Source organism: Mytilus edulis, chromosome 13 (genome assembly GCF_963676685.1).
Source record: "Mytilus edulis chromosome 13, xbMytEdul2.2, whole genome shotgun sequence".
In the NCBI taxonomy this organism is placed as follows: domain Eukaryota; kingdom Metazoa; phylum Mollusca; class Bivalvia; order Mytilida; family Mytilidae; genus Mytilus; species Mytilus edulis.
In genome coordinates this window covers 9,309,202-9,597,559 of record NC_092356.1, presented here as the reverse complement: position 1 = coordinate 9,597,559, position 288,358 = coordinate 9,309,202, and the positions used below count along the sequence as shown (strand labels likewise).

At 32.7% G+C, this 288,358-nt stretch overlaps 6 protein-coding genes across 27 annotated transcripts in view; 3 read left to right on the top strand and 3 right to left on the bottom strand.

Annotated features, from left to right (window-relative positions):
- LOC139501893 (tripartite motif-containing protein 2-like) overlaps window positions 1-58,962 on the top strand; it is a 59,166-nt gene extending 204 nt beyond the window's left edge. The window contains exons 2-8 of one of the 12 annotated variants that reach the window (XR_011658692.1): window positions 74-142; window positions 22,021-22,111; window positions 36,194-36,350; window positions 44,402-44,442; window positions 49,806-51,842; window positions 52,837-53,545; window positions 53,689-58,962. Coding sequence is in view for 4 of the 12 variants with exons in the window: in XM_071291170.1 (XP_071147271.1) it covers window positions 42,757-42,784; window positions 49,806-51,841 (2,064 nt within the window). In the remaining 8 variants the exon portion in view is untranslated. Of the gene's footprint in view, window positions 1-73; window positions 143-17,799; window positions 17,823-22,020; window positions 22,112-36,193; window positions 36,351-42,339; window positions 42,785-44,401; window positions 44,443-46,537; window positions 46,616-49,805; window positions 51,843-52,836 lie in introns of those variants that run through there. The other 11 variants (XR_011658695.1, XR_011658693.1, XR_011658694.1 and 8 more) reach the window with 11 other exon arrangements.
- Window positions 58,963-73,318: 14,356 nt separating this feature from the next.
- Window positions 73,319-100,540, bottom strand: LOC139501895 (uncharacterized). Of its 3 annotated transcripts, none has more exons than XM_071291188.1 (3): window positions 100,241-100,540; window positions 78,784-79,120; window positions 73,319-77,043 (listed from the first exon to the last, which is right to left on the bottom strand). In XM_071291188.1, exons 2-3 carry the CDS (start codon window positions 79,064-79,066, stop codon window positions 75,866-75,868), a joined length of 1,461 nt encoding a protein of 486 aa, XP_071147289.1. In that variant the 5' UTR covers window positions 79,067-79,120; window positions 100,241-100,540; the 3' UTR covers window positions 73,319-75,865. The 3 variants fall into 3 exon arrangements, with proteins under 3 accessions (XP_071147289.1, XP_071147292.1, XP_071147290.1); XM_071291191.1 differs by lacking the exon at window positions 100,241-100,540 and adding an exon at window positions 90,890-91,211; XM_071291189.1 differs by lacking the exon at window positions 100,241-100,540 and adding an exon at window positions 79,250-79,381.
- Window positions 100,541-118,600: 18,060 nt separating this feature from the next.
- LOC139500033 (ATP-dependent translocase ABCB1-like) lies at window positions 118,601-184,530 on the top strand. Of its 9 annotated transcripts, none has more exons than XM_071288735.1 (29): window positions 118,653-118,978; window positions 122,710-122,749; window positions 127,556-127,682; window positions 130,782-130,927; window positions 132,233-132,366; window positions 133,141-133,312; window positions 142,064-142,188; window positions 142,873-142,989; window positions 145,985-146,060; window positions 149,221-149,334; window positions 149,587-149,697; window positions 152,414-152,539; window positions 152,968-153,171; window positions 153,757-153,927; window positions 155,293-155,476; window positions 156,694-156,717; window positions 158,999-159,201; window positions 159,593-159,739; window positions 160,311-160,400; window positions 161,996-162,157; window positions 170,252-170,384; window positions 173,895-173,965; window positions 175,722-175,822; window positions 176,702-176,842; window positions 179,502-179,658; window positions 180,223-180,420; window positions 181,561-181,764; window positions 182,384-182,530; window positions 183,920-184,363. In XM_071288735.1, exons 1-29 carry the CDS (start codon window positions 118,881-118,883, stop codon window positions 184,118-184,120), a joined length of 3,924 nt encoding a protein of 1,307 aa, XP_071144836.1. In that variant the 5' UTR covers window positions 118,653-118,880; the 3' UTR covers window positions 184,121-184,363. The 9 variants fall into 9 exon arrangements, with proteins under 9 accessions (XP_071144837.1, XP_071144836.1, XP_071144839.1 ...); XM_071288738.1 differs by lacking the exon at window positions 118,653-118,978 and adding an exon at window positions 119,701-119,805; XM_071288733.1 differs by lacking the exon at window positions 118,653-118,978 and adding an exon at window positions 120,808-121,131.
- Window positions 167,250-168,492, bottom strand: LOC139501813 (uncharacterized). Its single transcript, XM_071291031.1, has 2 exons — window positions 167,400-168,492; window positions 167,250-167,265 (listed from the first exon to the last, which is right to left on the bottom strand). Exons 1-2 carry the CDS (start codon window positions 168,389-168,391, stop codon window positions 167,250-167,252), a joined length of 1,008 nt encoding a protein of 335 aa, XP_071147132.1. The 5' UTR covers window positions 168,392-168,492.
- A 3,629-nt stretch (window positions 184,531-188,159) lies between the features above and the next one.
- Window positions 188,160-254,936, bottom strand: LOC139500088 (uncharacterized). The gene is made up of 16 exons (XM_071288827.1): window positions 254,775-254,936; window positions 250,303-250,401; window positions 218,226-218,327; window positions 217,474-217,572; window positions 215,635-215,733; window positions 213,661-213,723; window positions 212,980-212,995; window positions 206,352-206,609; window positions 201,439-201,573; window positions 199,643-200,101; window positions 197,837-197,943; window positions 195,086-196,402; window positions 194,455-194,488; window positions 193,378-193,649; window positions 191,700-191,730; window positions 188,160-189,044 (listed from the first exon to the last, which is right to left on the bottom strand). Exons 1-16 carry the CDS (start codon window positions 254,934-254,936, stop codon window positions 188,764-188,766), a joined length of 3,534 nt encoding a protein of 1,177 aa, XP_071144928.1. The 3' UTR covers window positions 188,160-188,763.
- Window positions 254,937-286,538: 31,602 nt separating this feature from the next.
- Window positions 286,539-288,358, top strand: part of LOC139502011 (E3 ubiquitin-protein ligase MIB1-like) — a 22,327-nt gene continuing 20,507 nt past the window's right edge. Inside the window, exon 1 of the mRNA XM_071291331.1 lies at window positions 286,539-286,646. Coding sequence (XP_071147432.1) covers window positions 286,539-286,646 — 108 coding nt within the window. The remainder of the gene's footprint in view (window positions 286,647-288,358) is intronic.

Here is a 288,358-nt window from a genome sequence, read left to right as displayed (position 1 = left end):
TGACTCAGTTCTTTTGTATCGATTTGTGAAATACACAACCTAAAATAAACTGAATATTTTTTGTATTTTATAGCAACTGCCTGAAGATATGTTTCAATGACAAGGAAATAATTAAGGGCCAATAATTAAACCTGTACAAAGGGTAAGTAAAGCTAGCTGATTACTATGTACTTTTAGTTTTGTCATCAACACAATGTCAACATAAATATTTGAAGGACAGTAGGTGTACAGTCCTGACAGTGATAGACAGAAGAAGCCGTTGCAGTACCTTGATAAGATTGTGCACACCAGGACCATGTTGTTAAATTAATTTAATTTGAATCTTCTATAAGTGTCAGATTGTGAAACAAAGAGTCCAGACCTAGGTTAGATTTATGTGTGACATTTTTACACAAGAACATATTTACAAATGTATGTCAACATTAATTGTTATTTTTTTCCCTTAGTAATTATTATAACAATTAATGGTACCATGTAGCTACATGTATTTGGGTTATTTTTGTGGTTCCTCATCAATGTATATATGAATCTCATATGAATATCCCACATCTCCTTGTATTGACACTCAACATGATATCTGAGACTACTATAACATATTAGTCTCAGATGATATATATATATAAATACACCTTTTAGATTCTGTGCATAAAAAAGTTTACATGTACCCATACTGGTGGCAATCGTGAAATTTTCATATTAAAGTGGGGTATTGGGGGATTGGGTGGGTGTGCAAACTGACTGCCATAAGAGTAGGCCTTCGCCAGAGGTGATCAGAGGTTCCCTAAATACACCAACCAAACTGTTCGCTGTCTACATACATGCAAGTACATATATATGTACGTTGTATATATATATAATGTAAGCAGGACTTGTACTATCAGTTTGATACAATTTTTTTGAATCAAATTAGCCATACATTGTTTGATAGCCTTTAGTCAAATGGAAAAATAGGTTAGATATATTTTTGAACCAAATATCCCACCTTTAAACAAAATAGAACTCAATTGAAAAGTACAGCAGGATTTTTAAATAAATTGCATTTATTTATTGTGTATGAAATTTCAATGCATTTTTTGAAATCATAGAAAGGATGCAACATTTTTTCTGATAGATACAAGTAAATGGTATGTTCCATTAACATTAACATTAAACATGTATCTTCTTTTTTATTTTTATATACCGGTAGATAAGACGGTTGGTTTTCCAGTTTCAATGATTTTACACTAGTATTTTTTGTGGCCCTTTATAGCTTGCTGTTTGGTGTGAGCCAAGGCTCCATGTTAAAGGCCGTATCTCGACCTCAAATATTTCACTTTTATAAATTGTTTCTTGGATGGAGAGTGGTCTCATTGGCACTCATACCACATCTTCCTTTATCTATATACATCGTATGTTACATCGTATGTTACATAAATTTAGAATTTTCCCCTACATTGCACATTGAAGGCAAACGAACTTGAGTCTTATAAAACTATTAATCATTAGATATGATTTAGTAGTGTTTTATCTATATATCATTTCAAGGTCAATGTACTTTTAAGTTTAAGATGTTAAAATGTGTTTTATGTTAAAATATTCTGACCTGATTTTAAGACGCAGATTCAGTGAATCATGGATAGAGATATTGCATCATATTGTATAATGAAAGAAATTTAAATAGCCATGTGCAATTATGTGGTTGATATTTTATGGTGTGTTAAATATGACTGCGGTTATAAGTTATGAGGATCAAGTTATGAATATGTCTATTGAAGTTCATTCATTTGTTATTTATAATTAATGATTTATTTTGTACATGCTCTATTATCAATGATCTGAGATGACAATCTTAAGATATGTTGTATTGGTTATAATTAGTAACACAAAATTTCCAGAAGAAAATTGGGTATTTTGGGGGTAGGCATGAGGTTATTTGGTTCATTTTCTGAAGAATTGACAAGACTTGAATGAATTATGTTTGTCATTAATTACTCTTAATATAAACATTTTATAGCCATTTTTTATTCTTCACTTTTTATCTGGATTTTTCGTCATATACATTTTATAGCCATTTTTTAATATAGTGTTGTATACATTGTACTTACTATTCATGTATGTCTTTTCCACTTTTGGTCATTGTTGAAGGCTGTACAGTACAGACTGACCAATAGTTGCTTATTTAGTATCTGGTGGACAGTGTTCTGTGAATTTTTTCTCCGTGACTTTTTGTCTGTGGCTTTTTTTCCTCTGTCTTTTTGTCAGTGACTTTTTTACCATGCCTCAACTTTGTCCTGTGTGACTTTCTGTCCTAATTTCGGCTTATATACATTGCCCTATTTCCCATGGTCAAGGATTTGTATAATGAATTCTTGCCATATGTCGCATATTATTGATAGAAGTTGAATGAACGTATAGTGTATGTGGACTTACTTAGGGCACTTTTTCGGACCAAGATCTTATTAGCCATCATACAACATCTTTTAATTTGTACGTTTGTTATGGTGCAATGGATACGTACATGTACTTAGTACCTTGATGTGCAGACAGATTTACAAGTACAAACAATGTATAATATTTAGGTGAACTATGAAACTTGTTACAACTGAGAGGACAAACATGTTTGAGGGTCTAAATGGTGTTTACAGAATAAAAGACAACTGAAATAATAAATAAATCATAAAATGGGCCAAAAGATAATTAAGAAAAAAGAAATTAACCAGAATACAAATATACAAACGCAGAATAATGATTAAAAAAGATTTAAGGAAAATATTCATTAGAGTAAATGGACAAAACAAATTAAAAATACAGAAAGATGGTAAAAAATTAAAGACTATAGAAATACCCTCCACCTCCCCCTATTTTCTCTATACTTTATATTTTGCCATTTATTTCTGCAGTTTTGCTCATTATTCCAGTGGCGGATCCAGGGGGAGGGTTCTGGGGGTTGGACCCCCCTTTTTTTTTGGATGATCAATGCATTTTAATGGGTACATATAGTTGGAAACCCCCCCTTTTGTTCTGGGTTGGGACCCCCCCGATCCCTTTTAAAATTGCTGGATCCGCCCCATCATTCTCTATTCTGACTCAGCATGCTCAGTAGACCATGATCCAGACCATTGTGTATTTTTGCAGGATTCCAACTTTTCTTATATTAAAAGCATGATTACTCCAAAATATTCAGATGGATTTGCTTACATCTATTTCATGTGGAATATTATTACTGAGTGTTTCATTACACTGTATTCAAATTTTCTATCTGTTAATTTACATTGCATCAGGTTTTTATATATGAGGTATATACAATGTCACCATACATGTACAAGGAAATTGCATGTTTCCCTTCAAAATACAAGTTTATTGGATCAGTAGGTGATTTAAATACCTAAAAGGTATGGAATCCCAAGTATATCCGTAAATATTTACAAACAACTGACATTTTTATTATGAAGATTGTTAAAATACTTTATATATTATTATTTTAAATGTTTTAATTTCTAAGCTGGTATTTGGCAAAGTTTACAATGACACTACCTACAATGACCTGTACTTCAATTATAGTATAAGATTTTAAGTAATGACTGGTTTTCTGTTACCAGTAACTGGTTTCCTGTTACTCTTTGTTTAATAATATAAAGACAGGTGTTAATTTGAAGTGGGCTTATACTGTCCTGACTAGACATTTATGGCAGAAAGACTTATAATAGACAATGAAATCATCCATTAGTTATTTAATGAAAAATCCATCCCAGACAGTCACATTAAATATAAATGGTTAAGTGGCAAATCCAGAAATTTTTATAAGTGGGGGCCCTCTGACTGCCTAATAGTGGGCCACTCCAGTCACGCTTCAGTGATTCCCTATATATATAAGCATCTAATTTTTTCCCAAAAATGGGGGGGGGGAGGGGGGGGCTGGTCCCTGCCCCCTAAATCTGCCTCTGTGGATGATTGACCATAAAGAGATATAGAAGTGTTGTTATCATGAAAATACTTCCCTTACACAAAATTTTCGTTGTTTAAAAATTTCTTTACTTTATTACATCAATGCATGATTGAAATTCAAAACCCTTAGACGATCATCATGATGGCAAATCTTTGAAATACTCTCTTGCTATTTCGTAACGGCCAGTTTTTAATGGTGGAGGAAGACCGAGTGCCTGGAGAAAACCACCAAATTTCTCTAGGAAAACTTACAATCCTTTAGTCAATAAAGATTGGAGTCGAGTGCACCTGAACAAGCAGGGTTCCAACTCACAACCTCATTGTTGACTGGCTACAGTAGTAACTACTTAGACCACTCATCCACTTAGGGCCTTTCATGTTATTTACAAGTGAAGAGGAGGAATAAAGGGGGGATGTAGCCCCCGAACCGTTTATGGAGCTATATAAATGGTTAATGGTTTATGCATAGATGTTAAACAAATCTCAGCCATATATATATAACATTGCTCTGATGCATGGGTTCGCCTTTTATCGAAATCCTGGAGCCAAAACTGGACAGAACTGTTCCAAACTCCTTTTAATTTACAGCTTGATGTATTGTATAGGCCCTGTACCATGTATTGTATAGGCCCTGTACCATGTATTGTATAGGCCCTGTACTATGTATTGTATAGGCCCTGTACCATCAGTGTCATATGATTCTAGTTAAGACCCAGGTACATGTAATGTATGTAGTACAATGTATTTCAGATGGGTTGTTGGTTTACTTGGCTGCTTTAAAGAGTGTATGATTTAGTCCTCACAGCATCTTTTAATTTATTCATGAAATGCACATTTATGAATAAATTAAAAGATGCTGTGCGGAATAAATCATACACTAATATTTAAAATTGTCTATTGTCTACTGTATATACTACTAGACAAAATACTTTACTAATACTTAATATTAGATAGTTTTTAAAATTCATTTACAAATCGAAATGACGTCTTTTATTGATCAGCCAACTTTCAGAATGAGTTTACTTTGAGTCGATCTTTAATGAATTTTTGGTAAAATGATTGCAGCAATTAGAATTTAGCTTAGTTGCAGGAGCTTTAGAGGAAACTTTGACAAAGGACAAGTTCTGACTGACGTCTAGAAAATAATTGATTTATTTGAAGTTTATTGAAGTGCTGAGTTTTGTCTCTCTGAACAATATCTGCATCATGTATTGATTCCTGATTGGGGAAATTCTAAATGAATCTTTCAGACATGATCATGATGATGAATCTGGTGAATGCATAGTTAAATATGTTTTTCTGCAATGCATTAGAAAACAGATTCTGAGATATATTGAAGAAATAATTGTCCTGTTCAATGTTGTAAACATGCATTTATGAATGTCATTTCAAGGACAGATCTGAGTCAGAAATCTAATGTAAGCGTAAATTATAATTGATAATCAATTTCATTTTCAATTGAACGTATGACTTTACAAAAATTCAACTGAAAGTTTTAAATATTGGCAATTGTAAGTGACAGAACAGAAAACAGAAACATTTTCAAATCTATCACTCGTCAACTTCACATTTGTTTAGGATGCCTATCTTAAGCAGGGTTTCTTAATGAGAAATAGCTCATAGCAGGGGCCGATCCAGCCATTTTAAAAAGGGGTGTCCCAACCAAGGACAAAGGGGGGTTCCAACTATATGTCCCAATTCAAATGCATTGATCGGCCAACCCTTGAACCCTCTCCCTGGATCCCCCACTGCATAGTACAAGTCATCTTGTTCTGACAGTACATGTACTGTAATTGTTTTTGATTGCTTTCTCATTGACATAAACAGAATCTAAAATTTATTCATAGTTTTATTTCCCACATTTTGATGCATAAATTTTGTCAACATTGTAATGTTGATGTTTATAAAAATCAATTGACCAACGTCTGTACATGTATCCAAGCTGGTGTACTTGTAACAGTTGTATCTATTGACGTAGGTACCAGGTCAAGTTGACTGTTACAATGATGCAATACATGTATACTTATTGAGAACAATACTTGTGAGGCTCTCCATAGGGTTACAATGATGCAATACATGTATACTTATTGAAGACAATACTTGTGAGGCTCTGCATAGGGTTACAATGATGTACTACATGTATACTTATTGAGAACATTATGTGTGAGGCTCTCCATGGGGTTACAATGATGCAATACATGTATACTTATTGAAGACAATACTTGTGAGGCTCTCCATAGGGTTACAATGATGCAATACATGTATACTTATTGAAGACAATACTTGTGAGGCTCTCCATAGGGTTACAATGATGCAATACATGTATACTTATTGAAGACAATACTTGTGAGGCTCTCCAGTCTCCATAGGGTTACAATGATGCAATACATGTATACTTATTGAGAACAATACTTATGAGGCTCTGCATAGGGTTTCAATGATGCAATACATGTATACTTATTGAAGACAATACTTGTGAGGCTCACCACAGGGTTTCAATGATGCAATACATGTATACTTATTGAGAACAATACTTGTGAGGCTCTCCATAGGGTTTCAATAATGCAATACATGTATACTTATTGAAGACAATACTTGTGAGGCTCTCCAAAGGGTTACAATGATGCAATACATGTATTCTTATTGAAGACAATACTTGTGAGGCCTGCATAGGGTTAATGTTTATCTATTAAGCAGTGATTCTTTGGTGTTTGACACAACTTACCACTATTAACTATTTCATTGCAGACAGTTTTTATTAGTGACAAAGTGCTTGTAGAGAACAAGAGACCATGGGCTTGAATAAAATAATGACTAATTTTGGAGTTACTATCACCTGCCAAGCATATTCAGTGGTTGTAGTTTGTTGCTGTGTTACATATTTGTTTTAGTTCATTTTTTTGTACATGTACATTAATTATAAGTCCGTTAGATTTCTCTTTCAATTGTATTAAATTTGTGATTTGGGGGCCTTCTATAGCTGACTTAAGTATGCAGTATGGGCTTTGCTCATTGTTGAAGGCCATATGGTGATTGCTATCAATTTCTGGGTCACTTGGTCTCTTGGGAGAGTTGTTTCATTGGCAATCATACCACATCTTTTTTATACATTAAGCTTTTACAAATTATTTGTAAATTGTGTTCTGTGTTATAGACATACAGACTCCTTGCTCAAGTAAAGTGAGTGATATGCATATCTGGTTGGCTTCTAAAACCTATAAAAAATCAACAAATTTACATGCCAGTTTCACTTAAATTGAGAAGGAAATATGTTTTTCATTACAAATTTTCATATTAATTTACACATTACTTTTTAAGTTTTCATTTCAATACTAATTTGTTTTAATTGATATTTTAAAATATATTTTTGATTGTATGAAAGAAATTATATCTGAAAAAAATAATTTGGGTTCACAATTTAGGTGTACAATGATCCATATTTTACAGTTGAGTAACTTAGTGACTTAGTCATAAATTATATATATATATTGCTGAATTTTAGTTTTACACTTTCAATTTATATGAATAAAATTAGTGACCCTTTCAAGATCATATCTGTTGATAAAGTTTGTGGCCCATTTATATTGAAAGGTTTAGGAGTTTATCTTTATGAATAAATAAATACATTCCAAGGAAAATGAAATGGAAAATGTTCTTTTGTTGAAATTTAATGTCCATTCTTGTAATATCCTTGAATTTGACGTTTGAACTGTCTGCGAAGGTTAAACTATATGACAAGGTAAATCTGCATTGAAATTCTATTCATTCCGGGAATCCGTTTATACTTGCTTCACTTGTTGTTTCTTTGAAGTCTCGTGCAAGAAAGTTGTTGACTGAATAGTTTATTTTATTTTATATTGTTTGGAATGAATAACCTACATTTTATGATCTGCCATCGTAAAGATTAACCGATATATGTAATGTGTAGTATTGATGAATAACCATTGTTGATATCAGTACTTCAGTACACCTACACTGCATTGGATCAATATTATTATACATTTGTAAAAAATAGAAAATATTTATGTAGATGATCTGTGTTTGTTTGTTATATATATATTGATTGCGCGATCTGTACATTTTTAGCTCACCTGGCCCGAAGGGCCAAGTGAGCTTTTCTCATCACTTGGCGTCCGTCGTCGTCCGGCGTCCCTCGTCCGTTGTCCATCGTCGTTAACTTTTACAAAAATCTTCTCCTCTGAAACAACTGGGCCAAATTTAACCAAACTTGGCCACAATCATCATTGGGGTATCTAGTCTAAAAAATGTGTTCGGTTACCCGGCCAACCAACCAAGATGGCCTCCATGGCTAAAAATAGAACATAGGGGTCAAATGCAGTTTTTGGCTTATAACTCTGAAACCGAAGCATTTAGAGCAAATCTGACATGGGGTTAAATTGTTTATTAAGTCAAGATCTATCTGCCCTGAAATTTTCAGACGAATTGGACAACCGGTTGTTGGGTTGCTGCCCCTGAATTGGCAATTTTAAGGAAATTTTGCCGTTATATGGTTATTATCTTGAATATTATTATAGATAGAGATAAACTGTAAACAGCAATAATGTTCAGCAAAGTAAGATCTACAAATAAGTCAACATGACTGAAATGGTCAGTTGACCCATATAGGAGTTATTGCCCTTTATAGTACATTTTTAACCATTTTTCGTAAATCTTGATCTTTTACAAAAATCTTCTCCTCTGAAACTACTAGGCCAAATTTATCCAAACTTGGCCACAATTATCTTTGGGGTATCTAGTTTAAAAAATGTGTCCGGTGAACCGGCCAACCAACCAAGATGGCCGCCACGGCTAAAAATAGAACATAGGGGAAAAATGCAGTTTTTGGCTTATAACTTAAAAACCAAAGCATTTAGAGCAAATCTGACAATTGGTAAAATTGTTTATCAGGTCAAGATCTATTTACCCTGAAATTTTCAGATGAATCTGACAACCTGTTGTTGGGTTGCTGCCCCTGAATTGGTAATTTTAAGGAAATTTTACTGTTTTTGGTTATTATCTTGAAAATTCTTATAGATAGAAATAAACTGTAAACAGCAATAATGTTCAGCAAAGTAAGATTTACAAATAAGTCAACATGACCGAAATGGTCAGTTGACCCATATAGGAGTTATTGCCCTTTATAGTCAATTTTTAACCATTTTTCGTAAATCTACTAAGTAATCTTTTACAAAAATCTTCTCCTCTGAAACTGATGGGCCAAATTAATCCAAATTTATCCACAATCATCTTTGGGGTATTTAGTTTAAAAAATGTGTCCGATGACCCGGCCATCCAACCAAGATGGCCGCAATGGCTAAAAATAGAACACAGGGGTAAAATGCAGTTTTGGGCTTACAACTCAAAAACCAAAGCGTTTAGAGCAAATCTGACAAGGGGTTAAATTGTTTATCAGGTCAAGATCTATCTGCCCCGAAATTTTCAGATGAATCGGACAACCCGTTGTTGGGTTGCTGCCCCTGAATTGGTAATTTTAAGGAAATTTTGCTGTTTTTGGTTATTGTCTTGAATATTATTATAGATAGAGATAAACTGTAAACAGCAATAATGTTCAGCAAAGTAAGATTAACAAATAAGTCAACATGACCGAAATGGTCAATTGACCCTCTAAGGAGTTATTGTCCTTTATAGTCAATTTTCAACAATTTTTATAAAATTTGTAAATTTTTACTAAAATTTTCCACTGAAACTACTGGGCCAAGTTCATAAAGATAGAGATAATTTTAAGCTGCAAGGATGTTCAGTAAAGTACGATGTACAAACACATCACCATCACCAAAATACAATTTTGTCATGAATCCATCTGCTTCCTTTGTTTAATAGTCACATAGACCAAGGTGAGCGACACAGGCTCTTTAGAGCCTCTAGTTCAGAAATATTGAAATTTAAAATACATGCAGCTAAATCATATTAGAGAAAGGGGGGTAGGAGGGGTCCTAATCCCGAAATCCTGGGATTAAAAACATGAAATCCTGAGGTCCCCAACTTAAAGAATTTTAAATTCCAGTTAACATCCAAAAATTAGAAAAAAGAATTCCCGGATAACGAAAGGACCAATCCCGAAATCACAGGCTTAAAAACACCCCATCCTTCAGAGTCCCGATAAAGGTCCTACCCCCCCTCATATATTCCTCTTGGTTGAAAGTTGAGGTGTGATGAATGTGAGGAGAGGTTGTATATGCCTCTGACTGGGCCCCAAAAAAAGCAGCATGGTAAAAAAATAAACAATTAATTAGGTTGCTGTCTCATTCCCATTGATATTGATTGCACATAAATACTAACATGACTATATATAAGGGTAAGAATTATTTGATGTTATGTAATTTTAAGAATGAGGAAGGTAGAACCATATTATGATCGACCGACTTTAATTGGATTAAAAAATCAGAATTTTTAAATCTTTGGATCTTAGAGTTTTATGCATTATGTATAAACAATGAACGATAGATGGAATGCATCAGTTTTAAAGGATTTTAAATAAATCAAGTTGTTTTGACTTTACTACCTGTTCCTCATTTGTTGAAGATATATATCGGTCAAATACATGTGATTGTGAGACAATAATGATAGATACACCTCTACTTAACTTCTTTAAAAGGATATATTGTTGATTATTTTAAGATAGAGTAACAGAAATTACCTATTTAAAAACATATGTTGACAATTATCCATTGTTGAAGGTTTTTAACTCCATTATGGTTCACATGATGCAGCAGATTTTATGGTTGTAGGTACAATTGAAAAATTATGGAGTGAAGAGGAATACTTAATTTTTAGCTCACCTGACCTGAAAGGTCAAGTGAGCTTTTCTCATCACTTAATTGGCGTATGTCGTCCATGGTCCGGTGTCGGTCATCCGTAAACTTTTACAAAAATCTTCTCTGAAACTACTGGGCCAAATTAAACCAAACTTGGCCACAACCATCATTGGGGTATCTAGTTTAAAATATGTGTGGCGTGACCCTGCCAACCAACCAAGATGGCCACCATGGCTAAAAATAACTCTGAAACCAAAGCATTTAGAGCAAATCTGACGGGGGTTAAATTGTTTATCAAGTCAAGGTCTATCTGCCCTGAAATTTTCAGACAAAACAGACAAACTGATGTTGGGTTGCTGCCCCATAATTAGTAATTTAAAGGAAATTTTGCAGTTTTTGGTTATACCAAATCTTGAATATTGTTATAGAAAGAGATAAACTGTAAACTGCAATAATGTTTGGCGAAGTAAGATCTACAAATAAGTCAACATGACCAAAACTGTCAGTTTACTCCTTAAGGAGTTATTGCCCTTTAATAGTCAATTTTTAACCATTTTTCTAAAATTTTAGTAATCTTTTAAAAAAATCTTCTCTGAAACTACTGGGCCAAATTTAACCAAACTTGGCCTCAATCATCATTGGGGTATCTAGTTTAAAAAATGTGTCTGATGACCTGGCCTACCAACCAAGATGGCCGCCATGCCTAAAAATAGTTCACAGGGGTAAAATGTAGATTTTGGCTTATATCTCTGAAACCAAGGATTTGTATAGTAACTAACTATACAAATCCTTGCTGAAACTAAAGTATTTAGAGCAAATATGACAAGGGGTAAAATTGTTTATCCGGTCAAGATCTATCTGCCCTGAAATTTAATATATAAATTATAGATAGTGATAAACTGTAAACAGCAATAAAGTTCAGCGAAATAAGATCTACAAATAAGTCCACATGACCAAAATTGTCAATTGATCCCTTAAGGAGTTATTGCCCTTTATAGTCAATTTTTAACAATTTTAACAATTTTTGTAAATTTTTGTAAATTTAAAAAAAATATTTTCCACTGTGTACATATGTATCATATTGCATTAAGATATATGAGGATGATTTTATAGAAATAGAAAAGATGCATAAAATTGACCCAAAAATCACTGGATCTCATGATCAATAGTGCATATAATAATCAGTTGTAGCAATTGTGACTTAATAGCTTATCTACATCTGCTCTATGTACAATGTACACTAATTAACATACTCTGGGAGGAAGATCTTTCTCAGAGATTTAATTTCATCTAATTTAACCAGGAAGTTAATTGTTTCCTGTATGTTTGCCAGATGTGAAACAAATAATTAACATCATTAATGGACTGGCTTTGAGCAACTTTGATGCATAAATTCCATTTAGTTGGAAATTGGAAAAAAATTCAATGTCCCTCTGGGAATCAACAAAAATACTTTTGAAAATTGGCATTCAGCAAATTAGACTCAATGCAGATAGCTGTCAGGTATATTGGAACATGATTTATTTATCTATGTTTTTATTTTATTTATATTTTAATTTGTACCTGCATTAATAAATGTTTCCAGAAAACAACATAACAGAAATAAAGCAAGTTATAAATATAAAGGAATGCAAAACTTCATTTTATATTGTTTTAGAGTTAATAGTACATTTTTCCTGAACTTGTAAACATTTTTGATTAAGGTCCAGCTAAATTATGCCAGTCTTTGAGTTTATGAGTTTGAACAGCGGTATACTACTGTTGCCTTTATTTGAACAAGTTTGGGTGCGAAATTTTCTTGCTGTGTTGAAGACCCATGATTGCTGACCTTGGGCTGTTTTCTGCTCTTTGGTCGGGTTGCTGTCTCATTGACACATTTCAGGCGTTTTCATTCTCAATTTATTTTTTCTTCATTAGATGGAATTTTATGATTTATTTGCAAACATGTTTTTAAAAGGTGATATAAGATTATTAACAGGACATTGGACTTGGAAGTTTTGATGGTATTTATTCCTGTGTCGTTTTAATTGACCAGGAGTATTGGAAGTTTCAGATGCAGCTATTTACACCAGGCCTTCCAGTGGTACAAGGGGGGCCTTGGTGGCAGAGTGGTCTAAGTAGTTACTACTGCAATCAATATAGCTGGCTAGTCAACACTGCATGAGGTTGTGAGTTTAAACCCCGCTCTTACCCTTACTCACTCACTCACTCACGCAGCACTCCACTCCAATCTTAATTGACTAGGATTGTCAGTTGTCTTTAAACAGAGTTAAACAGTAGTGTCAATTCAATACTCACAGTCATATCATTAGAAGTACAATGCCAAAAATGTAGATTACATGTGAATCATGGATACAAATATAGTTTATATCTGACCAGCCCTGTCAGGTGTTCCTTGTCAAGCTTAATAGCATCAAGTTCAGGTGTCATAACAGATAGGGTGGTGTTCCCCTTACTTTGATGTTACAAATCTCATTAAGGTGTAAAGTTGTTCACACTGAAAACCAATTGACAGAATGGTGGTCCGATAGATCATTTACCTTTGGCTTAAATGACTTTTCTTGGCCTGCTGATGCAGCAAAATGTATAACTCTGAGTACTTCGGCTTCCTCCACCATAATAACAAATTCTGCCCGGTGTCCTAACACTCCCTGGTGTTAGGGTGGGGATTGTCCTTGTAAATATTGAACATTGTAAATACGTTAGTGACACATCTCCATTAATCCCTGTAAGGACTGTAACAAAGATTCCACTGTACCCTCGCAGCTCTCAAGGGGTGCTCCGTAAAGGGAGGGATCTACAAACATACATACATACTTACATTGACAGTATTAAATGTGGTCAGGTGGATCATTTACCTTTGGCCTTAATCACTTTTCTAGGCCTGCTGCTGCAGCATAATATATAACATTTATAGCCTGAATTTGGACCCTACCATTAATACAGCCAATTTGGACCATAACATTTATAGCAATTTGGACCATAACATTTATAGCAATTTGGACCATAACATTTACAACTATAGTGTGAGTGACCTTGTTATAGATGCTGGCTTGGTCTTAGGAGAAATATTTGTCTCATTAGAAATTATGCTAGATCGCGATCTTCCTATAACATGTATAAGGTGCTCATTTCCCAAATCCCACTTTTTTTTTTTAATTATTTGTTCCCAATCCTACTATTTAACCCCCCCCCCAATCCTATAACAAAAATCCCTAAAGCGTATCATCCCCCCTCACAGTTATAGTTGCTTTTGAGTAGGAGTTTTATTGTTCTTACTAAAACATCTTAACCTAGTTATTCAATGCACTGTATGGTTCGGTTAATAAGTATACAGATCTACTCAGTGCATGATGTGGTTTGTAGATATATGTCATACATCAAATATCAATAAAATACTTGTAGGATTTGATTTAGTAATTAGCCTACAACACCTGTCTGTTTTGATTTAGAACATGCATTGTCTTCATTACTCTTGATACATGATCTAGTGGAAGTCAGAGTCAGCAAACAAATATAGCTGAGCTTTTAGTTTGTTGTTCTTCGGATTGTTTGTTGTTTTTGTCAAGCCTGCAACTTTTGTTGCAGAAAGCTCGACATAGGGATAGTGATGCGGCTACGGCGGCGGCGTTAGCTAACTTCTTAAAAGCTTTATATTTTAGAAGGTGGAAGACCATGATGCTTCATACTTTGTATATAGATGCCTCATGTTACGAAGTTTCCTCCAGTCACTTGTCCAATGTCCTTGACCTCATTTTCATGGTTCAGTGACTACTTGAAAAAAAAGTTAAGATTTTTTGTAATGTTAAATTTTCTCTTATAAGTAATAGGATAACTATATTTGGTATGTGCGTACCTTGCAAGGTCCTCATGCTTGTCAGACAGTTTTCACTTGACCTTGATCTCATTTCATGGATCAGTGAACAAGGTTAAGTTTTGGTGGTCAAGTCCATATATCAGATACTATATGCTATAGGTCTAGTATATTCGGTGTATGGAAGGACTTTAAGGTGTACATGTCAAACTGGCAGGTGTCATCTGACCTTAACCTCATTTTCATGGTTCAGTGGTTATAGTGAAGTTTTTGTGTTTTGGTCTGTTTTTCTTATACTATATGCAATAGGTCTACTATATTTGGTGTATGGAATGATTTTAAGGTGTACATGTCTGTTGCGCAGGTTTTATTTGACCTTGACCTCATTTTGACAGTTCATTGCTAAATGTTTTAAAGTATTTGTGTTTTGGTCTGTTTTTCTTAATTTATAAGCAATATAGGTCAATTATATTTGTTGTATGGAAGAATTGTTAGCTGTACATGTCTGCCTGGCATGGTTCATCTGACCTTGACCTCATTTTCATGTTTCATTGATCAATGTTTAGTTTTCTTGGTTAAAGTTTAGTTTATGTGACAGTTGTATTAAAGCTTTAATTATATTTAGGACTACATTGTATCAACATAATATCAATGATTATAAGTAAAAAAGGCGAGACATTTCAGCGCTGATGATGCACTCTTGTTTAAATAATTAATTTGATATCTACAGCAAGATTAACATTGGAAAAGAAATGGGATAAGGGAGTCATAACTGAACCTGACTATGAGTGGTAGGTTCAACTTGAGTCACCAGGGGAAGGAAGAGGAAATCAGGGAAAGGGAGGGAATCCATAGTAGAGGGGTAACATATGAAAAAGGGATATGATAAAAAAAAAATTTACTGATGTTGTTCCGGAAGAGGGCACCAGGGAGGCCACCTTGTTCACCCCTCAGAAAATCATATTATCCCCTCGGGATACAGAAAGTATCAGGAGGGGACTTAAATTTAACTAATGAACAGCATAATTATTATTTGGCCATCATACTTTACTTAAAATAGGTACATCTGAACCTGGTTCACAAAATTTGTTAAAGTCTTTTTGAGTAGTTGTTTTTAGTCCAATTTCTGTGATCTAAAGCATGAAGCATATACGCCAACTGAGAGACAAGCTTTTTTCTGTCAAACTGACATTTTACCACCAAAAACAATAAATTGCCATCAATCAGACCAAATTAATGTCACCAGAATTAGTCACCATACTAATTACAATAATTGAACAGTACTTTGTCTAATCAAGCGTAACCATGTGATGACATTTATGTATATTTAATCAAAAACATCTATTACTTATATTGATTATACAAGGGCTGTATAGTTTATGGTCTTTTAAGTATGTTTTATATATATATATATATTGAAAAGATATATAGGGACTGATTAATAGACATATATATGTATCATCATTGATTGAATTGAACTATTCCTGAACTTTATAGAGTGGGGTGCTCATTTTCGCCGGGGACACAATTTCGCCGTTTAAGGATTTTGAGGTGTAAAAACTTCAAAGGATGGCTGAAATGGAAGAAATGTACCCGTAAATTATATTTTTATAACAAATATAATATTTTTTTAAACTGAGACAAAATTGCGGCTCCTACCGAAAATGACCGAAAAACGGACAACGATTTTCGGACAATTTCCTGAATAAAAAACAGGATTTCAAAGAAGTATTTCTAAGTAAATATTTGACTGAATGCCCTAATTTTGAATTCTTTATACCTTTGAAATGTCTGCTATTCATCTATAATGCAATTGATTTGATAAAAATTGTTAAAAGCTGCGGTTATTTGGTTTTAAATAGATGTGTAAAAACGGCGAATATGTGTCCCCCATAGACAAAACATCCGGAAATTTCAAACACCCTTTAATCTAACTTTTCAGATGATTTTCTTAAAACAAACCGGTTTTCAAGCTTATGTATATTTTGTATTTGAAGTTATCTTCATATAGAAATATCAGTATACTTCAAAAACATTTAGACCTGAACATAAACTGTAGAAAACATGGAAAGATGTGGCGAAAATAAGCACCCCACTCTACATTTCTACAGACTGTTATTGAGTTGAATATATATGGTACCATAGATATTATGGCTAAGTACTATTATATCTATATCGATGGTACATATATACCTTGCGTTGCAGTGTAGTACAATTGTCAAACTTGAAGATTACTTTCTCCAACATTCACAATCAGATTAACTTCACTATGTTAAGAACTGTTTGTCCCTCGACTGTGTGAAAGGGATCTTTATTTTTATATACAGAAAAGGGGAAAATGGATTATTTTATTATCCAATCAGAGGCCTTCAAAATAGCTAACATTCATATAAGTTTATATAAAATAATTCTCCGTAATTGCCACAAAAATTTTACTTATTTTCACCCTTTTTTGACAATCAATGCTTTTAATGGGCATTATAATGATTTGACCCCCCCCCCCCCCCCCCCCCCCCCCCCCTTTCCCCATTTTTATCCTGGTTTTGGACTTCCTATATAAAAAAGTATGGATTCGCCCCAGTAACTATACAATTCCTTGTTGAAAATTACAATAAATCTACATTCGTATGTTCCTAATTGGCACTATGTTAGTTTAAATTTTGATAAATCTTATAAATTTTTCAGCTGATCATGCAAGCAATAAAAACCTTTAAGAAAATAGATTATTTCTTAAAATATAGCATTTTTTTCATGAATTTGTATTTTGAATTATCTTGAATTAATAAAGTGACATTCACTCTGGTTGCAGATTTTCCAGTAGTGTAAATTCAGAAATTATTGTGTGCATTTATTATTATTACGATTTTGACATTTTAGACTAGAACGCAATTTTAGTTTGCAAGTTTAAATTATTACCATTGTAACCCAGTCGCATTTTTGGCATTAATTAAAACATTGCAATAATTTCTGCATTTACAGTATATGAAATATCTTGGTGTAGATATCTTCCTCCTTGTACATTATAATGTCTGGATCATGTTTACATTCTTACAAAAAAAAAGTCAAAGAACGGAAAACTCATCATGGAATTTTTACACTTTTTACTCTAAAAGGTCAGAGTACATTTGTACGTAAAAGATTTACTATTACATGAACAGTTGTGGTTGTACAGATATGGTAATTTGTAACCTATTTGTGGTTTATCATATTTTACACTCACAAGTTACATAAGAGATTATTTACCTGGTGACATAATTACAGGTACACACAGGTAATAATCAATGTTTACATTCTATCTACATGTAAAGGTATGTGTTACTACATTTGTTGGAATTCCCCATGTTTGAATGTTTATCTTAGAATGCATTATGAAAGTTGGAATTTAAACTACTTAAATCATATTTAAATGCTTTTAAAATGTTAAAGTTTTACTCTTGAGAAATTCTATGAATTGCAACGGAAAATTGTCTGACTGCGTAAAATAAGGAAATGGTGTGTGATTGCTTATGAGCTTACTATATTGTACTATTTCCCCGTTGTTTTAATTTTTATCTGAAATGCATTAAAATAGAATTGGATTTAAATGCTTTCAAATTGTTAGGGTATTGCTCTCTTTAAGTTCATGTTAGTTAAGTTCTGTGAATTGCAATAAAATGGGGTAGGATTGCTCATGTGCCAACTACGTTTTACTATTTCCAAATATTTGAATGTTTATCTTAAAACGCCATAAATTAGAATTTAACTTCTCAGATAGGTTTTAAATGCTTTCAATATGTATTTCTCTATATAAGTTCATACTAAGGGACGACATCAAAAGTTCAATGTAGGATAAAATACTTAATTCACATAGTTTTTTAACTGACCCCCTGGCACCCCCTTCTTAACTTAATTTGGGAAAAATATGTAAAATTGATTTTGGATTAACAAAACTTGCAGCATTTTTTAAGTGGAATTCATTAATATTTCTATTGGATTTAGATGCTTTCAAATTGTCAGAAGTATATTGCTTGAATTAAGTTCATGTGAGAATTTCTTTGTAAATGTTTATCAGTTGTCTCTGAAAATTAAAATAAGGAAAAGAGATGTGGTATGAGAACCATTGAAGAAGCCAACTATTAATCAACCAGAGTCCATATGACCTTGAATTAAGCAATGAAAGGTGGCCTTCTACACTGTGAGCAAAGTCCATATCACATATCTTTATAAAATGCACTGACATGACAAAATGCCAAACAAATATATATTACTTCCTTGATATTTGAACATGACCTTGCTTTGAACTGTCGTGTTTTGTTTTGTTTAAATGTTTTTATTATCTTCCTTGTCCTGCTTAGTGACAAGTCTAATAAGTTAAATGAATCTTACCCTGTACTATAAAAATCCTTGATTTATGTACATGTGTATGTAAACTTCCAAAAGTGCAAGGGGGCCTCAATGGCCGAGTGGTCTAAGTAGTTTATACTACTGTAATCAATAACCAGTCAACACTGAGGTTGTGAGTTCGAACCCTGCTCTTGTGGGTGCACTCGACTCTAATCTTAATTGACAAGAATTGTCAGTTTTCCTATTAAAGGTCAGTGGTTTTCTCCTAGCCCTCCAGCTTCCTCCACCAATAAAAACTGGCTGTCACGAAATAGCCTAAATGCGGTGCTTAAAAATGGCGTTTAAATTAAACACCAAAAATCAAAATCAAATCAAATGTAAACTTTCACTAGCCATGTTAGCCAATTGATGGCACGAAATTGTAGATAAAATAAAACAGCCTGTGGTGGAATAGACATTTTATTATTATAGTGCTGAAATTAAATTAAACAGCAACTGCAATCAATCAATCAATTATTTAAACTAATATATATTAAAGTTATTCAATAATTAATGGCAGGACTTCTTTAACCAATTAAACATTTTGAATGTTATTGGTATTTATAAGCATAAAATATGCAAGATATCCAATTTACTGTTTCAGAATTTAATGTATTCTTGGTAATATATCCAAAAGGGTACTACATCAAAACATTGTGATTGGGTTAAACAATATAATAAACAATATAGAAATTCAACCAATGACATAACTTTATTTTCATCTTGGTGAACAAACAAGGAGATTACCCATAGTCCTTTAAGATTCTGAAAATGCACGATTTTGGTTATCATTTTATGACATCTTAAATATGCTGATACCAGTTTATGATTGTATTTATGTCTATGTGATCACTTTCCATTTACTGGTCTCTAAAACAAAGGTCCTTTCTTAGAAGTAGGTCTATCTGTGGTATTTTATAGAAATATATATATATATATATAAACATGGTGTACATTTCCTGCTCTTTGATGTCAATTTTGCCCTCAAATGGTTTGTAACATATTTTTCAAAGGGACAGTTTATTATAGGTCTACTTGATCTGATAAAATATGGTGTAAAATTGTTTCAACTTGTTACTACAATAGGATTAATTTACTATACTAAAAGTAGGTGAAATGCTGACTTGGCATTTTTTTTAAAGGCTGTTTTAAATTTCAGTACAACTGTCTTGTTAGGATTTAGAATGTTTTCCCTTAAGTTATCAATTCTTTGAATCAGAAGTTGTATTTCGATGGATACTTAATTTCTTGAATTTTTCTAAAGACTGAGTGACGTAACAAGCCAGATACGTAAAACAGGGAAAGCGGTTTAATAATACAACGTGTGAAATATGTACATATTTTTCATGAATATATTTCACATAGAAGATTTGTAGAAAACAATATACCGGTAATGCAAAGTCCTGGACTTCATAGTGCTCAATTGTTATTTACTGAACCAGAAATGTCCAAATGTGTTGGTAGGTACACATAAAATTTAAGGGTAGGTTATGGAGACAGGAAACATCACAATTTTCTAGCCAATTAATAACAAGAAAAATGTTAACCAAATTTAGAATAAGCGATCATTGTCTCTTAATAGAAACTGGACGATATATCAAAATACCACGAAATGAAAGAAAATGTAAAATATGTAATATCTTAGACGATGAATTTCATTTTTTCTTTAACTGTAAAATAAATGAAAATAAAAGAGAAATTTAAAAAAAATATTATATACAAAAATATGTGAATTTTAATACACTAGCTTCAATTAATTTTACTGATAAACTTGTGATTATACTAAATCCATCAACACCAAATGATGTAAAAGCAGTTGTTTCTTTTATTAAAGAGTCATTAGAACTGAGGAAAGGAGAACAATAACTGTTTTTATCATATTATCTATTATAATATTGTCAAGTTTTCATTATGTTTGATCATGTTTGTTTTGTATTTGCCATAACCTAAATTGGTTTTTGTCTGTTTTGCAAATAAAGTTATCCTATTAAAAGGCATTCATCAGACATTCTGATCTTTAGAATCAATTAAAAAAGCGAGGTCTACAAACCTGACTCACTGAAATCAGAAGTAGATTTGGAAGAAATTTTGTATCTGAAGTATTAAATTTCTGGTCACTTTCTTTCCATTCTAGTCTACAAAATACTCCATAGATCGTGTGGATACTTGGTATGGTAATTGTCTCGTTGACTACCCTGTCATTATAACTGGTATATTTAGCAAGCCTGTGTCTTGTTGACTACCCTGTCATTATAACTTGTATTATTTGTTTGACTTTGAGATCTAGAAGACAGATTAATGAATGGTTAGGCAAATGAGGCATATACATTGACTAAATGAGGCATACCCGATTAGGTTTGGTCACTGTAATCAGACAAACATACAACAGCTATAATTTGTCACCTCATTTGACCTTTATAATGTACTGTAGGATTAACTTGTTACTGTGTTTGATCAAATACAAAAGAAAGAATATCTTAAATCAGTGTGAAAGAATGACTTATGTGACAGCATGCTTTCAGGTTACCATAAACCATTAAGTGTTATTTCAAGTATTTTACAAAGAAATAAGAGTGTGGCTTAAAATACAGTAATGGTCATTGTGTACATGTGCAGCTAATATTTTTTATCATTAGAAAATTTTGTGTGCTTTCTGCATTAAATACCTTAGAGTCTAAAATAATTTATTTTCCTGAGCCCCAAAGGAAGAAGTTTTTCTATGCAGTGACAAGTGATTTTAACAGCAGATTTGATAGGCAGGGGAAAAGGTACAAATTGCATAAAGAAAAGCAATCATTAAGGAATCTGCATTTAATGGACTAAAAATATTTTTTCTTTAAGTCTAGCAAGATTTCCTTCGTTAAAAATCAATTTTGTAAAGTCTGAGTTCATAAAAGGCTGCAATTTGCGGTCTGTGGGGAAATCATTTGTATTTTGCAATCTTTATCCTTGTTATTTTATCTTCATGAGTTGTTTCCTTTTAGCTTAAGAAGTAATTTCCTTTTCTGCAGTTTTTCATCAAATAGTGTGACAAGTCTACACTTCACTAAAAGGAGATCGATTCATTTAAGTAGAACATTCCAAAACTTGAAAATGGTCTTACTCATATAAAACTGCTTTTAATTTGAATCTTTTATTTGACAGATTGGCAGCAAACCAGCAATACCAGTCGCTCACAACAAACTTTGTCTCAAACACTGGTAACAGCATTAAACTGACAGATTCATTATAAAAGGTAAGATTGAATAAAAATAAGAGTGTGATACTCAGGATTGTTTCCCTTCATTAGTAGATACTAAGTCAGCGATAAGCAGTTGAGCAAAGGAAGTACTGTGGTAGTACTCTGGATTCATTTATTTTCGTGCATACCCATTTTCATGGTTTGAGGAAAACTCGCATATTCGTGGATATTAAATTTCATGGTTTTGGCAAATCCCTCATTCATTATTATTAGGTTCCTTCAGAAAATTTGTAATTTGTTGAACATTTAAATTTGTGGTTCCCCTTTACCCACGAAATCCGCTAAATTTGTTATCCATTGAATATTAATGAATCCACGGTACTTCTTTAGCTCAGTTGGTTGACACACTGCCTTTGTAACACAGAGGTCTAAGACAGTCTTAGATTCCAGTCCTGATGGAGAAACGATGTGATTTTTCACTGAAATCATTCAATTGGTTACAATTATATCTTTTTCCTCAATTCAGGAGGATGCATGGCCATATCTCAATTAACATCATGCAGAAAAATCATGTGGGAACAAAAGGAAGGGTCAACTAGTATTCAATATTTTAAAAAACTTTTATACCTGAATTTTGCTTAAGATAATTAAACAATACCAAAATGGTTGTCCGAAAAACATAAAAATGCTGTAAAGAGGTGAATGAGTTAGTTTAAATGAAACTTGTTATATAATAATTATATAAAAAATAATGGCACAAGTAATTAATTCGTGAGTCAGATTGTTATATAATTGTGCAAAAAATATGAATTCTCAAGTGACAACAAGTTTAGTTTTGACACATGTAATAAACTTGAGGTTAAAAGGTCAATAATTAGATTAATTAATGTAATCAGATGTGTCAAGGATCTAGACAAAAATGTTCACTCAGATTTAAGGTTCAGAGTTCATATTTCTTATAACTCAAATAGATTTCAGCTTTTATAGTGATAAATTAGTTCTTTTGTACTTTATCACTGAATTATCAACAATAAATTAAAAAAAAAAAAAAAAAAAAATATTTATTAAAGTGTCACATACTTGTCTACAGATTAAATCAAATTGTGAAAAACAAAACTGCCAATCAGCATTTTTTCAAGAGGTATATAAAAACCATTGATACATAATGGTGCTTTTGTATTTGTTATTTCATTCAATTAATTCTCAAGTGCTTAAATCAGATAAATTATAGACTAACCAATTATTTAAACTTTAGATATATATTTTTAATTTAAATTTGAATCAAGGTGACAAATTGTTACATTGTGTTTTCTCACAATAAAAATGTTGACAGATTAAGAGATTTGTGTTAAAAGTTAAGGTTGGATTTATACAGTCAATGACCAGGTAGTGACCATTACAGTTACTGACCACACACTGATAATGTACTGGCTTAGAAACAGGTCTGTTTTATTGGCATTAATTTAGAAATTATGATAGTAGGTTTAATTTGTTGACTTTAGAAAAATGTGCTGAAAAAATAGTGCAATTATTATGTAACAAATTTATAACATGTACTTATCTATCAGTTTTTCAGTGTTTTCTATCATTTTCATTAGAATGGAGATAACAATATTGTATTTTAATCCCTGACAGCATCAATTGGTGATTTGACGGTCACTTATTTAAATGTCCATATCAGCTCCACTTAAGCATTGCCACTAAACTTAATTTGCGACCATCAAATTAACAATTGATGCCACTGGAGCTTAAAATACAATAAGTTTTCTAACTGTCATTCATAAAATGTGAAATTATTTTGCAAGAACTCTTGCCAGTATAATATAATGTCATTGTTATATTAACTTATATTGTATATATTTTTGAGAGCTATTCGGTTTTCTGTCGCCATTGTTACACACGTATTAGATGCAGAGGACTAACAATAATTGAAGGCTAGACGATCATAAAGGTCATGCAGTTCATAATTTCCCAAAAGTTGTCTCCCCCTAATGAACAATATTTGGCCTGATAACTTGTTTTGAAGAACAAATCCTGCTCTTGGGTCAGTTTATTGGGTCTGATATCTTAATGGATATGTAATAAATAATAAATAAGTGACATTGTAATGTGCTGTATAGCTGGAGACTATATTAAAACCAGTATACAATATCTACTCCTAACTGGATCAGTGGGATGTGAATTATGAAGTATTCATGGGATGATAATATTACTCTGTTTATATTAGTTGTGGGAGGCTTAATTTCACTAATATAATGATATAGATACAAAAGTTTTAATGGATTGCATTATAAATCATTGAGGTGCTAGAGTTTTTGCTGTTTTGAGCTATGTTTAAAACAATACAGAGTCCCTCTTATCATTTCAGCTACAGTTGTTATGGTAGTTAGACCTAGTATCAAGGCCAGACTGGGAAATTTGGTTGGCAAATGCTTGCATTAAATATATACTAATACAGTGTATAAATATCCTCTTTACAACATAACGCATAGTGTTGCTAATAAAGGAGGGAGAACATACATTCAAAATACATTCTGACAAATATAAGTATAGTTGTGTTCTCTGCCTCCCTTATAGTACCTACCCTAAAATTCCATACCTATCTTAGCATATTTTATAGACCTTGCTGATCAATCTGCATTTAAGTTCTGGGAACATTTTCCTATTTGAAAAAATAAATAAATATGATAACATAATCTATCACTCAGATGTTTTAAGTTCAATAAAAATCATATAAGACAAAAACATTCAACTTTTCTCCCTAAGGTTGCTGCAAGTGAGTTTGAAATTGAATTAGAAGGGTTGGAAAATATACGTCTGGAACTTTAAATGTGGATTATTGCTGCTTTACATTTGCACCTAAACTATTTACCTTTTGAACCTGATTTACTATTATGCTTAGTCAGCAATAATTAACCTTGAACATGTAATGTGCCAAAGGTTTAGGTATGGACAGAGCCCTCTATAAAATGTCTATATCAAAGTGATTTTTTCTCATAAACATGCAATTTCTACATAAAAATGCCACTTTGAGTACTTTGAGAGGATATGATAATTCCAGCTGTGTGCTTTATGGCCAATGGTCAAGTTAAGCACATCAAAGCCAAGGGAAATTAGTTTTTATCAGCAGCTATCAGAATTAATGAATATTTTCTCAATATCATTATATGAACCATGAAATTAAACTGATAAAAAAGAAGCAGAAATTGTTTAATAATTAAAACATAAAGGAAGTTATTGGCAGTCTGATTCTGACCGATATTTGACCTTGAGGCTTAGTGAGCAGTAAATTAGTCATATCAGGGTTTCTTAGTGTAAAATTTATGGACCAGTAAATTAACTAGCAGTAAACTAATATCCCTCCCCCACTTCAACTTAGAAAGATAAATAGAATGAAATGTCAAGAATGGAGTATTGGAATGACAGAATGTCAATGGGATATCTTTTACCTTTAACAAGGTAATTGCTGTTTGATTATTTTTGGTGGCAAATATTTCTAGTAAAATACAAGTCAGGACCCCAAAAAAATTATATATGTCAATTAAAAAAACAATAAGATCTTTTATCAGTAGGGGAAAGACCTTTATTAGGTAGGTTTATATCTACCTAAAAATGGAAAGAAGAGTTGAGATATATTTTTTAAACCCTGACTCAATGATATTCATGTACCTGTCACTTGAGGCAGGAACAAGATCTGCTTTAACTAAAATTAAGAATGGAAACAGGCAATGTGTTCAAAATTCAACTACCGGACTAAAGTTGAAAACACCCCAATGCTACCAATGGGTCTTTAACACTGCGAGAAAATCCTGCATTTGGAGGCAGGCTTTAACTGGCCATATAAGGCTTCAATACAGAATGTCATCAACAAAAATACAAGTTTCCTCAATTAATTTTGACGGGATTATTTTAACCTTTTGGTTTTGGAATAACATTGGTCAGATACGATCAGTTTTATCAAAATGGCAACATGAATGGTCCAGTATCATCCATTTACAACCTTTTGACCAAGAACAAGATTATCAGTTGCCAGTTAAGTGGACATTCAAGTGGTCAGTTTATTGACAGTCAGTTACTTACTAATGGTCAACTAGAAACAAGATCTTCAATTGTTTTTGAAATATGGTCCCTTATCTAAAAGTTTTCATTGAAGTGGTCATCTCTTTGTAACAAGTATTTGACCAGTAAATAAGATAGTTTTATGATGAAACTTAGATGGGAAAGTCTTGTAACTGTAGATAGAAGGAAAACTTTCAAAAATAAACAGGTCTTGTTTAAGTGCTTTCAGAGGTTATAATGTAACAGTTTTTGGAAAATTTGCCATGAATTCTTTTTGCTAATTAGATAATCATGTTTCCGTTTGAATGGTTTAACACTAGTAATTTTTGGGGCCCTTTATAGCTTGCTGTTTGGTATGAGCCAAGGCTCTGTATTGAAGGCTGTACCTTGACCTTTAATGGTTTACTTTTATAAATTGTTACTTGGATGGAGAGTTGTCTCATTGGCACTCATACCACATCTTCCTATATCTATGAAACAATATAAATACAGTAATAGTATATATGGTTCTCTCCTGATTCCAATTTTTGTGGGCCAAAAAAGCAAAGAAAGTTTTGTAGGTATGATGGATGAGCATGATGAAATATGGAATTCATTTAATTTCTGACAGAAAATACAAGGTGCTTTAGTTCAATTAAGATCACTAGTGAAGGTTAAAAAAATAATTTTCTGTGTCCTTGTAATCACTCAAAAGTCATAGTATTTAATGACAACTAAAAAAAACTTAATTTATTGATCATGAAAAAGCTTCTGTTCATGTGTGCAGGTTTGACAAACAAACTGTGTTTAAAAAACCTTTAACCAGCTATAACCAAATGAACCTTCACCATAAAATGAAAGGTCACTATAATGTCTTGCTCAATTAAAATTCTGCCTAAAATTTTGCAGGCTCCACAAAAAAGACCACACATAATGACCAAATCCAATTTGGTATCAGCTATCAGAGGCAGATGTGCCCTGGCCCCCTTTATGTGGAAAAATTTTGGTTGGCTATATAGGGAATCACTGAAGCCTGGCGGGAGAGGGCCCCCTCTTTAGGCAGTCAATGGGCCCTCACTTATAACAATTTCTGGATCGCCACTGGCTAAATAATTTATGTTCACCAGCAATTTTCAATAAACAATATGTCATGCAATTACCTATGTACTTATCTACAAAGTACTGGTGATAAAATTAATGACATGAATGAATCCATGTACCACTAAACTAACTATTCAATTCCAGTTTAGGTCATTCACTGAAGCATTATAAACACTTAACCTGTAATTACATGGTGACTGATTTAATAACATGTAATTATATGGTCGTTATAACATAACAAACAATCATTGTCAACACCTTACACAATATTTTATGGTTTAAATCCATTATTTTACTCCTGATTTAAACATTAGAAGATAATCAAGTACACCTTTATGAGGTAATCAAGTAGGCCTTAATGTCTTAAGCCCATTACTTAGACCATACCTTTACTGATTGAAGTACTCTGATTATAAATACCTATTTCCGTTCCCCGCCCCCAAGGTATTGTTGATCGTACTGTTACATTTCTTTGTTCATACTGTGAATTAACATAGTGTTAAGATATTCTTTTCATTCTAACATCTTTTGAATTAAACCTACCAGGCGTATTATTACATAGTTGTTTTTACACCTATTGTTAAAATCTCCTTACCCTAGGGGTCTTAGAGCTGTATAGTCCTCCCCTCTCTTTAACACACCAGGTAATTGTTTGTTTGTAACTACTTGACTTTGAGGCTTAAGATTTCTTGGATCATTAATAACATTAGGAAACAGTTACTGTTAAATCAACCAGTTACATGTATGTACTGGATTTTGGGTGTGTATGTAGGATCGGCATAGTCAGGGTTTTTTTGTGTGTCTGAAGGTTGTTATGCTTTAGATTGGACTTAACTATCGAGAGGTACATGTAGAATGAATTAGGGATTTTGTAAGTTTTAATGGATTGGACAATAGTAATTTTATTAAACAAAATCATGGAATTTTATTATCTGATAATGTATGAATTATAAGTATTTTCTTTTTCATTTGTTAATTAATACATGTATTAGTCATAAGCTAATTATTACTTTTACATAAGTGTTTGATGATTTTTGTGAAAGTATATTTGTAAAAACTATAAAAGGTTTAGAAATAATCTTGTCTTAACACAATGTAGACATGAAATGATATCTGATCAACTTATGTATAGAAAATAAATTACTATATAGCTATAATTAATGTACTAAACATGTCTTTACATGTGATTTCACATGGGAAACCACTGATAAATAATTTGAGCCAAGGGTAATTGTTAATTATTAAGAAGTAATTGGATTGGAATCATTAACCTAATTCTTACTTTGACCTTGACCTTACTTTGACCTAGTTGATATAAATCCTGGTAATTTACAACATTCTATACTATGAACTACAGGGCCAAGATATTTATTACATAATTCTTAAGAAGTTGGTCACTGCATGGATCAATTCCTAAGAATTGAAGTTATATTAATAATTCATTTGAAGGCAATAAATGTTATTTATGCAGTAATAAATATATATGTACACATCTAAGGGTCTGGATTGGCGTCTTTAATTTCTGTATTCAATGATATCCCCTATTCTGTAACCCCATCATTTCCTCTTTCTAGAATTAAGCCCAGTGATGGAAAAAAAGATGTATGTATGCCTATAACATGAAGAAAAAGCATAAAATTGGTTTAAAGAAAAGATTTTTTGTATGCCCCTGCTGTCATGGAGGGGGCATTAAGTTTTTTCCTAGTACATATGTCCCATGAATGGTTTCCATTCTCTAATTTTAGTTTGCCTTAACCAAATGTTCTGAAATGTATCCACAATGCTCATATTAACTGGTGCACAAAACTCAGATCTTGTACAAATTTTGGTAGCGTCACTTTTACAGTTCTTGAGTTATGTCACAATAATGTTATAATACATGTATATGCAAGCAAGGGAATCATCATGGACACATATTCCCAATTTCTTTTTATTATGATCTTCAACTAATAATACAATGTTACTGATTTTAAAAATCTAATGAAATAGTTCCAAGTAGATTATACCAATTCAAGAGCTAGATCTTTACTTTGAATAAGTAGGGCATACCTGTAGCCAGGGTGGTTTGTCCGAACCCCCCTTGAAACCAAATAAGCACTATAGTACTGTTATTAAGTCAACGTTTTGTTGAAATTGTGACTGTTAAAGTCGAGTTCATGAGTCCAAATAACCCCCCCTTGGAAATTCCTGGCTACGGGCCTGTAGGGTTCAAGTTATATAGGTCATTGCTGCCAAATTCTAAATTTAGCAAACATGACTTTGCTGCCAAGCCACAACAATAGAACAGTGGAAAAAATAGTATCACAATGAGAAAGCAATTACTATTTGATGTATAGTTTGGAATAACATCAAAAACATTGTTTGCTTTTTAGCATCAGTGGTTTTAATTGTATCTGTTTGTAATTGGTACAATACTGTGTGACTGACAGTTTGTTAAGTCTAATTGAGTATGAAAACTAGATTGATTAATTATTTACCTTCAAATAACAATTTCTAGTCTGACAGACTCATTTTGATTCTTTGATGAGAAAATTATTTGTAGTTCATGATCAAAGTTACCAGTAATTTTTTGAAAAGTTCATATTTCAAATAGAAACCCTCTGTCCAACTTTCTTGATTATTTTTTACTCATTCTTTTACATGAAAACTTATTGAATATGAATATATGCTTATTAAACAATTTTTTTCTGAGCTTGATTATTTTAACCTCCCTTTTAGAAAAATGTTTCACTTGAAGGTTTTATACTTTGATGGAGATCGAGTCAATAGAGCCGTGGTGTAGTGGTTAGTGCACCGGACTACTAACACAAAGGTTCCTGGTTCAATTCCCGTCTGGGATGAAAATTTCAGCTCTCCCTTGACACCATTTGCGAATATGGTCTCGAGGAAACGATGATAGTCCGTTGGAAGGGGACGATAAATGGCTGACCCGTGTTAAGAGAGAGCCCTATCTCTTGCACGTTAAAAACACCCTAAGGCTTGTAGATTTTGAAAAAGAGCAGGCTAATGCCGCTAAAAGGCAGCACTCGCACCTGCAAAGTGGAAAGGGATTAATACAAGTTGCAAAACTTGTTTCCTAATCCACTATAAATGAATATGTTTAAACTAATAGAATGTGCTGTTGTTTCATGGAGCATCTCTTGCATTAAAAGAATACTGTGGATTCATTTATTTTTTGTGGGTACCACTTTTTCTGATTTGAGCAAAAGTAACACTTTTGGGGATATTTATTTCAGGCTTTTGCAATATAAAATTGAGAAAGGAGATGGGGAATATGTCAAAGCGACAACAATTCAATTTAACCATAGAGCAGACAACAGCTGAAGGCCACCAATGGGTCCTCAATTAAGCGAGAAACTCCCGCGCCCGTACTGTTCCCGTAGTCGTCCTTCAGCTGGCCCCTTAAAAAATATGTATACTAGTACAGTGATAATGGACGTCATACTAAACTCCGAATTATACACAAGAAACTAAAATTAAAAATCATACAAGACTAACAAAGGCCAGAGGCTCCTGACTTGGGACAGGTGAAAATTGCAGCAGTGTTAAACATGTTTATGAGATCTCAACCCTCCCCCTTATGATACCTCTAGCCAATGCCCCTAGGCCTTGGTCAAGTCTTACTTATTGCTTGGCATCCTAAACTAAATGGGTTAGTGATTGAAGTTCATTGAACCCTCTAATCATCATGCAAACACATATTACATAATATAATCATTTTACTAACTAAGTCTACATTAAATTTCAAATACAATACTCATCCACATAATTTAAGCTGATTAAATATTTTAAATTTTATCAAGTTTCAAGGAGAACTGAAATGAGTAAAGAAAGATGTGTTAAAAGTACATCGTATGATTTTGCATTTCTCAGATTTTTTTCCACCAGAAGACATGCATGCATGCAGCACGCATACTGTCTTAAATTTCAAAACAGATCTTGATTTCAAAACAGTGCAGTGTTATTTTTCTCTTGCAGGTGTAGGGTTATAAATAAGTTTTTTATGTTAAATTTTATCAGTATTTAATCTTTATGAAGGTTGAAATTTCCATAATTTTCTAATAAGTTGTCTATTTGATATAGCTGTAGATTAGGATTACTGTTATAACAGTATAATAATACCATGATTTATAGAGGTACTTGTGTGAAAACACTAATTCATGGTGAGGTCGCTTGTTGGGCATCTTTTATCTCTCAGAAATGTGTGAAATAATCTATTTTAATATTTTATTTGGTATCTTCTAAACATGTCCCTTAAAAAGCCATCAGAATGCAGGATTATGCATTTTAGTTCCAAAATAAAATGATTTGGGGGGGGGGGGGGAGTAGTGATCCAATACTACTGAAAAAATACTAAGATAGAAAAAATACTGATTGACTAAACTAGGAGTAAACACCTCTGCAAGTGCTCTCCCTTTGTCATTCAAGTAAAGCACACAACAAAAACATGCACAGTGCAATGACCGCTCAGCCACTTTGACTCAAATTTATTATTTTTCTGTTAAAAAAATATTTTAATCTAAAGTTTAATTGTCTTTCAAAATTATAAATAGATTGCGAGAAATGTTATTTTCTTAAATTTATCTTTTAAAAAAAATAATATAATCAAATATTTGAAGAAAATTAATTGAATTTCTAGTAGGAAAAAATAATCATTTGTTTTTATCATCTGAATATTTAACCTTGAATCAGGAATGTGTCGTTTGTCAAGTTACAATTCAATTAACCAAAGTTGATTGCATCTGTCTAGCATTTTACATCTCAAGGTCTTATACAGTTCCAAGGTCATATTTCAAGAAGTGGTTAATAATATTTAGATGTGATCAATAAATGTGAGGTGACAATTACACAGGGACAATTTAAGATGACAGGATTTTTAGGATTTTCAGGGTGATCGATCGAGGATTTGGAAATCAACTGTAAAATCATGAAAGTGAGACGGTTGAATCCCAAACTACAGATTTATTGATTCTAAAATCTTTAGAAATAAAAAGAACAAGACAGACATTAGAATTTAGCTTGGTCATGAATTGTTTCAAATTTATGAATTTCATAGTGAATGGTGAGCCACAATTTGACAAATTTATGTGTTCATAGATTACAGTACTGATTCCATATCTGCGTGGGTGCAAACTTTTGCCAAACCACAAAATTAAGTATACACAAAAATTCAATTGTTCCTAAATATGCTGGGGTAATGCTACCCAAGAAAATAAATGAACTTACAGAAAATAAAGCAGAATTTTATAGGTTGATTTATTATCTATGTCCCTGTAAATACTACAAGCCATGGTTAAATATACGTGAACTCATATATAAAAGGCTGTAAATTTTATAAAAAACTGTTACTAATGTGTGGCTTTCTTGTTAAACATAAATATTCAATTATCCATAGACTGAAAGTGCTACATAAAAGACATCATGGAATGAATAATTTAAATAGTAAAACATTAGTTTATGTCTTAAATTTGATAAAGTACTGCCATTTTGTATATGGAAAATCTTACATTCTGCAACAGTGTGGTGTAAAAATCTTCATTGATTGTAAGGGAAACTCTGAATCGGGTAGGCTTTAGTAACTTGAAGGTGACCAACTGTACAAGTAATAGTTTAATAGATATAGTAAGATGTGGTATGAGTTCCAATGAGACAACTCTCCATCCAAGTAACAATTTATAAAAGTAAACCATTATAGGTCAAATTACGGTCTTCAACATGGAGCCTTGGCACACCGAACAGCAAGCTATAATGGGCCCCAAAATATTACTAGTGTAAAACCATTCAAATGAGTAAACCAAGGGTCTAATCAATATATGAATGAAAAGAGATTTTTATGTATTAAGTATTTGTAAATGTGACACAAGAAAACCTACAAATTTTAGTTCAATAAAAAAGGATGTTTGGAGAGGAGGAAAGATGAACTAGTGAAGAGCAAATTATATACTAAAGTAAGTCTTTTCCGATAGGACTGATAAAACGTATATGTAATTATCAGGACTTGTGGGGATTTCAAAATTTATCCCCCAGATTTCTACTAATGAAGATAAAAGCAATAGACAATTTGTATTTATAAGAAAAAGGAGGTTCATCTCATGATCTATAAAGCTTGATAGAGTTATAATTCAGACTTTTTGTAGAATAATAGTCCTTTATCTGATATTTGGAAAATGAAATAAAAAGTTAAGGTTTTCAGACCCCCTTCCCACGTACTTCTTCCAGGGAATCCCCATTTTCCTTCTCCTGGTTCTGTTAGGAACTTATTAAGTGTTTTAAAGAACATTACAATTCAATTATAGGAGCTTGGAAGAAAAGCTTTTAGTATGCATTTCCAAATTGATTGATATTTACATGTAGATAAAGCTTTTAATCTGACTTTGAAGGAAAATACTAATGTCATATTACTCTTGAGTTAAATTATATCCTATATCCTCTATAAAACTTTTGTATTTTTCTTCAATACCCCTAGGCCTGAATGCTGGTCTGACATGCAATATTTAGAAAGTTACGTAATATTATAATATAAGGTTTTATCACAAAACTGTCAGTTGTATTTTAGACAAAGATCAAATAAACGGTTAGGCGGAAAGCAAAATTATACCTGTCTTGATAAGTCTAAATGCTACAATGCATATTTCACAGATTATAGGTGTTAAAATTTATAAAGATCAAGTTACATTTTTTATTGACTGCAGGCATGTACTTTAATCCAAATACATTTAACCTACAATTTTGTATAAATTTAGTTTGCTTAAGACATTACGTAACATTTTTAAATTTTTGAAAGCTTCATTCATACATTGACATATTAGACTAAGGCCGTGTTCACACCAAATTCCATGTACAGTAAACTTGTTTACAATTAGTTTAATGAACTGGACATTGGTTTCACATTAAATTTGTTCACATCTATACACCTTGTTTAATTACCTGTACATAAGATTTGTTCACATTTGTAAACTCTATGTCATTTAAATGTTCATTTCGTAGAATCGAATGAAACATTTTCGGACAACTTTTCTAGCAGTAAGGGAACGACCATTTGACTCTAAATAGGGGGGATGGAAATAATTCGAACCCCAATTGGATAAAGAAAACAATTCTGGTCCTACAGATGATAAAAAATATTCTGAATCAAGAGTTTCCCCATACATTATAGTGTTAAATGTTGAAGAAAAAAAAATGATTACCAGCATCGAAAAAAAAACCCGGAATAAAACGTTTACGCGGAAAAATTCTGACTCAAATAAATAAACAAAATACCGCCCCCCCCCCCTTTTTTTGAAGTTAAGTGGTTGCTTCTTTATGAAAGCCATTTTGATGATTTGCAGTAGTTTAAAGATACTAAAGATGTCTCGATTAAGCATTAGAAAACGTAGGCTGCAACAGCGTGCTTACAGACGAAGAAGAAGGATTGATATATTAGGGATCACTATATTTCTATCTTTTCTGTTTGTTCAAATGGTATTTCTTCTCCAAGAAGTATTTGGCAAAGGGAGGTGGAAATGTTTTTTTTTACTTTTTAATTGTAATTTCACGGATCCGAGATACTAGAAAAACAATACATTTACCTCACACTTTTTAAGTAATTTTATGAGTGAATCGTTGTTTGAGTAAAAACCAGTGGCAAATATTTCTGTGCAAGTTAAGTCAATTCGGAAAGACTTTAATTTTCAAATGAATTATGTGTTCAGCAATGATGCTGCTTTGGGTCTTGATAAGGGCTTAATAAAGCTACGTTAAGTTTTATTTCTAAACAAAACAAATAAATATATCAAGTTGAGACAAATATTTCTGTAAAGAACTTCTTAAATAATTGCTATAAATATCAATTTTATTTAAAAATCGTTTCTTCCTTAAATATGCACGGTTAAACTAATGTTTTAAATGCCTAGTTTTGTGTACACTTAATCTAAACAAGGCCTACATCGAGTATCGACTGCATGTAGACAAAACATGATTTACACTACATGTAAACATTGAGTTTTATCAATGGGAACGTAATTTTGTTTAGTTTACGTGTGAGTTACACTTACACAACACGGAGTCTAGGTCAATGTGAACACGGCCTAAGCAAACATACTAAAATATGGACAATTGTGTGTAAGTAGAAGTATGGACAAGCTGACTATGCAGTATGGGCTTTGCTAATTGTTTAAGGCTGTACAGGACCTATAGTTGTTAATGTTTGCGTCATTTTGATCTCTTGTGGACAGTTGTCTCATTGGCAATCATACCGCATCTTCTTTTTTTATAAGAAAGTGTTTTAGTGAGGGATTTAACTGCAATGCAATTTTAATCTTCAGTTGTATTCTGCATTTTATAGAGAAGTTAACAGTAATAACCAGATTGCTTCCAGCACATCTACAGAACATAAGTGTATTGATATATACTGCTGATCATTTCTTTGTATATTAATATTTGTACCAGGAATATATAATGTTCCCAGAATATACAAGACATGTCTTGATGCTTACTGTGGGTTCATTTTTATTCATGGGGTATCAATTTTCATGGATTTCTTGGGTAAAGGTGAACCATGAATTCAAATGTTCAAAGAAATTCAAATGTTCTATAGGAATTGTATCTAGGATTATGGCAAAACCATGAACTTATAAAATATGCATGAAAATGCAATGTTTACTGAATCTACGAAAATTGATACCCATGAAAATAAATGAATCCACAGTAATTAATTATTTTATTGATAACTTTAGGTTTGACAGATAGCTTTAAAATTTATCATTGAAGAAATTTGAAACATAACTACTTAAAAAATTATTTACTAATAGTGATTTCTGAAAGATTACTTTCTGATAATTGTTCGGAACCTGATGAACAGGTACCCAGTATACTGTTATAGAATAAATCAAATGAATACCATTATCATGTTTGTTCAAACAACTTATCAGTAGAAAATAATAGATGATTTAATTTTTCTTTTGATTGATGCTTAGAAATTGTAGAAAATAATAGATGATTTCGTTTTTCTTTTGTCAGATGCTAAGAAATTGATATTGATTGCTGAGATAAGAGCCACTAGAACAGATTGCAATTATTTGCTTGGTTACCATGAAAGCATTCTTGCAACCCAGATGATCAGGATCATCCTAACTCTTCCACTTAAGGCTTCCTAGCCCAACAAATTAATTTTCAGGTAAGCCTGTGTAAATTGTCAATCAATTGCAGATTCTGTCTAATGAAAATGGATTCATAATTCTATTTTGGAACTTCATAGCAAGAAAGGCCATGTAGTGTTCAAGATTTGTCCATTGATTTAACCTAAGTATTCACTACATGCTATTCAGGTCTTAATGTATAAAACAGGTATACACAAAAACCAATAGCCATTAAAACATGCATACATACGTACAATAGCATAAAAATTGAGCATTAAAAAGTTAAGATAATGCTACACAAACTTATCCAGGAAGGTATATGTGTATTATGTTACAGTCAGGACATTAAAACCATTAGTTTTTTTCAAGAAATTTTGTCCTAAAATTTATAAAAAAGGATATTCTTTAAGGGAGGAAACTATTTTACTACAAGGGGATCAGCAATATTTTTATTTGATATATATAATAAGTAAAAAATAACTGAATTAAAAAAAAAATGTATATATATTGCATCCAATACATAAATAACATTACTGTAAGATACAATTTTGCATTGAATTTTAGAAAAAGGCATTCTAAAATATTACTGTATGATGCAGTTTAAGAAATGAAATATAAAATTGAGAATGGAAATGGGGAATGTGTCAAAGAGACAACAACCCGACCAAATAAAAAACAACAGCAGAGGGTCACCAACAGGTCTTCAATTTAGCGAGAAATTCCCGCACCCGGAGGCGTCCCTCAGCTGTCCCCTAAACAAATATATACTAGTCCAGTGATAATGAACGCCATACTAATTTCCAAATTGTACACAAGAAACTAAAATTGAAATAATACAAGACTAACAAAGGCCAGAGGCTCCTGACTTGGGACAGGCGCAAAAATGCGGCGGGGTTAAACATGTTTGTGAGATCTCAACCCTCACCCTATACCTCTAACCAATGTATAAAAGTAAATGCATAACAATACGCACATTAAAATTCAGTTCAAGAGAAGTCCGAGTCTGATGTCAGAAGATGTAACCAAAGAAAATAAACAAAATGACAATAATACATAAATAACAACAGACTACAAGCAGTTAACTGACATGCCAGCTCCAGACTTCAATTAAACTGACTGAAAGATTATGATTTCATCATATGAACATCAGGCACAATCCTTCCCGTTAGGGGTTTAGTATCATACCATCATAACATATATGAGAAGAACATAACCCATGTCATAGTCATAGTCTATCCCTTAACTTTTAAGGTTAAAAAAAGGGATCTTCTCCTTGAGAGGGTAATGAAGATCCAACCTTAACAGTATTAAATTGTTTGTCAATCTCTTAATGTTGGCAATGAATAGCTTTTGACTTGTACGGTTTAACCTGTTTCACACATTAACATTAAATTACAGAACAAATTTGTGATGCTCCTAGAAAAACAATTACTAAAAGGAAGTTTTAATCTAAAAATTAGCAATATGTTTGATATGATTAAATTTACATTCCTATTTACAGTTAAGTTGTAAGGGAAAGTTAATATTGTTTCAAAGTGAATCTAACGGAACATTTGATAGCGGTGTTTTGGTCAAGTTTTGTCGTGTAGCAAGATTACATTTGTGACTTCCTGAAATACCATTCATTCAAAGTATAAAAGATTACCCATGTTATTATATTTTAGTATTAACATGATAAAGGTGAAAAGAATTCAAATTTGGTTGTTTGGACAGGGATATGAAAATTGATTTAAATGTTTACTTGCTCAGCTTTCTCATAAATGAGATAAAATAATCATGAAGAATTCGGACAAGGGACTTAATAGATAATATAAATAAAAACAATTATTATGACTTTCACACAAAGGATGTTACTTAATTTTTGTTTGTTCGATACAAACATTTGACTTGTTTGGACAGCGTGCCATGTGGTCAATAGTTTTATGTGTTAGTTCGTATCAGTTGAACGTTTTGATGGGGAATCAATATTACTATTAGCTTAATCAAGAGTAGTGCATAGGCCAATTATTACAGTGACTATCGAAGGTTATACTTATACCAATTCAATGACTTTCTCTTCCTTGCAAGTTATGTATCGTTACTAATGAGATGTTTAGCCAGTTGCAAATTGTAAGTTATTTATGATATTTTTTATTATTTATAAGAAATTATTATCCTTTTGGATTCTATTCTTTCATATTTAGGTATGTTTACAAAAAGAAAAAAGTAATATTCAAAGTTTTTTTGTTTCAAAGTTTTTTATGCTGTTTACTATCAGAATTTTAGAATTCAGAAATTTGTAAGGAAATTTTTATTTGATTATTTTGAAAGCTTGTAGTTATAGAACTGTGCTATGTATATGCTTATATTCAAGGGGTATTCTTCTAATTAATTTGAGCTGCTTAGTGGCTCTCTAAAATCAGTTTGCAGCCCCCAAAAACTGAATTCAAACAAAAATTCCCAATTCAGGAAAAAAATCTAGATTTTAAAGGAATTTTAGGAAATTTTTATGGCGCTGATTAAGGCAACTACAGATTTTCATAGCTTTGTCGTCAAAGCTTTTAAAATCTGGAAAAGGATGCTCTAAATAATTCATATTGTAAAAAAGGTTTTTATACAGTTGTAAAATGCTATGATGTCGTCAAAGTCTTCTGCATCTGCGTCGTCGTCCGAAGACATTTGATTTCCAAACAATATAACTTTAGTTTAAGTGAGTGGACCACTATGAAATTTTACAAAAAGGTTCAATACTATAAAAGGAAGGTTGGGATGGATTTAAGTGGTTATGGTACCAACAGTTAAGGAATAAGTGGCCAAAAACAAGCATTTTTGTAGTTTCAAGACAATAACTTGTGTATCAATATCTCTAAAATTGTACATCAAGGTTCCATGTCACAAAGCAAAGGCTGGGATTGAGTTTGGGGATAATTGCTCCAAGGGGAGAGGGGTTCAAAAAGTTAAGGGAGATTTTTTTCCCCAAGATTTTTAAGGGGTTCATTTTTTTTTTCTAAAATTTTATGAAAAGTTTCAATAAAAAATCTTCAATTGCACAGTATTGCCAAAAGGTCTGAACCATGAAAAGTTGGGGCAAATTTGGACACAATATTCAAGCTTAATAATGTGTGAATTTGGATTGTGATTAAAGTTTGACATAATTTGGTTTCTGACACAAAATAAATGGGTCAACGAAGCATTTATGTTATATGGAATGATTTGATGGTGCATAAAAGCAAGTTTCTAAACCCCGAGATATGGTCACTTTAAGTCCAAATTCATGTGTTTAGTATTCACAAACATCAGATTGCTGAACTCTACAATCTAAGGGATGCAAATATAAAAAAGAAGATGTGGTATGATTGCCAATGAGACAACTGTCCACAAGACACCAAAATGACACAAGCATTAACAACTATAGGTCACTGTACTGCCTTCAACAATGAGCAAAGCCCATACCGCATAGTCAGCTATAAAAGGCCCTGATATGACAATGTAAAACAATTCAAACGAGAAAACTAATGGCCTTATTTATATAAAAAAATTAACGAAAAACAAATATGACAGTAACACATAAACAAACAACAACCACTGAATTACCGGCTCCTGACTTGGGACAGGCACATACATAAATAATGTGGCAGGGTTAAACATGTTAGTGGGATCCCAACCCTCCCCTAACCTGGGACAGTGGTATAACAGTACAACATAAGAACGAACTATAAAAATCAGTTGAAAAAGGCTTAACTCATCAGATGGACAAAAATACAAATGGACGTGGTCGGGTACTTGTACAATCCTGACAACAAAAAGACACTAGGAACAGATCTGAGAGTACTCACAGTTATCTGACCGACCGCTAGTTTAAAGCTTTAAAAAAATGATGCATCTAAGACTAAAGCTGGTTTACAGAAATATGAAACTCTCTTGTTTATGTTGGGGAGCAATACTTTTGTTTGCTGTGTTTTAAGACTCATTGGTGGCTTTGGTCTTTTTTTGCTCTTTGGTGAGGATGTTGTCTCTTTAACATAGATCCATTTCAATTCTTTAAGAGAAATTCATAAAATCATTCTATTGATGTAGATACAAATTTAATCTACCATTCATCTTGATACTTACAAGTTTAACACCAATATGGTATAGACAATGGTGTTTCTATTGAATGTGTAAAGCCCATTTATAAAATTTTACATTCTATTGATGAAAATATTTTAAAATGATAAAGTACACTTGTTCAGATGGTTTAAAATCAATGTTATACAGCATCCCAGGGGAACAAGAGATACAAACTTCATGCCTTTTACATTAACAATTTAAATTTAAAATTTCCATGCTTTATTGAATGGTGTTAAAGTTTAAATGATTATTATATGAGATATAAAATATTAACATGATATTTCATGAAATCAAAACAAACAGAAAGGCTTCAAGTACTTAGTAGTATCTATAATATTGATCTTGATATTGTCAGCTTTTCAAGTAAAAATGAGGAGATGTAAGTTGTGGATTTACGGGGGGTAAAAGGGGGGGCTAGCTTTTATGGAGCTGCATGTTCATATATTTGTTCATGCACATAGACTTTTTACATGTCCCACACCAAACCGTTTTACATTTTTACATTTTGTAATTATATGTCCCCCCTTGTTTATTATTTTGGATCTGAATACTAAGGTGACAACTATCCACAGGAGACCAAATGACATGGATATATAATAAGCAACTATATATATGGTATTCAACAATGAGCAAAACCAGCACCATGCATGAAGAATGATATGTGAAAGACCCTAAAATGACATGTAAAACAATTTAAAAAAAAACAAAAAAACAATGAGCTTAATTAAATAGCATTGTATAACTGAGTGAATAAACAAAAACCTATATAACAGACACAGCTATTGCTGCAATGGCAAATTACCACTGGGCATGAATATGGTAACTGAGGGGCAAAATTAATTTTGTTGCCCAGAGAAACTTTTAAAACTTGAAACAGAAACATTTTAACTAGCAAAATTCAAAATAGAACTTCATGAAAATTTAAAGCATCTGTTCTGAATTAAAAAAAATCCGAACCAATATGAAAATAAGCATAAGCCTTTGGTTTATAATTGTCTTATATAACAGATGCTAATTATTGATTCCTCTCATGGCGTTCCATAGATATTGAACTATTCCAGGCTTTATTTTTGTTAATTGTTTACATTAATCGTTGCTGGATTATGTAATTACTGTCTCGCAGGCATTTAAACGAGAATTTGTTCTTTTAGTTCTGATTTTGATGTATGACGTCTGTATTGTATTTTCATTGATTTAAGGAACTTCGATCAAAAATATAAGTTTACATAACAAAGTTGTAAAGTATTTTCCAGATTTTTTGTATAGTTTGTTAGCTGTTTGAGCAATTTAAAGTAGGGAAGGACCTTTTTGGGGATGTCAAGATTTGGCCTTTAATTTTGCGGGAATTCAGGGTTTCAACAAGGATAACTAAGTTAAAATATACTTTACATCCTCATAAGGGGAGCTACCATTTGATTTTATGGGGGGGGAGGGGGGATAAAGTCAGAATAAACTAAGAAAAAAAGGCAGGACAGAGATTACAACTAAAAAAAAAAATGCAGGACAAATGCAGCCCCCCATAAAAATCAAATGGTAGCTCCCTAACCCCAACTCCCCCATTGCAAATCTAGATGTGTATAATTTGTTATAGAGCTTTAATTTTAAAGCTCTTAGGATTTCTTCAGATTCTTGTTTTACATTTGAATGTCAAATTTTCGGTATTTCTAGAAAACTCCACTGATGCCAGTTATTTTTAACATGTTGCTCATGTATTTCAACCTTTAATTTCAACAAGGATAAACTCTATAACAACTCAGTTAAAATATGTTTTCATTTCTGTCCTTTTTATTTTGTTTTTGACTCCTAAGAATTATATAATCCTCAGCTTTGCAATATGACGTACAGATCGACTAATTCAAATAATTGTCACAGAGGAAAACTCGTTGTTAATAACTTTTTTAATTGATATTTTTGCCTATTTTAGCAATAAATTGTTTTTCCGTCTCTTTAGGAATAATCTAAACAGACCCACTATAAATCAATCATTTTCTACCGAATGACAGTATTCTTTAGAATTATGCAACAATAACAAAGCTATACTGGTGGGAAGTATCGACTGTACAGAATTAGTATGCAAGCTTAGGCAGTTTTCTAGAGAACCCTTGTACTTGAAAGAGAGACTTCGTAATTCTCTGACGCATGTAGATACATTTATATATTTATGTGCAGTCAGAGACAATTAGATTTTCATTGTGATTATTTACGGCCATATTGTCATCTTACTGAATATGTTGCTGAGGCTGACAATATATAATTGACCTCTGGCTGAACTCTCTAGGTGTATTATTGGATATTTTGAGTAAATGAAGAATGTGGATGTTTTTCTGATATTTTTAGTGATATTGACTTTTCAAAATGATGGCCACATTTTCACCAGAGGAAGGTAGGTCAATTTTACATGTATATATGTACAAATGTAGTATATTATACAAAGATTTTTCTAATGTACACACTTGTCAGTGTTTTTCTGCAAAGGGGGTAGGGTAATTGAAAGTGTATATTATTCAGTTGAAGAGAAATAAAGGGGATGGGGCTGTTGTCGTACTTCATTATTGATTCAGTTTTAACAGGTCATTTATTACTGCAACACTTGAATATACATACTGCAAATCGAAGAAGCTTTTATGCTCACAAATCAATAAAACAGTGAGCAAATAAAACACAGTAGCAGTATGAATGCATATTCTTTTACATGTTTTATGAATGTCAGCTTTCAATGAGGTTAGCGAAAGTCATTGAAAAATAACAAATCCTGATTAAAAGGAGGATTTAGGAGGGGGCAAAATCCTCCCCCCATTTTTTCCCCTCCATTTTTGGGAAAATTTGGCTGATTATCTTGGGAATCATTGAAGCTTGACTCAGCGGGGCCCCTCTTATGGAAGTCAGTAGGTTCCACTTTATGAGAGTTTCTGGCTCTTCCACTATCATAAAGATTGTATTTATTGACTGCTCTCTTAAGCATTTTCCTTATAGACGGATTCACTGTCTAAGTAGAATTCATCTGAGTCTTATTGATCAGGAAATTTTCTTCATTTCATTTACTGATTTGACATCTCATCAGTCTTTTGATAGAGATGTCGAAAATGAGATTGGTCCTATTTAACCCTTTTACCATGCTAAGGGCTAAGGACATATATATGCAAACTGAACTATATGGACATATGCAAACCATGCTATGGACATGTGTCTGACTGTCCCTTGTAGAATCTTAAAAAGAAAGTTTTCGAACAAACCAAAGAATGATCTAAATTTTTTACTATAAGATAAGATGTTTTTATTCCAATTAAAGGACCCATGAAGAGCAAAGTAGTAACCGGTATATGAATACTAATTATAGATATTTTCTAGTATCAATTTATTTTTAAAATTCAAACAATTAACAGTATAACGTCATAATGACTGGTATGACGTACCTTGTAGAAGTTTTCTGAAACTTTGCCAAAAGTAAAAAAAATAAAATAATGTGAACGACAAAAAATTTATTCTATAAAATTTTGCAATTAAGTGCATGATTAAAAGCAAGTTGAGTTAGTATTTATGTAATATTCTCTTTAACATTGTTGACGAAAATGTAATCTCTGAACACAGGATTAATAGCTGAGATCATCACTATTTGTGGGGGAAAGAATTCTGTTGATTTGAGCCCTCATAGTTGCATACTGATTCCTGTTTTCAGAAACAAGGAAGAAAATACATGTTATCAGCTAGTTTCTATGAAAAAAGTTGAAGTTCTCGCATGTTGTATATAAAATGAGTTAAAATCAATGCATTTGGTGCACATTACAGATAAAATATCACATAGACAGGACATGTGTTTGTGCATCATTTTTTTTCTAACTGTTCATTCACCTACCAAATAACAGCTGTCATTTTAATGAGGGATTATCCCCCTTGGCTATCACACCAGCTGGTTAAGAGATTATTGACCAGGTTTTATTACCCTCAAGTTAAATTGACTTGTCCAGTTTTGTTTTACATGGTTTAGATTTCTTTTTAACAGGATTTTTTGGAGTTAAAAGTGAAATTGCTCAAGTGTACAATGTAAGTACTTTTAGTACATATACTAATCTAAGAGAGTTGGCACTGTGTTTTGGACTTTGGTACTTTTCACATTTTGAACTTCATTCTTCACACTTGCTGTAATAATAAACAGTTCCGCATGAAAGAGCACCACTAACTTTTCAATGAAACAATGAGCTAACAGAAATTTACTGTATTAATAATGCTATATTGTTTTTGGTATTTAACGTTTCATGATTAAACATTTTTGTTGTACATGTATATTGCAGAGACAATTCAGAATACTGAATATCATTTAAGATATGACAGTAAATAGCTTATATAGACTTTCTACCAAAATATATTTAAAAGTTAAGCAAGGAATTATTTGAATCTGTAATGACTTTAAATTCTGGGAATAAGAAATTATATTCACCCCCATAATTATCCTTAAATTTGAGGAAGTTGCATTATAAATTTTTGCATGCATTCTTTTTAAAAATGATGTGGTCAGCTCTGCTACTGGTTTTTAATGCAAAATAGTCCCTTGTACAGAAGGGATCATTAACAATGCACATTTTTTTCATGTCCAAGATTTTTTTTTTCATCATTTAAAGAAAGGTCATTAAATGTGTACAGAATAATTTCTACATCCCAATAACAAGTTGAATTCAAGGCAATGTATGTTATGACTACCATTGATCGGTTAGAGTTGAGTATTTGTTTTGCTTTCTCAGCTACAAATATGATATGATTTATTTATTAGGGAAGCCTATCAAATGTTTCATATTGCTAAGGTTTTTTTTCCATTAGAATTTCCATATGTGTAGGAGTATCATTATCTTGTTTGCTGAGAAACTTGATGATATTTCAAATGATTTATTAATTAGGCTATATAAATTAGCTTAATTGAAGTTTTTGTTATTTTTTTTCATTCTAGAGTTATCTCCTTTTAAAAAAAAGTAAATGTAATTTGGAACTTTTCCATTGATTTAACATTTTGAAAGTGTTGAAATATTTAAATTACGATAGAAATAAAACATGCTGTGAAATTTGGGTTTGTTCTGACAAACAGAAACAATGACTTTCCTAGGCAACGTCTGCTCCAAGGAAGGACAACTCATGTTACAAATATTTAATTGGCACTAACCATAGGCGGAGGCCCACAGGCGGATCCTGTGGGCCCCTGCCCCCTTTTTGTGGGAAAAATTTGGTTGATTATATAGTGAATCACTGAAGCACGACTGGACCCCCCTTGGTTAAAAAAGGAAATCATAATTTAATCATCTTTTGATGTTTTATTCCTAACATATTTTCTGGACATATTTTATTTTATTGCCCATTTGAGACCCTTATGGGAAGTCAATGTTGTTAAACACCCCTGTATAGTCACTGTATTCATTGTAGTCATGTTTCAATATTTCTGATGGTAGTTCTCTTTGATCTTGGATATGCAGTTTAGTGGTTTTCTGAAGTCCATCTGGGTTAATACAAGAAGTTGGCATTAATGCTGTTTCTTTGATTGTCCCAACTGAGTTCAAGCCCTTCAAACAAACATTGTATATATAAGCTGGCCAAACCTTGACCTCGGAGTGTCCCTGATGGGATATGTAGTAGAGACAATGAGCTCTGAAATTTTTACCATATGTTTATTTTGTTTATACAAACTGGATAGTTCAGAGCTTCTTGTGCTGCCTTGTCACCACAGCTTGGAGTTCTGGTTCCTCTAGCAACATGAAAGGGCTGTATCATATTTGAAGAGAGTGAAATCTACCCCTTTCATTTGCTGCTGTTTGTGTTCCCCTTGTCTTGGACCCTACTTTGTTTTGATGGTCGGCCAACATGTGAATCCCACCAAAAGTCATCTCTAAACTTTTAATTTTTTGTGAACCTCAGTTTTGTTAGGTTGCTGTTTTATAATGGGTTAACCAACTTCTAAGTCACATCTATTTGTAGATATGTGTAAGCAGTAATAATTTCTTTAACCTGCTTTTTTTTTTTTTGTTGGTTGCTTTATTAACCTGCATGGGTAATGAAGAACAAAGGAAACAAGTTTATCAAAGGGGAAAGAAACTGGTAGATGTGTCTCACGACAACTTTTCCGTTCAATCAGGAAACTCCACTTATCACAGGATGTATATAACATGTTTGTTAAAATAAGTTTTGAAAGTGTAAGTTTTTACAAGGTTGTAGTTGATTACTGTTCTAACAATGGGTAAGTCCTTTGTTTATTTTATCTGGATTTATTTATATTTTGGGGTTTCATGATTTTCGTCAAATGAAGAAAAATTTGTGGATATTTTATTTTAAGGTTTTACCAAAGTCTGCATAAAAAATTATAGAAAGTTTTATAAAAATTTAAATAACTGAATCCATGAAAATTGGTTTCCATGAATGACAATGAATAAAAAAAGGCGGATTTAGAGGGTTTTTCAGGGGGCCCAGGCCCCCACTTTTCTGGGGAAAAATTGATTGATTATATAGGGATTCACTTAAGCATGACTGGAGTGTGCACCCTCTTAGGCAGTCAGTGGGTCCCCACTTTTGAAAATGTCTGAATCTGCCACTGAATAATTCTTATACCTGCCAGAAAGTTCCAAATATTTCACTGTATACATAATGGTATAACAAAATATGTAACATTCAGAGGCGAATTTAGAGGCCACAGATTTTTCAGGGGGGGATTTGGTTTAATTATATAGGGAATAACTGAAGCATGACTGGAGCAGGCCCCCTCTTAGGCAGTCAGTGGGCCCCCACTTATGAAATATCTGGATCCGCCACTGACATTGTACAAGTATTTCAGATAATGAATTAAACACATATATATAGGCATTTACACCTCCCTGCAAGGGGCACCTCAGTCCTATTTGAACAGATTTTTTCCAAGAATTTGACAGGTACATGGCACTTTTTGGTCGTTGGCACCTGAATTCTCAAGAAATAGTTTGGAAGATTAATTTCAGCATATGAAATTGAATGTATTATGAATAGATTGATTTTAAACTGAATTGTCATATAAAACCATTCAACTTAAACCACTGTACTCTTATTGAAAGGTTAGTTGGATAAATCTGATACAAACAGATCTTCAAATCAGTTAAAATTGAGGATCATATGAATAATTGATTATGTTTTCATTGAAAACAGCTGATTAATGGCACGTAGATAAAATATTCAAGGATCATGCCAGATAAAATATTCAAGAATCATGCCATTTAGAATTTTTTTTAATTTTAATCGGAAGTTGTGATGATTAAACATTAAAATCTCTGTCTTTAGTGAAGTGCTCCCAGCAGTTTTATGGTTAACGTTAATGTTTGATTAATTACAGAACCTAATGTTCCGTAATTAAAAGTACATTTGTGGGGGTGTCAGCCTATTATAATATTATTTTATGAAATTAAGTCCCGATATATACATTTGTATTTCAAATCATCTTTTATCTCTCTGGTCTGCCAAATAAGATAAAAATATCAACTCATAATTTCAGAAAGAGTTCACATCAGTTAAAAAGTTATAATCATAATGACACTATCGTTTTGTCTATGATAGCTTTTAGTTGATTGCAAAAAAAATTAGTGTGTCGGTTATCTTTAACTTTTATGGACTTTTATCTGCAGCAAAAAATTTGTTCACCTTTGACAAGACTATACCCATATATATGAAAAAAAAGGATGTGGTATGATTGCCAATGAGACAACTCTCCAAAAGAGACCAAATGACACAGAACTTAACAATTATAGGTCACCATATAACCTTCAACAGTGATCAATGCCCATACTGCATCGTCAGCTATAAAAGGCCCTGAAATGACAATGTAAAACAATTCTTACAAGAAAACAAATGGCCTAATTTATGTACAAAAAATGAACGAAAAACAAATATGTAACACATAAACAAACGACAACCATTGAATTCCAGGCTTCTGAGAGTGATTTGGGACAGGCACATCATACATACAGAATGTCGCAGGGATTATAAAATTGGTCAGTTACTTCATGTTTTTTACTCATTCACTTGCGGCCTTCAAAGAGCAGCAGAATGTACTGTTGGATTTATTTGTGTCATAGATCTAGAATGCCATGAATTTACAAAACTGCTGACAAGAAGTTATTTGACAAATTTTCATAAAATATTTAAAGGAACAGGGAAATATTCAGTTTTTTGAAAACTTTTAGGCCAGACCAAATATATATTATGTTAATTTTTATTAAAAAAAATTTGTTAAGAATTTGAGAAAGATACAGTATTCAAATTCATTGTATTCTTTTTATCCTATTTATAATTTTACTTTTCAAATTAAGATAATCGCTAAAAATACCTCTTAAAAGTGACCATACAGTGATTTCTAGTTGCTTCTTTGATATTTGGTCTCTGGTGGAGTCGATATTTCTGACGGGAGATCTTTTTTATCTTGATATGCTGTTATTGGTTTTCTTTAGTCTTCTTAATTTTATATAGAGGCGACTTTGAAATATGACTTTGGGTGTTTCAATAAACTTTTACCTCAGTGTTTTTTAACCTTCTAAGCTAGTATTTGTCAAGTTACAAAAAATAATGGCAAATTAATATGATCTAGCCTATAAGGATATACAATGATATAAGTATTTCATGTTAAACATTATTTAGATACTTATAACACCATTATGTCTTAGTGGTTCGAACTTTTTCATTAGACAAAGAAAGGGAAGAATTTCAAGGTTTTAAAACATTTCTCATAATGTTGTTAAAACTAAACTATTGAGAACCAGGACGGAAACTTTGAATATACTTTTTATTTGACTGAGTATGTTTTTCCTGCTATTTATTATCTGCAATTTGTTAAAATCATTCTCTGATTGACATTAGTTGTTTTATTGACTTGAGACTTGAGATGTGAGATTGAGACTTGAGTTTTGAGACTTGAGTTTTGATTTGAGACTTGAGTTTTGAGACTTGAGACTGGAGAATCAAGTGATGGTGAAAAATTCTAGTAAATGTCAACCTAAAACTTGCAGTGAGTGAGGCATATGTTTTCCCTGTGAGTTGATATGTTATGAACTGCAAAAAAAAACATGTTTCAAATTTGCTTGAAGTTTTGTTCCGAGTGTGAAAGGAAATTATTTTTTCATTCTTGATAATCATGATAATGTACATGATAAGAATCATACTGTGTTTTCATTATTATTTGTGTGATACCAATTTTTGTGAAGAATTAAGATGTTTAATGAAGTAAATTTTTCTGAACTCTTGAAGACTGTGAGTCAGAGTCTTTGGCAAAACAAGGAAATAAAAAATCCAAGAAAAATATAATTCTTTCCACAATTCATGATAATTTGTATCCAGGAAAAAAACAAATGAATCCGTATTATCAGATTTTGTTTATTTTCACGATTTTAAACTATTTTATTTTCTATTTTTAGCTATGATGTCATCAACCCTTGTTGAGACTGTATCCATTAACTATGAAGATTTTAATGACAGTTTCCTGACATGTGGGACCTGTTTGTGTGTTTACGATAACATTGAACACTCGCCTAAACTACTACCATGCTCTCATACAGTTTGTCGTAGTTGTCTAGATAGAATTGTTGAATCTCAAATACATGACACAGGATATTTTCGTTGTCCAATCTGCCGAGAACACATAGGAATTCCACGATCGGGAGTAGCCACATTTCCTCCAAGCTTTCTGGTCAATCAGTTATTAGATCTCATGTCGAGGCAAAGACGAGACGTTATACCAAAGTGTTCAACTCATAACAACCAAGAACTGCTCTTTTGTGAGACTTGTGATTCCGTATTTTGTACTTTATGTGCAGGTGGTGAACATAATGGCCGGGGGGCAAGTGAACATACTGTAATTCCCTTTTCGATTGCCATTAAAAGAATGTCGGAGATATTACTATACAAAGCCCATTTATGCATTAAAAATCTGAATCATGCCTACGACACAGTTTCTAGTGAAATGCAGAATTTAGAATCGTCAGTAGAGAAGACTGTCGAAGGTATAAATAGGTCATTCCAAGATCTCATCGCATTGGTTGATAAAAGGAGACATGAATGCTTACAATGGGTGAGAAAAATACGGGAGGAAAAACGCAAGAACTTACGAGAACAATTAGATATTATTCAGGCTGAGAAAGAAAAAGTTCAGTCTGAATGTGACGGGTTACAATATCAAGTAGAAGTGAGAAACATAACAAAAAAAATTGGTGATCTAAACGAGAAACTAGATGCAACTTCCAATCTTTCGGAACCTAGGGAAAACTCATTCTTGAAATATGAGTATCGTCATAACTCGGCACTGAAAGATATGACAAAGTTATTAAATGAATTTGGGAGGATCAAAACCAGTACAACATTCCCCGCTCTCTGCTCAGGGAAAATTGGAGAGGCAGTGACACATTTGAAATCATCTGTTACCCTTTTGACAGTTGATTACCATGGAAATCCCCGTACTAGTGGGGCAGATCCAGTAGGTGCAGAGGTCAGGTCAGACAAGGGAGAAATCATTGAATCAAAAATTCGTGACAAAGAAAATGGAACATACGAAATACAATATGTACCCACCAAGCCAGGGAAAGTGAAAATGTTCATCAGTATATTTAATCGACCTGTCAAGGGAAGTCCTTTTGTAATTGATGTCTCTGAGCATAATAATCCAGTTATGAAATTCGGCTCCTTAGGGAATGGAGAGGAGCATTTACGACAGCCAGTTAGGGTCGTTACAAATAATGATAATAACATTGTTTATGCTTTAGATACTGGTAATTGTAGGATCAAATGTCTTGACAATACCGGTCAATTTAAAAGTCATATAGGACCATTAGGATTAGAAAGTTCTGGAGGTACGGGTCTCGCTCTGACGCCAGAGAAAAACTTGGCTGTAATAAATTGGAGAACTAAATATGTAACTGTGATGAACCCTGATGGAGATCTTCTCTCCAAATTTACACATCAGGACTTTTTGGAACCGATAGATATAGCCGTTAATAGTCGAGGGGAGATCATCGTGGCCGATAATGGTGCAAACCGTGTATTCATGTTTGATGCCAATGGCAAACTTTTGACAACATTTGGCGGGAAAGGAAGTAAAGAAGGACAATTTAAACTTATTTGTGCCATAGTCATAGGAAAATGTGATGAAATCCTTGTTGCCGATCACCGAGTTCAAATATTTAGCCGTGATGGGAAATTTTCCCGTGTGATACCTGACCAAGGTAAAGGTCAGTTTTGTGGATTGAATGTGGATTCTGGTGGATTGATTCTTGCCACAAAAACAGAGAAAACCCAGAGCTACGTTCAAGTGTTGAATTCCAGTGGTAGACTTATGTTTAACATAGATAGCCACCATGACAAACTGAAGCGACCAAGTGGGCTGGCAACCACAACTGACCACCATGTGTATGTGGCTGACCTTGGCAATCACTGTATCAAAAAGTATCGTTATAAATAAGGTAAATACATATCTGATATACAATGTACTTTCGAAATACTGTCTGGCATTAAAGCTAAGGGAAAGCCTGCTGAATAATCAATAAAAGGATTTTTAATGTGAACTGGTCTTTAACTACTAGAAGTAAAATAAATTGTGTCTTAAGGATATTTTAGTGATTTCAAAAACTTGTATTGGTAACCTGATTGAAGGGTTATACAATAATGGTATTTGATTTGATTAATTTTCTTTTCAAACTTTGCACCATGTTCAATAAAAGGATAAGATATATAGTCAATTTATCTGCTTCCTTATAACATTGTATAAACTTGTTGTATAGTTTTTATAGAGTCAAAAATTTATTGATCTCAGATTGACGTGTTAATTTATTATCCTTGTATTTTGCATTAAAAAGACATATTAGTTATGTAACTCAATATCAATAGAAAGAATTAGAACACTGCTTTGATTTCTAAAACTAATGTACTGTGGATTCATTTATTTTAGTGGAGTGAGGAACTGAATTGTATTTTCATGTATATTTGATTTCGTGGTTTTGCCAAATAGATATAGGAAGATGTGGTATGAGTGCCAATGAGACAACTCTCCATCCAAGTAACAATTTATAAAAGTAAACCATTATAGGTCAAGGTAAGGCCTTCAAATCTGCATACAAGCCTATAGCAAATGTGCACTTGGTTGAAAATTTAAATTTGTGGACCCCATTACCCAGGAATTCCACAAAAATTGGTACTCCACTAATATTTATAAATCCATAGTTATGGAACATAGTAAGCAATCCGGGATAAACTTTCCTCAAAGTTGTGGGTGCCAAGTGCAGATTAAAGATTTTTGAAAGGAGGAATAATACCTAAGACACAGAATATATTATCAACAGGAAGATTTTTTAATTGATTTTATATAAAAAATGATAAACATGTATAATGCAAAGATAGATAACTCTATTTCATTTCTAGATTTCTTCCTCTCTAATTTGTATATTATTGTATTTTCAGAATTCTACAATTTAACAGAAAAAAGACACAAAGAGAAGAGTAATAGACATGACAGACAGAATGACAGTGGCCAAACCAGAACCAATTTAAATCAAAATGACCCTAGTTCGCTGATGACCAATGTGCAATGTCCATTTTTCATTGTAAAGCCATTTATTGATTTCACTTTTTTTGGCCAGTTGTAAAGCCATGCATTGTTTTCACTTACTTTAGCCATAAGACCATAAATTATTACTTTCACCTAGTTTTATGAAATTTTGTATTATGTTTGATTTAGCCATTTATTTATTGATCTTTCAAAAATACTTGCAGTTTTTATTACTTGAGTGTGTGTGTCTTGTGTCAAAATTCAGGTTGCTTGTGTGTTAGGTTGTTATAATAACCCTGTAATTGTGGAAATAGATACATTACACACAGAATCACTAGTCATTCTTTTTATATCTGTCCCATGACTAGATATTACTGATGTTACCCTTAAAAGAGGAAGTTAAGGGTAATAATTATGTTATTATTCACCTAGCAGACGTGACATAACTGATGTTACCTTTTCAAGAGGAATTTGAGGGTAATAACTATGTTATTATTCACCTAGCAGACGTGACATAACTGATGTTACCTTTTCAAGAGGAATTTGAGGGTAATAACTATGTTATTATTCACCTAGCAGACGTGACATAACTGATGTTACCTTTTCAAGAGGAATTTGAGGGTAATAATTATGTTATTGTTCACCTAGCAGACGTGACATAACTGATGTTACCTTTTCAAGAGGAAGTTGAGGGTAATAATTATGTTATTGTTCACCTAGCAGACGTGACATAACTGATGTTACCTTTTCAAGAGGAAGTTGAGGGTAATAATTATGTTATTGTTCACCTAGCATACTTCACATTTTTGTCTTTGTCAACACACTCAACATGCTCAAGTATATTTTCTGTAAATGAACATTTTTCTTTTCATTATTGTTAATGATTTAAATTGGTGCAGACATTTAAAGAATTTCTCCTTCAAATTTATAGTTTACAAAAAACTGAGAAATACATTATGTGCTCAAATACCAAAAAATTGCATATTTTACAAATATGTTTCAAAAAGATTTGCTATTTCAGAATCTACGCATTTTGGGTAATATTTTCAAAAGCGTACACAAAAATTTAGTGATTGGTTAAAATCCCTCCTTACTAGTGCAGTATCCATAGTCGATTCTGTAATGGCGAATCGAATATATTTTTTGTGAAAAAGACATGTAGCTAAAATATTTGAAATTAATTTCTAGGAAAGAAACGCAGCCTTTTATTGAATCATTAAAGAGAAAAAAAAGTTAAAACAATTTTAAGAGTACATAGAAAAAAGTTTTGTAATATATGATAAATTATAAACTTTTTCTTCTTATGATAAAGGAGATAGAAAATAGTATGTTATATAAATCATTATCAGGACAGCATGATTATATTTTTATCAGGAACTTATGTGATAAAACAGAAAATATTATTTAACAAAATATTAGGGTTATTCCATTAAAAATGAATGTGGGTGGATAGGAGGGGATTATGTAGGTATATCTACTGATGCATGCAAAATTACTCAAAGAAAGAAATATTGGTTGTGATAAGATTTTGAGTTTCCCTTGGTACAACTATGAGGGTGTTTAGAGACCTTGACAATCCATGATGGTCTTGTTTGCTCAGCTTAGCTCCTCTTGTAGTTACCCATCTCTGTTTTTAATTGAATAGGCCTTATTCAGTGTACAGTGTATTTGCAAGTAAATGTTATGCTTTTCATGTTAAAAAGATTTTTCTTATGTACAATTTTTCTTTTCTGTACATCTTTTTAATTACATTTTTATCTTATTGGCATAATTATGTGTGCATGTGACAATCAGCATTTAACATCATATCTTGAAAAAAATCATGTGGCTTAATGACATACAAAGAGAGATAACTCTTATTGAAAAATTTGTCACCAGTATAGTACTATTATTCTACAGGAAATTTTGTCATAAATAAATATTTCAATTGTGCTTTTCTCAGTATTGTGATAGTATTAATAACCACTGTTCTTGTGTTTTCATAGAGGGTGGATATGAAAGTACATGATAAGAATGAAAGATAAGTTTCAGTATTTTTTTTAAACATTTCATTTGAAAAAATTAATCCCTGTACATGATTTTGTTAGAGTTATGGTTTTTGATAGTCGAAATTTTTTATGTTGTGTATTTTTCATTTTTGTTCAAATGATAAATGTAATGGCATTTAAAATATAGATAAGAATAAAGTTTACATTGCAAACTTACAAGCCTGGAAGAATGTCTTTCTTCAAATTTTTATATGGCATGTGCAGCCTCTTTTCGGGAAATTTTACTGGCCCAAAAACATGACTGCCTGTCTAGACTGTAGACTAGCAGTTACTTGTAAAAAGTTAAAATAGTATATTAACAGATAGTTATAAAATTCAGAATTCGGGTTATTTTGAGCATGAATATTTAAAAAAAAAAACAATAGTTATAAAATTCAGAATTCGGGTTATTTTGAGCGTGAATATTTAAAATAAAAATACTTGTAAACAGCAGTGCAAGATTCAGCAACGGTATTCCAAGGGAGGTAACACATAGAACTATTTACTTAAAAAGATCTATGCTGTCCTTTTGTCTCTCATAGCAAGTTACTATATACATCATTTCATAAAGCCTTGCTAAAAGGAAAAAAATCTCATAACTTTAGATGACAAATACTGTTGTGAAAAGACGTTTTGTCCTTTTTCATCTTTATTTAAAGTCATCATGACAAAATTGCTTTTTCACAGTCAAACTTTTTTATCTGTAATACTAGAATGTATGAAAAGTCTTTTTTTTTCAAACACAAATATGTATAAATATTGATAGAAAAAAAGAGAACTTACAAGAGTGGTAGCTCAATGACTTTTTTGTGACGCAATATTTTATTAACAATAGAAAATTTATGCAATGTACTTAAAGAATTATAAGTTTATGCAGATTGTTTTTGTGTTCATGTATATTATATATATACTCTTGCACTAAGTGAGTGTTGACATCATATCATGAGTGTGTAGTTATTTATTTTTTAAGTAGCAAAGTCAACATTTCATAAAAAAGCAGACATGGGGTAAAATTGACATGATTTTATATGAATTCTTTCATTATTGACAAGAATTTGTTTTTGATTCTAGAAAATATTTGTAAATTTTCATAATGAAAAACAATTATTTAAAATCTTTCTTGACAAAAGAACATTTTAATATAACAGATTTTTGACTCAAGGTTCTATACTTTTCAACTGGTTACCTACTCTGTGGTAGGACATTCTGGTACTCTGTCAATTAGGAGCAACTGTAAGAAGTAAAATCAACTATATAATCAGTACAATTTTGGGAGAAAGTGTACTGTTTTCTGATTATTAAGTCATATATAGAAAGTATGATACAGTTTTACTCCCTCAAAATTGATCTGCTTAAAAACTTGTATTTTTCTTATTTTTGTTGCTCGTGCTTGACCGAGTACCAGGATGTCCTACCACAGAGAAGATATCCTGTTGAAAGAATAAAAATCCAGAAGTCAAAAGTCAGTAATATAAAAATTATCTATTAGCAAGAAGAGTTTTCTATACTCATAAACATGTTGATTTTTGAAGAAGCACAACAGTCTATATTTAGAAAGTTCTACCTTCAATGTTTACAATAGTTTATTCTTGTCATCTATTTATATATAAAGACAAATGAGGGTCTGGATGGGTTTTACAGAATAGAGAGACAATAGTAGACCATGAGCACAGAAAAATGGACCAGAAAAATAAAGAATAGAGAAAATAGGCCAAAAAAATTATAGAAAAATAGGAAATGTCATAGAAAATGTCAGAATAAAGTAATGAAGTACCCCCATCCAGACCCCCACAAATGAGGTACTGAAAAAAGAAGGATCGATGAGCTACTGATTAAACATACTGTTACAAATTGGAAAATATTAAAAAGATGCCATATATAGAGAAAATTTGAATATTTTTCGTTTCTTTCTATTTTCGTATTTAGCACTTTCAGTTTTGTTGCAACCAAGTAGCTTTATTTCGCATAAACAAAACTCTAGGACTGTGTCTCTGATTTCTACAATTATGGAATTTATAGTGACAGGATCTATTTTCTTTAGAATGAACTTATAAATCACAAGTAATATACTGAAGTGTTTTATACTATGAGGGGAATCTTTTCACAAAACTTTAAGTATCTATACTGAAATGTTAATGACTTACATGTATTATTTTTCGTAGAATTTTTGTGAAATTAGTCACAGTAGAAAAGTAGAAACTCGTAGACAAGGTTACGTTGAATTTATTTTGCTCTTTATAATGAAAACAACATATATTTAGTATCTCTTTCGCTGATATTTAGATAAGAATAATTTTTCCAATTTTCTTCCAAATATGGTGATTGATAAAAATGCAGCCAATAGCTATCTCTCCTTTGATATGGTACTTCAATTATCTGAATATCTTTTGAGATAACAAAGTTATAGGTAATTTAAGTATGATGACCTAAAATTTTCCTAATTTAGACTGTTGTGTAACCTTTAGTAAAGGTGGTACCTAACATTACAGGGAGATAACTCTGTAAAAATTAGCTAAACGTTTTAATCACGTTGCATTGTTAAGGAAACAGTAAGCTTCTCAATGATCATAATTATTGTTTGTCAAACTGCTATCTATCTAATGAAATTTTTCTGATCAAGTGGTTGGTTGAAATATTTCAAAATTTTTATATTTTTGTCAAAGGGTCAAAGTAAACATTTTGTCAAAACTTTATGAAAATTAAAGGAGCCAAATTATTAGTAGTCAAGGTGTCCGGTACCTCCTTAATCAGGACTTTATTATAGACTGTTTATTTATAAATATGAAAATTTTTGTTCCATGTCTGACTTTAGTTTTGAAGAAGTATTTGATAGTAACTTTTCAGTTAATGGAAATCTTATTTTTATCTGGTTTTGATAAAATCTTATTCAACGATCATGGTTCAATTTTAACAATATTCTTTTTTATGAATATAAAACTTGATAGACCTTATTGCTATTTGCCCTCAACTACTGGATATCAAAAAGATAATAATAAAATTTGGATGCCGCAATAGAAACAATAATAAAATTTGGATGCCACAATAGAAACTTGATTGGCAATAGTTCATGTGTTGCAAATTCTCGGGTGAAGTCTTGCATGATCCCATATAGCAATAATGTCTATCTATAGTCAAAGTTCCAAAATCTTTGAATTATTATGAAGAAAATTTCTTTGTAGATATAAAATGATGCAAATGCATTTATATTCATTTCATTTAAGGAGGTAGACCTTGGTCCAGGGAGATAACTCTTTAAATCAGTTAAGCGTTTGTAAAAGTCAAGTTCATCAATGTATTTTAAGCATTTACAGATTGAATATAATCTATGTAACCTAGAAGATTAGAATATATTTTTGAAAATGGTTGACACAAACGTACTGATGATTTAAAGAGTTATTTCCCTTAACCTAGGTCTACCTCCTTAAAGCAAGAAAATATGTAACTGCTAAATTGTACTTTGTTTAATAGTATTATTTTACAGACATTATGATTTCTAAGCTCCTTGTCCAATTGCCCCAATTTCAATTTTTTCAACTGAATTTTTCCATGTAAAGAAATTTTTTGAATTTTTTTTGGAGATTGCTCTTTTTCATTGAAATTAAAATTTCCTGAATTGTTCATAATTTAAACTATTTTAAGCAGATTCATATATTTTTGTGGGTACCAATTTTGGTGGACTAGTCTAAGATTATACTGTAATTTTCTGGATATCTAATCTAAAATTTACTAAAATCTGCAAATAGGCCTATAGAAAATTTGCAATTTGAATATTATAATATTGGTCACCTAGATTCACTAAAATTAATATCCCATTAGAAATAATGAATGCACAGTAACAGATATTGTAAAAAAAATAAAAAAATTAGTTTGATGTGGCCTTAGAAAATTCTGTTCATAAAAAGTCTGTATTTCCAACACTACTCTGGTACACTAGCTTTTACAATCTATGATAGCATCTTTTTGTTTTGTGAATTTTTGATATATTATCAACATTAAAATTCAATCAAGATACGTTTTCTTTTTTCTCTATCACCATAGAACCCAATACCTCAACAGACTGTCGGCATCCCAATGGGAACAAACTGTGTCCCTCTACTTGCCAACTTGTTTCTATATTATTATGAGGCTGATTTCATGCAGGAACTTCTTAGGAAGAAAGATAAGAAGGTAGCAATATCCTTTAACTCTACTTTCTGCTCTATAGATGATGTTCTTTCACTAAATAATTCAAAATTTGGTGACTATGTGGAATGCATCTATCCCATTGAACTAGAGATAAAGGATACTACAGATACAGTTAAGTCTGCCTCATATCTTGACTTACATCTAGAAATTGACAATGAGGGTTGGTTGAAAACAAAACTTTACGACAAAAGAGATGATTTCAGCTTTCCAATTGTGAACTTTCCATTTCTAAGTAGCAACATTCCAGCAGCACCTGAATACGGGGTATATATCTCCCAATTGATACGATATTCCCTTGCTTGCATTTCCTATCATGATTTTCTTGATAGAGGGTTGCTGCTCACAAGGAAGCTATTAAACCAAGAGTTCCAAATGGTGAGGATGAAATCATCCCTTCGTAAATTTTACGGATGCCATCACAAGTTGGTTGATCGTTATGGAATAACCGTTTCACAAATGATATCGGATATGTTCCTTATGTCGTAACTACAATCCCCTTCCCTCTCATGACTGTGACCTACCGAATTAGACTATTTACCGGATTTGTTATCAAATAAGCAACATGACGGATGCCACATGTGGAGCAGGATCTGCTTACCCTTCCAGAGCACCCAAGATCACCCCTAGTTTTTGGTCCGGTTCGTGTTGTTTATTCATTAGTTTTCTATTTTGTGTCATGTGTACTATTGTTTGTCTGTGTGTCTTTTTCATTTATATCCATGGCGTTGTCAGTTTATATGCGCTTTATGAGTTTGACTCTCACTTTGATGACAGTCCCGTCAAATTCTGTTATATTTACATTGATGGGTAATGTAAACAGAAATAAATAAAATAGTCAAAATATGGGTACATCAGTCAAAGGGACAATTTAACAGAATACAAAAACATCTATCTACAAACACATTCATTGATTTGTGTGTCTGACGTCAGAATTTTTTTTTTATACGTCACATAAATTTGACGTTCAATGTGCATGCAAACAATTTTAAAATTTACATAGGCAATGTTAGCATGTAGGGTTAAAAAATCAAAAGTATGTAAGAATAAATATCAGAAATAGACCGATTGAAAATAGTCCAAAAGTTGTATATAGAATTTATTAGAATCCACAAATAGTTAATTCCATTATCAGTCATCATCGTATAACAATTTTAAAAGGAACAATTTAACAGAAAACAAAAACATCTATCTACAAACACATTCATTGAATTGAGTGTCTGATGTCAGAAAATTTTATACGTCACATAAATTTGATGTTCAATGTGCATACAATCAATTATAAAATTTGCATAGGCAATGTGATAGATGAACAAATTTAAGCTCCAGTCAAAAAGTTCATACATCTTAACCATAAAATAACAGAATTTACAGATGCAAGCTAGAGGTCACGTCATGGCCTTCATCAATGAAAAAAATAGACTCATCAAAATACCAGGCTTTGGATAGGTCACCACATGTTAGGACTAATGTCAGATGCAATCTAAAAGAAGATTGGAAGGTCAAATTGATCAGAACTTTGAACATAAAATTGAGAATGGAAATGGAGAATATGTCTAAGAGACAACAACCCGACCAAAGAGTGAAAAACAACCAAAGACCACCAACGGATCGTCAACACAGCAAGAAAATCCAGCACCTGAAAGGCATGCTTCAAAATATCATGTAGAGAGTTCTAAAAAGTTGTGCCAATAACAGCTAAAATCATCTAATTGCCTGAAAATAGAAAACCTGAGTATTTTAACTACATGAACTATATTAACAGAAAAAAGACCATATAAATAAATGATATTTCATGTAAAAAAAATATGAGGTGACTGTTAGGCTATAGTAATACCCTCTGGAAAAAACGTCCACCTGCAGTGGTATCCACCCACTGGTTATAAAAACTCTTCAAAGATACCAGGCTTATTATAAGTCAGACCAGCAAAATTTGTTTTGCTATGGAGCATTTAAGATTTAATACTACAGTTTGTATACCTTTTGAAAATATCAAGAGTAATCTCCCTTTGATTAAATTTAAAAGTTTGAAATGAGAACTGTCCCTAGTCAGGAGGCTGTAAATCAGTGGTGGTTGTTTGTTGATGTGTTACATATTTGTTATTCGTTCATTTTTAGCTCACCTGTTCTGAAGGGACAAGTGAGCTTATGCCATCACTTGGCGTCCGTCGTCGTCCGTCGTTTGTCGTCTGTCGTCGTAAACTATTTCAAGAATCTTCTCCTCTGAAACTACTGGGCCAAATACTTTCAAACTTTAACTGAATGTTCCTTAGGGTATCTTATTTATAAATTGTATCCGAAGTTTTGATCTATCAACAAACATGGTCGCCATTGCTAAAAATAGAACATAGGGGTCAAATGCAGTTTTTGGCTTATAACTCAAAAACCAAAGCATTTAGAGCAAATCTGACATGGGGTAATATTGTTTATCAGGTCAAGATCTATCTGCCCTGAAATTTTCAGATGAATCAGACAACCCGTTGTTGGGTTGCTGCCCCTGAATTGGTAATTTTAAGGAAATTTTGCTGTTTTTGGTTATTATCTTGAATATTATTATAGATAGAGATAAACTGTAAACAGGAATAATGTTCAGCAAAGTAAGATTTACAAATAAGTCAACATGACGGAAATGGTCAGTTGACCCCTTTAGGAGTTATTGCCCTTTATAGTCAATTTTTAACCATTTTTCGTAAATCTTAGTAATCTTTTACAAAAATCTTCTCCTCTGAAACTACTGGGCCAAATACTTCCAAACTTTAATTGAATGTTCCTTAGGGTATCTAGTTTGTAAATTGTATCCGAAGTTATGATCTATCAACAAACATGGTCGCCATTGCTAAAATTAGAACATAGGGGTCAAATGCAGTTTTTGGTTTATAACTCAAAAACCAAAGCATTTAGAGCAAATCTGACACGGGGTAATATTGTTTATCTGGTCAAGATCTATCTGCCATGAAATTTTCAGATGAATCAGACAACCTGTTGTTGGGTTGCTGCCCCTGAATTGGTAATTTTAAGGAAATTTTGCTGTTTTTGGTTATTATCTTGAATATTATTATAGATAGAGATAAACTGTAAACAGGAATAATGTTCAGCAAAGTAAGATTTACAAATAAGTCAACATGACGGAAATGGTCAGTTGACCCCTTTAGGAGTTATTGCCCTTTATAGTCAATTTTTAACCATTTTTCGTAAATCTTAGTAATCTTTTACAAAAATCTTCTCCTCTGAAACTACTGGGCCAAATACTTCCAAACTTTAATTGAATGTTCCTTAGGGTATCTAGTTTGGAAATTGTATCTGAAGTTATGATCTATCAACAAACATGGTCGCCATTGCTAAAATTAGAACATAGGGGTCAAATGCAGTTTTTGGTTTATAACTCAAAAACCAAAGCATTTAGAGCAAATCTGACGTGGGTAATATTGTTTATCAGGTCAAGATCTATCTGCCCTGAAATTTTCAGATGAATCAGACAACCTGTTGTTGGGTTGCTGCCCCTGAATTGGTAATTTTAAGGAAATTTTGCTGTTTTTGGTTATTATCTTGAATATTATTATAGATAGAGATAAACTGTAAACAGGAATAATGTTCAGCAAAGTAAGATTTACAAATAAGTCAAATGACGGAAATGGTCAGTTGACCCCTTTAGGAGTTATTGCCCTTTATAGTCAATTTTTAACCATTTTTCGTAAATCTTAGTAATCTTTTACAAAAATCTTATCCTCTGAAACTACTGGGCTAAATACTTCCAAACTTTAACTGAATGTTCCTTAGGGTATCTAGTTTGTAAATTGTATCAGAAGTTGTGATCTATCAACAAACATGGTCGCCATTGCTAAAAATAGAACATAGGGGTCAAATGCAGTTTTTGGCTTATAACTCAAAAACCAAAGCATTTAGAGCAAATCTGACGTGGGTAATATTGTTTATCAGGTCAAGATCTATCTGCCCTGAAATTTTCAGATGAATCAGACAACCTGTTGTTGGGTTGCTGCCCCTGAATTGATAATTTTAAGGAAATTTTGCTGTTTTTGTTTATTATCTTGAATATAATTATAGATAGAAATAAACTGTAACAGCAATAATGTTCATCAAAGTAAGATCTACAATTAAGTCAATTTGACCAAAATTGTCAATTGACCCCTTAAGGAGTTATTGCCCTTTAAAGACTTTTTTCACAATTTGTTCATCATGTTGACTTACTTTAAAAAATCTTCTCCTTTGAAACTGCTGTATCAATTTCAGCCAAACTTAGGCTTAATGAGTTTCAGAGTATCTAGTATAAATTTTATATTTTATTTCCTTGTATGTCAAGAAACATAGCTCCTATGGCTAAAATAGAACATAGGAGAAAATGATTATTTTTTTTTTGGCTTTTGAAGAAAATAGGACGATCCAAAAAACATTTAAATAAATTGAAAAGCCAAAATAATCATTGATGAGAGATTTAACCAAAAGAATTAAGGTGAGCGATTCAGGCTCTTGAGAGCCTCTTGTTTTGTATACAAATTAGGTCGTATTGTTGTTTGAATGGTCTTCTTTTTAATTTCTATAGGCCTTTTATAGCTGACTATGCGATATGGGCTTTGCACATGACGGTATTTGAAGGCTGTACACTGTACAGTGACCTATAGTTGTTAACTTCTATGTCATTTGGTCTCTTGTGGGGAGTTGTTTCGTTGTCAATCAATACCAAATCTTCTTTTTTATTTGAAAGGCTTTGTGCATTTTAAATTTTTCATCATTTTCTTAAACAAGAGTGCACATGCTGAAATGTCTCGCCTTCTGTACTAATCATTGATATTATGTTGATAGTCCTAAGTATAAAGCTAAGCTTTATTACAATAAAATTAACGGTACCAATTTTCTTGCACCAGATGCGCATTTCGACAATACATGTCTCTTCAGTGATGCTCATGGTCAAAATATTTGAAATCCAAAGCTTATATAAAAGATGAAGAGCTATAATCCAAAAAGGTCCAAAAAGTATAGCCAAGTCCGTGAAAGGAATCAGAGCTTTGCATGAGGGAGATACATTACAACTGTCACATAAACTTAACATTAACCAAGATAACTAAACAAAGACCAATGAACCTTGAAAATGAGGTCAAGGTCAGATGAACCAATTGCCAGGCAGACATGTACAGCTAACAATGCTTCTATACAACATATATAGTTGACCCATTACTTATAGTTTAAGAAAAATAGACCAAAACACAAAAACTTAACACTGTGCAATGAACTGTGAAAATGAGGTCACAGTCAAATAAAACCTGCGCGACTGACATAAAGATCATAAAATATTTCCATACACCAAATATAGTTGACCTATGGCATATATATAGTATTAGATAAACAGATCAAAACTTAAAAACTTAACTTTGACCACTGAACCATGAAAATGAGGTCAAGGTCACATGACATCTGCCCGCTAGACATGGACACCTTACAATCATTCCATACAACAAATATAGTAGACCTATTGCATATAGTATGAGAAAAACAGACCAAAACACAAAAATTTAACTATAACCACTGAACCATGAAAATGAGGTCAAGGTCAGATGACACCTGCCAGTTTGACATGTACACCTTACAGTCCTCCCATACACCTAATATACTAGCCCTATTGCTTATAGTATCTGAGATATGGACTTGACCACCAAAACTTAACCTTGTTCACTGATCCATGAAATGAGGCTGAGGTCAAGTGAAAACTGTCTGACAGACATGAGGACATTGCAAGGTACGCACATATCAAATATAGTTATCCTATTACTTATAATAAGAGAGAATTCAACATTACAAAGAATTTGAACTTTTTTTTCAAGTGGTCACTGAACCATGAAAATGAGGTCAAGGACATTGGACATGTAACTGACCGAACCTTCATAACATGGAGCATCTATACACAAAGTATGAAGCATCCAGGTCCTACACCTTCTAAAATATAAAGCTTTTAAGAAGTGAGCTAACGCCGCCGCCGGGTCACTATCCCTATGTCGAGCTTTCTGCAACAAAAGTTGCAGCCTCGACAAAAGCACAATTTAAATCTGTTACTTATTCAATGTTATTTGACTGATTATTGACAAATATAGAAAATATTAATATGGTCCACTAGTCCAGGAACATACATATGGACTGGAAGAACATTTTACCATCACTTGTTGTATGGTATATCTACTCTAAAGAAGAGAACTTTCGCATTAACATACAAAGCTTTTAAACCTGGAAATATGCAGAAGAAAACATGTATGAATAAAAAAAGTATAAAAGTAAATCAGTCTAACGTTACATTCATTCTACAGCTTTGGTTTCATACTAATGATATATAGATATAAGAAGATGTGGTAAGAGTGCCAATAAGACAACTTTCCATCCAAGTCACAATTTGTAAAAGGAAAACCATTATAGGTCAAATTTAAGTACTGACTTCAACACAGAGTATTGGCTCACACCGTTACTTTACCCAGGATCCTTTAAGTTCAAAAACTACATGATCACATGTTTCCTTCTTTAATATTTTTGGTCAGATATACATGTACAGTGATTATCCTTACCTACCATTACCAACTTCTGGGTTTTCCCTGGGTTCATTTTTTTTCCCCCACTGGTTTGCGAAAAAAAACAATTATTTCGCCATCATTCACATGTTTTGGCAAACTTGCGTAACCCTCATAGGATCATAGTTATTGTTATAAATACTAAAATTTTAATTTAAAAATACAGAACTAAAATGTACTATTAGGCAGCAACCATTTGATTTTCTGGGGGGGCTATGGTTTTTTTTTCTGGACAAATTTTTTTCGCAACAAGTCGAAAACAAATTTTTTCTTTCAATATTAGCATTACATATAGTGGCAGCTGAGGGTGAAACAAACAATTTTTTTTTCTCAGAATCAAAAACAAATTATTTTTTTCTCCCAAAACTGGAAACAAACTTTTTTTCCCAAAAAAACCCATAGACCCCCCCCCTAAAATCAAATGGTTGCTGCCTTAGTTATTCATTTCAAACTCCCCACGGAAACTTGTCAAGTAATTTTATGCTGACACTATAGAATTTTATAGTGTGTCTATAGCCGTTATTGAATTTCAATATAGATTGACTTTTCCTTCTGTCTATGAAGTGGTGTTCCAGGGAGAGTTAATGAGAAATTTATGTTAAGGCATTCAGTGCATTGTCATTCAAGGACTAATAAAAATAAACTTTGAAATGGATGTTTCTCTCCAGATTCTATTTTAAATTGTGTTTTTATTTATTCCTTGTAGAATTTACTATAAATAATGTATTTTACTTTTCACAGAACTTAATGATGCCATATTCATGTTTTTAATAAATATAATCAATAATTCTCAAGCAACCTTTTTTTTTTAAATTGTATCTTATAATAAATTGCTTCGCTGAGTGCAGCCTGATACGACCGCATATGTTAAACCAGGAACAGTTGGGGCAAAGGAGTAGGTTATCAGATAAGGACCGATTTTGGCCTCAAATTTCAGGTTCATCTGACAAAAGATTTTATACACTTTTTAAACACTTTTAAAAGTGTCTATTTCGATTGATTCAATTAGTTTTATGTAAAAATTTTAACTGGTATAGTCATGTAAAACGCTCCGATTCAAGCTCAAATATGAAAAATCTATTAAATATGCCAAAAAATGTCACTTTTCAGATGGTTTTTGTCAAAAATGAAAGTGGCCGCATCTGTGTTCATCCTCGACCTTTTTATATGTTATGTATTATCATCAAATACAACTTACATTTCAATATTAAGAATGAACACGAATGCGGCCACTTTCATTTAAGATGGAAACCATCTAAAATTTAACTAAAATACTAAAATTGTGAAGATTTCAGCAATTTATAGCACGACTTAATGATGCTATTACCCGATATATGTGCATTGTATTGACAAAAACAGCCCATATTTAAGTAGCAGAAGCATTCTACTTTCCAATAAATAACTAAAAGTTCACATTTAATAATTTTGTAAAACTGATATATTTTGGGGCCAAAAAGGGGTCTTACTCAGGACCTACTCCTTTGGAAACAATATTCAAGCTTGATACTGTCTGAATTTGGATTGTGATCAACTTTTTGACATGGTATAGGTTTCTGACACAAAATAAATGTCAACATCTTAAAAATCTATTGTGCAATACTGTGATATTAAAGATTTGAAATTTGAAAAAGTTTGAAAAAAAAATTGAACCCCTTTAAAAAATTAGAACCTCCAAAATTTTGAATCCCACCTTGGAGCAATTATCCCTATACTGAATCCCAGCCTTTCCTTTGTAGTATGGATCTTGTACAAAAAATGTAGTACAATTTCAGAGAGATCCAGACCAGTTATTGTCTCCAAACTAGAAAAATGCTTTTTTGGGCCCTTTTTTGGCCCCTTATACCTGCATTACTTGGGCACTTACCCCCAAAGTCAATCCAAGCCTTCCTTTTGTGATATAGAACCTTGTGATGCAATTTCAGAGAGATCCATAAACTTAAACATAAGTTACTGTCCAGAAACTACAAAACTGCTTGTTTTTTGCCCCTTTTTTGTCCTTTATTTCTAAACAGTTGGCACCAGAACCCCCAAAATGATTCCAAACCTACAACTTATGGTACAGTAGAGCAATTGAAATACTTATACACAATTTTTAATCTGAGAGTAGAAAAATGCTTGTTTTGGCCCTTTTTGAGCCCCTTATTCCTAAACGATTGGGACCATCAACCCCAAATTAAATCCCAACCTTCTTTTTGTGGTATTCACAGAACCTTCTTCTTCTTAAAATTTCATAGAGATCCATTGACTCAAACTAAAGTTATTGTCCGGAAACAAAATGTGTCTTCGGCCAACGCAGACCACGACATCATACGGTTATACGATCCCAAATTTTTTTTTGCGGTCATAAAAAGTGTTAAAGCTACAGAAAGGGACGTATAGGAGGTTTTTATTATAAGCCAGGAGCAAATATTAAACCAGGGAATGAGCCTCATTGTTGATTTGTTGTCAAAATGAACAGTAGTTTGTACCAACACAGGCTTTATCTACATTGTGAACACCCTTTAAGTTCTCCTGGAGTATGACCGAACTTTAGACGTGTCGACCAACCAGGACACATTATTCAGACATGTCGACCAACCAGGACACATTATTCAGACATATCGACCAACCAGGACACCTTATTGAGACATGTCAACCAACCAGGACACATTATTGAGACATGTCGACCAACCAGGACACATTTTTTGGACATGTCGACCAACCAGGACACGTTAGTTAGACATGTCGACCACCCAGGACACATTATTTAGACAAAGCCAGAAACAAAATTTGATTTTATGTCATTGATTATATATATAAACAAGAATGTGTCCATAATACACGGATGCCCCACTCTTACTATAATTGCCATGTTCAGTGGACCGTGAAATTGGGGTCAAAACTCTAATTTGGCATTACAATAGTAAATTCATATCATAAGGAACATGTGTACTAAGTTTCAAGTTGATTGGACTTCAACTTCACCAAAAACTACCTTGACCAAATAACTTTAACCTGAAGCATACACTAGAATATTTTTATGTTCAGTAGACCATGAAATTGGGGTCAAAACTCTAATTTGACATTAAAATTAGAAAGATCATATCATAGAAAATATATGTGTACTTTGTTTCAAGTTGATTGTACTTCAAGTTCATCAAAAACTACCCTGAACAAACACTTTAACAAAAAAATTTAACCTGAAGCCGGACTGACGGACAGACAGAAGAACAATTGAACAGACCAATGCAAAGACCTTTAAAAAACATAATGCACCTAGGCAGGGCATAAAAATATGTCAATCATTGTTTTCACTTGTAAAAAAAATATTATCTTTTCAATAATTGACCATGATAAGCACAAGATGAACCAATCTCCAGACATTAAGGGTAAGACTGAAGGTTGTGCAAGAATAGGTCATTGCTGTCTCATTGATCAATACCCTATATCTTCTTCACTTTAGATATAAATAAAGTTAGAACTCTTTTTACATTGCTTAAATTGTTTTTAAATGTCCAAAATTCTATCAAATATAATACCAGAGTAATCTCCCCTTGTGTACCCCATAACTCAAATTGAAACAAGAACGTGTCCATAGTACACGGATACCACTATCATTTGCTATGTTCAGTGGACCATGAAATTGGTGTCAAAACTCATATTGGCATTAAAATTAGAAAGATCATATCATAGGGAACATGAGTACTATTAATATAGTCTCAAGTTGATTGGGACTTCAACTTCATCAACAAGAGTGCACACGCTGAAATGTCTCGCCTTCTTTACTAATCAGTGATATTATGTTGATAGTCCTAAATATAAAGCTTTATTACAACTGTCACATAAACTTAACCAAGAAAACTAAACATTGACCGATGAACTATGAAAATGAGATCAAGGTCAGATGAACATTACCAGGCAGGCATGTACAGCTAACAATTCTTCCATACAACAAATATAGTTGACCTAAATTGCATATATTTTAAGAAAAACAGACCAAAACACAAAAACTTAACACTGAGCAATGAATCGTGAAAATGAGATCAAGGCCAAATAAAACCTGCGCGACTGACAAATAGATCATAAAATACACCAAATATAGTTGACCTATTGCAATTAGTATTAGAAAAAAAAAAAAAAACCTCAAAAACTTAACTTTGACCATTGAACCATGAAAATGAGGTCAAGGTCAGATGACACCTGCCAGCTAGACATGTACACCTTTCAATCATTCCATACACCAAATATAGAAGACCTATTGCATACAGTATAAGAAAAACAGATCAAAGCACAACCAGGTGCTCCGCAGGGCGCAGCTTTATATGACCGCAGAGGTCGAACCCTGAACAGTAGGGGCAAGTATGGACAAAACATTCAAGCGTGATACAGCTCTGAATTTGGATTGTGATCAAATTTTTGACATTACATGGTTTTTTTTTACACAAAACAAATGTCAAGATTTTACAAATCAATTAAAGATTTCTTCTTATTTAAATCTAAAATTAAATAGTTGACACAGCATAGGTTTCTGACACAGAATGAATGTGGTCTAATGAACTTAAAAGTTTTTTTTTGCCTTTGAGCAATTGACTATGCTGTTGAATATTAATCCTCTCAAAAAAATGTTTGAAGAAATTTTCTTTTTATTTATGAAATCTGAAATGAAAAAAATTTAACCCCCCCCCCCCCCCCCCCCCCCCCCCTTTTTTCACATCCCCGTTTCCCTTTTTCCAAAACTGATATCAATTCAAATTTCTAATGGAGTTTGCAACAATAACTACTCTTTTAAATACATCATAAAATATTAAAATGTAAAATAAAGTGCTTGTTATCACTGAATGGTAAAGATTGGTTGGTAGTAAAAGTGAATATACATTGTTTATTGTATAAAACAATAAAAAAAACTTCATCAGCAACATTTTATATTGGCAAATTTCCAATGAAGTTATTTACATAAAGTTATTGGCAAATAAAAATAGAAAATGACATCATAGTCATGTCTGGCAAATTTCCAACATACATTATCTAAAACATTTTAGATAAGATAAGGAAAAAAAGCTTCATCAGCAACATTTTATATTGGCAAATTTCCAATGAAGTTATTTACATAAAGTTATTGGCAAATAAAAATAGAAAATGACATCATAGTCATGTCTGGCAAATTTCCAACATATATTATCAACTACTATTCTATACAAAGAAAGATAACTCCAATTGAAAATTAATTGCTATTGCACAATATTGTGCAATTAGATATTTCTTGCTATTGTGCAATACTGTGCAATTGAAAATTTCTTGCTATTGCACAATACTTGATATGGAATCCTGATTTGGACCAACTTGAAAACTGGGCCCATAATCAAAAATCAAAGTACATATTTAGATAAAGCATATCAAATAATCCCAAGAATTTAATTTTTGTTAAAATCAAACTTAGTTTAATTTGGACCCTTTGGACCTTAATGTAGACCAATTTGAAAACTGGACCAAAAATTAAGAATCTACATACACAGTTAGATTTGGCATATCAAAGAACCCATTTATTCAATTTTTGAAGAAATCAAACAAAGTTTAATTTTGGACCCCCATTTGGACCAACTTGAAAACTAGGCCAATAATTAAAAATCTAAGTACATTTTTAAATTCAGCATATCAAAGAACCCCAAGGATTCAATTTTTGTTAAAATCAAACTAAGTTTAATTTTGGACCCTTTGGACCTTAATGTAGACCAATTTGAAAACGGGACCAAAAATTAAGAATCTACATACATAGTTAGATTCGGCATATCAAAGAACCCCAATTATTCAATTTTTGATGAAATCACACAAAGTTCAATTTTGGACCCTTTGGGCCCCTTATTCCTAAACTGTTAGGACCAAAACTCCCAAAATCAAACCCAACCTTCCTTTTATGGTCATAAACCTTGTGTTTAAATTTCATAGATTTCTATTTACTTATACTAAAGTTATGGTGCGAAAACCAAAAATAATGCTTATTTGGGCCCTTTTTTGGCCCTTAATTCCTAAACTGTTGGAACCAAAACCCCCAAAATCAATCCTAACCTTCCTTTTGTGGTCATAAACCTTGTGTCAAAATTTCATAGATTTCTATTCACTTAAACTAAAGTTATAGTGCGAAAACCAAGAAAATGCTTATTTGGGCCCTTTTTGGCCCCTAATTCCTAAAATGTTGGGACCAAAACTCCCAAAATCAATACCAACCTTCCTTTTGTGGTCATAAACCTTGTGTTAAAATTTCATAGATTTCCATTCACTTTTACTAAAGTTAGAGTGCGAAAACTAAAAGTATTCGGACGCCGGACGACGACGACGACGACGCCGCTGACGACGACGACGACGACGACGACGACTACGACGCCAACGTGATAGCAATATACGACGAAAAATTTTTCAAATTTTGCGGTCGTATAAAAACTTAACTTTAACCTTACTGAACCATGAAAATGAGGTCAAGGTCAGATGACACCTGCCAGTTGGACATGTACACCTTACAGTCCTTCCATACACCGAATATACTAGACCTATTGCTTATAGTATCTGAGATATGGACTTGACCACCAAAACTTTACCTTGTTCACTGATCCATGAAATGAGGTCGAGGTCAAGTGAAAACTGTCTGACAGGCATGAGGACCTAGCAAGGTCCGCACATACCAAATATAGTTATCCTGTAACTTATAATAAGAGAGAATTTAACATTACAAAAAATCTTAACTTTTTTTTCAAGTAGTCACGGAACCATGAAAATGGGGTCAAGGACATAGGACATGTGACTGACGGAAAGTTCGTAACATGAGGCATCTATATACAAAGTATGAAGCATCCAGGTCTTCCACCTTCTAAAATATATAGCTGTTAAGAAGTTAGCTAACGATGAATGCCGCTGCCGGATCACTATCCCTATGTCGAGCTTTCTGCAACAAAAGTTGCAGGCTCGACAAAAACTACCTTGACCAAAAACTTTAACCTGAAGCGGGACAAACAGATGAACCAACAGCTGCACAGACCAGAAAACATAATGCCCATAAATGGGGCATGAAAAACAAACATGAAATCAGTTCCAACAAGACTGGGTCATAGAACAAAATTTAAACAAATCCACACATAAAGGAAATCATTGGACATGTTCAGATGGATTCATACATGTTTCTCAAGGACACATTGATAACTGGCAAAGAAACAAGAATGTGTCCATAGTATACAGATGCCCCAATCACAATATCATTTTCTGTGTTCAGTGGACCATGAAATTGGTGTCAGATCTCTAATTTGGCCTTAAAATTAGAAAGATCATATCATAATGAACATGTACACTAAGTTTCAAGTTGATTGGACTGCAGTGAAGTTGAACTTCATCAAAAACTACCTCGACCAAGAACTTTAACCTGAAGTGGGACCGACAGCCAAACGGATACACAGACCTGGCCTTGAAGGCATAAAACTTTGCTTAGTGCTCGGAGCACAAAAATCATGCTTGAAACATGAAATCCAGCAATTTGATTGGTTGATTTTCGAGTCTGAGTACAAAAATCATGCTCGAAAATTTATGACCGTGAAGCCAGAAATCATAATGCCCATAAATGGGGCATAATAAATGGGGCATAAAAACTAATTCTTAGATTGTTTCTAAATAATTTAATTATGAATGCATAATTTAAGGCATGATATGACAAAATTGCACATACTTTGCAAGATTTGACTTCAAAAGTTGCCTGACCATTGAAGTAAACATATTTTGGAAGCAAGTAGCATTTGAACACTCATAAATACATTTACTACAAAACCCGTTTGTAAATTGCACACTTTAAAAAAATACATAATATAAAACGGATGTCTTACTCAATAATTATGAAAATTCAGTTATAAAAACAAATTGAATTTCTATAAAAATAATTTGAATATTTAAAAGTTTGTTAAATAGTAGCATTAAAACAATAATTTACTGGTAAGAATTTTGTTGAAAAATAATCTGAACCAATCATATTCAAAGAATCAACTATATATCAAACAGGCTATTATTTGGAATTGTTTTTAATTATGGAATTTGCATATTTTTTTGTGCTTGAAAATTTTTAATAAATTTCATGTTTATTCTGTAGTATAATGTTCTGTGCGGACTACAACACTTTCTATTACAAAGAAGATAGCACATTTTCAATAGAATGTACTGTGTGTTGCACAACACTATCTAAATAAAATACATTTTATGGAAAGTATTATGTGTCTCTCAAAACATTTAAACAGAATAACATGGAATTTATTATACATTTCAAGCAAGAGAAATTATGCAAATTCCATAATTTAAGAGAATTCCAAGTTGAAATAATAGCCTGTTAATTATGTTACACATAGAACAGCTATGATAATGAGAGTTCATCAATAAAAGGTCTTAACAAGAGACATTTACCAAAGAGAGACCAAAGATACCAAAGGGCCATTCACCCTCAAAGGTAAAAAAAATAAAATACATATATAACTGTTGTTCTCTTTCAATACTAAATAATAACTCTATAAGCAACTGTTTAAAATGAAATCTTTTGGGTACAAACAACAGGCCTGTAGCCAGGAATTTCCAATGGAGTTATTTTGACTCACAAACTCAACTTTAACAGTCACAATTCAAACAGAACATTGACTTTAACAGTGCTTATATAAAAAAGAAGATGTGGTATGATTGCCAATGAGACAACTATCCATAAAAGACCAAAATGACACTATAGGTCACCGTACTGCCTTCAACAATGAGCAAAGCCCATACCGCATTTGTTTTCAAGAGGGGATTCATATGAACTCCCTGAACCACCATGGCTCTATGGGTATGCATGAACAATCAATTTTGAAATGACAATATTCAACACACCTGCATTCTTCCAAGATGTAAATCTAGGAAAATACATCATACATATAACATGTATAACAAACAAGATATAATATGCATGGTCCATCAATTCTGACTTCAAAAATAGTGTACTACAATTAAGCTTCATTGATGAACTAGTCAAAATCCTTGGGTTACATCAACAACGATCGAAATGGGTAAAACAATTACAAAAATAATATAATACATTGTAATAGGGCTCTAAAAGCCCAAGGATTCAATTTGTGATTTTAAAATAAATATAGAAATATATTACAAGCATACATGTACCATATACATCTTGTTGCATTTATCATCTAAAAAAACACATAATTTGCATGAAATATTTGCCACTGGACATTTAGCAAAAACAATCAGTCAGTCGTTGTGTATAATGGACATTTAAAATGATTAGGTCAATTTAATAATTTTACTCAAAAACATATTTGTATTAATCATAAGTAAAATGATTAATTATACTACATTGTTAAAAACAGTAAAATATTTTACCGATAAAAACATGCTCTGCAAATTCTTCAAAATATTTTCTCTAACTGGTCCATAATTCAGAATAAAATATTAGATATAAAAACTGCAGCAAAAACAATAACATAAATAATGGATGAAACTTTTTAAAAAGTGACATAAAAGTGATCTTGATGTTACATGAGTTATACATGCAAGTAATATGTATACATGTCATGTAGGTAGGAATGTTCCATGTGAATTCAAGCAAGCATTGGTACAATCAACAGTCTTGAAATGACTAGATATTACAAAAACAATTGTTTATCTTATTATGTATATTTACTATGGTTTGTTTAAGAAGTTAAATACCTTTAAGCATAAAATAAGAAGATGTGGTATGATTGCTAATAAGACAACTCTTCACAAGATACCAAAATAACACAGAAATTAACAACTATAGGTCACCATACAGCCTTCAACAATAAGCAAAGTCCATACTGCATGTTTAGTATCATTCATTCAGTCAATTAATCTTTCTGTTTATAAAAACCTTTCAAAATCTTCTGGTTTTGTCATTATACACACTTTCAAAAGTTTGGCCAATGCAATGAGTTGATTAACAGAAAGTAGAACCAAGTGTTGTCAGACCATTTTAAGCATCATGTTTGTCCAACCAAAAACAAAATTCCTTCAGACTTCAGCAAAACCACAAAATAAAATATCCATGAAAATATTATTTTCTCAAATCCATGTAAATTTGAATCCAGAAAAAAATAAAAGAATCCACTGTATATAAACCTGTTTACATTGTGTTTTGTTTACTGTAATTCATCGTGTTTTGTTTACTGTAATTCATCGTAAGCCAACTCAAACTCGTTATCATCTGTCACAATTTTCAATTTCATTTCACTCACACCTATATCATTGTTAATCTGTTCAGATAGCAACCACTTCTCTAACAGACATAAAATTTGACCATTATCTATTTCTTTTTTCAATGACTTAAGCTGTGCAATGGTCATAGAAATAGTTCCAATAATTAAACCATGTTCTGTATAAATATGAAGCACCAACGTGCCACGTATTTGTTCAAAATATTTAACTATTTCTAAATGAGGTTTTGTTTTAAGAATATCATAAAACTTTTGTTCATAGCCATCGAAAGTTGGTCCCCTTTTCTTCCACATGACACAATGTTCAATTGGTTCTAAGTTTTCTAACTTTAAAGAATCACATGAAATATTAGCATTAGAGTTCTGTACTGATCCCTTATATCCAGACTTCCTCATTGATGGAGATGAATTTTCTTTATTGTCCCTTTTGTTAACATGACTGTTTGTTTTGCTTTGCATTTTGGGTAATCCTCCAGCATCATGTTTATTTTTAGAAGGAGAATCTGTTCTATTTTTAGAATCACCTCTCCTTTCATTAGATATATCCCTTAATGGAGATTTAGTTCTTGTCTTTTCAGATGTCTTAGCACTGGTTTCCTGTTTAATTTCAGACTTTACCAGACGGTAATCAGTATATATATTTTGACTACTAGGAGTCGATGTAATTGGTGTTTGCGAAGAATGTGGTTGTTTCAAAACTTTCATGAGCAGTTCATCATTAGCGCTACGATCATTCCTTCTGTTGACATATTTTTGTTGTGTTTTGTTTGGCGATTTCCGTCTCTTCTTTTTGCGAGGACCACAGAGACAAAAACAGAATCCCCTACGTTGTTCATCATCAGAGTCCTGTTCACTTTCATAAGAGTAATCTAACTTTTTACGACTTTTTGGCGACATAAAGTTTTCTGGATCGTCGATTAATGTCATGTCGGCATAGGATTTATGCATTCGCCTTGGCGTACGTAATAATCCATCAAAACAGGAGAGTTTCCTCTCCTTTTCTGGAGTATCTCCATGTTTCTCCTCAAAGGAATCTCCCTCCTCCCATTTAGGAAAAACAGCCTTTATAGCATCCACCTGTATATTAAGAGTTATCTGCCCTTTGTGCCTTTGTTTCTCCAAATAACCTGAATTAAAAGAGACATGATGTAAATAATGGTAAATAAAAGTGTAAACAAAGAGTGTGAGTTATATGTTTACATTTCTTCATTGCAATTATCATCATAATACAATATTGAACAGCTGAAAACTAATTTTACATTTAATTTACACTTACAGATTTGACTTGTACACACTTTTTTATATTGAACTTAATTAAGTTTTAGATTGTATGTTATAGTTACCGACCGTGCAAGGGCTGTATAGCCAGTCAAGGTCGTTAAAAACTTCCATATATATAGACTGTATGTTGACTGCGATAAAACTTTTGGTTATCTGTGTCTTATAGAGGTTGCTATTACACAAATGTATACCCAACATCTCTTTCTGTTTATATTTTATACTTAAACTGTGTTGAGGGGATATATATATAAGGGAGGGTATCTGCACGGAAGAACGTGAAATAAAATTGCCTTTTCACAGTGAATCAACAATTAAAAATTTCCTGCTTGTTGATCTTTTTACCGATTTCACGAACAACAGTGAATAACAAACCTTTTTCACAGCTGCATGTGAAATAAAAATGTCAAAACACGTTGCATGAAAATGACCCTTAACCATGCACCCTCTGTGTTCAAAATGGTGTTGAAAGACAAATATTGGGCACAATTTGCAGAATAAAAGGGCAAAATAAATAATGGATTAAGAGAAAATGGACTAGAATATATTAGAGAATAATGGGGCTGAAAAATACAAAATAGAGAATAATGGTCAAATATATATCATAAACTGTTATCACAGAGATATGTCTCTCTTTTTTGTAATTTCTATAATGCAAATGTTGAAATAAAATAAAGCAACACTTTACCGTGCAAGTTTAGCAAATATTCAAAGTCAATGAACCGTGACTGAAGATACATGGCTAAACAATCTCCATGGAAACGAGATGTGCCAATGCTAATACAACTGCATACCAAATACCATTGACTTATCATAAGTAGTTCTCTTTAAACAAACCTAAACACAAACTAATACATGTAAACTGTAAACTAAGCAAAATTTCAAAGTCAATAAACCAAACTGAGGGGGGAGGGTAAAAAAATCCATGGTGATGAGATGTGCCAATGCTAATACAACTGCATACCAAGTATCATTGACCTACCACTACTGGTTCCCCATAAACAGACCTAATCACAAACTAATACATTAAAACTAAGCAAAAATTTCAAAGTCAATAGACCATGAATGGGGGGGGGGGGGGGGGGCAAATAATCTCCATGGAAATGAGATATGCTGATGCTTATACAACTGCATACCAATTATCATTACTTTACCACTAGTGGTTCCCCATAAACTGACCTAATCACGAACTAATACATGAAAACTAAACAAAAGTTTCAAAGTCAATAGACCATAACTGAGGGGGCAGGGTCAAATAATCTACATGGTAATTATGTGTCAATACTTATACAACTGCATACCAAATATCTTTGACTAACCACTAGTGGTTCACCAAAAACTAGACCTAATCACAAACTAATAAATTGTTGACGCTGCTGTCGCCACCGCCGCTGCCTGAAACAGCATACCTATGTCTCACTTTTCGACTCCGTCAAGCAAGACAAAAAATAGAGAAAATGGTTGGAGAGATAATATTTTAAAGACCCCATCCAAAACCCTTTTAGAGAATAGTGACACAGATAAAGGGAGACTACTCAAGTATAAACCTCGTAAAGGGAAGTAACTGTATAGGATATATGATGACAAACCTTTGCCATAGCATGGTTTAATTCTATGTTTATCTAGAGAGCTGGCAAGAGTCAGCTGTCCTGATTGGCGTAATGCATTGATAAACAGACCAATGGCAGAACTTCCTATTAACTCCAAGTGATGTAACAAAGCTGTGTTCCTCTGTTCCCGGTTATTTTCCTGTAAGATGCTGTTACAGGTAGCATCGTCTAGAACGCCATGTTGTAACAAATAATCAAGGATTGCATCTGAATCTAAAGATTGAACAAGGTCCTGTCGATTGGTCAGTTGTTCTGTTAGCATTGCACTATTAGACAGCTAGGTGAGTTCAATTTTTCACCAGTCTATAGTTGGTATCTGAAAGTAAAAATAAAAATAAGTTAAATATTGCATTTAAATCTATATAAAAAAGATGTGGTATGATTGCCAATGAGACACCTCTCTACAAGAGACCAAATGGAACAGAAATTAACAACTATAGATCACCTAATTCGGTACAGATCAAAATAAATGCAGCCACAGTGAATCAAAAAGCTCCACTAAATCTAGTTCCTGTTATTAAAGGCAGCAGACATAATACATAACACTTTCAATGTCTGGTTTTAATAATTTTCACAGTAACTCACAAAAAAATATTAGTTTGAAATAGCACAGTGACAAATTCTCATACCTGTATAAATAATAAAATGATAACATGCATAATTATCTTTTATAACTGTATAGATGATATGATATTTAAAAGCATATTACAAATAATTTTATTCATGTCACATGATAATTTATCCTCCATGTCATACCTGTATTATCAAGGCCGTGTGTATTCATTATGTCAGATCTATCCAATTAATTAAATTACTAATTGACATAATTACTAATTAGTTTGATTGGCAAGGTCAATTATTATTGTTAATTAACACTGATTTGATTACTGCAGTTCATAAACCACCAGTGATTGACAATCAATGAATCAAGATATTTCCTAAAGAGGGTCTTAATGGAAGGACATAGGAGCAGCAATTAAGTAGATATTTGTTTTATTTTTTATTTTTGGTGTTTTAACGCCACTTTTAAGCTATTTTGTGACGACCAGTTTTAATTGGTGGAGGAAACTGCAAACTGACATTCCTAGTCAATTAAGATGGGAGTCGAGTGCACCTGCACAAGCGGGTTTGGAACTCAAAACCTCAGTGTTGACTGGCTAGTGATTACAGTAGTAACTACATAGACCACTCATAATGTGGCCCCCAAGTAGATATTAAAAGATGTGGTATGAGTGCCTGGTGAATGAGACAACTCTCCATCCAACTCACAATTTGTGAAAGTAAAACATTATAGGTCTAAGTACAATCTTCAACACAGAGCCTTGGTTTACAATGAACAGCAAGTTATAAAGGATCCCCAAAATGACTAGTGTATATAATCATTCAAACAGGAAAATCAAAGGTCTAATTTATATAAAAAAAGAGAATCTTATAAACCACATTAACAAACAACAACTACTAAATATAAACATCAGGTTCCTGACTTGAGACAGGTACGAACAAATGCAGCGGGTTTAAATGTTTTAAAGTACCCATTAACAACAATTGTATACCCTAAATTACAACACAACCCTTACCCATCCATAAATTGACTGAAAAAGTAAGTTTAAAAGCAAATAAAGCAAGTTCAAGGATTATAATAATAAAAAATTCAGACTCAAATAAAATCGACACAGCTGAAGTAAATAACCCAGATTTGAGCCGTTGAAATTAATTGTGATCATTTGTCTGCACATAAATAACAGTAAATTATTTGCATAGTTGCTGTTTGATGATTGATTCCATGCAATAACTTTTATTCTGTTTATAAATCAATAATTCTTAAAATAAAACTTTTATTCTGTTTATAAATCAATAATCCTTACAATAAAATTATCTAAATGTATCCCCTAAAAGGAAATGGGATTCTAAATAAGGCCATGGCAATTTAAGTCTTCAAGCAATGCAAGAAGCATGAAGTAAATGCAAAAGTTAAATGATATCAGACTCTTTTTAAATAGGTACTGTATCTAGTGGTTAAAGCACAATTTTGTACTCAGCGTAGTGCATAAAGTTTTATGACAAAAGCCAAGAACTCTTGGACATGTATAGTGAAAATCCTGTGTAATTCTTTGGACTTTAATTACATGCACAAGTGAAAATTTCAATGGTGTATTTCTACTTGTTGTAGAATGTCTAAGCCATTATATCATGTATATATCTTGCCTGGTCTTACATGATGAAACCTGGTGTTGAAGCTTTTGATCAAAAATATTATAAGTGTTTGAGTCACGATCTTCTGGTTAAATTTGTTGACCAACCCTTAGGACTACTTAAACATAGATACTTCCCAGTATGTGATTCTATTGACCAAATGATTAGGTGATAATTGAAGGTTATTTTAAAGATAATTGATTGAGTGAACAAAATATCCTGCTGTGAAACTTGACTTAAAAGTGGGATGTGTGAAAATTAATATATTGAGGTGATCTAGCAATGTTAAAAAAGTCAAAATTTTGATAAATTATCAAGAAGGTGATCATTATAACTTTGTTCATATTAGTTGGACTTATTTCAAAAGCTAATACCTAAGGACTTTAAGTTTAAACAAATATATCCTCAGAAAGTACATTCTGCATCAGGCCATATTGAATTATGCTTTATATGAAAGTGAGTGCGACAAATTAAGAAATAATTTACCAAAACTGAGGTTACCGGTACACACAAATAATGGACAATTAAGGGATCCCCTATGTTATTTATTTGATGTGCCAGAGAAAGAAGTAATTTTGTATTAAATGTAATAATAGTAATAACACAGCTATTTCTATATATGAAATTTGTAGTATTTTGGCCTGATTTTAAAGAATACATTAAAATCTTTGTTTGGTCCTTTTTAACCTGAAGCTGATTCTGTCTTGGTCAGATCAAGGGTTTCTATAGTAAGTTTAACTTTACAAATCATTTGGACATCTAACTATACAAGTCCTTGGGATATCTGGCTATACAAATCCTTGGGACATCTGTCTATACAAATCCTTGGGACATCTGACTATACAAATTCTTAAGACATGCGGCTCTACAAATCCTTGGGGCATCTGATTATACAAATCCTTGGGACATCTGACTATACAAATTCTTAAGACATGCGGCTCTACAAATCCTTGGGGCATCTGATTATACAAATCCTTGGGACATCTGATTATACAAATCCTTGGGGCATCTGAATATACAAATCCTTGGGACATCAGACTATACAAATCCTTTGGATATCTGACTATACAAATCCTTGGGACATATGACTATACAAATCCTTGGGGCATCTGATTATACAAATCCTTGGGGCATCTGAATATACAAATCCTTGGGAAATCTGACTATACAAATCCTTTGGACTTCTGACTATACAAATCCTTGGGACATCTGACTATACAAATCCTTGGGGCATCTGACTATACAAATCCTTGGGACATATGACTATACAAATCCTTGGAACATCTGATTATACAATTCCTTGGGACATCTGACTATACAAATACTTGGGGCATCTGATTATACAAATCCTTGGGGCATCTGAATATACAAATCCTTGGGACATCTGACTATACAAATCCTTGGGGCATCTGATTATACATATCCTTGGGGCATCTTAATATACAAATCCTTGGGACATCTGACTATACAAATCCTTTGGACATCCGACTATACAAATCCTTGGAACATCTGACTATACAAATCTTGGGATATCTGATTATACAAATCCTTGGGACATCTGACTATACAAATCCTTGGAACATCTGATTATACAATTCCTTGGGACATCTGACTATACAAATCCTTGGGACATCTGACTATACAGATTCTTGGGACGTCTGACTATTTTTAAGACATGTGGCTCTACAAATCCTTGGGGCATCTGATTATACAAATCCTTGGAACATCAGACTATACAAATCCTTGGGACATCTGATTATACAAATCTTTGGGACATCTGATTATACAAATCCTTGGGACATCTGACTATACAAATCATTGGGACATCTGATTATACAAATCCTTGGGACATCTGACTATACAAATCCTTGAGACATCTGATTATACAAATCCTTAATTGGGACATCTGACTATACAAATCCCTGGAATATCTGATTATACAAATCCTTGGGGCATCTGATTATACAAATCTGTGGGACATCTGATTATACAAATCCTTGGGACATCTGACTATACAAATCCTTTGGACATCTGATTATACAAATCCTTGGGACATATGACTATACAAATCCTTGGGGCATCTGACTATACAAATCCTTGGGATATATAACTATACAAATCCGTGGGGCATCTGATTATACAAATCCTTGGGACTTCAGACTATACAGATCCTTGGGATATCTGACTATACAAATCCTTGGGACATCTGACTATACAAATCCTTTGGGCATCTGATTATACAAATCTTTGGGACATCTGATTATGCAAATCCTTGGGACATCTGACTATACAAATCCCTGGAATATCTGATTATACAAATCATTGGGGCATCTGATTATACAAATCCGTGGGACATCTGATTATACAAATCCTTAGGACATCTGACTATACAAATACTTGGGATATCTGATTATACAAATCCTTGGGACATCTGACTATACAAATCCTTGGAACATCTGACTATACAAATCCTTGGGGTATCTGATTATACAAATCCTTGGGACATCTGACTATACAAATCCTTGGGGCATCTGATTATACAAATCCTTGGATCATCTGATTATACAAATCCTTAATTGGGACATCTGACTATACAAATCCCTGGAATATCTGATTATACAAATCCTTGGGGCATCTGATTATACAAATCCGTGGGACATCTACTTATACAAATCCTTGGGACATCTGACTATACAAATCCTTGGGGCATCTGATTATACAAATCCTTGGATCATCTGATTATACAAATCCTTAATTGGGACATCTGACTATACAAATCCTTGGGATATCTGACTATATAAATCCTTGGGACATCTGACTATACAAATCCTTGGGACATCTGACTATACAAATTCTTAAGACATGTGGCTCTACAAATCCTTGGGACATCTGACTAAACAAATCCTTGACTATACAAATCCTCGGTCAGATGTCCCACTTCAGAACTATAGCTTCATTCGGTTTTATATACCAAGAACTTGAGACAGATTTTTATCTTATTATTATAGAGTTTAGTTATGACCTGTTTTAATTTTCTAAGTCATGCATGCCTCTATGAAAATAAATAGGTCTGTTTTTAAATCATAAATTCCATGGACATCTGACAATACAAATCCTTGGGACATCTGACATATGGTGGAACCCCCCCCCCCCTTTTTTTTATCCTGGGTTGGGACCCCATCCCCTTTTTAAAGTGGCTGGATCATAGGTTCATAAGGTTTGCTATACCAAGAACATGACACAGATTTTGACCTTATTATTATAGAATTCAGTTATGACCTGTTTTAATTTCCTTAAGTCATGCCTCTATGAAAATATATAGATCTGTTTCCCTTGCAATGATAAAAAAAATATTCTTATGCACGTCACAGAAGATTACATTTACACACCTCGCCCAAAATATGTGATTGAAAATATTATATAATGAGCTTCAGTACTTTACTTGCACCAAATCACTATCAGACTTTATCAAATCTTTTCAGAACATTTGATATAAAACTTATATATTTATACAGGTAGTTACGTAAGAGAAATCAGTGGGTGTATTAACATGTCAAAATATTGAAGACTTATAATCGGAAAAAATCAACAATCTGTGTGAAAACCTGCTCTATGTATAATTTAAAATCATGTTAACTAATGTCTGAAGGATTTAAAATCTCAACATTTAGTCATATGATCTTACTTTCATGTATATAATTTGTGTCATACACCAACATCAATACATGATCAAGAGTGTGAATGGGGGATATCACTCAACTGCTCAAGGCATTTATTTATTTTCTGTAACTTTTCATACCATTTTTCTCTAATCTTTTTTTATTTTGCCTTAATTCTTTTTTATTCATTTTGTTGCCCATAACACTCTATTTTTTATTCCTTTGCCCTTTATTCTGCACATTCTGCTGGTTCAATCCTCTACTGTGGATTCAATTATTTTCGTGGATTTAGTGGATTCATTTATTTTCGTTGGTATCAATTTTTGTGGATTGCTGAAAACTTGCATTTTCGTGGATATTTGATTTCGTGGTTTTGCTGATCTCTGTTTACATAGCCCATTGAAAATATGCTATTCCTTCAACATTTGAATTTGTGGTTCACCTGTAACTACGAAACCCACGAAAATTGGTATCTATCGAATAATAATGAATCCACAGTATCACTTTTTGTGGATTGAGGCAAACTTGCTATTTAATGGATATCTAATTTCATGGTGTTGGCAAAGTCTGTATACATTTCTTTTTAAAAAAAATGAAATTGTTTGAACATTTAAATTCACGGGTCTCCTGTACCCACGAAATCCACAAAAATTGGTATTCAACAATTTTTTTTTGATTTCGTGGATACAGGAGACCCGTGAATTTAAAATGAATCCACAATAGTCTGTAAATCACAAATGTGTAGTGGAGAACAGATCCTTAGAGGACTTCAGGGAATGAATCCACAATAGTCTGTAAATCACAAATGTGTAGTGGAGAACAGATCCTTAGAGGACTTCAGGGAATGAATCCACAATAGTCTGTAAATCACAAATGTGTAGTGGAGAACAGATCCTTAGAGGACTTCAGGGAATGAATCCACAATAGTCTGTAAATCACAAATGTGTAGTGGAGAACAGATCCTTAGAGGACTTCAGGGACATGACACCATCTTCTGGACCCAGCAACATCTCAACTAGATAACCAGTGTATATAGTTCTTATTATTTTATTGTAGGTAACCATTCAATTTTCCTGGAATTCTATTTTTGGCCAGAGTACTCAGGCCTCCTGTCTGTTCAATATGCGCCATGTATGAGTGACAGACATGCATGTTCACTCAATTGCATATATAAACAAGAATGTGTCCATAGTACACAGATGCCCCACTCGCACTATCTTTTTCTGTGTTTAGTGGACCGTGAAATTGAGGTAAAAACCCTAATTTGGAAGATCATATCATCTAGGTAACATGTGTACTGAGTTTAAAGTTGATTGGACTTCAACTTCATCAAAAACTACCTTGACCAAAAACTTTAACCTGAAGCATGTGAAGCGGGAAGAACGGATGGAAGGACGAATGAACGAACACACAGACCAGAAAACATAATGCCCGTCTACTATCATAGGTGGGGCATAATATCGTAGGTGGGGCATAAAAAGAAGATGTAGAATGATTGCCAATGAGACAACTCTCCAAAAGAGACCAATTGACACAGAAATTATCAACTATAGGTGACCATACGGCCTTCAAAAATGAGGAAAGCCCATACCTCTTAGTCAGCTATAAAAGGCCCATGCAGAAATGACAATGTAAAACAATTCAAACAAGAAAACTAACTACCTAATTCACTCAGTTGGATAGTTAGACACTTAACTGGGAAGAAGAAACCCCATTCAGACCCTCATACATGTACATCAATAAACATGACAATTGATGCATGATGGTGCTTCTTAATGGTGGTCTAGACTGACAGTGTGATATGAAGCTTTATGTAATAAATCGGTTAAAATATGTAGAGGAAAAGTTTAAACATTTTTCATAACAGGAAAAGTGTTAAAATCTTTCAAGTTCAAAGACTCTTTTAATATCTAAAGAGGATAATTTCCCTGGTATTTCAGTTATAGAGTTGCTGAAAGCTATTATATGAGTCAATGAATTCTTGTACATCTTCATTAATTTCCTCAAGGATTTAATCCATGCAAATGATGAATAATAAAAATAATATTCAGCATTTCACACATTGAAGTGCTTATTTAATTTGACACATAAATGCATATATTTATTTAGGGCCAGCTGAAGGACGCCTCTGGGTGCGAGAATTTCTCATTGCATTGAAGACCTGTTGGTGACCTTCTGCTGTTGTCTGCTCTATGGTCGAGTTGTCTCTTTGACACATTCCCCATTTCCATTCTCAATTTTAAACTTTTACATGATTCTCTCAAAATTTTGTAGCAAGACATCTTTTTAACCAAGTCTGGAAAAATAATGAGACCACTTAATTGGTATTTTATTGGGTTAACCATATTAATGGTATTTAGATAGTTATAAAATATTTATAAAAAGTAAGCAGGTCCAAGCTGAGCCAGCCTCTCAAATCCCAATGATCAGAAATTGGTTAATTTGGTTGAACTAGCTAGCTGGCTTACAAATAGTTAAACTTGTCCACCAACTCTAGAGCATATATATATATATATGAGGGTAGCAGGCCCGTAGCCAGGAATTTCCAAAGGGGGGGTATTTGGCCTCAAAAACGCGACTTTAACAGTCACAATTCGAACAAAACGTTGACTTTAACAGGCATTATTTCTTTGGAAGGGGGGTATGGGTAGTAATGCCCTTTAACGTCAGGCATCAAACAGTCATTTGCGGTTACCATAAGCGTCAAATTGGTTAAAATTTAACTGTGATTGGTCTAAATATCCTTATCGTGATTCGTCAGACTCACTCAGGTCTCAAATAATCACGATAAGGATATTTAGACCAATCACGGTTAAATTTTAACCAATTTGACGCTAATAAATCATGAAGGTACCCCCATTACGACCCTCATATATGAGCTGTGCTGGAGAGCAATAAATCTTATACAATTGCAGGTAAACATGTACATGTATAAGACTTTGATCGGTTTTAAAATATTCAAACAGAAAAATAAAGATAAATGTTGGTCTGTTTTGAAAAAATTTCAAAAGGTTATACAGATTTAGCATTCAGATTTTTTCAACCCAAAATAGGTTAACAGACTAAGAAATTGATAATCCTATGGATTAGGTCGATAATTCTATCCAACATACCTCATTCTGTAAAATTTCCATAGGCGGATCCAGGAGGGGGGCCCTGGGGGGCCCAGGCCTCCCCCTTTTGTGGGAAAAATTTGGTTGATTTAATACAGAGAATCATTGAAGCATGACTGGAGCGGGCCCCCCCTTAGGTCAGTCAGCGGGGCCCCCCTTAGGAAAAGTTCTGGATCCGCCACTGATTTCAGTTACAAATTCATTTCATGTATTATATATTTCAGTTATTTACACATTAAAATCTTTGAAATCAGGAACTCAGGTTATTTAGTAATTCATTTGTAGTTTTTTTTAAAGACTGAATCAAAATATCATTTTAAACCATTTTGAAAAATCTTAATGTATACATGCACATTTATACTAAATTATATGCACCTAACATCATCATGAACATTTTACAGTATTCTCAAAACTTTTTAAATCAAAATTACATTTTGCTGTCCTTGAAACCCATATTTGTGTTGTAAACATTACAAAGTTTATGTAATTTAGACACATACATGTTTCTTTTACATTTTTAACCGCTAGCTAAGGGACAAATAATTATTTATTTGTTTGCATCTATTATTATATACTTGAAGTGTGTAAATATTAATCAGATTGAAAAGTGATTTGATTATTTATACCAAAAATTGATTTATCCTTTTATCATCTTGGTGTTAAAATATTTATAGTTGTTATTACCAAGCTTAAGGTCTTTGACATTCAGGTGAATGAAGATAAAATAGAGGAAAATTGAAATTAAATTGAGAAGAAAATAGGTAACAATATTTGAATGAACATAAGTTAATTGGGTAACAAAATGACAAAGCCTAAAAAATGACAAAAGACACACAGAATATATAAATGTATAAAACACAAGAAAGAAAACTAAAGACTGCAGAGAAAAACTTACTCCACCACACATATTGTGTATAACTTTCATAACATTTGGTTGCATTGAGGTGTCACGGAATAGAAGTTCCTTTATAATAAAAGTTCCAAAAGGAAAAAATATTCTGGAATAATATTTCCACAGGAATAAATATTACAGTATATGTTCCTAATGGAATAAATGGTATAGAATATTTTTTCCAACAGGAATAGGTATTATAACATTGTTTATAACAAAGTTTCCAGTGGAACTTCTGTTAGGTGGAACAAATATACGTTGACAGCTGTCAACTTATGTTAGAAAACAGAAATGAAAAATTCAACAATTTTTCCATTTGTATATAAACAGGCCTAACTAACGGTAAAAGTGAAGTCACCCAATTTCAAACTTGATCTATGTTTTGTGGTTATTAAGTTATATTACAAAATGTAGCATTGTGTACAAGTTTCTTAACATTTTGTTCAGGCAAACTAAAGATGGAGAACAGAAACGAAAAATTATACAATTTTTAAGTTTATAAAGGAGCATAACTCAAGAACGGTAAATGTGATGCCACCCAATTTTGAACTTGATCTGTATTATATGGTAATAAGCATTGTATTCAGCTTTTTTAATATTTGGTTGATGCGAACTATAATCAGTTAAGAACTGAAAACCAACTTTGGGACCTACACACATCAGCATATACGTACATGTATGGCGGGACAAATGTTTACATAGACAGACAAGGTTAAAACTTAATCCCCCCTCTGCTATAAGGCAGGGGCATAAAAGTAAGTTTTTTTCTGTGGATTTGGGGTTAAATTGCAATTTGCCGATTTTATTTCTCCTTTGGTTATGACTACCTTCAAATATTAAATTGTTTAAAATCACTTTGTAGAGCAATTTGTTTTAGGTTGAGTCTTTCTGAAGAATGCAGATTCGGACACAAGACCAATACCCTGGGTTTGGGCCTGCATACAATTGATTGGAGTAACATATACAGGAGCATAACTGATCATTCCCAGGGACTATACATTGTATATTAAAATCATTCACTTCAATAGGAGCCAAAGGAAAAGGTTGATGAAAATTGTCATTGTATAAACTATGATATGACTTATTATCTCTTTTAAAAAAGAGAAAAATTAGGTCTGGACTAATATAGATTATAACGGTTTGGACAAATTTACCTAAATATAGTAATGGTATTTACTGGACAAAGTTCAAATATTAGTCTGCCTGTTCCCCTATGCTCTTCAACTTTGTATTGTTTGGTTTTATAACTATTTTGATATGAGCGTCACTGATGAGTCTTATGTGGACGAAACGGGCGTCTGGCGTACTGGATTAAAATCCTGGTACTTTTGATAACTAATTATATTTTAATAAAACAAAAAGTATATATCAAATGTGATTTCAAGACTGAAATGGTAATAACTACTTTACCTGAAATTGTCATTTGACATGAAAAAGACATATCTTTTGACTTACCTGAAGAATTATAATTCCATGTAGGTATATACAATTCATGAATTGTCCTTAATTATGCCCTAAATTAATCCTTTTTAATATTTATATCCTAAGAATCCATGTATATTGAAAACTACAGAGTTTTAAGTCATCTAAAATAAACATTGACTTAATCCCACTATTTCTTACCTATACCAGGTAAAATGGTCAGGTATCAAAGTTCAATGAACTGTGACAACCAATCATATGTAATCAGAAGTAAATTGATTGATCATTTAAAAAACTTACAAACAAGGTATCTTGTTAGGTCTGGTAAAATGAAGATCACATGATTGATAACAACAAAACATTACATGTATTGGAAATTTACAAATGTGTTGATAAACACTCTTGAAATACAAATTTCTATTACTGAGATTTTGATATAGGTTTATTACACAGCCATGTCTCTGTTAAGTACCTGTATACATGATATACTAACAAATTTATATATATTATATATAGTTTATATTTTCGTCTGACAGTATATATATTTTTTTTATCATTTTCAAAGATTTATAAAAATAACTTGAGTATCTTCAGATTTTGCCAAAAAAATACTGAAACTGTTCTTTTTTTTCAATAAATAATGTTTTTCTTTATTGGGAAAAATTTTCAAATAAAATAAGGAACAAAAATCAAAGACGGAGGGATGTAAAACCAGTAGTACATGAATTATTTTTTTTACAGCATTAAATTCATTCTTTAACAAAGACCTTAATATAATTTGAAATACATAAAATAAGAGAACTTACTATAAATGCTGTAACGAACCTCTTAGGAACAAGATTTCATGATATTTATCTATTTCCAAATAACATCACATAAATTATACGAAATTATTGATGTTATGAAGTTATGTCAATGTACGTAGTAAAATATTTGCTCATAAAGAACCCATTTTGTTTGTGATGTTTTGGTATTAATAAAATCGTAAACACACTAATTGTATTTGTCTCTCCATCGATGCACACATTGCATGAGTAAATAACATTATGTAGCCTTGTTAAAACTACTAGCCCATAGTACACCAATTTTCTCTTCAATCAAACTTATATTAACCACAATTTGACTTTTGTTTGAGGCTATGTGACAAGTTCCTTGACAAAATTACTCTAGATTTTCATCTAAGGTGTTACATGTTTATTAGTGTACATTATGTTGATTGAATGAATTTTAAGTGTGACATTAAATTGTTTTGAAAATAAAACTCATTAAGACACACTTTAGTATTCCATAAAAGTTTAAACATTACTATTAAGCTTCAGTGGATTTAACTTTATTTATTCAATATTACATAACATTTCTTCCAAAGGGAATCACTTTTTCAAATTCATGGATCCACATTAAACGAGAAAACTTAATTGGAATTTGACTGCAACTACTGATTTTTTTTGTCACTTGACTTTTCGCAGCTAAAAATTGTATTGTATAATAGTTATACCTCCACAATGCATGCTGTTCTTAAGTAAAATTACATAAATTAAATATAAATAAATTCCACAACAATTTCACATTTAAAAAGCTTTTTAAAGTTACATGTAGGAAATCAAGATTTTCTTAAGGTATTTATTCCAGATGCAATTTCCTTTGAAATCTCTAATGGATCTTAAACAGGAGAGATAACTCTTTAAATATCACAATGATTAATGGGAGATAACTCTATAAATATCACAATGATTAATGGGAGATAATTTGTCAAACCGGTTTAAATTCCATGTCTATATAGCTATATAATTAATGAATAATTACCACATGCTAAATTGTGTGCAGGACATTTCAAAATAAAGTTAGATAACTCTATCTAAAGTAAATAAAATGTACCACCTTTGAATTTGACATTTATAATTGAATGTACCAGTTATATCTTGAAGTTATACAAAAATACAAGCTCAGGTTTAAAAGTCAATATGTTGACAATGTTTCCAAGGTGTTGAAAAAATGGAAAAGAAAAATCTAAAGTGATCTTTGAAATTAGAACCAAGCATTCTGTATTAACTGTATGTGAGGACAGACAGACGCACAGACAGATGGGTTGACTCAACATACGTTGTGATTTGGAATTTCAACAAAAATAACATAAATAGGATTGCAGTAAGAAATGTAAACATATGGTTAAAAGATCTTTGTCATTAATATAAGATATATATATACATATATATAATACAATGTAGAAAAGTGTAAATTAAAAACAACGTTCAAACCTTAGCTACTGACTGCCAAATAAATTGATCACAAGGTGTAACAAATAATGGATCTCTATATTAATTTAATTAATACCATTAGTAGAAAACAATTAACTTGCGGCAAAGAATGGTAAACCACAAATACAATGTAGATATATAGTATCCAATTTAATTAAAGTACCGTATAAAGAAGAACCATAAATATTTACCAACAATTATCTCCACCCTTTGTAAACATTAATTGTTTGTTAAATTTAAATTACTTCATTATAATTTAAAGACACTCAATATCTATAGCCATAAATTTATCATCAGATACTATTAAAGTTGTGAAAGCTTTAAAAGATTGTAAATAAATGATTTTATGTATATCTGACCTCCAAATAACCGCTTGTATATACAAGTTTTCTTTAAAAAGCAAATTGACAGCATATTTGCTAACCCTTTTGTGTAAGCATTAGATAGACAAAAGACTGTTTGCAAAAAATGAAATGTGTTTTAAAGGGGATTGGAATTACTAATATATACATGATATATAAGCAGTTCTGTTACCATTTTAATTTTGTATAAGAAACTTTCATAATAATACCATGAAAATCTGTTGGGACCTTTTTTATAATACCATAGATTACATCTATGATAATACAAACATGTAAATAAAATAAGAAGAAACCAAGCCAGGGATTATACCCACAACCTCGCATACTTGAGGCAGTCACCTATCCACAAGACCACAGTGGTGGTTTATGAGCATAAATTGCTCAGCCTTCAACTCAAAAGCTCTCATTTAGGACCGCCAAAAACAATCTCATTTCTACAACTTCAACTTTGACCTTGGTTATTCATGCATTAATAGTAGGTCAAAGTGACTCTATGTTTTATGTACAGTCACTTTTTGATGTAAAAAAATGAGAAATGTCTGTCCACAAACATGACAAAACTAGTATTTGGCTTTAATAAGTCTTATATGGACTATTTGTACTCAGACCTGGACTTACAATTGTATTAGTCACTTTCTGTTATGAATGAAATACTAGTAGGTGATTATGACTCTCTATTTGTATGTCCTCTTGAACTTATAGATATGACAAATGTATAAATTTTGACCTTACATTAAAATAAGCAAACTTAGTAATCCTAGGATGGACCTACCTGTGATTTTACTTATGTCAATTGTATGCCATTAATTACAAGTTCCCATTGGGTGTAACTTTGCATTCAAATAAAGAATTATCAACTAACACATATTGGATTCATTTTTTTTTTTGTTGGATACCAATTTTCGTTGATTTTGTTGGTACAGGATCACCATGAATTTAAATTTTCAATGACGTTCAATTTTACTATCCGCAAAACCAGGAAATTTATTTTCCATGAAAAATACAACTTTTTTCTCAATCCATGTCCTCATCAGTAGACGGAATTTACTTATGAAAAGGAGAATACATGAATAATATTACATACACTACTTGTAAATTTAAAGAATAACATTGATTTTGAATGTAAAGAAATCTTAAAGACTTCCAGATGAGAAGTTTTGATTTAAGTTTCTGTTAAGGCAATCTATCAAACTACAAAACCAGACAACAACCTGTTTTTAAGAGAATGTGATGTAATTTGTACTTAACTTTGATCTACACTTCATTGCAATATAAAATATGTTTATTGAACTCAAATTTATGTTTTTCCTATCAACTACATATTTGCTGCATAAATTTATTGAAATGAACATTAGAGCAGGAAAAAATCTTTCAAAAAATAATTATGTCATATTAAATATCTCTGGTAGTCAAAACTGGCCTTGAATTATCATAGCTTTATTTTACATGTTTTAGTCAGTTTGAAACATGTAAATTTGAAAATAAGTAAGCACACTAGTTTATTTTCCAATTGTCATATAAATCTTAAAAGACTTGTCACAAATTAAATAACCTTCTTGGTTCTACTGACTTCAAAATAGTCAATAAAATCAAGGAGTTACTTCCCTTTAAAATGACCTCAACAGTGTGAAATGAATTTGACACAAAATCCATCATTTAATTGATTGCATAGAATTATGGTTAAGTAAGCGTCTGACAAAAAGAAAAGAAAATGGATGTGAATTAGGAGAAACCAATACTTATACATGTTATATATTGTTGATGGTTTTTCAAAATAGAGGATTCTCTGAATCTCATGGAAGGGGAACAGCCGTGATATGAATTGCAAACAAGACACAACCTCTAGTTTAAAAGACCATTGATATAAAAAAGAAGATGTGGTATGATTGCCAATGATCTGAGACAACTCTTCACAAGAGACGAAATGACACAAAAATCAACAAATATAGCTAGGTCACTGTACAGCCTTCAACAATGAGCAAAGCCCAATACTGCATAGTCAACTATAAAAGGCCATGAAATGACAAAATTCAAACAATTCAAACAAGATCGATAACTGAATGCTTAATTTATGTACAAAAAAATGAACAAAAAGACCTATGATAATCTGTTTACCACAGTTTTTCTAAGCAACTTCATAGTCTCATAAATCATAACCTTAACCAGGTTAACCCAAATGCCCAACTCAAATCTGGCTTTGCAAATGTTTTTTTGTGTTTACAATCTTTCTTAAAAAAGATTTTTCTATGAGCTAAAATTTGTAAACCTAATAACTTTTATCTTATCTAAGAGGAAAAAAAAGGTACATTTTAGCTCTTTTCACAAAGAATCTTACAACTAAAAGTCATCAAAAGTTATACTGTACAATCATTTTTTCTCATAAAATGTTTTGTGAACTGATTCTCTGTGTCTTAGAGTGTATCCCTCATTCCTTGGTACATTCCTCCAAGTGTATCCCTCATTCCTTAGTACATTCCACAGAATGATGTAGTCTATGTGTTTTGTATTACAAACAAATCAGATGTCACAGAGGGGATGATGCCAAGTTTTATCAAGAACTACATATCTTCTAAAGATTACATGCTGTGAGAGAGATAGCAAATGCTAATCAATACTGTCAAACGCTTCAGATTCAGAAGGCTCTCATCTTTTACATTGCTAAGAAAATTAGTACTTTAAATTGCTTAGATGTTATTTGTTACATGTAGTTCTTTTGTTGTTTTTTACTAAGGGAAAGGGAGGATTAGGGGGTGTCTTAAAAAGAGATAAAGTTATTAAAGGATCCGGTAACTTTTGAATGTCAGGGTTCTGGGTGAAAAAGGCTGAGGTTCCATTTTTATTTACACAAATATCTAAATATAATATGATTTCAACAAAGAAAAAAGATAGCAGACACAAATTAAATGTGAACTATTGGGAAACACATGTACATGGTGACACCACACAGTGGCGGATCCAGAAAAATTCATAAGTGGGGGCCCACTGACTGCCTAAGAGGGGCCTGCTCCAGTCACGCTTCAGTGAATCCCTTTATAAGCAACCATTTTTTTTCCCAAAAAAAGGGGGATAAGGCCCCCCCCCCTTAATCCGCCTTGAAGCAGTCAATCTTTATTGCAACTTTCCATCTTTGCTAGGTTGTGCCATGGTTTTTATTTTGTTACATTTGTAAGTTTCTAAAATGTAGTGGAATAATCGAAAAATAATGAAATCAGCCATCATTCTTGTGATGTTTAGCATACTAAACATGATAAAATGCAGTGAAGTATTGATCAGTTAAATTTCATTGATTTCAGTTGCATGGGTAATAGTTGATGATTCAGCAGTTATTTCGATTTTGTTACATACAATTAATATCTCATTATAAATATATAATGTACATAATTATTAAGCCATCTACAATCAAAGTGTTTTGAGGAGAGTGATGTCAGCTAGGCCAATATAAAAATGAGAAGTGGTACATTTGCGAATGAGACAATTCTTCACAAGAGACCAAATGACACAAAAATAAACAACTATAGGTCATTGTACAGTCTTCAACAATGAGCAAAGGAAGAGAAGTTATAAATCCCGAAATGCGGCCATGCATGGTTATTAGAAAAAGGGGAAAGAGATGAAAAGACTGGCAAGTGTAACAATGGATTCCTCATGGTTAAATATCAATAAATCATTGCAATTGAATGAATAAACATCAAGATTTTGATAAAAGTTTTGTAAAAAAAAGGGGGCGGGGATTATTCACAGATTTGAAGATATAATAGCTTCACAGTGACTCAGCAATAAGTTACTACAATCAATATGGCGCCTCTAGTAGATCATTGTTAAGTCATCTGTATGTCAAATGTTATTACATTGTACCGTATGCTACAGCGATGTAATTAACGCATCTGTGAATGTGATGGCATTCCAGTGCACTAAACAATTTACTTTATTCTCACGACCAAGTTTCTTTCTTTCGTTTTTTTTCCTCTTACCATAATTGAAAGAATTAAAAAACCGAATGCTGAAAGCTCAATTGATTTTATATCAAAGGGCATACACTTTAAATTACACATGGTACATTCAACATGTCAATAAATAAAAGGTGAGAAAATTTTGGCATACAGAATATAAGGGTTTTTCATAAAAAAAACCTCTTAATTTGCCACATGTCCTTATTTACAGGAGTAACTAAGGTACATGTATGTTCAAATTGCTCCTGATCACAGGTGAAGAAAGTAAGGGAATCACTTCCAGTGGTGTGTACATATGTAGAAGACTTAAAAGTGGGAAAACAGCAAAATACTGCAGCGGTGAAAAATAGGTGCCTACTGGAGGGTTCCCCTCCTTTTAGAAGGAAAAATTTGGTTGATTATTTAGGGAATCACTGAAACAACAACTAAGCAGGTCCTCTTATGGCAGTCAGATGCCCTTACCCCCCCCCTTCCCCCCTTTATGAAAATTTCTGGATTCGCCACTGATCCTTAACAGCTTAAAAGACTAAAAGGTAAAAGGTATTGTACAAATATTCCTTGAAAGAATTCAGCTTAAACAGGTTTTCCATTTACCCAGGGTTCACTTTAGACTCAGGTTTTACTGTACATTATCAAACCTCACAGTGAGGCTCACTCGAAAGCTGAAGAAAATCTCATAAATGACTTTAACTGCATAAATACAATCTAAGCCAACTGCCAATGAGACTGCAAAACAATCTGCAGCCACCTGATTCATCTCTGTTTATTTATTATTGATTATCATCAGTGTGAATTAAAACATATGGAAGACTTTAATATTATCATCTGATATCTTAGTAATTTGTCAGACAGGTTTTATACTACAAACATTTGGGAAAATTTATGAACTATTTACATTATGTAACTCAAAGTGCTGTAGGGTTGCTGTCTTATTAATTTCAAGACCTTCAATCTGTATTTCAAATGATAATCAATGAACAACTTGTATGAATCAGGATTTCAGAGCACATAATTTTTTTTTTAAATAGTTTCCACACTAAATTATTGTAACGCTATCAATTTTTCTTCTTATATATCTTTTTTTTAATCTTTTGTATACCAGATATATCCCCCTTCCATGGGAATGATTTTTTAATGCTATTGTGAGCAGAATGAGTTTATAATGCACAATATTGGCAGGATGCAATGCTATGGAGCAAATTTAAGTCTTTATCATGTTTATACCTCATCACATTTGTAAGGTGAAAGAATGTGCATTGTATACTTAAAAGAGGGACGAAAGATACCAGAGGAACAGTCAAACTCATAAATAAAAAATAAACTGACAACTCCATGGCTAAAAATGAAAAAGACAAACAGACAAATAATATGTAGAACATGAGAAACAACATACAGGCGCGGATCCAGAGGGGGGGTTCCGGGGGTTGGAACCCCCCTTTTTTTTGGACGATCAATGCATTTGAATGGGGACATGTAATTGGAACCCCCCTTTGTCCTGGGTTAGGAACCCCCCCTTTTTAAAATGGCTGGATCCGCCCCTGACATACATGTAGAGAACTAAAGACTGAGCAACACAAACCCCAGGCCTTATATAAAATATGTTTGTTCCCCCAATCCCGACCGACCCAGGCTGAAAAAACATTTCGACTCATAAAATTTTATTGTTAAAACTAAGTCAAATATTATATTCTTCATTTTTTTTTTCATGCTTGCCATATCGACCAATATTATTCCAGCTTTTTGGAAAAAATAAAATTATTTCCCTACCTTCAATGACCTACCTACCCACATCTGGCTTGGCAGGGTCAGGATTGGGGAAACAAACAATATATTAATTAAGGCCCCACCAAAAACTGGGGGTGATCTCAGAGGTGCTCTGGAAGGGTTAATATATATAATCAGATCCTGCTCAATATGTGGCACCCGTCGTGTTGTTCATGTTTAAGGGTCATTTGGAAGAGAGAATCCTGACATTGCCAAATTTCATGAATATATATGTTTTGTTCTTTGAAGTATCTGAAAAGTAATCTACAAATTATAAAATTCTTTATTTACTTCATAAGGAGATTAATCATCAATGTGTTCAAAGAGACAGAAACCAAACAACACGAAAACCAAATGACAAATCTTTACATAGAAGTGCATCTAAATTTTTCCAAACCTACTGAATTTTGATACATGCATATATATGTACATAAATCTAATTGAACATGTCATTTTAGCATCAACATGATCAATGCTTGCATGATATGCAGTTAATCTGTAAAAACATGTAAGACATGTAACATTATGCTGTTTGTTCTACACATATGTCAGAAATATTGCAAATGTACATGTACAATGATGTAAATATAGTTATAAAGCTAAGGCCACCTTAACAAATTCTTTGTTAGATTTTCCCTTCCCATGCCTTATGTAGGGTTGGGTAGGTAGGTATGGCCTATTTTGTTTTTGCCAACAGCATACATATTGAAAGTAAAATGTGTTTGACAAGGGGGTCTCATTGGGGGTTTTGATCCCGGATCCCCCTTACTGTTTCGTCAGATTCTCGTATCCCGCTTACACTATGTACGTAAGCAATTCTCATTTTTTTGTCATATCCCTGGTCCCGCTATTTGTGCCAAAGGCTACTTTTTTAGTGGGTTCCATGATTTGAGGATTACAAACTGTTGCATGCACACAGAACATGTGGCGAATTCGGAAATTTTCATAAGTGGGGAGCCATTGACTGCCTAAGAGGGAGCCAGCTCAAGTCATGCTTACCTACATGTATTTAATAAACCAAATTTTCCCACATAAGTAGTGGTTGCATTTGACCCCTAGCTGCCGCAGCCAGCCCCCCCCCCCCCCCCCCCCCCCCCCTTAAATATCCTTCTGCAGTATATGTGATTTAAAATATTCAAATATTAGATGTATATCATATACATGATATATATGCACAACAAACAATGACAAAGATTTTTGAATTTTGTAAATTTATTTTGTATAGTGATATTTAACTGAAAAAGACAACATTCATTTGACATTAGCACTTAGTACAAATATTGCTAGGAAATAACAGAAATAAATAGTTTACCATTTTACTTATCTAGATTAGCACTATGTACCATTTACTTAGTATTATGTTACTTAAAGGATGAGCAGCTTATCATTGAGGGTCTTAAGGGGGATCATTGTCAGGAAGACATCAACATACACTAATCTTTCCTGATGAGGAAAAACAAATGGAGCAGATAGACAATGTTGCTTGGAACACAAAACATGTTGATCAGACAAAAATCATCTATATAGTATCAAGATGTAAATAATTAGTTACCTTATTGCAAAAATGTGTGCCCAATACCACCCCCTAATTATCATGACACTGAGATCAGGAAAACAGTCCCAAACACAAAAAGACTACATGAATCATAAATGTCAAATATAAACATAAATTAAATTAATTAATCTTTAAGTGTCCTTACATCTTATAAATTATGCTCAATTCTGAATACATTTTGTAGATGCAAGATCCCTATGGAAAGAATATGTCTAGCATTTCACCATAGAAATGAAGAAAACATAAAAATGTTACAAAAAATGAAAACTACCTGTTTTATACTGCTCTTTGTTCCTCATCAATGCTTTCTCTTCATCAGCTGGTGATATTGATTTTTCACATGTTTTGAATAATCCTTACACAAAGTCGGTATAATTGGATTTTCTACGCATTGCCTTATCTTGTAACATGCCTACCAAATACTAATATTGAGATGTTATCTCGGAATTCCTCTCAAGAAGATCTTACATGCTTATCTTTGGTGTATTTTGTAATTTGAATTCCCGGTTGGCCTGATTCGAATGTAATTTGATTGAATGGTATGCCGGTCACATGATCTTAGATCAAATATACAAACAGTGGTCAGGTGATACATAGTTTGCTATTTTTAGAAAAGCACATGGCTATTAATCAAAATGAAAGTAGTGTAATTGTTTAATTAATGTTTTTATGTTTAAATCTACTTTTATCGAGTATATTTCTCAGTTTGAAATTTGTTTTTTCAAGATCAGCCTGAATTCTTTTATTTCTTAATTGAATTTCCTTTTTGAAAAGATTTTTAACTAGTACATGATGGAAATATTGTTAAAAATAAGGTTTGCAATAGTTTTACTTTTCAAGTGACAAAATCGGGCAATAGAATCTTCTTTTGCATTAGATAAATTCTTCAAGACCGTTTTCGACTTAGTACGGTTGTGTACAATGTGGAGTAGCATCTGTTTACCCTTCTGGAGCACCTGATACCAACACTAGTTTTTGGTGGGTGTCGTGTACCTCAGTCTTTAGGGGCCAGTTTAAGGACGCCTCCGGGTGCAGGAGTTTATCGACGATTGAAGAAGACCCATTTGTGGCTTTCGGCTGTTGTCTGCTCTATGGTCTGGTTGTTGTTTTCAATTTGACACATTCCCCAATTCTATTCTCAATTTTATTTAGTTTCAGTCTTTGTAGTTTTTTTGTGAACTATTGTTTGTCTGTTGCTCTTCTCTTTTTTAGGCCATGCCGTTGTTAGTTAATTTTAGACTTTGTCATCTCTCGCCTTTCTTTTGCAGAAATTTAGAATTCAGCATAAGACAACTCATATTACCAGATTTGAGTTTAATTGCTATCACTGACTAACTTCTATCATGGACCGAGTATCATATTGACGCATTTATAAATATGAATAAATGAATCGTAAGGAGATTTGTGGGTTTCCGTCAATGAAGACGAACACTGAGGAACCCAAAAGACATAAATAATCAAATATGAAGACTGTTTATGAAATTCTCTCATAAAACACACTTAAAAGTTCAGCGGACTCTTGTAATTTAAGCAGCAAGAAATGTTATGAATATATTTAGTACCTCTACGTCAAATAAGCTATGAAGTTTAAACAGAAGAAGAGCAACCATGACGAAAGGGATGCACAAATGGTTACGACCAAAAGAAAAGAGACCCATTAAATAATATAAACAAGAGTGCACAAACTGAAATGTCTCGCCTTCTTAACTAACCATTGATATTATGTTGATAATCCTAAATATCATCAAGTGTTTCTATAACTAATCTATCATATAAACTTAACATGATCCAAGAAAATGAGGTCAAGGTCATATAAACCATACGAGAAATACATGTACACCTTACAATCTTTCATCACACTAAATATAGTTGACCTATTGTTTATAGTTTCAAAGAAATAGACTTAACCAAGAAAACTAAACATTGACCAATGAACCATAAACAAGATACAAACATACAACAAATATGGTTGATCTATTGCTTATAGTTTAAGAAAAATAGACCAAAACCCCAAAACCTTAACACTGAGCAATGAACCTTGAAAATAAGGTCAAGGTCAAATAAAACCTGCGAGACTGACATGTACATCATAAAATATTTCCATACACCAAATATACTAGACCTTTTGCTTAAAGTATCTGAGATATGGACTTGACCACCAAAACTTAACCTTCTTCACTGATCCAGTGACTCTGTCTGACAGGCATGAGGATCTTGCAAGGTACGCACATATCAAATATAGTTATCCTATTATTCATAATAGAAAGAATTTAAACTAACAAAAAATCTTAACTTTTTTTTCAAGTAGTCACTGAACCATGAAAATGAGGTCGAGGACATTAGCCAAGTGACAGACGGAAACTTCGTAACAGAAGGCATATATATATACATCTTCATGCCTTATATATCATGTACTGTAGTACGCCGCTAGATTAAAACTGACGTGGAAAGGTAACACATGCCCACCGAAAGCTCTTTTTTTGAGAGCCCAGGTGGTCGTGTGGTCTAGCGGGACGGCTGCAGTGCAGGCGATTTGGTGTCACGATATCACAGTAGCATGGGTTCGAATCCCGGCGAGGGAAGAACCAAAAATTTGCGAAAGCAAATTTACAGATCTAACATTGTTGGGTTGATGTTTAGGCGAGTTGTATATACATTATGTACACAGCCATGTATCACCATCATTGATGGCGATCCGATGGATACATCTGTTGTAGGGTTGTCACTGACTCAGACGTACTTATGAATATAATTATTTTCTGTGACTGTATCTTACATTAATTTGTAGGACCTTTACTATAGATAATTTAGCTGATCTGTAACAATAACATCTTCATGCCTTATATATCATGTACTGTAGTACGCCGCTAGATTAAAACTGACGTGGAAAGGTAACACATGCCCACCGAAAGCTCTTTTTTTGAGAGCCCAGGTGGTCGTGTGGTCTAGCGGGACGGCTGCAGTGCAGGCGATTTGGTGTCACGATATCACAGTAGCATGGGTTCGAATCCCGGCGAGGGAAGAACCTTCGCAAATTTACAGATCTAACATTGTTGGGTTGATGTTTAGACGAGTTGTATATATATATATATATATATATATACAAAGTATGAAGCATCCAGGTCTACAACCTTCTAAATCATAAAGCTTTTGAGATGTAAGCTAACACCGCCGCAGCCACCGCCGGATCATTATCCCTATGTCGAGCTTTCTGCGACAACAGAGTAGCAGGCTTGACAAAAAATTAAGAAACACAGAAAGATATATCTTGTTGAGAGTTTTCGATAAATTTAATGATGTTCACGGCGTAAAAAAATAAAGCAAATAACAAACTACAAACACTTGCTGAATTTGTTCATTTATATAATACTTTTAATCTGGTGTATAGTTTTACAGCATTTGATAAAACCATTTCCCACCAACTAGATACAGCTGTTTACATGAGATTACAGTACCATTTTTTTGTAAAGAGATGAGCTTATAATTGAGATAATATAATAAAGAGCTTCTAAGAAGCATCTTGATGGAGTTATAAACAGAATACAGAAAAACGGGTAACAACTTCTATGTCACGTGGTCTCTGATGGAAAGTTGTAAAAATATTGTTCTTTCAAACATCAAACCACTTCGAGGGATCCAGTTTTTTCATGAGTTATAGTCCTTTCTTCGAAAATCTCATTACGCCATTTTGATTAGGTTGACTTAAATTGAATATATATGTTTCCCACACGGCCACAAACATGTCACAAGTGTTCTCTCTGTCATATTCTCATGAATCAAATTATTTGAAATGCGTCTTTATTAAAACAGGAATTTTTAATTGAAGGAAATGGCGTGCACTATTATAGCCAGAACTGTTTACGCTCTTGGAGAACATGACATCAACCCGGAAAAGTTTAGATGTGGACCCAATGTTTTACTAGTCAATGTTTGTTAAGAGTGGGGCATGTAACAAGTACATTTACCATTCATGTATCTCCATCGCAGGTGTGTCATGCCCCAATGTCTCCTTATACCCGTCTCTATAAGTTGAGTTTGTATTAAGCTTTTGTGTATAGTGTTTTTTGGACTGTTATTTTTCTTTGCATCGTTTTCTGTTGTTCAAGATGTCTTTCTTCTCAATCTTCTTATGGAGTTTGATTGCTCATCAGTATATATCTTCTACATTTTCGTAGTATTTGTCAAACAAAAAGAGGGTTTCCAATCCCTGAAATTATCGCTTTGAAAATCTTACGTTGTTCTCATATGACTTCTTTTCTACATTTCGTAACCACAATCCCTACCTCTCCTGAACCAGCTGTAATGCGACTTGTCAACGAATATTTTTACTTTCTGTGTTGCCATTAATATGTTCACATGAAATATACGTACTGCTTATTCTTCCGGAGCACGTGTGAACATCTCGGCTTTGACCGCCGAGATTCGTTATGTTCTACCATATTTAAGATGTTCAAAGAGAATCAGATAATCTGAGAATCTCGTCTTTATCATCAAAAACTCTTGGTTTATTACCCTAATCGTGAGCAGCAAACGATTGATAAGGAAATCGTAATGGGATAGGAAGTCATGCAAATATATATCCTAAATTCACACCAATGAGAACATAGACGTAAAAAAGACTTAAAAAAGAAACAAACAATAACGAACAGCACACAATGTCTTATCGTGCACGTATAGGTTCTTAATTGATAGACTATGATACTAACATTCAAAAATAATGTAACACATATATCAGAGAGAACTATTATTACTTGTTATAAGTGAATTCACGAATTTAAGAAGAAGAAGAACAACAAGAACAAGAACAAGAACAATTCAAGTTGTATTACAGGGGCGGATGCAGGAATTTTCGAAAGGGGGGGTGCTAACCCAGGGCACCCAGGGCAAAAGGGGGGGGTGCAAAACATATGTCCCGATACAAATGCATTGATCGGCAAAAATAAAGGGGGGGTGCGCACCCCCGGAACCCCCCCCCCCCCCTGGATCCGCCACTGTATTAGAAAAACGAAATGTATATAAAGAGAGACAATCCATGCATTTTTTACTACTCAGTCTGGAACCACGACAGAGAAAACAAGGTTACCACCAGAACGACTGAAGCTCCTTGGACTCTGCTTTGTCTTTGCTTTTTCATGCATCATACGGTCTTGATTAAGTTACTGGAACTTTAGCGGGAAGAATGCTCTTTTGAAGTGAAAGAAGTAGATGCACTACGTGCTTTCCTTAATAAAGATAGAAAATTAACAAAAGACCATTTAAAACGTTTAATCCCGTTGCAAATGTTTGCACCTGTCCTAAGTAATGAAACTGAGGTTTAGTAGTTGTCGTCTGTTTATGTAGTTCATATACGTGTTTCTCGTTTTTTAATAGATTAGACCGTTGGTTTTCCCGTTTGAATGGTTTTACACTAGTAAATTTGGGGGCCCTTTATAGCTTGCTGTTCGGTGCGAACCAAGGCTCCGTGTTAAAGGCCGTATCTTGACCTATAATGGTTTACTTTTGTATATTGTAACCTGGATGGAGAGTTGTCTCATTGGCACTCATACCACAACTTCCTATATCTATGTCTTACAAAGTAGAAAATAAATGTAATATTAAGAAATTATACAATGTTTAAAAGACAGAATAATTTGATGGATGAAAAGGTGAAAAAGGCTACAAGTTTATAAACATCGAGTAAATGACAATACAATTGACGGGGGTAAACGATCGTACCTTACATGCAAAGCCAATGAAAATTGAAACGTAAAAATAATGCTGAGTAAAATATAATTATATTCTTGAGGATGAAAACGGACAGAAATCATCTGTATCATATAACTGGACACATAAATTTGTATTTGCGTAAATGACAATAGTTTAATTTTGGATGTGACACGTCTTCTGATTGGCTGACAGTGTTTTGTCTATCAGTTCAAAGACATAATTTTGTTATGTTACCTTGACGTCATCAACGTTTTTCATGATTTACTCCGGCTTATAATGGAATTTAGAATTAAATTATAAGGAATGACTGTGATATTCTCATGTCTATTCGAAATACCATATTACATGTGGTGAACACTTTCAAATAACACGCTACGCGGTTTATTCAGTGTGCACCACATTTTTATACGACCGCAACATTTTTCTTGGTATCGCATAATGGTAAGATGTCGTCGTCTTCGTCTACGTCGTAGTCCGAAGACACATTTGGTTTCCGTACAATAACTTTAGTTTACATGGATGTTATTGGGATTGATTTTGGGGGTAATGGTCCCAACCGTTTAGGAATTAGGGGCCCAAAAAGGGCCCCCAAACAAGTATTTTTCTACTTTGAGGATAAAAAACGTGTGTATACGTACAGACCTTCTAAAATCCAAATTGACCACACGCACGATACATTCACGGTGAATGCACGATACACGCACGGTACACGCACGATACACGATACACGCACGATGAGCGATGAGCGTTACACGGAGGATTAACGCAAAATGAATGATGAATGATGAACGCACGATACACGCACGATGCACGATGAATGATAAATACACGATACACGCACGCACGATACACGCACGTTGAATGATTCATTGACGACTGAACAACGAACGCTTTTTACACGATTCTCAAAGCTATTTTATTTAGAATAGTATTTAAAATTGATATGCATTTTCATTAAAGGCTATACTTGTAGCTGTTTTGCCGATACCAGCATAAAAGATAATATGCTATTTTGCCAGCTCAGATTCAAATAACTTAATTAAAGTAGGCCATTTTATAGGCACCGGAAATATTTGTGAACTTGGACAGAAGCTCCTAACAATCAAAATATAGTGTCTTGATTTTGTTCAGCCTGAGAGTTCAAGTAGCAAAATCCGAAATACTACGTTTGGTGGTGCGCCTATCAGATGCAGAACGTACAGATAAGGTAATAGGTAACAGGTGAATATACTATTGGTATCGGTATCGGATTCGACCCGGAACTTGTAAATTAGTAGCAATATTAATTATGTGGAAAACAAAAGGGTCGGGAGTGTTGTAAATAGTTATCAAAAGTACCAGGATTATAATTAATTTTATAATCAACACCATTGTCCTATAATGGCTATATATAAAATTGAATTCTTTGATTTGTCGTTTTTACCCCATGACGGCTGACAAACTGGACCTCGTTAGTTTAGTATATAGATATCTTGCATACATTCTTTCACTTTTAGAATATGCATGCGAGCTATGGATGGATGCTGTGTTAGAGATTCTAATACAAGTGAGTGCCTGCAGTTTGAGGCAGCAAGAATTATTACTGGACTTCCGCAATTTGCAAGTAAACGTACTTTTTAAAACTGGATGGGAAACTTTGAGTTCTAGAAGAAATAGACGTAAATTATGTTATTTCATAAAATACACAGCAATAATGTTCCAGAATATCTTATGGATTGTATCTCGAATTATACAGATGATAATTATTATATAAATACTAGAAACTGTTCTCACTATACAGTACTGAGATGTAGATTGGACATATTTTCTAAATCTTTATTCCCTTCTTCAATTCGTACATGGAATTTATTACCATAAGCATTTAGATCCATACAATCATCTCCAAATTTCAAAAACACAATCCAGTTTACTGATATTTTATTTTTGGTACCTAAATATTATTTCATTGGAAACAGGATGGAAAATATACTACATAGAAAATTACGACACAGATGTAGTCCTTTAAAAGCTGATTTATACAGAGTTAATTTAGTAAGCGACCCAAGTTGTGAATGTGGGTGCCCATTAGAAGATTCGATTATTTTTTTCTTAGAATGTCCACTCTACATAAATTTAAATCAGCTCTTTAAAAACATTCAACACTTATCTGCTACCTCTATAGAACATGAATATAATTATGAAAGACAGCAGGGTCACCAGGGTGTGAAGTCCTTATCATCTGAAGTTAATACTAAGCAGAGCTCTAGAAATAGACAGACAATCATGACATTTAAAAAAAAAAGTCTCTCGAAGTTTTTCTAGTTTTGTTTTGCCTAAGGGAGCTACCATTTGATTTGTAAAGGGGGGGGGGGCTAGGATGAAAAATTTTGTCCTGCATTTTTTTAGCTGTAATCTCTGTCCTGCCTTTTTATTTTTCACTCTGTTCGGTTCTGCTTTTTTTTTTAAATTTATCCTGACTTTTTTTTACCTAAAATGTCGTGCAAGTGTCTCATCCTGCCTTTTTTTTTACTCAAAACTCCTGTCCTGCCTATTTTTTTCAAATTTCATTCTAGCCCCCCTCCCCCCCCCCCCCATAAAAATCAAATGGTAGCTCCCTAAACAAACTGACACAATAAATTTAGTATTGTTGAATTTTTATAACTTAGTATGTTCAAATATACATTGGTAACACCGGTTACTAGGGTAATAATCCTGTCACGTATGAATTGGGTAAAATAAATCAGAAAAAAAGATGGTATAATGACAATTTAAATGTACATGCGATGGGTGCAACAACATACCGAAGATTAGCATGGCTCACCAGGGTTGAAGCTAAAAAGTAGATCAAACTCCATGAAAAATTGATTAAAATATAAAAAAGAAGATGTGCTTATGATTGCATATGATACAGCTCTCCGCAAGAGACCAACATGGCACAGAAATTTTAAAGAACTACAGGTCACCTTTGTTCTGTTCGTTCCAACAAAGTTATTGAGATTTTGTTGAACATTTAAAAATTTACGACAGGAAGAAAACTGTTTAGAATTTAATGCAAAGAAGTTTTAAAGTCTTTCGCGACAAAAAAAAACTACCAATTTCTTCTTATCCTATGTAAAATTCCATGCAATGTCCATCCACTCATGATCATTAACTGTAAAAGACTTCTTGGTATCTTCCAAATGCCTTTATAATGTCTGATTTATACATAGTTGTGGAATAACTGGTGTGAGCACAAGATTTACTGCACACTTTTAAAGTTCTAAATTATCAAACATTAAAATATGAACTTTATGATCGGTACGATTGAGATTTTTATCTGAGAGAATTTGGTTTATCTACCGGTATTAGTTGAAAAAGCGTCTTTGAACTAGCTTTCAGTAGCTGCGAGTATGCGTTGTTCAATAATTTGTGTCTTAATGTTATCAATTCATGTGATAAATTGTTGTGTTGTTACACCACTTTACCAATGAAGGAGGAAAGGAGGAGGGTTTGGTTGGATGGAGTTGCGAGAGGTGTGTGAAACGCATATTTAACTGAAATAAACCAGTCAAACCTTAGTGTCAATATAAGACCCCCTCTTATAAATGTCGCTTTATTTTAAGTACCTTTTAAAACTGTTTAAGTTAACATATTTTGTAGAGAATCATCAATTCAAGGGCATTTAATATCTTAAATAAAACTATTCTAATTAGATATATTTTCAACTGATATTGGACGGAAGATGTTGCCCATTTATCATCGTGTAATGTGTTTTCGTACTAATAACAATTTTCACTGCTTACGGTTTTTACTGTTGAGTTTTTATTTAGGTGTTTACTCAGATTTAAAAAGCATGTCCTGTAGATTGATTTTAGGTATCTAGTTTTTTTGTCAATGATTTCTACGATTTTTTACTGTTTCCGATTACTTTGCGATTTTTGTATGTCAAAAAAACGGCGTCATATGTTTTCGTATGAAATAAAAATTGGATCAGTACACGGACAGGAAATGACTACAAAATCCGGAAATAAATTTTTTCTAAAGTCGTGGTTCTGGTGATCGCTTGAATCATAAAAAAAGTTATTAAATACTTTTCAGTACTAAAAATTACTAGTAAATAGTGTAAGGTTGGTGTTTCGTGTGATGAAATTTTTAGATTTTGATTAATTTTCAGATTGGCACCTGGTTTGTACAAAATACATTATTTTTTCTAAAATAAAATGCAGTTTTCAAAATTTATGATTAAATATAAAAAGTTAAGACTGTTTTCATCTTCATGTATCAAGGATGTATAAAAAAAAATTGTCAATGAAATATTGAATAGTTGGATTTTGAACAACCATTTTATATAAGAACCCTGCTAATTTTAACTCGATGGTTTGTAATTAAAACGGCCAAAAAAACACATGACAGTCATATGTCTTGAAGATCCGGTGTCTGACTTGCAAAAAACATATCTGGACTTTATTTTAACCCTTCAGAATTTTTTTCCACAACTATTCTAGTGATGCGTATTTTTGACATTAAATAAAAATGGCTAAATAGGTCAGTTTTATTTAATTTGTTCTAACGTCTTTAAAAAGCGACGTTGAATATGTTTTAAATATATCAAGTTGTAGTGGTGTTGTTGTTCTAAATATAGAAACAGAAAAACATGCCACAATGTACGCGTATGCAGTCGAAACCGACGAAATGTGGTTGATACGAAAACATATGACATACGAAAACATATGACACGACGATATGTAATATAATTACGATTTATCATATAAAACAGCCAAATGGATGCACAAAAGTAAAAATAGGAGTCACAGATCCGATTGAATACAATTATCAGCTAAATTTTATTGATTTTGTTGCATTTGTTTCAAATATGACAAACTTTTTACCCCAAATCACCAGCACCGTATCAGGACCCACCAGCACAATGACAGGACCCACCATCACAGTATCAGGACATGAATAAATGAGAAAATGCAAAATTTTACTAAATTGCACTGGTTTTTTTCACAAAATAATTTTGTCATTTGAATTTGGGTATAGAAAGCGGACTCCATGAGCATTTTTGTTTTAGTTTTTCAGTTCTAGATTTTCTGAAAATGAGCACTTTTGTGTTACGCTTACTGAAACAGTTTAGAGGATCAACTTTTTAATGGTTTGCCTATGAACCCATAAGAAACAAAATTGAAAAATTTCAACTGTTTCCTTTCATTTTTATGAGAGAAAACGTCCAAAAGCATCATTTTTGTCTTTGTTTACATTTTTTCATTGATCACCAGCACCCGTCAGGACTGAATCACCAGCACAGAACGTTCTCTCGCAGGACAACCATACCCACCGTGTTTATATGTTGCGTGTCATTCGTTCGTTTTGTGTCATAATTATGAATATTAAACAATTGTTGAGGGATAATATTGCTTAAATAATCAGGGGTCTGTCTACACGTCTTTGTTATATTAATCTAAAGATCTGTATACTTTTTGGTGATGATTCAAAATTTCATTTTTGAGTTATTGAGTATTTTGTAAAAAAAAAAAAGGGGAGGGTTTTTTTTACATGTTGTGCCGTTTCTCAAAAACAATTTATGATTATTGCTTAAAACTTTACACACTTCTTTGTTATATTAATCTAAAGATCTGTATACTTTTTGGTGATGATTCAAAATTTTTATTTTTGAGTTATTGAGTATTTTGTTAAATAGGGGAGGTTTTTTTTACATGTCATGCCGTATCTCAAAAATAATTTATGATTTTTGCTTAAAACTTTACACACTTCTTTGTTATATTAATCTAAAGAATAATACTTTTTGGTTTTGATTTCATTTTAGTGATATTTATTTCATACTCAATAAAAGTTCGGGTGTAACTGGCGCTTTACAAGATTGGTTTGTACCTACTCCTCGTTTAACACCAGTTAACAAGTGTTTTATATTCCACGAATTTGAAATAGGATCTTGCAAGTTAAAAGCTAGCAAAAAGAAAGTGTGCAGCCATGAGCAAGATACTGAGAAAGCATGGTCCAAACTGAAACGAGGATGGGTATTTGGGGTCTGCAAGACCAAGCGGGAGCGCGCCAAATTTAAACCTTCGTGCTAAAAACAAATTTACTAATAAATTGAACATTGATGGATCATACTACTGCACGTAAGTATTGCTCACTGATGTGCTTAAAGAAAAATACTTTAACTTTGAGTTTCAACTATCAATTCCTTTTCATTAAAAAGACTATTCCCGTCGCTCATATATATACCAATAAAATTATAACAGTAAAACCTAAGATGTCAAACATGTAAGTTTTCGCATGCTATCATAGTTGCCTACTATTGTATTATTTAAAGCAATTTAAACAATACTTTTGTTGCCAAGTTTCATTGTGCACTTTCTCAAGAGTTACTTCCCCTAAAATTAAACAGATTTTTCCCGATTTAAACTTGAAGAAAACGACTTAATCTTTGTGTTGCTTTAATTAACAATTTTTCTAGGAAAGGCACTGGTAGTAAAAACATGTAAGAAACTCATAATAATTGTAAAAAAAAAAATCGAAAAATGCCAAATTGATAATTTTTCCAACATTTTTTAAACTACTTCTCAATAATTTGATAAGAAGAAGGAAACCTTAGTAAATAGAACAGCGGTAAACTACTGTTGCCTTTATTTAAGGTTTTTATGGCTCTACCGGAAGGTGGAATTAAAGAATTAAATCTAATATTATTCGAATTGAATTGCATACCCATTCGCAGCACTTGAGTCGGTCTGAGATAACCTTCAGTTTTCGGTGAGGTTCGTTTGCTCATTCTTAAGTTTGCTATGTTGTGTATTGTGTACAGTTGTTTGTCTTTTTATCGCTTTTGGGTTTTTTAATTTTTTTATTTGCCATTGGAAAGTCACTTTGTTTTCGGATAATCATATATAAAAAACAAGATTTACGGTGGTACATTTGTCAATTGCTCTGAAATTGTATCACAATGTTTAATACCACAAGCAGACAGTTTGGATTCATTTTATAGTGCCAACAGTTTAGGAATTAAGGGCTAAAAAGGGACCAAAAACAAGCATTTTTATAATTTTCTGGACAATAACTTGTGTGTTAGTGTATGGATCTCTCTGAAATTGTATCACAAGTGTCCATATCACAAAAGAAAGGCTGGGGTTGAGTTAGGGGTTTTGTCCCATTCATGCAGGAATTATGGGGCAAAACAATTAAGCATTTTTTCTAGTTTCCAGACAATAACTTGTGTTTAAGTGTATGGATCTCTCTGAAATTATACTATAAGATTCCATACTACAAATGAAAGACTGGGATTGAGTGTGGGGGTAATTGCTCTAAGGGGGATTCAAAAAGGTTTTGGGGTGGGGGCAATTTTTTTAAGGGGTTCATTTTTTTTTAAAGTTTCAAGAAAAAATCTTTAATTGCACATTATTGCGCAATATATTTATAAGATCTTGACATTTCTTTTGTGTCAGAAACCTATATGAAGTCAAAAATTTTATCACAATCCAAATTCAAACAGTATCATGCTTGAATACTGTGTCCAAATGTATTAGGCTGAGCTCAGCAATGCATTTTATTTTATGGTATTTCATCTTAGACAGATTTTTTTACAGTCATTCCGTAATTAACATTTACGGGAAGTTACAGAAGTAGAGGCACTACACATCTTTAAGTTTTCAATAAAAACAAAAATAAATTGAAATATTGCAAAGAAAGGAAGGAGTATTCTCGAAAATGAAATTATCTTACTGGCAAGATCAGAAGTTTGTTATTACACATCGAGTAAAAAAATGACAATAACATTGACGGGAAATTAAAGAATAAGAAGCACTGCATCTTTCTGTTGTAAAAAAAAACAAAACAAAATAAAAAAACCGAACAAATGATCATTTCTTAAAAAGTCGATGGCAAATTGAATAGTAAGAAATAATGCAAAGAAACTACAATTATTTATAAAATGAAAAAGCGGACATGTCCCGAAGATATTATCTTGCGACAAGATCAGAAGTTTGTTCTTATACATTGAGTAAATGACAATATCATTTTTTACAGGAAGTCAAAGAATTAGAAGCACTTTCCGTTGTTTTAAAAAAGAAAGAAATATAAACGATCATATCTTACTAACTCGATAGAAATTGAATCTTAAGATATAAATGGAAGTTAGGAAAGAGTAATCTCGATCATGAAAGGGCAGAGGTCTTCTGTATCGTCTGTCTGGCCAGATCAGAAGTCTGTTTTAGAGAAATGGACATCTGATTGGACACAGAAACCCATCAGGTACAGTATGTATATATGGTCATGCATGCTGGTCTGGACGAATAGTCCTTCATTTTGCATTCTGCATTATTAAATGTTATGTCATAAATTAATTCTTTATTCTTTATATATTTGACTCAGTTTTCTCTTTCTTTATATTTTTTGCACACTTATCATCATTCTTCATTCTTAATATTTTTGTATCAATATTTTCTATACTTTATATTTTTGCCCCATTAATCTCTATTCTTCATATCACGGTTTGACTCATTGTTCATTATTCATTATATTTTTGTCTTACTATTTTCTATACTTTATATTTTGGTCCATTATTCTCTATTCTTTATACGTTGGTCCATTATTCTCCGTATTCTTTGTTTTTTGCTCAATTATTCTCTATTCTTGTACTTTTGACACACTAAATAATCATTATTCTTCATATGTTTAGCTCATTATTAATTATTCTTTTTTTTTATTGTCTTACTATTTTCTATACTTTATATTTTTGGCCCATTATTCTCTATACTTTATATTTTTGGCCCATTATTTTCTATACTATATATTTTAGGCCCATTATTTTCTATACTATATATTTTAGGCCCATTATTTTCTATACTATATATTTTAGGCCCATTATTTTCTATACTATATATTTTAGGCCCATTATTTTCTATACTTTATATTTTTGGCCCATTATTCTCTATACTTTATAATTTTGGCCCATTATTCTCTATTCTTCGTTTTTTTGTCCCCTTATTCTCTATTTTTGTATTTTTTGCTCATTATTCTCTTAGACTACTCCCCAAACATTGTTTGTCTCATTATTCTCTTAGACCACTCCCCAAACATTGTTTGTCTCATTATTCTCTTAGACTACTCCCCAAACATTGTTTGTCTCATTATTATATACTCTATATATTTTTGGGTCATTATTATCTACTTTTTATATCATTTGGCTCATACGCCCGTTTACGGTACGTATTATGGTATGCCGTTGTCCGTCCGTCCGTCCGTCCGTCGTCAACATGTCATTAACTCAAATATGCTTTTATAAATTTGCATAAAACTTTGATGAATTGTTTCTATATATTTATTGACGTGAGCTCTCTTTCGTTTTTTATTTTTTTTTTATTTAAAGTTTCCGAGTTATGGGTTTTATTCATTAAAAAAAGAGGGATTTCAAGTTTTCGGAAAATTACTCAAGAATGTTCTTACCAACTTGCAAGAAATTTTGGTGAATTGTTTATATCTATTGACATGAGCTCCCTTTAGAATTTTATAAATTTAAGATTTTTCCGAGTTATGGGGTTTTATACATTAAAAAAAGGAGGGATTTTTCACTTTTCGGACAATAACTCGAAAATGCTTTCAGCAATTCTCATGAAACTTTGGTGAATTGTTTATATCTTTTGACAATGATTAGCTCCCTTTTGCTTTTCTTATGTTTCTAACATGACATTGAGAAGTATCATGCGCTCATGGCGCAGCTGTTTATTTTTGAGTTGCTATTGTCTATTCTTTATATATTAGCACCCCATTATTTTCTTTTTTGCATTTTTTTTGGTATTTGTTTTTAATGTTTGGTCCATTAATCTTATTCTAATGCTGACCTGTCTATTAATTTTTGTAAACATTCTTTTGTTCGGTTGCTGTCGTTTTCAACTGTCAACAAAGTGAGAGGTTTAGCGCTATAAAACCAGGTTTAATCCACCATTTTCTACATTTGAAAATGCCTGTACCAAGTCAGGAATATGACAGTTCTTGTCCATTCGTTTTTGATGTGTTTTGTTATTTGATTTTGCCATGTGATTATGGACTTTCCGATTAGATTTTCCTCTGAGTTCAGTATTTTTGTGATTTTACTTTTTTTTCACGTTTGCCTTTGACTCCGATTATTTATCTATCCAATAACGATAAAAAAAAAAAAAAAAAAAAAAAACTACTTATAACAAGAATGTGTCCCCAGTACACGGATGCCCCACTCGCACTATCATTTACCGTGAAATTGGGGTCAAAACTCTTATTTGGCATTAAAATTAGAAAGATCATATCATAAGGAACATGTGTACTAAGTTTCAAGTTGATTGGACTTCAACTTCATCAAAAACTACCTTGACCAAAAACTTTAACCTGAAGCGGGACGAACGGACGAACGGACGAACGAACGAACAGACAGACGAACGGACGTACAGACCAGAAAACATAATGCCCCTCTACTATCGTAGGTGGGGCATAAAAAAAAAAGGTTTTATGTTGCGTTAGAACATTTGTAAATAATAATCCAGGGTGCTAAAATGAAGGACTGTCTTTAATATCGTTCATATCAAGGTCAATTAAATAGAAGTTTATCACAAATAACGACATGAAACTTGGCTACCTGGATTATTTACATACTGGTATTTTTTTAAAAACTGTTACCTTATATGTGCATAGACCCAAAATAATTATAAAAATAACCGTTGATTTATTTATAAGAATATCTCTATATGGACTGACCTAATTTATACTGAATTTTGGTATTTTAAACTTGCTTTTCGAACCTTACCTTAAATGTACATAAACACAAAATATTTGCGACAAAATAACCGTTGATTTATTAATATCTATATTTTTATATGAGTTTTAGCATATTGATATCCAACAGATCAAGTGTATCAAGAGATACCAGAGAGACATTCAAACTGATAAATCGAAACATGATAAACTGAAAAAGCCATAGCTAGCCTAAAAAGGAAAAAGACAAACTCTAGTACACAAAACAGAAAACTAAAGACAACACAAACGCCACCAAAATCTGGAAGTGATCTCAGGTGCTCCGGAAGGGTAAGCAGATCTTTCAATGGTTGAAAGGGAATCAACTGTAATTGAAAATACAAGCAATTGAAATTGAAAATTCGTCCATTGATTGTCAACGGTATGAAACTAAGATATTAAGAACCTTTCCGTGGAAATTTCTCTTTGATTGATTGGTCGCTATGTCCCATGTATGGGCTCTGTGCCTCCGTTCCTTCGTCCGTCCGTTCATTCGTTCGTTCGGACGTCCGTTCGTCTGTCCCGCTTCAGGTTAAAGTTTTTGGTCGAGGTGGTTTTTGATTAAGTTGAAGTCCAATCAACTTGAAACTTAGTAAACATGTTCCCTATGATATGATCTTTCTAATTTTAATGCCAAATAAGGGAGATTTAACCCCAAGTTTACGGTCCACTGAACTTAGAAAATGATAATGCGGATAGGGCATCCGAGTACTATTGACGCATTCTTGTTTTTAAGTATCATTTGACCTCGATGGTCCTGCGGTATAAGTTGTGAGTTTGAATTTCATGAACTCATTCATGACAGAGTGTTTTAACTTGACAATTAAAGCCATGTAAGTTTTCCTGGCAAATATCGGTTGTTACAGTTTCATTTAGATACCAAAAAAAACTGACCGCTTTGATAGGGTCAAGGTCACTCAAAGTGTCTTTCAAAAACGCAAACAATCATTTGAAGCAAAATAATTCTATCATTACTTCATAATAGAAAAACAAAGGATATGGGGTATCCATCCATCCATGAACCAAAATCAGTACTCGTACAACACAAAAAAAACAAACCCACACACAATAAGCGGAGGAATGGCGCTTTTATTGCTGTTCTTCATCTCAAATTCACCTTGAGGCCTTAGCCACGGAGCAAAAAACTCGCACCTTGTTATGCTAATTTTCACATGGACAAGTATGACTTATGCTCAGTATAAAGATAGCAACAGCTATAATGCCTATCAATTGTTAAAACAAACAAAGAGCATGGCGTGAATGAATCATTACTTAAGGTAGTTCAGGAGTATAGAAGAAAAAAAAAGACAGAATTTTCTTATATTTTGCAAAAATGAAGATTTTACTATGCTTTTTTTTTAAATATAAAAATTATGGGTCACTGCGCTATTTTTCAAAGTACGAGTCGTTCAAAATTGCCAAAATTTACTAAGATTGTTCATGAAAGAAAGAAAAAAAAACACTTTTGTGCATAAAATAAACATAAATCTATGAGACAGAATTTTAAAATAAAATATGAGAAGATATATAGGTTTTATAATATATTTTCAGAAAATAAAAAGAAAAAATTGGTGTCACCGAACAAGTTTTCTTGCTACAATTAAAAAATGAAAAAATTCCCTATATGTAAATTTTGTACTAAAAGAGTTATCTCCACTTAAATGGCATATTTGAAAATTAATTCTAAAAGCACTAATATTTGGTATTTGTTAAAACATTTTGTTCTGGTGATGTTTTTTTTATGGAATTGTCTCAACTTGTCAACAAATATCAACGTCACCATATATACATATATATATATAGTAAATAGGGAGGCTGAAAACAAAAATCATAATATTATAGACTATCTTATTAGAGAGTTAATATGCTTGCAGATGGAGTTTTGCTATTAAATCAGAGCTTCATGACCCCACAAAGGTGGCTATGGTGCTTAATTTAATTCTGGCTATATGAGCATCAGGATTTATATGGAGAGTAAATGCAATGAATTCTTTAAGGGTTGATTTTAAAATGGAATCCGCTACTTTTACTTTATAATACACGCCATGTTTCCTTCGTGTTCAGCATAGTTTTTATATTTAAAACGGTGCATTGTTTGTATTCACTCTTTTCAATATTTTGCAATAAGTTTATTGATTTCTGTATCCATTAGACTGAATCGTAAGGTCGAAAACTAATATGTTCATCTTAAAATAGGTAAATTGTGTAAACAAGAAAATATCATATCCTTTTTATACAGTGACAGTGTGTGTAGTGACGTTGGGTGCAAAGGACACACTAACTAGTTGATTTCATTTCTTATGCAATAGCCAAATATAAATAATGACAAACTAAGGTTGTCTTTAAATTCGGATTTACAAGTCGACATATAAAGTTCTGTACAGAGAGTTTCCGTTAGTCAGAGCTGGGACCTAATTTATTGTTAGTATAATAGTCCCAGGTCCGAGCGATATATTTTTATTAAGAAAATGAGTAAAAGCGAAGAGAGAAAGCCTCTTCTGGCTGACGCAAGTGACGAGCAGGAATCATACACAGACAAAGATAAGAAGAAGGACAAAGAAAAGAAGTAAGTTAACATGAAGTAAAACATGGACTATTTTTAGCGCAAAGTTTATAATTTAGGATGCTAGCTCTAAACGTTGGATGTGTAACGGTGGCGGTTATCACTAACTGCCTTTGTATTCTTAGCAGAGGCGAATCTAGCCATTAAAAAAAAAGGGGGGTCCCAACCCAGGATAAAGGAAGTGGGGTTCCAACTTCATGTCCCCATTCAAATGCATTGGTCCAAACAAGGAGGTTTCAGTCCCCCGAACCCCCTTTAGATCCGCCACTGCTTATGCACTGAAAGCATGTCGCTTGACGGTCCTATACGCTCTATTGGATTAAATAATAGATGCCGTGAAAAAACATGCCGGCCTGAAGGGCATACGATACAGTTTTGATCCCGTATAATATTTACATTTTCATACTTAAAATAGTTGGTTAATTTTTTATTCCTCAGCAGCCGCAAACTTGAGGCTTTATCATACCAGACCGACATGTTTCTCATCGAGTCACAGCATCAATTCCGACTACTCACTGAACTCAAGTATCTCATGCCGAATGGATCGTGACAATTTAACTTCACAACACCAGGGTGGCCTTCTCGTTTTTTTTTTTTTTTTTTTTTTTTTTTTTTTAAATATGAAGGGACAGTCGTTGTTACATTTATACTTTGAAATAATTTATCAAATTCGACTGATGCGCGTACGGAAAAATTAGGTCGAACTCGTTCCGAAATTTAGTTTAAAGGTTTCCGGTTGTAGATTTCACATGTTTCCATTTTCGGTATTTTTGATTGAAGCAGAGACATCGAAGTAAAGACAGAATAGCCTCAATAGGTGTTATATTAAGGTATATAGCCCAAACTTTTTTTTGAGACAAGTTCCTGTATCAGAGATAAAAAAAAAATGTTTAAATGTCAGATGTAAACTCCAAATGACTTCCTAAAGGAGTTCTGGAGTCAAAGATTTTTTTTTACAAACTTTACTTTTCCTGTATGTCATGACCATCTGATTGTTACCATTGTGACGAGTGTTCGATGCCACACCACATTTGTATGCCCCTCTTAGGGACATTATGTTTTTTGGTCTGTGTGTTTGATAGTTTGTCCTTTTGCCCATCTGTATATTGTAATATTAGTGATGTCCCTCTAAAGGTTGAAGTTTTAATTTGGTTAATTTTTTTGTCAAGGTAGTTTTTTATGAAGTCATGGAAGTTGAATTCCAATAAACTTGAAACTTAGTACACATGTTCCTTATGATATGATCTTTCTAGTTTTAATGCCTAAAATTAGAGTTTTGACCCAAATTTCACTGTCCACTGAACATAGAAAATGATAGTTTGAGTGCAGGGGCAGCCAGTGGCGGATCCAGGGGGGGGGGGGGGGTCTGTTTTTGGCTAATCAATGCATTTGAATGGGGACATATAGTTGGAACACCCCCTTTGTCCTGGGTTGGGACCCCCCCCCCCCCCCCCCCCCCCCCCCTTTTTAAAATAGCTGGATCTGCCACTGGCATCCATGTACTATAGACACATTCTTGTTACAATTTATTTTCACCTTCAATTATAAAGTGACAAATCCCCAAATCCAATATGTTATGTTCATATGATTACAATTTCCAGAGTAAAATATCTTCTATTGGACTTTGATAAATAATATATATATTTGCAATAGATTTTTTTACATACAATGCTTTATATTAATTTCCTTCCCTAATCCAATTGCTGATAAAAAAAATTCAAAAAGGTGATAAATAAAAGTTGATACACTTATGCATGCCTCAGCTGTGGAGTGCCTTATCTCAGAAATTTAAAGTGATATTTCGTAAGGTTGACCGCCATTATCATAATATAAACACAAAGGACGTAGCCCGGTTTTGTCATATGAAGTTGTGGTCAGTATTCATAGCACATGTGTGCGAATTTTGAAACGAACAAAAAATAACGAGTCTGAAAGTGGTATATGATGGAAAATAATGTGAAGTTAAAATATGTGAAGAAAACAAATATTGAAAATGGAAATGATCAGAAAAATGATGAAAAAAACAAATCTGATTCTAATGATACAAAAAGAGGAGCAAGTGAATCAATTCAAAATGGTGTAAAAAAAGATGAAAAATCGTTAGAAAGCACAGACAAAGGGACAGAAGTGAAAGGCAAAGATGCTAAGAATGATGGGTAAAGTCATACTTTTTTGGACCCTGTATAGTGATTGTAAATTAACAAAGGACATGGGGGCGAGGTGGTTACTATATAAGTAGATGGTAGTGATGAGCTGCTGGAATAGGTCACTAGTCTGTAATTTAAAGCTTAAATTTATAATAAGGTTGAGAAATTACATTTGTAAGAGGAAATAAATATATGATAATTATCAGAAACAAATTTCGATGTTTTTCACAAAAATGTTGGATTACCTGCAGAGTAAATATCAGTGGTGAATGCAGAAATTTTCATCAAAGGGTCCTGCTTAAGTCATGCATCAGTGGTTCGTTAATAATTTACCCAATTTTTACCACAACAGGGGGCAACACCTGGCCTTCTGCCCACTAATTTGCCTCTGTAAATTGGCCCAGGGTATATTTACATGTATCTGTTTTTCAAAATATATCAGGGTTCTGGTAGTGTCATCTGTTCTGAGACGTTAGTAAGTTGTAAAACTTGTGTCTGATCCATTTGTCATGTTGAACAATACAATATGTTTAAAAAGCTATCTGTTCTGATAATCCTTACTACAGATAGATTGAGAGTAGAATGCAAATACCCCTAAATAAAACAGAACAATAAAAACTCCTTACATTTTGACCATTTTAGACAGTTACTCACATCTACCTTTCCTTAAAGTATGTAAAGCCTAGATCTGGCATGGCAAAATAAAAGTTTAACTTTATTCAATATAATCCAAAATGATTAATCAAAGTTGTCAATTTTTTGGTTTCTATGGAAACAATTCCCAGACAAGTGATACACAGTCATTCATTGAGATAGTCTGTATTATTGGGATATTGTACAGAAGTCTAAACGTACTAGATATTAACATTAATCAAGTAAACGTAAAGAAATACTGATTATGGATAGCTAGGCCATAAGAAACATTATGTCTTTAATGTAAAAAAAAAATGGGAATTCTATTGAAAGGTTAAAGGTTGTCATGAGGTAAGACTGTACTTTTTAATTATAAATTTATTTGACTTATTTATTTCCCATGAATATAATTATGTAAGAAGGGGGAGGGGTTGTGGCGAATAGGTTTTTGGAGGCTAGAAAGTGCTGAAAAATAGAACGGGCTAAAACAATCATGCATAAAGTCTGGAGAACCATTTGTGATGGTTTTAAGATGTTGTAAATGGGTGAATTCCATAGAGGGTGACATGAAAACAGAAAAAAATTACTAGTGTCACCTAAATTTGTGAAAATCATTTTTCAGATATTAAATACAATTATTTATTTTGGTCAGCTGTTAGTTTGGCTCAAGATTAGAATTAGGATGTAAGGGTCATGAATGTGGGGTGGGGTGGGGTGGGGGGAGGGGGGGGAATTGTGAATTTATGTTAAAAACAAATTTAATCATTGAAAAGGGGAGGATGGATCATTTTAACAAAAATATGAAATTTGTGATGAAAATTGTCTTTGTTAACCTTATCATTGTAACATTTTTTCAGCTGTTTGAAGATAAATAGACAAATAGTATCATTTCACATCAAAGATGTTTTAAAACTTGTGGTGCATGAACTAACACATAATTTTTTTATTTTTCAGAAAACCAGATGGACCTCCCCCAGCCACACTGGGACAATTGGTAAGTAAAATTTAAATTTAGATTTAGGGAATGAAAGGTGTGACTAGACCCCACTTAAGGAGTTTCATGGTTAATGCTGCCTATGCATAGACTATTTGCATGTTCAATTTGAAAAATTGCCTACTTTGTGGCCCCTGATCTTTTTTCCAAAATTTGGGACCCACATCTGACATTTAGTCTTATTGCATAAACAAAATAGATGATTTAAAAGTTAGTATATAATTTTCTTGAAAAGCAGAAGAAAAATTAGCATCTGATTCTTAAGTTTAAAGTTGTTTTATTGGTTGGATTTTTATCGACATGTAATAGGTGTATTTTTTACCATTCTAAGCTCTTACATACAAACCAATTGGAACCTGTTTTTACGTTTGAGGGTACAATCTCTGTTGCTTCAGCAATGTTAAAGCTTTGTGTAAGGGGTAGGGGACGCGTCTCAACTTTTATCAACATGCATGGAATTTTGTGTCTAAATGCATGGACTGGGATTTAAAATTTTCCCCATCATATATGAAGTCTTGTGAAAATCACGACCCATAGATATATTTTATGGCAAAACCATAATCCATTCATATAATTTTAAAATATCAGATACAATTTTTGACGTAGATCTTAATTTGTTTTAAAAGGATAAAACAGCTGAAACCACTGTGAAATTGCAATCAATATAATTGACATTTTTGAAAAAGCACCCCCCACCCCCACCCCCATTCTGTAATATTTTTTTAATTAAAAAAAAACTAATGATTTTGTAGGAGAAATGTTTTTCTCTCTAAAGAGTACAATGTGTACTTGTAAATGTCAGTCAGTTCAGAACTGATTTTTGATGTCTAAAAATAACATGAGCTACATAAAGAATATTTTATTGAAAAAAGTAAATCAAGAAGTTTGATTATATATGTAAAGTGACAAATGTACTGGCTGCCAAAATAACAAAAATCCATAACACTGTAAGATGAAGTTTACTAAACAATCTGTATTAATTATCTCACTTGAGTCATCATTGTTATTCACTACTTTGAGAAGGATGACATCATGTAGTCCTTGTTAGAGACCCCGAGTCACCTCTTAAAATAAACATTTTACTAAACCAGGACCAAATTTTAATCAAGTGCAAAAATGTTAGAATAAGGTCGTCACTTAGTCATTGATACATAAATTTATGTGCCTAGCCTTTGGAAGTTGATGAAATCATTGCTAAATATAGGAAATGTTGTAAGAAAGGTTAAAATCTAGTGCAATATTTTGTATCAATTGATTCATTTTAGGTGAGATTAAAGCCACCTATATATGATATGAAATTATGTCCCTGATAAACCTTGAATGATATCACCTGTACTTTTAAAATATGCAGGGTCACAGGGTTACTTGTTGTTTGAGCTGGGTTGTTTACATGTACATTCATAAATTACTCATTTCTATCCCATTTACAACTCATTTCTACAATTTAAATTTTATATTTGAAATAAAAAAACTAACCCCAGATTCTTTAATTAAATACATTTCACTTAGGATTAATTGTACCACATGGTTCCATATCACAAAGGGAAGGCTGTGATTAAGTTTGTGGGTAATGTCTCCAAAGGGGAAGGGGAGTATAGGTTCCAAATTGGGGTCCCCAATTTTTTTAAGGGTTCGCACGATCATATTTTATTTTTTCAAAATTTTTCTAATTTCTTATATGAAAGAATTTGTACTACAAGATGATCAAACTTTGCATTAGGATAATCATAATAATATTCAAAGCATTGTTGCTGGAAATTAAATGTTTCAATCTTGAAAATTTTATATATATATCAAATGGCTAAAATTAACTTGAGATCACTTGAGAAGAATTTAAAATTCTTTTTTTTTTAATGAATTCTTAATTAATTATGTAATAATAATAATTCTTAATTTGCAAAACAAACAAAAACCAATTTTGGTTATGGCAAATACATATATCGGGTCACCAGGGTACAATCATTTCATAATTTTATAATTTTTTTTATTTCTTAATTTATGGCATTTCCTCTAAGCCACTAAGTTACATTATTTGTTACAATAAATCATTGGGTATTTAATGTGGGTAAAGCCATTTTATGAAGATAACATCACAGGCTAAAATGATGATCATGGTTGACCAGGCGGCAATCAGTAATTTTTATTGACAAATTTCTACTGGTCCGCCGGACCACCAGCTGACAAAATCTACTGGTCCGACGCAAATTTTACTAGTCCTGGACTACCGGACTAGCGCTAATTTTGACCCCTGACCAGGCCACACCTTAAATATTTTGGTTAACCCAAAGGTAGAGACAGTGGGTAGTTAGCACAAGCATTTGTCTGAGAAAAAAATCCTATAAAACTTAATAAGTTATATTATTGCTATTTTGAGTATTTTTCCTTTGATCTTTTTTTGTGATAATTTTTCATATTATGCTTAACTTGCTTGAGATGGAAAATTATCCCTAGAAATTAAGGACGCACATGGTGTTGCAAATAAAATTGGAAATGAAATTGACAACATCGTCATAGGTAAAATAGTGATAAACAGATTATCATTGTTCATCTCGACTCTATTGCTTTTCATGCTTTCGCCATACCGTCTCAAGCGAGAAAATCAATCTTGTTGAGATGATCAACAATAATCTATAAATATATATTTAAGGTATATAGGAAATTTCCGTAATCATATAATGTTTTTAGATATTGATTATGTAGATATACTATTAAATGTTTTGACAAAAGAATTTAAAAAAATTACAACCAAATAGATTTGCTTTTAATATAGGTCGATCATGTAGGTAGGTTGACAAATGACTTATAATTGATTTATCAATATAATGTAATAAATCGTGTCTGAAATTGATTAGTAGATACCAACAGGAGCAATATTAGAGTATATAGTACATATAACAAGTTCAAGTTCAATATTTTACAATCAGTTTAACTTAAAGATGCCCATTACAGGTAGAATGATTGCAATGATTTGGTTACATGTGTATCGTATAATCATTGCAAATAAATAAAATACATATGTAAAAGAAAATGACAAAATGATTTTTAAGCTGAATATAATTTAACACTCTTTGTTGTCACATATTATGAACATAAAAATAAATCTAGGACAGAGGATCATTCAAGTTTCACTTAAGGGGGTTCACAGGTCTAATTTTTTTTTTTTTATTAAATATATGTGAGGTTTTGGAATTTGTGTCAAATGTTCGGATTCCTTGGTGTTTCTCCATACAATACAATTGTAAATATTTTGCCCCATAACAAGTACCATTTATTTTTTTCATATAAGACTAAATAGCTCATGAAAGGTCATTTACCAAAATTTTAGAAGATTCTTGATTTTCTTTCTTTTGTTTTGAGACCCAAATAATATCAATGCAAATATAAGGTAAAAGTCTGAGTCAGCCTTTTCCCTGCCACATTTAAAATCTCAAATATCTTGAAAAAGAGGTTCATGACCTATCAATATTTTGAGCTTATCTTTATCCTTAATTGATGCTCTACCAGCTTATAGTATCATATTATGTAACTTCCGGTTACAGCAGATTTCAGTCAGTATGTAGCTAATGGTAATATCTTTGGTTAGCTTGCTTGTTAGCTGAACCGTGAAGTCATTGTTAGGTAAGGTATACTACCCTCCTTTAAAAGTAGACTAGACCAACAGATAAAAAATCTATCTCTCTGTAGGACTAAGCTACTTTAAAAGGAGGGTAGTATACCTTACCTAACAATGACTTCACGGTTCAGCTAACAAGCAAGCTAACCAAAGATATTACCATTAGCTACATACTGACTGAAATCTGCTGTAAAGGGAAAGTGAAAGTAAGGTACAATTGATCAAAAGCCGTCGGTCAGAAAACACACGTTTTCTGTCATTCTGGAACATACAATATTAAAATGATTATACAATATATAGGTAATAATGAAATAAAGTACACTAATTTATTGCTATAATACAATAATACAAAATACAGTTGGCAGAAATATAGACAAAACTATGTAGACAATATCAATAAAAGTTTTGGCACTGATGATCTGTCAAAATCGTCACATTATACTAAAATTCTCCACTACCCCTCCCTTCACTTTGCTCCTTTCTGAGAATTCACTTTGACTAAAATCCCACTGCATGTACATGTATACTGGTAAAATTGAAAAGTTTTGTCTCTATGCTATATAAAACATTGAGAGTATATATCTGGGAATTGGCTAAGCTAAACAAAATATCTATGATTATTAAGTATCTTCCCAAATGAGGCAAGGTTTGTGAAGCAGCAGTATTTACAAATTACAATTAAAACAGTTAAATTATAAAAAAATTCATTTATTTTCATGGGAACCATTTTTTGTAGATTTAGGAAAGGATGCTTTTTTTCTGATATTTTTTGTGATTTTGACAAAGTCTGCATACAAGCAAGCCTATAGAATTTTTCTTTTCATTCAAAAACTTTTTGCGGTCTGGTCAATAGATTAAGTATACATTTAACTTTGTAAAAATGTTTCATTGTATGTACCGGTATTCTACCCATTTCATTTCTATGTTATTTGTAAATGTATGTGTATTTGTCGCTCCTGTTACGCAGGAAATCTGGGTCGGAGTGTATTTTGAATTCAACAGTAAACAAAATCCACGACAATTGGTATCCCACCAATAATAATGAATCTTATTTATAATTGACAAACCCAAAGTAAAGGGACAATATTTTTTTTTTGATTCCCTTATTTAAAAATAGAACTGCAGCATGAATTTATTTATATATTATTGATCGATGTATGTGTTTGTATTATATATTTTTTGTTATTTTACAGTTCCGCTATGCTACGTGTGTGGACACAATCTGTATTCTGTTTGGTTCCCTGTTTTCACTTGCTCATGGAGCAGGATGGCCGGTATTGTCCATCGTTATGGGACAGATGACAGACACTTTTGTAGCAGGTACTTTAAGGATATATAGATGTATTCAGTGTGAGCTTTGGCACCTTGTTGAAGGCTTTGACCTAAAATGGTTTACTTTTTATTAATTGTGACTTGGATGGAGAGTTTTCTCATTGGCACTAAAATACCACATCTTTTTATATGGTAACATCTAAAATTACCATTATCCATGTATATCATATTTGTTTTTCATCATTTTTTGTAATGTACATTTATCAGGCTGTTAGTTTTCTCCTTTTAATTGTTTAACATTTGTTATTTCAGGGTTTTTTTTAGTTTGCTTTATTGTATGTGTTTTGTTCAATGTGGACGCCCGTACATTGGCCTATAGTTGCTAAATTCTACTCAAACTTGGCCACAATCATTATTTGGGTTATCTAGTTTAAAATATGTATGCAAGCCAATATTGCTGACATGGCTAAATATAAACAAAGAAGGGTAAACTGCAGGTTATATATATATAAAAAAAAATGTGGTATGATTGCCAATGAGTTAACTCTTCACAAGAAACCAAATGATGCAGAAATTAACATCTATAGATCACTGTACGACTTTCAACTATGAAACATACCACATTATAAGTCAGCTATAAAAGGCCTTTAAATTACCTTGAAAACCACTATGAATAGAGGATGTCTGACTGAGGCCAAATTGTTCAAAATGTTAAGAGCTACAAGCTGTCCTTGACTTCAAAACTGTCAGACAAATTTTTGACTATTAATTGAAAAATTATAATAGTTACAAAGAAACTTTTGTTAGGAAAATTGATTATCAATACAACATCTACAAATAAGTTAACATTGCAGAAATCTTCAGATGTCTCCTTATCTGGAGTTGATGCTCTTTTAGACAAATTTTACTAATATTTTGCATTTTTGCCTTATATCATCAAACTTAAAACAGATAGATAAAAACTTTAAAATGAAAAATGATCAGCAGTATAAGATCAACACTAAGTCATATGATCTAAATTGTCATTTGAGGTTATTGAGGTTGTTACCCTTTCAGGATAAGATCAACACTAAGTCATATGATCTAAATTGTCAGTTGAGGTTATTGAGGTTGTTGCCCTTTCAGGATAAGATCAACATTAAGTCATATGATCTAAATTGTCATTTGAGGTTATTGAGGTTGTTACCCTTTCAGGATAAGATCAACACTAAGTCATATGATCTAAATTGTCATTTGAGGTTATTGAGGTTGTTGCCCTTTCAGGATAAGATCAACACTAAGTCATATGATCTAAATTGTCATTTGAGGTTATTGAGGTTGTTGCCCTTTCAGGATAAGATCAACAGTAAGTCATATGAACTAAATTGTCATTTGAGGTTATTGAGGTTGTTGCCCTTTCAGGATAAGATCAACACTAAGTCATATGATCTAAATTGTCATTTGAGGTTATTGAGGTTGTTGCCCTTTCAGGATAAGATCAACACTAATATATGATCTAAATCGTCATTTGAGGTTATTGAGGTTTTTGCCGCTGCCTTTCAGGATAAGATCAACACTAAGTCATATGATCTAAATCGTCATTTGAGGTTATTGAGGTTGTTGCCCTTTCAGGATAGGATCAACACTAAGTCATATGATCTAAATCATCATTTGAGGTTATTGAGGTTGTTGCCCTTTCAGGATAAGATCAACAATAAGTCATATGATCTAAATTGTCATTTGAGGTTATTGAGGTTGTTGCCCTTTCAGGATAAGATCAACACTAAGTCATATGATCTAAATCGTCATTTGAGGTTATTTAGGTTGTTGCCCTTTCAGGATAAGATCAACACTTAGTCATATGATCTAAATTGTCATTTGAGGTTATTGAGGTTGTTACCTTTTCAGGATAAGGCCAATTAAAATTAATTAGTAGATTTTCATTCAAAGTTTTGAAAAAAATGGGGCGGGTGGGAGGATTTTATTTTTTAAATTTTATTCAATTTGAAACCTTCTTGTGGCGTTAACTTCATATATATGCAAGTGCTATAATTACAAAATTTAGCTTATACCATGTAAATGTTTAAACATGTATAAAGAATGGTACATAATTCTTGAATAAACATCTCTGATTTGCAACGCGGACTGTTCTACATGCAATTGCTACTTTAGAAACATATTTTCAGCAAACAGTAAAACCATGGAGAAATTCTCTATTCATTTGACTACCAACTCCAAATTTATTTTGCTCTCTAAGCGATGGTTTGTAGTCCCCATAAACTTATGCAAATGCAATGGTATGCAGCACAAGTAATGAAGTATTATGAATAAAATGAACGCTCAAACAAGTGTTGCCAGGAATAGTAAAGTTGGCGCTTTTAAGATTCTCAAGTTATGCAAGAAGTGAGGCATATGTAATTACATTGTAAATGGTATTTTGTGTTTTTAAACAAAAACAATAGCCATAGGTAAATCTAAGGGTTTTCTAGTACACAATGTGTATGTTTGCCGACTTTTTGAACTCTTTTTTTTACCAGTTTGTTCCACGATTCTTGCACTTTGGAAATCATTCACAGCCCAAATTTGCTTACACAAAGTCAATGTATTATTAAATAAATTTAATCCACAATTTTCTGATGAAAGAAATTTCCAATTTGTGACATACCGCGATTTGCGTTGGACACAGCGTATTTAATACTCGTAACCCGAATATTTCATGCCCTTCTGGTAATGATCTTTCTATATTCTCCGTAGATGATACTGTCATCATTGAGCAGCAGATTTTGTCAACATAATCGTTTTAAAGTACTCGATACAAGAAATATGAAAACCGAAATTTTATAAACAGGAAGTTCGAATGAAACGAAATTATTGACGGTTACTGGTAACGGAAATGAACAAAATCCGGAAATCGTAAATTTTGCAAAATAAAAAAAATCGGGGCGGGACGATTTCAGAGGGGCGGGCGGGGATGAAAATCTATCAATTAATTTTAATTGGCCTAAGATCAACACTAAGTCATATTATCTAAATTGAGGTTATGGAGGTTGTTGCCCTTTCAGGATAATTTTCACAAAACAAGTAGCCATTATTGAAGATGCAACACAGGCTTTTTAGGGCCTCTTCTTTTCTATTGAGATTTTGTAATTTTTAATTTTATTTTTACAGGACCAAATGGCTCCTTGATACCTCCAGACCCTAATGCCACACACAATCCTAATGTTACTGTAGAATCTTTTGAAGACAAGATGACGACATATGCATTATATTATTTAATCATTGGTGGAGTAGTACTACTCTCTGGTTATTTACAGGTACTTGTTGTTGGTTTAATTTTTTGTTTGTTAAAATTTAACACCACTTTTAAGCATCGCATTTAGGCTATTTTGTGGCAGTCAGTTTTTATTGGTGGAGGGAGCCGGAGTGCCTGGAGAAAACCACTAACCTTCAATAGGAAAACTGACAATCCTAGTCAAATAAGATTGGAGTCCAGTGCACCCGCACAAGCAAGTAATCAAATAATCAGAAACCCAATGAGGATGCTCGCTATAATCAACACTTGGGTTTAGTAGTTTTAACCCTCTTGTTGAACGTTACAGCAGACTCTGATCTGAGATTGCATGTTTTATTGCTCAAGGTTGGTGGTTCTCTTCAGGTACTGTGGCTTGCCTCCACCTGTAGTTTAAACATATTTATTTATAGTGGATTGGGAAACAAGTTTTGCAACTTATATTAATCCCTTTCCACTTTACGGGTGCAAGTGCTGCCTTGTAGCGGCATTAGCCTGCTCTTTTTTTCGAAATCTACAAGAGTGTCTTTAACGTGCAAGAGATTATGGCTCTCTCTTAACACGGTTCAGCCATTTATCGTCCCCTTCCGACGGACTATCATCGTTTCCTCGAGCTTCCTTACACATTTGGACAAGTAGTTCATATACATATCTCTAGCCGGTCAACTCTGAGCTTGTGATAAAAAGTAAAATTAGAAAAATACTAAACTCCAAGGAAAATTCAAAGCAGAAAGTCCCTAATTGAATGACTCAAACCTATCAAACGAATGGAAAACAACTGCCATATAGCATATTCCTCACTTGGCACAGACATTTTCTTATGTAGAAATGGTTTAATAGCTACATGTAGCTCAACCTCTCACTTGTGTGACAGTAGCATAAATTTCCATTATATTGACAACCATGTGTAAACTAAACAAACAAACATAATAGGTAAAAATATGAAAACTGAGTGGAGCCATGCACATGGGTGTGTTCAACTACAATCTTAAATGTCCTTTTCCCTGCGTATGTTTGGGGTTGTGACACCAGACTCCAACAGTAAAAACTATCTTCCCATGTATAGCTTAAAGTGCTGAAAGTGGCATTTAACACAAATAATCAATCAATCAATCATTTAATCCTCAAGGAATAAAACAATTGGAAGCCATGATATCGACAATTAGAGAGCTGAAAAAAACGTTTAACACCAACATTCAATCAAACATGATTGTTCAACTTCTTTTTCTTTTGGAAATTTAATTACAAAGTAAGTCAAAGGAATAGTACAACTGGTAAACCCCCTAAGTTTATAGAGTGAATTTAACACCAGTGATATTTTATATTTCAGATAGCATGTTTTATGACAGCCTGTGAGAGACAAGTAAACAAGATTAGAAAACAATTTTTCCAAGCCATATTACGTCAGGAGATTGGCTGGTTTGATAAACATCAGAGTGGTGAACTGACAACCAGATTATCTGAGTAAGATATCAGCAGTACAAATATGGAGTACCAGGCCTTGAAGTCATAAAACTTTCAAGTCAGTTTTTTGTACTCACACTCCAAAATCAACCAATCAAAATGCTAAATTTTATGTTTCGAGCATGATTTTTGTGCTCCAAGCACTGAGCAAAGTTTTATGACTTCAACTCCAATTTATAGGGGGATATCCCCCATTAATGGTTATGACTTGGATTTTGAAATTCTATATTATATAAACTGAACACCTTGAAACAGGCATTCAACATTAATGGTTATGACTTGGATTTTGAAATTCTATATTATATAAACTGAACACCTTGAAACAGGCATTCAAATAAGTCAAAAGGGTATTTAACTCATTCGTACATACTCCTTTAAATAATAAAGTAATAGAGTAAATCACTTATTACAATATAAGAGGAGTATAAGGTCCTTAATGCAGTAAAAAAACCCATGGAGATATTGAAAAAATTGGTTTCAGTTCTCTAACTTGAGTTTGCCTTAACCAAAGGTTATTAAACTTATATACAATGTTTATTACCACACAGATCATGTTCAAAATTTGGTTGCGTCACTTTAGATAGGTAATTGCTCAAAAGTTGACCTATGGATAAAAAGGCACCTAAAAAAACTTGGTTTTGACAAGGACCGAAAAATCAGAAGCAGAAAGGACAATTAGTATGAAATTAAAAATGAAAGATCTAAGTTCTAAAGTTGACAAGGGAGATAATCAGATTACTTATTTACATTTTATGTCTGGTCTCTTTTTTTCAGTGATTTAGAAAGAGTGAGAGAAGGCATCGGAGACAAGCTAAGTCTTTTGATACAGTTCGTAGCTCAGTTTTTTGCTGGATTTGCCATTGGATTTTATAAAAGTTGGAATATGACGTTAGTTATGATGTCACTGACACCGCTACTGGCCATTCTGGGTGGTTATTTCTCAGGAGTGAGTATATATCTGTAAAAACTGAAGTGGGTGTTGACCATTCTGGGTGGTTATTTCTCAGGAGTGAGTATATATCTGTAAAAACTGAAGTGGGTGTTGACCATTCTGGGTGGTTATTTCTCAGGAGTGAGTATATATCTGTAAAAACTGAAGTGGGTGTTGACCATTCTGGGTGGTTATTTCTCAGGAGTGAGTATATATCTGTAAAAACTGAAGTGGGTGTTGACCATTCTGGGTGGTTATTTCTCAGCAGTGAGTATATATCTGTAAAAACTGAAGTGGGTGTTGACCATTCTGGGTGGTTATTTCTCAGGAGTGAGTATATATCTGTAAAAACTGAAGTGGGTGTTGACCATTCTGGGTGGTTATTTCTCAGCAGTGAGTATATATCTGTAAAAACTGAAGTGGGTGTTGACCATTCTGGGTGGTTATTTCTCAGCAGTGAGTATATATCTGTAAAAACTGAAGTGGGTGTTGACCATTCTGGGTGGTTATTTCTCAGGAGTGAGTATATATCTGTAAAAACTGAAGTGGGTGTTGACCATTCTGGGTGGTTATTTCTCAGGAGTGAGTATATATCTGTAAAAACTGAATTGGGTGTTGACCATTCTGGGTGGTTATTTCTCAGCAGTGAGTATATATCTGTAAAAACTGAAGTGGGTGTTGACCATTCTGGGTGGTTATTTCTCAGGAGTGAGTATATATCTGTAACAACTGAAGTGGGTCTTGACCATTCTGGGTGGTTATTTCTCAGGAGTGAGTATATATCTGTAACAACTGAAGTGGGTCTTGACCATTCTGGGTGGTTATTTCTCAGGAGTGAGTATATATCTGTAAAAACTGAAGTGGGTCTTGACCATTCTGGGTGGTTATTTCTCAGGAGTGAGTATATATCTGTAAAAACTGAAGTGGGTGTTGGCCATTCTGGGTGGTTATTTCTCAGGAGTGAGTATATATCTGTAAAAACTGAAGTGGGTGTTGACCATTCTGGGTGGTTATTTCTCAGGAGTGAGTATATATCTGTAAAAACTGAAGTGGGTGTTGACCATTCTGGGTGGTTATTTCTCAGGAGTGAGTATATATCTGTAAAAACTGAAGTGGGTGTTGGCCATTCTGGGTGGTTATTTCTCAGGAGTGAGTATATATCTGTAAAAACTGAAGTGGGTGTTGACCATTCTGGGTGGTTATTTCTCAGGAGTGAGTATATATCTGTAAAAACTGAAGTGGGTGTTGACCATTCTGGGTGGTTATTTCTCAGGAGTGAGTATATATCTGTAAAAACTGAAGTGGGTCTTGACCATTCTGGGTGGTTATTTCTCAGGAGTGAGTATATATCTGTAAAAACTGAAGTGGGTCTTGACCATTCTGGGTGGTTATTTCTCAGGAGTGAGTATATATCTGTAACAACTGAAGTGGGTCTTGACCATTCTGGGTGGTTATTTCTCAGCAGTGAGTATATATCTGTAAAAACTGAAGTGGGTCTTGACCATTCTGGGTGGTTATTTCTCAGCAGTGAGTATATATCTGTAAAAACTGAAGTGGGTGTTGACCATTCTGGGTGGTTATTTCTCAGGAGTGAGTATATATCTGTTAAAACTGAAGTGGGTGTTGACCATTCTGGGTGGTTATTTCTCATCAGAGAGTATATATCTGTAAAAACTGAAGTGGGTCTTGACCATTCTGGGTGGTTATTTCTCAGGAGTGAGTATATATCTGTAAAAACTGAAGTGGGTGTTGACTATTCTGGGTGCTTATTTCTCTTCAATGAGTATATATCTGTAAAAACTGAAGTGGGTGTTGACCATTCTGGGTGGTTATTTCTCATCAGAGAGTATATATCTGTAAAAACTGAAGTGGGTCTTGACCATTCTGGGTGGTTATTTCTCAGGAGTGAGTATATATCTGTAACAACTGAAGTGGGTCTTGACCATTCTGGGTGGTTATTTCTCAGGAGTGAGTATATATCTGTAACAACTGAAGTGGGTCTTGACCATTCTGGGTGGTTATTTCTCAGCAGTGAGTATATATCTGTAAAAACTGAAGTGGGTGTTGACCATTCTGGGTGGTTATTTCTCAGGAGTGAGTATATATCTGTTAAAACTGAAGTGGGTGTTGACCATTCTGGGTGGTTATTTCTCATCAGAGAGTATATATCTGTAAAAACTGAAGTGGGTCTTGACCATTCTGGGTGGTTATTTCTCAGGAGTGAGTATATATCTGTAAAAACTGAAGTGGGTGTTGACTATTCTGGGTGCTTATTTCTCTTCAATGAGTATATATCTGTAAAAACTGAAGTGGGTGTTGACCATTCTGGGTGGTTATTTCTCATCAGAGAGTATATATCTGTAAAAACTGAAGTGGGTCTTGACCATTCTGGGTGGTTATTTCTCAGGAGTGAGTATATATCTGTAACAACTGAAGTGGGTCTTGACCATTCTGGGTGGTTATTTCTCAGGAGTGAGTATATATCTGTAAAAACTGAAGTGGGTCTTGACCATTCTGGGTGGTTATTTCTCAGGAGTGAGTATATATCTGTAAAAACTGAAGTGGGTCTTGACCATTCTGGGTGGTTATTTCTCAGGAGTGAGTATATATCTGTAAAAACTGAAGTGGGTGTTGACCATTCTGGGTGGTTATTTCTCAGGAGTGAGTATATATCTGTAAAAACTGAAGTGGGTGTTGACCATTCTGGGTGGTTATTTCTCAGGAGTGAGTATATATCTGTAACAACTGAAGTGGGTCTTGACCATTCTGGGTGGTTATTTCTCAGGAGTGAGTATATATCTGTAAAAACTGAAGTGGGTCTTGACCATTCTGGGTGGTTATTTCTCAGGAGTGAGTATATATCTGTAAAAACTGAAGTGGGTGTTGACCATTCTGGGTGGTTATTTCTCAGGAGTGAGTATATATCTGTAAAAACTGAAGTGGGTGTTGACCATTCTGGGTGGTTATTTCTCAGGAGTGAGTATATATCTGTAAAAACTGAAGTGGGTGTTGACCATTCTGGGTGGTTATTTCTCAGGAGTGAGTATATATCTGTAACAACTGAAGTGGGTCTTGACCATTCTGGGTGGTTATTTCTCAGGAGTGAGTATATATCTGTAAAAACTGAAGTGGGTCTTGACCATTCTGGGTGGTTATTTCTCAGGAGTGAGTATATATCTGTAAAAACTGAAGTGGGTGTTGACCATTCTGGGTGGTTATTTCTCAGGAGTGAGTATATATCTGTAAAAACTGAAGTGGGTGTTGACCATTCTGGGTGGTTATTTCTCAGGAGTGAGTATATATCTGTAAAAACTGAAGTGGGTGTTGACCATTCTGGGTGGTTATTTCTCAGGAGTGAGTATATATCTGTAAAAACTGAAGTGGGTGTTGACCATTCTGGGTGGTTATTTCTTAGGAGTGAGTATATATCTGTAAAAACTGAAGTGGGTGTTGACCATTCTGGGTGGTTATTTCTCAGCAGTGAGTATATATCTGTAAAAACTGAAGGGGGTGTTGACCATTCTGGGTGGTTATTTCTCAGCAGTGAGTATATATCTGTAAAAACTGAAGTGGGTGTTGACCATTCTGGGTGGTTATTTCTCAGGAGTGAGTATATATCTGTAAAAACTGAAGTGGGTGTTGACCATTCTGGGTGGTTATTTCTCAGCAGTGAGTATATATCTGTAAAAACTGAAGTGGGTGTTGACCATTCTGGGTGGTTATTTCTCTTCAATGAGTATATAATATGTAAAAACTGAAGTGGGTGTTGACCATTCTGGGTGGTTATTTCTCAGCAGTGAGTATATATCTGTAAAAACTGAAGGGGGTGTTGACCATTCTGGGTGGTTATTTCTCAGCAGTGAGTATATATCTGTAAAAACTGAAGTGGGTGTTGACCATTCTGGGTGGTTATTTCTCAGGAGTGAGTATATATCTGTAAAAACTGAAGTGGGTGTTGACCATTCTGGGTGGTTATTTCTCAGCAGTGAGTATATATCTGTAAAAACTGAAGTGGGTGTTGACCATTCTGGGTGCTTATTTCTCTTCAATGAGTATATAATATGTAAAAACTGAAGTGGCTGTTGACCATTCTGGGTGCTTATTTCTCAGGAGTGAGTATATATCTGTAAAAACTGAAGTGGGTGTTGACCATTCTGGGTGCTTATTTCTCTTCAATGAGTATATAATATGTAAAAACTGAAGTGGCTGTTGACCATTCTGGGTGCTTATTTCTCAGGAGTGAGTATATATTTGTAAAAACTGAAGTGGGTGTTGACCATTCTGGGTGCTTATTTCTCTTCAATGAGTATATATCTGTAAAAACTGAAGTGGGTGTTGACCATTCTGGGTGCTTATTTCTCTTCAATGAGTATATATCTGTAAAAACTGAAGTGGGTGTTGACCATTCTGGGTGCTTATTTCTCTTCAATGAGTATATATCTGTAAAAACTGAAGTGGGTGTTGACCATTCTGGGTGCTTATTTCTCTTCAATGAGTATATATCTGTAACAACTGAAGTGGGTCTTGACCATTCTGGGTGGTTATTTCTCAGGAGTGAGTATATATCTGTAAAAACTGAAGTGGGTGTTGACCATTCTGGGTGCTTATTTCTCTTCAATGAGTATATAATATGTAAAAACTGAAGTGGGTGTTGACCATTCTGGGTGCTTATTTCTCTTCAATGAGTATATAATATGTAAAAACTGAAGTGGCTGCTTATTTCTCATCAGTGATTATTTATATGTAAAAACTGAAGTCAGTGTTGGCCATTTTTGTTGCATGTTTTTCATTTATGAGTTGAGGCTATTATGACGGCTATTTTTTTCATAAGGGAGTATATGTTTAATGCATAAGTGTATTTTGAGTGATAAGATTTTAATTAACTGAAAATTTGACAGCACCTGAGATTTACTGCCTGTTTTTGGTGGGGTTCTTGTTGCTTGTCTTTATTTTTTGTTAGCTCACCTGGCCCACCCTACTGAAAATTTAATTGGGATTCCATTGAGATTTCAGAGGAATTCAGTGGAATTCCACTGGTGCCATTGGAATTCCACTGGCATTCATTGGAATCATGAATTACAATGGAATTCCACTGTAAAAAAATATGCATTTTCTGGAATCTCAACAGAATTCCAATGAAATTCCGAAACAATGAAATTCCAATGGAAGAACAAGTAAATTTCTGCATGATCATAATTTTATTTTTCCAGTGGAATTTCCACAAAATAATTGCAACTAAAAAAAATCATTCTGGTTATAAATTCAAATGTTCCTGGTAGTACATGTAACAAACTGATATCATACTGAATCAAGTAGTGCAAGAAGACCTATTATTACTATCATTCTGTAAAAAAAATACCCATTCAGGGCACTTTGTGTAATAATTATATATATAACTTAAATAAATTAAATTGTAACTCTATATATGTATATGGACTTGAACAAAAAGCAATAATATGACTTTATCAAACTTTTGCTGTGCTGCGACTCCCCAAAAGAATTGAAGTCAACTTTGGGACGTACATATACATCTATACAGAAGGACAAGGGTAAAACATAATGCCCCCTCGGCAACGACAGGGGAAAAATTAAAATAAATCATACAGATTTTATTAGTTTACTTTCACAGGTAAAGCCTCATATTACTTCAATACATGTGATATGTTTACAAATGTAGTGTAAGTAATAAAGCAAAATTATGTCCATGAAAAAATATTTCCTTTTCATTTAAGAACAGAAATTAGCTCAGCACCTTTTTCTTTTTTTCATACTACGCCAGAAGAGTGTTACATTTTGAGAGTCATACAAAATTTGGGACTAACTTTGAAGTTTTGTAACTTACTTTGAGCTGGAGATGTTTCTCATGGTTCGTTTTTACAATCATGACAATGGTAAACTTAATTTCTTTCTTTTAAAGATGTAATTTCTGATTGTCTCTCCGAGTTCAAACATGTGCCTTTCTTAACTATCATACGGCACATAGAGGAACTTGGAAAAATAGCACAGATTAATGACAATTCATTCATTCCCAAACATTGCAGACCGGTGTCAATAATTATCATTATTAATGAAATACGTTTACCTATTGTAAAACGCTTCAATGACTTTGAAAAAAGATTGCAATGCAGACAAATGATTACAAGTGCTCCTAAACAGGAGGGAATTACGAAAGAAGAAGAAGTGACTGGGAATAGAAAAAACGTCATAAATACGTCAGCAAAATGGTGTTTTTGACGCTTATCATACAAATGAAGATGTTTGATGAGCAGTGAAGTAAAATAGCTGTCAAATAAAGCAGATTTGTTATCAGATAAGTAAATTTTATATATTTTGATTATTTTTTTTTGCTGAATAACTATTTGTTGAAACATTATAATAATTATTGATAATTATAATAAATATGAAACTCCAGAAAGTAGCCTTTACATATGATTTTACAGTGTTGGGTTAATGATTTCCATTCAGGAATAACTGATAGATTTGTACAATATATTTTATTTTAAGGTTAACATAATTCATGCTTCAGCCATTCTTATGATTGTGTGTAGGTAAATTAAAAGGGGGAAAAGGAGGGGGGGGGGGGGGGGGGTGACATTATTTGAAATGTCATGAAAAGGCTGAATTAATATTCATGTTATTAATCTTTATACTCTATTCATTGTATTGATATTTTAATAAAAACAACATTTATCAAATTAAATTATTACATTGTTAGAAACTGTTTAATCTTGAGTGTTTATTTATAACAAATAATATCAAGGACTTTTGATTCTTTGTGGTGTGATTTTTGATTTTGCAGGGGGAAACTCAGATGCATTTATTGATTAAAAGATCTGTTCAACTATGAAGAATTTCAAGCAGAACAACTTCATCAAGATGTTATTTAGCATTTCTAGTTGGAAGTCCTGATACAGCAATTTTAATTACAGACATGCAGGAAGAGAAGTTTACTTATGATATAAATAACACAAAAATGAAAATTCAAGAAAATCCTTTTAAATAATTTCATGAACTTTAGATGAACAGTTCATGAACTTCAAGTGGACAAACAATTCTTAGGATTTCATTGGGATACCAATGGATTTCCACTGGAATCTCGGTGTAAAACCACAGCAGATTCCACTGAAAAAACAGTGGAAAAACAGTGGAATCTGCTGTGGTTTTACACCGAGATTCCAGTGGAAATCCATTGGTATCCCAATGAAATCTGCTGAGGTTTTACAACGAGATTCTAGTGGAAATCCATTGGTATCCCAATGAAATCCTAAGAAAGTCCAAAGAAAATCCCGACCAAATTTCCCAATGTGAATCCAGTGGAAATTGCAGTGGATTTCCACTGGAACTTCCACTGGAAATCCCAATTAAATTTTCAGTAGGGCAAAGGGCCAAGTGAGCTTTTCCCATCACTTTGCGTCCGGCGTCCGGCGTAGTCCGGCGTCGTCCAGCGTCCGTCATCGTTAACTTTTACAAAAATCTTCTCCACTGAAACTACTGGGCCAAATTAATCTAAACTTGGCCACAATCATCTTTGGGGTATCTTGTTTAAAAATGTGTCCAGTGACCCAGCCATCAAATCAAGATGGCCGCCACGGCTAAAAATAGAACATAGGGGTATAATACAGTTTTTGGATTATAACTCAAAAACCAAAGCATTTAGAGCAAATCTGACAAAGTAAAATTGTTTATCAGGTCAAGATCTATCTGCCCTGAAATTTTCAGATGAATCAGACAACCCGTTGTTGAGTTGCTGCCCCTGAATCTGTAATTTTAAGGAAATTTTGCTGTTTTTGGTTATTATCTTGAATATTTTTATAGATAGAGATAAACTGTACACAACAATAATGTTCAGTAAAGTAAGATTTACAAATAAGTCAACATGACCAAAATGGTCAATTGACCCCCTAAGGAGTTATTGTCCTTTATAGTAAATTTTTAACAATTTTCATAAAATTTGTCAATTTTTACTAACATTTTCCACTGAAACTACTGAGCCAAGTTCATTATAGATAGAGATAATTGTAAGCAGCAAGAATGTTCAGTAAAGTAAGATGCACAAACACATCACCATCACCAAAACACAATTTTGTCATGAATCCATCTGTGTCCTTTGTTTCATATTCACATAGACCAAGGTGAGCGACACAGGCTCTTTAGAGCCTCTAGTTGTTGTATGTTGTAGAATGATCTTTGTTTTTGGTTTTCGGCATGTTCTTTTTAGACTTATGAATTTGACTATTGAGTTGACTTAATTTCTTTTCGGTATATTTCCCCTCTCTTAAGCTTTAAAAAAAAAACCTGAGGAAATATGGCCATACAAAGACTTAAATACAAATGATAATTTTACAGTCTATTAAACAAACATTTCATAGAAAAACAGATTTTAGCAACAAACTCTTCTACAATCTGCAGTCAAATTCATATACTGTTAGCCAACTTATTTTCGTGGATACTTTATCTCGCATTTAGCCCTGTCTAGCCCATTTAGCCCTGTCTAGCCCATTTTGCGGCAATTAAATTTCGCCATTCTTAAATTTAGTTCATGAAGTTAGGTAAGAAAAAATCTAAGTTTTACATATTCGCGACGATTCATGTTAAATTCGCAATATTTTCCGCACGAAAATACGTTGGTTTACAGTATGTATAATAAGTTGAATTTAATTAAGGTATAATGTAAAGGCTAAATTTGAAAATAATATCAATTTGGTTTTTGATGTAGCTGATTAAGTGAATTGATCGAAATATTCAAATAAATCTCTTGTATTTCAGCTGATGCAAAACTTTGCGAAAAGAGAACAAGCCTTATATGCTGACGCTGGAAGTGTAGCAGAAGAAGTTATATCTTGTATGAGAACTGTGGTATCATTTAATGGTCAAAAACAGGAAGTGAAAAGGTATATTAGGGCAGATAACCCATAATTTAAGGCAAAACCTTATTCACAAACAGCACGTTTTAAACAAAATACAGTGGTGCAAAAGATTTTAATTTGATTAATAAAGGTTATAATTAAGGAGGTAGACCTAGGTTAAGGGAAATAACTCTTAAAATCATCAATACGTTTGTGTCAACAATTTTCAAAAATATATTCTAAGCTTCTAGGTTACATAGATTATTTTCAATCTGTTTCAGGTAAATGCTTAAAATACATTGATGAACTTGTCTTTAACAAACGCTTAACTGATTTACAGAGTTATCTCCCTGAACCAAGGTCTAACCCCTTAAAGAATCCTTTCAAATTTTGTGCCTTTTCTCATACATTTACTGTATTACAATGTTTGTTTAAACATATTTATTTAAAGTGGATTAGGAAACAAGGTCTTGCAACTTATATTAATCCCTCTCCACTTTGCTGGTGAGAGGATTGCCATAAGCATACTTTTTTTCAGTATCTACAAGGGTGTCTTTTACATGCAAGAGATATGGTTCTCTCTTAATACGGGTCAGCCATTTAACATCCCAACGGAATAATTGCTAATGTTATTATGTCATATTAAAAAACGATTGTTCATTTATGTCATTTTCTGCGATTGACATTTTCTGCATTAATAATATAAATTTTGGAAGATACTATTTTCAGATACGGAAAATCTTTGGAAGAAACAAAACAAATAGGGATAAAGAAATCCATGGTAACTGGTTTGTTGCTTGGTAGTTTATATCTTGTGATGTTCGGAGATTATGCACTGTCATTTTGGTAAGTTGCCATGGTAATTGTGTGTACCTTTCAAATTGTAACCATGTGATGTTTAGAGATTAAACATTGTTTTTGGAAATTTTTCAATGGTAACAAACATAGAACTAATAGAACTTGACATCATGTGTGTGAATGTTTAGAGACTACACATTGTTTCTTGGAGGTTTGTTATTTGTATTGTTTAGAGATTATATTTCGATAGTTTTCCATGTTAACAGACATTTAACTAAAAAAACTTGACACCATGTGTGGGAAGGTTTAGAGATTACACATTGTTTTTTTGGACTAGTTTGTTATTTGTATTGTTCTGATAACTAATACATATAGATCTGTATGCACATTTTTTAGCTCACCTGGCCCGAAGGGCCAAGTGAGCTTTTCTCATCACTTGGCGTCCGGCGTCCGTCGTCGTCCGTCGTCCGTCGTCGTCCGTCGTCGTTAACTTTTACAAAAATCTTCTCCTCTGAAACTACTGGGCCAAATCAAACCAAACTTGGCCACAATCATCATTGGGGTATCTAGTTTAAAAAATGTGTGGCGTGACCCGGTCAACCGACCAAGATGGCCGCCACGGCTAAAAATAGAACATAGGGGTAAAATGCAGTTTTTGGCTTATAACTCAAAAACCAAAGCATTTAGAGCAAATCTGACATGGGGTAAAAATGTTTATCAGGTCAAGATCTATCTCGCCTGAAATTTTCAGATGAATCGGTCAATCGGTTGTTGGGTTGCTGCCCCTGAATTGGTAATTTTGAGGAAATTTTGCTGTTTTTGGTTATTATCTTGAATATTATTATAGATAGAGATAAACTGTAAACAGCAATAATGTTCAGCAAAGTAAGATCTACAAATAAGTCAACATGACCAAAATGGTCAGTTGACCCGTTTAGGAGTTATTGCCCTTTATAGTCAATTTTTAACCATTTTTCGTAAATTAAAGTAATCTTTTACAAAAATCTTCTCCTCTGAAACTACTGGGCCAAATTAATCCAAACTTGGCCACAATCATCTTTGGGGTATCTAGTTTAAAAAATGTGTGGCGTGACCTGGTCAACCAACCAAGATGGCCGCCACGGCTAAAAATAGAACAAAGGGGTAAAATGCAGTTTTTGGCTTATAACTCAAAAACCAAAGCATTTTGAGGAAATCTGACGTGGGATAAAAATGTTTATCAGGTCAAGATCTATCTGCACTGAAATTTTCAGATGAATCGGTCAATCGGTTGTTGGGTTGCTGCCCCTGAATTGGTAATTTTGAGGAAATTTTGCTGTTTTTGGTTATTATCTTGAATATTATTATAGATAGAGATAAACTGTAAACAGCAATAATGTTCAGCAAAGTAAGATCTACAAATAAGTCAACATGACCAAAATGGTCAGTTGACCCGTTTAGGAGTTATTGCCCTTTATAGTCAATTTTTAACCATTTTTCGTAAATTAAAGTAATCTTTTACAAAAATCTTCTCCTCTGAAACTACTGGGCCAAATTAATCCAAACTTGGCCACAATCATCTTTGGGGTATCTAGTTTAAAAAATGTGTGGCGTGACCTGGTCAACCAACCAAGATGGCCGCCACCGCTAAAAATAGAACATAGGGGTAAAATGCAGTTTTTGGCTTATAACTCAAAAACCAAAGCATTTTGAGGAAATCTGACATGGGGATAAAAATGTTTATCAGGTCAAGATCTATCTGCCCTGAAATTTTCAGATGAATCGGTCAATCGGTTGGGTTGCTGCCCCTGAATTGGTAATTTTGAGGAAATTTTGCTGTTTTTGGTTATTATCTTGAATATTATTATAGATAGAGATGAATTGTAAACAGCAATAATGTTCAGCAAAGGAAGATCTACAAATAAGTCAATATGACCAAAATGGTCAGTTGACCCCTTTAGGAGTTATTGCCCTTTATAGTCAATCTTTAACCATTTTTCATAAATCTAAGTAATCTTTTACAAAATCTCCACTGAAACTACTAGGCCACAATCATCTTTGGGGTATCTAGTTTGAAAAATGTGTCCGATGACCTGGCCATTCAACCAAGATGGCCGCCACGGCTAAAAATAGAACATAGGGGTAAAATGCAGTTTTTGGCTTATAACTGAAACCAAAGCATCTAGAGCAAATCTGACAAGAAGTTTAATTGTTAATCAAGTCAATATCTATCTGCCCTGAATTTTTCTGATGAATTGGACAACTGGTTGTTGGGTTGCTGCCCTCCAATTGGTAATTTTTAAAGAAATTTTGCCGTTTTTGGTTATCTTGAATACTATTATAGATAGCGATAAACTGTAAACAGCAATAATGTTCAGCAAAGTAAGATCTGCAAATAAGTCAACATGACCTAAATGGTCAATTGACCCCTTAAGGAGTTATTGCCCTTTATAGTCAATTTTTAACAATTTTCATTAATTTGGTAAATTTATGTAAATTTTTACCAAATATAGTTCTCTGTTACTAATGGGCAAAGTTCATTATAGATATAATTGTAAGAAGCAAAATCGTTCAGTAAAGTAAGAACTTCAAACACATCACCATCACCAAAATACAATTTTGTCATGAATCCATTTGTGTCCTTTGTTTAATATGCACATAGACCAAGGTGAGCGACACAGGCTCTTTAGAGCCTCTAGTTTTAAATCACCATAAATGGAATGCAATGTTTCCTATTTTTGAAAAATAACAATAATAAATGCACTCAATAATTTCTGAATTTAAAGTACCAATCTTCAAGGATCATATTGTTTTTCGTTCATTTTTTTTACATAAATAAGGCCGTTAGTTTTCTCGTTTGAATTGTTTTACATTTTCTTATCGGGACCTTTTATAGCTGACTATGTGGTATGGGCTTTGCTCATTGTTGAAGGCCATACGGTGACCTATAGTTGTTAATGTCTGTGTCATTTTGGTCTTTTGTGGATAGTTGTCTCATTGGCAATCATACCACATCTTTTTTTTTATATATGCAAATTGTTTAATTCTAGTAATTATTCTGTAGGTATGGAAATGAACAAGTCAAAAAATTCATAACATCTAATGGAGAAGATGGTATCACACCTGGTACAGTCCTCACAGTATGTATAATAGTCTTGGGGGGGGCCACTTCCATACTTTATTGATAGGGGTGCCGCTCGGTTTCTGTTTTCCTACCATTTTCATGTAATTTAGATTTCAAAATTGTATACCTTTTCATATATTGCGTAGGTTAAAATGTTACCTTTTCCCATATTGTTTGATGTGTAATGTTGCAGTGGAATACTGAAGTGCTAAAAGAGAGAAAATTGGTTGATATTTAACACAGCTGAGAACACCAAGAAAGATGACAGACAAAGTTGAGGAAGCTTTATTGACCTTATCATATAATTCTGATAGCTTTTTCTGACCTATTCCAGCGGCACATCCTGTCACCTTATCATATAATTCTGATAGCTTTTTCTGACCTATTCCAGCGGCACATCCTGTCACCTTGTATATAGGAAGTGGACCCTCAAGATCATAGTTCGGGGAACAAATGTAGGACCTAGGTTCTGGACATTTTAAATATTCCTTTAGACTGTTAAGCATTTTATAATTATACATTTTAAGTCAGATATTTTTTGCTGGCCAAAGTGTTAACGAATTAGACAGTATAAAAGAAAAAAACACTATTTGATATGATTTGTGCAGCTTGTTTGCTGCAAATTTTTTAGTTTTTATGAGACAAAAGGTTTGAAAAGCAAGAAATTCATAACCTTTCAGAACATAAGAATTTAAAAGCATCTGTGTGGATGATTCCTTGTGGACTGCAAGTCCACCAAAAGTAGTACAGCATATTTTATACGACCGCAAAAATTTTAATTTTTCGTCGTATATTGCTAACACGTTGGCGTTGTCGTCCGAATACTTTTAGTTTTCACACTCTAACTTTTGTAAAAGTGAATAGAAATCTATGAAATTTTAACACAAGGTTTATTACCACAAAAGGAAGGTTGGGATTGATTTTGGGAGTTTTGGTCCCAACATTTTAGGAATTAGGGGCCAAAAAGGGCCCAAATAAGCATTTTCTTGGTTTTCGCACAATAACTTTAGTTTAAGTAAATTGAAATCTATGAAATTTTGACACAAGGTTTATGACCACAAAATGAAGGTTGGGATTGATTTTGGGAGTTTTGGTTCCAACAGTTTAGGAATTAGGGGCCAAAAAAGGGCCCAAATAAGCATTATTCTTGGTTTTCGTACAATAACTTTAGTATAAGTATATAGAAATCTATGAAATTTAAACACAAGGTTTATGACCATTATTACAGAGTTTGTCTTTAGTGCTGTGTGGAGGCAGTAGAGTGCCTCCCCGTGCTTCAGGTTTATGCTCTTATAATATACTAGATTATGGAGTGTGTGTACGAGCGAGAACTGCTCTAGTTCATTGTCTCTTTGACACATTCCCCATTTCCATTCTTAATTTTATTGGTTTCATTTTTGGAGGTTTGGTCCCAACAGTTTAGGAATAAGGGGCCCAAAGGGTCCAAAATTGAACTTTGTTTGATTTCATCAAAAATTGAGTAATTGGGGATCTTTGATATGCCGAATCTAACTGTGTATGTAGATTCTTAATTTTTGGTCCCGTTTTCAAATTGGTCTACATTAAGGTCCAAAGGGTCCAAAATTAAACTTAGTTTAATTTTAACAAAAATTGAATCCTTGGGCTTCTTTTATATGCTGAATCTAAAAATGTACTTAGATTTTTGATTATTGGCCCAGTTTTCAAGTTGGTCCAAATCGGGGTCCAAAATTAAACTTTGTTTGATTTCACCAAAAATTGAATAATTGGGGTTCTTTGATATGCCAAATCTAACTGTGTATGTAGATTCTTAATTCATGGTCCCGTTTTCAAATTGGTCTATATTAAAGTCCAAAGGGTCCAAATTAAACTAAGTTTGATTTTAACAAAAATTGAATTCTTGGGCTTTTTTGATATGCTGAATCTAAACATATACTTAGATTTTTGATTATGGGCCCAGTTTTCAAGTTGGTTCAAATCAGGATCCAAAATTATTATATTAAGTATTGTGCAATAGCAAGAAATTTTCAATTGCACAGTATTCAGCAATAGCAAGAAATCTTCAATTGCACAGTATTGTGCAATAGCAAGCAATTTTCAATTGCACAGTATTGCGCAATAGCAAGAAATCTTCAATTGCACAGTATTGTGCAATAGCAAATATTTTCAATTGCACAGTATTGCGCAATAGCAAGAAATATCTAATTGCACAATATTGTGCAATAGCAAGAAATTTTCAATTGATTGGAGTTATCTTTCTTTGTCCAGAATAGTAGTTGAATCAACTTAAATCATTGTTTTATACAATATACAATGTATATTCACTTTTACTACCAACTGATAAATTAAAACAATCTTTACCATTCAGTGATAACAAGCACTTTATTTTACATTTTAATATTTTATGATGTATTTAAATGAGTAGTTATTGTTGCAAACTCGATTAGGAATTTGAATTGAGATCAGTTTTGGAAAAAGGGAAAGGGGGATGTGAAAAAAAAATGGGGGGGGGGGGTTAAATTTTTCTCATTTCAGATTTCATAAATAAAAAGAAAATTTCTTCAAACATTTTTTTGAGAGGATTAATATTCAACAGCATAGTGAATTGCTCAAAGGCAAAAAAAATATTTTAAGTTCATTAGACCACATTCATTCTGTGTCAGAAACCTATGCTGTGTCAACTATTTAATCACAATCCAAATTTAGAGCTGAATCCAGCTTAAATGTTGTGTCCATACTTGCCCCAACTGTTCAGGGTTCAACCTCTGCGGTCGTATATAGCTGCGCCCTGCGGAGCATCTGGTTAACTTTAGAATACTCCAATAACTTTTAATATGCTACAGGAAGTGGACAATATTATCTCAAGTAGGAAATTCTATTATCTTTACTGTAAAACTATTTGATTGTATACTTATTGCATAAAACTTATGATTTCATGGTCTTCTTTGTAATCAAGTCAGCTGATCCTCATTGTATACTTGTTGCACACATATAAGATAGTAAAATTAATTCAAAGATACACAATAAACTTATAAAAAACCTAAGAATATAGGAATATGTGTTTGTAGGACCCCCCTCCCCCTTCCACACTATCACATTTTCATCTTCAGTAACCCTAATTTACCATATATTTCAGAAAAAAAATCTCTCAGATTATAGAGAATTGTTAAAGAATTCTTTATTTTTTTGCCTTTCAGGTATTTTTCTGTGTAATGATTGGTAGTTTCTCAATAGGAAATGCAGCACCAAACATTGGTTCCTTTGTAACAGCCAAAGGCGCTGCAGCTGTTGTGTATGAAATCATTGACAGAGTAAGTTAATTTAAACTTATGATTTATAAGCAGTTACAATAACAAATAGACATTTGCAGATCAAAATAAGATCTTTCAATGATAAACAAATGTCCACACACGATTTAAAAAAAGTATAAGTTTAGAAAAGTTGTAAATGAATTTTAACCAGGACTGTAATCTTAATTAATGTTTAACAATGATATTTGCTGTTGTAAAACATATGCTTCAATTCTGTTACAACTGTAATTATTTACCAATGTCATGTTTCAGAAACCAAAAATAGATGCCAGTTCTGAGAAAGGACAACGCCCACTGTCAATACAAGGAGCATTACAGTTTCTTGGTGTGAATTTTACTTATCCTACGCGAGAAGATGTACAGGTAATTATTACTTCCCCTTGTCTTACTTGTGTTCACATGAACTTATCACATACCTGTCAACCTCTGAAAATGAAAAGTCAGGTCATGACCTGCATTGAGAAAAAAAATCTCAGGTCATAACGCGTACGACATTTTGCGAGCTCAATTGAAGAACAAAAATATGTTTACATATAATTTATATAGTCAATATGTATATGAAACAGTTAGAACATGTATACAAGTTTATTTCAGACTATTGTTATATTCCATAGTAGCAGACTTGGCATTCTTTAAAAGAACTGCACTTGGTTTCAGTTCATAGCAATGCAAATGTGTATTCATTTTACAAGAAAGAAGAGCACACAGTGTATCCTTATTAAGATCAGCCCTAAACTCTGTAGCTATTTTCTTTACTAAAGAAAATGCCCTCTCACTGTCTGCATTGCTGTTTGGCAAAACCAGTAATGTTTTAGCAAGTTTTGACAAAACAAAAAATCTTGGCTTGTTTTCAACTACCACTTTGTTATTTTCAACTGAAAGGGCCCTCTTTACTATTTGGGTGGTTTTAGTTTTTCCACAGGAATAACCTGAAGCTATTTCACTGTCAGAGAACATTAATTTACACAATTTTGTGAAATGGTCAGTTACTGCAAAGGAAAGGTTGTGCTCAGCCACAAAGTCAAAAATAAAGTTTCTGCATTAGTTACTTTATCAGCCAAAACACTTTTGGTCTTTGTGAAAAAAATATCGTTACGTAGCTCAGGTAAACAGTCCTACATTTTTCTTTTTGTTACATTGAAAAAGACCGATAAAACCGAAGGTCGTATTACTTCTAAATACCGGAAACAATTCCGGTCAGAAATCCGGGTGAAACGGGTAATGTTAGAAATTCCCGGGACCCGCCGGGTAAAGAAAAACTCCCGGGTGAGAGGTGAAAATAACGGGTGTCACCCGCAAAAAACGGGTGAGTTGACAGGTATGTTATCATACTGGTGATGACAAGAAGTTTGGTAGACAGTCCAATATAGTTGGTGCTAATTTTGGGAGTATGATCACTGGTCAGTACAGAGATAGATTCCTGTCTTTAAAGGGTCAGTCTAAAGCTTACACAATTTTTTATTTTCCTATTTTTAGGCCAAAAAAAAAAATAGGTGTGTTTCCTGTTGCATGCCCCAAAAAATTAGGGTCGGTAGGTATTTATTTTTTTTTTTTATTTTTTTTTTTTTTACTGGCCTGCTTCGGTTGTTTTTTGTGTATTTTTATAATCAGTTTGTTATTCTTTCAGGTTATTTTCATCAGTTCATTGTATAAAGTATACAAGATATGAATAGTCCATGTTCAAAAGTTGCAGAAGACTTGGCCAGGACTTCCAGCTTATAAAATTTTCAAACTTTTCAGAACTGATATGCCATCTGTACGGGTCAGGCTATAGTCTTACACAGAAAGCCCATCAAAGTCTGTCTCAGCAAAGACCTGTTTTATAATCAGTTTCTTTCAGACAATTTAGTTCACAGAACTGATGCCAGCTTTTCTACAAATACCAAATATTAATAACATGATAGAGGGATGGGTGAAAATCTTTGAAATTTTGATTATACACTAGCTGTTTAAAAGAAAATCAATTACAAATTGAGTTTTGGGGCTATGGTTGAGCAAATATCAGATATTAAAATTAAATTTAATCCTAAATTGAACGTTTGGCTTCCCTCTTGTATTAGAAAAGACTGTCAGAAGTAAATGCCAAAACATTGTAAACTTGTTATACAAAATGTACTGTCAATTTTATTCCTATTGTTATTGATAACACACTTTGACTGATGGCCATAGCAGAAGCCATGCCGTTGTTTGACTTCAATCTGTATCACACAAATGCTTACTGTATTAAAATTTTATTTGAAATCAAACGTTTAAAAGATGCCATTCAAAGGCTATACTAAACAAAAACCGTTACCGGAAAAAAAACGAAAAAAATCCGGATTTTTTTTTTTTTTTTTCTGGGAAAAAAAAGTTAGGGTCGGCGCCAAAAAATTAGGGTCGGTTGGGCGACCGGAAACACACCTATTTTTTTTTTTGGCCTTACCCTTTAATTTTCAACCATTGAATTTTTTTTTGAATGAAATGGACATGACCTAAACATGGACCGTGATGAGGACCCAAAATTGAACTACGACAGAAACTATATATCAGGAGACGATTATCATAAAGTATTTGTTTCTCGCTTTCTGTTATCTGTTTACTTTTTATACACCTTATCACTATTTGTCCACCATTGCTGGATATCACGCAGGTTCCAGTAAAATTTTGACGTCATAAAACAAAACATCTGACTCCACAATGGAAAAGTGATTGTTGTATGCGTCAAAAGTTCAAGCGGCCGTGTCAGCCGGGATTAGCAATAAGGTGTATTGAAAGGATTGTTTGAATGATAAATGTCAATTAAATAGAAACCCTATACAAAAATAACCAAAATAACCAAAATACATCTAGAGGTCAAAATGAAGTCTTCAATAATAGGCAGGAGTCTACACAATCAATACAATCAATAATCTGAACCAGCCAAGTCAAAAACAGTTGGTGTATAAATAAAACAGAGTATCATTAAAGATCTCCTATCAAATCCAAATTTTTCAAATAGCAAAGCATTAACATACTTGTTAACCTATGTTTTGGGGTTATAATCTGGTTGATGTTATAACTGCATTTACTTTGTTGAACAGTTTTAGGTTGTATTTTATAGGTCCTGACTAATTTTAACCTGTCGATAAAACCTGGACAAACTGTAGCTTTGGTAGGATCCAGTGGGTGTGGTAAATCTACCATAGTTAATCTCATACAGAGGTTCTACGACCCAGATGCAGGACAGGTAAGTAGATATTATAAGGGGGAGAAGTAACAAGTTCTTAATAATCTTACCTTGTCTGGAAGTACTAAATGTATTTGCAGTGGACTTTAACAGTTCATTAAATGTCAGAAAATATTCATGAACTAACTTAAATGCATTGTTCATGAACAATTCATGATGGTTCATCAATTCATGAACTTTATCTGACAGGGGCTGTTATATCGTGGATTCATCATTATTCATTGAATACCAATTTCTGTGAAGTTTGTGGGTACAGATCAAGATGAACCATGAAATTAAATGTTACACAAATTACAAATTCTATAAGGTTAAATGCAGACTTTGGCAAAACCATGAAATCAGATATCTGCAAATTTGCAAATTTTCCTCGATGTTACCTTATTTTTAAATTTAACTTATATCAACATTTTAACATTATAATTTTCTAGGTTTTACTTGATGGTAACAACATAAAAGATTTAAATTTGAACTGGTTACGACAGAACATTGGTGTGGTATCGCAGGAACCAGTCTTGTTTGGTTGCACCATAGCCGAGAACATCCGACTAGGGAATCCTAATGCAACCATTACAGAAATAGAACAAGCAGCCAAACAAGCCAACGCACATGACTTCATAAAAAGTCTTCCTCAGGTAACAAATACTGATAGTAAAATGAGACTGACTAGTATTTAAAATATTATGTATAAAACTGCAATAGTTAAAACAGTACAGGAAAAGCACCTAGCTAGTCTCAATTTTTCCTCATTTGACCAAACAACAGGGTTGAAAAATAATAGTTAAACTTGATTAACCCTGTTTATCTATAACTGTATATAATGTGTTATAAAATCAGAGAAGACGTCTGATCTATAAATTTACTTAGTGTGTCCTATTCCTTATTGTTTTATTTTAACAAAGTCTGAATTCACAATGCACTTTGTTTTGTTCCATTTTTCAATTGATGAGATTGCTTGTATAGAGCTAGTTCAGAAAAAAACCGCAATATGGTGTGATTGCCAATGAGACAACTAACCACCAAAGTTCAAATGAAAAGGATGTAAGCAATTGTAGGAAACCATGTGTCCTTCAACAATGAGAAAACCCAATACTGTATACAAAACCACACAATTTTAACCCATACAGCATACATTATCACACTGTTTAAACTTTGTTGCATGTCAGCACCTGTACTAGAATAATCCAAGTTCCTTTAGTTTATTTATTTTACTTTTTTAGAGTTACAACACACTAGTTGGAGAGCGTGGAGCTCAGTTATCAGGAGGACAGAAACAACGAGTAGCCATTGCCAGAGCTTTGATTAGAGACCCAAGAATCCTATTGCTGGATGAAGCTACATCTGCATTAGACTCTGAGAGTGAGAACATTGTACAGGAAGCTCTAGAAAAGGTTTAGTTATATATATGATACTCTAATTAAAGAAATGTTAACTTTTTATTGCCCTGTCGTTGTGGAGGGGGTATAAAGTGTTACCCTTGTCCACCTGTACATCTGTACGTCTATATGACCCAAAGTTGGTTCCGCTCTCTAACTTAAGTTTGCTTTAACCAAATGTTTTGAAACTAACAAACTATTTAAAAAAAAAGGGCGAAAGATACTAAATCCATATTCAAACTCATAAGTTGAAAATAATCTTGACAATGCCATTGCTACAAAAGAAAAAGACCAAAAGACAAACAACACGAAACACAACATAGAAAACTGAAGGCTGAGCAGCATGAATCCCACCAAAACTGGGGGAGATCTTAAGTGATCCAGAAGGGTAAGCAGATTGTGCTCTACATGACACACCCATCATGTTGCTGGGGGAGATCTTAAGTGCTCCAAAAGGGTAAGCTGTTGCTGGGGGAGATCTTAAGTGCTCCAGAAGGGTAAGCAGATTGTGCTCTACATGACACGCCCATCATGTTGCTGGGGGAGATCTTAAGTGCTCCAGAAGGGTAAGCAGATTGTGCTCTACATGACACACCCATCATGTTGCTGGGGGAGATCTTAAGTGCTCCAGAAGGGTAAACAGATTGTGCTCTACATGACACACCCATCATGTTGCTGGGGGAGATCTTAAGTGCTCCAGAAGGGTAAACAGATTGTGCTCTACATGACACACCCATCATGTTGCTGGGGGAGATCTTAAGTGCTCCAGAAGGGTAAACAGATTGTGCTCTACATGACACACCCATCATGTTGCTGGGGGAGATCTTAAGTGCTCCAGAAGGGTAAACAGATTGTGCTCTACATGACACACCCATCATGTTGCTCGGGGAGATCTTAAGTGCTCCAGAAGGGTAAGCAGATTGTGCTCTACATGACACACCCATCATGTTGCTGGGGGAGATCTTAAGTGCTCCAGAAGGGTAAACAGATTGTGCTCTACATGACACACCCATCGTGTTGCTGGGGGAGATCTTAAGTGCTCCAGAAGGGTAAGCAGATTGTGCTCTACATGACACACCCATCATGTTGCTGGGGGAGATCTTAAGTGCTCCAGAAGGGTAAACAGATTGTGCTCTACATGACACACCCATCATGTTGCTGGGGGAGATCTTAAGTGCTCCAGAAGGGTAAACAGATTGTGCTCTACATGACACACCCATCAAGTTGCTCATGTAAATACAAACCTGGAAATAAATCTTAATTCTGAAGTTTTGAAATGCCATTTCATAGCATGCTGAACACAATTTTTAAAATGCTTTTACTCATATGCACAGGTTAGGCAAGAAAAACAAACAATAATTTTGGTTGTTTGTATTTTAGGCAAGACAGGGAAGAACAACCTTGGTGATAGCACATCGTCTGTCCACCATACAGAAAGCAGACATTATATATGTGGTGGATAAAGGAGAGATCATAGAACAGGGAACACATGGTGACCTGATGGACAAACAAGGACTGTATCATTCACTGGTCACTGCACAGACATTGGTTAATGAAGATACAGGTAGGTTTTACACTTAAATATATGTGTGTAGTCAGGTAGGTTTTACACTTACATATATGTATTTAATCATTTAATTAGCTACAAAACCAGATTTTATCCACCATTTTCTACATAAGAAAATGACTGTACCAAGCCAGGAAAAGGACACTTGTTATCCAGTTGTTTGATGTGTTTGAACTTTTTGAAGATATAGTTCACAGTTGTAATAATGATAAGTTTTGAACTGGTTTGTTAATAACAAATGAATAAGAAAAGCTGAAGAGAACATTGTAAGTACAGAAAAAGAGGATGAATTGATGGTTAATATCAAGTGGCAAATATTACATGGATCTTCTGAATGATAATCTCTAAGAAACTGATTAATCCTTTAGAATGATAATCCCTAAGAAACTGATTAATCCTTTAGAATGATAATCCCTAAGAAACTGATAAATCCTTTAGAATGATAATCTCTAAAAAAACTGATAAATCCTTTAGAATGATAATCCCTAAGAAACTGATTAATCCTTTAGAATGATAATCCCTAAGAAACTGATAAATCCTTTAGAATGATAATCTCTAAAAAACTGATAAATCCTTTAAAATGATAATCCCTAAGAAACTGATTAATCCTTTAGAATGATAATCTCTAAGAAACTGATTAATCCTTTAGAATGATAATCCCTAAGAAACTGATTAATCCTTTAGAATGATAATCCCTAAGAAACTGATTAATCCTTTAGAATGATAATCCCTATGAAACTGATTAATCCTTTAGAATGATAATCCCTAAGAAACTGATAAATCCTTTAGAATGATAATCCCTAAGAAACTGATACATCCTTTAGAATGATAATCCCTATGAAACGGATTAATCCTTTAGAATGATAATCCCTAAGAAACGGATAAATCCTTTAGAATGATAATCCCTAAGAAACGGATTAATCCTTTAGAATGATAATCCCTAAGAAACGGATTAATCCTTTAGAATGATAATCCCTAAGAAACGGATTAATCCTTTAGAATGATAATCCCTATGAAACGGATAAATCCTTTAGAATGATAATCCCTAAGAAACGGATAAATCCTTTAGAATGATAATCCCTAAGAAACGGATTAATCCTTTAGAATGATAATCCCTAAGAAACGGATTAATCATTTAGAATGATAATCCCTAAGAAACTGATTAATCCTTTAGAATGATAAGATATAATATCAAAGAATGAACGTATTTTCAGGATTTCAAAATGAGTATGAGGACGGTGAGTACAGTTTTCCCTGGAGCACATACATAACAATTATCTTCAAGCTGTTGCATTATGATATCGCATGATTCTGTAAAACCTTTTTTTTCCTAGGCCCAAAGGGACCCTTAGTCATCATTTTTCAGTTTTGTAAGAAAAGCAATAAGTTTAAAGCCCTATATAGTAGGCCACAATTCAAAAATTTAAATACTGAGATCTGTTGGATAAATGTTCTCTGTCATAAAACTTTACTAAGTACTCAGAGCACCAGATTTGGCTCAAAACACAAAATCCAGTATTTTGAGGTTGATTTCTGAGTCTAGTGAGTAAGATAAGTGCTCTAAAGGTTTATGACTACAGAAGGTGTTATTAAATAGATTCATCATACACTTTTTATTTTGAATGAATGGGGGCCAAAGTAAGTGGCCTTAATTATATCTGTTTTTCCATACATTTCATTATTTGAAAGGAAACTCTTTTTATCTCCATCTTAAAGCTGTTTTTTCAATGATTATAACGTTAAGAATTTTAGATAAAAGGATAAAACACTGGTGAAAGTTCAGATTGCCTGCACGAATCATACATTGTACAAACATGTTAGAGATCCAAATAATCACATGCATGAAGCACACCTAAATTGTCCTTAGATTTCATGAAATTTCCACATTTTCCTTCCAGTGTTGCATGTAGAGCAAGAACTATTCATCCTTCCTTATTATCTGAGATACCCCTGGATTTTGTTGGGTTGGTTTTCGTCACTTTTTCTTTTTCTATGTATTATTTTGTAGACTGTTGTTTGTATTTTTGTCTTTACTTTTTTTTTGCCATGGCAAAGTTTGAATGTCCCTTTTATCACCAATTTTTTACTGTATTAAAGGTTTAGAAATGTTAAATTGACTAAAAAAATAATAACTTTCTTAAACTATCCTGGATTTGTACCAAACTTGGACAGAAGCTTGTTTATGATAAAAAGCTAATATCTAGAAAAAAGTTTTGTTAAAATTTATTTCCTGTTTTTCCGTATATTACTTATAAATGGACTTAGTTGTTCTTCCAGTTAATATATTGCATAGTCTGCAGTTAAAGTTTTTAAAACATTTATTAGATTCATAAAACCATTCTGGAGTTTTACCCAGCATGAACACCAGCTTCTAAAAATCAAATGATAGTATCTAGAAGAAAATTTTTATAAAACTTTTCCCCATTTTTGTTATGCCCCACCTACGATAGTAGAGGGGCATTATGTTTTCTGGTCTGTGCGTCCGTTCGTCCGTCTGTCTGTCCGTCTGTTCGTTCGTCCGTCTGTCCCGCCTCAGGTTAAAGTTTTTGGTCAAGGTAGTTTTTAATGAAGCTGAAGTCCAATCAACTTGAAACTTAGTACATATGTTCCTTATGATATGATCTTTCTAATATTAAGACAAATTAAACTTTTGACCCCTAATTCACGGTCCATTGAACATAGAAAATGAAAGTGCGAGTTTCAGGTTAAAGTTTTTGGTCAAGGTAGTTTTTGATGAAGTTGAAGTCCAATCAACTTTAAACTTAGTACAAATGTTCCCTATGATATGATCTTTTTAATTTTAATGCCTAATTATATTTTTTACCCATTTTCACGGTCCATTGAACATGGAAAATGATAGTGCGAGTGGGGCATCCATGTACTTTGGACACATTCTTGTTTAGATCGAACTAACAGCAAAAGTAGGCGAGACACTGGATTCTGTGGAACCCTTACAATTTTTTTGTTAAGTGTCCTCATTTCTAGAAGACTTCACGTAAAATGTGTATGACATTAAAAAATAGGTTTTTGGTGCCAAAAAACAGTTCCTTGAACATTTTTTGAATTTTCATGTTTTTGAAATTCTTTAATTTTAATATTATAGAGAATATTTAAATCTTGACATCAAGAAGGCAAAACTATTTTTGTTTACAATATTATCAATAACTATGTTTTTAATATAAAAGTTAACATTTGAAACGAATTTGAAGAAAATATTCAATCACAAAATATAAACAAGAGGTCAATTTTCATAAAATTGGTATTGAATTTCACAGCCATATACTGTGGATTCATTTATTTTTTAGTGGATACTAATTTTCGTGGTTTGAGGAAAACTTGCATATTCGTGGATATTTGATTTCGTGGTTTTGCCAAAGACTGCATACATTCCTTTAGAAAATTTGCAATTCGCTGAATATCTAAATTTATGGTTCCCTAATGTACCCACGAAATCCACGAAAATTGGTATCCAACAAATGTTAATGAATCCACAGTAATTGTTTGTTTTTAACTTTATAGCTGAGTTAGCACTAGAGGAGGATGAGGAAGAGGAAGCCGCAGATGCTGTACCAGATCAAACAGTTAAACGACAAAGATCAAGAATCAAATCTACTTCATCAGACGACAAATCACCACAAAAATTGTCTCGACAACTCTCCCGACAGACATCAGGACTGTCTGATGGGAAGGACAAAACTGACAAAGAAGAGGAGCCTGAAGAAGTAAGATATGATGCAAAGCTTTTTGTTCCCAGTTAGTCTTCTGCTAAGTGAATGGGGTATTCAGGTTTACCCTTGTCAGTCTGTATGTTCCAAAATACTGTCAATTCAGAAATTATGGCGAGGTTTTTATTATTGTGAAAAATGTTACAGGGTTATAATCACAAGAATTTAAACTCACATTTTTCAATTTTTTATATGAATTAAACAGGATTTTCACAATATCGCAAAAATTAAAATCGCATTTCAGTCTTTATGACAATAATAAATGCATGCAATACGTCCTGAATTTACAGTAGGTTTCCATATCTTTGTGTCAACATTTTATGGTAGATTAACATAAACTTATTACAAATGTATTTTATGTTTCTACAAATATGTTTTGTTTTTACAGCAAGAAGAATATGAACCACCGAGGTACTTCCGTATGATCCATGAAAATCAACCAGAATGTGGATTTATTGTGCTTGGGATTATGGCATCTTGTGTCGCTGGATGTACGATGCCAGCATTTGCTATATTCTTTGGAGAAATGATTAAGGTAACTGAACAATTTCCAAGATGATCGACAAAGGTCAAATGTCACATTGGGCAAACTTTGCCATTGAATTTCACCTATATTATAAAATGTTATAAAGGATACAATTTTGTTCTTAAATGAATCAATTTCAAAAGTCTATATGCTAGTTAAAACAAATCACATCAAGAGCCTGCGTTATAGGCTCCAAAGATAAAACATTTTGCAGTTGTTGTCAAAATACGATGATTATGACCATTTTTTGGACTTTAAGGATGTATACATAGGTAAAATTAAACAAATCTAGAATTTAAAATTGATAATATCATTAAGAAGATTTAGGATAATCTGCATACAGATACATGTAAAAAAAAAAATAGTATGCGAGTTCTTATTATTGCTATACTAGCTTATCGCAATAACTTCTGAATTTACAGTTATTTGAATATATTATGGAAGAAAATGTTTCTATCCATGAATGGCCATAAAAAAAAAACCAGATTCTCATTTACTTCCTTTGATCATTATATATACAAAAATGTATACACTAAAAAGGTTATTATCTATAAACTACCATTTTAATATCTTTTTTCAGGTATTTATAGAGCTAGGAAATAATGGACTTTTATGGAGCATGATGTTTTTGGCACTTGGAGGAATAAACTTTCTGGTCTATTTTGTACAGGTAAGAGGTTATTGCCAACTATTGATAATTTAAAATGGCATGAGAACACAGCTATTTCATAGTGTATTTCTTTTAGACAATAGATTCAATTAAAAAAAAATTGCACCTGCTCTATCCCAAAAAGATTTTTACAGTGTCGTGTACTACTACTGGGACAAATAATATCAAATTTATAGAACCTTCTATTAAATCTTACTCAAAAAATATTGATGATTTTATGTTAAGGGGGTCTAAAATTCAGTTTGACAGCTTAAGACGTAATAAAATTTGACCTTTTTTAACTGGACCAAATTACTACTTAACATAAAGATTCAGCAGTCAAATATTTTTAACATGTAATTATCCCATATTTAATATTTCATGCATTAAATATATCAAGAAATAAATTGGGAAAGTGTATCATAAAAAATGCAAGTTATACACTGTTCACACTAGGGTCTATATTTGTAGACAACGAAAACCAAAGGACGATAACTGTGTCCTTGGACCAAATGGTTATTGCCAACTAAAGATAATTTAAACCTGTTATTGCCAACGATAGATAATTTTAAAAATACAGTTTTCTACATTCATAATGTTTATATTAAGTAGAAAAACAGTCCTGGGGTGATCTTGAGTTAGTTTCAAAAATATAATTTTCAAGATCTAATTTGAATTTTAGAATTTTAAGATGTTTCTCTGCAAAGATAAGATAAGGAGATGTGGTATAATTGCCAATGAGACAACTATCCGCAAGACACTTAAGGACATAGGTGTTAACAAATATATTTAGGAATTATCCCACTGAATTTATGAACAGGGTAATAAAAACAAGAATGATTGATATGCAATTGTAATTATGTATTTTGAGAGCTAGTTAATAATCTTTTTGATAGATCTCACGAAAAAAATATTTCGTTTTCAAGCCCATCTTGTAAAAAAATCATGACTCGTTATTTTGAAACAATACAGTTTGAAATTATTCTTGCTGTTACTTTCTCTTTTGAAGTGTTATTTCATACTCAAAATGAAGGAAAGAGATCAATTAGAATGCTTCATTTAAAGTTTTGTCATAACTGTTCACATTTTACATGTTTATAATTTTATAAAAGAGGGACGAAAGATACCAAAGGGACAGTCAAACTCATAAATCTAAAACAAACTGAAAACGCCATGGCTAAAAATGAAAAAAGACAAACAGAAAAACAATAGTTCACATGACACAACATAGAAAATTAAAGAATAAACAACACGAACCCCACCAAAACTAGGGGTGATATCAGGTGCTCCGGAAGGGTAAGCAGATCCTGCTCCACATGTGGCACCTGTCGTGTTGCTTATGTGATTACAAATCCTGTAAATAGTCTAATTCGGTAGGTCACATTCATGAAAGGGAAGGGGATTGTAGTTACGACGTTATACCTGCACTGGACCAGTTTCTAACTCTCCTTTCCAGTACTGCAAACCTAATTATTTGTAAGAATTTGTTTTTGACCTTGACCTTTCAAGCCTACTTCATTGTGATTTTATTTTTGCAGTTTCATAAATTCATTTTGATATTGTGATGAATTTTTGAATATTTCTTCTTGACCTTGACATGTTTGTTTTTGTTTTAGGCTTCTAGTTTTGGTATATCTGGTGAGAGATTAACCCAGCGACTCAGACTTGGTACATTTAATGCCTACATGAGACAAGATATAGCTTTCTATGATGACAAGTTCCACTCCACTGGAGCTCTAACAACTAGACTGGCTACAGATGCATCCTTAGTTAAAACAGTAAGTTATTATAAAAAAGAAGATGTGGTATGATTACTAATGAGACAACTCTTCACAAGAGACCAAAATACACAGAATTTTAAAAAGAATTATTGGTCACTATTAACAAAAATTCTTAAGGGTTCCGCGGAACCCAGTGTCTCGCCTACTCATTCTGTTAATCACAGGCTCAACAAAAATGAAGAAATAAATCAATAAAATATTCCGGTTGATACTATCTTTTGATTGCAAGAAGCTTCTGTCTAAGTTTGGTAAAAAATCCAGGATAGTTTATGAATCTAATAAATGTTTAAAAAAAATTTAACTGCAGACTGAATGTAATGTTAACTGGAAAAAAACAAAATTTACTTCTAGATACTATTAAAAAAAAAAAAAATAGCTTTTGATCATAAACAAGCTTCTGTCCAAGTTTGGTACAAATCCAAAATAGTATAAGAAAGTTATTAAAATTTTAAAAAGTTTAACCACAGATCTAGAGTGAATGTGTTGTTTCATGGCAGAAAATAGGGTATAAAAATTTCAGAATTTTTTTTTCATTACATATTTTATTTATTACTTTATTAGTTGTTACTTTATCATATGGTACACAAAAATCAACCAAAAAAATCAATTCGTGTTGGTCCCAGATGACTTTTAAAATGTATATATCATTGAAAAAGCTCAAAATTATCTCCCTTTGTTGCAAAAATGCCATTGTTTGGCATTAAAATTGAAATATCTTTTTTAACTCATCCGTGACCTATATTTTTTATTATTATTTTCAAATAAGCTGTACTTAAACTAAAGTATTGTAAAACTTGAGCAATTTCTGTAATTTAGTTCTTTTTCTATTTCGATATTACCTCTATTTCTCCTATTAGTTCAACAGAAAAAAAGTACCGGCCTTTACAAAAATGAATGCTACTTTTGAAGGCAGATTGTGAGCATAAATGTACGGTGACCCCAATTTTTTAATTTTATTTTTATATTAAGTATAGCTAAAGTTTATTTATAGAAAAATATAGCGAAATCCTATATTAAGAAAAACAAATGATTTAGACCCGCGAGCCCCCTTAAAAGTAAAATACGGAAAAATGGATTAATTTTTTTCACAAAATTTACTTCTGGATACTATCTTATGATCACAAACAAGCTTCTGTCCAAGTTTGGTACCAACCCAGGATATTTTAAGAAAGTTATTAAAATTTTAAAAAGTTTAACCACAGAGTGAATGTAATGTTTTCTAGCAGAAAAACTAAGTCCATTTATAAGTAAAATATGGAAAAAATGGAATTTTATTTTTACAAAATTCTCATCGGATTTTGTCAAATGTGTTGACGTCTTTTCTATTATATTCATGTGTTATGGTAAAGAAAATTAATCACTGCCTTCATTTATTAGATTTGATTTTGTTCAACGTAATCTGTACAATGCTTTTATTGAAGTTAGATTCAAAACAAACCGGACATAGCTGTATAATATAGTTAATTGCTACCTTAATTTGCTATTAATAAGTATTGCAATGTGCATTGTTATTAAATGTAAAATATCAGTATTTAGTTCAAATATAATTAACAAATTAAACAAAACTTACCTAAGTTGAAGTTTGATGTTAATTTGGTAAGGTCCAATCTCCCAGAATAACATGAGTGAACAATCGATCACGTGACACAAATCAGACTTCAGAGGAAAAGTCAGGAAACTGAAATTCACATCCACTGGGAGGGCATAAACACAATCACGGGCGGGCATGTTATTCTGGGAGATTGGACCGTACCAAATTAACATCAAACTTCAACTTAGGTAAGTTTTGTTTAATTTGTTAATTTAATAAGTCCAATCTACCCAGAATCACATGAGTCTTTAGAGTTCAGTTTTCTGTACTTTTATCATATTCTGTTATAACAAATTGAACTCCAATTCACAAGGTGTAAAGCATGGTAAAATTTTGAATTTCCACCGTTTTGATATATATGTACAACTGTATCTTTCCAATAGTATTTGTAAAATATATATCCTTTATATACACATGATATTTACAACATTTATTTTTCATTTGAATTTAAGACTTCATTACTAAATGTACTGTCATTAGTAGTGGGTCGTTTGTAATGTTTTCTAAAAACACTATCTTTTCTCCATCCTGCTGTTCTTAGAATAGTATCTATAGGTATCTTACCACTCACATTAGAAGTACAAGCTCCTCTTGTGCTATGAGGCGAGAAAATAGTCATATCGATGCCTGCTAAAGCAAGAACTTTTTTAATCCAGCTAGCTATAGTACACTTTTTGACAGCTTTGTGCGGTTTTTGATGACTTACAAATAATTGTGTTACATCATTTCTAAGTGCTGCTGTTCTTTCTAAATATTCATTTAAGGTATACACAACACATATTCTATAATCTGGTTTATATGCCTCAATAAACAATTCTGACAACTGATATCCTGGTCTTGTTTGTTTGAGCAAATCTCCATATCTAATTTTTACATATGTTTCTCCTAATTCAAGGTTACGAATGTCAATAAGAAACAAACTTTGGATTCTTTGTCCTGTTGTCAAAGCCAACAACATTACCAATTTTAATGTTAACTTCTTTAATGAAATATCTTTCACTGGTTTCAAACTTTTTAAGAACTTTAAAACAATTTCAATGTTCCAAGTGACATTATATTTTGGAAGAGAAGGTCTTTTGTTAAAAATTCCCTTCATAAACTGTTTTACTTGGACATGTTTTCCAATTTGAACATTAGTTATCAAATACACAAAACTTGACACAGCAGATTTAGCAGTATTTAAAGCACTGTAACCCAATCCATTTTCAAATAAATTGAAAAGAAACTTTAGAACATTGTTTATAGATGGATTAAATTGATTAATCTTTTCCTTGTTACAAAAAAGCATCCACTTTTGGATATATGACCCATATTGTTTTTGTGTACTTTTTCTCCATGATCCAATGATGATATTGGCGGCGTCTTTTGAAAGGCCTCTTTCACACAATTTTCCCCTGAGACCATGAAAACTCCCAGTCTCATATTTTTTAACTGATGATTTTGACTTGTTTTTGGATTTGGAAGATATTTTGAACTTTTGGTAGAATGTAGGGTTGTTTGCATACTAATTTCAGCATCACAGGAAACCAAGGTTGTGTCGAAAATAACGGAGCTATCACCACTGCTGTTGCTCTTTCTAGACAAATTTTCTGTAATACAGCACTCAATACACTGAACGGTGGAAAAATATATGCGTAATAATCACTCCAGTTCAAAGAGAAAGCATTAACTGCAAAAGCCTTAACATCTGGTCCAAATGAAACATACTTATCTAACCTGTAATTACATTTTTAGGCAAAAAGGTCAATGTCACAAGGTCCAAACTTGTCCATGATTTGAGCAAATATATTGTCTACTATCATCCATTCCATATCAGCATTAAGCTTTTGCCTGCTAAGTGCATCTGCTTTAATGTTTAACTTTCCTTTTATGAAGAAAACACTTAACCAAATTTTCCTATGCATACACCATAACCAAATTTGTTTAGCTAGTCTATTAAGTGATGTTTTTCTTCCGCCCATTTTATTCAAATATTTTATAGCTGTAGTGTTATCCAGAAATAATTGGACATGTTCTCCGTGTGAATTTTCACAAAATTGTCTTAAGGCCAAAAAGGCTGCCTTTAGCTAAAGATAATTTATATGTTTTTGTCTCTCCTCTTTCGACCAAATACCTGACATATCCAAATTATTTGTAACATCATGTGCACCATATCCTATCATACTACTATCCGACTCAATTTTTCTGTCTGGCGATTTGAATACAATAGGTTTGAAACTATATGGTAAATTGAGAATCCACCAATTTATACAGTCTCTAGATTCCTTTGAAAGCTTCATTTTGCTTTCAAAATGTCCTTTATTTATTTTTAACTCAAAGTCTTTTTGTATTTCTAAGGTTTTGTAAAACAAAGGTGCATATAAAACACCATGTTCAGCTGCAACTAATTTCCCAATTAGCTTAGCAAACTCACGCACAGTAATAAATACTTTTCCCAACATGTCAACACTTAAATTTACAATGTTCGCCACTTTCTTAGCGGTTAGTCTAACAGTCATATTAACTGAGTTTATTTCAAACCCTAAAAACTCAATTTTTGTAGTTGGTGTAACAACTGATTTCTTATCGTGTATAGTAAATCCTAAGCTATCAAATAACATCAAAGAGCTTTTTACATTATTACTGCATTCTTCATGTGAGTCACTGATGAGTAAAATATCATCTATATATGCACAATTTACATATCCTTCTTTCCTCAAAGAGGAGAGCACTGGTTTTAGTAGTTTTGTGAACACTCTAGGAGCGGACGATAAACCGTTAGGCATAGCAGTAAACTGAAAAAAGTTTTCTTTCCATTTAAATCTTAAATATTTTCTGTCCTCAAGACTAATTTTTAGACTATAAAAAGCATCTTTAATGTCCAGTCTAGAAAAGAGGCAGTTTTGTTTTACTAATTCTACAGCTGACTTGAAAGTTTCCATTTTAAAATGTTTATACTCCAAATGTTCATTTAAATTACTTAAATTGAGAATAAGTCTATGAGATCCATCAGGTTTAGGTCTTATAAAAATGTGAGATACAACTTCCCCAAACTGATGGTTAGTAAATTCAATGACACTTTTATTCAACAAATTTGATAGCAGGTCATCAATAATGAGTTGCTCAGTGTCATTAAATTATTTTTTCTTTACGTGAACATTTATTACAAGGTTCAGTCTCAAATTCTAAGTGATAACCTTGAGACACAATGCTCAAGAGGTTAATGTCACTTGTAATGTTTTTCCATACTGGTAAACAGTTTGAAATTTTTCCTGCTACAAAATTGGCAGGTAAATTTTTAAGATGATGTAATTCATTAACCATAAAAGTACTTACATTATCTTTTGTGACTAGTGTTTCTTGTGGCCCAGATTTCCCTTGCCTTTCTTGTTTTTCTTTCCCTCTCGGTTGATCTGGGCCCGTTTGGCTAAAAAAGAACTTTTAAAACCACTGCTATAACCACTGTTAAACCCATTGCTCTTATTGTTGTCTCTGTTTGATTTCTCAGGCTCTCTTGTTTTATCTTTTCCAAAACCTTTAGTATAACCAATCTTTTTCCCCAGTTTAACACTGTCGTCAATTTCTTTATTTCTCTTTTCGAGGTCCTCCTGTTCCCCAAACAGATACTTTGAAGAAATCTTTTCCCCTTCATTGGAAAGAACATAGTACTTTTTGTCAAGTGCTGGAGTCAGTAATCTTTCCCGCTGACTAGACATGTCTCTGTGTGCATACAGTAACATATTCAAAGAATCAAGTGCCAATTCGAAATTTTCTTCAGATTCCTCTGTTGAGCTTTTCAAACTTTTGTCCATCAACAAAACCAGAGGAATCATCCCATTCACTAAATAACCTTGAGTTCTCTGAAAATTCCGATCAGAGTCTTTTAAACGTTTGTCAGTCTCTTTCGAAGTCCATAAAACTTTATTGACCATAGGCACTTCCAAATAATCACAATTCTCGGGTCTAACATATTTTTCTAATAGCTCTTGTACCTCTTTGCTCCTATGGTCTACCGTAGACTCGGATCCTTGGTTTACGATTTTCGCTATTTTCTCGTGTACAGAAGGCCCCAATTTAGGCTTTTTGGAAAGAACACTTTCTACTCTTTTAATCTTCTCAAACTTAGTCGGTGCAATTTCCACTTTTCTCTGTTTACTCTTTGGTTCACCTTCCTCATCTTTATTTGACGATTCAAAATCTCCTTCGGATTCTTCTTCCGATATGCTGTCATAAAAACTATCAGCTGTGTTTACACTACTTGGTGACCTGTTGACCTTGCTACGCGCATGCGTACTGGAAGCTGTAACCGGTGCGCGTTTGTTTTGAATACACGCATTTTTTATCTCTGAAACAGATTTAGTCAGAGCGTTAATTGCTCTCTTTTGTTCCAAAATAAGTTTCTGATTATTGATCATCTGCTCCTGGTACATTCCAATTAAATCCGCCCTATTTGTTTGGTCAGAAGTAGCGGTACTCGTACTCGTAGCCCCTCCTTTTTTAATTTTTCCAGAAAACATAGAAGTAGCACTATTTTTCGCCACATTATCTGATGGAGCTCCAATGATTTGAAGAGAACCATCATCATTCACAATAACTGTTTGATTTTCAAATATATTGCAATCTTCCACTTGGATAGGTTCTATCGTAAATTCCTCCGCCATTCTGGGAAACACGTGCCCTCAGTTTTCGAAATCGTAAACTGAGATATAATCTTTACTTTATAATTTTCAAACGTATTTTTACGATATCTGTTTTACTATAATCACATAAATCCAATATAAAATACAATTTCCTGACAGATCATAGAATAAAATCCATAATTCGAATAATTTTTCCTCACAAAATAAGTTCCAATTTGCTTATGAAAGGATCAACCTCGTTCTGATTTGTGTCACGTGATCGATTGTTCACTCATGTGATTCTGGGTAGATTGGACTTATTAAATCTTAAATCAATCTTAATTCTATCTTATTTTTGAGATATAGTTTTAGTCATTCAAATGTGACGTCATTTTTGTGCTGTTTCAGAATTTCAAATGTGATGTAATTTTTGTGCCTTTTCACCACTTCGTATGTGACGTCACTTTTTTTCATTTGTCGGGTGTGTGTATTTTTTGTGTTGGTCTATGTAATGTATCTGGGTTTTGTTTTCTGTAATTAGTTAATACTTCAGTTTTATCATGTATATCTTTTATATTCATTTGATTAGATTTACTGTTTGCAATTAGCATAAATTGTTCTAAATAATAAGGATGTTCTTATCCTATGCATAAAACCCTAGCCGTATTTGGCACAACCTTTTTGAACTTTTGATCCTCAGTGCTGTACAACTTTGTACTTGTTTTGACTTTCGAACTTTTATTTATGGGCGTCACTGGTGAGTCTTGTGTGGACATTAGGCGCGTTTCTGGCGTATTGAATTTTAAACCTGATGCCTTTTGTTAGCTATTATCCATGTGTTTCTTTGTCTAATATGTTCTATTTATTTGTATTGTAGTCCTGTAATATTATGTTATCATTTTAATGTTATATTTAACATTGCCATTAAAGTGCGAGGTTTGGCATGCCACAAAACCAGGTTCAACCTACCATTTTTTTCTTTAAAAATGTCCTGTACCAAGTCAGGAATATGGCCATTGTTATATTATAGTTCGTTTCTGTGTGTGTTACATTTTAATGTTGTGTTTCCGTTGTGTTGTTTGTTTTTTCTTATATTTGAGTGTGAATTCACATTACTATAAGACGTGTCACATTACTATAAGACGTGTCACAGTACTTTTCTATCCCAAATTCATGTATTTGGTTTTGATGTTATATTTGTTATTCTCATCGGATTTTGTCTAATGCTTAGTCCATTTCTGTGTGTGTTACATTTTAATGTTGTGTCGTTGTTCTCCTTTTATATTTGATGCGTTTCCCTCAGTTTTAGTTTGTTACCCCGATTTTGTTTTTTGTCCATGGATTTACGAGTTTTGAACAGCAGTATACTACTGTTGTCTTTATTTATGATAAAAATAAAGCTTCTGTTCAAGTTTAGTAGAAATCTAGGATAGTTTAAGAAAGTTATTAAAATTTCAAAAACTTTAACCACAGAGTGAATATTTGTGGCCACCGACAATGATGACGACGGAATGTAGGATCACTTAGTCTCGCTTTTTCGACTAAAGTTGAAGGCTCGACCAAAAAGGTTCCTGGTTTCGATCCTTGCTCAGTGGAGTTAATTTCAGGGACTGAATTTTCGTCTCTCCCTTGACACCATTTGTGAGTATGGTCTTGAGGAAAGGATCATGATAGTCCATTGGAATGGGATGATAAAAGGCTGACCCGTGTTAAGAGAGAGCCATATCTCTTGCACCTTAAAGACACCCTAGTAAGATTTCGTAAAAGAGCAGGCTAATGCTACTACAAGGCACCACCCGCACCTGCAAAGTGAAAAGGAATTATTATAAGTTGCAATAACTTGTTTCCCAATCCACTATAAATAAATATGTTTAAACTAAATATCATTGTTATTGTTTTCAGGCAACAGGTGTGAGAATTGGAATGGTTTTCCAGTCAATGTTTGGACTGGTAGCAGCCCTGGTTATAGCCTTTTATTATGGGTGGGCTCTAGCTCTTGTTGTACTTGGCATTGTACCAATAATTGGTTTTGCAAGTAAGTTAGTTACATGACTTTAAGGATTTAAGTTTGAGGCACACTGTGGATAAATGCCATCAGTTAAGATTTTTATGGCCCCACAATGAAGTTGTCGGTGCCCATATAGTTTGACCCTTGTCAGTCATTCCGTAATTCCGTCATTCCATCATTCCGCAACAAACCATTATACAGAGTTTTTTTCTAAACACCTTCAGATATTGGGCTGAATTTTGGTGTGTGAGTTAACCATGATGAGTTACAGATCATGTTTCGTTCCGCTCCGCTAATTTTTACCAAAATTATGGGATTTGGACTTTGATAAATTGTTGAAAAGCACAGTTTTACAGACTTTTTTTCTAATCGCTTTCAGATATTGTTATGAATTTTGGCATGTGAGTTAACCAAGATGACTTACAGATCAAGTTTAAGTTTTGTTCTGCTCTGCTAATTTGTGCTGAAATTATGGGCTTTGTACTTTGATAAATTGTTGAAAAGCACAGTTATACAGACTTTTTTTCTAAACGCTTTCAGATATTGAAATGATTTTTCGTTGGCATGTAAGTAAACCAAGATGAGTTACAGATTAAGTTTAAGTTTTGTTCTGCTCGGTTAATTTTTGCCGAAATTACTGGCTATGGACTTTGATAAATTGTTGAAAAGCACAGTTATACAGACTTTTTTTCTAAACGCTTTCAGATATTGGGATGATTTTTTGTTGGCATGTAAGTAAACCAAGATGAGTTACAGATTAAGTTTAAGTTTTGTTCTGCTCAGCTCATTTTTGCCGAAATTACTGGCTAAGGACTTTGATAAATCGTTAAAAAACACAGTTATACAGACTATTTTTCTATACGCCTCCAGATTTTGAGCTGATTTTTGACATGTGAGACTACCATTATGTTTGTGTCCACATGTGTTATTAGAATTGCAGATTTTTCAACTTTTTTAGACTGGGCCATTCGTGTCGCTTTGAAACATGTAGTTCCATAATTGTTACAAGGGAGAGGTCTAGCTAGCTATATATAAAACAATGATTTATCTACCACATTCTACATAAGAAAATATCTGCACCAAGTCAGGAATATGACTGTTGTTATCCATTTGTCTGATGTGTTTGAGATTTTGACATTTCATTAGGGACTATCAATTTTTAATTTTCCTCAGGAGTTTAGTATTTTTGAGATTTTACTTTTTGGACAGAAATTATAGTGTTACGGTGAAAAGTCTTCTACAAATTTCCATTCAGTCATGGTCCAAAAAGTTCCTTGTTTATGCATGGTTATACATTGTTTTATATCATTATTTTGGAATATCTCCAGTAGAAAAGGATCTTTTTATTTCTCAGAAATTTAAATTTTGTGTCAATTTCACATTTCTATGTACATTTCTTGAAAGAGTTACAGAGCTCTTTGACCATTGTTTTTTTTTTACTTCTTAAACAATGATACCTTTTGGATGAAAAAGTCCTCTTGAAATGGTTTGATAGACGGTTGCCTACATGGTTTAAAATTGAGAATGGAAATGGGGAATATGTCACAGAGACAACAACCAGACCAAAGAACAGACATTATAGCCCAAGGTCACCAACGGGTCTTCAACACAGCGAGAAAATCCTGCATGTGTTTTATGCTAAGATATATATGGATATATGTTATAGATGTAATATAAATGTTTTTAATGAGTGTTTTACATTCTCTAATATAACTCTTTTTAGAGTGTCTCTTTTATAAAGTGATCTGTTAATTAAGTCTCCCAAACAAACAAAGTTTGGAGACTTATTGTTTTTGGTCAGTTCTTATTATTTTTATTATTCTTCTTCCTCTTCCTCTTCCTCTTCCTCTTCCGCCACTTTAAAAAATGAACTTGTCCGCAGCGTTTCTCCAAAACCGCTTGTCAGATTGACTTAGGATTTCGTAAAAGGGTAGACTAATATGTCTAGGTGAGCCATCGATCTTTCGTTTGTGCATTGGGGTCTATTAAGGGCTATTTTGGGGGGTAGAAAGAAGGGAGGGTTTTACTATAGAACCCTATGGGATTTTATTTTCTAAAAATTTCAAATGAATATAACTTGAAAACTGTAAGTGGTAGATACATGCAGTCTTCAGAAATGATTATAGGACAATACAACAAATCACATGAAATATAGGGGGAGTCCCTGGGAGTTCATCCCCACCCCCTTCAATTTGAAAATATGCTTATATCTTGTAACCGATCCAGATCCCCACCCCTAAACCATATATATTCCTGATTGGGACAATAAAACAAATCAAATGCAATTAAAGGGAGGTCCCCGGGGGTCATCCCCACCCCGTTCAATTTCATAATGTGCTATTATCTTGTAAATGGTCCAGATCCCCACCCCTAAACTATATATATTCTTGTAGGGAACAATAAAACAAATGAAATGAAGTTAAAGGGAAGTCCCTGGGGGGTCACCCCACCCCCTCTTGTTTGAAAACTTGTAAACGGTCAACATCCCCACCCCTAAACCATATATATTCTTGTAGGGGACAATAAAACAAATGAAATGAAATAAGAGGGAAGTCCCTAGGGGGTCACCCCACCCCCTCTTGTTTGAAAACTTGTAAACGGTCAACATCCCCACCCCTAAACCATACATATTCTTGTATGGGACAATAAAACAAATCACATGAAATTAAATGGAAGTTCCTGGGGGTCACCCCCAGCCCATTCAATTTGAGATTGTACTTTTATCTTTTAAGCGGTCCAGATCCCCACCCCTAAACCATATATATTCTTGTAGGGGACAATAAAACAAATGAAATGAAATAAAAGGGAAGTCTGGAGGGGGTCACCCCACCCCCTCTTGTTTGAAAACTTGTGAACGGTCAACATCCCCACCCCTAAACCATATATATTCTTGTAGGGGACAATAAAACAAATGAAATGAAATTAAAGGGAAGTTCCTGGGGGTCGCCCCACCCTGTTCAATTTGAGAATGTGCTATTATCTTGTAAACGGTCCAGATCCCCACCCTTAAACCATATATATTCTTGTAGGGGACAATAAAACAAATCAAATGAAATGTAGGTAACTTCCCTGGGGGGTCACCACCACCCCCTCCTGTTTGAATACTTGTAAATGGTGGAGATCCCTACTCGTAAGCCATATATATTCTTGGGACAAAAAATCAAATCAAATGAACATATGAATGGCGAGTTATGGGAGCTTTGTTTGGGAGACTTCGTAACAGCATCCTGTTACAATTACTTCTTGTATTATATTGTGTTTTATATCAAATGTTTTTAAGAGGTGGGACTCTAATAAATTATTTGTTGTTGTTGTTGTTGTTGCTGTATAGTTAACAGCACTTCTTTTACCATTTCTTATAAGTAACATAACACTGTGACTCTTTGTGAACACACGTAAAATACATATTGTTTGTGAACACAGGTAAAATACATATTGTTTGTGAACACAGGTAAAATACATATTGTTTGTGAACACAGGTAAAATACATATTGTTTGTGAACACACGTAAAATACATATTGTTTGTATTTTGTTAGGTAGCCTACAGATAAAAGTTTTAAAGGGAAGACATGAGGAAGATAAAGGAAAACTAGAGGAGGCTGGGAAGGTATACTATTCATTAAAGAATACAACTTTATATTTTAATGACAATATTTAGTTGTTAGTTAGGTATATGATAATTATCAAGAGGGTTTGGATGGGGTTTACAGATTAGAGAATTATGGGCATAAAGTGCATTGATATAGAGAATATCATATGGCTTTTTCAATATCGCATCCGTATCAACCCGAGACACCAATATAATCCCAAGAGCTCTGCTCAAGGGATTATATTGGTTGAGGGTTAATATGGTGTGTGATATTGAAAAAGCCATATCATATACATTTTATTATATACATATACCTCAAGTAGATGTTTTTTTATGTGACATGACGTCATACAGATAAGGAGGTTTGAAATGACGTCATACAGATTATAGGTTTGACATGACGTCATACAGATTAGGGATTTGAAAACCTTTGCAGTGAACAGTGACCACAATCGATGACGTGACGTCATACAAATTAAAGGTGTGATAAAGCTTTTGTAACCGTGCTGATATCGATATCATCAAGGGTGGCTGATACAGCAAGCTTGCCAATGGTTGTATTACACATACAATTTATCTGTATTTACTACTAAGTATATAATAAATAATCATTATCATATACTTAGACTAAATAACACATGATTTTTACCGTATGATAATAGCATTAAATTAAAGTATTTTCCATATTTTTCGAATTGGTGCTTAGCGGGCTGATATGAAAAGTTTATCACATGCTTCGATTGTTATCACATGCCTTTCCGTAACGTTATCACATGGCATTCCGGTGATACTCTGCAAATTCCGGAAATTACACCTCAATGCTACGTTTTCAGTGAAAAACATTACAAAGTAGTGTACAATACAATTATTTGAATACTGGAAAGTGTATTGTATAAAATAATTAAATTAAATTAAAAAAAAAATATTAAATAAATGCATTTTTTAAGTTTGTCTGAAACATAATTTAGAAAGTTACTTTTAAAAAGTTGACTTTTCCAAACAATGTTCATTATGTATATTGTTGAATTATTTTTTTTTGTCGATTCGTCCATATTAAAATGTGTTTTTTTTTTCTCTGTTGAGGCATATGAAAGAAAGATTTCATATTGTATGTATCGAATTTGGGGTCCGACGTCCGTGAACTTTTTACTCTTTCAACTTCTTTTCGGGAACCACGTAAAATGATCAATATATGAATCTATTATTTTTCTCTACTGTTGAAGCATATGATAAAAAGATCATAACATGTCATTTTTCATATCGCATGTATTATCAGCCCTCGGTCAATATCAGCCCTCGAGCCATGCGGCTCTTGGGCTGATATTGAACCTAGGGCTGATAATACATGCGATATGAAAAATGCCATGTAATAATCTGATAATATCTAACATGTGCCTTTTTGGTTGTAATGTTATTGTTATCTTTTTCATTTGTACTCAACATCTAGGTTTATTTATACTGAATGTATTAAACTTAACATTATAAAAATCTTTGATAAAAGAAGTCTTGATTATTGTCAACTAGTGAGTTAAGCAGATGCATTGATGGAAATAGCACATAGATAATTTTGGTAAGAGAACTAAAGATTTGAAATGGAATAGAATGAATATGATTGCTGTAGTTAAATTCAACAATTATCATGAATTACACAAGAGAAATTGTATTACACTAAAATTTTTTTGGTACTGAGTATTGCTCAATTCATAATAGACGATACAACACAAATATTATAAAGAAATATTTGCTCAATGTCTTCTAATTGTTGTTTTTCTAGACAGCTGCAGAAACTATTGAGAATATCAGAACTGTCCAGTCCTTGACCACAGAGAAACATTTCTATCACGAATATTCGCATTCTCTTGTGGGACCACTCAGGTAAGGTATAATAGAAAAACAAAGGATATGTGGAAACCGTCCATGACACTAAAATCAGTACATGCACAGCAAAGCTATTTATTTTCACAGCAGTTTAGTTATAATCTATTACCTGCATTGACGAAAAAAACCATTAGTGACCTCGCATGATCAGAAAGGGTAAGCAGTTTCTGCTCCACTAGCAGCTCCTGTCGTGTTGCCCTTGCTAGTAAAACATCCTGTGATAAGATGTATTCAGTGATGTCAACGAAGGAAAGGAGATCATGGTTGTTGTTACAATATGAACATGTGACACAGATATTCCGTAATGTTCAATAAAATAATCTGTCCTTAAAATATTTTAAGGGATGACTTCTACTTAACCATTTAGGACCCATGATGAAAAGAAAATGAGAAATGGAGAATGTGCCAAAGAGATACCAACCAGAACAAAGATCATAACTCATTCAAAGGCCATCAATGGGTCTTCAATGCAGCTAGAAAATCCTTCAGCTGGCCCCTAAACAAAAATGTGTACTAGTTCAATGAAAATGGACATCACACTAACTCCAAAACATATAAATGAATTTAAACTAGCCTTCTTGTAATCAATGACCTTCTATCAAGGGAATCATGGTAGGAAATACAAACCTCCAGACATTGTATTAACTGAAAGATATATACTTCATATATGACTGCTGCTGGAATGTGGCTGTACATAAATCTATTTTGAAGCAAAATATAGTTCTAAACTGACCGTAATTCTCAATCTTTAGATGGAGGTCAAGAATAAAAACAATTGTCTTCAACTTTAGAAGTTATTAATAAATTACTTAATCAACGGGTCAGAAATTCCAAAGAATCATAGCCGTCACTCATTGTTATTTGTTTATTTTACAGATCCATGATAAAGCAAGCCCACTGGTATGGAATAGCATTTGGTTTAGGTCAAGGTGTTATCTTCATGACCTATGCTGGTGCCTTTAGATTTGGTGCGTGGCAAGTGGAGATAGGAGAAATGACAGCTGATAATGTGTTCAAGTTAGTACAGCCAGAAATGTCATTTTTAAGTGTATTATTATGCCCCATTTATTTTTCTCATAATCTATCTAGACTTTAACAACATTTTACATCATTTAAGAGATCAGAAAAGTTTTGACATGTAGTGCTTACTATGTGTATAATTGTATTATTTATCAATGTCATCTTAGTATGCTGAACAAATAAGGGAAAAAAATGAATAAATGTTAAAGCCCTGGTACTGTCAAGTCAAAGTATATCAGAAGTTCCCCAGAAACTTTGTTATAAACCATGTCATGATATCTGTTCCTGATTAGGAAAATATTCTTTACCCTTTATTCCATATAGTGTTTAAATCGGATCAATGACCATAATTGAAAGGTCTTCATTGATGTGTTTATCACAAAACAGCTGTCTATTGATGGACTGGTCTATATTGAGCGAACCTGTGAAACCCTGCCCAGTCAAGTGATATAAATCAAGTAACACCATGTTTTTGCTATAGTCTGATATTTTTTATGCCCCGTCTACGATAGTAGTAGGGGCATTATGTTTTCTGGTCTGTGCGTCCGTTCGTCCGTCTGTTCGTTCGTCTGTTCGTTCGTCCGTTCGTCCGTCTGTCCCATGTCAGGTTAAAGTTTTTGGTCGAGGTAGTTTATGATGAAGTTGAAGTCCAATCAACTTGAAACGTAGTACACATGTTCCTTATGATATGATCTTTCTAATTTTAAAGCCAAATTAAACTTTTGACCCCAATTTCACGGTCCACTGAACATAGAAAATGAAAGTGCATGTTTCAGGTTAAAGTTTTTGGTCAAGGTAGTTTTTGATGAAGTTGAAGTCCAATCAACTTGAAACTTAGTATACATGTGCCCAATGATATGATCTTTCTAATTTAAATGCCAAATTAGAGTTTTGACCCCAATTTTACGGTTCACTGAACATAGAAAATGATAGTGCAAATTTCAGGTTAAAGTTTTTGGCTTCAGGTTAAAGTTTTTGGTCAAGGTAGTTTTTGATGAAGTTGAAGTCCAATCAACTTGAAACTTAGTATACATGTGCCCTATGATATGATCTTTCTAATTTAAATGCCAAATTAGAGTTTTGACCCCAATTTTACGGTTCACTGAACATAGAAAATGATAGTGCAAATTTCAGGTTAAAGTTTTTGGCTTCAGGTTAAAGTTTTTGGTCAATGTAGTTTTTGATGAAGTTGAAGTCCAATCAACTTGAAACTTAGTATACATGTGCCCTATGATATGATCTTTCTAATTTAAACGCCAAATTAGAGTTTTGACCCCAATTTTACGGTTCACTGAACATAGAAAATGATAGTGCAAATTTCAGGTTAAAGTTTTTGGCTTCAGGTTAAAGTTTTTGGTCAAGGTAGTTTTTGATGAAGTTGAAGTCCAATCAACTTGAAACTTAGTATACATGTGCCCTATGATATGATCTTTCTAATTTAAATGCCAAATTAGAGTTTTGACCCCAATTTTACGGTTCACTGAACATAGAAAATGATAGTGCAAATTTCAGGTTAAAGTTTTTGGTCAAGGTAGTTTTTGATAAAGTAGAAGTCCAATCAACTTGAAACTTAGTATACATGTTCCCTTTGATAAGATCATTCTAATTTTAATGCCAAATTAGAGAATTTATTCCAATTTCACAGTCCTTTAAACATAGAAAGTGATAGTGCGAGTGGGGCATCCGTGTACTGTGGACACATTCTTGTTTTCAATTATTATATATTGGTTTTCATTTATTTCCCTGATAACCCATTTTCAAGGATTGAGGATCGAAATATTATATTTTCATATTTTGTGGTTTTGACAAAGTTTGCATATACATATATGTATATGTATATATAATGTGTATTTCACTAAAGATTAAAATCTTAATTTATGCATACCAACGAGATCCACCATAATTGTTTATTGATATCCTAAGGATAATAATAATTCTGAAGTGAACATTGCTTTAAGGGCATACGATACAGTTTTGATCCCGTATTTACAGTTTGATGAAAATTTCCATATAGGCTATTTTTTGCCTGATTAAATCAAAAATGTAATAAAAAATACCTTCATATTTTGTATATTTGCTCAAAATTTGGATTTGTGGCTGTATTTTTCCTTTTGAAAGAAAGACATAACTTTTTTGTTTTAAAAGATAAACACAAATTGTTTTTTGTTAAATAATTTGTAATTTCTGTATTTTATAAGTATCCTAAAACTTTATGCATTTTTTATTCAGAAATAACTCATATTTATCAAATAGTCATGAATTGAGAAAAAAAAACGACATTTTTTGCTGTATATTTATAGAAATTTAAAAAAAAATGCGCTATTTACAGTTTTAAAAGATTTGGTCCGCATAATCTCCCTGCAAAATGAAACAAAATGTCATTAGGGGTCCATGCACTTGTTTTCAAATTAAATCAGTTTGAATGATAAAAATCTGTCAAAAAATGCATCTTTTCCTGATATGTCACAGTTTGATGTCGCGAAAATAACATTTTACGTTAGCACGTCATTACCTCCCCTGTAACTGTATCATATGCCCTTTTAATTAATTAAGGGAGGCAGATTTATAAAACTGCTTCTTTTTTTTGAATCCTTGTATTTCTATTGTATAATTGTGATTTTAGCACTTTTGAAAAATATTTCATTTTCTTTTACAGAGTCTTCTTTGCCATTGCCTTTACTGCCATGGTGATTGGACAATCATCCTCATTTCTGCCAGAGTATTCAAAGGCCAAACATGCAGCTGGATTGATTTTCAAAGCATTTGATACTGTACCGTCTATAGATATATACTCCAAAAGGGGAACTTATCTGGTTTGTAATTATTGTTAATCTTTATTTTGACAGGATATTTCAGAGTTTGTTTTCATAAATAGGAAAATTTGTGTGCATTTAATGGTTTCCTGAACATCTTTATTATATTCATAGATTTTTTTTCACCTTGAATTTGAACAATTTGTTTATGTTATATTTGTGAAAATGCATTCTTTTAAAAATTTTGCAAGGACGTTTTGAGGATTATTTTTGCAGATATCCAATTTTTATTTTCTAAATACCTTGAAACTTTGTGTAGTTTGGGTGAACTATTAATTGAGTGATTGATTAGATATAGGAAGATATGGTATGAGTGCCAATGAGACAACTCTCCATTGAAATAATACAATATAATGATTGTTTGGTGCATATTTAGGATTAGAACAAATTAAGATTTTACATGGTTGGTTTGATGGAGATGAAGTGCAGCCATTTCAAAAGGTATGCGAAATAGGGGCAGACATCAACTGCCATTTAAAACAGGTATTTTGAATAGGAAAGACAAATGTTTGTACAAAGCAGAAACAATTTGTTCATTGCACTTTTATTTAATGTCTATTTCAGCAAAAAGTGGATGGTTTGATACAGTTTAAAGATGTCAATTTCTGTTACCCAACTAGACCAGAGGTAAAGGTCTTGAAAGGAGTGAATATGAAGGTTGAGCCAGGACAGACTGTGGCTCTTGTGGGACAAAGTGGGTGTGGCAAGTCTACAGTTATCTCCCTTTTACAGAGATTCTATGATCCTGAGTCAGGAGAAATTGTAAGTATTAACAGTGGGAATGACAGGGAAGAAGATTCAAAATTTGTCTTCTTTTAAAGCTGTTATCCTAATGGTAGCAAGTTAAAGGTTTGGTTGGATTGCTTGCTTTGTTCGTATAAATGCTTGCTGAAGAATTGTCATTAAGATTAACATCTGCAATCGATAGGTAAGCAGGACTTCAACTATACATTGCTTAACTTCCAATAACATTTATAAGATTAACATATACAAGCTGGAGCTCATACTATCTATTGATAGCAGAAGTCAATCTTAATTACAATGCTTCAGCAAACATTTATACAAACAAAGCAAGCAAGTCAACCAGACTTAACTTGCTAGCATTAGGATAACAGCTTTAAAGGAAGACAAAGTGTCAGAGGGTAAAATGAATTTGTAATTGTCTCCCTTTATAAGTGATTCTTATAGGTGGTGGAAAATCTGTCTTGGTCCAACATGAATTATTCTGTCTGTAAGTTTAAGTAAAAACAGTAAGATGAATGACAGAGCTAAGTGAATTTTATTATCTTCCTTTTATAGGGGTTCTAAAAGCTGGGGAAAAATCATTAGCTGGGGAAAAATCATTCCTTTCAACAGAAATTATTCTGTCTGTAAGTTTTATTAGATGGTTAGATTAATAGTGATAAAGAGCAAAGAAAATTTATTATTGTCTCCCTTTATCAGTCATTCTATTGATTAGCACTTGGAAATCATTCCTTTCAATAGAAATTATTCCATCTGCAAGTTTTAGTAGTTGGTTATATGAGTGACAGAGAGTAAAGTGAATTTATGATTGTCTCCCTTTACCAGTTATTCTAATAAAGAGCTTGGGAAAAATCATTCCTTTCAACAGAAATTATTCTGTCTGTAAGTTTTAGTAGTACATTTTTGTAATTGGTTAGATGAGTGATAAAGGGTAAAGTGAATTTATAATTGTCTCCCTTTATCAGGGATTCTAATGGTCTCGAGGAATTATTAAAGTAAAAACAACCTGTTATAATCAGTACAGTCAAATTATAGACAACAAGTTTAAAGGATTCACTTGTGATAAATGTTGCACCCATTTGTTTTCTTGATCAAAATTGTTTTGAACTGAATGTGTTATAGGGGAGATAACTCAATGTTTTTTTGTTTTTTTAACAGATGATAGATGGTATAGATATAAAAGACCTACATCTTCACAAAATGAGGTCATTTATTAGCGTGGTCAGTCAAGAACCGATCCTGTTCAATTGTAGTATCAGTGACAACATAGCTTACGGTCTGGAGGAAACTGCAGGGATGGATGATGTTATTGCTGCTGCTCGAGATGCTAATATTCATGAGTTTATTACTAGTCAGCCAATGGTATGTTGTGAATGAAGTCTCATGACAGCCCCATGAGTCAATATAATCAGATTTTTCTAAAATTTTCCTTTACATGTTAAGTTATGTATAAAGAATTTCATTTTTATCCTGACGCAGTTAAGTTTACATTTCAAGGGATTCTGGCTTCAGTTTTTATTGCATTGTTTACATACAGCTATTAATTCACCTTTCTATGAAAATAAGAAGATTTAGATATAGGAATTTGTGGTATGAGTGCCAGTGAGACAACTCTCCATCCAAGTCACAATTAATAAAAGTAAACCATTATAGGTCAAGGTACAACCTTCAAAACTGAGCCAAGTCTCACACCGAACAGCAAGCTATATAGGGCCCCAAAAATTACTTGTGTAAAACCATTTAAACAGGAAAATCAACGGTCTAATCTATATAAAAAAGTATGATTGCCAAGTAGACAATTATCAACCAGAGGCTAAACAAATTTAGATGTAGAAGACTGAATGTTGACATAAATATGTCATTTTATGTTGGTGGCTTGATGTCTAATGAATGTTTAACTGATGCATACTTTTATTTATATTTTATCTCACATTTAATAGAGAATCCTAAGTTTTGAAGTTATGTTAATCTTTTATTCCAGGGTTATGACACAATAGTTGGTGAGAAGGGGACACAACTGTCTGGTGGACAGAAGCAGCGTGTTGCCATAGCAAGAGCTTTGATTAGGAATCCCAAAATTCTCTTGTTAGATGAGGCTACATCAGCATTAGATTCAGAGAGTGAAAAGGTAATTTAGTGAGGGGTTGGACAGGGATAAGGGAACATGGAAATGAGGGAGAGAAACTCAGGGAATAGTGTTTAATAAAGTGGACATGGAAAGTTTAAATTGGTTTAGAACTAGAGAAAGATAATTATTGCACATCCTGTGGTTTAAAAACATTGGACATTCTCCTTTTAACTGTATTTCTAAATGCCATTTTCAAAGTATTCGGAAAATCCTTTTATTTAAAGTTTGAGTAATTCTCTGCCAAAAAAAACCCCAACAGAACTTAAAGTGTTACATAATGCTACAGGGAGATAACTCTGTAAATATAAGCTGAAAGTTGAAATCACGTTCCATTGTTAAAGAAATATTAAGCTTCTCAATTATTAGAATAAGAATTTGTCTAAGAGTTGTATATCCAATGAAATTTTCTGATAAAGTGTGTGGTCCAAGTTTTTTGAAATTTTGAAATGTTTGTTAAAGTAAATATTTTGTCAACATTTTATGAAAATTAAATTGGCCAAATTAATTTTGGTCAAGGTGTTTGGTACCACTCTAATGAAAATTTTATATTAACTACTGTGGATTAACTATTTTTCATTAGATACCAGTTTTTGTATGGTTTTAAGTGAAACCAGGAATTTACATATTCAATGAATGAAATTTTTTATATAGTATGCCAGTATGCAGACTTTAGTCTTTTGTGGATAGTTGTCTCATTGGCAATCATACCACATCTTCTTTTTTATATTTAGCAAAACCACAAAATCAATTATTCTAGAAAATGCAGGTTTCCCTAACCCACGAAAATAAATGAATCCACAGTAAATGATTATGTAAGAAACTCACTCTTAGATTGAAGAACAATAAATAATATGTTCCTTCCTACCCTCCCACATACATTGTAATGGAAAAGCCCTGAGTAGCATATGGGAAATTATCACAAAAACAATCATTGTGATATTTATTGATTATAGTTGAACATCTCAAAGAGATTGAGTTTTCTTTCTTGAGCCAGTACGACAAAAGTGAGAAAAGCAATCAAGTTGAGATGACCAATGATAATCCGTTTATTGCTCTTTCACATATGACAAAGCTGTAAATTTTCAATGACCACGTTTTTAATTTCATTGACAACAGGCACTAAGTGCACCATTAGGTCCTAGCGATAATTTTTCATATCACTCAACTGTGCTGAGAGAGGAAATTATCAGTCAGCAAAAATTTCGTAAAATACCAATTATTATTTTTAAAAAAAGCTACTACTTAAATTATAAGTAGTAGCTACTTTTCATCCTTCATCTACAAAGTAGCAAGTTTGTATTAAATTATGATAATTTGAGTGATATCTAGGCTTCATGAAATGAATTTTTATAATATAAATAAAGAATACTTTCATATTATTATTTTCAGTTGGTACAAGAAGCATTAGACAAAGCACAAGAAGGTCGTACATGTATTGTGATAGCCCATCGTCTTTCTACGATTCAGAATGCTGATGTGATCTTTGTAATGGACAGTGGCGCCATCGTAGAAAGTGGTACACACCAGACTCTCTTAGCGAAGAAAGGAGTGTACAATTCCTTAGTTAGTGCACAGCAGTTTATAAAATAGTATTTAACATATATTTAGGATTTTTTAATTTGTTTGTACTTTTATAAAATTTATATTATGTAAAGTAAGGTCACTTGACCTCATTTTTAGGATTTTTGTTCTTACAGGTATATGTATTGTTAGTGAAGATCTTGTAATAATTTTTTTTTAGGCTTCAAAACTAATTAACTCCATCAAATAGAGGTATTTACACTGGTATGCAAATTTGTCCACCATTACTTAAATCACACAAGTTCTCGTGATATATACAATAAAAAAAAATTATGTCATGATTCAAAAGTGTTTGTTGCTCTATGTCGGAAGGTTATTGGAGCAGATCAAAGGTCATTTGGAGACAGGATTCAGCTAAATACCACAAGTGTTAATACGTTTTTTCCTTCATAGCATTTTCAGAGCGATTTCCATTCCCACCCATCATTGCTGTGTTTCTCTTGAAAGAAAATATAATGTTTTATTTTCATGGACTTATTTTTATATTTATTATGTTAAAAACCCGTTTATGAAATGACCACTATCCTGCATTTCTTGGTTCATGTCATTAAAACATAATTTTTTTGTATTGTATGTACAAGTTTTATTAAATGTATTGAAATCCCTGGCCTTATTTGATTTGATTTGTTGCTATTGGATAATTGGTATCCTATTTCCACCCTCATATGTAGACTTAAGTTATACAATAAATCAATATAAGCCTGTAATTCTTGTAATAATAAATAATGGTTTAAACCTTTCCTGATCTCACTAAAATACAGAACTAGTGTCCACAATTTGCATACAAGGATCTTACTTCACTCGGTTCTACTTTCTGTTCTGATCATTTTTATATCAACCAATGAAAGTCCTGCTATCAACTTTTTGAAGGTGTGTATCATTAGGACAAAATCAGAGGATCCTGAAAGCTCTTTAAAACAGAAAGTGGAAGGAAGCGATGTCAGTTACTAGTGAGCGTAGTTTGGATTCAGGATCTGTATTTTAATCAGAAAAAAAACTTTTCTTTCTTTTATTTGTTACATTGCTTACCCCTCTGGTAGTGGGTATCATTTTATTGAAGCACTATAAGAGATCATCTTCACAAATGTGCCAGCACATGTCTGATAATTTATTACCTTTTGTAAGTTAAGAAATTTATTATTGATATTGTTGAACAATGCAAATGAAGGAGAGATTAATTATTGAAATTTTAGGAAATGATGCATACATATTTTGTTTGAAATTTTTAAGGAGTAAATATGAAAATAAGATTATGTTTTCATGATTGGAGCCATATTGTGTTGCATTTTTTTGTAATCATAGAAACTTCAGAAAATTTCTGAATGTATGGTATTAGAGACTTATTTTGTTGCATGCATTTGTGTTCTGTCATACTGTGAATTTATTCGTTACTCAGCATATCAAAAGTAGGTCAATGTGACCTTTATTTTATACTTTTATTGAAATGTAATGTCTAAATAAATCACAAACAACTGATTTTCACAAAACAATGAAGATGCAAAAAGTTTTTTGTTTTATTAACTTAAAAGTAGAAAAGTTCTAATATATTCAATGATCTGTTTTCAGATAGTATACTTCAATGGTATTTTTAAGTGAGGTTTAATGTGATTTTTTTGTTCTATTTTTATGATCAAATGTCCATTTAAGTATGTATATGTACTTATTCATATTAAATTTTCTTAATATAGTAAGATAGCACAATTTAGATCTTCTTGAAAATTCAGTGGCAGATCCAGCCATTTTAAAAAGGGGGGTTCCCAACCTAGAGTAAAGGGGGGGGGGGGGGGGGGGTTCCAGCTATAGGCTCCCATTCAAATGCATTGATCGGCCCCAAAAAAGGGGGGGTTCCAACCCCTGGAACCCCCCCCCCCCCCTGGATCCGCCAATGAAATTGCTGCCCCCGTATACATTTGTTAAAGATATTTTACAAGCATGCTCAGGAGATTGGATTGGATTGGAAAATGACACAAACTCCAATAAAATTGTAGGTAGAAACATTTTAAATTGTTTTAAAGGAAAATATTCTATCACCCTATATATATAGCTAAGAACACTAATTTGCTACATCTCCTTTTTCCTGTGAAAGTTGACCATGTCAATTTTGATTGGACAATATATATGTCGGGTGCTTTGATTGGACAATATATGTGTCAGGTGCTAATGAACAAACTGTAAGGTTTTTTAAAAACTTATTCCAATTATTAATTGTGCCATTTCTATTGTTTACTTGTTAATTTTTAGTGATTGTTTGATATCTGTACATGTTATAATAAATACAATGATAAATGTTGTGTATTGAGAAGGAATAAAATTGTAAAAGAATCAGTTTGTTGATTTGAAGTATGGAGGCAAATGGGGTTATCTCAATTAGACATCAACTTGGACAGCAGAAAATAAGAAAACATTGTAACAAACCTAGCAATGCAATCATGTACACAAAAGGGATAAGCACTGTTATCTTGTCCCTAAAAAATGCAGATATTGTAAAATTCTTCAATCTTTTCTTCATTACATATATGTATCGATTACCTTAAGCATGTACACCTCTGAGGAGTCAAAATTTTCTAGAATTAAACTTATCTTCTTTATATGATCTTGGGGGTTTATATGACTGTAAAAAAATAATTGGTGAAGAAAAAAATCATATGGTCAGGTGCACTTCTTTTTTTGCTAAGGCCATTTGAAAGTGCTAAATTTTGATGATTTTCCCATTTTTCATAACTTTTTACCCATTTTTGGCCTATTATCGTGAAAAAATCATAGTTTCACAACTTTTTTTATACTTTCTCTTAAGATGAAATAAACCAATCTGAATAAATTCAAATTAAAAATCTATATGTAGCTGTTAATATAAGAAAGTTTTATAAATATACTTTTTCCAAATTTCCTATGCTGTCAATTTTGTCAATTTGTTATTTTTCTCTTTTTAAGAACAAAACGCACATTTTTTTTTACTTATTTGATATACATGATGAAAACAATACATATTTTAGAAATTTGAAAAGAAAATTGATATGGAATATAAATTTGGCTAAAAGATTGGTTATAAAATTTATTTTTTACAACTGTTTCACATTCCTGTCGATTGTTAATTAACTTTTCAATTAGTATAAACACTGGGTTCTTGTTGAAAATCGAAAGTTGACCCTTATATGTGACCAGCCACGACATATCCAGGCTTATGGAGGTAGAACGTCATTGTGATAAAAACGCTGTTAACTATATGTGACTAGCCATTTCCAGTCTTAGGAGGGTACATTGTCTAAAATTTGATTTTTGTATATTTGTCTAAAATTTGATTTTTGTATATTTATCTAAAATATTCCGAAACAAAACTCTCTGTCATGTTATTATGACATATTTGTTGTAATAGCAATGAAACGAGACATTTCGAATACCGGTATGAAAATGAGACTGTTCTATGACGAGTTTTACTTATCGAAGGCACTAATTTATAAAACACAAAATTATTGTATTTATTGGCTCTTAGTGATGTTTAATAGCGTATTTGAATAAATTTTAAAAGACTTAGATTTACTACAATGCAAACAATTCTTATCTCTATTTTAGAACATGTAATTTAAACTTGTTGAAATAAAATTAGTTTAAAATTTGTCAAAGGAAGCTTTAAGAATTCCTTTTTTTAATTTAAATTTATTATGCATGTCTCTATACATAGTATGCGACACGTAACAGTTTAGAAGTAGGTGTTCTCTAATATGCATTTGATACGGTGCATTTATTATGGATATATTTCAGACTTCATTTATGAAAGGAAATCTATAGAGCAGAAATTTGATTTTTTTTTTTTTTTTGTATCAATTTAAAATGTAGATTCAAATATTTTTCACTTTAAACGATAAAGTAAAACTTCTTCAAAACTTATGTATGATGTATAGTTCGGCGTCTGCAAAAGAGAAGCAAAGGCAAGTGTTTATCTCTTCTTCACAAATACGTATTTCATTGAATCTCGATATTTATCATGTTTATAATTTTTCTAACAATGACGTTCTACCTCCATAAGCCTGCAAATGTCTTAAGGGTGATTGTATTGTTTGGTTTCTGTCTCTTTGGCATTTTCCACACAACTCATTCTTCTATATATAATGATACATACTGAACACTTAATGTTGAATTAAGTTTTATTGTATAAATAAACTAGGTTTACATTATACAAAACATAACATTAGATTTGAAAACAAAATGGTGTTACCCAAACTTCAAGTGAATTTATTTCTCAACATGCAGATTTCTTTTAAATGTCCTTCAATCTTTACATAATAAAGTCCTTCAATTTTTATATTCCCCTATAATTTGCAGATATCATTGTTTTGAAATTAAGAATTTATTGTATTAAAGTGTTCATACAAATAATTTTTTTTTTTAATGTGAAAACAAAAGTATTTTTTTTCTTTCATTTTCTTAAAAATTGAAAGTTTCCAGTTGACACAAAAATGAGTTAAATAACATTCTTAACTTTCTTGCTATGTCTCCATTCTAAACTAAAAGAAAAAAAATCAACTGTACACACATTAATTGTTATTATGTATATATATAACTCACAGCATAGAATATTAGACATATAAATACAAAATATATGGTTCGAATAATGTTACTGTTATTTGTACAATTTCAATAAAATAACTTGAAAACTAGTTTGAACAGCATCGGGTAAACACACCAAATTTATCAATTCTGATAAATGCCTTTGCTAAAACAGACAATGGCTGTCTATGTTTGATCCATCGTCTAAAGATTTCTCTTGTTTGTTCCATCAATCTTGTTTTATGCTGGAAAGCAATGTCCTGCAATTCTGCACCCTTTAATCCCAGTTCTAATCCAAGCTGCATGTTGTCATTTCCAATACTGTTTGACAAGTTTTCTAATATTGATTCATCTGGAATGTTTGTCAATGCTTCTGCTTTCTGTATACCTACATGTAATAAAATAACCATCAAATGCATTGAATGTATAAGTAAAATACAAAATCATACCATTTTTAGCTCACCTGGCCTGAAAGGCTAAGTGAACTTTTCTCATCAATTGGCGTCCATCACGGTCCGTCGTCATCCGTCATCGTCCATTAACTTTTACAAAAATCTTCTCCTCTGAAATTGCTGGGCCAAATTTAACAAAGCCACAATATGTATTAGGGTATCTAGTTTAAAAATGTGTCTGACGATTCTGCATTCCAACCGCCATTGCCCCCATGGCTAAAGATAGAACATAGGGGTAAAATGCAGTTTTTTGCTTATATATCTGAAACTAAAGCATAAAGAATAAATTTGAAAAAGGTGTTAAATGTTTATCAGGTTTAGATCTATCTGACCTGAAATTTTCAGACAAAACAGACAACCAGTTGTTGGGTTGCTCTCCCTGAATTAGTCGTTTTAAGGAAATTTTGCAGTTTTTTGTTATTATCTCGAAGATTATCATAGATAGAGATAAATGTAAGCAGCAATAATATTCAGCAAAGTAAGATCTACAAATAAGTAAACATGCCCAGATGACTTCTTATACCTGCGTTATTACTCTTAAATGACATTTTTCTGTTGTTTTGCACATCATTTTGAATACAATTACAGATATTTAGAAACTTAAATACACAAAAATGATCGGTTCAACAAGATCTCCAAATGATTCAAACATGGCAGAAATCATCAGTCGACTTTTTATTGAGGTATTGCCCTTTTATGACGATTTCTTCCAATTTATGCTGTTTTAGGCTGATATCTTAAAAGTATAATAGGTAGAAAGAAAATAACAGGAATACATGATCAGCAAAACTATTTAACTTTAAAAACTAAAAATGATAAATGGATTGAAGGAGATAAAATCAAACGATAGATTAAATTTTGATCCACACAGATTCCTTTAGAAATATTATTGTTGCATTGTTTCACGCATCAATTGTAAAAAATAATATCAAGTGAGCAACACTGGCTGCTAGGCGCCTCTAGTTTCAATTAAACTAGAGGCTCTAAAGAGCCCGTGTCGCTCATCTTGGTCTTTGTGCATATTAAGCAAAGGACACCCATGGATTCATGATCAAATTGTGTTTTAGTGATGTTGATGTGTTTGTAGATGTTTTACTGAAATTCTTAATGCGAACAATTATCTATCTATAATGTACTTGGCCCAGTAGTTACCGGAGGTAATATCCTTAAAAATTTACAAAAATTTACAAAATTTATGAAATTGTTAAAATTGTTTATCAAGGGCAATAGCTCCTTAAAGGTCAATTGACCAGTTTGGTTATATTTACGTTTTTGTAGGCCTTACTTTGCTGTACATTATTGCTGTTTATCTCTATCTATAATAATATTCAAGATAATAACCAAAAGCTGCAAAATTTTCATAAAAGTACTAATTCAGGAGTAGCAACCAATACAAGGCACAAATATCGGGTACTAGCACCATTAAGTCATGCTAAATTACTGAAATCTTCACTTTTCTATCATTTCAGTTAAATTTTAGACGGTTTTCGTGTAAAACAAAAGTGGCCGCATTCGTGTTCATCCTCAATATTGAAATGTAAGTTGTATTTGATGATAATTCATAACATATATAAAGGTTGAGGATGAACACGGATGCGACCACTTTCATTTTTGACAAAAACCATCTAAAAAGTGACATTTTTCGGCATAATTTGTAGATTTTTCAAATTTGAGCTTGAATCAGATCGTTTTTAATGACTAAATCAGTTAAAATCTTTCACATAAACTAATTGATTCCAATGAAATAGACACTTAAGTGTTTAAAAAGTGTTCAAAATCTTATGTCAGATGAACCTGAAATTTGAGGCCAAAATCGGTCCTTACCGAACCTACTCCTTTGTCTCTGTAGTTTCAGAGGAGAATATTTATGTAAAAGATTATAAAAAAATACGAAAAATTTATTAAAATGTACTATAAAGGACAATAACTCCTTAAGGGGTCCACTGATCCTTTTGGTCATGACCAACTTATTTGTAGATGGTACTTTACTGAACATTTTTGTTGTGTACAGTTTATCTCTTTCTATAATAATATTCAAGATAATAACCAAAAACGGCAAGATTTCCTTAAAATTACTAATTCAGAGACAGCAACCCTACAACGAATTGTCCCATTCATCTAAAAATTTCAGGGCAGATAGAATTGACCTGATAAACAATTTTATCCGATGTTAGATTTACTCTAAATACTGTTTCAGAGATATAAGCCAAAATCTACATTTAACACCTTTGACCTTTTTTAGCCCTGGCGGCCATTTTGGTTGATTGGTTGGGTCAGCGGACACATTTTTTAAACTAGATACCCCAAGGATGATTGTGGCCAAGTTCGGTTAAATTTGGCCCAGTGGTTTCAGAGGAGAAGATTTTTGTAAAAGTTTACGGACGACAAACGACGGACACCAAATGATGAGAAAAAGCTCTCTTGGCCCATTGGGCCAGGTGAACTTACAAAGGAATGAATTCCTATTCTTTATTCACGAAATGAAGCATTTTGAAAGAGATACGTTCATCATATTTGTTCAGTGAACTCTTGAATCCAACAGATACTCTTAAACTGGAATGAAAAAAACACATTTAGAAACGTATACTTACTGCAAGAAGGTATCTCCACTTCTCTGAAGACCTGAAATATTAAATTAATAGGTTAAGTATCATTTTCATGCAATACCTACTTCCAGTCGTGTTCCCCATAACATTCCGTAATATCGTTAGCAATGTATTTGGCAAACATATGTTTATCATATTTGTTCACCAGATTCTTCAATTGACTATTTTTTTTATTTAGAAAGGAAAAATTCTTCAACTACTGGTTCATCTGTCTCAACTTAAATCGCATTAACATTATATTGGGGACAATTGATAATTAAAAAATTGACCCTATAAAGAATTGTCCAATGTTTATTATTTTCTGGAAAAAAAAGAAGCTTTTTCTAAAATTTTGAAACGTTAACGAAAATAAAAATGATGAAAACAAAATAAAATTATTAGCAAAGTTATAAAAACATATCATATCATTCTATATATAACAATCCAAGTTTTGTCTAAGAAAAAAGTACATTAACAAAAACTCTTTCCTTCATTTTTTGTATTAGATAAACACCACATTCCATCGCGAAACGAATTGGCATACATCCATTCGTATAAATGTAGTGGGACGTTTTGAATTAATGATTATTCATACATTAAAATATTACTTTTGTTTCTAGTCGCTAGCAAATATATATTTAGTTTATTCAAAATTTATATACTTTGCACATCGTTAGAACGTTACCCAATGGTTGACTTTTTAGATATAGAATTATGGACATGATAACATTTCACCAAATGTGTGTCTTTTATTTAAAAAAACTCATCTTATATACCAGGACTAAATTTTATATATACGCCAGACGCGCGTTTCGTCTACAAAAGACTCATCAGTGACGCTCGAATCCAAAAAAGTTTAAAAAGCCAAATAAAGTACGAAGTTGAAAAGCATTGAGATCCAAAATTCCTAAACACAGCTAAGGTAATCTATGCCTGAGGTAGAAAGCCTTGGTATTTAAAAAAAATCAAAATTTTGTTAACAGTTAATTTATAGATATAACAATATCAATGATAATTCATGTCAGCACAAATAGTGCTGAATACTGGGCTTGTGATACCTTCGGGGAAATAAATCTCCACCAGCAGTGGCATCGACCCAGTGGTTGTAAATAAACTCATCATAGATACCAGGACTAAATTTTATATCTACGCCAGACGCGCGTATAAAGTATTATCCAGTAGCTGATTCTGAGGACAAGAGATGAGATCTAGGAACGTCAACATTTCATGCTACATACCAATATTTTGAAAAGGGAAACTCTATTAGAGGAAAGACGATAAAACCTGACAAAATCAAACGTAATATCAATATATCAACCAACAAAACGAGTGGAAAATAACTGTCATATTCCTGACTTGGTACAATCATTGTTTGAAGAAAATAATGGATTAAACAAGATAATCTTTGCCTTTTTTATAATATTTTCCTACACAACTCCAACGATAAAGATTGATTAAAACTTTTAAAGGATACTGCTTCATATGCTTGTTGTTGTTGAAATATCCAAATGTGTTAGGTGTAACTCTTTTGATTTCAAGTTACACATTACAAGTTCAAGTTGAGCCATAAATTTGGAAGATAGAAGTTTCATTCTGGCAAGATATAGTTTCACTTATTAAGGTATTAATAATGAACAAAACAACACCATAACAAATTCATTGAAATGCGTTTAAATTGACTTACTTCACATAATTTGTGGAAATCTTGATTTACTTCAGTTAAAGCATATTTCAAGGCACCAAATGTCGCCTTTTCTGCTTTCTGTTTCCATTCCCACAATGCAAAAATCTTGAGGTCTATTGAGCATGGGTAATTATGTTCTATGTCCTCCCATTTATCCATTGGCATACCAAGATGAACAAATAGCTCCTTAACTACTTCTAATTTCAAACCCGCAACAAGTCGTCCAATTTGTTGGTCTGTAGGACACTGTTCCATTTCCAACTCTCCCAAACCTGAAAAAAGGTATTTAATTAAGCTAAGTTCAAAATAACAAAATTTCACTGCACGAATGCACCCAGTATATCAAATGCACATACTTAATTTCTCATTAATCACGAGCTGATTATAACACTGGTTAGAGTGCATGGGTTTCACATAATTTTGTTTTCAAATATAATACAAGGAAAAAGCGAACCAGTCAAGTAGAGGAAACATTGTTTCAATAATGAGATTTTGTTATTATTAATATCTAAATATAGTGAGCCAAGGCTTTACCCTTATATGCATTTACTACACAATGCATTAATCAAAAGTGTTTATGTTGAGAAGCATTTTTATTTACTGCTTCTCTTCTAACCACGCGGAATTTCGGAGTAAGATCGAAGAATGGTCGACTCGAGTCTGAATAATGGTCTGGTGAGGGTAACATGTCTTTCTTCGTACTCTAATCTTTGGAATTAGTACCTTCAAAATTAGGCACAGCGTGACGGTCTTGTATAATATGGTTCATACTCATAAACATGTTTTTGTCCTGATATGCATGTAGTACCATTTACCTTTGAACCTAAATCACTAATGCACTCATCAGCTCATGTAGATGTTTATTATTTTGGCTTGGTAAGATTTCTTGTAATGAAGTTTCGTAAATTTTTAAAAAACGTCAGTTTATGGCATCTTCTGTTTTATAAGTGTAGGAATAGATATCATACTTAAGATTCTCACAAGGAAATAATAATTCTGCAATAAGAGTTTATTTATTGAAAATATGATGTATATTACATTCGATAATTAGTACTGCTATATTATTCAAAGTCTTACCTGGGCACGCCTTTGAACAAACCAATCCACAATTCTGAAAAATACAATAACTCCATCATTGTTTTATTTTGTTAAGACGACTACTAATCCATTCAATTTTTTGATTATCTTGAAAAGGTATATGTCTTAATAAGATTAGACACATAAACTGTTTCAAAATGTAAAATAGTTTTTTTTAACAATTTGCAATTGATTGTAACATATTCCACTACATGAAAGCAATTTCAATTCAAGATGTATATTGAACGGGCTTGAAAAGTGGAACTTCCACTTATATAATAGCCATGTTTAGTTAAAATGTTACTTGTATGAAAAAAATTCAGGGATAGAAAAAAATTATAAAATGTATGTAGAAACTTTTTGTGTTGTTTATAATTGTTTTGGATATGAATATAAATAAACTCGCCGTAAATAGCATTAAAAATATCAAAATATTACAAATGGTTTGGTCAAGAATTTTTAGGATTAAACTTATCTTTTTATATGTAAACTCGAGTGATTATCCACCAAACTGAATATTAAGTCCGAAGTTTGTGATTCAGTGCCCCAGTGTACACATTGATAACCTCTAGAAAAATGGGTGTTACTCCTTATCATAAAACAATACTTAACATTTGCTAAATCAATGTACCTCATTTGCAAAATGTAATCCCTTTTCAGCAAACCATAGTCTAAGATCACTGGTATCATGTTGCTTCTTGTGTTGTGGACATTTCCAACGGTAGTTTTGATTCTCTGTTGATTGGTTATGTTGGAAGAAGCATAAACCAGAAGTACATTTGACACCAAACTCTATGGTATATGGAATGATTCGCTGTTGTTCTTTCGTTCTTTTCTCATGAATCACACATGAAAACTCTGGTATGGTCTTCATACTGGATGACTCTGATTTAGGTGAAGCATTGCTATTTGTTGCCGACCAATAGAATTTAGATATTTCTATGATAGATCTTGTCAAGCACTCCTGTACAGTAGAAGCAACAGTTGCAATAATACTTTTCTTGTTTGTCTTGTGAACAAGTTCAAGAACCAGCCTTTTCCCGTCTGCATATACTAACAATTCATGGCATTTGTCAACAACAACGATGGCGCTATCAGTGAACATATATTTGATTTTCCACATGGACATAAAGCTACCAAGAAATCGGTACATGAAAGCAGGCGGTATGACTTCTTCGTTGAAAGCATAAGCTAAGTAGATACTAGAATCTACTTTGATATTTGGCCTTTTAGCTGGCTGTTTGATCATGCAAGGCACTAAATAAAATATCTCATTTTCAGGTACTTGAATCTCGGATAAGAAACTGGATCTAGGTTCGATAAGAATGTCAAGGTGTATCAGCATTTTAATCATATAATCTTTATAGCCTTCCAAAGAGCGATATTCTTCTTGCTCCCATAGCTTTAATAGGTCGGTTTTGGTTAGAATTCCTTTGTCTCGTAAAGAAACATATATTTTTCTGATATCTTCTGTTTTGGGCCAGAACTCTTCTTCTGTTACAACAGATCGTAAGACTTCAACTAAGTAGGTTGGATCAATGACAGCAAATTTGTTCAATGGTCCTTCATTGAAATAGATATATTTTCCAAGCGCGTGCTGTATCTTCAAAAAGGTAGTGAGTTGCGATTGTGTCATAACCATCATCTCGTTCGCAGCATTTATTTCTTCAATTTCCTTTACTGCCATAACTTTTTTGCCTTCTTTGGATCTCTCCATTAGCTGGAGATCTAAGGGAACACACACGGTTGGCATTAACTCTCCCCATCTTGGATGCGAAAATGCAACTTCAACTATTGACTTGCGCAACTGATCTATTTCCGGGTCATCTTTGTCTCTGGCATTGACAAAGAACAATGGATTGATCTGAAGATGATTTTTTCCAGTATGATGTTTAAATAATTCCTCTATGGAAGCAGTAAGTTTCGTCTTATGTTTAATGACCTTAGCCTGTCAAATATGAGGTAATGTAAGTTAATTTTGTATGCTTGATTATTACACTATCTTACTAACGTCAAATCAGCATCACGATAGTCATATTAGAGCATACAGATAATCTATATTAAAATAAGCATGTTTCCTTTTATTGACAACGAAGAAATGCTTTCAATCTATGACCATTTATAAAACCTATAAATAAATTTGATTACTTTTATTTTCGTTCTGAAAACATAACATATGCATGATATTATATTCTGTTTGATTTACTGAAAATCATTTTCAATTGGAAATAGATAAATTAATTGTAACAAGATTACTTACTGTAAATTCAAATATTATAGCGTGCATTTATTATTGCAAATATTGTCATTTTAGACTAAAATGTGATTTTAATTTCGAATATTGAGAGAAATCCTGTTTATTTCATATAAAATAAACAGCTGCGCCATGAGCGTAGGATACGCCCGTCGTCTTGTGGGGAAGTTTTATGCAGTAATCATAAATAGTTTTTGAGAAAGTTTTAAGCAATAACCATATATTGTTTTTGAGATACGATGGGACATGTGAAACCCCACTTTTTTTTTTACAAAAAAGTAAATATCACTAAAATAAAATTTTGAATCAAAAACAAAAAGTATACATATCTTTAGATTAATATAACAAAGAAGTGTGTAAAGTTTTAAGCAATCATCATAAATTGTTTTTGAGATAATGCGCGACATGTAAAAAAACACTCCCCCTTTTTTTTTTTTTACAAAATACTCAATAACTCAAAAATTGAATTTTGAATCATCTCCAAAAAGTATACAGATCTTACAATTAATGTAACAAAGAAGTGTGTAAAGTTTTAAGCAATAATTATAAATCGTTCTTGAGATACAGCGCGACATGTAAAAAAATCCTCTCCCTTTTTTTACAAAATACTCAATAACTCAAAAATGAAATTTTGAATCATCACCAAAAAGTATACAGATCTTAAGATTAATATAACTAAGAAGTGTGTAAAGTTTTAAGCAATAATTAAAAATCGCTTTTGAGATACGGTGCGACACGTAAAAAAACCCACTCTTGTTATAGTTACAAAGTGCTGTAACTTAAAAAGTTTCAATCTTAATCCACCAAAAAGTATACAGATCATTTGACCATCATAAGAAACAACCATATTAAGTTTCATGAAATTTGGATAAGTCGTTCTCAAGTTACAGACGGACAGACGGAAAGCCAGCCAGCCAGCCAGACAGACGGACAGACAGACAGACGGACGGACACCGGACATTTGCATACCATAATACGTTCCGTCCAAATTTTGACGGGCGTATAAAAAATCAAAATGCGAGTTAACATTATTACGATTATAACCCTGTCTCATTTTTCGCAATAATAAAATCATCACAATAATTTCTGAATTTAAAGTACTTGAGAGTGGCAAATTTATACACTCACCTTACTGATCAAATCTTTATGAGTTGCAGCAAAAAGAATTTTAGGAAACCCTGCTTTTGATGTTTTACAGTATGTGAGTATGGAATTCACCCAATGCATCAAATACACTGAAACAAATTAAGGATCAGACTAGAGGCGTTATTTTCAATTTCATAACACAAATAAAATGGAAACGAAAAAAACTCAACACACAAAAAAAATAAATGACCAGGGTTCAAATGAAGTGGTTTGAACCTTCAAATTTCACACTTGTTTATCAATTTAAGATTTGAATGAAAAAAGAAATAAAAGAGATTTTTGTAAATCAGGATAGAAAAATTGTCACTTAGATCGGATATAAATTGAGTTTTACAAATTTTAAAAATATATTTTTATAATGATACTTCTCATCAGCTTATTAATTACGGATTAAAAAGAGTCCCTTCTATAGTAAAATGATGGGTTAGCTTACATACCGATTTAAAAAAAAATGTTTTTAAACATGGGAAAAGATATGCTGCTTCCCGGTTTCAGCAATGTCCCGTGTAATATGATTGGGTTCCTGATGTTGTTTCCAAAATATATGGTGTCTAGGTAATTTTTTCATAAAATAAACGAAAAAATGACTTACATAAGATCACTTTCAGTTGAACTTTATAAATATCATATTTTTCTTAAAATAATGCAAAAGAACCCCAAGGGCATAATCATGTAGAAGTTAAAAACAAATTATTCATTAATTTTAGTATCACAATTATATTAACACCTATATAATTATATGAAATAAGTTTGGACTATATGCTATAATGTCCGACAGCCATATTTAATTTCATTTAACAAATATATCTGTTCATTAATAAAAGTTTGAATTGAATAGCAGTTACAATCAACGATTAAAATCTACAAAACCAAATCGACCTGTAACCTTAACCTGAACTTGAAAGTTACAACTTAAGGATCTTAAATGAAAAGACCGAAAGTCGTTCATGTATATGGTTAAAACAGATTTTAAATGTTCACTTCTATATGAATCACCAGAGCACTTCGACTCAAATGTATTGGTATTGTGTCATGTCGTCACTTACAATAAGACAAAAAACTTAAGTCGACAATTTTTCGAGTTTCTAAATAATAGACATAACAATCAAAGTTCCAAATTAAGAATATTACATTAATTGACCATTGACCACGACGACCTCAATTTTCCTTTAGGTAAAAAGGACCCTAAATCATAATTACAAAATTCTATAACTAATATGGTACACTAACATATAATGTCAATTACAGAAAGGGAAATAACTAAAAAGTTCTATATGAATTACTCAGTCAAAAGTTTCTGAGGGATCCATAGGAATTACCGTGCAACTAAGAAAGTAGCGACATACGTTATGGTTAAATTATTCTTACAAAGAAAAGAGTACATATGTCAAATGTTTTATTGCCATCTTGCAAAACCATTACTCAACGCTACAACAAAACTTTGGCCGATGAAATACATAAAAACAAACGGTATAAGGTTTTCCACAGAACGGTGGATAGACCTCAATAATGTGACAATCACGTAAACATATATCTAATATACTCACTACCACAGAAAATATTCAATTTGATGGGACCATACATTTATGTTTTGGGTTAAAATAAATAGAAGAAGATAGAGGTCATCAGATATATTGGTTATTCCACTGTCAGAAAATAATGTTCAACGTTATTATAACAAACTTTGTATTACCTGAAATTCCATTACGGACGAGAGAACGTCAATATTGGATAATTCTTTTAAAAAAAGTACGAAAAAGTTATTTCCCTAAAACCATTTAATGTTACCTGCCGTGGTTCTCTTTCCGTATTGGCCTGGAAGATATGACATATCTGATATTTCCTTGTTGATATCTTTGCTTCCATTAAATATGATGATAAAAATGCCTCGGCTGGATATAAATAATTGATGGGTCATGTAGTATATTTTTTGCCCCCCGAAATCCCATAAATCTATTGGTACCAGTTTCATCTTGTATTGGCCACTCTTGCATGCCGTTAAAATTAATTGAATAACTTCATCATTTGTCGGTGTTTTTTCCCCGGATATTTCTTGTTGTTTTTCGTGCATTTGTCTAGATGGAAGGGGAGGTATTTCAGATGGCCGGTCAAGCTCACTCTGATCTTTGTTGATGCTTTTTGATGAGATTGGCCCGATACTAGAAGATATCTTGTTCTTGCTATCTTCTACTTCTGTTTCCGAAACAAAGTTTTGCTGAAGGTCATTTGGTTGGTCTTCTGTTTCCTCTAAAGCAATATAAACTAGTACTATACAGCTATGAACTGGTATTGTTATTAATCTTGTCGATGCTTATATTAAACAACATACACATTCGTTCTTTTTATAGAATATTTATTAACGTCATTTAAATTCATATGATGTGATATTTTATTCTGTGGCAACCCGATTTAGCAACAAGTTATAACGGGATTAGTAACTTCGAGAACTCTGAGATCGATATTTTTTTCATTTTTGTCATTTGTTCTTTTTGTGCTGATGTTCCAATTAATATTTACAGTTTGGCCTTATCATACACCACTGTTCAAGATTAAGGACTGAGGGAGCATTCGCAATCATGTTGTACCCCATCACATTTCATATGTGCCTTTCCCAATCCAGAAAGTGTTTAACACTGATCACCAGTCATTCAGCTTTCATGTGATACCAGATTAATCAAATTATTCTAAATTTTAAAAAATAAATAAATTGGAAACAAGCAGTTTAATAATTTCATGCGTTCAGTGAAAGTAACACCTATGCATAGGAACTATTCTGTTTTAAATATGTACAGTTTTGGGGTAGGTTCTTTTAGACTGGTTTCAAATTAGTGATCTCACACATAAACATAAGTTTCTGTATAGCAAGACATCACCTGAATGAATTAGTATACGAGTTGTATATAATAATAAATTTCATGTTAAAAGAGGACATAATCCCTGTTGCCTTCCTTAAATGTTATCAGTAATACAAAATAATCTATTTAATTTTATTACAAAGGATTAATATGCTAAAATGATGATTTTTGCTTCTAGCAGTTTATAATATTGTACGAGCTTGCATTTGGAAGTAAAATATGTATAAAAACGACCCATTTTAAATACAAAATCCTATATTTTTATAGAATATGATATGTAATACGGTGAACAATTTTAAAAGCGAGCGTCAAATTGTGATAATTCAGTATTTTGTTTTAGTCAATGACATGTTGTTTGGCTAGAAGTAACTTTCGGCTTATGATTTAGAATGACAAACACGTGTTTCGTCTTTATAGATGCATCAATGGCGCTATAATAAAAAGAAAAATAGAAGACCAAATACAGAGTTGAGGAGCATTGAAAGCAAAAATCACAAAACGTGCTGTCAAGTATGTTTAAGGCGATCCATGACTTAGTTTAGAAAATCGAAAACTTTCAAATATAAGTGACATGATTTGATGCTGGTGTGATCTAATGTCAGCTATAATAAAGTTACGCATAGAATTATTGATTGAATAATAATTATCAAGAGCAATGATCTATTTGAAAAACAATACATTAAGTGACATTATATATCTTTTTGACTATGACGAGAAAAAGTATACTACCTGCTGCAAACATGTTTTTTCTTTCAGCATATGCTTGCTCGTTAACATCTTTATGCCGTTTGTCATCTTCCTTAGGATCACCCATATCCCCAAAACTCACAATCATGCTTTGCACAGCTGCATTTAGTGTTGTGCCTTAAAATTCAATAGATAATTAATCAATTCCAACAAAACATCTCATTCTACCTTAAAGACAACCCTTCGAAAGTAAAATCACAAAAATACCGAACTCTGTGGAATATTCAAAACGGAGAGTCCCTTATCAAGTGGCAAAATCAAAAGCTCGAACAAATCAAACGAGTGGATAACAACTGTCATATTCCTGACTTGGTACAGGCATTTCTTATTCTAGAAAATGGTGGATTAAACCTGGTTTTATAGCTAGCTAAACTTCTTACTTGTATGATAAATAATGACAGTCGCATAAAATTCAATTATATTGACAACAATGTTGGTAAAAAACAAACAGACATAATAGGTTAATATATCTGAAACAATACACAATAGTGGAGTGACCAAGCCGACGATTTTTCACCTGTAACGGACTACCCTATATGCAGGCTATTTTTTTTCTTTTAGAGAAATGTTAAACCTTTTTATTTTGCCTGGTCGTAGAATTTAAAAAATAAATTTGGTTACTCTTAGTATTTATTATATTCCGGTTACAAGAGGCAAATATTTCACTGAGAAACTTAATTAAATGGTTCAAATGAGTACTCATAGGTAAGTTCATACTTTTCTGTTGAGATTGTATGAGCAGGAATTTTGACATCAGAAGCTTACTTAAAATCCTCCGAAAAAAAAGTAAAATCACAATTATATAGAACTCCGGGGAAATTCAAAACGGAAATTCCCGTGTAAGTGATTGTATCCAATTAAAAAAGGAGGTGGGAAAATTCATAATGGAAAATTCAAATCGGAAAGTCCCTAATCAAATGGCAAAATCCAAAACTCAAACACATCAAACAAATAGATAACAACTGTCATACTCCTGACTTGGTATTGTTGGAATTGTTGGATTGAACCTGGTTTTATTGCTTTCTTAACCTCTCACTTGTATGACAGTCGCATTACAATCCATTATAATGACAACGATGCGTGAATAAAAAAACAGACAAATTAGGTAAAAATGTCAAAAATAAAAGTACAGCAAAAACACTAAAAACAAACAAATATGTAACACAGAAGCACCAAATGGTATATATATGGTAGCGACACTAGGTGAAATTAGGCATAAAGATTAAATCCTCGGCAATATGCTAACGCCTATATGCATACAGTTATTGCATGAAATTTTCAGGCATTAAGCTTATTTCCTGAAATCTGATGATGATTATTCAGCCTATTGCCGAATATGATTTTAAGTGAATTCTAATTCTAGATATAAGTAGTTTCGTAATTATATTCCTATTGCATATTAATAAACCTTTATTTAACAGATCTTCAAATTTTAGTAATTTTCGTATTCACAACAAAATTAACTTTTTTTGTGGTATTACAAAAAATAAAAAAAGGATTTAAAACGGTGATTGTATTCAATTAAAATAAGGGGGTTGGATTCTTTATTACAATTATAATAAAGATTTGAATTTTTTGTTGCACTTCACTAGACCAGCTGGTTTGAACTGGTCAAAGGTAGACAAAATTCAGATATGATTTTTAGCTTACACCATTTTTTTTTATTGAAATTGTGTTAAATAACCCAGGCAATTTCGTCTTTCTCACTTCTTTATCTGGATTATTAGCATATAAGTTACAACATGTCTATTGCGGACACATTTCTTGAATTTTTGTAAATTCGAATGGGGGAAAACTAGGAACATACACCTTAGAGAAAAGTACCATTATTTTTTTTGAAAAGATTAAACTTTTGGAATCATAAAAAAAAAAAAAAAATGGAAAAAAAAAGATTACTGCTATTTTGAAAGGTATGACATTTGTACCATTGAAGGCCATGGAGGCAGATACCGTATAATTTAACAATTGAATCAATAATGGATATGCTAATATTACCCGTGATGATATTGAACTATTTCTTTCACTATTGTAATATAAAACAACATATAGGGAAAGGAGTAGTAGTGAAGCCCGGCCATTTCACTTAAGGATTTATAAGTACAAAACAAGTTGATTTGATAGATTTTCAAGCAAACCCAGATGGTCAGAAGTTTTTTAATGGTCATGTTAATCCAAATGTTTAAGTAACAGTTGCAAATTCAAGAAAACCAGGAGACAGTGCAACAGTCGGTGCCACAGTTACATATACGCAATTTGTGATCATAAATTATGAGTTTTAATGTAAATAACATTTTGTTATTAGAGGGTATTTTAAACTTCAGTTCTCATAATTTTATTAAGTAACAAATGTATTTTTATTTAAGTGAATAAATGCCATTTATTTACTTGAATTTATATTTAAGACATTAAGCTTAATCCCTGCACACATTTTTCAGAATTTAAGCCTTATGCCTAACATTATTTAGGCAATATACATAATGCGTTAGCTTATTGCTAAGAATTTAAGCTTAATGCCTAATTTCACTTATTGCCGCTAACATATAGACCAAGAATATTAGCAAAAATTAAGACAAGAATACACATAGCATAAAAGAATAACACAATAACGGAATGTATAGAGAGCCACGCCATGTATTTATCAAAGAAACATAAAAAGGCATATAAACAAAACAAATAGCACAAATGAAAGACAAGAATACGAAAATATCACAAACAATAACATGATGACTGGATGTACAAGTAACAAAAGTATCTTAATCACAATAAATACAAAACAAATATTATGCATTGCCTTCTTATTTTTGAATTTTAATTATATCAGTATATATGTTTATTCCCCCCTAAACGATTGAAATATTGTAAGTACTGGGACCGAATGATTACATTCACATTGATTCTGGCTTAGAAGCTCGCGTTTGACGTCAGAAGGTTAACATTACACAGCTAAAGATATAAAATAATTGTGTCGTTTAAAGTATAAATATCATAGACAAGAAAAAATTATAATAGAACAATAACACAATAGCGGGTTGTTTAAGTTCAGAGCCACGTCATATGTATCAAAGAAACACAAAAAGTCACAAGGACAAAGCAAAAATGAAAGATAATACAAGCAACACAATGATTAGATGCATAAGTACAGAGTCACGTCAAATGGATATCACCAAAAACACAGACAAAACAGTAAAAGTAAAATTAATAAAGACAAATATAAGAACATTATAACACGTATTAAGATGATACACATCGTGAGTAAGCAGCATCAATACTCCAAGACTATCGTGTATTATTTGTGAAGTTGACACACTTATTTGTGAACTTTTTACAAGGCCGGTTTTTCACATGCAAAGTGCACAACATTTTCAGAACAACGGTCTTATCATTGTTCCTGCCTTGGTTTCAACATTTCTCACAATGAAGCTGTATCCACTTTCCGTGACTTCTTCTGCATTACATATTTTGTGCAGACATCGATTTCATTATCGTCTTCTTCAGATATTACATGGTGAGTAAGATTATTCCTATATCTTTCATACACTCCACCTTCAACTACTTGTGCAAGCCGAACTATGTGTGTTGTATACATACTTTTTATTTCAAATTTTTTACCCTAGCATGTAAGAATAAGAACTGGAAGGGAATATGATGACATAGGTATTTCGAAGAAAACCAAAGCAGTATGTGTTCTCAATTTTTAAAACAAATATGTGGCCTTTAAAATAGTAAAGAAATCTTCGATGCATTTAGTGCTTATGGATGAGACAATACATGAACTATGGCAGTCAACGAACGCCTTCGATAGTTTTTGTGCAATATGTTTTATTCTGTTTATATAGTTATCAAAGGTACCAGGATTATAATTTAGTACGCCAGAAGCGCGTTACGTCTACATAAGACTGTTTCATTTGAAAAATGGTTTAAATAAAGAAACCATAAAAGCCACACAGGGTTTTTAATACTGGAACACCACGATTAAACTATTAACAAATAAGAATCTGTATATTTAATTTCGAGAATAAAGTCCAGCATCGACATGTCATTTGGCCTAGCTGAATTTAATTTCTTACCAACTGTTGCTTTAAAAAACCAAGAAGCAATGACATCCTCATATTTTATAATGTTGGAATATAACACGTATTTCTTACCAGCATACAACTACTGGTCAAACATTTAAACAGCATTTTGCTGAATATATACAAACATTGAGTCAAATTGGTACATTAAGGTGTACATTACAGGAGCATGGCATTGAAACGTATATACAATTTTGATAGCCTTTTGGAAAAGCTGGTCCGAATTAAGTAAATGTTTTCAGTGTCTTCAGGAGCAATAACAATTTGGTCTACGTTAAATATTGCAATGAGTCGCATTTATATCCAAGACATGTCAAGTATGTCTCATTTTCTTAAAACAAAACTGAATCTCCCCTTGAGCATAGGAAACCAAGGTCAAATTAGCATTGCTATAAATTGCGATGTGCTCAACCAATGCTTTTCAAATTCTATTAATAAAAAAATTAAAACTTAATTCAATAATGACGACAAACTTCTGTTGTTCTGGGGTATTGACCTTCCATTGATGAAAAATTGACATTTGATTTTTACAAGAAAATAAACTCATCATAGATAACAGTCCTAAATGTTTTGCCAAATACAGCTAAGGTTATCTATGCCTGAGGTAGAAAAGACTTAGTTTTAAAAAAAAATCAAAAATTTGTTAACAGTAAGTTTACAAATATAACCATATCAATGACAATTCATGTCAGCATAAAAAGTGCTGACTACTGGGCTTGTGATACCCTCGGGGAAATACATCTCAACCAGCAGTGGCATCGACAAACACTTTTACAATTTGTGTTTTGTTTGAATGTCTATAAATCTAATCAATATTTATACCTTGTGGGAGAAATATCCATTTTCTATCATCTATATGCATTCCAGCTCGACCAAGATATATCCATATTCCATCTGTTGACCTTCGTTCTTCTGATATAGGGTCGTCAACCAAATTTTTAGCCAAAGTCGTCTTACCGACATTATAAGGACCGACCAAATAAGATCTATTCCAGTAGCAACGGTATGATCCGCTGCTCAACATATTTCTAAACTCATCTTCAGTTTCAATACCAAGTCCACCAAGCTCAGTAAATAAACCTAAAATCACATACACAATTATAAATTAAAAAGTCAATTGTTCATGAACAATTGAATGGTCTTTCCTTTTTTTCTTTTATTAATTGCCTTCTTAGTTTAAAAAAATATATGGTTTCTAAGGACTTTTATGTTCATAAGTGGTTGCTTAAGGCAAAAATCATTCCTAAGGATAAATATATTAAAATAAGTTATTAAAAATGTCATATGTACTATTCATAGTATTTTAAAGTTAAAAAAATAAGTGATTGCTAAAGACTTGTATGTCGTTGCTAGGGACAAAAATGTCATTTCCAGTAATAAAGATGTCATATTAATATTATTCATAGCCTTCTAAGTTCAAAAATATATGGTTGCTATAGTGTTTTATGTCGTTGCTAGGGACTTGACCTCTGACCTTGACCTAAATTTGTAGATCTTATTATGCTGATCATTTTTGCAATTCAAAGTTTCTTTCTATCTGTAACCACTTTTGAGTTATAAGCAAACAATCATCATTTTGGACCCCAAAAACAGTTTTGGTGCCCTAGTTCCATAACAGTTGGTCCAATTATTTTTCACCCAACATAACAAATGTAGATCTCAACAAGACACATATTTTCTCTGTTACATTTTATCAGCCATCTTTTACGGTTATTTAGTTAATGCGATAACAATCTAAGGTCAAAATCTAGGTCATGACCTTGACCTTTGAACTTAAGTCAATTTTCATGTTCATGTGAATTGATGATCATTTGTGATAATTCTAGGTGGCTACAACTTACAGTTTTTGAGTTTTAGTGGCCAACCGACATTTGTTAATTTTCAAAGGGGCATAACCCTACCAATGAGTCGTTGAATCTTTTCAAACCAAATGTAACGAGGTACAAGGGTCTGTTCCTGAACAAATTTCACCCTTTGTTTTTTTTCTACCTATTATGGTTATGGAGTTAGAATGATAACAATTTTTTTGGTGTTAGGAGAGATAACCCTTATAAAGGAAATGTTACGGGGTCGTGCCCTCACCACAAGATAGCTTTTGGTCAACCGATACTAGATACCTAATATCATTTCAACATGTCGCGTACTTTTTTGGGGAAATTTCGTTAAAGTTTGGCGGAAAGAATAATAATAATAATTAAAAACCAATTGTTCAGAGAACAATTGAAGGTCTTTCCACTGAAAACAATGTATTTTAATATGAAAGTTGTAAAATTAAGTTTAAAATGTCATTTCAATCGTCAACTGATAGGTTATTGTACGCTGATTCCAGAAATATATGGTTTCTATACAATATTTTTTAAATAAGGGAGATAATTTGTTACTTTCGGTTTGAAAAATGTTACTTCCGATAATATTTGAATATTTAATTGACACTGATTCCAAAAAGATCTGGTTCTATATACTTTTTTATTAATAAGGTACAAAAATAGCTACATCCGGTTTACACAAGGTCACTTCCGGTTGTTTTTTTCAAGGTTAAATGGTTTGATACCTTTCGCCAAAAGTCTCATGGATATATCATGTATAAATATGAGCTGAAAGCAAAGGTCAAAAACTAGAACGTCAAATTAATCTATGACCTTGAGATCAATTTCAAGGTCATAAACAAATAAATAAATAAATAAATAATCTTTATTTCAAGAGGATGATCCCATTAGTTAAAACTAATCTTCCTGAGAGTCCTCAAAATAATAATAACATATTTATAAGTACATAGAGTATTATAAAGTTATATTATACACAATATACAATTGTATTTAAATAATAATGAAAAAGCATATTAATTTGCACAATTGATGAAAAATTTGTAACATTTTGTTTTAAAAGATACAAGTGTATTACTCATTTTTATTTCATTTGGTAAACTGTTCCATATTTGAGAACCTGAATATGTAAATGTTTTCTTTAAAAAATTTGTTTTTGGTTTTGGAAGATTTAATAGTTTTTCATCAGCTGAACGTAAGTTATAATTTTGATTATCAGTAAAATTAAAATTTTCTTGTAAATAGTTAGGAACCATACCATTTAATGATTTAAATACAAGTATTGCCTTTTGGTATTGAATGCGTTTTTCCATATTTAACCAGTGTAAACTATTAAACAATAAACTGGATGATGTCATTATGTCAGCTTCTACTATAACCCTAGCAGATTTCTTTAATAACTTATTAAGTTTATTTATTCCACTTTCACAACAGCTTCCCCATATATTGCAACAATAATCAAATAATGGCAGAATATAAGCATTAAAATAGACAAAATAAAATAAACAAGGGCCTCAAATCAAAAGACCATAGGACTTAATTATATTTGGTTAATCAGTTATATCACCATACACGTATTTTTAAATACAAGAGGGGAGAAAACTCACTTTTACGTTCAACGTACCCTTGCAATCAAAATTTACGTGTTACGACATGTCGCAACTAACAATTTAGAAAAAATAATTTGTCGATATCTTATACAGTTTCTGGAAATTAGTGGAAATAAGCCAAATTCAAAAATTGGAATATGACCTTGACCTTTGACCTTGACCTAATTTTTATTTTTTTGGACCAAGGACCTCAAATCAAAAGATCCTTGGTCTTTAGCACTTATGGTTTACAAGACAGAAATGCATATCACTTATATCAAATGCATAAGGGGAAATAACTCTCATATGGAGCGTTCATATCACTTCGGTCAAAATAGGACAAATCATGCGAAGGATATAACGAGCAATTTTGTAAAATAAATTTGTCATAATATTTTACGGTTGCGAAGGAGATGCGCTAACAAGGAAAACAGTGTTTGGGGAGATAACTCCTACAAAGAAAAGTATTCGTTTACGCAGGGTAAATTTCAAAAGTGCATAAACTGTTCGATATCATATACCAAATATCTAAGCGACATATTGTGAAACAAATGTTTATCGCAAGAACAAAATTAGGCGGAAGAAAAAAAAAAAAAAAAATAATCAGAAGAAAAACAATAGGTCTTTCCACAGAAAAGTGGAAAGACCTAATTAAAAACCAATTGTTCAGAGAACAATTGAAGGTCTTTCCACTAGTTAATATCTATTTTGATATTAAAATATAAAAAATCAGTCTAAAATGTCAGTTCATATGGCTTTATGATGTATAGATATGAATTTAAAGCAAAGGTCAAAATCTAGAACGTCAAATTAACGTATGACTTTGACCTCAATTTCAAGGTCACAAACTGAGGATTTCAAATCAAAAGACCCTAGTCTCTAATATGTATGGTTAATAAGTTATATCACTTTAAACATAATTTAAGATATGATAGGGGCTAAAACTCCCATTCATTGTTTACGCACCCTTTCAACTAAAATTATTTAGTTACCACATGTCGCAAATAACAATTTATACAAAACAATTTGTCGATATCTTATAAGGTTAATGAAAATGAGTGAAAATAAGACAAATTCAAAAATTAGAATATGACCTTGACCTTTGACCTTGACCTAATTTTCATTTTTTTGGACCAAGGACCTCAAATCAAAAGATCCTAGGTCTCTATCACTTATGGCGTTCCAGTTTAAAATACATTTCAAAATTTCAAATACAAAAAGGGAAATAACTCTCATATGGAGCGTTCATATTGCTTCGGTCGAAATTGGACAAATCATGCGAAGGATATAACGAGCAATTTTATAAAATAAATTTGTCGTAATCTTTTACGGTTGCGAAGGAGTTGTGATCACAAGGAAAACAGTGTTTGGGGAGATAACTCCTACAAAGAAAAGTATTCGATTACGCAGGGTAAATTTCAAAAGCGCATAAACTGTTCGATATCATATACCAAATATCTAAGCGACATATTGCGAAACAAATGTTTATCGCAAAATTTGGCGGAAGAAAAAAAAAAAAATAATCAGAAGAAAAACAATAGTTCTTTCCACAGAAAAGTGGAAAGACCTAATTAATCTAACAATAAAAAAGATGACAATGACGCAAACAAAAAAAGTTGAACAACTCAAACCCGGGGTAATATCATTTAGAAAATGAATAATACAGAGTACTTTAGTTTCTACATTATTATTTCAGATTCCAAATAAAGCAATAAATCATGTCTATCAGAATCACAAGACCTCAACATTTTCAAACAAATATAGAAATTTTTACATACATCGAAAAAAAAACCATGATCCAATTGAATAGACATATATTTAGAAAAGGAGTAGGTCCAGTAAGACCCCTTTTTGGCCCCAAAATATAGCAGTTTTACAAAATTGTTAAAATGGAAACTTTTAGTTATTTATTGGCCAGTAGAATGCTTCTGCTACATGAATATGGGCTGTTTTTGACAATACAATGCACGTATATCGGGTACTAGCACCATTCAGTCGTGCTAAATTACTGAAATCTTCACAATTCAAGCATTTTCGCTAAATTTTAGACGGTTTTCGTGTAAAACGAAAGTGGCCGCATTCGTGTTCATTCATAATATTGAAATGTAAGTTGTATTTTGTGATAATACATAACATATTTAAAGATTTAGGATGAACACGGATGCGGCCACTTTCATTTTTGACGAAAACCATCCAAAAAGTGACATTTTTCGGCATATTTGGTAGATTTTTCTTATTTGAGCTAGACTCTGATCGATTTTAATGACTAAATCAGTTAAAATCTTTCACATAAACTAATTGAATCGAATAAAATAGACACTTAAGTGTATAAAAAGTGGTCAAAATCTTTCGTCAGATGAACCTACAATTTGAGGCCAAAATCGGTCCTTTTGAAATGATTAAAAAAAAAAAAATCATGCTCTTCTGCATGAGATTACCATGTCCTTATTTAAATAGTATTTTGGTGTAAAAAAACTGTTCACAATAAAACTTGAAGATAGACGAGTTAATGATGGAAATGAAATTGACATGGACATCTAGAAACCAAAAATTACTAGTTACTAAGTCTAAAAATGAGACTGAGGGAGCCGTGTCTGTTGTTTCTTTAATTTCTAATTCTGGGGAATATATTAATGGAACCCAGTCAGAAATGTTCGGATTGTTTATGGAAAGAACATCATCAATATATCTGAAAGTGAAATTAAATAATCTGGCTTCGTTGATCCTCTTGTTTTTGACAACTGTCTGAAAGAACTCCGATTCATATGAAGATAATAAGAGGTCGACAAGAAGAGGCGCACAGTTTGTTTCCATTGGAATGCCGACAATATGTTGGAAAAGTCTACCTCCAAACTCAACAAATATGTTGTCGATCAGAAAATCCAGCATACTGATCACTTGTTCATCTGTGTTGCATGTTTTACCTTTTGTATTTTGAATTTTTCGATTTTCGTGTTTATTAATAGACACAACATTTAATATATTTGGTGCAACTGAAGTATTTTTCTGTTTTTATCGGGAATCATCAGCCCAAAAATTGCAAAGCCATAGATGTACATGATGTATAAATAAGGGAATATTATATATAGTTATTTTTTGTAAATTTGTACATCAAATTATCTTAATTTTAGAGGTGAACGAATTCTTATGTATGTGGTATTGAGGCTTAATTTATACAGAAGCTTCTTATGAAAATGAAGAGAAGCTAGTATAACGTCATCTTAACAATCATTCAAAGTTTAACGACTTTGTTAAACGAATCTATCTCTCCTTACTTGAATTAAAGTATACAACAGATATAGTTAAAACTGCCTTAGTCGGTTGAGTACAATTAATTTGTTTTCAATAAAAGAGAAACGTTAAGATTCCTTATCGTGAACCTTCCATTTTTATTTAGAAACATTCAAGTATTGCCTGCGTATAGAGTAAATTGTTTTAAAGACGACTTCAGGAAATGGTTGACCGTTATGGAATATTTGTTTCACTGATGACGACAAATATCGAGACCACAATGCCACCTTCTTTCCCTGGAATGTGCCTTACCGAATTAGACTTAACAGGGTTATATTTAAATGAGCAACACGAAGTGTACCACGTTAGGAGCAGTATAATCTTACGATTCACGAGCTCCTGTGATAACCCCTGGTTTTGTGTTTAGTATACTGTTGTTCGTCTTGACCCTTTTCGTTTTTTTGCCTACGCATTGTCAGTTTTTTGCCTCTGTTTTATGTAGATAAAACATGCGTCTGGCGTATACCATTGTATTTGTTACGTATCTTTGATACGTTTTCACAGTCCTTTGGAACTCAGTGAAGGGTTAATTATATGTGGTATACATGATAAATATGAATTACCAATATCAAATATACACAATTAATGACTTTTTTTTTACATTTTCTAATGGAGAGAGAGTTTTTATAACTTTTTCAATATCTCATAGTTCCAATATTTTCATTTAATGTTTCCTTTTTATTTACATTAATTTAATAAACGTCTTAACACATATGAAACAGACTTATAAAATATGTATAGTTTTACCTTGAAATTGATATTCCTGAAACAAAAATGAATTTTTTTGTGAATAGAATCAGTTTTAGTTAAATTCATGCATGTTATTCCTTGTCAGTATATATTTTTCATCTGCATTTTATCAACATAATTCAAATAAAGACCAACAATTATTAAAAAAAAAATCATTTCAGTATTTCATATAAATGATGATTTCAGTTTCCAAATTCTGAACTTTCCATTTCTATAGAATAAAAAGTCCGGAGGCGTTTGCGTATGGAGAATATATCTCTCAGTTGATGCTCTATCGGTTGCGTTTCGAATCACGATTTCCTTGATTTAGGACACTGCTGATTACAATAAAGCTATTTAGACATGAGTTGTAACATAACGTTTAACAGTGCTATAACTGATGGTTCATGGCAAATTTTCAATGACATGTATTCACGTCTCTGTTCGATATTCAAAACTATGTTTTGTTGTTGATATAATACCCCAAAAATATTTAAAAATTAAAGGCAGTGAATATATCCATTTCGAATATCAATTGAAACCTAGAATTACTTAAAGTGAAACTTAATTTCCTGACGACTTTGGAGACCCAAGCTTACATAGGAAATACAACTTTGTTCATGTCGCTTTTCATTTAAATCAATAACAACCTAAGCCAAGAACTTTAAAAAACATTATAGTTTTTTTGTCACATCTTACCTGCAAAATAGCAATAAGTGATTCATGATGTAGGTCTTGAGCAACTTCAATAGGTGAATCATTCTGTTAAAAAAATATTTTAAATTATTTTAAAAAAAACCAAGGACATTCGATGCAGTTTTGATCCCGTATTTAATTTTTGATGAAAATTTGCATGTAGGCTATTTTTTACCTGATGAAATATACCTTCATGTGCTACTTTTTGAGTAAATTGAGGTTCAAATTTCAGATATTTCCTCAAAATACAGATGTGTGGACGTAATTTTCCTTTCGATAGAAATACATGACTTTTTTATTTTAAAAGATAAACACGAGCTGTTTTTTGTTAAATTATTTGTACTTTTTGTATTTTATAAATACTGCGTACGTTTGTACATTTTCTTTTTACAAATAACTGATATTTATCAAATGTTCATGCATGTAGAAAAAAGCCGTCATTTTTTGCTGTATATTAATCAAATGAAAAAAAAATTGCACTATTTAGGTTTTCATGGTACACATACTCTTCTTACGTAATCAAACCAAATGTCATTTTAAAAAAGAGGGGTCCATGAACTCGTTTTCAAGTTAAATCAGATTGAATGATAAAAATCAGCTTGGAACTGCTATGCATCTTTTCGCGATAAGTCACCGTTTGCCGTCGCGAAAATAACAATTTACATTACCAACGTCATTACCTTCACTGTAACTTTGTCGTATGCCCTTAAACGGGGAGTAAGTTAATGGTTCAATTTTAAAGTTAAACAAGATAAAATGTAAAGAAAAACAAAAAACAATGAGGCAAGTGCGGACCAACAACATGTTTCTCGTCAAAATATTATTAAGCTATTCAACTTCGTTTGTTATTTGGCCTTTTTAACTTTTCATTCGAGCGTCACTAGTGAGTTATTTGTAGACGATGTGTGAGTCTGGCGTACACATTTTTTTTTATCCTGGTATTTATGGTGAATTTACTTGTTTATTGAATTCGGGGTAAGCTAAGCATTTTTCTAATTCAATTTCGCAAAAAGAACTTAAAGATTGAAAACAATGATATTATTTCACATTTTTGATTAGCAAACTATTGTTTTCTCAACGGTTTACGACCTGAGAGAATGACAAACACCACACAAGATGAAACTTCATAAAAGTTTTTACAAATTTTGTATCTGGTTTGTGCGTTGATAAGCGACGACAAAAACCATCATTCCTTATCTTATCACTAATGTGCATGTTACAATTTAGGCTATCTAAATAATGCAATGATAAGGAGAGTCGCGCGTTGATTGGTGTCGTCTATTGCACTGTCCATCTCTTTTGGAAATGTCTGTAAATTTAACAGTGACTGTTAGTGGTCTTCTGTTATATCTGCTTGAAAAAAGTCTGTACTCAGTCTACCTTAAGGCTTTTTATTACAAAAAGAATACTGCACTATCAAGAACGACACGCAAATCTAATAACTTTCTAGAAATTCCCGATGGCAATTTTCAAACGTTTGTGTAATAATATCACGTACGACTGAATATAACATTGACTGAGCAGTTTACATGATGCTTTGCTTGTATCAAATTCTCTTTGGTGAGTTTTTGTGATACAATAGTGTGATTTCATCACATGCAGGACAACTGCTAATCAGAGGAGAAAACAATTAAATAAAGTTAAATGTTTTAATAACGAATAAGTAATTGTCAATACCTTAACAAAACAAGAGGTCATATCCCCAAAATATTAACATGGTTTATTAAAGGAAAATTATTGCGATATGATAGAAATATTAACACTAAAACACAAATACGAGAGCAACGAGTAACTTTAAGATTTTTTTTCAAAACAAATTAAGAATAAGTCAAAAAGTAAATATAAAAGTAGAACTGACTTATTTTAACAACATTTAATGAATGATTTAAAACGAACACAAGCTCAAGTGCTAGTAACAAAACTCACTGCACGATGGGTGCCTTTTTTAATATTCTGATAAATAATATCAATACTCACTGTTCTATTAAGGACAAACACTGAACTCCCATTTTCTAGAAGCAGTTGTAGACAGCTTTTTTGTTCGTACTGGATTGCTGTGTGTATTGGAGTATCACCCTATATGTAAATAGTTTCAAGCGATGAAGCTGAATCATTTATACAAAGACATAATCTGTCAATTAGTTTAGTTTAGGTCTGGAGCTTGCATAACAGTTAACTGTTAGTAGTCTGTTGTTATTTATGAATTGTTGTCATTTTGGTTATTTTCTTTGGTTACATCTTCTGATATCGGACTCAGACTTCTCTAACACTGAATGTTAATATGCGTATTTTTATGCGTTTACTTTTCTACATTGGCTAGAGGTATAGTGGAGGGTTGATATCTCATAAATATGTTTAACCCTAGCGCATTTTTGCACCTGTCCCAAGTCAGGAGCCTCTGACCTTTGTTAGTCTTGTATTATTTTTAATTTTAGTTTCTTGTGTATAATTTGGAGTTTCGTATGACGTCCATTATCACTGAACTTGTATACATATTTGTTTAGGGCCAGGTGAAGGACGCCTCCGGGTACGGGAATTTCACGCTGCATTGGAGACCTATTGTGACCTCCTGCTGTTGTCTGTTCTATGGTCGAATGGTGGTCTCTTTGACACATTCCCCATTTCCATTCTAAATTTTATTTCTTAAGATCATTGTAATCATTTACGCTTGAAGTATTTCATGACTTAACAATATATGTTTTAGAATGATGAATGAAAAATAATTTTAAGTGCTATACATTTTTGTGTTTTAGGATCTCTAACTTTTCAATCAATATATATATAAGGCGATTTGTTCGAAATGCGAACTTGATATAACCGGTAGAACATATCATTAAACGGATTACTGACGTTTTTCACGGACATACAATTATTTTGATGTTTTCCATTTTTCACTGTTTATGACGTCTTTACACTATATCCATTGGATGTTGGATGTGTACGGATTGATAATTTAATTTTAGATGCATAATATTTTTTTAGTTGATTATGACTTTGAAATAGCTGTCAGTTAACTACAAGTACTCTCAGATCTGTACCTAGTGTCTTTTTGTTTTTGGGGTGTACAAGTACCCGGCCACGTCCACTTGTTTTTTTTGTCCATCTGATGAGTTAAGTCTTTTTCAGCTGATTTTTATACTTCCTTCTTATGTTGTACTGTTATACAACTGTCTCAGGTTAGGGGGGGGGGTTGTTGGGATCCTGCTTACATGTTTAACCCCGCCATATTCTGTATGTATGTGCCTGTTTCAAATCAGGAGCCTGTAATTCAGTGGGTATCGTTTGTTTATGTGTTATATATTTGTTTTCAGGTTAATTTTTTGTACATAAATAAGGCCATTAGTTTTCTTGTTTGGATTGTTTTACATTGTCATTTCGGGGCCTTTTATAGCCGACTGTGCGGTATGGGCTTTGCTCATTGTTGAAGGCCGTACTGTGTCATTTTGGTCTCTTGTGAAGAGTTGTCTCATTTGCAATCATACCACATGATCTTTTTATATTCAACTTCAACTTCGTAATTTATTTGACCTTTTATACATTTTTTGATTCGGGCGTCACTGATGAGTCTTTTGTAGACGAAAGGCGCGTCTGGTGTATGTGTAATTTTTTTTTGTCCTGGTATCTATGATGAGTTTATTTGGTAGTGGAAGTTCTATATTCTTACTGAGGTAAGAAAAGAACAGAAATATTCTTTGACAACCAATGTATCCCACATCGTATATATACGGTTTGGTTTTGTACAAAGAGAAGATTGAGAGCAGAAATGACATAAAAGCAATAAATGATTAAATTCGAACACCGACAGTTTTTTCTTACAATATTGTCTTTTGCCTGTAATGAAGCTCCATTTTTAATCAGCAATGCTGCACATTCAGTATTACCATATCGAACTGCTAGATGTAATGGTGTTTCCATCTGCGTAGAGACATAACGTAATGATTTAGTATAGTGAATAACTTGGATAATGTTATATTTTATTATAAATTTGATTTGAAAATGTCATTATTTAAAGCAGGTTTTCATCAGTTTCATAACAATGGTGAATTATGTATCGCTTGTTATCAACTCGAATTATTTAATTTTAATATAACAATAAACGAGCCTTGTAGAAGTTTCTTATTACTATTTATTCTCATTGCTTTAACTTGGAAAATTTAAGTCAATCAGGTTAATACATATAATGTATCGCTTTGTTGAATAACTACCCTAGCAGTGTGTTATGAGACATATCTTTTGGGGCGAGAAATAGATAACAGGCCACATCCATAAGTGAAAAAATGTTTTATTCAGCTTATTATTACGCAATGGTATATACCAAGAGTTAAATAAAATATACCAAACTTGTGTCTTTCAAAGCCACACATAAAACAATCTATATTCGGTGTAATCAAACAGGAGCAAATAAGCACTGCATCTCTAAATAGTTTTGTTTCCGAAGGTTTGTAGCTTTTTCCCTATTTTTTTATTTTCAAACATGTTATCAAATATAAAGAACAATACACATTGCATAACCGGGATTAGTTTGTTTAGGGTATTCCCCAAGGGTTCTAATAACTATATAGTCTTACTCGATTGTTGATATCGGAAACGCATTGCTTATTATTCTTTACTAGTAGTTCGACACCATCTTCATGATTATAAATAGCAGCTGTATGTATCGGTTTATTTCCCTACAATGCAGAGCGTAATAGTTAATACCGTTTTATAATATAAAAAAATTACTTCATAAAATATAATTATAGTCTAACAAATCGCTGTATCGCTTGAATACCAAACATAAGACAATGTGTGAAAGAAACAACACATGGAACATTTATATAAATCCCATTATCTATGATATAAGATACTTATTCACAGTGTGTATGGTGTCTGGTGGGTTTTGTGTTTTTATTTTAGAGTTAATAGACCACGGTTAAGAGTGTCACTACACTTTTTTGTTCGCGTAAATATATCTCAAATGTTAAAAACTGAACAAGCAGATTTCTGTGTATAAAGACAAGAAACCGAAGTTTTGAATAGAAGTAGAATTTGCGTCAGTATATGTGATACAAAGTTGTCATTGACTATATATTTTGTTTACTTATTAAAGTTGAAAATACTTTCAAAATTTCTATATTACATAATATAGGAGAAAAAAACTTATGTGCATCCACTTTCACTTCTTACATTTATAGACATTTATTTAAAAACGTATTGCAATTGTATGAAAAAGTTAATTTTGAGAATAAATAACATTTTAAGTTTTTTATCAGGTTTAATCGATAAATAATCAATATCCGCACTAGGTTAACTGGGATGTTTGAATGTATTTATGTTCGCATAAATTGAGAAGGTTCAGATAACACAAGGAAAAACAGATATACAACAAATGCTGTAGGCAATATGACACGTACTAATGCCGAGTTACGTTTCACAAATGATATCGGATATGTTCCTTTCGTCGTAACTACAGTCCCCTTCCCTTTCATGAATTTGACCTACCGAATTAAACTATTTATCGAATTTGTTATTATATAAGCAACACGACGGGTGCCACATGTGGAGCAGGATCTCCTTACCCTTCCGGAGCACCTGAGACCACCCCTAGTTTTTGTTGGGGTTCGTGTTGCTTATTCTTTAGTTTTGTATGTTGTGTCTTGTGTACTTTTGTTTGTCTGTTTGTCTCTTTCATTTTTAGCCATGGCGTTGTCAGTTTATTTTCGATTTGTGAGTTTGACTGTCTCTTTGGTATCTTTCGTCCCTCTTTTACACATTGCATGAAACATTTGTCGTTCATTTGCTGCTACCTAGACTATTTAAAACGTCTTCGGTGTCTGAGCATTTTCTTAACGAGCAATGGTTTTATCATTGTATCCCCAAAAATCACAGTAAGAAACTAAATCACATACAATGTCTACTTCATAAATAAAACAAAATGGTCTTAAGGTATAAATTTTTGGTGATAAAAAAACTAGTAAGTTCATTAGATCGAATAAAGTACAAAAACAAGTTACAAAAAAAACAAAACACAAGGTACAGATCCAAGAGTACTTGCAGTCACTGAAAGTTAATTCAAAACCATTAACATCAAATACAAAAATTATATATCGAAGACTAATATATCAATCAGTATACTTCCAACATTCAATAAATTAAGTGTACAAGACGTCATTAGCACCAAAAAAAAATTGATATTGTGCAATGCCAAAATATAGGTATCGACAGATAGTATGCTATTACTTGTATGGCTCTCCGCGAGATTCGCTATTTGTGCATTCAGCTATCGCGTTTCGGCTTTTGGCGTACCTGGCTGGTGTGGGTGGTTAGTCTAGAGTTGTGATTCGGAAGCAACATACTTTTTGGAATTTTGGATCCTCAATGCTCTTCAACTTTGTTCTTGTTTGGCTTTATAAATATTTTGATATGAACGTCACTGATGAGTCTGATGTAGACGAAACGCGCGTCTGGCGTACTAAATCATAATACTGGTACCTTTGATAACTATTACAGTGATGTTCTCATTTTGTAACCCTTGAATTTGTATTTAAACTGGAAAGCGTATACTAGAATGGCACTATACTTTTATCTACTGTATGTACTATCAACTACAAACTTTTTTTGTTGACGTCATTGTCAAATTTATTATCAACTGCAATAATATTTTGTTAGCTTCTTCTTCATTTATTTGTATGATTGGTTTAATTTTAAGTCAGATATCTTGTAAATTACGTTTACAAAGTTTTGGCTGCTAGATTCCCATCATTATGTAAGATGTTGTTTTTTTCTCTTTACATATGTTCAATATTTTCTACAGGAACTCGGACTTCATATTTTTTTTATTTGTAGTGTATGCATTTTGTTTGAACTTGTAATAAAACTGAGTAACATTTTGTCTTAGAAATTTCACTTTCTATAATTGGATATGGAATGTTTCATTCCAAATATTGATCCGCGCGCTCGGTTGTGTTTGTGAAGTCGCGTAACGCTCAAACATATATATGTCGTGTACAAGTTATAACATGTTCAAAAATTGTGTACATGTTATAATTTGTACAATGCAAAAATACAAGTTATAACCTGTACAAGAAAAGAGGGACGAAAGATACCAAAGGGACAGTCAAACTCATAAATCTAAAACAAACTGACAACGCCATGGCTAAAAAGGAAAAAGACAAACAGAAAAACAATAGTACACACGACACAACATAGAAAACTAAAGAATAAACAACACGAACCACACCAAAAACTAGGGGTGATCTCAGGTGCTCCGGAAGGGTAAGCAGATCCTGCTCCACATGTGGCACCCGTCGTGTTGCTTATGTGATTACAAATCCGGTAAATAGTCTAATTCGGTAGGTCATATTCATGAAAGGGAAGGATATTGTAGTAACGACGTAAGGAACATATCCGATATCATTTGTGAAACGGTTATTCCATAACGGTCAACCAACTCGTGGTGGAACTCTTGGTTTAATAGCTTCCTTGTGAGCAGCAAACCTCTATCAAGAAAATTATGATAGGAAATGCAAGCACGGGAATATCGTATCAATTGGGAGATATATACCCCGTATGCAGGTGCTGCTGGAATGTTGCTACTTAGAAATGGAAAGTTCACAATTGGAAAGCTGAAATCATCTCTTTTGTCGTAAAGTTTTGTTTTCAACCGACCCTCATTGTCAATTTCTAGATGTGAGTCAAGATATGAAGCCGACTTAACTGTTTCTGTAGTATCCTTTATCTCTAGTTCGATGGGATAGATGCGTTCCACATAGTCACCAAATTTTGAATTGTTTAGTGAAAGAACATCATCTATATAGCGGAAAGTAAAGTTAAAGGATATTGTACCCCATACATGTTATAACATGTACAAAATGTTGCTATTAAATGGTTTTAACTTTTCAAAATATGTTTCTATTATTACATTAATCTCAATAATATTTTCATCATTTTTTTGTTATTGTCCATTTATGTTTAATAGTTTGATACCTTTTTGGTACAGATAAATATTTTTTTTTATAATTTCTTAATACTAAAAACACACGTCCACTTGTATGTTTGTCCATCTGATGAGTAAAGCCTTTTTCAACTGATTTTTATAGTTCGTTCTTATGTTATACTGTTATACCACTGTCCCGGTGAGGGGAGGGTTGGGATCCCGCTAACTTAATTAACCCCGCCACATTATGTATGTATGTGCCTTTCCAAAGTTACATATTTTCATGAATTTACATTTTTCCGGATGGAATTTTAGAAGCCATCAAGTTGTAAATCCATGCTTCCATATTGTGTAGGTAATCTTGAATACTAGTGAGTTTTTGTCTGAGATTTCAAATATTGACATCAAGCGTGCACGAAAGAGGGTCTTTTCTGGCCAGTAGATACAAGCTGACCGCTTGACAAAAAACTCAAAACTAGATTAACTGTTCTCTCTCAAGATGATAACGTTATCATTCCTATTCCGTCCATTGGTAGGGGCCCTGTCGATGAAAGCACACAAGGCGTGGTGATGAATTTAAATGCACATGACGGCTCTAGAGTTAGACAAACAAAGGGATACTTCAGAAGAAACCAGGTTCAATTTTTGGGAAATGGGACTTTAAATGTGTTAAAAAGTCCCAATCAGTGATATGAGTGTGAGAGAGACACATGAGATAGTGTGTAAGTTATCATTGAGTGAAGGGGAAGGTTTTGTGCATTGTCAGTGTCAAAGAGGCAGCTGCACTGTTAGTCTGGTGGGTGTAAATGTAGAAGAATGAAAGTTATGTGCAACTGAAGGAGTCACATATCTCTGTCTTGTAGCAACAAGTAAACATACTTGTTTCATAAATGTATGAACATTTAATATTTTATGCATGCTGTAAATAATGCACCTTCTTTTGCTTTTGATTATTGTTCTTTAGTATTTAATAAATTTCAATCTTGCATGTATATTCTGCTTTATTATCATTTTCAAATTTTTCAGCAATATTTTGTACATGTTATTACATGTACGAGGTACTTTTGTACATGTTATACAATGTCATATTCGGTTTGATTTTTCAAGGTCATATAGCTTGTTCCCTATTGCAAAAAGTCCCATGGCTTTTTCATGTATAAATTTTAAGTTAAGGCAAGGACAAAATCTAGAACATCTAATTCACATTTGACCTTGACATCAATTGCAAGGTCATAAACCAATGATTTCAAATAAAAAAAACCTAGGTCTTTATTATATTTGGTTGATGAGTTTTATCACCATACATGTAATTTTGAATATGAAAAGGGAGAAAACTCCCATTTAAAGTCAACGTACATGAGCAAGCAAAATGGTCTTTATACAAACAATTTAGTAAAAATAATTTGTTGATATCTTAGATATAAGAAGATGTGGTATGAGTGCCAATGATCCAACTCTCCATCCAAGTCACAATTTATAAAAAGAAACCATTATATGTCAAAGTGCGGTCTTCAACACGGAGCGTTGACTCACACCTAACAGCAAGCTATAAGGGCCCAAAAATTACAAGTGTAAAACCATTCAAACGGGAAAACCAACGGACTAATCTTTATAAAAAAAGAGAGACGAGAAAGAATTATGAACCACATCAACAAACGAAAACTAATGAAAATCAGATTTCTGACTTAGGACAGGTGCAAACAATTGCAGTGGGTTTTAACGTTTTAGTGGTACTAAACCTGAAACAATAGTGTAACTTCAGAACATAAAAAGACACCCTATAAGTGGAGCAGGATCTGCTTACCCTTCCGGAGCACCTGAGATCACCCCTAGTTTTTGGTGGGGTTCGTGTTGTTTATTCTTTAGTTTTCTATGTTGTGTCATGTGTTCTATTGTTTTTCTGTTTGTCTTTTTCATTTTTAGCTATGGCGTTGTCAGTCTGTTTTAGATTTATGAGTTTGATTGTCCCTTTGGTATCTTTCGTCCCTCTTCTATAAAATATCAATTGAAATGGCTTTACTCAATCAAAAGACATATTAACACAAGCGAACACACACTGAACAAATAAGTTTGATCTATGATACAATACAAAAACAAACTCAATAAAATAAGAGATGAATAATATAAGTAACAGTATTATACCGCTGTTGAATGTTTAACAATTTCAGAAAAACAAAAATCCGCCATAACAATAATATTTTAATCAGGAAAATGAAAATAATTTTGTTGTTAAGTTTACAGTTTAAATGAAGAAAGGAAATATTATTACAAAATAAATAATTTTGAAATGTATAGTAATACAAAACACTGATCAAAGCTGATATATAGACCCTGAATAAGTAAAAATGTATAATTTTTGAAAAGAAATGAAAATAAGCCAAACTCAAAATTTAAAACATGACCTTGACCTTATTTTTCTTTTCTTGTTCCAGGGACCTTATATAAAAAAAACTTAGGTACTTATCACTTATGGTTTAATAGTTACAAATAGATATAGGAAGATGTGGTGTGAGTGCCTATGAGACAACTCTCCATCCAAATAACAATTTATAAAAGTAAACCGTTATAGGTCAATGTACGGCCTTCAACACGAAGCCTTGGCTCACACCGAACAAAAAGCTATAAAGGGCCCCAAACTTACTAGTGTAAAACCATTCAAACTTGAAAACTAACGGTCTAATCTATATAAAAAACGAGAAACGAGAAACACGTATTAATTACATAAACAAACGACAACTACTGCATATCAAAATCCTGCCTTAGGACAGGTGCAAACATTTGCAGCGGGATTAAACGTTTTAATGGTACCAAATACATATCACTTATTTCAAATACATAAGTGGAAATAACTCTCATATGGAGTCTCCGGATCTCTTCGGTCTAAATTATTCCTCATATTCTTAATATTCAATTGATAAAATATATTTGTCGTGATATTTTACGGTTGCAAAGGAGTAGTGCGCACAAGGAAAACACTATTCGGGGAGATAGGGAAAAGATAGGGAAAGTGTTATGTTAAGCGGAGTCAGTTCAAATGAGTTTAAACTGTTCTTTATGATATAGAAAATATCTAAGCGACATCTTTAAAAATGACAATACAGTGCATGAAAAAAATTAGGCAGAAAGAAAAAAGTAAAAAAAAAAAAATATATACAGAACAAAATCAAAATGCCTTCCACGGAAAAGTGGAAAGACTTAAGTAAAACTCAGTAGAAGGTCTTTTCACCCGTGAAGATCTACTTTAATAGGAATATAAAACTTTGGTTTAAAATGTCATTTCCAGCGTTAAATGATAGCTTATTGTACCGCTGATTAAAAAATATATGATTTCTTGCCAATTTAATTTTTAAATAAGGGAGATAATTTGTTATTTCCGGTTTAAAAAATATCACTTCCGGTAATTCTTTTTAGTTTACTTGACACTGATTCCAAAAATATATGGTTCTATATACTTTTACATTAAATAAGTTAAAAAAAAAAGCTACTACCGGTTCATACAAGGTCAATTCCAGTTTCATTTGTGAATTTCGTATGGCTTGCAAGCTATACGTATAAAGTAAAAACAAAGGTCAAAATCTAGAACGCCAAATTTACCTATTACTTTAGCTCAATTCCAAATTTATAAACCAAGTACATCAAATCAGACAAAGAAGCTATATTCAAGGGGAGATAATAAGCTCGCGGAACCTTTTATTCCTTCTTTTGATCAAACCATTTTAAAAAGACAAAAGGGAACTAAAAATATAAATTGGATGTTTTAAAATACCTAAAGTGGTTCCTAATGGGCAAAACAATTGGAATGAAATTTTGAAACTTAATAAATCAGAATGGAGAGAAATTTCAAACTCCCTTTTGCAGTTACTTATAACACCAAGTAAATCATATAATACTAGCTACAAACACATTTCTGTGTAAGATTAATGTCAATAAAAGTCAACTATGTAATTTTTTGTAAGGAAGAAACAGAAACTATAGAACATGTACTATGGAATTGGAAAAATGTCCAGAATTTATTAGAGGAAATATATATATGGTTTTTATCTAATGGTATAAGTATCTCATTCACGAAAAAGAATTTTTTGTTTGGTGATGTCTCACATGTATACAAGGGTGAAATTTCAAACCTGATTTTTCTGTGTCTTAAACAATATATTTATAGTACAATATATTTCCAGAAAGATTTATGAATTCATGCTGTGAAGAAAATACTAAAAGATCTTTATAATCTAGAGAAGTGTATCGCAATAAGAAACAATAAACTTGAGAAATTCTACAAAATGTGGATTTAATTTACTCATTTGTTCGATTGTTATCAAAGTCCTATTATAATTCATATGTGAAAAATATGATAGAATGTTGATTTGTTAAATAAGATAAAGTATATTCATCAGAATATTATATTTATTTTCTTTTTTCTTTTTTAATGTTTTAATATATTTTTTTAATTATTTTAAATTTTGTTAAATTTACTTATTTTTTCCTCCATATTTCCATTCTTAAAAAACATCAAACTATAAAAGTATCTGTATGTTTGTTTAACTAATTATTCTAATTTGATCATACATTTATTTGTGGTCCTTTTTTAACATTCTATTAATATGCTATTTTTTAACTCTTTAAATGCAAATGAAAAATGTGGTATTATATTAAAGTAACTACAGCTGATATAATGTTTTGTAAAATAAACTAACAAATACTAACAGATATATATTTACATGTTACATTGCTAACATTAACGAGCCCGGGATAAGGTACCGGTATTCGATGTTTTCATTAATAACAAATGTACAGATTTTGATAGAAAATAAAAAAAAATAAAAAAAAAAGAAGTACACTATGTTTTTCTGATATGTGGTAATTATAATTGAGTTATATCACCATAGGTGCAATTTTAGAAATTCAGAATATGACCTTGAACTCTGACGGCAAATTGTTTTACCAAGGACCTCAAATTAAAAGACCCTAGGTCTCCTTTACTTATGGTTTACAAGTTTTCTCAAAAGCATCAGGGGGAATAACTCTCATAAGGAGTATCCGGATATCTTCAGTCCAAATATTCATCTTTATTCTGAAGAGCAACGAGCAATTTGGTAAAATGAATTTGTAGTAATATTTTACGGCTGCAAATGAGTAGCACCACGGAGATATAACTTTCACAAGAAAAAGTGTTCTGTTAAACAGGGTCAGTTTTAAAGTCTATAAACTGTTCGATATCATATTCCAAAAATCTAGGCGACAGTTTGTGAAAAAAAATACTTGTCAAAAAAAAAAAAATTAGGAGGAAGAAAAAATTAATAATAACTAAAAACCTATTGTTCAGAGATTAATTGAAGGTCTTTCCAGGTCAATTTCTAAATAATTGACGAGAAGCTACTTCTGTTTACTGGAAGTTACTCTTTGAGCATGTTTGTTTTGTTCCTGCATCGTTGACAATGTGATGGAATTTGATGCGACTGTCATACAAGTGAGAGGTTTAGATAGCTATAAAACCAGGTTCAATCCACTATTTTCTACATTAGAAAATTCCTTGTCCTAAGTCAGGAATATGACAGTTGTTATCCATTCGTTTGATGTGTTTAGACTTTTGATTTTGCCTTTTGATTTTGGACTTTCCTTTTTGAATTTTCCTCGGAGTTCAGTATTTTTGTGTTTTTACTTTTTACTATTGTCGTCCAAGGATAGGGTCTTCATACTGATTCAATAAATATATGTTTCAATAGGAGAGATATTAGGTACTTCCGGTTTATTGAAGGTCACTTCCGATATCAATTGATAGGTTAATGTATTCGTATTCTAAAAATATATAGTTTTAGGTACTTAATGAAATAGGTGCAAGAATGGCTACTACCGGTTTTCTCAAGGCAACTTCTGGTTGATATTTTTCAAGGTCATACCAACAGTTTGCAAAAGACCATATGGCTTTATCATGTGCCAAGTTAGAGTAATAATAAAGCTACATTTTAATCATTTCAGGGACAAAAACTCCTATGGCATTGGATTGTTCCAGACCAAGTGTGTCATATCTTCATAACAATCAGGCAAACATTTTGCACTAGTTCCTCGAGATATATCTTTAAAGGTGACAGAGGATGTCATAAAACAAGGGAAAACAAGTAAATTTAGAATATGATCTTGACTTTTGACCTTGGCCTTAATTTCATTCAAATAAACCAAGGACCTCAAATCAAAATACCTTTGTTCTCTTTCACATACTGTTCATGCTATACATCTATGTGTCAAATGCAGAAGGGGGAAATAACTCTTAAGTGATAAGTTAATGTATTTAAATTACAAAATGTATGGAATCCGGGTACTTTTCTATGAAAAAAGTGCCACAATGTCTACTTCCGGTTTTCTCAAGGTCACTTCTGGTTGCCATATTTCAAAGTCATATGCAATCTAACCTTTTTTTAAAGGTCATATGACTATATAATGAACTAAGTTGAAGTAATAATCATTCAACCTTGTAATTAAAATATTTCAAGGACACTAACTTCTATAAGTTGCCAGGAGATTGTTTCAGAACAAATGTATCATATCTTCATTATAAAAAAACAAACATTATGTAGTTGTTCTTTTAAATATATCTTTAAAAGTGTTTGAGAATAAATAAAAACAAAGTAAAGTAAAAATTAGTAAAATTTAGAACTTTACCTTAACCTTTTTACTTGACCTCATTTTCTAAGTTAGGACTTAAGGGCCTCAACTCAAAAGATTCCAGAGTTATACGATTAATGGTTAATGAGTTTAAAAACAAACAACAATTTATTTGGTAAAGGTAGATAACTCTTTTAAAATTTCATCGCAATGAGGATGTAACGAACAATTTGCAAAAAAAACCAAATTGTCAATATTTTGTTTTGCTACGAAAGAGATGCAAAAACATGATAAACAGTAAATAGGGAGATAACTTTTACAAAGAAATATGTTTGATTCTGCACTGATAAAATTTAAAAGTGCATAAACTGTATGATACTAACTAAGAATATATCTTACCGACATACTGGGAAACAAAAATGTAACGCGAGAACAAAATTTCACGGAAGAATAAAAATAATAATTGATAACCAATTGTTCAGACAACAATTGAAGGTTTTTTCACTAGTAAAAATCTATTATGATATGAAAATATTTAAAATGTCATTTCCAGTGTCAAATGATGGCTAATTGTATGCTAATTTGAAAAAAATATATGGTTCTTGTACAAAACAAATGTTATTAGGGAGATGATTTGCGACTTCCGGTTTGAAAACTGACACTTCCGGTATTATTTGATAGTTTACTTGACACTGATTCAAATAATATATGGTTCTATATACCTCAACATTGAATATGTATGGCTTTCCAACTTTAAACGATAATAATTACATTAGATGTATGTTTCATTATAATACTTTATTCTGATTGGATAACTGCACATCACGTGTTATTCCTTCAGCAATTGCATTACTCATTAAAACTTTTCATTCATGATAACACGTGGTCCCACAATAAAGTGCACAGGTGAATTAAATATTTTTTTTTTATAAAATTCGTGTTTTCATGATCATAGCTAAAAAATATAATGATAAGTATTGAATGCTTCTTTTTGTAACTTCATAGGGTTGTGAAAGCGTTGACCGTGCGCACATTTTTAGAATGAAGCGCTTCATACAAAATGTACTTCGGTCAACGCTTTTACACCCCAATGAAGTTACAAAAAGAAGCATTCAATTCTTAAATAAAAAAGTCCCATGACTTTATCATGCATAAAATGACGTAAAAGCAAAGGTCAAAATCTAGAACGTCAAATTTACAAATGACCTTGAGCTCATTTTCAAGGTCATAAACAAAGGACCTCAAATCAAAAGACAATAGGTCTTTATTATATATGGTTAATGAGTTATATCACCATACTTGTTATTTTGAATATAAAGGGGAAGGAAACTTTTTCAACCAAAATGTATGTCTTACGAGACGTTGCAACTAACAATTGAGTAAAAGTATGTTGTCGATATCTGAAAAAAAGTAAAAATCAGCCAAAATCAAATTTGAGAATATGATCTTGTCCTTTGACCTTGACCAAATTTTCTTTTTGGACCAATGACTTCAAATCAAAAGGCTTAAGGTCTCCTCATTTATGGTTTACCAGTTTCACATGCATAGCACTTATATCAAATGCAAAAGGGGAAATAACTCTCATATGAAATCTCATTACGGCTTCGGTCAAAATTAATCAAAACATCCTGAGGATATAACGAGCAATTTGGTTAAATAAAGGAGTATGTTCGATAAAGTCCTAAAATGGCCCCCTTTTTTAACGTAAATTTCAAATTCGTATTTATTGACCAATATCACGATAAATTATAGCTAATACATTGACTAGATAGGATATAAGCCATTTTGTTGAAAATTTTACGTTTCTGCGTTTCATTATGACGTCACAAGTTGTACTCAAAAAATCAATGAAAATGGATAAATTTCCATATATTATTTGACAGGAAACATAGAGCGCATACGTCGACAACAAAGATCTTTTAGAATAATGTTTGTGAAGACATTTCACATGTCTCATTTGAATATTAAGCTTGTCGACGACTGCGCTCTATGTTTCCTGGTCCTTTATTTGGTTGAAATCCAGCTCATTTTGTCAAATTTCACCAAAATCCCTTATGTTGACCTTTTTGGGATGTAAAAATCAACGTGTTAGAATAAGACTTTGACAAAAACAGTTCTGTTCAACTTTCTCTCATGTCTTTACGGCAACTTAAAACATTTATTGTCTTGTAACTATGGACTTTATAATTGGGGCCAAATATGGCCCTTACCGAACTTACTCCTTTGTCGTAATATTACGGTTGTGAAGGAGTAGTACACACAAGGAAAACAGTGTTCGGGGAGATAACTCTTACAAAGGAAAGTTTTTTTATTTCGTGGTATCATTTTTAAAAGCGTACTAACTGTATAATATCATATACCAAATATGGAAACAAAAAACATTAGGCCGAAGAAAACAAACCCAAAACAATCAAAACAAAAGCAATAGGTCTTTAAACGGAAAATTATTAAGTGAAACATGAACCTTAAATCGATATGCCTTAGGTTTCTATCACTTACAGTTCATGCTATGCATTTGTATATCCCTTATGTCAAATACATAAGGGGACATAACTCTCATTTGAAGTTTTCGAATGACTTCGGTAAAAACTGGTCAAAACATCTTGAGGATATAACGAGCAATTTGGTAAAATAATTTTCTTGTATGGTTTAAGAAAAGAAGTGTGAAGAAGCAAAAATCAAAATCTAGAAACTGCCCTTGATCTAATTTTCTGTTTTTAGAACCATGGACACCAAATTCAAAGATCCTAGGTCTCTTTCACTTATGGTTTACCAGTTACAAATACAAATCCTTTTATTAAATGCATAAGGGGAAATAACTCTCATAGGGAGTTTTCGTACCGCTTCGGTCAAAATTGCACGAAACATCTTAAGGATATAATAAGCAATTTTGTAAAATAAATTTGTCCATTTCTTTAAAGGTTACGGAGGAGATGCACTCACAAAGAAAACAGTGTTAGGGGATACTTCCTACAAACAAAAGTTTTCGATTAAGCAGTGTCAACTTCATAGACGCATCAACTGTTCGATATCACACACCAAACATCTAAGCCACATCCTGCGAAACAGAATTTACATGCAAGAAATAAAAGTGGCGGAAGGTTCAGAAAAAAATCAATCGAAAAACAATAGGTTTCTCCAAAGAGAAGTAAAAAGACCAAATGACCAAGTGGCTGAATCGCTCACCTGCTTTTTTTTTTCTTAAATCTTTCATCAATGATTATTTTTGCTTTTCAATATATATTAATAAGTGACTTAAACATGCAATTTAAATGTTCATTGTATCTATCATATTTGATTCAAAAGCAAATAAATGCATTTTCCAATTTATCCATAGTGTCTATGTTTTTTGACGTATAAGGAAATAAAATACAAAAGTTATACTAGATTCATTTGAGAAGATTTATAAAGTTAAAAAAACATAAACAATTTGTGTAAAATTGTCCTTAAAGGGGGTCAATTGACAATTTTGGTAATGAAACAATTTTTTGTAGATCTTACTTTGCTTAATATGTTTGCTGTTTTCAGTTAAGTTTATCTTTATCTTCAATAATATTCAAGATAATAACCAAAAACTTCAACATTTCCTAAAAATTACCAATTAAGTGGCAGTAAACCAGTAATGGGTTGTTCGATTTGTCTTAAAATTTAATGGCTGATAGATCTCGACCTTTTGAACATTTTTACAACATGTCAGATTTGCTCTAAATGCTTTAGTTTCTAAGATATAATCCAAAATTGCATTTGATTTCTATGTTTTTTTTAGCCATGGCGGCCATGTTTTTTTATGAATAAAAAATTTATACGCAAGAAACAAAAGTGGCGGCAGTAGAAAAACAATATAAATCAATTGCTTAAAAAAAATTGTAAACGGTATTTCCCCTTTGAAACATGATTAATTGCTTTGTTTGTTTATTTGTTTATTTGTTTATTTGTTTCTTTCTTTCTTTAACTTGTTTAATGAATTTGTAAACGGTTACAAGTCAAATGTTTACACCCTAGGAGAAAGAAAGAAAAAAACACAAAAAAGAAAGAAACAGGTCAATATTACCCCTAAATAAAAAGAGTGCATGGACAGAGGTTCTCATTTTCATACAAGGGTCCATATTATTGTGTTGGTTATGTTTATATATCTAGTTAAGAAAGTTTTTATTATATTTGCGGTCCCGCGTGCGTCTCTCGCGCATGATTGTGACGTCCTTATGCTGGTTTTGAATAGCGAAAACTTTATTTCTTTTTAGGTGGAGATGATGGACAGACAAAATGTATATCGACGGAATAACACAAATGTATGTCTTTTGTCATTGTAGGTAATTGATGTTCTTATCGGAGTTTACGAGCAATGAATGCTCTGGAAATAATTGATCCTGTTTAATTTTAAGATATGTTTATCGGTTAATTCATAAAATATACATTTTTCATCAGCAGTTAGGAAGATAGATTTGTATTTTTATCTAGGAGCAGACATTTTATTGTAGGATTTCACAGCGATTTTTTAGGCTAGCAATCAATATTTTACGATAATTCTGTTGAGATAGCTGCACAACGTTGTTATATGAAGATTAAATACATGCCTACCTTGCTGACTGCACATTTTGAGGTCAATTGAATGATGTAGTTTCAGATAAGGTGCATGTCGATTTTTTCAAAAATATTTGTAATACTAGTAACAATATTATGAATACCAACTGTTTAGAGAACAGTTGAAGGTCTCTCCACATCAATTTTCTAAATTACTGAAGAGAAACTACTTCCGGTTTACTTTAAGTAACTGTTCAAGCAGAAAGACCTTACAATAGTAATCAGAAAATAATGGAAATTGGACAGACCTAATAAAAGATATCAATGCATTGATTTTACCGTCTTATCCCTGTTACAAAATGTTAGAAATTTTTATAAATTAAGGTATGTATCCCCCTTATACAAAGCTCTGATTCCTTTCACGGATTTGGCTATACTTTTTGGACCTTTTGGATTATAGCTCTTCATCTTTTATATAAGCTTTGGATTTCAAATATTTTGGCCACGAGCATCACTGAAGAGACATGTTTTGTCGAAATGCGCATCTGGTGCAAGAAAATTGGTACCGTTAATTTTATTTTATTCCAAACATGGTTGGTTGATTAGTTGGTTGATTGATTTATTGATTGGTGGGTTGGTTGAATGACCCGCAAAATAAACAAATGGGATTGAGTGACCTTCTCTTGGAGAAAAAGAAATAAATTATTTGACTCCCATTAAACACAGAGGACCAAAAACATACATGGTTTGTTTACTGGTTGGTTGACTGGCTGATATAACACATGGGACCTAGCACTACGAATATGCAAAAAACGTATTTAATAGCCTAGATTCCATGTTTAAAAATGTTAGACCTAGCCTGTAGAAACAAGTGTAGATTCTAGTTCCCATCTTTAAACACTTGGAGACTAGCCTCTAGGACACAAAACGAAAAAGGAATCAAGAGACTTAAGCACTTAGGAACTAGCGTTTAAGAACATGAGAAATAAAGGAAGTTCGCTACTCAGTTTCAAAATAAATAGCTTTCCATAAAACTAGGATATATTGATAGGGGATTAATTGAAGAATCAAAAAAGTCAAAAAAAAATAAATATAGGGGTCAATGTGCTTGATTTCGAGATATTAGCCATTGGAATTTTGGCGGGAAATGTTCTCTCTTGAATTTTCACAGCTTTATCATTGATCAGTTAAAGTTCTCAAAAACTATTAAAACAATTGTCTTATAATAACACACGTAAAAGATTTATAAAAAGAAAAGGGAGTACATGGATAAGTTTTTTAAGGCATTCAAATGGATAAAACCAGAGGATTTCGAAAATTTGACAAAAAGTCCAAAACATGACAAGCAAACATCCTTACGAACACTCGAAAAGGGTATTGAAAGCCTTGATCCCGTGCTTAAACACATGGAAACTAGCCTTCTAGGATCATGCGAAAACGGAATCGATAGTCTAGTTCCCGAGATTAAACACTTTGGGACTTGACTCTTATTTACTTATTGTGTGTGCATTTGACTCTTATTTACTTATTGTGTGTGCATTTGACTCTTATTTACTTATTGTGTGTGCATTGTATTCAATAGCCTCTAGGAACATCTGAAAACAGGTCCGTTCAACTTGTTGATTTTTATTCAAATTATGATATTTGTAGTAAAATGCAAGAATTTAAACACCCCCACAAAAGTAAAATCACAAAAATATTGAACTCAGAGGAAAATTAAATCGGATATCCCCTAATCACATGGCAAATTCAAATGACAAAACACATTAAAAACGAATGGACAACAACTGTCATATTCGTGACTTGTACAGACATTTTCAAATGTAGAAAATGGTGGATTTAACCTAGTTTTACAGCGTTTAACCTCTCACTTGTATGACAGTCGCGTCAAATTTAATAATATTGATAATGATGCGTGAACAAAACAAACAGACACAATCGGTAAAAATGTCATGAATAAAGATAAAAAGAACGGGATTGTAGTTACGACATGAGGAACATATCCTATATCCTCCATATAACAGATATTCCATAACATTGAAACAATTCGTAATGGCGTCCGTACAATTTGCGAAGCGAAAAAATATCCTTGCATCTTTCTTTATGATTGGTCTTTTTTTATAAGGCTTACCGGAATTTGACTCTTATTTACTTATTGTGGGTGCATTGTATTAAATTTTGTATTTAAAGGAAATCGGAAACGACCTGCATGTATCTTTTGTTTTAAATCTACCTGCACATTTCTAATTCTTTTGAACTAGAGGCTCTAAAAAGCCTGTGTCTCTCATCTTGGTCTATCTGCATATTAAACAAAAGACACAGATGGATTTATGACAAATTGTGTTTTGGTGATGGTGATGTGTTTGTAGATCTTATTTTACTAATATTCAAGATAATAACTAAAAGCTGCAAAATTTTCTTAAAATTACCGATTCAGGGGCAGCAACCCATCAACAGGTTACCTAATAGTCTGAAAATATCATGGCAGATAGATGTTGACCTTTTGAAAATTTCATCCTGTCAGATTTGCTCTAAATGCTTTGGTTACAGAGAAATGAGTCAAAACTGCATTTTACCCCCTATGTACTATTTTAGTCAGGTCGGCCATCTTGGTTCACGGGCGGGGTCATCCGACACAATTTTCAAACTAGATACCTTAATGATGATTCTTGCCAAGTTTGGTTGAATTTGTCTTAGTTTCAGAAGAGAAGGTTTTTGTAAAAGGCAGCATCCTAACAATGAATATGGGTTGTCCGATTCATCTGAATATTTCAGAGCAAATAGATCTTGACCTAATAAACAATTTTACCTCTTGACAGAGATATAAGCCATAATCTACATTTTACCCCTATGTTCTATCCTATAGCCATGACGGCAATTTTGGTTGGTTGGCCGGGTAACCGACACATTTTTCAATGATGATTGTGGCCAAGTTTGGTTAAATTTGGCCCAGTAGTTTCAGAGGAGAAGATTTTTGTAAAAGTTAACGGCGACTGACGACGGACGCCAATTGATTAGAAAAGCTCACTTGGCCCTGTGGGCCAGGTGAGCTAAAAAGTGGAAAACCCTTATTTTTATTTTAGGTAGCATGTGCTTGGGATAATGCGATTGTGACGTCAGCGAGCTCATATTCACAAAAAGATTAAAAACTCATTTGCAGAAGAGGATTGTGTCAACGGAATTAATTTTCTTTTATTTACTGGTTTATGATGTTTGAAGGTTGATCTTGAGTGGTCGTGATAATGTTTTTGTGAACAATTTACAAATTATAATTTATCAACACATTTTTTTTATTGAAAAGGTAACATGATAACAATTGATTTTTTTCAGGTCATTGATGTATCCATAACTAACTCTTGAATTCTTTTATTTAATTTTAAATTTATAAATATTTTTTTTTTTTTTTTAGTGTTTTAACTTATTTAGTTTTTATAAATAAATTTATCAAGTACACATTATATATGAGAGGGTCCCTACGTGGGCGCCAGTGCAACGAAACTGGGGTACTGTCTATGCGACCTTAACCTATACTTTCTATAAACTAGACAGCAACCCAACTTTTCATTTAATCTATCTCGAAAGCGGTTCGCTGGTTAAATTATGAGTTGAGTTTTTGAAAAGTTCTTTGAACTGACTTTTAAAACAAATCTATTTCAGTATTTCCAAACCTGTAGTAGGATTTATATACCAAATACACAAGCAAATACCAGAAAATGAATATCCAAAGGGAAGCTAAGACAACATAAGACTCGTTCTGTCCTGAATATGCTTTCACTTAAATAATCTGTAATCAGCAAACCATGAAACGCAGACTCATGGGAGGTTCAATATCTAGGTTGTTACCAATACCAAGGGAAGTAATCAGGACAAGTTTTAATCGAAGGATCAATTCAGGCAAGGGACAAGGCGTTTCTCTGCAATAAAATAATTCAGTAAGATACAACTTTTATTAGACAACACGCATATGAATCAGCTGCACATTTAATAAGTTACAGTTTTGCGAGTCAATGGTCTATTTCTGCAGTCTATAACAAGATTTCTTAGACCAAGAAAATGAATTCTTTCAGTATCTAACTTTCTTTAACGACTCACTCTGCCGTTCTGATCAGGGCTTGCATATGGATTACGCTTGTTAACACTTTTAATACTTTTAAATTTACCGTCCTTAAGTTCAAGTCATAGATTTGAGTCACTCAATGTAACGTTTGTGGGTCACTTTATTTGGTTCATTTATTTATTTCATTATTACTATTTTTAATTATTTTTCCAGAAAGATTGTTTTTTATTATTTTATTACTTTCCGATTTTTATTTCATTCATTAAATTTTAGTGACGTAACGAACCTCGCATTAGCATTAAAAATGTTTTCCCTTCTCAACCAATCAGAGAGCGCGATTGAATTCCCGGGGAAAATTTAGCTCGTGCATATATTGTCTGCTAGAAATCATTCTCAGCCCAGACTTCCAGGTGTATAGATGTAAGGTAAAAAGGGGAATTTTCAACCATGTGCGCGATATTTTTGGAAGTGGTCTCGGTAGGAATCACGCGCTATTTTTTTATACTATAATTAGTGTATTGAAGAAAAGGTGTTCTACAATATTTTTAGGTAAGAAATTCCCCCTCCTATGATTTTCATGTACATATTTTGAGTGACTAAAACTGGCTGGTTTTTGATCACGGTTTGCATTGGAGATTTAGCGGAAAACTTTGAATATTTACGTGTTGAGGCGTGAATTATTTAGAAAGCGGTTCGCTGGTTAAATTATGAGTTGAGTTTTTGAAAAGTTCTTTGAACTGAATAAACGTTGTCAGTTGGCGAATAACGAGATTCGGTTAACTGTTCAGCTGTTCAGTTGTTAAGGTTAAAGTTATTTATAACTTGCGGGTTAAAGCAAGTAAAAGTTCGGAGTCATTATTTGTTGGCATTCACGTGAGTGACTCAAATCTATGACTTGAACTTAAGGACGGTAAATTTAAGTATTAAAGTGTTAACAAGCGAAATCCATATGCAAGCCCTGATCAGAACGGCAGAGTGAGTCGTTAAAGAAAGTTAGATACTGAAAGAATTTATTTTCTTGGTCTAAGAAATCTTGTTATAGACTGCAGAAATAGACCATTGACTTGCAAAACTGTAACTTATTAAATGTGCAGCTGATTCATATGCGTGTTGTCTAATAAAAGTTGTATCTTACTGAATTATTTTATTGCAGAGAAACGCCTTGTCCCTTGCCTGATTTGATCCTTCGATTAAAACTCGTCCTGATTACTTCCCTTGGTATTGGTAACAACCTAGATTTTGAACCTCCCACGAGTCTGCGTTTCATGGTTTGCTGATTACAGATTATTTAAGCGAGAGCATATTCAGGACAGAACGAGTCTTATGTTGTCTTAGCTTCCCTTTGGATATTTATTTTCTGGTATTTGTCTGTGTATTTGGTATATAAATCCTACTACAGGTTTGGAAATACTGAAATAGATTTGTTTTAAAAGTCTGTTATATTTGTGGTGTCGTACTTGAAACGACCACACTTGTTGGGTCGGGCTATTTACATTTGGTCCGTCTGTCTGTCTGTCTGCCCCTTTATTTATTGTTTACCTTTAGGTTTATGGGAAATGTTTTAGTTTTACTCCAACCCATACAGATCTATAATATAGAATTAGTGTAGGACGGTACTTCACACTTGAGCAATAAAAATACCTAGACATATTTTTAGAGGTGCAGTATATTACTCGGCTACTACCCTAACTGTAGTGTTAGGACTGATTTCTCTGGTAAACTGATATTGCCAGATCCTATATTTGGTAACAGTCCAGATTGTTATTTCAGTTGTTCATCAAGTTTTACACTAGGATATCACGACTGCGGTCAAGGTCAAAGGTTAGGATCTGGTTGGCCCTCTGGGTAGCCTAGATCTTCCTTGTTTACCTTTGGTAATAGAATCCAGAAGTCACACTTAACTGAGACTTGGAGAGTACTGAACATCAGAGACATCTTGTTCCAGAACACATATTTTAAATGAATTATAAACTGGTGGCATAGACCGGTAAAAATTATACCTAATAAAACTTTAAAATATTCTAGTCGGGCATCACTATTATAGAAGTCCTAGAGCGAAAGCATAGGCCGAACCTACCCTCGAGATAGATTAAATGAAAAGTTGGGTTGCTGTCTAGTTTATAGAAAGTATAGGTTAAGGTCGCATAGACAGTACCCCAGTTTCGTTTCACTGGCGCCCACGTAGGGACCCTCTCATATATAATGTGTACTTGATAAATTTATTTATAAAAACAAAATAAGTTAAAACACTAAAAAAAAAAAAAAAAAATTTATAAATTTAAAATTAAATAAAAGAATTCAAGAGTTAGTTATGGATACTCAAAAGATTAAAAAGGAGTTGCGAGAAATGAAACAAAAGATTGAAGAGAATGAATTGTATCTCGCTGAGGTTGAGCCTCGGGCTAAATTCCATGACTTGGGTACAGGTCCACCTAGTTCTCCTGTAAAGATGGACTATGCAGGTGCTATACCTCGGAGAAGGCTTATTCCTGAGATGGATGAGTTTAAGAGAGTTACCTTCTCGCCTAAACTTGATCGGGTTGAGAAATATAGCTCTACTCCGAAGCGGCTTCCATCACCACATAGTCCCATTAAAAAGGCCCCTAATCCTAGGTACGAGAGTACCTATCTGGGAGATCAGTATGATACACCAGAGGTAACAAGAGCTTGGGATGCTTTTGTGACAGTCCGGGATAAAAATAAAGAGAGTTCCCAAACACGCTTATCGTCACCACCGAGACCACTTCCGCGCGCGTTTAAACCCGCGGATGACAAAGTCACACACTCGGGCAAATTGCCGAATAAGCCGATTGTAACTCCTATTTGCTTTGATGGTAAACAGATGGAGATAAGAGATTGGTTAAGTCAATTTGAAAATTGTCGTGCCATTAATTTGTGGACTGATGATCAGTGTGTAAAAATACTGCCGACATTTTTGAGAGCTCAAGCTTTGCAGTTGTACAATGATATGACTTTGATTGAAAAGGGAGACTATGGTTCACTTATTAAATTTCTTATTCAAAAATTTGATCCTATTCAGGATCCCGGAGTTTATTTAAGTCAATTACATAGTATGACTCAGAGTTCATATAAGAGCTTATTGCAGCTTTCATCTGCTGTATTTAGGTTAGTATGCAAAGCATATCCCAGTATAGACTCGGACTCTAAACAAAAGATGTCGATTCAGTATTTTATTGATGCTTTGTCAGACAGTGAGGTACAGAAACAAGTACGTCGTTTAAGTCCTAAGACATTGGCCGAGGCTGTTGACTTAGCTTTACGTGAAGAGTCATATGTAACGTTGGAAAAGAAACGTCCAAAAACTCAATCACTTAGCGAAGTTGAACCCTCTGATCAATTTTCCGTGTTTAGTAAGCAATTGGAGGAATTGCGTGAGTGTGTGGCGAAGTTGTCCGTGGGAAAATTTTCCGCAGATCGCGTGGAGGAGGCCGCCGCCGCGCCAGCGCCAATTCAGATACCTGCAGGGAATACCCCAAACTTTGGCAATAGGGGTGGATATGGTAACAGGTATAAAGGAAGAGGGAGAGGAAATTATGGTAGAGGTGCCCAAAGGGGGGGTTATAATTCTCCTGGCCAATATATGGGTCAAAACCAAAATGGAGGGTATTTTAATTATCCAGACCAAAATACTGGATTTACAGGTCAGTCCCCGGGAAATGCACCAACCTTTTATGGAGGTAGAGATAACTTTTCTCAGAGGGGGTGTTGGAATTGTGGGGACTTGAACCATTTTAAGAGAGATTGTCCAAATGGGTCTTTAAACGGGTATTGGTAGATGGTGGGGCCACCCATCTGCCTGACGAACACACCCTGGCCATTAGTCAGCTTGCTGCTTTATATTTGAATACCATGATAGGACAAGAAAATGTTAGATTTTTGGTTGATACTGGTTCTACTATCTCTTTATTAAATTTAGAAATGTATAGTAGCATTACAGAAGGAAAACCTGGCTTATATCCTTTGTCTAAAAATAACTTGCAGTTTGAAACTGTAAGTGGAGAAATAATCACTTCACTTGGTACCACCTCTGTTGATATTAAAGTCGGTGTACATGTTTTTACTCAGCAAGTTGTTGTTGCTGATATTCCAGAGTCGGGGATATTGGGGGTTGATTTCCTAGATAAATTTGGGGCCCAGATGGATTTTAAGAAGAAAACTATATATATTGATGGCAATGCCTTCCACCTTTCTTCAGATACAAGAAAACTTTGTTGTAAAGTTTCATTATCTAAAGACACTTATATACCACCCAATTCAGAGATTATCACGACTGGTAAAATAAGGTTCAGAGGTGACTGGTTCCCTGAAGGTCAGATAGAACCACTTGGCTCTTTGCTAAGACAGAATTATTCTGTTCTTATGGCTCGCACATTGGTCAATACTGTTGGCAATTGTGTTCCTATAAGACTGATGAATATTTCAGATGAACCTTGTACTATCCCTAGGGGTATGGGAGTAGGACTAGTACATACAGTCCAGATCTGTCAACAATTGAATAGATCATCTGATACACCTCGTGATCCTTTATTACAATCTCTATTGGAGGAGGCATGTGTTGATTTAGATGATGAACAAAAACAAAAAGTTGAAAATTTGTTAGACAAATATTCTGACATTTTTCTTGATAAGGGTGGCAAATTGGGCCGCACTGATATATTACAACACGTCATTGATACTGGTGACTCTCCCCCTATAAAATTGAGACCTTACCGTCTTCCAATCCATAAAAGGGATGAAATTGATAGACAAGTCCAAGATATGTTGAAGCAAGGGGTAATCAGTCCTTCTAACAGCCCCTATAGCTTTCCTATACTACTTACCATGAAGCCAGATAACTCCTATCGGTTCGTTATTGATTATCGTCAACTGAACTCTGTGACAAAAGGCGATAGCTACCCGATTGCTCGAATAGACGATAGTCTAGATGCCTTGTCTGGTTCCCTGTACATGAGTACTGTTGATATGGCTAGCGGTTACTGGCAAGCCGAGGTACACCCCGATAGTAGAGAGAAAACTGCTTTTAGTACAGGCAAAGGTCTATATGAATTCAATACCCTGCCATTTGGGCTGACAAATGCTCCTAGCTTCTTTCAGCGCCTGATGGAAAAGATCCTAGCGGGTTTACAGTGGGACATTTGCCTAATCTACCTGGACGATGTCATTATTTTTTCAAAATCATTTGATAAACATGTTCAGGATTTAGATAGGGTATTTGATAAATTTCAAAAGGCTGGTCTCAAATTAAAACCTCAAAAGTGTCACTTGTTTCAGTCCGAGGTTAAATATTTGGGACATTATGTTTCTCGGGATGGGATAAAGTGTGACCCTAAAAAGGTAGCTAAAGTTCAGGATTGGCCTGTACCAAAGAGATTGAGGGAAGTCCGGTCATTTTTGGGGTTGGCATCATATTACAGGAGATTTATTAAAGATTTTTCAAAAATTGCTGCTCCTCTTTTTAATTTGACCAAAAAGAATAGCAGATTTCTTTGGGATGAAACATGTCAGATTGCTTTTGATCAGTTAAAGCATTGTTTGATAGATTCAGCTGTTCTGAACTACCCAGATTTTTCTAAACCCTTTATTTTAGACACTGATGCTAGTGACACTGCAGTGGGGGCAGTTTTGTCTCAGCTTTGTGAGGATGGGTTAGAGCGAGTGGTTGCATTTTATAGCACAACTCATTCTCCCCAAGAGATTAATTATAGTACAACTCGTAAGGAACTACTTGCTGTGATTAAGTCCATTAAACATTTTAAGCATTATCTATATGGTCAAAAATTTATTGTTAGAACCGACCATGGGTCTCTTACCTGGTTGCGCAACTTTAAAGAACCTCATGGTCAGGTAGCTAGGTGGTTAGAATTTTTAGCAAACTATGATATTCAATTTGAATATAGACCTGGGGTCCACCATCAGAATGCTGATGCCCTCTCTAGATATCCTAAAGTTTCTAGTATTCAAATACAAGGATTCACTGCACAGGAAGTCCTTGAGGCCCAACGTGCAGATTCTGAACTAGAATTTGTTATAGCTATGCTTAAGTCTCATGTGGAGAAGCCTCCCTTTTCTCATGTCTCTGGACAAAGTAGCGTTATTAAAGCCTACTGGAATATGTGGGAACAGCTCGAATTGGTTGATGATGTTCTCTATAGAAAGTGGTTTAGATTAGAGACAGATGAAATATCTCGTCTAGTGATGGCCCCTAAGAAGTTGAGACAGAAAATTCTGACTCTGGCACATGACGACGTTTCAGGTGGTCACTTGGGTATAACAAAAACTGTCCAGAAAGTACGTCAACGGTTTTATTGGGTTAATTTACAAAGTGATGTAACTGATTGGATAAAAAGTTGCCCAATTTGTTGTGCTAGGAAAAACCCTCCAAGGAAAAATAGGGCAGAAATGGAGAATATCAGGGTAGGGGAACCTTTAGAAAGAGTAGCTATGGATATTACGGGTCCTTTTCCCATTACAAAGTCTAAAAATAGGTATGTGTTAGTACTTATGGACTATTTTACTAAGTGGGTGGAAGCTTATCCAATTCCAGATATGGGGAGTTGCACAGTTGCTCGATATTTTTGTAAAGAATTTATTTCCCGCTTTGGTGTGCCCAGAATTTTTCTGAGTGATCAAGGACCTTGTTTTGAGGCGAGGCTTTTTCAACAATTATGTGATCTGTTTGGTATCCATAAGACTCGTACCAGTTCATATCATCCAATGACAGATGGTCTAGTGGAGAAAATGAACCATACATTAAAAAATGTTATTGCTTCATATATTGATGAAGGTCAAACCGATTGGGATGAGTGGTTACCATTTGCCCTAATGGCAATACGCTCCAGTGTTCAAGAAACTACTGGAATGACCCCAAACAAACTTATGTTTGGTAGGGAAATTAATATTCCCCTGACCCTTTTACATGAACCTTTACCCTCAAGTCCACCCTCCCATATAGAATATATAGGGAAATTACAGGACAACATCAATAAAGCGTATGATATTGTCAGAGGTCATATGAAAACACAACAGAAAAGGCAGAAAGTCAATTATGACTTGAAGGAGTCTGGGAAACCCTACAAGGAAAATGATCTGGTTTGGTTATTTACACCTCGTAAAAAGAAGGGACTGTCCCCAAAGTTGCAAAAATTTTGGGTAGGACCATATCGCATAGTCAAGAAATTGTCTGATGCAAATTATATGATCCAATTTGAAGGTTCTCTTGCTAAGCGAATAGTCCATTATAATAGGTTAAAGATCTATGTTACTCCTCACCCTGATAGGACTTTGGTTAAAAAGCCTATTATTAGCCCTCCTCAAAGACCCCTTTCTTCAGGCGAGGGTTCAGAAACTGAAGATATGAGTAATGATGAGAGTGGGAATGAAGAGGGTGTGTTCGATCAGCAACCCCAAACCCCACCATCTATACCCGGCAGACGTAGGCGACTTCCTCCTAGGCGATTTAGAGATTATGTCTTTTATTAAACTAAATATACTGAGCTAGACTGAGAATCCTGTTTTGTAGTTGTCTTGTCAGCTGTTTTTATGTGTATATATTTGTTTTTATTTTCTTAGCCACCGCTGCCACACCACTAAGTTTTGTAAACTCCACATAATTATAGATATTAACATAAGATAAGGTTTATGTCTGCTTGGAATGAAAGAAAAACTTAATTCCTCCTGTGATCTTGAATTGGAACATAGTAGAAGGAATTCTTTTGAGATGATGTATTAACTTGCTTCAACTGAAAATTGGTTGTTTGTATTGATGTTGTATGGTCGAAAATTGCCTGATGTCCATGCGAACACCCAATTGTTTTCTTTTTTTTTTTGTATTTGTTTTTTTTTTCTTCTAAAATTGAGAAATAAAATCCATTCCAAGCCAGACGAGTAATACAGGTATTAGTGTAATGATGATGTATTTTATTTTTTTTATTTTTGTTAATACGATAGTACTGAATGAAGGTTTCAACTGAAATTTGATGTTCTTTTTCTTGCTCGGATTCTATGACTGAATCCTATTAAAAGCTAATTTTATAATTCACTACAGTTTAATTTGTCAAATGTTATAGTTCTTGTTAATAATATAAATTCAAATAGTTGGAACTTTCCTTTATTATATATATTTAATTATAAGTAATGAGGGATAAGGGTTCAACATCTGTTCGTGGTTTACAACGCTGGATAAATGGTGGATCGTGGTGTCTCCATAAACACGTCTGTGCGTCCTATCTAACACTTCCATCGTGTAATATCAAATCAATGAAAGATACAAGTTAATTTTTGTGCGAAATATACCAGTTAGTGCCTATAATTCAACCGATATTCATACAATATTGTTGCTATAAGCTATTAAAAAGGAAATTGTGTTTGAAAATGTCTGTGAATCTATGTGTAACCAGGATTAATATCACAGTAAAATTCTATGGTGGAAATTCACTCAATTGGTATGACTGATATTTATATATCGCAAGAAAACTAACCAACAGTTAGGTGTTGGAGGAGGTAATTACCACAGATAGATTTTATGAGGTGTTACCCAGCCTACTCCATGCAGCATGTCCTATTTAGAATTGAACTGTATCCAAGTTTTTGAAAATTAATTGCTTTGTACAACAAAATACGTATTATCAATCGTTTCAGTCTCAAACTGAGGCGATTGTATGAAAGACATTTATACAAAGTATCCAAACTTTCAATACCAAGACGTATAGAAATATCTAAACTTGCAATACCAAGTCGTCTAGAAATATCTAAACTTACAATATCAAGACGTATAGAAGTATGTTAAGAAATGGCTTCAGTTATATGTCCAGTAGAGAAGAACATTCGGAATCAGGTTGATAACTTTATTACGGTCTAAAACCATGATAATTGCTACATTTTGCAGTTGTAAAACCAGACGAAACATACCGTCTTGGAGAAAAACTCGTTTGCTGATGGTATACAGAACATTCGATTATCATCAAAGGGGAAATATATCCATTGTTTATCCGTAAACTCATCCAAGGGAAATATATCCATTGTTTATCCGTAAACTCGTCAAAGGAAAATATATCCATAATTGTTTATCCGTAAACTTGTGTCATTGGTTTGAAAAAATACCTACAAATCTTGGAAGTGCGTCAGATCTTTATCATTATTCAACGCTTACACTGATTTCGTGTTGGTGGAGATGAACTTTTTTCGCTAGGAATCAGGTGTTGAACAAGGACTTTCGTTTCTTTTATTTTAAGAAAAACATAATGTAATTATAAATAGATGTTATTTCGGTTAATCATGACTAATTCAATATTAATATCACCTTACAATTTATTTTTCAGGGTTAAATTTCAGAAACCAAAAGTAAAGATATATTAAAATTATATTGGGAAAATAGATTTAAAGATTAAAAATGAATCCCACTGTACTTACTTTGGGACATAGTTATATTCGAAGATTATCTAATTATTGTAAAATGAATAGAATGTCAACCAACTTTGGTATTACTTATATTAATGGTATTATGTACGGTAAAGGTGGTACAAAATTGTGCAATATGATACAAGATCATGTCTTTCAAAGATTGATCACTAATTTTTCTCCTACAATAGTAGTATTACAAATTGGAGGTAATGACATAGATAACCATAATTTCAAGGTTAATACTTTTATAGAGACTTTTAAAAAGTTTTTGAGACATTTGAAGTCTAAAAATGTAAAGAAGGTGGTTATAGTTCAATTGTTTCCTAGGTTGAAAACTAGAGTTTCAAGGTCTGTATATGCAGGCAGAAGAGCCCAGATTAATCTGGAACTTGTAAATTTGACAAAAAGGGAGTTTAAAGGTTTTCTAGTGTATTGGACACCAAAGAGGTTGACATCAAAATTTCTATTGACAACAGATGGTGTCCATTTGAATAAAACCAAAATGAGGACTTATTATTATTCCTTAAAGAGGGCTGTTAAGCTTTCTCTTAGAAAATAAAAATCAATAATGCCATTTGTTGTCACTTATTATAGATATATACATTTTAATGTGGAGTGGTTGGTGGTGGCTGAGATATATTTTTTCGTAATAATGTGGAGTAAATATATTTTTCAGCTTGTATAATTATTTGTATATTTTAGGAGGGGAGATGATTTAATCTTAATTGAAAATTTTGATTTCTTGCACCCGAGACCACCAGCTTTGCATAGCAGCGCGCGTTAACTAGCACATGGATTTTGCCAGATATGCGGACATATCTGTTCTGTGGGAAAGGGGGTAATGTAACGTTTGTGGGTCACTTTATTTGGTTCATTTATTTATTTCATTATTACTATTTTTAATTATTTTTCCAGAAAGATTGTTTTTTATTATTTTATTACTTTCCGATTTTTATTTCATTCATTAAATTTTAGTGACGTAACGAACCTCGCATTAGCATTAAAAATGTTTTCCCTTCTCAACCAATCAGAGAGCGCGATTGAATTCCCGGGGAAAATTTAGCTCGTGCATATATTGTCTGCTAGAAATCATTCTCAGCCCAGACTTCCAGGTGTATAGATGTAAGGTAAAAAGGGGAATTTTCAACCATGTGCGCGATATTTTTGGAAGTGGTCTCGGTAGGAATCACGCGCTATTTTTTTATACTATAATTAGTGTATTGAAGAAAAGGTGTTCTACAATATTTTTAGGTAAGAAATTCCCCCTCCTATGATTTTCATGTACATATTTTGAGTGACTAAAACTGGCTGGTTTTTGATCACGGTTTGCATTGGAGATTTAGCGGAAAACTTTGAATATTTACGTGTTGAGGCGTGAATTATTTAGAAAGCGGTTCGCTGGTTAAATTATGAGTTGAGTTTTTGAAAAGTTCTTTGAACTGAATAAACGTTGTCAGTTGGCGAATAACGAGATTCGGTTAACTGTTCAGCTGTTCAGTTGTTAAGGTTAAAGTTATTTATAACTTGCGGGTTAAAGCAAGTAAAAGTTCGGAGTCATTATTTGTTGGCATTCACGTGAGTGACTCAAATCTATGACTTGAACTTAAGGACGGTAAATTTAAGTATTAAAGTGTTAACAAGCGAAATCCATATGCAAGCCCTGATCAGAACGGCAGAGTGAGTCGTTAAAGAAAGTTAGATACTGAAAGAATTCATTTTCTTGGTCTAAGAAATCTTGTTATAGACTGCAGAAATAGACCATTGACTTGCAAAACTGTAACTTATTAAATGTGCAGCTGATTCATATGCGTGTTGTCTAATAAAAGTTGTATCTTACTGAATTATTTTATTGCAGAGAAACGCCTTGTCCCTTGCCTGATTTGATCCTTCGATTAAAACTCGTCCTGATTACTTCCCTTGGTATTGGTAACAACCTAGATTTTGAACCTCCCACGAGTCTGCGTTTCATGGTTTGCTGATTACAGATTATTTAAGCGAGAGCATATTCAGGACAGAACGAGTCTTATGTTGTCTTAGCTTCCCTTTGGATATTTATTTTCTGGTATTTGTCTGTGTATTTGGTATATAAATCCTACTACAGGTTTGGAAATACTGAAATAGATTTGTTTTAAAAGTCTGTTATATTTGTGGTGTCGTACTTGAAACGACCACACTTGTTGGGTCGGGCTATTTACATTTGGTCCGTCTGTCTGTCTGTCTGCCCCTTTATTTATTGTTTACCTTTAGGTTTATGGGAAATGTTTTAGTTTTACTCCAACCCATACAGATCTATAATATAGAATTAGTGTAGGACGGTACTTCACACTTGAGCAATAAAAATACCTAGACATATTTTTAGAGGTGCAGTATATTACTCGGCTACTACCCTAACTGTAGTGTTAGGACTGATTTCTCTGGTAAACTGATATTGCCAGATCCTATATTTGGTAACAGTCCAGATTGTTATTTCAGTTGTTCATCAAGTTTTACACTAGGATATCACGACTGCGGTCAAGGTCAAAGGTTAGGATCTGGTTGGCCCTCTGGGTAGCCTAGATCTTCCTTGTTTACCTTTGGTAATAGAATCCAGAAGTCACACTTAACTGAGACTTGGAGAGTACTGAACATCAGAGACATCTTGTTCCAGAACACATATTTTAAATGAATTATAAACTGGTGGCATAGACCGGTAAAAATTATACCTAATAAAACTTTAAAATATTCTAGTCGGGCATCACTATTATAGAAGTCCTAGAGCGAAAGCATAGGCCGAACCTACCCTCGAGATAGATTAAATGAAAAGTTGGGTTGCTGTCTAGTTTATAGAAAGTATAGGTTAAGGTCGCATAGACAGTACCCCAGTTTCGTTTCAGGATCATGCATGTTTTTTTTTTATCGTTCACATAATAACGGGAGCACATATTTGTACTTTAATGTTTGTTTAAAAATTTGATTGTAGGATTTCACCAATATATTTACGAACGTGTGAGCAATGTCTTGGTCATTGATTATTATTTCTCAATCTAGGTCAAGATGTCAAGCGAAATTCATGTGTATTTCGAGTGCTAACGGGAATATATTGATTTTTTTTACAGGTAAACAGGGTACTGTAACAGCTCGTGAATCGATTAATTTAAGAAAATACATAAATTAGAGCAGATTTTTATAAGTTAGGACCAAAGGGCCTCAAATAAAAGGACTCTAGGTTTATACGGCTTATTGTTTTTAAGTTACAAAAACATACTGTACCGACAAACATAATATATAAAGCTAGTTAACTCCTACAAGATATAAATGTATCGTTTCGGTTAAAAATAGACAAAACATCCTTAGGATATAACAAACAATTTAGTAAAATACAATTGTCAATTCTTACGGTTAAGGAGGAGATGCATGAACAAGAAACAGTGTTTTTGGAGGTATCTCTTACTCTAAAAGAACTTCTAGTAAAAAAATCTAAAAGAGCAATATATGTTTGATATCATCTAAGCGACATCTCTCGAAACAAATTTTCACGGAAGAAACAAATTTTGAGCAGAAAAAAAAAACAATAATCAGAACGAAACCAATAGTTTTTTTTTCATATAAAGACCTATAAAAAAGAAAACAATAGCACTTGTCTTGCTGATAAGTTTTCTATTTCATGTTTTTAAAATAATTGTCAAAATCTTAAACAATAATAATGTAAAGGCTAGGTGGGCTAATAACAGTTTGGTAACAAATCGGAATCGGGCATTTTATTACATTTCCGTCATTTTGCTTTTAAAGTACTCAAATATAAATACATCCAAAGTTTTGCATTGGTTGGAGGGATCATGAAGGAATTAAAATAAAAAAACACCTACTGAGGCATTTGGTTGATAGATTTTTTTCATTACATCTACCGACAAAACAATGAAAATGAGTATGGTATCTTTATTTGTTTTGAATTATGAAACAGTGTTTGCAAGTTCTTCATATACCGCTGTATACATATATCAGAGATCTTTGTGAAGCACGGTGTTTTACTAATTGCACTGTAACCATACTTATAGACTGTAGTATCTGAGTCGAGCGTAAGTGTAAAAACGTTTGGTAATGAATATTAACATTTTTTTCTCATTAATTTATTGAGTATATGTTAAACGATACTCACGATTCTGTCTTCACAGCTAGTCAGAGCTCCAAGAGAAATTAATTTTTTGGTGCATTCTGTCTGTTTATATCTTATGGCAACATGCAAAGGAGTTTCCTTCTGAAAATAAGAATACATTTTATACTTTAGTTTGAGATACATATGTTTAAAAGTTATTCAAGAAAGTTGATGTTCAAATTTGGCATCTCATCAAATCCAATTCATAAGTTTTTATCACTGTGATCGGTAAACTACTAAAAACCAAATTAAAAAAAAAATAATATACTAGCTGTCTAAAAATAAGGTTCCTCTTCCATTAGTTTTGACGTTCAATGGTAACAAATATTTCAATGTAAACTTTATTAGAACGTTAAAATTAAACAGATCGTATGTTTAATTTTATTAACATAGAACTAATGACATATTAGGCAGTTTTCCAACCAAGTTGTTTTTCAAACTATACTTTTTGCTATTCCCTTTAAAACGCAAAAATTATTGTATTTTTTCTGTAAAATTTACTAAATAACCTTCGGTTGTCCCCTTCGAAAAAAAAGTAACAAAAACACGAAGAAAGAGTTGTTAATCATATACAGAAGTAATACATTTTACAAATGATGATTTAAACAAAAATGAATAGAATGCATGCTCTAGTCTTTTAGAAAATGAACAGAATGTTCAGGTCTTTAAGAAAATGAACAGAATGCTCAGGTCTTTAAGAAAATGAACAGAATGCTCAAGTCTTTAAAAAAATGAATAAAATGCTGCAAGTCTTTGGGAAAATGAATAGAATGCTCCAAGTATTTAGGAAAATGAATATCATATTGAACTCAAATTATTTGATAAGAGGTCATTCTGTTTACACTTCCCTCCATGATTTGGGGAATCTTTACAGAAGATTCCAGACGAAATACCAATTTATCTGATATAATCTATAATTCCTTCCATTTATTTTGATTTTTTTTTTATAGCTAAAGTTTTAAACGTGTTTACATCACACACTGTTTGCTATAAGTACAATCGTGAGCATTGGAAAAAGTAATAATAAAAAAAAAAATTGGGAAGACTATCGGCTTCAAATTTCTGGATATTATTTGATAAATTGTGATGTTTTATAAAGTAATATGTTTCACTAATTGTTTTTGAAATAAATGCTAGAAAATTTTGAGATTTAAACGCTTAAATGTAATGCCCATTTACATTACGTATGCATCAGCATACAATTAATCAATAGTAAGAATATAAATACATGACTAATGACACAGCAATTTAGGATTTTAATGCTTTTAACACTTACTTATATGGATGTGAATAATTGAGATTCATATAAAGTTTCAATGACAGACCAACTAGGGATTATTTTCTTAAAAAAGTATAATCTACTCAATATTAAGCAGCAAAAGTTATCTTTAAAAGACCAGTTTGTTTGTAGAAGAATTAAAAATTATTACAATCAAAATCTTTATTGAATAATTAACGTAAGTACTGAAATGAAGTTATGTGACCTATAGTTTCTATATTCTTAGTAATTTTGGTCTCTGGTAGTGAGTTTTCTCATTTGGCAATCATACCACATCGTTATATCGTAATATTAATCAAATAAAACCTTGAATATATTTTGGGAATCGTAGATTCAGGACCAAAGTGAAAATGTCTTCTTATTTGTAACTAAAGAACTTTTTATTCATACCAGATTTTAAAGAGAGCAATGTATTTCCAATTCTTAAAAACTTTTTTTTATCAAAATATTTAAACTGTCTTAGGAAATCAGATTTTATTAACATGAAAGGTGTCGTAAATGTTATGTTAAACAGATTTATCGCGAATCATTTGGAGAAATTAATTTGCCAATGTTTATGCTGAAAAATATTTGACCATTATAGAAATGAAAATAATTACGAACTGAAATTTGGTTTGTGTACATTTCATTTAAAATTGAGAATGGAAATGGGGAAAATGTCAAAGAGGCAACAACCCGACAAAAGAGCAGGTAACAGCCGAACATCCAACAATGGGTCTTCAACGGAGCGAGAAAATCCCACACCTGGAGGTGGGCCCTAGCTTTCCCCATAATGTAAATGGTACTAGTTCAATGAAAATTGACGCCAAGTACCTGTAGAAAACTTATTTCAAACGGGAAAGCATATCCTCATTTTTACGGAAATGTTGTTTACTGTGCCCGGAAATTTAGAAATGATCCTGGTAAAATTATTGCGCCTTTAAATAAACTTATTCTTAAAGGTTACCAATGCATCACTGTAATAAATCATTGAATATTGTTTTTATTGGTATACATGATTTTGTTATCAGTAAATTGAAAGGAAACTAAATATTACTAGTATGTTATATACATACAGTCCTTGGATGGTGTAAACTTCCCACTAACACCATACACCACTACATCATACACCATACACCATGACACAATACACCTTGTAGCATTACACCATACACGTTACACCTTTGCACCATACACCATGACATAATACACCTTGTAGCATTACACCATACACGTTACACCTTTGCACCATACACCATGACACCATACACCTTGTAGCATTACACCATACACGTTACACCTTTGCACCATACACCTTACACATTACACGATACACCATTCCCCGTTCTATCTACACGATTCGAAATTACCCATAAAGCAATTAAATTTCAAATATTAAGATTACTATTATTGTTTATGTTTACAACTCGAAAAAATAAAATAAAAAGAACTTCGTTTTCAACCAATGAAATGTCGTACACCATCATTCACACCATTCCCGATCGCACGTTACACAATCACACCACTCCTTAAACACCATTATACCATTCTCCTTACACCATACACCATAGCACCATACACCTTACAACATTTCACCATATGCCATACACCATTACACCATACACGTTTTTTTGGGGAAGTTTACACCATCCAAGGGCTGTATACACATTTATGGATCTAAAATCTGTCGATACCTGTATATTGGCATTGCAAAAGGTCGTGTTTTATACAAAATCCATTGGATGTTTGATGGGTACGGTTTGATTATTTAGTCTTAGATGCATGATTTTTTAATTAGTTGTTTATGGATTTGAACTAGCTGTCAGTTAACTGCGAGAACTCTCAGATCTATATCTAGTGTTTTTTTGTTGTTCGAATGTACAAGTACCCGGCCACGTCCTCTTGTATGTTTGTCCATCTCATGAGTGAAGCCTTTTTCAACTGCTTTTTATACCACTTTGTTATACCACTGTCCAAGGCTAGGGGAGTGTTGGGGTCCCGCCAACATGTTTAACCCCGCCACATTATGTATGTATGTGCCTGTCCCAAGTCAGGAGCCTGTAAATCAGTGGTTGTCGTTTGTTTATGTGTTACATATTTGTTTTCCGTGTATTTTTTGTATATAAATAAGGCCGTTAGTTTTATCGTTTGAATTGGTTTACATTGTCATTTCGGGGCCTTTTATAGCTGACTGTGCGGTATTGGCTTTGATCATTATTGAAAGCCGTACGGTGACCTATAGTTGTTATTTTTTGTGTCATTTTGGTCTAGTGTGGAGAGTTGTCTCATTGGCACTCATACCACATCTTTTTTTTTATATAAACTCTAAAATAGATAAAGAAACAAAAATTACAGAAACATACAAGACTAACAAAGATCGGAGGCTCCTGACGTGGGACAGGTGCGAAAATGCGGCGGGTTTAAACATGTCTAGCGAGATCTCAACCTCCCCTATATCTCTAGCCAATGTAGAATAAAGAAACACACAGCAATACGCACGTGCGCACAGTAAAACTCCTTTTTAAGAAGACCGAGTGCGATCTTAGAATAGGTAACAAATCTCATTTGCATATTTAGCTGACCGACAATTGGTTGACAACTAAAATTGATCACAGTCAATTTAGTAAGTTAAATGTTTTTTAACATGTATTAAACATGTTAAACTTTAAAACTATTGAACATGTGTAGGACATGAATATTTTTGTTTATATCCGAATCTTTACACATCATTCACGGAAAGTCAATTTTATAAAATATTTGATATGATGCTTGCCTGGTAAGATCAGTTGTTTATATGCCAATACTAGAAATAAAACAGAATTTCAATCATTTCCTTTATTTGATTAGACGACTAAAAGATAATTATCAGATAACAGGCTTCGTTTAATTCATACACATTTAAACTTTAAGTCTTTCATGTTTAAATTTCAATGATTTTTAAAAATGAAGATGTGGAATGATTTCCAATGAGACAACTGTCCACAAGAGACCAAAATGACACAGATATTAACAACTTAGTTAATTTTAAACAAATATGTTTTATTGGTTATTTCTTTGCTTAATGTTCATGAATCTCATTAATGAATGTTATCAGATATTTTTACACTTGTACGTATAGTGTTCTACGTGTATTTGATATCATGGTAAAACGTACATTTGTAAAATATATATGTTGCTTTATTCACACATTATCCCTGGTCAATATGTAATTACTTACTGTTCTTTTATGTCCCTGGTTTATTATATCCTTTTTAAGTGACACTAGGGTTTCCGCCTCTGATGAATTTCCTGTCTTGATAGCTGCGATAAGTTTTATTCGTGTAGGGTCATCAATAGGAGATCGAGGACGAGGTAAATCCGGTGGCTCCCTTTTTGACATCTCTTCTATTTTCAAACGCACAAAATAAAAAGAAACACACAGGTTATGTCTATGATAATTGTAGAACAAGAAAATGCAAAGGTGGCAGCAAATATCTACCATAATAAGTCATATCACTTCAAATAGTAAAAGTCTGAAATGGCTTATATCTTTATTTGAAGGTACTGATTTTTACTCGACCAGCCTGAATTAGTCTAAATTTTACTCGATATTACTGAACGTCAATCTCAACCATATTCGACTGTTATGATTTGTACTCTTTCGCGACTTGCCATCGACCTTAGAGCTGACTATCTAAATCTGAACCAGACTCGACCAAAGGTCGGAACCAGACTCGACCCAAGTTCGGAACCAGACTCGACCAAAGGTCTGAACCAGACTCGACTTAAGTCTGAACAATACTCTCGACCACTCTGAACCATATTTGACCAAATAACCTCTATTTGTAATAAATTTTAAATGCTTAAATAACTATCTTTTTCAACTGTCATGACAACAGCCACACTAACGTAAAGATATATTTACAGATTGTTACATCGGACTTCTCTTGAACTGCATTTTAATGTGCGTATTGTTATGCGTTTACTTTTGTACATTGGTTAGAGGTATAGGGGGAGGGTTGATATCTCACAAACATGTTTAACCCCGCCGCATTTTTGCGCCTGTCCCAAGTCAGGAGCCTCTGGCCTTTGTTAGTCTTGTATTATTTTAATGTTAGTTTCTTGTGTACAATTTGGAAATTAGTATTGCGTTCATTATCACTGGACTAGTATATATTTGTTTTGGGGCCAGCTGAAGGACGCCTCCGGGTGCGGGAATTTCTCGCTACATTGAAGACCTGTTGGTGACCCTCTGCTGTTGTTTTTTTTGGTCGGATGGTTGTCTCTTTGACACATTCCCCATTTCCATTCTCAATTTTATTACATGATTATCAGATTCTTCAAATCAAGATAGTCATTTAATAAAATTGAGAATGGAAATGGGGCATGTGCCAAAGAGACAACAACCCGACCATAGAAAAAAACAATAACTATTTTTATAGTATGAGTCTTGGTTAATTAAATAAAGGCAACAGTAGTATACCGCTGTTCAAAACTCATAAATCCATGGACAAAAAACAAAATCGGAGTAACAAACTAAAACTGAGGGAAACGCATTAAATATAAGAGGAGAACAACGACATAACACTAAAATGTAACACACATAGACAAAATCCCACGAGAATAACAAATATAACATATATATATAACATCAAAACCAAATACATGAATTTGGGATAGACAAGTACCGTAAAAAAAGACCCATCGGTACAATCGTACGCTTTTGTATTTAACAATTGGAAGAACCAAATATTCCATTGATATGTTTGCATTGCTATATTTTTGTTTTGTAGTATTAATTTACAATAACAAAAGATATATTCTAAGTCTTATTAACTACGTTCATTCACGAAAAAATAAATGTTTCATGTCCGTACTAACCACATTTTATTAACTCAAGAAGAATGCTCCCTTAACATGTTAATTTTACTTTTGCACTTGGATGATTAGAGAGCTCTGGGACGATTCCACTACTGGTTGACTGTTCGTTCCACATGGAATAATAAGCTTATAAGCCAGTTACTCTGCAAATGTTAAGTTTAGTTTTAATATATTTATTTATAATGGATTGGGAAACAAGTTTGGCAACTTATATGAATCCCTTTCCACTTTGCGGGTGCGAGTGCTGCCTTGTAGCGGCATTAAATAAAGGCAACAGTAGTATACCGCTGTTCAAAACTCATAAATCCATGGACAAAAAACAAAAGCGGGGTAACAAATTAAAACCGAGGGAAACGCATTAAATATAAGTGGAGAACAACGACATAACACTAAAATGTAACACACATAGACAAAATCCCACAAGAATAACAAATATAACATATATATATATAACATCAAAACCAAATACATGAATTTGGGATAGACAAGTACCGTGACACGTCTTATCGCAATGTGAATTTACACTCAAAAATAAGAGAAAACAAACGACACAACGTTATAATGTAATACACACAGAAACGAACTATAATACAACAATGGCCATATTCCTGACTTGGTACAAGGCATTTTTAAAGGAAAAAATGGTGGGTTGAACCTGGTTTTGTGGCAAATAAAACCTCGCACTTTTATGGCCATGTGAAATATAACATCAAAATGACAACACAGGACTACAATATAAATAAATTGGAGAACACAATTGACAAAGAATCAAACGAACAACAGCCAACAAAAAGCAACAAGTTCATTAGCCTGCTCTTTTTCGAAATCTACAAGGGTGTCTTTAACGTGCAAGAGCTATGGCTCTCTCTTAACACGGGTCAGCCATTGATCGTCCCCTTCCAACGGACCATCATCGGTTCCTCAAGACCATACTTGCAAATGGTGTCAAGGGAGAGACGAAAATTCAGTCCCTGAAATTTTCATCCCGGAACTGGAATCGAACCAGGAACCGATGCACTAACCACTAAACCACGACTCTCTTGCAAATTAGACACTTGTGTATTGTCTGGTTCACCTCCAAAGGTGCTGTATTTTAATACACTTACATAAGCAACACAACAGGTGCCAATTTTAAACTATTAAAATATAAAACACACCTTACACACTACGATGTGACCTTTTGGGATGGTTGGACGATGGGATGGTATGCTAAGATTCTCCTGCTATGCATTCAGCATCCACCATGCGAATCAACACTCATTCGAAATGTAAAAAAAATAACACCAATCGGTACTTTTTCTAGTATATAAAAATTCATAGCCGTAGTCGTGTCGATAGCGAGTAGAAACAAAAACGCTAATATTCATGTTTAATTGATAATTAACATTATCTATATCCATAACAAATCAAACTTACCTATATCCGTTTAGTCGGAATTAATTATATTTGGTCGCCATTTTGGTCAATAATCAATTACATTGATAGTACATGATGTGACCTATAATCCGCTAAATAAAGGTAATCACACTTAATGACTGATTTTAAAGTTACCTGGAGATAAAAAAAATTGAAACCTACGCAGTAATAAATGGGTTATTGCTAAAAATGGCGACGGTATATAATTAGATCCGACTAAATGGATATAGGTAAGTGTGATTTGTTATGGATAAAGATGATGTTAATACAAGTGATTGTGATTTAGTGAAACTGTAGTGTTTATAGACATTAGAACTGAAAAATATTTGAATACCGTTAAATTTTGCAGAAACTTTTTTTATTCTAATATGATTATAATCACTACAGCTATATTTGCACTCAATCACAATCATATTTTTGAGACGACTGGGTAAACACTAAGTGTCAATTTATTTTCGATATATAGGGAAAATGTTGGCTATTCTTTTCAATGCACAAATTACTAGTATATATTTAACTAATATTTTGATGAACACAATCGATGAAAATTTAAAGAAAACATACTTACACTTACACACTGATATTGTTTTCAAGAAAATGGAAAGTTTGATGATTTCCTAAAAAAATAACAACGCATGACTTATAGTCGCCGTCACGTAAAATTGGCACCATGTTTTTTGTCAAAATTTTCTTAAATATCGACCGCGTTTACTAAAGATCATGTTTTTCAATTAGCGGAATCAAATATCATTCCAAAAATCAACTACTGTCCTACCTTTTATTGTGTTTGTACTGTATAATCCTGACCTTCACATAATCCAAGTTTAATTTGTATGGTGGAATCCGACATTGTTATTACCGGAAGTGTTGCCGTGGAGTTCCACGTGCTCTCCATTTTCTTGTGTCTCTCATGAAATTACCGGAGAGTAACGAATGTTATGGAATAATGGACCCTCATAGAAACCAAGATGGCGGTTATACAATGTAAATAATCTTGAAAAATGTGAAGGTCAGGATTATACAGTGCAAACACAATAAAAGGTAGGACAGTAGTGGATATTTCGACAGGATTTTACTTCTGCTAAAAGAAAAACATCATCTTAAGTAAACACGGCTGATATTTAAAAAAAATTTAACAAAAAACATGGTGCCAATTTTACGTGACGGCGACTATAAGGACCTCGAAAAATGTGTAGCAAATATGAATTCATCTGAAGAAAAGATTATTTTAACATTTTAAAACAAGGTATTAAATGAAACTTGAAATCAACATTAAGTTAAGAAAACCTGCATTACTCCTTACCGGATTATTTCATGATGTTAGATAAACAAAAAATTATTTTATGTAACTATCATGCATTTCTTCTTAAATGATTTTTTCCTATTCAACCTAAAATTAATGATTTTAAGGTATATTATGCATTATATCTTACCTTATTAAATAAATTACAAACACTTGATAGCATGACTGAACCTTTTCATATTATGTAAACATGAAAACTTGAGAACTAAGCGTATTCCATGCAGGCATGGACTAAGGCAACTAAGTCTGCTTGAAAAATAGAATTATTTCAAATGATAAGATGGTTTTTTTGCTTTCTTTGAATGTTATATTACATGTCTTTTTAATAAAATGGCTGATACATATTTATAAAACATACTTTGGTTTCTTTTCTTTTTAGTTAAATTGTTCATAATGCAATTGGTTATGTATGTAGAAATTAATATTTTACCCGGAAAAAGCTGCAAATCATAAAATTATGCACTTGCAAATCAATTTTGAAAAGGAATTGATTTCTAGATAATCATAGATATAAATTATTTTTCATACTATATTTAGACTGTAAGATACAACAATTTTAGTAACTATTATCAGGTGTACGAATACCGCATCACCTTTCATATAAACATATATAACAATTTCTTTCAGCTCATTCTCTGTCAGGGAAATGTCTTTGTACATAATGATCTCCAACTTTCTTTAACTTGCAATAGATGTTTGAAGAAGGGTTTTTATATTTTAATAACGCTTTATTGTTAGAGAATTTAACCAAAACGTATTGTCGCACCTTTAATATCAAAAATAATAATATATTTCGATTGCTTCTTATGACTAATAGTACTTATTGTGCGAAACAATGACAGGCAATGGTAGTTTTATCATACATAAGGCTTAACCGAAAAAAATGACTTTTTGTTCCTTTTTTCTAAAATCACTAGCTTGTTTTCCTAGGTTCAGATTATTACCACAACTTACATTCATTAATGCTTACCAGCTCTGACTTTGGATGCATGTAGTTTGGTGAAAACTGATAACCTGATATATTTGGTAAGTTTCTACAACCACATAGTCGATGCTTTGTCTGTGGACATTTTGTCCCCAAGGTTATCACACTCCAAGCAGAAAGCACTTTTAATATGAAATATTATAGATATGTTTATGTATCCTATCTCCAGGTGTAAATTGTATTAGCTATAAATACCACAATTGGTTGGAAGTTTCAGGTTTTAAAATGTTCTTTAACTTTGTTTTTGATTGGTTTTTTTTTATTCGAATGTCACTGATGAAATATACGTAGCCGAAACTTGTGGCTAGCGACTAACTATAAGCCTTGTATCTTTGTCTTTGATTAAATTAAAATTTGCATATCAAATGGTAATACATGTATTTGGCAAAACATTTTGGAATTTTGGTTCCACAAAACTTCGTTCTTTAGTTGGCCCTACATGTCACTGATAAGTCTTTTGTAGACGAATCGCTAATCTGGCATACACAATTCTAATTCTGGTATCAAGGGCGAGTGTATGCATATGCAGGATATAATTTAAGTAAAAATTGAATTCCACAATTCGAGAACAGTTTTGAAAATTTAAATACTGGTTAATTTTTTCACAATTTTGTATCAGCGGTTACTCACTTTAACCAATACATTTTCGATATTATTGTTATTTGATTTCATCCATTTGTAATTGATTTCGTAGAGATTTATCTGCTTGTTGTTTCCTATCTTTTTATATAGGAAATTCCTACTATGGGATGAAGGAAGAGGGTTTTTTCTTTCAAAATGTATAGCAAATAGAAGGTCAGATACAAATAGTGGGCCTACGGTCAAGAGGATTAATACATTTTTGTAAATAACACTTCAACATTTTGATAATGATGTGGGTTAAGTATTTAGAACAGAGATTACATATATGTACATCTAAAGAGGGTAGTAATCTACTATGTGAACTTGTTCAATGTTCAAATTTCATAGGTGACGAAAGTTGAGTTATATCAACAGGGTAGAAATACATTTTTAATGAAAAGAAATGACCGATTTATTCTGGTACTAAATGTAAAATTATTATATCTCAAACTTGAGGAATGTAAAGGAATTACAATAGAGGTTGCGTATTTACATATTCCAAATGAATAGCAGTTCGATTTGAATTGGTATGATTTAAGCCAATACTAAAGATTAACAAGCAATTATTATACTTCCTGTAAGAATGTCTTTCTATAGTAAAAGTGTTCTTGTTTTGCTTAGTTTTAAAAAGAAATATATAGCGTTAACTGCACTATGCGAAATAGTATGCCTTGCTGTTGCAACAGACTATTGATTTTCACGTCAATAATTTTCAATTTCATGTGCAAAGGCGGGGCGTAGTTGCTTCGACAGACAAGTGGGTTGAACTTATACGCCTGATCGAATTAAAATGACAATGTTATAAACTACTAATTAAAGTCGCTTAGTGACTAAACTGCAAAAAAAATTATATTTAGATACAAAGTTAAAGTCAACCTTTTCGAATCAAAACATACTACTGATCAATTCCTTTGTTAATCTTTAAAGTAGCCTAGAAGACAAAATCAAGTCTCTTTAAGACAGCATATATACATGTATATGCAGAGTTACATAAAGGTCATTTTTTTTACATTGAAATACGTACACTATTGTCACTATTCAAAATAGTAAACAGTCAGTATAATAATAATATTAATGTCGTGTTTAACATTGACTATGGAAAATAGTATCCAGGGTTGAAGACAATAGTGCACTCCCCTTTGGGTTGTGCACTATTGTCTCTCATCCTGACTACTATTTTCGCATAGTCAATGTTAAACACAACATTATCATATAAATATAATATGTACTGGATCGACTCCTAAAATGGTAATACTGTGTAGATAAGGAAAAAAAATATAAAATATTAAGATTTATGCAACTTTACTTACGTGGAAAAGAACAGAAGTAAAAAAAACAATACCGAAATAAAATTCAAAACGGAAAGTAGATTACCAAAAGAGGGACGAAAGATACCAGAGGAACAGTCAAACTCATAAATCTGAAACAAACTGACAACGCCATGGCTAAAAATGAAAAAGACAAACAGAAAAACAATAGAACACATGACACAACATAGAAAACTAAAGAATAAACAACACGAACCCCACCAAAAACTAGGGGTGATCTCAGGTGCTCCGGAAGGGTAAGCAGATCCTGCTCCACATGTGGCACCCGTCGTGTTGCTTATGTGATTACAAATCCGGTAAAAAGTCTAATTCGGTAGGTCACATTCATGAAAGGCAAGGGGATTGTAGTTACGACGTAAGGAACATATCCGATATCATTTGTGAAACGGTTATTTCATAACGGTCAACCAACTCGTGATGGCGTCACCATTTGGAACTCTTGGTTTAATAGCTTCCTTGTGAGCAGTAACCCTCTATCAAGAAAATCATGATAGGAAATGCAAGCACGGGAATATCGTATCAATTGGGAGATATATACCCCGTATGCAGGTGCTGCTGGAATGGTGCTACTTAGAAATGGAAAGTTCACAATTGGAAAGCTGAAATCATCTCTTTTGTCGTAAAGTTTTGTTTTCAACCGACCCTCATTGTCAATTTCTAGATGTAAGTCAAGATATGAAGCTGACTTAACTGTATCTGTAGTATCCTTTATCTCCAATTCGATGGGATAGATACGTTCCACATAGTCACTAAATTTTGAATTGTTTAGTGAAAGAACGTCATCTATATAGCGGAAAGTAGAGTTAAAGGATATTGCTAACTTCTTATCTTTCTTCCTAAGAAGTTCCTGCATGAAGTCAGCCTCATAATAATAAAGAAACAAGTCGGCAAGTAGAGGGGCACAGTTTGTTCCCATTGGGATGCCGACAGTCTGTTGAAAAACACGTCCTCCGAATGTTACAAATATGTTGTCAATCAAGAAATCAAGCATCTTGATAATATCGGTTTCAGAGAATTTTTTGTTTGAATCAGAGTGATTCTTTACAAAGTATGATTTATCCCTCCCTAAGACAAGATATTTGTATCTACGTTGGACATTCTTTTTTATGAAGCAAAGTAATACCAATTCTTTCAATTTGTCTTTTAGTTTGGAATGTGGAATACTCGTGTGAAGAGTAGAAAAGTCAAATGTTTTAATACTGTTACAAGATGAAAGAGAGTTAGATTGTATGTACTCTAAAAGATCTTTGGAATTTTTAAGTATCCACATCTGATTCACGCCACCTCTAGAATAGGCAGTTTCACAATAACTTTGAAGCCAAGTGGCACAATAACAAAAATGCGGGATGTATTAATACCCAGCTGAGCCAAAAGTGTATTAAAAATAGGGCTGAACAGTAAAGGTTATCTATTAAAAAACAAATGAAAAAAAAACCAACAATACTTCGTGATAGAGATGATTAACAACGTAAGTGCCTATTTTCTATACAATAAAACTATCATGTATTAATGCTAAATTGGGAAATTTATGATTTCTTAATTAAAATCGTCTCCTTTTGTCATCGACTGACATGACTACTGATGTCAAATTCAATGTATAAGTCTAAAAATGTTGTTTCTATAATTTCTAGTTCAAGAAATACATTTAAAAAATCCAATAATAAAAGTTTGGATTATTAGTGGAAAGAAAGTCATCAAGTATCTCTAAATTGATACGATATTACAGGGCTTGTATTCCTATTTTGATTTTGATAGAGAGAACTTTAAACCCAAGAGTTCCAAGTGGTGAATGTGAAATTAGAGCAACACGCCTGGTATTACGTGTAAAGTTTCCAGACCACCTATAATTAATCCTCAGTTTTATATGTGGTTGGTTTTGTTAAGGGAGTTCGCTTCTCAGTTTCAAAGTAATTAACTTTTCAAAACACTAGTTTATATTGATAAGGAATTAATAAAGGAATCCAAAGAGCAAAAAAAAATATATAGGTCAACGTGCTTGTTTTCGAGATAAGAGCCATTGAAATTTTGGCGGGAAAATATTCTCTCTTGACTTTTCGTAGCTTTATCATTGACAAGTTAAAGTTCTCAAAAACTGTTAAAAGGTAATTAAAATTTTATAAGACTTTAACAGATTGCTAATCATCATACATGTTAAAGAATTGCAAAAAGAAAAATGGGGGTCACCGGGCAAAATTTTTTAAGGCATTCAAATGGATAAAACCAGAGGATTCTGAAAATCTGACAAAAAATCCAAAACATGACAAGCCAGCTTCCTTAAGTCTTTAGTTATGTTCTGTGAACTGTTGTTTTTTCTTTCGATCTTTTTTTTGCCATGGCGTTGCCAGTTTATTTCCGATTTCTGAGTTTGAATGCCCCTTTTTTATCCATCGCCTCTCTTTTATATAGGGGGGAGGTATTATTGATAGAAGATGTTATATATAATACGTCAGAGTCAATGTTTCTGTGTGACAGTGTTTAATGCGATCATTTGATGTATAGATATTAGTATTTTGTGCATTTGTTTAATCATATATAACTTGTCTTTCATTTTTGGCAATGTGCTTTATCTAAATGTCATTGTTTTTCATTGTTGAGATATTTAAAGAAAATGTTACAGCGTAAGATAGCTTGATACCTAATATCATTTAAATATGTCTCGTATTTTTTGGATAAATGTTGTTGAAGATTGGCGAAAAGATTAATAGGATCCTAGGTGTCTACTTACGGTTTTGAGTTAATTAACTGCAGTTAATTTTCAATGGGGAATAACTCTACCAATGAGTCATTGAAACTTTTCGTATAGGGGTCTGGTCCTGAACAAATAATACTCTTCGCTTTTTTCTACTGTAACCGTATCTGAAAGATAACAAGATTTTAGTGACACTGATACAAAATGTGAACCAAAAAGCGACACGTCTTACGGTTAAGGCTGCTATCTTCGTCAAAGTTTGGCGAAAAAAAGAATAATAATAATCAAAGTGTCAATTAGTCTTTAACAATTGAGAGGTCTTTCCTTTTCGTAAAATTCATGTTCCAATATGTGTATAATGCATTGAAAAGCAGTCAAACACATGTAAAACCGTTAAAATATGACACCACCCCTAACAAATTCGTTACTTTGGATAGGACTTAAACTTTTGATCTTCTGACCTTTGTGAAGGTATTTGGCAAACGATGTTATTTAAAGACACCATGGGTCTTTGAGCTTTGGATCAAGAGTCAAAAATTAATTTGTCTTTTCAGAAACCGTTATCGTGGTTTATGCCCTCAAATCTCTTCGTTCAAAATATAAAAAAGTTGCGCCTTTATGTCCGAAACATTTTCCAATAGTAATTAGTTCTTGAAGTATTATTGTTTCTGAGATATCAAAAAAGTTTAAAGGTCAAAGGTCAAGGTCAACATGAAAAGCTTAAAAACATACTAAAAATCCTTTAAATCAGGTCAAAACTCATTATTCGCTATCTTGGACATGACTTTTACTTTTAACCTTATGACATATGTCATGGTCATAAGTGACTGTTTTTCAAGGTCATTAGCGACCTTATCAAGTTCATTATTCCCAAATCTAATTGCTGAAGACCCAATGGGTGTAGGACCTTTGGTTCTATAGTAAAAGCTGATTTGATCATTTCAGAAACCTTAAACAAGGGTTATGCCCCCTACAGAAAGTTCAAATCTATTTGTTTGAAGTGTAACAAAATTGCGCACCAATGACCCAACTATTTTCCACAATTCAACCTTCTGTAACTATTAAGGCAGCCGAAATTTTCCAATAACAAGGCGTAAGGTCAAAGGTCAAGATATAAAAGTTTGAAAGTCAAAACAAGTTCAAAGTTGTACAGCAGTGAGGATCAATAGTTCAAAAAGGTTGTGGTAAATACACGACTAGGCTTTTCTGCTTGGGATAAGAACATCCTTATTTTTTTTGAACAATTTATGCTATTGCAAACAGTATAATTTATCAAATGAATATAAAAGATATACATGATAAAACTGAAGTATTAAATAATTACAGAAAACAAAACCGGATACATTACATAAATAAACACAAAAAAATAGACACACCAGACTTAGTCAAGGCCTAAACGCAAAAAGTTTGGTGGAGAATAATAATAATAATCAGAAGAAATACAGTTATGTCTTTCCCTTTTGAAAAAGAAAGACCTTAATAATAATCAGAAGAAATACAGTAAGGTCACTCACTTTCAGGAAAAGGAAAAACCTTAATAATAATCAGAAGAAATATAATAGGATCTTCCCCTTTTGGAAACGAAAAGAACTTAATAATAATCAGAAGAAATAAATTAAGGTCTTTCACTTTTGGAAAAGGAAAGACCTTAAGGTGGCTCGGGCCTTTTCGAAGTATCTATCAGAAGTGCCGTATTTTGGTTATTTTATTCTTTAAAGAAAATGAATCAAATTGGTCGTAAAAAAATGGGGGTCACGGACCATTTAAGCTCAAACTTTTTCTTTTAAACAGGTATGTAAAAGGGGCCATTTTTCAATGAATGATAGGAAAATAGAGGTGTTGACATATTTTTATCGGAATATCAAAAAAACGTTCTATGACAATTGGTCCAAAGCTGTAATATGAAAAGCTTGAATATAGCTTCAAAGAATGATCCAATAAAAAACATAGGTCACCGATAAGGAAAAACAATTATTTTGCCTTAAAACCCAAATTTGTGCGGGAAAATGGTGAAAATGGGTGAAATGTCATTTGACCCTTTAACAAATACGGATAATAACGAAGATATTCTTTTAGTCACATAACTACAATGATTTAAAATTTCTAATCAATCAAAATATTTGAAAAAAATATATTGAATTTACGACAAATACTTTTGTAATTCATACGTGAAATTATGCGCAGTCGAATAGTCCCGAGCCACCTTAAAGGGGCACTACCTACGATATATATAAAAAAAATCTAAAGTTTGATTTTTTTCTGTTCAATCAATAATGAAAATGAAATAGTGAAATAACAATTCGCTTTTTGCAGCGAAAAAGGTTCAATTTTGTTAAATTACGCTAAGAAACATTGATAATTAGTAATTCACTTGCAAGTGAATGAGTCGACCTCTTTAAATCCGTATTCATGTGAACTTCAACTTAACCCCTAGCTAGAGATTGACAACGCATGCATTGTACGTGTACTGGTTATTTAAAGAAAAAGAATGTCAACAATGAAAGAGAAACTACGGTAAATCAATTGATTACTAATTCGATGCACATAAAATCTTTTTTTCTTTGACATGTGAAAATCTGGTTAAAAAATTAGGAATATTTTATTCTTTTGAATAGGTTTAAAGTCATTATAGTTCTGTTATTTAAGAGGAGATATGATTATTCGAATGTTGTTTTCTGACCGTCCGGTGGCAAATACTTTATGCATGCATATCTATAACGGAAATGTATGGTGAGAATAATTTGCAATAAGTTATACAAAATAGCACGCGTTGTCGTTGATAAAGGGCAACAGGAAGGCTGTGGACAATAACATCAAAAGGATTAAGGAATCGTTGATTCTAGAAAATGAATCGACCATACATGAATAAGGTTTGACGTAACAACAAATGTGTAATTATTATTCGTTGCTAACTAGTTTACATAGATTTCTTTGGTAACAGTGAAACACGAATTTAAAAGTTCAAATAAGTACAAATATTTAAAAACCTAGTATGAAGATTTTGGTAAAATCACGATATCAAATATCAACGAAAATGCTATTTAATAGATGAATCCACAATATAAAATGTAGCCGTGTGCTTTCTCTAAGAGCCTTTTTAATTAAATGCCATTCGCCTTAAGGTATTGATCATTTAATACTAGAAAATTTATTTTATTCGGATATTACCATTTTGTTATTTTTTTTAAAATATGAAACACTTTTTTGTCCAAGTTTCGAATCTTTCTTTTGCTCAAAAAGAGGATTTGAACTTAAAGATAACTCCGATAAAAACAGCCCGCTTTTCTTAAAAATACCATTGTAATAATCATAAAAATGTGATATCAGAATTAAAACTTCTGGTAAATGTCCTGAATTAACTACCACTACGGGTATGTTTCACAACCTTGACTACTAATAAGGGTTTTACACTGATTTTCACAGTTATCATCAAGATACAGTGTGATCTTAAATATTTTAGTGATCAAAAACTGTGTCAAACATTTTTTGGACAATGTTTGATAGAAGCTTTCTAAAGACAAAAAGAGATTTTTCAGATTTACAGAACGGTCTGAACTTGTGGACAGTTCCTTTATCATAACATTTTTCTTATATAAAAATAAGGATATTTGGTATAATTGTCAATGGGACAACTATTATTTTCAAATGAATCGGAGTTTCTTCAGACACTTTTAAAAAACAAGAGTATCAAAGAAGCCAGATTATTTAATTTCACTTTTAGATATATTACTGATGTCCTTTCCATAAACCATCCGAAATTTTCTGATTGGGATCAATTAATATATCCCTCAGAACAAGAAATAACAGACACAGCTTCCTCCGCCTCATTTTAGACTTATATCTCGAATTTGACTTGCACAGTCATCTCAGTACCAGAATCTATGACAAACGAGACGATTTTAATTTTGAAATTATAAATTTCCCCCACCTTAGTAGCAATATAAAAAAAGAAGATGTGGTATGATTGCCAATGAGACAACTATCCACAAGGTGCCAACTTCACCTGCATAGGGGATATACATTTCCCAACAGATTCGATATTCAAGAACTTGTAGCTATCACTCAGATATTGTAAAACGTCACCAGTGTCTGTGCAGAAAGTTGATGAACCAGGGATATGTCAAAGAACGTCTCGTCCTTTTTTTCTAAAAAAGTTCAGCGGAAGGTATCAAGACCTTGTTGATAAATATTCCGTATCAATTTCACAAATTATACATGATGGTCTTGATGTATAGATTCTGTGTACTGACGTTGTTTATCATCTTAAGAACGTGTTATATAATTCTTTCATTTGACTTTGTTCTATTATTGATATTACTTTTACTGTTTGATTTTTTATGTGATATCCATTTAACGTTGCTCGATACTTATACATGTACATCCTGTCAATGTGCTTGTATTATCTTTCATTTTTGCTATTGTGTTTTGTATATGCGACTTTTTGTGTTTTCTTTGGTTCTTATTTATAAAGTGACTCTGTACTTTTAAAAGATCCAGTCATTATGTTACATTTCTATTATAAATTAGAAAATATGTTAAACCACAAACGTCAAAATTATGTAATCGCGTAGTGGAATGAACAATTTATGTATTCTTATAAATTCTATAGAACTTTTTGACTATTTTAGATCTCGATTTATTTCTAAAATTAATTCTTACATACTTTTGATTTTTTACCCCGGATGCTATCATTAGTTACGGCCGAAATCACTTTTAAATTATAGTCAACAAAACACACAAATCAATTATAAAATTTAACAAGATGTTTTATACAAAAGTTTTAAGAAGTTTTACACAAATATTACTGTCAACTTAACTGTCAAAATTAGAGTCTAATCTTCATCTGTATCCTGAAATCTTCTCGGAATTTAATCTGAATATAACGTCCACAACTAAGGTCACGATCTAGTATGATGTTGTTTGTAGAATAAAAGTGTCAATCCAAATGCTGTGAATACTAATGTCTATCAATGTCTAAGTCTGAGAGAACTTGAGTGTCTGTATATATATAGTTGTCACAGAAATGTCTAGAACACTCTAGGTTGCACTTTGTAAATACAACTGTTTCTCAAAACACGCCTCTTTTGGGGGAGAACTTGAATATTCATAGAAAATTATTTTGTTTACATACTGGTTCCCAGTTATGCTCTCTGTGTTCCATCTCACAGAGACATAACTTATGAATGTTACCAGTAAATATACATGTGCATATTGTTTACATTGAAACCTGTGGTAGTCTTTCATTCGAGGTAAGGGTAGTTAAGAAAATTAGTGTTAGTTTAAACTCTGAGAAGTTCAGGGCACATAAATGTTGAAAATATGCCGCACAGCCCTATATTTTGACCTTTTAAATAAATTGTGGTGCTTATGAACTTTCAATTCTAGGATAAGATTTCAAAACTACATAGTAAAAGTTGTACAGTTTTAGCCGTAAAAGGAGTTCCTATGGGAAATTGCATTGTCAATATTTACAGAATTACAACCGATAGAAATGGAACATCATAGAAAGTTAAAACGGAAGTTTCTAGTAAAATGTAGAAGTTTAAATAACGCATCTTTAATTAGGATCATTCTGGAATCATTATGTAAGTAAAATGGAAAGTTCCAATCATTCTGTGATTGTTCCAGTGATTTCTAAATTGCACAGTTAAAAGATTATTTTGTAAACAACTATCAGGCCACACAACACAAATTAGGCCAAAATAAATAAATATAATAATTACAATATCATAACACATTGCCCATGTGAATTTTTTTTTTGTATAAACATTGAACGACAAAAATATGCGACATATAAATTTTCTGACCGTCAGACACGTGAAGGAAGAATGTGTTTTTAATTTGATAGATGCTTTTGTGCTCTGGTAAATTTTTCTTTTAAAATTGAAACACGAAGATGACTGATTTACCCATATTTTGACTATTTTATTTATTATGTCTGTTTAGTTCACGCATCATTATAAATATAACGGAATTTGATTAGACTGTCGCACAAAAGTAAGAGGTTTAGCGCTGTAAAACCAGGTTTAATCAACCATTTTCTACATTTGAAAATGCCTGTACCAAGTCAGGAATATGACAGTTGTTGCCCATTCAGTTTTGATGTGGTTTTTTTCATTTGATTTTGCCATGTGATTAGGGACTTTCCAATTTGATTTTTGATTTTCCTCTAAGTTCAGTATTTTTGTGGTTTTTACTTTTTTCTATCCATCACGGTTCAATCGAAGTAAAACGAGGCAATTAAAGGCAACCGTAAGCCCTTCAACAATGAGAAATATCCATACTGTATGGACAGCTACAGAAGGCTCCGACATGAAAATATGAAACAATTCAATTGAGAAATCAAACGGTCTCATTAATAACAAAACAGTTTAAGAAAAAACAAATATGACAAACATGAACCAACGACAACTGAACTACAGGTTACTGACTTCGGACAGGTACATTAAGAATGTAGCGGGGTTAAACCTGTTTGTACGCACTCAATCCTCAACCATACCTGAAACATTTGTGCAACAGTACAACATAAGAACAAACTATAAAAACAGTTTGAAACTCATCATATGGATTCAAATAAAAATACATCTAGCAAAACAGAAAGTAGACATGGCAAGGTACTTATACAGCCCAATAACAAAACAGATACTACGTACAAATCTGTAAGTACTCGCAGTTATTGACAAATAGTTCAAAGCCTAAAAAACAATTAATGAAAAAAACATGTATATTAGCCTAAAACATCAATCAGTTCATATCAAACATCCAATAGATTTAGTATAAAGAGGTTATCAATAGTCAGATAAATACATGACCTTGTGCAATGCCAAACTGTAATTATCGACAAACTGCAGTAATGAGAAGGTGCATATGTATAATAAATAGTATACCCAGCTCCATTATTCTACCAGGGGTGATCTGAGCCGAATCATTTTTACCAGATCACCCAAGCTTGAGTTTCTTCGTTTTGTATGATTTCCTTTGTTTTGTAACATTTAAGCGGGAATGCCTTATCCACAATAAAGCTGAGAAATCTTTAATGAGAAAAGACACACCTTCAAAAACTGATGTTGCAGTCCTTAAAGATATCAACCAACTTTTATAGTTTCATAAGTGAGGCGAGTATGCAGACATTTATTCCATGGGATTTGAACCCTTTCCATAAATAAGCAAGTTGTCCGACTGATTGTTTAACGGGATTTTTACTTTTTCATCATTTCTGAAATTTTATGAATTGTAATTGATGGTGATCTGACACTGACACACCGCGTACTCATCGCATTACTTACACCACCAATACAATTAATATTCAAAGATTTAATTACAGTGTTCAATAGTTTACATTTTAGAATTAGTTTATTTAAAGGATTGATCAGTCTACACGCATCGTATCTAATTTTCCTACAGGTAGAGTCAAAATTGCAGACTAAATCACTATATATATGAAAAAAACCTAGTATAGGTTTTCAGCAATTTGTTGTAACGAAATCTCTGACTTAACAATTTACCAGTATTACATAGATTACAATCATTTAAATGAAAAACGTCACTGCAGACATGAACAAAGTCTACTGTAGAAACCGATTGATCAACTCCGAATATTATATATATAAGGTAAATGTTTTGACATAATTGAAGTAATGTCGCAACTATTTTGAATCGTTTCTTTTTTTAATAACCACAGATTTGAACATTTTGGGGAAGGGATAGTGATAGTGATAATTTAAATAAAAATAAATCATTAATTTATCGATCAATTAAACACCTTGTCAAAAAAATTATTTAAAAATTGCTCAACCTGTATTGCTCTTTTCGCTACAGTTTGTCTGCAATTAGAAACACAAAGTTGTATTTATGATAGTGAAAATGCAATTAATATTTAGAAATGTAATTTAACATAAAATTCGCGATTTGTGAATAATAATAATAATCAGAAAACCAAAAGGGGTTTCCATGGAACTAAAATAAGATCTTTCAACCGAAAGTGGAAAAAAACGATTAAAACTTGATCAAACTCAAATATGATTAAAAAGGAAAAAAACAACTTATCAGTTATCAACATTTTTTTCTTATTTGTAGACGTGTACTAAACCAAACATTACAGAACTGAATTACTGATTATGTTTGGTATATTTGGAAAAAAAGGAACAGAAAAGGTTTGTATATAAATAAATTCATCATATATCTTACGATTAAAATTTCCACACTCGTTTCGTCAACAAAAGTCACATAAGTGACGATTCAATAAAAAATAGTTGCATATTGAGGTTGTTATCCGCTATAGTATACCATAAAAAACAAAAAACACTCACGTTCTTGATGGACCTTCATATGATGAAAAACCGGACAAACTTAATAACTTCAAATATAACCATTATCATCCGAAGCATCTTGCGTAGCATATTATAAGCTTGGTGTTTTGATAAGTTTTTTTACAGTCATGTCACAGAAAACCTTTAACAGAAGTAAACGCTGTAAAATGTTACTTTCGATTTACACTAAATAAGAACTGGTAACATTATTCGATGATATATGTCTTAGATTTATGTGCAAATGTTTAGATTCATGTTTAAATCATGAATCTAAACAGATCAGATTGGTTTGAAATAAATGTATTGATGCATCCTCATAATGTTCATAACAGTTGCATCTATTTGGTTCTTTGTCTCTCTCTTACTAAAATTTGTTCTTATATACTAGTATGAGAATCCCGATGGGTGCCACATGTGAATAAGGATCTGCTTACCCTGCTGTAGCTTCTAAGTTGCTTTGTTAGGTTCCTGTTGCTCAGTCTTTAGTTTTATATGTTGTGTTTTGTGTACTGTTGTTTGTCTCATGGTTGTTTTTGTTTTTTTGCAATGGAGTTGTCAGGTTGATTTCGGCTTGTGCGTTTGAATGTCCCTTTCGATTAGTCGACTATATTTTACAGAGATGTAGCAAAATAAGAAAATTAAAAAGAAGCTTATTTGACCTTGTACATTAACGTTTCTTCTAAGATTAAAGGTAATGAATCTCAAATGTAAAGACAACGGGTTTTCAAAATGTAGCATTTATGTGTTTTTAAAAGTATCTACTCTAAATTATTCAGGGTTACACACTTCAAAGTTGATAACAAGCGTTTTGAGAAAATGCTACAAATTCAGGAGAGAAAAGATAACTAGGCAAAGGCTAATCAAATGTATCTTTACTTTGACATTGTTCTTGATTTCATAAACTCATTGACTACAAAGAAAAATAGTTTTTATATCTATAACTGACTGAATATGCGTTTTCAGATGAACCACATTTATAAAGTGTTAATATATTTCAAACAATGATGTAGATGAATGTTAAAGAACGTGTATACTACAACAGTATTTGGTGAAGACAGGAAAGTTGTAAATGAATGAAGTTGCTAATTGGATTGATTTTTTTCGTCAGAAATCTCAAACGCAAATAAAAATTAAAAATAAAAAAAAAAATGTTATCGACGTAAACGAAAGGTATTTTTTTTGTTTCCCTTTTATATGTTCACTGTTTACAATCAATATCAAACTTTATCCTTTTTCCTCTAAGATGACACACAGCAATTGGGTATCTTACTATTCAGATACAGCCCTACAGATATCGCTATGCTGTATCTGTATACTGTACAGATATCGATTTAAAGCTCCGCCCACTGCCGGACTAAGTGCAAGATGAAAGAAAGACGAAAGATACTAAAGGGACAGTTAAGGGCATACGATACAGTTACAGGGGAGGTAATGACGTTGCTAACGTAAAATGTTATTTTCGCGACTTCAAACTGTGACATCCGGGAAAAGATACATTTTCGACTGATTTTTGTCATTCAAACTGATTTGATTTAAAAACAAGTGCATGGACCCCTAATTTTTAAAACTACATTTTGTTTCATTTTACAGTGAGATTATGTGAACCAAATTTAATAAAACTGTAAATAGTGCAATTTTTTTAAAGTTGATAAATATACAGCAAAAAATTACGTTTTTTTTTTCTCAATTCATGACCATTTGATAAATACGAGTTATTTCTGAATAAAAAATGCATACGTTTTTATGATACTTATAAAATACCGAAATTACAAATTATTTATCAAAAAACAATTTGTATTTATCTTTTAAAACAAAACAGTTATGGCTTTCTTTCGAAAGGGAACATACGGCCACAAATCCGAATTATGAGCAAATATACAAAATTTCGACCTCATTTAACTCAAAAAGTAGCACATGAAGGTATATTTTTTATTACAAATTTGATTTAATCAGGCAAAAAATAGCCTATATGGAAATTTTCAACAAACTGTAAATACGGGATCAAAACCGTATCGTATACCTTAAACTCATAAATCGAATGTAAACTGACAACGCTTGGCTCAAAATGAAAAAGACAAACATAGAGCACATGACACAACATAGAAAACTAAAGAATAAGCGACACGAAACCCACCATATACTAGGGGTTATCTCAGGTGCCCCGGAAGGGTAAGCATATCCTGCCCCACATGTGGCACCCGTTATGTTGCTTATGATATAACAAATCCGGTAAATAGTCTAATTCCGTAGGTCACATTCATGAAAAAGGAAGAGGATTGTAGTTACGAAGTAAGGAACATATCCGATATCATTTGTTAAACGGTTTTTCCATAACGGTCAACCAACTCGTGATGGCGTCAACCCTCTATCAAGAAAATCATGATAGTAAATGCAAGCACGGGAATTTCTTATGAATTGGGAGATATATAACCTGTATGCAGGTGCTGCTGGAATGTTGCTACTAAGAACTGGAAAGTTTACAATCGGAAAGCTGAAATCTATCTCTTTTGTCGGATTTGTTTTTTTCTCTATCGATTTCTCATTTATTTATACCTTTTAAACTAATTTATGTTTTGAAATAGATAATTATTCACCTTGGACGACGTATTATTGTTGCACCATTCGAGATTCTTTTTTTTTGCGAAGCCGTCTTCAGATGAATGTGTGATTCTAATATTACTACGCAGGCCTCACTGGATTTTCAATCGAAAATAAATTTAAAAAAACGTGAGTTTTTGTGTCTTTCGAAGCATAAACAATATACAGAATTAATTGCAGGATAACGACAGTAACTTTTTAGTGTCTTTAATTATCAGCTGTACTTGTACTCGCATTACACCTGTTTTTAGCCGAGTACAAATACTGCTGATATTTAAGGACACTAAACAGTTATTGTCTATAAATCATGCTAACTGATTCTGTAATGGTCATACCATTAAGTATAAATCATATTACTGATAGCATTCTTAGAGAATATAAATGAAAACAACTTGTCTTGTAAATTGTAATCATATTTCTACCAGATAAGTTACAGTAGTCAGTGTTAATGGTAACCTACAATAAAACACGTAGCAATATAATATGTGTTAATATAACATTTTAAAGTTTAAATGCAAATATCAAATAAATTAAATCCACCAAAATCAAAAGTAAAATTACGGTTCGAATCTCAAATATTAAGGCCTGTCAGTTTGTATGCATTAAGTAAATCGTGTTTACAAATCAACGGAACTAAACATATGTTATAATCAAAGTTTATAAATAATCAAAAGTGCTTGACAGTGATTTGTTTAGAATTCAAGAGAAAATAAAACTTTTTTTTTTACCTTTTTGGTTTATATTTACTAATATTTTTGCCGTATGCAGCACTGGAGAGATGATTGTAGAAATGAGCATGTAGTGCAGAAAAAGTGGTTCATTTCATCTATACTATTAAACGAGAAGACCTCATTTTGTGTGTCGCTTCTCTTCCTTTCACGACAAATGAATCATCATGCCTCTGTGTTCTATAGGTTACATGCATAGTCGCATTTGTCATCTATTCTTATAATAATTCAGATAGAGTTATTTTTGGAGAAAAACGACAAAAAAGGAGTCCGGATATTGATTCCGTCATCAGACTGACTTTTTGTCATAGATAAGTTTGAAACATGCACAAGTACAACCAATCGTATGATAGTTTAAAAAATTTAAAAAAGATAAGCTAACCAGAGCGTTCTCCATGTCATGGTGTTTAAATCGCAAGAACCACAACTATTATACCTCCTTAGAGAGGACAATTATTTTTCGCGTTTATCTAAAAGTAAACTACGATTTTACTACTTTAATATAAAGAGACTCTCTGTATTCTGTCTACTGTTTTCTTTGAAATGTTTACTTTTTAAGGGGTCATACCAGTTGCATATATATTTAAAAATAAAAAAGCAAAACATGTGGAAACAAGAGTCCATAGTACACGGATGTCACATCGACACTATGTGTATTAAGTTTCGAGTTGATTGGACTTCAACTTCATCAAAAAATACCCCGAACAAAAACTTTAACCTGAAGCGGAACAGACGGACGGACGAACGAACGAACGAACGCACGAATGCACAGACTAGATAGCATGATGCCCATAAATGGGGCATAAAAAATACTGTTTAAAGTGAAAGTAGTGTTTTGACAAAAATGAAAGTAGGGTAGAGATTAGAGGGAGGAACAAACTTTTTCGGGACGTCGGGATCGGGTGTTTTTAAGCTCGGGATTTGTGAATTGATCCTTACGAGATCCGTGAACATATTTTTTGATTTCGGGATTTCGACATATGAATTTTATTAAATTCTGCATCTCGGGATTTTATGTTTTTAAGCCCGAGATTTCGGGATCAGAACACCTCCGACCCCCACCCCACCCCACCCCCCAAATTAGCCTTACACGGTCTTAGTCATTTATACAAAAATTCATATACTACCATTGGCATATTAATAAGGCTCTAAAAAAAGCATATCTAATTAGACTAATAATAACTAAATATAAGCAGTTAAATTTATTTCATGTTTGAAGCGGTGCAAATTTTTAATTTAATTTGACTTTTACCAAAGGATGCTTTGTCGCAAAGGAGAAGAATAATTATGGTTTGAGGCCAGAAACACGAAAATAATTGAATTTAACAGAAAGGAAACAAATTTCGGACTTTGGAAAAAGGGAAAGGGCTTTTTATACCTTTAATGGAATTCTCCGTACATAATATCTTTTACAAAAATTCATACTACAACAGTTCACAAGCTGTATATGCCCGCGATTTCGCGGGTGTGTTCTAGTGTTACTAATATTTGATTATATATTTCGATTTCTCGGATGTCATACTTGTGTGGCTGCTACGAATGATTCTGACAACAAAGGTAGGCGTCTTATTTTTCAAAAATGCAAGTTGCGTTCCTTGTTTTATATTACCCTTAGACAAGTGTCTGTGGCTTGATAGCAGTCAAAATCTAAAAAAAAAAACCTAGAAGCGAACTTAAGTATTCGTACTTTTCTCATGTTTGTTAGCTTTTCTTTATGAATTTTCCTGATAACTCTTTTGAAGGGCATAGCGTATATCATCGTTGACATAGCAGATTCGTATAGTTTGTAACGTTACGGCCAAATTCTTGTTGTCATGCGTTAGCTGTATTTGTGAGTTGAAGCGTTGTAACAACGCACTTTTTTTCTTCAGAAAACATAAACCCTCATTCGGAATTCGACATGGTCCTCTTTTAGGTAGTAGTATTTTCTCTATATAACTATTTGATAATGTATATGTCTCTTCTGACAACAATACAGTAAAATATGGCAACAGTTACTGCAACCATTCTTTTTCTGAAACGGAATTGTAAATACAATTAGTTGTGGTCGAGCTACGATGCAGAAAGCTCTGCATTAATTCTGGTAAGGATCTTGCTAGTTATTGAAAGAAAGTTTTCTCTTTTTTATCGAGTTTCTAACTAAGACTGACGTATTACAAATTGTCAAAATAAAAACCTTTTGTGTGTACATGGCAACGACTGACTTAATACTTCGAACGGTAACGGTGCTACCCAACTTCCGTATGAGTGTCATCCAATCTCGTTGTCCTTTTGTTCATAATTATTTTGTCTATGAATGGCATTCCTTGACTGTCCCTTTGGTATCTTTCGTCCTTCTTTCATCTTAACCTAAGCTTAGTTGTGTAAAGGTAACAGCTACGATCGATAAAAAAGTATAAATAATTCATTTGAAATGCAGACGTATCATGCAAATAAGATTAAAAAAATTAATTAAGTAAGTCCTATTTTATCACATTATTAACAATCACAATTCAAATCCTTAACATTAAATAGTAGCAAGTGAAAGAAGCTATAGTTTAATGATCGTAATTCAAGTACGGACCATCGGGAAACATTTTCAAAAAATAAATTGGTTTTTAAAATGCACCTCTTAATCAAGCATTTCATGTTTTAAAAACATAGACGCTGACAATGAAATATTAAGCAAACAAGTTATCAAGTTATTGTCTATTTACGAAATAGTTCTTTCATGCCATGCTCTATGCTCATTTTAACATGGATAGGCATTGTATTTGTCAATATCTTAAAACTGAGCGTTAGCGAGGTATTAAATATTGACAAATATAATGCCTACCCATGTTAAAATGAGCATAGATTATGCATGATAGAATATTTTTGATTCTTATAGGAATATTTTGAACTTTTGTACCTCGAAGCGGACGTATTATGCATGATTAAAATGTCGCCACTTTTATTTGCAGAACCAAAAACGTTGTAGAAAATCAACATTGTAGCAAACAAATAAGAACAAACACATTTAAACTTACTTTTAAAATGTTTTTATTAAATTTCCAAGCGAGCAACACTATCACAAATGTCAAGTTTGAAATCCGGCGTTGTTCAAAATCAATTTGACGTTGCAGTTTCAATTGTGACGTCAATCACGTGCAGCCAATGTTTTATTGGAATTAGAACATGGCTTTGTACCAAAAGCTAAAGAAGGGCGTCATATTTGAATCGTAAATTAACAAATCTGACGCATTGTTTTTATATTCGATTCTTTTTATCAAACATCATCCCAAAAGCTTATATTTAAACAACAGTTGGGTATGATTGATTCATCGTGCATTTTCAAAAACCAAAAGAGGAATGATGATTTGATGTCATAGCAAAACATGAAAACCAGAGAACATGAATAAAAAGAACTGGTGATCTAAATTAATTAAATCTTTTTGACAAAAAATGTTCAAATTCATAGAGGTTTTTTTTCATATTGGTTAATGTAATCAATGTATGCTCATTGACTTCCTATAACTAGTATGGGATTACTAATCAACAACTTAATATTTTGGACGATACATGTAGGTTCTGTAGGACAATCTCCAGAAAAGGACAGAATGATTTCGAGGGATTTGACGGAGGGTAATATTTTTTTTAAATCACAAATCATTTTAATAGTTATCAACGGTACCAGGCTTATAATTTGATAATCCAGACGCGTGTTTCGTCTACATAAGTCTCATGAGTGACGCTCAGTTTGACAAAAGTAAGAAAGCCAAACAAGTATGACGTTGAAGGGTATTAAGGGTCCAAAATTCAAAAAAGTTGTGCTTAGGTAATCTATGTCTGGGATTATTAGGTACATAGTGTGTTAGTGACCTAATATGATATATAAGGGGGCAGTAAATTCCATATTGAATTTACTGACCCCGTATATATCATATTAGGTCACAAGCACACTATGTAACAAATTTATCTTATCGACTATCTTTATTAGTTGAATTTATACTAGAGTTGTCTCATTTGGTATCATAACACATTTTCTTATTTTTACATTAAACTGTTCAAGTGTTCAATTTTAAGAACCTTCTTCAATTGGTCTGCACTAACACAATGTAAACAATAACAATATATTACCAAGAACCTTGATATAACAATATAAAACAGAACTTTCAATACTTTTAAATAATCAACCAGTGCCAAAGTCGTAAATCCACTACTAACCGTGTATTGAATTAAGCCCCGCCTCCTACTTACCTAATATTGAATGTACACGGTCTCCAATCATATTTCTACAAATTTTAGGAGGTAAGATAAAAGATAATCCTAAGAATTTAGAATAAGTTATACATTTGCAAGCAGTAAATTTATAAATAACCTCTTTTTTTTAGCAAGAACACGTTATAACGCAAAAAATTGCGATATAAAGCAAAACTTTGCAATATAACGCAAACATTTGCAATATAATGCAAACCTTTGCGTTTTAATGCAAAATTTGCGATATAACGGAAAATTTGCAATATAACGCAAATCCTTTGCAATATAACGCAAATATCTTGATTTGAATTATTCATTAAGTTTTGTATCTGTCATTCATTTCGGTTGTGATATACTAGTAGATCAAAAATGAAACTTGCATACAAGGCCAAATCATTATAATAAATATGCATAGGAATAACGGAATACTTGAAGTGCAATTATACATAAATAATTCTTATACATGTAGGATTTGATTATTAGAGAATACTTTGATATGATTGGTCTAGAGGACTTGCGGTAGTTGATCTTGACGTTGGTTTTTTTTTTGATAGACGACGTTGACCGAACTTCTTTTCGTAACCAGTGTAAACGAGATGGCGGCGATAATAACATCGACGTAACTTTTTTTTAATTTTCACTGCAAGTAAATCGTTAAATGAAATAATACACAAACACATTCGTTTGAATGAAAATAAGAATTTTTGCAGTTTAATTTTTATCAGATAACAAATTTCATTGAGAACATATTTTTGCGTTGACCAACAAATATCTATTCATGCGCCAGACATATTCAATGACATAAATATACAAATTACGTGTAATAGAGGTAACGAGTATGAAAAAAAATATATTCCCTATCTCCAATTTAAAGGAACTAAAAGGATAAAACACATTTTATAAAGGAATTTATTGGTGTATAAACTGGACCAAGTCACTCACAAACATATCATAAAAGTCCTGTGGACTTTTATTTGTTTGTGATAAAATTCTATACATTTATTGTTAAAAGAGTAGCTTGTTTGAATCTAACATTCCTCAAACGAGAGCTTACTTTGGAACTATATTTATATTTGGTTATAGCTATATTAACAGGGTTGATTTTTTTTCTTTCTTCGGAATAACATCAATTTAATCCGTTTCTTTGTAATATACATACTAGAGTATCATGTTTTTCATTTTTGGGGCCTTTATAGTTTGTTATTCGTTTTGAGCCAATGTACCGTGTTGAAGACTAAACTTTGACCTAAAAAATGTATGATGGTTTACTTTTACGAATAGTGACTTAGATGGAGAATTTTCTTATTGGCATTCATACCACATTTTCTTATATATATGTAGGACTCAAATCTATGGTGGTTCCAAATCTATGGCAGATTCCTAATCTATGGCAAATGTGACGTCATGCCATCCCAAATCTATGGCAAGTTTTTAAATTTCCTAATCTATGGCGGATTTATGTTGTTTCCAAATCATCATTTGTCTATGGCAAGTTTTGTGCAAATGGAAAACAAAGAAGTACATTTTCGACTGATTAATTGTTTTAAGCAAGTGGAAATATACGACAACGGAAGCATGTCGTTTTTGTTATATAGATTAGACCAGACCATTGGTTTTCCCGTTTGAATGGTTTTACACTAGTGATTTTGGGGCCCTTTATAGCTTGTTGTTTTGACCTATAATGGTTTACTTTTTTAAAAATTATTATTTGGATGTAGAGTTGTCTCATTGGTACTCACACCACATCTTTCTATATCTATAAACATTTGTGAAATATACATTCCATAACATACATACATACATAACCAAAAAAAAAATCATAAAGGAAAAATTTATATGCCTTGATACAGACTTCAAGATTAAAATGATGTGCTCTGTAAAAAAAATATTTTTTAATCTGTACATAGTACCTGTTTAACCAATTCATGAAACCAACTAATAAGATCTTTAAAAAACAAGAAGGCCGCTTGTTTGAATTTTCAAATAATACTTATTTCAGCAATATCGTTAACACATCTTTTTTATTTGATGACGATTTAAATCATTTATATCCGGTAATTTGATATTACTCTTTATTAACTTTGCCAGCCGTAGACAGTAAACTGCTTCTAAATAGATATAGGAAGATGTGGTATGAATTCCATTGAGACAACTCTACATCCAAGTAACAATTTCTAAAAGTAAACCAGTATAGGTCAAGGTACGCACTTCAACACGGAGCCTTGACTCACACCGAACAGCAAGCTATAAAGGGCCCCAAAACCTCTTTTTTCAAAAATGTGCGGTACTGAAAATAGCGGTGCCATAATTCATCGCGGCATTCGGCCAGTACAGCACATTTTGTCCATCTTCTGGATAATATCTGTCACATCTTCCTTTAAACTACCCGCGAATTGCTGTAAGGGAAATATCTTCATCTTGAATGGTGTTCAAAACTATGGGTTCCGCCATCGTTAGCGGCGGCGAATATGAAATATGGCGTTATTCAATAGTGACGTTATATGTTACTCTTTCTCCAAGATCTGCCATAGTTTTGGAGAAAACAAAAGACTGCTATAGATTTGAGTTGTTTGGTGTTTGTAGCGTCACATTTGCCATAGATAAGGAATCAGCCATAGATTTGAAACCCGCCATAGATTTTCGTCCTACATATGTTATTTTGCTCGCTCATTATTAGTCAATGATATGTTCTAAATATTTAAGCAATTTAGTTTGCAATGAGAACAGATGTGATAAATTGTAATATATACAGCCTCGTTCATTAATAACTGCTGTTTACTTTGAATCTTAAATAAGAAGTAAGATAAATCAAGGTTTTGCGTTTTTTCGCAAATGTTCGCGTTATAACTCAATAAACTTTTATACGCTTCAGTACCTAATATGAATATGATTTTTATATCTACCATAAGATAATCAATTTTTGCTAAAACAGCTGTTTGCTTTAAACTTGAATTAGAGCAAACAGAAGTATTCTTGAATAGTTGAATACTTTAAGGTACTCATTGAAGACTGACATAATAAAAATACACTTGCACTTCAATGCGTTGTGATTCGTTCAATTGGTTATGACCTTGAGTTGAGTGTAATGTATTCATTAAACACATATGTTGTGATCAAGTCTAATAAACTTGAATAAGGCTAACAAGAAATTGACAAACTTTGTAGATGCCTAGCAGAGCACAATTTCTAAAAGTAAGTTCCAGATTAAGAAGGAGTATAAAACAGTATATTCGTGTACAGTTTAGACTGAGACCAATTTGAATATGGCGTTCTTCAAACGCTTTGAATACACATGTGTGTTAGAATAATAATATTATTGTTATGGCATCTAATTGCCAATCATTTTTTTAATTGTTCCTATCAAACTTTCATGTAATATACTTTTTATAAATGAATAATCCCAGGTCAATCGATGTAGGCGTCTACACATTTAATTTGCTTCATTGGCAGTATCGTTGTAATGAATCAAAGATCATATTGCAAAGAAAAAGTACTCACGATCACAGGGCTAATTAACTGTTAGTCTTTCTCTGATATCTTAAACAAACATCAACAAAACTGAAAAAAAGAGAAATTATATGAACGTTAGTGCAAAAACCATCAACCAACCGACAAACAACAGTTCACCATACGGTTATCTATAATGTACAAAACCAATATCGAATAGAAAGCTTATATTACCCCCACATAATAACTATATGAGCTGCATGTATAATCATTCAAATGAAAAATTAGCACGGAAAATAACTTAAGTAAATCATTGGGTTGTATTTGGCCTGGTTAAAAATAGTTATATCAGCGTATACACTTTCCCAAACCGAGGACAGTAGTGAGATAGAACAACATGATATTAATTTCCTGGCATTAGTTGCATCGGTCTAGATTGGTACTAGACACATTGACAACCAATAAACATAAAAAACAGAGTAACTGCAGTCACAAAAAGTCCGATCAAACCAGAACTTTAAATAAATAAATCATGTATTCAAAAGTACGCATGCTAACTGGAACATACATGCTTCAAACCTTAAAAGCAAAATTCAATCAAGCAGAGATAGATCCTACCTGCCCAATATGTACGATTGAAGCTGAAGATCTTCAACACCTTCTAACAAGCTGCCCAGCGTATAGAAACATTCGGAAATCTCACTTTCAACAGATAAAAGAATATATTGTTAGCAAAATTGGAAGTAGTGTATGGACAATCTATTTCAATAGCAAAATGGTTATCACGGAATTATTGATAGACTGTCAAAGCTTTGTTGAAAGGAACATTTTCCCGAATGACAACATGATACTAAGAACAATCGAAATGAAATCAAGGGACTACTGCCACATAATCCACATGAAAAGAATGAACATTACTAATGCCTAGCTAGTGCGTGGAGATGGGGGTATATCTCTGTGTATGGTCGAGCCAGTCTCATATCTAAAAACTTAAAAGTAGTACGCCATACGAACATTATTAAACTAATCAAAATAATACTACTATAACATCACAGTTATGATTTCAGATTTTATAAATTTTCATCTTATAAGAACATTTAGTTACTTTATTCTTACACTAAACGAACATGATAATTATGTTATATTTTGGCAGTTAAAATTAACGTGAAGCCTAATTAGATAACATTACTCAACATTCAAATTAGTCATGCTTATGACATGTATGATTTAATATTGTGTTAAAAGGCACCTACATGTACTTAAAATTATGATTCCCAAGCCTTACGAACATGTAATTTATTTATATCTCTTACCATTTTAACATTACATTACTTTAAAAGTCCCTATATTAATGCTTATATATAAATTCACGACTTGTACATACACTGGTTTTTATAATGTAAGATACTGTTCATTCATATTTTACAGAGGATTTATTGTGTGTTTTTATATACAGATACTGTTAACATTTATCGGTCTCATCCGAGTGCTCCTAAACAGGAGGGAATTACGAAAGAAGAAGAAGATTCCCAGTAAAAATGCCAATCAGTTCACCTTCAACGAATAAAGTGTAAATTCGGTAGAGGCAATCTAGAAAAATCATTATAGAAGTATAATGTATTTTTTATAAGGAGTTACGACTTATCCAAAGGCCGAAACTATCGTCAGCCTGAATCTATAAAATGGAAACTCAAATTAGAAATACTGATGGATTCAGTCGAGGAATATACCAGGCAATGGATTAAAAGCTAACAAAAATTCTGAACTCCGAGGAAAATACAAAAATGGAAAGTCCAAAATTACAAGCTAAAACACATCAACGAAATGGGTAACAACTGTCATATTCCTGACTTGGTTCAGGCATTTTTGTATGTAGAAAATTGTGGATTAAGCCTAATTTTAAAACTAGCTAAACCTGTCAATTGTATAAAATTTCATTACATTGACAGCAATGTGCTATCAAAACGTCAAATAAACTCATCATAGAAACCAGGATTCAAATTTTATATATACGCCAAACGCGCGTCTCATCTACAAAAGATTCATCAGTGACGCTCGAATAAAAACATGTTTAAAAGGCCAAATAAAGTACAAAGTTGAAGAGCATTGAGGATCAAAAATTCCTAAAGGTTTTCCAAATACAGCTAAGGTACAGCAGTCAACATTTTGTTAATCACTTAAAAAACCAACGAATATATTAACAAAGTAAGAAAATCAGGCATATAGACAAAGCACTGTATAGGAAAAACGAAAGACAAGAATACACAAATTGACCATACCATAATGACTCGATATACATGTATCGAGCCACGTGAAATACTCTAAATGTAATTATTTACAAAAGACATAACCCTTGTTCATCAACATTCTACTCAAATATTGGTGACGTTTTACAAAGTTTCAATGGTAGCTGCAAAATCTTGAAAACGAATACGTTTTGGAAATGTATATCCCATATCCCAGATCAATAAAATTGAGAATGGAAATTGGGAATATTTCAACGAGACAAAAACTCGGCCAAAGAGCAGATAAAAGCCGATGGCCACCAATAGGTCTTCAACTTAGCGAGAAAATACTGCACCATGAGGTGGGCCTCAGCTGGCTCCTAAATAAAAATATGTATTAGTTCAGTGAAAATGGACGTCAAACTAAACACCAGAACATATAAATGAAGTAAAAAAAAGACTAACAGAGGCCAAAGGCTCCTTACTTGGGACAGGCGCGCAAAAGTGCGTCGGAGTTAAACATAATTTGAGAGATCTCGACTCTCTCCCTAATCCTCTAGCCAATGTAGAATAAAGAATCACACAGCAAACGCAGTTAGTTAACGCGAACAAGAAGACGCCTTTTTAAAGGAAGAAAGAGTGTAAGGTTGAAGATAAAATTCAGAATTAGGCTGAATTGGTCTGTTAATACCAATATAAGATCGATCTTCAGAGACCTAAATGTTTCCATACACCACCCTACCCCAATGACAACTATGTTGCTGTCCCCATAGATAAAGCACCAAACAACATCTTTGTTCTGTGTAAATTACATTTCATAAATTACTTGATAATTGAATTTGGTATTAATAATTCAATTCAAAACCACACTAACTAAACCATATGTCTGTTCTATGTTCCATTATGATTTCAATCAAAGATGAAGAATTTCCATCACTGTATTGGATGCAAAAACTACATTAGTGTCCGTACAAACAACAGTATAATTCTATGTCTTTAATGTGCTCCACCAAAACTGTACAAAATTATTAACATCAATTTTATCAGCAATCCAAGCCGGGCTGCAAAATATGTAAATGACATATTCTTAAAGTAGCGTTATGCAGATTACATTAAAAAAAATGAAAGAACTGTTAGTGTGCATACGATATAAATACTCTTTCATTTCGGCTAAAGTACAAACACATTTGACTTTTCTACACTTTACACAATTATTCCCCATTCCAAACTAAGTGTAAAATTGAAAGAGTTCCTACTTTGTGTCATAAAAAAGAATGACCAACGTAGATACAAGTATCTTGCCTTCAGGAGAAATAAATCCTACTTGGTAAAAATCATTCTGATTCAAAAGAAAATTTCGCTGAAAGTGACATTATGAAGATGTTTCTTTTCTTTAGTAAAAACCTATTTATTACGTTTAAAGAGAGGGTGTTTTTTTCAGCAAGCAATTTGCATTCTAATGGAAACCGACTGTGCCCTTCTATTAACCGATTTAGTCTTTTGTTCATATGAGGCTCACTTCATAAAGGAACTGATTGTAAAAAAAAGAGAAATTTGCAGTATCCTTTAACTTTAGTATCAGCTATATAGATGATGTTCTCTCACTAATAATTCAAAACTTTGTTGATCGCATCTATCTCATCGAATCTGAGGATAAAAAGTAAAATCACAAAAATACTGAACTTAGAGGAAAATCAATTCGGAAAGTCCATAATCACATGGCAAAATCAAATAACAAAACGCATAAAAAACGAATGGACAAAAACTGTCATATTCCTGACTTGGTACAGACATTTTCAAATTTAGAAAACGGTGGATTAAACCTGGTTTTATAGCGCTAACCCTCTCACTTTGATGACAGTCTCATCATAAAAGGATACAACAGATTCAGTTAAGTCTGCTTCATATCTTGACTGACATCTAGCAATTGACAATGATGCTTGGCTGTAATAAAAACTAAAAAAAAACCAACGATTTCATCTTCCCAATTGTGAACGTTCCATTTCTATATAGCAGCGCTGCATACGGGGTATACATCTCTCAATTGATACGATTTTCCAATGCTTGTGTTTCC

Coding starts and splice junctions, on each gene's coding strand:
- LOC139501895 (XM_071291188.1), bottom strand. CDS start 79,066: ATGCTAACAGAACAACTGACCAATCGACAGGACCTTGTTCAATCTTTA. Junction 77,044..78,783: donor TAAACCATGCTATGGCAAAG/GTTTGTCATCAT, acceptor CTTTTAATTCAG/GTTATTTGGAGAAACAAAGG.
- LOC139500033 (XM_071288733.1), top strand. CDS start 120,917: ATGATGGAAAATAATGTGAAGTTAAAATATGTGAAGAAAACAAATATT. Junction 155,477..156,693: donor ATTGGTTAATGAAGATACAG/GTAGGTTTTACA, acceptor ACGTATTTTCAG/GATTTCAAAATGAGTATGAG. Junction 170,385..173,894: donor ACCAATAATTGGTTTTGCAA/GTAAGTTAGTTA, acceptor GTATTTTGTTAG/GTAGCCTACAGATAAAAGTT.
- LOC139501813 (XM_071291031.1), bottom strand. CDS start 168,391: ATGGCGGAGGAATTTACGATAGAACCTATCCAAGTGGAAGATTGCAAT.
- LOC139500088 (XM_071288827.1), bottom strand. CDS start 254,936: ATGTCAAAAAGGGAGCCACCGGATTTACCTCGTCCTCGATCTCCTATT. Junction 201,574..206,351: donor ATGGATATTTCTCCCACAAG/GTATAAATATTG, acceptor TTGAATTTTAAG/GCACAACACTAAATGCAGCT. Junction 200,102..201,438: donor AAAAAACATGTTTGCAGCAG/GTAGTATACTTT, acceptor ATATTGCTTTAG/AGGAAACAGAAGACCAACCA.